The 258,959-nt window shown below is 45.2% G+C and overlaps 1 protein-coding gene across 1 annotated transcript; it reads right to left on the bottom strand.

Annotated features, from left to right (window-relative positions):
- Positions 1 to 52,547: 52,547 nt before the first annotated feature.
- Positions 52,548 to 244,285, bottom strand: rbm44 (RNA binding motif protein 44). The gene is made up of 18 exons (XM_070876231.1): positions 244,219 to 244,285; positions 224,629 to 224,688; positions 217,886 to 218,016; positions 216,258 to 216,413; positions 206,916 to 208,780; positions 183,243 to 183,319; positions 173,937 to 174,137; positions 169,540 to 169,720; positions 166,741 to 166,790; positions 162,505 to 162,595; positions 148,459 to 148,534; positions 114,846 to 115,025; positions 96,583 to 96,668; positions 96,225 to 96,298; positions 75,444 to 75,723; positions 70,198 to 70,343; positions 69,177 to 69,315; positions 52,548 to 52,846 (listed from the first exon to the last, which is right to left on the bottom strand). The coding sequence occupies exons 2-17, from the start codon at positions 224,685 to 224,687 to the stop codon at positions 69,180 to 69,182; spliced, it is 3,789 nt and encodes a 1,262-aa protein (XP_070732332.1). The 5' UTR covers position 224,688; positions 244,219 to 244,285; the 3' UTR covers positions 52,548 to 52,846; positions 69,177 to 69,179.
- Positions 244,286 to 258,959: the final 14,674 nt, after the last annotated feature.

Raw genomic sequence — 258,959 nt, 5'->3', positions numbered from 1 at the left:
GGGGGGGGGGGAAGGTGACGTCATGTTAGTAACTACAATGTAACACCACTGTATTACTGTACACACTCAACACAGATGCACACCTTGACCACAGGGGGTGAACTTGTGAGAGACACTCCTTACTTGATCACTCAGGTGTATAAAGTGAGGTCCTACGCAGGGTCATCATTTCTGGAGTGCTGAAATAAAGAGTTAAGGTCACTGAGTCCTTGTCTCTGTAATGTGCCTCGTGTGGTTTCATGCTGTAGAGTAAGGACTTTACACACACAGGTTTTGATCTGCCGGGCAGTGACGGGTGATTGCTCACTCTCAAATGCTTCCATAACCATGGCTAGATCTGCGGGCTGTGCCATTTCCACCCCCGTGGTGGGCAATGGCAGCCTACTGAGAGCATCGGCGCAGTTTTCTGTGCCTGGCCTGTGACGAATGGCGTAGTTGTATGTGGACAACATGAGCGCCCATCTCTGGATGCGGGCCGATGCATTGGTATTTACCTTTACTCTCGGAAAACAGGGATATAAGTGGCTTATGGTCAGTTTCCAATTCAAATTTTAGCCCAAACAGGTATTGATGCATTTTCTTTACCCCATATACACACACTAACGCTTCTTTTTCAATCAGGCTGTAGGCTCTCTCAGCCTTAGACAGACTCCTGGATTCATAAGCAACCAGTTGCAGTTTCCCGAAATTATTAGCTTGTTGCAATACACACTCGACGCCATATGACGACGCATCACATGCTAGTACCAAACGCTTACATGGATCATACAACACAAGCAAGTTGTTTAAGCATAACAATTTTCTTGCTTTTATAAAGGTATTTTCTTGGCTTTTGCCCCAAACCCATTCGCCCCCTTTTCGTAGTAAGACATGTAGTGGTTCTAACAGTGTGCTGAGACCCGGTAAGAAGTTACCAAAGTAGTTCATGAGTCCCAGAAACGACTGCAGCTCTGTCATGTTCTGTGAAACATAGAAACATAGAAAATAGGTGCAGGAGTAGGCCATCCGGCCCTTCGAGCCAGCACCACCATTCAATAAGATTATGGCTGATCATTCCTTCAGTACCGCGTTCCTGCTTTCTCTCCATACCCCTTGATCCCTTTAGCCGCAAGGGCCATATCTAACTCCCTCTTGAATATATCCAATGAACTGGCATCAACAACTCTCTGCGGTAGGGAATTCCATCGGTTAACAACTCTCTGAGTGAAGAAGTTCCTCTTCATCTCAGTCCTAAATAGCTTACCCCTTATCCTAAGACCATGTCCCCTGGTTCTGGACTTCCCCAACATCGGGAACATTCTTCCTGCATCTAACCTGTCCCGTCCTGTCAGAATTTTATATGTTTCTATGAGATACCCTCTCATCCTTCTAAACTCCAGTGAATACAGGCCCAGTCGATCCAGTCTCTCCTCATATGTCAGTCCTGCCATCCCAGGAATCATTTTGGTGAACCTTCGCTGCACTCCCTCAATAGCAAGAACGTCCTTCCTCAGATTAGGAGACTAAAATTGAACACAATATTCCAGGTGGGGCCTCACCAAGGCCCTGTACAACTGCAGTAAGACTTCCCTGCTCCTATACTCAAATCCCCTTGCTATGAAGGCCAACATACCATTTGCCTTCTTCACCGCCTGCTGTACCTGCATGCCAATCTTCAATGACTGATGAATCATGACACCCAGGTCTCGCTGCACCTCCCCGTTTCCTAATCTGCCGCCATTCAGATAATATTCTGTCTTCGTGTTTTTGCCACCAAAGTGGATAACCTCACATTTATCCACATTATACTGCATCTGCCGTGTATTTGCCCACTCGCCTAACCTGCCAAATCACCCTGCAGCCTCTTAGCGTCCTCCTCACAGCTCACACCGCCACCCAGTTTAGTGTCATCTGCAAATTTAGAGATATTACACTCAATTCCATCATCCAAATCATGAATATATGTTGTGAAGAGCTGGAGTCCCAGCACTGAGCCCTGCGGCACTCCACGAGTCACTGCCTGCCATTCTGAAAAGGACCCGTTAATCCCGACTCTCTGCTTCCTGTCTGCCAACCAGTTCTCTAGCCACACCAGTACATTACCCCCAATACAATGTGCTTTGATTTTGCACACCAATCTCTTGTGTGGGACCTTGTCAAAAGCCTTTTGAAAGTCCAAATACACCACATCCACTGGTTCTCCCCTGTCTACTCTACTAGTTACATCCTCAAAAAATTCCAGAAGATTGGTCAAGCATGATTTCCCTTCATAAATCCATGCTGACTTGGTCCAATCCTATCACTGCTTTCCAAATGTGCTGCTATTTCATTCTTAATGATTGATTCCAACATTTTCCCCACTACTGATGTCAGGCTAACTGGTCTATAATTACCCGTTTTCTCTCTCCCTCCTTTTTTAAAAAGTGGTGTTACATTAGCAATCCTGCAGTCCATAGGAACTGATCCAGAGTCGATAGACTGTTGGAAAATTATCACCAATGCATCCACTATTTCTAGGGCCACTTCCTTAAGTACTCTGGGATGTAGACTATCAGGCCCTGGGGGTTTATCGGCCTTCAATCCCATCAATTTCCCTAACACAATTTCCCGCCTAATAAGGATATCCTTCAGTTCCACCTTCTCACTAGACCTTCGGACCCCTGGACCATCCGGAAGGTTATTTGTGTCTTCCTTTGTGAAGACAGAACCAAAGTACTTGTTCAATTGGTCTGCCATTTCTTTGTTCCCCATTATAAATTCACCCAAATCCGACTGCAAGGGATCTACGTTTGTCTTCACTAATCTTTTTCTCTTCACATATCCATAGAAGCTTTTGCAGTCAGTTTTTATGTTTCCGGCAAGCTTCCTCTCGTACTCTATTTTCCCCCTCTTAATTAAACCCTTTGTCCTCCTCTGCTGTATTCTAAATTTCTCCTAGTCCTCCGGCTTGCTACTTATTCTGGCTAATTTGTATACCTCTTCCTTGGATTTAATACTATCCTTAATTTCCCTTGTTAGCCACGGTTGAGCCACCTTCCCCGTTTTATTTTTACTCCAGACAGGGATGTGCAATTGTTGAAGTTCGTCCATATGATCTTTAAAGGTTTGCTATTGCCTATCCACCGACAACCCTTTAAGTGTCATTTGCAAGTCTAATCTAGCCAATTTGCGCTTCATACCATCAAAGTTACCTTTCCTTCAGTTCAGAATCCTAGTTTAGGACCCTAGTTTCTGAATTAACTTTGTCACTCTCCATCTTAATAAAGAATTCTACCATATTATGGTCACTCTTCCCCAAGGGGCCTCACACAACAAGATTGCTAATTAGTCCCTTCTCATTACACATCACCCAGTCTAGGATGGCCACCTCTCTGGTTACCTTGACATATTAGTCTAGAAAACCATCCCTAATACACTCCAGGAAATCCTCCTCCAGCGCATTGCTACCAGTTTGCTTAGCCCAATCAATATGTAGATTAAAGTCACCCATGATTGCTGCTGTACCTTTATTGCACACATCTCTTATTTCTTGTTTGATGCTATCCCCAACCTCACTACTATTATTTGGTGGCCTGTACACAACTCCCACTAGCGTTTTCTGCCCTTTGGTATTCCGTAGCTCCACCCATACCGATTCCACATCATCCAAGCTAATGTCCTTCCTTACAATTGCATTAATTTCCTCTTTAACCAGCAACACCTCAGTGCATTTTTGATGGCCTCCGTCTTCGCGTTGGTGGGCCTGATGCCATCCGCCGCAATCCTCCTTCCCAAGAACTCCACTTCAGGCGCCAGGGAAACGCACTTCGAGCATTTTAACCTGAGCCCCACGCGGTTGAGTCGACTAAGAATCTCCTCGAAGTTCTGCAGATGTTCGACTGTGCTCCGACCTGTGATCAAGATGTCGTCCTGGAAGACCACGGTGTGCGGGACTGACTTCAGTAAACTTTCCATGTTTCTCTGGAATATCGCCGCCGCTGATTGGATTCCAAACGGGCACCTGTTATAAACAAGAAGACCTTTGTGCGTGTTGATGCAGGTGAGGGCCTTCGATGATTCCTCCAGTTCCTGCGTCATGTAGGCTGAAGTCAGATCCAGCTTCGTGAACGTCTTTCCTTCCGCCAGTGATGCAAAGAGGTCGTCGGCTTTTGGTAGTGAGTATTGGTCCTGCAGGGAGCAACGATTGATAGTTACTTTGTAATCGCCACAGATTCTGACGGTGCCATCTCCCTTGAGGACTGGGACAATAGGACTGGCCCAGTCGCTGAACTCGATCAGTGAAGTGATGCACTCTCGTTGCATCGGTCTTGTTCGATCTCTACCCTTTCTCTCATCATGTACGGTACTGCTCTTGCCTTGTGATGGATGGGTCGCGCCCCAGAATTAGGTGGATCTGCACTTTTGCTCCTTGGAATTTCCCGATGCCTGGTTTGAACAGCGAAGGAAATTTGTTTAAGACCTGGGGACACGAAGTGTCGATAGCGCTCGGACGTCATCCCAGTTCCAGCATATCTTTCCCAGCCAGCTCCTGCCGAGCAGCAAGGGATCATCGCCCGGTACCACCTAGAGTTGTAGCTTGTGCACCACTCCATCGTAGGAGATCTTTACGGCAGCATTGCCTATTACAAGAATCAGTTCTTTAGTGTAAGTTCTTAGTTTCGTGTGAACTGGAGTTAAGACTGGCCTTGAGGCCTTGTTGCACCACAACCTTTCGAAAGTCATTTTGCCCATGATGGACTGGCTTGCGCCCGTGTCCAGCTCCATTGACACCGAGAGTCCATTTAGTTCAACATTCAGCATTATAGGGGGACAATTCGTGGTGAATGTGTGTATCCCATGTCCCTCTGCCTCCTCTATCTGAGGGTCTGTTTCGTCGTGATTCTCCTCTGCAACGTGGTGGTTTGCAGGTTTAACAGGCTTAGCAGCTCACCTGCACTCATTGGACGAGTCCCATTGTTCCACAGCCCTTGCAAACGTATCCTTTGAATCGGCATGAATGGAAACGATGATCACCCCCGCAGTGCCAACAAGGTGTTAATGGCCTTGCATTCATCACCCTTGATGGTGGACTCTGAGACATCTGTGGACGTGTAGCTGCAGGTATGTGCGACTGCTCTGTATGTTCGAAAACAACATCACTTTGTTCACAGTACTTGTAGCCACACTTGTGTGCTGAGAGATTTGCTTAATATTGTCACTGGTGGCAATGAACGCCTGGGCTATCGCTATGGCCTTACTCAAGGTTGGGGTCTCTAAAGTTAAAAGTTTGCGAAGTATGGTTTTGTGACCAATGCCAAGTATGAAAAAGTCTCTGAGCATGTGCTCCAAATGTCCTTCAAATTCGCAATGTTTTGCAAGGTGTCTTAGTTCGGCGACATAACTCGCCACTTCCTGGCCTTCAGACCTTTTGTCGGTGTAGAACCGGTACCTCGCCATCAGAATGCTTTCCTTCGGGTTCAAATGCTCTCGGTGTGTGCACAAATCGTCGTATGATTTCTCCGTGGGTTTCGCTGGAGAGAGTAGATTCTTCATGAAGCCATACGTTGGTGCTCCACAGACGATGAGGAGGATCACCCTTCGTTTGACAACGCTCTCTTCTCCATCTAGCTCGGTGGCCACGAAGTATTGGTTGAGTCACTCCACAAAAATTTCCACTCATCTCCCTCCAAAAATTTCTCCAGGATGCCCACTGTTCTCTGCGTCTTTGGGTTTGCTATCTGTATCTCGTCGCCAGTTGTTGTGTATGGAGAAAGAGTCAGACTGAATACTGTGAGCTCAAAGTAACCTGTGACCTTAGTCTTTTATTGCAGGTCGACAGAGACTCCAGGATGGTATGTTGCGTCCCTGGTGCAAGGGACAAGGATGTCTCGGAGCGGGTGCAGGACATTCTGAAAAGGGAGGGTGAACAGCCAGTTGTTGTGGTACACATAGGTACCAACGATATAGGTAAAAAACGGGATGAGGTCCTACGAGATGAATTTAGGGAGCTAGGAGCTAACTTAAAAAGTAGGACCTCAAAAGTAGTAATCTCAGGATTGCTACCAGTGCCATGTGCTAGTCAGAGTAGGAATCGCAGGATAGCTCAGATGAATACGTGGCTTGAGGAGTGGTGCAGAAGGGAGAGATTCAAATTCCTGAGGCATTGGAACCGGTTCTGGGGGAGGTGAGACCAGTACAAACCGGACAGTCTACACCTGGGCAGGATCGCAACCAATGTCCCAGGGGGAGTGTTTGCTAGTGCTGTTCGGGAAGAGTTAAACTAATATGGCAGGGGGATGGGAACCTATGCAGGGAGGCAGAGGGAAATAAAAGGGAGACAGAGGCAAAAGATAGAAAGGAGAATAGTAAAAGTGGAGGGCAGAGAATCCCAAGGCAAAAAACAAAAAGGGCCACATTACAGCAAAATTCTAAAGGGGCAAGGCGTGTTAAAAAGACAAGCCTGAAGGCTCTGTGCCTCTATGCGAGTATTCAGAATAAGGTGGATGAATTAACTGCGCAGATAGCAGTTAATGGATACAATGTAATTGGCATCACAGAGACATGGCTCCAGGGTGACCAAGGTTGGGAACTCAACATCCAGGGGTATTCAACATTTAGGAAGGACAGACAGAAAGGAAAAGGAGGCGGGGTGGCGTTGCTGGTCAAAGAAAAAATTAATGCAATAGTAAGGAGGGACATTATCTTGGATGATGTGGAATCGGTATGGGTGGAGCTACAGAATACCAAAGGGCAGAAAACGCTGGTGGGAGTTGTGTACAGGCCACTAAACAGTAGTAGTGAGGTTGGGGAAAGCATAAAACAAGAAATAAGGGATGTGTGCAATAAAGGTACAGCAGTTATCATGGGCGACTTTAATTTACATATGGATTGGGTTAACCAAACTGGTAGCAATGCGGTAGAGGAGGATTTCCTGGAGTGTATTAGGGATGGTTTTCTTGACCAATATGTGGAGGAACCGACGAGAGAGCTGGCCATGCTAGACTGGGTGATGTGTAATGAGAAGGGACTAATTAGAAATCTTGTTGTGTGAGGCCCCTTGGGGAAGAGTGACCATAATATGGTAGGATTCTTTATTAAGATTGAGAGTGACACAGTTAATTCGGAAACTAGGGTCCTAAACTTAAGGAAAGCTAACTTCGATGGCATGAGGAGTGAATTGGCTAGAATAGACTGGCAAATGATACTTAAAGGGTTGACGGTGAATAGGCAATGGCAAATATTTATAGATCACATGGATGAACTTCAACAGTTGTACATCCCTGTCTGGAGTAAAAATAAAACAGGGAAGGTGGCTCAACCGTGGCTAACCAGGGAAATTAAGAATAGTAGATCCAAGGAAGAGGCATATAAATTGGCTCGAAAAGGTAGCAAACCTGAGGACTGGGAGAAATTTAGAATTCAGCAGAGGAGGACAAAGGGTTTGATTAGGAGGGTGGAAATAGAATATGAGAGGAAGGTTGCTGGCAACATAAAAACTGACTGCAAAAGCTTCTATAGATATGTGAAGAGAAAAAGATTGGTGAAAACAAATGTAGGTCCCTTGCAGTCAGACTCAGGTGAATTAATAATAGGGAACAAAGAAATGGCAGACCAATTGACACATACTTTGGTTCTGTCTTCACGAAGGAAGACAGAAATGACCTTCCAGATATACTAGGGGACTGAGAGTCTAGTGAGAAGGAGGAACTGAAGGATATCCTTATTAGGTGGGAAATTGTGTTGGGGAAATTGATGGGATTGAAGGCCGATAAATCCCCAGGGCCTGATTGTCTGCATCCCAGAGTACTTAAGGAGGTGGCCCTAGAAATAGTGAATGCATTGGTAATCATTTTCCAACAGTCTATCGACTCTGGATCAGTTCCTATGGACTGGAGGGTAGCTAATGTAACACCACTTTTTAAAAAAGGAGAGAGAGAGCAAATGGGCAATTATAAACTGGTTAGCCTGATATCAGTAGTGGGGAAAATGTTGGAATCAATTATTAAGGATGAAATAGCAGTGCATTTGGAAAGCGGTGACAGGATCGGTCTAATTCAGCATGGATTTATGAAAGGGAAATCATGCTTGAACAATCTTCTGGAATTTATTGAGGATGTAACTAGTAGAGTGGACAAGGGAGAACCAGTGGATATGTTGTATTTGGACTTTCAAAAGGCCTTTGACAAGGTACTACATAAGAGATTGGTGTACAAGATCAAGGCACATGGTATTGGGGGTAATGTTCTGGCGTGGATAGAGAATTGGTTGGCAGACAGGAAGCAAAGAGTCAGGATAAATGGGTCCTTTTCGGAATGGGAGGCAGTAACTAGTGGAGTAACGCAGGGCTCAGTGCTGGGACCCCAGCTCTTCACAATATACATTAATGATTTGGATGAAGGAATTGAGGGCAATATCTCCAAGTTTGCAGATGACACTAAACTGGGTGGTGGTGAGAGCTGTGAGGAGGATGCTAAGAGGTTTCAGGGTGATTTGGACAGGTTAGGAGAGTGGGCAAATGCATGGCAGATGCAGTATAATGTGGATAAATGTGAGGTTATCCACTTTGGTGGCAAAAACACAAAGACAGAATATTATCTGAATGGCGGCAGATTAGGACAGATTAGGCAACGAGACCTGGGTGTCATGGTTCATCAGTCATTGAAAGTTGGCATGCAGGTACAGCAGGCGGTGAAGAAGGCAAATGGTATGTTGGCCTTCATAGCTAGGGAATTTGAGTATAGGAGCAGGGAGGTCTTACTGCAGTTGTACAGGGGCTTGGTGAGGCCTCACCTGGAATATTGTGTTCAGTTTTGGTCTCCTAATCTGAGGAAGGATGTTCTTGCTATTGAGGGAGTGCAACGAAGGTTCACCAGACTGATTCCAGGAATGGCTGGACTGACATATGAGGAGAGACTGGATCAACTGGGCCTTTATACACTGGAGTTTAGAAGGATGAGAGGGGATCTCATAAAAACGTATAAGATTCTGACGGGATGGGACAGGTTAGATGCGGGAAGAATGTTCCCGATGTTGGGGAAGTCCAGAACCAGGGGACACAGTCTTAGGATAAGGGGTAGCTCATTTAGGACTGAAATGAGGAGAAACTTCTTCACTCAGAGAGTTGTTAACCTGTGGAATTCCTTGTCACAGAGAATCGTTTATGCCAGTTGATTGGATATATTCAAGAGGGAGTTAGATGTGGCCCTTACGGCTAAAGGGATCAAGGGGTATGGAGAAAAAGCGGGAAAGGGGTACTGAGGTGAATGATCAGCCATGATCATGTTAAATGGTGGTGCAGGCTCGAAGGGCCGAATGGCCTACTCCTGCACCTATTTTCTGTGTAAAACATTGGTTCGGCCCCAACTGGAGTACTGTGTCCAATTCTGGGCTCCGCTCTTCAGGAAGGATGTGAAGGCCTTCGAGAAGGTGCAGAAAAGATTTTCGAGAATGATTCCAGGAGTGAGGGACTTCAGTTACGTTTATAGACTGGAAAAGCTGGAGAAGATTGAAATGAGATTTTATCGAGGTGTTCAAAATCATGAGGGGTCTGGACAGAGTGAATAGAGAGAAACTGTTCCCATTGGCTGAAGGGTCAAGAACCAGAGGGCACAGTGTTAAGGTGATTAATAAAAGAATCAAAAGCGATGTAAGAAAATACTTTTTTTACGTAGCGAGTGGTTACGATCTGGAATGTATTGCTTGAAAGGATGGTGGAGGCAGACTCAGTTTTATCTTTCAAAAGGGAGCTGGATAAGTATCTGAAAGAAAAAGATTTGCAGAACTTCGGGGAAAGGGCAGGGGAATGAGATTAGCTGAGAGTCGGCACGGGCTTGAGAGCCAAATGCCCTTCTTCCGTGCTGTAACCATTCTATGATTCAAATCATCTGCAATGGCTTCTCTTCCTGTACCCACACTGTTACCAGTGGAGTTCCCCCAGGGTTGTATCCTTGGTCCTCTCCCATTTCTCATCTACATGCTGCCCCTCGGCGACATCATCTGAAAACACATATACACTGACAATACCCAGCTCTACCTCATCACCACCTACTCTGATTGGTCATGTTGCATGTTCAACATCCAGTCTTGGATGAGCTGAAATTTCCTCTGCCACCATCTTTGTTCAATAGACACGGACTCCATCCTTCAACTTGGCCATTGTCTCAACCTGAACCAGGCTGTTTGCAACCCTTCATAAACTTGACCTCATCCAAAACCCCATGTCCAAACTTGCACGAAATCCTGTTCACCCCTGTGCTCACTGACCTACACTGGATCCTAGTCATCCAATGCCTCAATTTTAAAATTCTAATCCTTGTGTTCAAATCCCTCCATAATTTCACCCCTCCCTATCTTTGTAACCTCCGACAGCCCTACAAAACTCCAAGAACTCTACAGTCCTCCAATTCTGCCAGGTTGTTCATGCCTGATTTTCTTCACTCCTCCTTCAGCTGTCTAGGTTCTAAGCTCTGGAATTCCCTTCCTAAATCTCTCTGCCTCTCTTTGCTCTAAGACCCTCCTTAAAACTTACCTCTTTTACCCAGCTTTCAGTCACCCGTCTCAATATCGCCTCCTTTGGCTCGGTGTCAATTTTTGTATGATTATGCTTCTGCGAAGCATCGCAACGTTTTACCACATTAAAGGTGCTATATAAATGGAAATTGTTGTTGTAGTGGGTAAACTGATGTTGCAAAGGGTTCAGTTACTGCTTTCTCTCCCCTTCTCCCAACACACACTACATTGCAGTGGATATCTTTACTTCAGCGTCATGTGGAATGGGAAACGTGCCCTGTGTGATTGAGCTGCCAAAGTGAAGCAGGAAATGTCTGGATTTTTTTCAATGCTTACAGTGTCGTTTTAGTATATTGTTTTTATTCAAAAGTTTAGAAATTTATATTAATATATTTGTAAGAACATTTGTCAAGGTCATTCTTTTTACTTCTTAAGGTACGTATGTTTTCAAAATGCCTCAGTTACAGAATTTCATGGATGAGACTGTTCAAGGCAAAAGAAGCCATGCCAGGTAGACCAGTGGACACCAGAGCATGGGGGTGATTGGCACAATTGGCAACCACTGGAGAATAGTGAGAAATTCAGCAGATGGTTCACCATCCATTAAAACTAATGAATCATGGGTGGGAGTTTGCCATTTCTAAATATCCATCCAGCATGGGATAAGAGTACCAGAGTGGAAAACCTCCCCACATATCTGCCAACCTCAGAATACCTACATGCTAGTTATCAAGGGCAAATGCCTTAGCTTGCTCAGGGTGCTAGTTGTGGACTTTGCTATTTGCAGCAAAATTACTTGCAGCCAAGTTGCAACATAGGGTCAAGATCGCTCTTCAACTGTTCTGCCTGCAACTCGCATCCAGCTAACACTCTGTCAGCCTTGATGCAGTAGGTTCTCTCCTCTGTGTCAGAAGGTCGTGGGTTCTCACCCCACTCCAGAAACTTGAGCACATAATCAAGGCTAACACTTCAGTGCAGTACTGAGGGAGTGCTGCACTGTCAGAGGGACCATCTTTTGGGTGAGACATAAAACCAAGCCCATGTCTGCCCTCTCAGGTGGATGTAAAAGAGTCCATTGCACTACTTAAAGTGGTGTTGGGGAGTTTTTATGATGTCCTGGTCAATATTTATCCCTCAATCAACATCACTAAAACAGATTATCTGGTCATTTATCACTGTTTAGTGTTCGTGGGAGCTTGCTGTGAGTAAATTGGCTGCCGTGTTTACTACATTACAATATTGGCTGTAAAGTGCTTTGGGACGTCCTGAGGTTGTGAAGGCGCTACTTAAATGCAAGTTTTTTCCTTCCTTCGTTCACTGCAATATCAGTGATCTAAGCTGCAACAGTTGACTTCTTTCGAGGTGGTGGGCCTGGACATTCTTGTTGGGAAGGCAATAAGGGAATGGGGGAGGGTATTATTGGAGGTCCAAAGAGATTTAGGGGCCATGTGCACATCAGTAAAATGTAGTGGTTACAGAGAAAAAAATAATGAAAAAAGCTAATGGAATATTAACCTTTATAACTAGAGAGCTAGAATACAAAAGGAGCAAGTTTTGGTACAGCTATACAAAGCCCTGGTTAGACCACATCTGGAGCAATATTCAGCAGCACACCTCATAAAGGATATATTGGCCTTGGAAAGAGTGCAGTAGATTCACTGGAATGTTACCAGGGCTCCAAGGGTTAAACATTGAGGAGAGATTACATAAACTGGGCTCGTATCCCCTGGAATATAGAAGGTTAAGGAATGATTTAACTGAGATTTCTAGGATTTTAAAAGGAGTTGATAGGGTAGAGAGAATTTTTTTCTGCTGGTGGGGCTATCCAGGGCAAGGGGACATAACATGAAAATCAGGCCATTCAGAAGAGAAGTTAGAAACACTTCTTTATGCAAAGGGTGGTAGAAGTGTAGAACTCTCTCTCACAAAAAGCAGTAGATGCTAGGTCAATAAATAATTTTAAATCTGAGATTGCCAGAATTTTTCCTACATGAGGGTATTAAGGGTATGAAGGGATGTGAAGCCAAGGTAGGTGGATGGAGTGAGGATAAAAAATATCTAATTGAATGGTGGAATGGTCTTGAGGGCCAGAATGGCCCCCTTCTGTTCCTATGTTCTATCACATGGCAAGTAATTGCTTCTGCTCTTCATTCTGTATCTCCTGAGTCATTCATTTCCTTCATACACAAGCCTGCACTGCAGCATTTAACAGTATACTTGTTTAAAGAGCTGCCAGCATTCTGAGATATGTCCTTTCTCTGTCGTTTAGCTGCCCAATGTCCTGCCTTAACCAAGCATCTCAGCACCTGGCATCACCTACTCCTATAATGATAAACCCCAGCATGGCAACAGCCACGCCTGTTGGGAGGGAGGGGCGATGGGGAGGCTACGTGCAGTACACACCACCACTTAGATTAGCCACACCTATGATGGGCAACCATCTATTCGGGTCATTTCCCATAAACATTTTCCATCATAATAGAAGCTGCTTACAACGTATTGTGCGTCGGTTATTTCGGGCAATTCATGAGGATTTTTACGTTCCAATAAAGTGCGATTACTGTAATTACTCAGTCCTCCCTAACATTTTAAAAGCTCCGCTGATTTCAGGCAAATTGAAGGGTTTACTAAATATCTCTCAGCTTGTACCTGCTAACTGGTCTGTAGGAACTGGGTGTCTCTCGACTGCAGTGCGGTCAGACACTGCCAGAAATGGTGAAATAGTGGCGGGATTTCATGCATTTACTCAATGTAGAGGCTCGAGGGAACTCTCCTGACTCATCTCTTTAGGATGTTGATGACTCCGACAAGGTAAGGGAGCAGAATTGTGTAAGATTTCAGTTTGTGGTTAGGTACTAGAGCGCTGTTGACACTGTCTGAATTCTGCACTTCTCAGTTTTACCGTCCATTACTTATAGCAGGCAAATCGTGTCAACACCAATACACCTGTGAGGAGCGAGTTGGAGGAGGGAGAACGTGATGAAACATCAGGGCACGAGTGAGAAGGAGCAAGCATGGGTGTGATCCGCCAGCCAAGGAACCACCCTTGAGGGTTCCTTTAGCTGCGCAGTCCAGAGGGTGGGCCTCACAGGGCCTGACTGCAGACTCAAGTCTCAAGTTTAGCATCAGCAGTTCATATTGTCACCTGAAAGCAGCCTGCATATTTTGGGGTCTTGAAGGAGTCTGCAATCAACATTTGTGCAGGCCTCCCGAGCGAGTTGTGCACCATAACCGAATGAAATAAAAAGACTTGCAATTATATGTTGACTTTCATGACCTCAGGATGTCCCAAAATTCTTTATAGCTGATTAAGTACATTTCAAATGTAGTCACTGTTGTAATGTAGGAAACATAACAGCCAAATTGCACACAGCACGATCCCACAAACAGGAATTTGATAATGACCAGATAATGTGTTTTAGTTGTTGGCTGAGGGATAAATAGTGGCCAAGACTCCAGGGAGAACTCCCTTTCTCTTCTTTGAAATAGTATGGTGGGATCTTTTACATTCACCTGAGAGGGCAGATGGGGCCTCGATTTAACATCTCATCCAAAAGACGGCACATCTGACAGTGCAGCACTCCCTCAGTACTTCACTGGAGTGCCAGCCCCAATTTTTTTTGTTCATTCCTGGGATGTGGGGGTCACTGGCAAGGCCAGCTTTTATTGCCCATCCCTAAATTGTCCTTGCAAAGGTGGTGGTGAGCCACCATCTTGAACCGCTGTAAACCTTGTGGTGAAGGTACTCCCACAATGCTGTTCGGGAGGGAGTTCCAACATTTTGACCCATCAATGATGAAGGAACAGCGATATATTTCCACGTCAGGATGGTGTGTAACTTGGAGGGGAACTTACAGGTGATGGTGTTCCCATGCACCTGCAGCCCTTGCGCTTCTAGGTGGTAGAGGTTGCGGGTTTAGGAGGTGCTCAAAGAAGCCTTGGCGAGTTGCTAAGTGCATCTTATAGATGGTACACACTGTAGCCACAGTGCGCCGGTGGTGGAGGAAGTCAATGTTAAAGGTGGTGGGTGGGGTGCCAATAAAGCGGGCTGCTTTGTCCTAGATGGTGTCAAGCTTCTTGAGTATTGTTTGAGCTGTACTCATCCAGGCAAGTAGAGAGTATTCCATCACACTCCTGACTTGTGCCTTGTTGATGGTGGAAAGACTTTGGGGAGTGAGGAGGTGAGACACTCGCCACAGAATACCCAGCTTTTGACCTGTTCTTGTAGCCACAGTATTTATGTAGCTGGTCCAGTTAAGTTTCTGGTCAATGATGACCCCCAGGATGTTGATGGTGGGGATTCAGTGATGGTAATGCCATTGAATGTCAAGGGGCGGTGGTTAGAGTCTTGCTTATTGGAGATGGCCATTGCCTGACACTTGTGTGGCGTGAATGTTACTTGTCACTTATCAGCCCAAGCCTGAATGTCATCCAGGTCTTGCTGCATGCAGGCATGGATTACTTCATTATCTGAAGAGTTGCGAATGGAACTGAACACTGCAATCCTCAATGAACATCCCCACTTCTGACCATATGATGGAGGGAAGGTCATTGATGAAGCAGTTGAAGATGGTTGGGTGTCGGATACTGCCCTAAGGAACTCCTGCAGCGATGTCCTGGGGCTGTAATGATTGTCCTCCAACAACTACAACCATCTTCCTTTGTGCTAGGTATGACTCCAGCCAGTCGAGAGTTTTCACCCTGATTCCCATTGACGTCAATTTCACTAGGGCTCCTTAATGCCACACTCGGTCAAGGGCAGTCACTCTCCCCTCACCTCTGGAATTCAGCTCTTTTGTTCATGTTTGGACCAAGGCTGTAATGAGGTCTGGAATCGAGTGATCCTGGTAGAACCCAAACTGAGCATCGGTGAGAGCAGGTTATTGGTGAGTTAGTGCTGCTTGAAATCGCTGTCGACAACACCTTCCATCACTTTGCTGATGATTGAGAGAAGTCTGATGGGGCGGTAAATGGCCAGATTGGATTTGTCCTGCTTTTTATGGCAGTTTTCCATATTGTTGGGTAGATGCCAGTGTTGTAGCTATACTGGAACAGCTTGACTAGATGCACAGCTAGATCTAGAGCACAAGTCTTCAGCACGATAGCCAGAATGTTGTCGGTGCTGATAGCCTTTGCGGTATCTAGTACGCTCCGCTGTTTCTTGGTATCACGTGGAGTGAATCAAATTGGCTGAAGACTGGCTTCTATGATGATGGGGAACTTAGCAGGAGGCAGATATGGATCATCCACTCAGCCCTTCTGGCTGAAGATCGTTGCAAATGTTTCAGCTTTGTCTTTTGCACTCGTGTGCTGAGCTGTGTCATCATTGAGGATGGGGATATACATGGAGCTTCTTCCACCCGCTGGTTGTTTACTTGTCCATCACCATTCACTACTGGATGTGGTAGGACTGCAGAGCTTTGATCAGGTCCATTGATTGTGGGATCGCTTAGCTCTGTCTATAACATGCTGCTTCCGCTTTTTAGCATGCATGTCATCCTGTATTGCAGCTTCCCCAGGTTGGCATCTCATTTGTAGGTAAGCATGGTGCTGCTCCTGGCATGCTCTTCTGCACTCCTCATTGAACCAGGGTTCATCCCCTGGTTTGATGGTAATGGTAGAGTGAGAGGTCCTGAAGGGTGGAAGATGCCTGGGCATGGATTTTTTTAACGTGTGGTGGCCATTGTGCACCAGCCATCACCAGAGTGAGGGATATGCTGTGGTAGAGTACAATTCTGCTGCTGTTGATTGCACATAATACTTCATGGATGCCCAGTTTTGAGCTGTTAGATCTGTTCTGAATCTGTTCCATTCAGCACGGTGGTTGTGCTACGCAACAGAATGGACGGTGTCCTCAGTGTGAAGACGGGATTTTGTCCTAGGCTGGCAGCTATGTTCTTCAGGACGTGGCCAGTAGTGGTGCTACCGAGTCATTCTGCGTGATGGACATTGAAGTCCCCCACCCAGAGTATATTCTGTGCCCTCAGTGCTTCTTCCAAGTGATATTCCACATGGAGGAGTACTGATTCATCAGCTGAGTGAGGGCGGTGGGTGGTAATCAGCATGAATTTTCCTTGCCCTTGCTTGTCCTGAAACCATGAGACTTCATGGGTTCCAGTGTCAATGTTGAGGACTCCCAGGGCCACTCCACCCTGACTGTATATCACTGTGTTGCCATTCCTGCTGGTGAGACATACCCAGGGATGGTAATGGAGGAGTCTGGGATATTGGCGGATAGGTATGATTCTGTGAGTATGACTATTTCCGGCTGTTGCTTCTAGTCTGTGGGACAGCAATTTTGGCACAAGCCCCCAGATGTTAGTGAGGAGGTCATTGCAGGGTCGACTGGGCTGGGTGTGTCGTTGCCGTTTCCGAAGCCGGTGCCGAAGTCGATGCCGGGTGGTCCGTCCGGTTTTATTCTTATTATTGTTTCTTGTAGCGATTTGTTACAACTGAATGACTTGCTAGGCCATTTCAGAGGGCATTTATGAGTCAACAACATTGCTGTGGGTCTAGAGTCACATATACTTGTTCTGGTGGCAGTACCGCAGTTGGTGGAACATAAACATATGGAGGTTTTCAATATAGAGTCGACAGAGTGATTGCGTCTGGGCACTGATCAAATGTTTTGAAGGAAGAATGTGAATTATACAAGAACTCTGGTAAAAAGAGAAGAGGGAGTCTAGAAAGCCTCAGATAACTTATTGTTCCAGGAAAGGTGGAACCTGGCTTTGTGATGTGGTGCAAAAGTCACTACCAGCTTGTGGCTTCACTCTGGATGAAGAATCTCCCAAATGCAAGATCCAAGTAACCAGCTCGGCTGAAGCAAGAATGAACTTTGAATATCTGGACGAGAGAAATACTGTGCAACTTTTAAACTATAGAAGTACAAGCATGACACTGCCACTTACCTTCTTTCACACTTGACGGTATGCCTAACCTTTATAGACATAACACAATTTGGAAACAAAGGGGAGGGAAAAATTGACTTCCTTTGTGCCTCCCGTTAGTGTCTCTGGTGCGATAAAGGGGTGCAAATGGGTTTGTGACCGGGCGAGATGAATTGAGCGACGTCCGCGAAATTCCCTGCTTCTTTTGCACTGATGCTATGACTTAGCACCTCGCTCCCTAGCACCCCGGTGTGCGCGACGCCCTAGATCAGAAATTCCTTCTCACCCTCTGCCTGTGTGCCTGCCATTAGCGGCAGCTAGAGGAAGCGGTATGCAGTCCGCTGGTTACTGGAGGAGCGGTATTTAAAGGCATCAACATTCGCTTTATTTTTAGATGGAAAAGAATGGTACCTCGTCAGTTTGACATAGGCAAACAGGCGTTTTGAGCAATTTCAGCATTTTTCACTTTAAGGAATCTTCTGCAGCAGAAAAATTATTCACTTTCATTTAGGTCAGATTTCAAAGTGCAACATTTCTATACTTTAATGGGGGCTGTACTCATACTGGACCTCGCCCTTCAGCATCAATGTCAGAGGCAGCAGAGTCAGAGAGAAAGATTGCAAAATGTGGCCATGCAGAGGGCCAACATGGTTCTCAACAGGAGGTCTTACCCTCCCAGGGTATTCCGGCAGCAATTCTCCTACATCAATTTCACTGAGGAACAGTGTCTTAGATGGCTCCGCTTCACCAAGGATGTGGTCACAGAGCTCTGCTCTGTCCTGCAACCAGACCGCGAGCCTGAGACCAAGGTGAGGATGACTCTTTCAGTGGCAGTCAAGGTCACAGTCGCCCTCAATTTCTACACCAGCGAATCCTTCCAGTGTGCAACAGGAGACATATCTAACATATCGCAGTTCGCCATCCATTGCTGCAGCCACAATGTCACAGATTCTTTCTGCAGAAGGAGAAAGGACTACATTTCCTTCTTCCTGTATCCAGTGTGCTCAGCCATTTCTTGATATCACGTGGAGTTAATCAAATTGGCTGAAGACTGGCTTCTGTGCAGGTGGGGATGTATGGATCATCCACTCGGCACATCTGGCTGAAGATGGTTGTAAACGCTTCAGCCTTGCCTTTTGCACTTGCATGCTGGGCTCCACCATTATTGAGGATGGAGATATTCATGGAGCCTCCTCCTCCTGTTAGTTGTTTAATTGTCCACCACCATTCACGACTGAATGTTGCAGGACTGCAGAGCTTTGATCTGATTCATTGATTGTGGGATTACTTAGCTCTGTTTCTAGCATGCTGCTTCTGCGGTTTAGCATGCATGTAGTCCTGTGTTGCAGCTTCCCCAGATTGGTACCCTGTAATATCTTCTCTATGACATCACAAACACACAGACTTTACAAGATAGCTCCAATACATCAGGTGTCTTTTATTCTATTTACAGCATTTGCATTACTGCAGTGGTCCACTAGGTGGAGCTATATTACACTTCTCCCTCCTTAATGAAGTAATTATAACACAATAATCATCATACATAACTTGCATGGTTATACATAACAAAAGATATGGACTTATTTTGCCATATTTACAAATCAACCTTAACCGCTGGTATTCTGTTTCAAAGAAGATACCTTTGTTCTTGAACGGAACTTTCCAAACATGTTGTCGAACTTAGACTCATTCTAGGCTGAGCCTGAGGAGAGTTTTCCTCCAAAGGTAACCCTTGATCTACATTTGGACTCTCTACAACTTCAGACTATGTCTGGCTGACTTGGACTCAGACTTAAATTCTAACTTTCTCTTGGACTTGCTTCTAGTACATCTGATGTAGGATTTGCTACTGTTACTCTACTTGTAACAAGTAGAGTATCTGACTCATCAGAAATAATCGAATCATTCCAACTCCTTCCACATCTGTAGGTAAAATATAATCTATGTAAACAAACATAACCTTTCCATGATCAAACATCTTGACCAAATATGTGCGAGGGCCACATATCTTCACTACTCTTCCTGGTAACCACTTTAACCATTTATGCTGATGGTTCTTCACTCTTACCTTCTGATTCAATTTCACACTTCTCTCTCTCTCACTTTACCTACATCATGATTCTCTTTCTGTCGTAATTGTTCCTCTTCCACTGACTGTGCCAAGTTTGGCTTTAACAACAAGAACCTGGTTCATGTCTGTTTTATGAGAAACAACTCTGCTGATGTTCTACCAGTATTTGTATGAGGAGTATTACAATAAGTAATTAAAAAGATTGCCAATTTGTGGTCCAAAACAACTGTTGTTTCTTTGGATTTGGATCCAACATTTGCTTGATGAGGGCACGTTTTACAATTTGTACAGTGCGCTCTGCTGCACCATTTGAAGCAGGCTGGTATGGTGGAACCTTGGCATGTTTCACTCCATTTCTGCTCATGAACTATGCAGATTCTTCTGAACAAAATTGCGGCCCATTATCAGATACAATTTCTTCTGGGAGTCCATATGAAGAAAACAATCTTTGCAAATTGTCGACAGTTTTACTTGTTATGTTCTGCATCGGAAACACCTCTACCCACTTCGAATGGCTATCAATCACAATGTACAATTGTTGTCCTTCTAGCTCAGCAAAATCTACTTGTAACCTTTGCCACACCCTGGGAGGCCATTCCATGGCTGTAATGGTACTGATGGTGGTTTCTTGCTTACCGATTGACATGTTGTACACTGACTAACGATGTATTCTATATCTTTATCTCGACCTTACCACCATAAGTAAAGCTCTTGGTCAAGCACATTTCCAGGTGCTGGTCATGAAGATCTCCTAATAGTTTGGATCTGAACTTATTTGGAATAACAACTCTTGCACCCCACGTGATACAATCTTTATCCACTGATAATTCATTCCTAAGAATGAAGTATATGATACCTGGTTTGGTCAGCCATTTGCAATATAATCATACATCTTTGACATAACTGGGTCACACTTGGTTGCTCTACCAATCTCTTCAGCTGTGTCTGGCAGTTCATCAATGTATGAAAAATAGCCCCCCCCCCTTTAATAATGGGGCACTTGATTAAACTGTTTATTTATTGGTTTGCAAAAAAATAGTTGTATGAAAAAAAGAACACTTCTTCCCTATTGGGTCCTGCCATCCCAGGAATCAGTCTGGTGAACCTTCGCTGCACTCCCTCTATGGCAAGTATATCCTTTCTTAGGTAAGGAGACCAAAACTGCACACAATACTCCAGGTGCAGTCTCACAAAGACCCTGTATAACTGTAGTAAGGCATCCTTGCTCCTGTACTCAAATTCTCTTGTAATAAAGACCAACATACCATTTGCCTTCCTAACTGCTTGCTGCACCTACATGTTTGCTTTCAATGACTGGTTTATAAGGACGTCCAGGTCCCTCTGTACATCGACACTTCCCAAGCCTTCACCATTTAAATAATACTTTGTCCTTATGTTTTTCCTGCCAAAGTGGATAACTTCACATTTATCCACATTATACTGCATCGGCCATGTGTTTGCCCACTCACTCAACCTATCTAAATTACCTTGCAGCGTCTTTGCATCCTCCTCACAACTTACAATCCCACCTAGTTTTATGTCATCAGCAAACTTGGAAATATTACATTTGGTTCCCTCATTCAATTATCACATCCTTTATAATAGATTCCAGCATTTTCCCTACGACTGATGTTAGGCTACCCGGACTAAAGTTCCCTGTTTTCTCTGTCCCTCCTTTATTAAATAGTGGGGTTACATTTGTCACCCTCCAATTGGCAGGAACTGTTCCATAATTTATAGAATTTTGGAAGACGATAACCAATGCATCTACTATTTCCATGGCTACCTCTTTTAGTACTCTGGGATACAGATCATCAGGCCCTGGGGATTTATTGGCCTTCAGTCCCATTAGTTTCTCCAGCACTATTTTCTTACTAATAATAATTTCCTTTAATTCCTCTTGCTCACTTTGTTATATATTGAACAAAGAGTCTGACCAGATACTGTGAGCTCAAAGTAAGGTGTGACCTCAGTCCTTTATTATCAGTCTCCAGAGTGCATCTCCAGCCTGTGAGGCCTCCTCATGTATAGGTGCTCCCAAGGGATTGTGGGATCCCTTGGGACTCCAGGGGATGAGCCTCTGGTGGTTAAACAAAGTATTTACAGGTTTGCATATATAACAATATTTCCCTCCCCCCCCCCCCCCCCCCCAAAGTCAATAGTGTAACTATTTACAACACGAGTCGATCTGGGGCCTTACTTTCCCTGGTTGATCGTCTCGGTGCAAATGCTGCTTTTGGTGAGTCATTTGTTGGGCCCTCGCTCAGCTGGCCTTGCAGGGCTGCCTGGCATGGCAAGTCCAGCTGGGCTGCTGCGGGTGATGGGTTCTGCTTCGTGGTCAACCGCTGTGTTGGTTACCACTGGTGTGTGTGTTGGAGGGTCAAAGAAGGTAGAGTCTAATGTGGGTTGCTGTGGATAGTCCGTGAATTTGAGTTTGGTTTGGTCCAAGTGTTTCCTGTACGTGAGTCCATTTGAACGTTTGACCAGAAACACCCTACTCCCATCTTTGGCCACGACAGTGCCGGGAGGCCATTTGGGACCTTTTGCATAGTTCAACAAAAAATACAGGATCATTAATCTTGATTTCACGTGACACATTTGCGCGATCATGACATGTATTCTGTTGAAGCCGCCTGCTCTCTACCCATTCGTGAAGATCAGGGTGGACGAGAGCCTTGTCTTAAGTGCCCTCTTCATGAGCAGTTCAGCGGGTGGAACCCCAGTGAGCGAGAGGGGTCTTGTGCAGTAACTCAGCAGGACTCAGAATAAGTGAGTCTGCAGTGAGTCTTCAGTTACCCTCTTCAAGCTCTGCTTGATTGTTTGCACTGCTCTCTCTGCCTGACCATTGGATGCTGGTTTGAATGGGGCAGATGTGACATGTTTGATCCCATTACGGGTCATGAACTCTTTGAACTGAGCACTGGTGAAGCACGGCCCATTGTCACTCACAAGGACGTTAGGCAGGCCGTGCGTGGGAAACATGGCCCGCAGTCTTTCAATGGTGGCAGCGGACGTGCTTGATGATATTATCTCACATTCAATCCATTCGGAGTACACATCCACAACCACTAGGAACATTTTTCCCAAGAACGGGCCTGCATAGTCGACATGGACCCTAGACCACGGTTTGGAGGGCCAAGACCATAAACTTAGTGGCGCCTCGCTGGGTGCATTGCTTAACTGTGAACATGTGTTACATTTGTGCACGCAGGACTAAGTCTGCATCGATACCGGGCCACCAAATGTGGGATCTGGCTATCGCTTTCATCATTACAATGCCTGGGTGGGTGCTGTGGAGAGAAAGTGTCCCTGCCCTTTTTTGGTACCACTACCCAATTACCCCATAGAAGGCAGTCTGCCTGTATGGACATTTCATGTTTGCTTTATTTCTTCCTGCATTTCTAACGGGACACTAGACCAACTCCCGTGGAGCGCACAGTTTTTTTTACTAAGGACAGTAAGGGGTCCTGGCTCGTCCAGGTTCTAATCTTTCGTGCGGTAACAAGTGATTGCTCACTCTCGAATGCTTCCATTACTATAACTAAATCTACAGGCTGTGCCATCTCCACCCCTGAGAGCATTGGCACAGTTTTCTGCGCCTGGCCTGTGGCGGATGGCATAGTTGTATGCAGACAACGTGAGCGCCCATCTCTGGATGCAGGCCGATGCATTCGTCTTTGTTATATATATATAAACCTGTAAATTCCTTGTGTAACCACCAGAGGGCTCATCCCCTGGAGTCCCAAGGGATCCCACAGTCCCTTGGGAGCACCTCTACTTAAGAAGGCCTCCTGACTGCCCCTGGCAAGGTACTCTGGAGACCTATAATAAAGGACTAAGGTCACACTATACTTTGAGCTCACAGTATCTGGTCAGACTCTTTATTCATGCATAACAACTGGCAACGAGATACAGATGACGAATGCAATGATGCAGAGAACAGTGGGAATCCTGGAGAAATTTTCGGAGGGAGATGATTGGGAAACCTTCGTGGAGCGACTTGACCAATACTTCGTGGCCAACGTGCTGGAAGGAGAAGCGAACGCTGCCAAACGAAGGGCGATTCTCCTCACCGTTTGCGGGGCACAAACATATGACCTCATGAAAAATCTGCTTGCTCCAGTGAAACGCACAGAGAAATCATATAATGATTTGTGCACACTGGTCCGGGAGCATCTGAACCCAAAGGAAAACGTTCTGATGGCGAGGTACCAGTTCTACACGTACAAAAGGTCTGAAGGCCAGGAAGTGGCGAGTTATGTCGCCGAACTAAGACGCCTTGCAGGACATTGCGAATTTGAAAGACATTTGAAGCACATGTTCAGGGACTTTTTTGTACTTGGCATTGGCCATGAAGTGATACTTCGCAAACTTTTGACTGTAGAGACCCCAACCTTGAGTAAAGCCGTAGCGATAGCCCAGGCATTCATTGCCACCAGTGACAATACCAAACAAATCTCTCAGCACACGAGTGCTGCTACAAGTACTGTGAACAAAGTAATGTTGTTTTCGAATCGCAACATACAGGGCAGGCCTCATATGCCTGCAGCTGCATGTCTGCAGATGTCTCAGAGTCCACCATCAAGGGTGATGAATGCAAGGCCATTAACACCTTTTTGGCGCTGCGGGGGTGATCATCGTTTCCATTCATGCCGCTTCAAAGGATACGTTTGCAAGGGCTGTGGAACAATGGGACATCTCCAAAGTATGTGCATGATAGCTGCAAACCCTGTAAACCACCATGTTGCAGAGGAGGACAGATCCACGGCGGATCACGACAAACCAGAGCCTCAGACCCAGGAGGCAGAGGTATATGGGGTTAACACATTTAGCACAAAATGTCCCCCGATAATGCTGAAGGTTGAATTAAATGGACTCCTGGTGTCAATGGAGTTGGACACGGGCGTGAGCCAGTCCATTAAGAGCAAAAAGACTTTCGATAAATTGTGGTGCAGTAAGGCCTCAAGGCCAGTCCTGACTCTCATTTGCACTAAACTGAGAACTTACATAAAGGAACTGATTCCCGTAATCAGCAGTGCTACCATAAACGTCTCCTACGATGGGGAGGTGCACAAGCTTCCACACTGGGTGGTACCGGGCGAAGGCCCCACGTTGCTCGGTCGGAGCTGACTGGGGAAGATACGCTGGAACTGGGATGACGTCCGAGCACTCTCATCCGTCGACGATACTTCGTCTGCCCAGGTCTTAAACAAGTTCCCCTCGCTGTTCGATCCAGGCATCGGGAAGTTCCAAGGAGCAAAAGTGCAGATCCACCTAATTCCGGGGGTGCGGCCCATCCATCACAAGGCAAGAGCAGTACCGTACATGATGAGAGAGAGGGTGGTGATCGAGCTGGACGGGCTGCAAAGTGAGGACATCATTTCGCCGATCGAATTCAACGAGTGGACCAGTCTGATTGTTCCAGTCCTCAAGGGACATGGCACCGTCAGAATCTGTGGTGATTACAAAGTAACTATCAATCGTTTCTCCCTGCAGGATCAATACCCACTACCAAAAGCAGACAACCTTTTTGCGACGCTGGCGGGAGGAAAGACGTTCACGATGCTGGACTTGACCTCGGCCTACATGACGCAGGAGCTGGAGTAATCATCGAAGGGCCTCACCTGCATCAACACACACAAAGGCTTCTTCATTTACAACAGATGCCCATTTGGGATTCGATCAGCTGCGGCGATATTCCAGAGGAACATGGAAAGCTTGCTGAAGTCGGTCCCGTGTACCGTGGTCTTCCAAGACGACATCTTGTTACAGGTCGGGACACAGTCGAGCATCTGCAGAACCTGGAGGAGGTTCTTAGTTGGCTCAACCGTGTGGGGCTCAGGTTAAAATGCTCGAAGTGCATTTTCCTGGTGCCTGAAGTGGAGTTCCTGGGAAGAAGAATCGTGGCGGACGGCATCAGGCCCATCGAATCGAAGACTGAGGCAATCAAGAACCGAGGCAAGGAGAACGTGACGGAGCTGCGGTCGTTTCTAGGACTCCTGAACTACTTTGGCAACTTCTTACCAGGTCTCAGCACACTGTTAGAACCACTGCACACCTTACTGCGTAAAGGAGACGAATGGGTATGGGGCAATACCCATACCCATTCTCAAACAAATTGCTTGTGTTGTATGATCCATGTAAGCGTTTGGTACTAGCGCTGTCATATGGTGTCGGGTGTGTATTGCAACAAGCTAATGAATCTGGGAAATTGCAACCGGTTGCTTATGCATTCAGAAGTCTGTCTAAGGCTGAGAGGGTCTACAGCATGATTGAAAAAGAAGCGTTAGCGTGTATTTATGGGGTTAAGAAAATACATCAGTATCTGTTTGGGCTCAAATTTGAATTGGAAACTGACCATAAACCACTGATATCCCTCTTTTCTGAAAGCAAGGGGATAAATACGAATGCATCGGCCCGCATCCAGAGATGGGCGCTCATGTTGTCCGCATACAACTATGCCATCCGCCACAGGCCAGGCACAGAAAACTTTGCCGATGCTCTCAGTAGGCTGCCATTGCCAACCACAGGGGTGGAGATGGCACAGCCTGCAGATTTAGTCATGGTAATGGAAGCATTCGAGAGTGAGCAATCACCCGTTACCGCCCGACAGATTAGAACCTGGATGAGCCAGGACCTCCTACCGCCCTTAGTAAAAAACTGTGTGCTTCACGGGAGCTTGTCCAGTGTCTCATTAGAAATGCACAAAGAGATAAAGCCATACTAGTGGCGCAAAGATGAAATGTCTATACAGGCAGATTGCCTTCTGTGGGGCAATTGGGTAGTGGTACCCAAAAATGGCAGAGACACTTTCATTAGTGATCTCCACAGCACTCACCCAGGCATTGTATTGATGAAAGCGATAGCCAGATCCCACGTGTGGTGGCCCGATATCGATGAGGACTTAAGAGTCCTGCGTGCACAAATGTAACACATGTTCACAGTTAAGCAATGCACCCAGGGAGGCGCCACTAAGTTTATGCTCTTGGCCCTCCAAACCGTGGTCTAGGGTCCATATTGACTATGCAGGCCCAGTCTTGGGTAAAATGTTTCTAGTGGTTGTAGATGCGTACTCCAAATGGGTTGAATGTGAGATAATGTCGGCAAGCACGTCCGCTGCCACCACTGAAAGCCTGCAGACCATGTTTGCCATGCATGGCCTGCCTGATGTCCTTGTGAGCGACAACGGGCCGTGTTTCACCAGTGCTGAGTTCAAAGAGTTCATGACCCGCAATGGAATCAAACATGTCACATCTGCCCCGTTCAAACCAGCATCTAATGGTCAGGCAGAGAGAGCAGTGCAAACCATCAAGCTGAGCTTGAAGAGGGTAACTGAAGGCTCACTGCTGACTCGCCTATCCCGAGTCCTGCTTAGTTACCGCACGAGACCCCACTCGCTCACTGGGATTCCACCTGCTGAACTGCTCATGAAAAGGGCACTTAAGACAAGGCTCTCGTTAGTCCACCCTGATCTACACGAACAGGTAAAGAGCAGGCGGCTTCAACAAAGTACATATCATGATAGTGCAAATATGTCACGCGAAATTGAAATCAATGATCCTGTATTTGTGTTGAACTGTGAACAAGGTCCCAAGTGGCTTCCCGGCACTGTTGTGGCCAAAGATTGGAGTAGGGTTTTTCGGGTCAAACTTTCAAATGGACTCATCTACAGGAAACATTTGGACCAAACCTAACTCAGATTCACGGACTATCCAGAGCAACCCACAATAGACTCTACCTTTTTTGACCCCCCAACACACATACCAGTGGCAACCGATACAGCGGTTGACCACAAAGCAGAACCCATCACCTGCAGCAACCCAACAGGACTCAGCACATCAGGCAGCCCAGCAAGGCCAGCTGCACAGCAGCCCAGCGAGGGCCCACTAAATGACTTACAAAAACCAACATTTGCACCAAGATGAACAACCAGGGAAAGAAAGGCCCCAGATCGACTCACCTTGTAAATAGTTACCCTATTGACTTTGGCGGGGGGTGTGTTGTTATATATGTAAACCTGTAAATACCGTGTGTAACCACCAGAGTGCTCATCCCCTGGAGTCCCAAGGGATCCCACAATCCCTTGGGAGCACCTGTACTTAAGGCAGCCTAACAGGCTGGACAGGCACTCTGGAGACCCGTAATAAAAGACTGTCACACTTAACTTTGAGCTCACAGTATCTGGTCAGACTCTTTATTCATACATAACAGTATTTATCCCCCTACTTTCAGAAGAGAGGGATATCAGTGGCTTATGGTCGGTTTCCAATTCAATTTTGAGCCCAAACAGATATTGATGCATTTTCTTTACCCCATAAACACACACTAACACTTCTTTTTCGATCATGCTGTCGGCCCTCTCAGCCTTAGACAGACTTCTGGAAACATAAGCAACCGGTTGCAATTTCCCAGATTCATTAGCTTGTTGCAATACACATCTGACACCGTATGACTACGCATCATATGCTAGTACCAAACGTTTACATGGATCATACAACACAAGCAATTTGTTTGAGCATAACAGTTTTCTAGCTTTTACAAAGGCATTTTCTTGGCTTTTACCCTATACCCATTCATCTCCTTTGTGCAGTAAAGAGTGCAGGGTATCTAACTATGTGCTAAGACCCGGTAAGAAGTTACAAAAGTAGTTCAAGAGTCCTAGAAACGACCGCAGCTCCGTCACGTTCTGTGGTCTCGGTGCGTTCTTGATTGCCTCCGTCTTCGAATCGGTGGGCCTGATGCCGTCCGCCGCGATTCTTCTCCCCAGGAACTCCACTTCAGGCGCCAGGAAAATACACTTCGAGAATTTTAACCTGAGCCCTACGCGATTAAGTCAACTAAGAACCTCCTTGGTTCTGCAGATGCTCGACGGTGTCCCGACCTGTAACCCAGATGTCGTCCTGGCAGACCACAGTGCGCGGGATCGACTTCAGTAAGCTTTCCATGTTCCTCTGGAATATCGCCGTGGCTGATCGAATCCCAAACGGACATCTGTTGGAAACGAAGAGACCTTTGTGCGTGTTGATGCAGGTGAGCCCCTTCGATGATTCCTCCAGCTCCTGCGTCATGTAGGCTGAAGTCAAGTCCAGCTTCGTGAATGTTTTTCCTCCTGCCAGCATCGCAAATAGGTCATCTGCCTTTGGTAGCGGGTATTGATCCTGCAGGGAGAAACGATTGATAGTTCCTTTGTAATCACCACGGATTCTGACGGTGCCGTCTTCCTTGAGGACTGGAACAATCGGACTGGTTCTCTACTTGAATTCGATCGGTGAAATGATGTCCTCACGTTGCAGCCATTCCAGCTCTCTCTCATCATGTATGGTACTGCTCTCACCTTGTGATGGATGGGTTGCGCCCCCAGAATCAGGTGGATTTGCACTTTTGCTCCTAGGAACTTCCCGATTCCTGGTTCGAACAGCGAGGGGAACTTGTTTAGGACCTGGGCACATCGACGGACGAGCGTGCTTGGACGTCGTCCCAGTTCAAGCGTATCTTCCTCAGCCAGCTCCTGCCGAGCAGCGTGGGGCCAGAGTGGTAACTTGTGCACCGCTCCATTGTAGGAGACTTTTACAGTAGCACTGCCGATTACGGGAATCAGTTCCTTCGTGTACGTTCTCAGTTTAGTACGAATGGGAGTCAGGACTGGCCTTGAGGCCTTGTTGCACCACAATTTGTCGAAAGTCTTTTTGCTCATTATGGACTGGCTCGCGCCCATGTCCAGCTCCATTGACACCGGGAGTCCATTTAATTCAACCTTCAGCATTATCGGTAAATGTGTACACCCCATATACCTCTGCCTCCTCGGTCTGAGGCTCTGGTTCATCATGATCCACTGTGGATCTGTCTTCCCAGGATTAGCAGGGTTTGCAGCTTGCCTGCACATATGTTGGAGGTGTCCCATTGTTCCACAGCCCTTGAAAAGGTAAGATAGACAATGAAAGTGAACTAGCACGAAATATAACAGATAGCAAGAGTTTCTACAAGTATATAAAAAGGAAGAGTGGCTAAAGTAAATGTTGGTCCCTTAGAGGATGAGACCAGGGAATTAGTGATGGGGAACATGGAGATGACATAAACTTTGAACAAATATTTTGGATCAGTCTTTACGGTAGAGGATTCTTGACAATATCCCAACAATGGTTAGTCAAGGGGCTATAGGAGGGGAGGAACTTAGCACAATCACAATCACTAAGGAGGTGGTACTTGATATGTCCTTACTATACAGTATAAATGCACACGAGGCCAATACTTGAGAGAAGGTCACTTGGTACCAGTTACCTTTATTACCAAGACCTCAAGTGATGAAGGTGGGTGGAGCTTCCCCTTTTATACCTGAAAGTCCAGGTTAGGAGTGTTTCCCACAAGTTCATCCCCTTGTGGTCAATGTTCTCAAGGTGTACAACTTAGGTCAGCTTATACATGGGTTACAATGATAGGTGAATACATGACAGTTCTCAGTAAGATAATGAGACTAAAGGCAGATAAATCCCCTGGACCTGATGGCTTGCATCCTAGGGTCTTAAGGGAAGTAGCGGCAGGGATAGTGGATACATTGGTTGTAATTTACTAAAATTCCCTGGATTCTGGGGAGGTCCCAGCAGATTGGAAAACTGCAAATGTAACACCCCTATTTAAAAAAAGGAGGCAGACAAAAAGCAGGAAACTATAGACCAGTTAGCCTGACATCTGTGGTCGGCAAAATGTTGGAGTCCATTATTAAAGTAGCAGGACATTTGGAAAAACATAGTTTAGTCAGGCAGAGTCAGCATGGATTTATGAAGGGGAAGTCATGTTTGACAAATTTGCTGGAATTCTTTCAGGATGTAACAAACAGGGTGGACAAAGGGGAACTAGTGGATTTGGTGTATTTGGACTTCCAGAAGGCATTTTGACAAGGTGCCACATAAAAGGTTACTGCACAAGACAAAAGCTCATGGGTTTGGGGGTAATATATTAGCATGGATAGAGGATTGGCTAACTAACAGAAAACAGAGTCGGGATAAATGGTTCATTCTTAGGTTGACAATCAGTAACTAGTGGGGTGCCGCAGGGATCAGTGCTGGGACCCCAACTATTTACAATCTATATTAACGACTTAGATGAAGGGACGAGTGCAACGTAGCCAAGTTTGCTGACGATACAAAGATGGGAGGAAAAGCAATGTGTGAGGACACAAAAAATCTGCAAAAGGACATAGACAGAGTAAGTGAGTGGGCAAAAATTTGGCAGATGGAGTATAATGTTGGAAAGTGTGAGGTCATGCACTTTGGCAGAAAAAAAAAGAGCAAGTTATTATTTAAATGGAGAAAAATTGCAAAGTGCTGCAGTACAGCGGGACCTGGGGGTCCTGGTGCATGAAACACAAGGTTAGTATACAGGTACAGCAAGTGATCAGGAAGGCCAATGGAGTCTTGGTCTTTATTGCAAAGGGGATGGAGTATAAAAGCAGGGAAGTCTTGCTACAGTTATACAGGGTATTGGTGAGGCCACACCTGGAATACTGCATACAGTTTGGTTTCCATATTTAAGAAAGGATATACTTGCTTTGAAGGCAGTTCAGAGAAGGTTCACTAGGTTGATTCCGGAAATGAGGGGATTGACTTATGAGGAAAGGTGAAGTAGGTTGGGTCTCTACTCATTGGAATTCAGAAGAATGAAAGGTGATTTTATTGAAATGTATAAGATTGAGAGGGCTTGACTGGATGCAGAGAAGATGTTTCCACTGATAGGAGAGACTAGAACTAGGGGGCATAATCTTAGAATAAGGGGTCGCCCATTTAAAACCGAGATGAGAAGGAATTTCTTCTCTGAGGGTTGTAAATCTGTGGAATTCGTTGCCTCAGAGCTGTGGAAGCTGGGTCATTGAATACATTTAAGACAGAGATAGACAATTTCTTAACTGATAAGAGAATAAGGGGTTATGGGGAGCGGGCAGGGAAGTGGCCCGAATCCATGATTGGATCAGCCATGATGGTATTAAATAGCGAAGCAGGCTCGAGGGGCCGTATGGCCTACTCCTGCTCCTATTTCGTATGTTCTTATGTGTACCACTGTGCCACCACCTCTGGTGATGGAGGAATCTAGGACGTTGGCTGAAAAGTATGATTCAGTGAGCATGACTATGTGAGACTGTGGCTTGATTAGTCTGTGGGAAAGCTCTCCCAATTTTGACTCAAGTCTCCAGATGTTAGTGAGGATAACTTTGCAGAGTCAACTGGGCTGGGTGTCCAGTTGTTGTGTCTGGAACCGGTGCCGAGGTCGATGCTGGGTGGGCCATCCGGTTTTATTCTTAAATAGATTAGATTTTGTGCTCAAGTCTCTGAATGGGACTTGAACCCACAATCTTCTGACTCAGAGGTGAGAGAGCTACCACTGAGCCACGGCTGACACTGAGCCTGGTCACTCCAGGACATCTGAAACTTAGCTCTCTGTGCCCGAGATCCTAAACTCAGCTATAGTTATAACCAAAAGAAAAATACTTCAGATGTTAGAAATCTGAAATAAAAACAGAAAATGCCGGAAATACTCAGCACGCCAGGCAGTATCTGGAGAGAGAAACAGAGTTAACATTTCAGGTCGAAAATCCTTCCTCACTCAGATATTATAAATATAGCTACATTGTTTTTGCTACATTTCCCCAATCTGCATTTGTACATCCCACCACTGCATCACTATTGCCTGAAGGTTTGTAGACAGCTCTCACCACCATCTTAACCTTCATTTGGAAAGACAGATTAATCACGGTCAGTCAGCATGGGTTTGTTAAGGGAAGATCTGTCCGACCAACTTGATTGAGGTCTTTGAGGAGGTAATAAGGTCGACGACAGCAGTGCATTTGATGTAGTTTACATGGATTTTATCAAGGCTAGTGACAAAGTCCCACGTGGTAAGCTGATCAAAAAAGTAAAAGCCAATGGAATCCAAGGGAGAATGGCAAATTGGATCCAAAAGTGGCTCAGTGGCAGGAAGCAAAGGGTAATGGTTGAGGAGACCTTTTATACATGGAAGGCTGTTTCCAGTGGGGTTCCACAGGGCTTAGTCCTCAGTCCCTTACTTTTGTAGTATATATATTAATGACTTGGACTTAAATGTAGTGGGCATGATAAAGAAATTCACAGATGATACAAAAATTGGCCGTGTGGTTGACAGTGAGGAGGAACGCTCCAGACTGCAGGAAGATATCAATGAACTGGTCAGTTGGGCAGAAAAATGACAAGTGGAATTCAATTTGGAAATGTGTGAGGTAATGCATTTAGGGACGAGCAACAAGGCAAGGGAATACACAATAAATGAGAGGATACTGAGAGGTGTGGAGGAACAGAGGGACCTTGGAGTATATGTCCACTGATCCTCAAAGGAAGCAGGACAGGTCAATCAGATAATTAAAAAGGCATACGGAATACTTCCTTTATTAGCTGAGGCATAGAATATAAGAGCAAGGAAGATATGCTAGAACTGTATACATTAGTTAGGCCACAGCTTGAGTACTGTCTGCAGTTTTTGTTATGTATGTAAACCTCACCAATATGTAAGAATTGCCACTAGGGGGCACACCTGTAGGAGACCTGTGCATCCTGGGGCAAGCAGGTATAAAAGGTGATGCACCATGCTGTTTCTCCACTCGGAATAAAGAGACTAAGGTCACAACAGTTTGAGCTTACAATACAATCCTGTGGATTTATTCTGAACGCAACAGTTATGGTCACCACATTACAGGAAGAATGTGATTGCACTAGGTAGGGATTTATCAGGATGTTGCCAGGACTGGAAAACTTTAGCTATGAGAAAAGATTGGATAGACTGGGGTTGTTTTCCTTGGAGATTTAATTGAGGTGTATAAAATTATGAGAGTGGACAGGAAGGACCTATTTCCATCAGCAGAGGGGGTTAATAACCACGGGCATAGATTTAAAGTAGTTGGTCGAAGGATTAGAGGGGAGATGAGGAAACATTTCTTCACCCAGAGGTTGGTGGGAGTCTGGAACTCACTGCCTGAAATGGTGGTAGAGGCAGAAACCCTCATCATTTTTAAAAGGTACTTGGATGTGCACTGAGTCATAACCTACAGGACTACGGACCTAGTGCTGAAAGGTGGGATTAGGCTGGGTAACTCTCTTTCGATCGGCACAGACACGATGGGCCAAATGCCCTCCTTCTGTGTCGCAATTTTCTATGATCTTGCATCCTTTGCTGTTCCTTAACTCGACTCAAAATGCTTTCACTGCCTGATATCACTTACTGATATCCTTTATTTCTACTGCTGTAATTGTGTGTCTTATCAATATTGCTACACCTCCTCCTCCTTTCCCAGTTTCTTTGCTCTTTCTAAATATCCTATAACCTGGAATATTTAGCTCCCAATCATGCTCAACTTGCAGCCAGGTCTCTGATGTCTATTACAGCATATTATTTAAGCTGAATTTGTGTTTCTAACTCATTTGTTGTATTCCTTATTCCATGCAGCTTCGTGTACAGAACTCTTAATTGGGTAACTGTCCCCACCCTGCCCATATGTCCTGGTGCTTTTCTCACTTTCTCCACACATTGTTATACAGGCAACTTGCATTTATTATAGTAAAACATCGCAAGGCTCTTCACAGGAACATAATTAGACAAAAATTGACAGAGCCAATGTTAGGACAGGTGACTAAAAGCTGGGTCGGAGAGGTAGGTTTTAAGGAGCATTTTAAAAGGAGAGGTGGAGCGGTTTAGGGAGGGATTTCCACAGCTGAAGGCACTGCTTCCAATGGTGGGATAAAAGAAGTGAGGGTTGCACAAGTTGCCAGAGTTGAAGGCACGCAGAGTTCTCAGAGGATTGTAGGTTTGGAGAAGCTACCAGAGATAGGAGGGATAAGGCCATGGAGGGATTTAAACTCAAGAATGAGAATTTTAAAATCAAGGCATCGGTGAACCAAGAGCCAATGTAGGTCAGTGAGCACAGGGGTGAGGGATGAACAGGATTTAGGATACAGGCAGCAGTTTTGGATGAACTCAAGTTTATGGAGGGTGCTAGATGGGAGGCTGGCCAGGAGAGCATTGGAATAGTTGAGTCCAGAGACACCAAAATCATGGATGACGGCTTCTGTAGCAGATGAACTGAGGCAGGGTGGAGATGGGCGACATTACAGAAGTTGAAGTGGGTGATCTTTGTGATGGATTGGATATGGGGTCGGATGCTCAGCTCTGGGTCAAATAGGATGTTGAGTTTGCGAACAGTCCGAATCAGTGGCTAGGGTGGGTAATGGAATCGATGGCTAGGGAACTGAGTTTGTGGCAGAGGTCGAAGACAATAACTTTGGTCTTCCCAATGTTTAATTGGAAGAAATTTCAGCTCTTCAGGGACTGAATATTGGACAAGCAGTGTGACAACATAGAGGCAGTGGAGGGGTTGAGAGAAGTGGTGAGGTGAAGCTGCGAGTCATCAGCATATATGTGGAACCTGATCGGATGTTTTGAAGGTTTTGCCGAGATAAGAAATAAGGTGTTGCCATTTGATTAGGATTGTTTCAGTGCTGGGGCAGAGACCGGTCATGTATGTAGCCACAATGTAACACCACTGTATTACTGTATATAGACAACCTGGGTGCACACCTTGATCACAAGGGGTGAACTTGTGGGAGACACTTCTTACCTGATCTCCCAGATTATATAAAGGGAGGTCCCACGCAGGGTCATCACTTGTGGAGTGCTGTGAATAAAGAGTTGAGATCACAGAGTGACCTTGTCCCCAGAATGTGCCTCATGTGGTTTCATGCTGCAGAGTAAGGACTTTACATTGGCGATGAGAAACGGGAACTCACGACCCATGAGAATGGTGACCGGTAGCACAGAGGAATGGTACTGTGTTGGGGAAGACTGGAACGATTTTGTCGCGAGGCTTCAGCAAAGCTTCGTTACGAAAGAATGGCTGGGGGATGCAGCGGCTGGCAAGCGAAAGGCTCATCTTTTGACCAGCTGCGGACCAAAGACTTACGCGCTCATGAAGGACTTACTAGCCCCCTGAAAAGCCGTCGGACAAAACCTTTGAAGAACTTAGCAAACTGATCGGGGAGCACCTCAAACTGGCGAGTAGCATACTTATGGCCGACACAGATTCTACACCCACCGAGGTCGTGAAGGACAGAGCATACCGGACTTCGTAGCGGACCTCCGGCGTTTGGCCAGCCTCTAAGTTCACAGTCGCCTGCAGGGGGGAGATGCTAAGGGACTTCTTTATCGAGGGCATCAGACATGCGGGAATTTTCCGCAAATTAATTGAGACCAAGGATTTGACCTTGGAAGCGGCGACATTATTAGCTCAAACTTCCATGGTGGGGGAGGAAGCGACGAAAATAATATTTGCGCGCAATTCTGCCTCTAACGCGGCGATAGGTCAGGGAGTCAACATCATCAATGTGACTCAGAGCCCCGCAGGCTGGCAGGGGCAGTCCGACATTCTCCTGGCAGCAATAAACCCCAGAGTCGGACTCCAACAGAGACAATGGCAGGCTGAACGGACATTCATGCCATCACAGCGAACAATGCGGCCCAGGATGGGGCCATTGACACCCACTAATAGGGTACTGAAGAGCAGTCAAAGGGACAATCAGCATGGAATGCCTGGCCATAGTCCCTTTGTCCCCAACAATGGAAACTTTAAGTCATGCTGGAGGTGTGGGGGAATACACTCAGCCAGATCTTGCAGATTTCAACAGTTTGTCTGCAGAAATTGAAATCTCAGTGGACATTTAAGCTCGAATGTGCAGGAAGCCTGCAACCAGACTAATATATGAGGTGGAGGGACCAGAAGAGGGTCCTTTGAGGCAGGATGACTTTTGGGGCAAATCGATGGACGCCGAGGTTCAGCGGGTCCATGCGGCGAACAGTTCATACACCAAAACGCCACCAATGATGATGAGGGTTTTATTAAATGGCATCCCAGTACGCATGGAGCTGGACACTGGGGCCAGCCAATCACTCATGGGCGTTCAGCAATTTGAGAAGTTATGCCCAAATTAGCACGTATTGAGACACAATTACGGACTTACACTAAAGAAATCATTCCAGTGCTAGGCAGTGCAATGTTGGCTGTCACACACAACTGGTTAGTGAATCGGCTGCCGCTCTGGATTGTCCCGGGCAATGGTCCCGCGCTGTTGGGGAGGAGCTGGTTAGCTGAGATGAACTGGAAATGGGGGGATGTTCACGCAATGTCATCTGTGGAGCGAAGTTCGTGCTCACAAGTCCTACAACAATTCAAGTCACTATTCCAACCTGGTGTCGGGACTTTCAAAGGCACCAAAGTAGGAATACACATCGCCCTGGATGCCAGGCCAGTGCACCACAAAGCCAGAGCGGTGCCGTATGTGATGCGGGAAAAAAATCGAGAGCGAAGTGGACCGGCTGTTGAGAGAGGGCATCATCTCGCCTGTTGAATTCAGCGACTGGGCGAGCCCCATCGTTCCCGTCCTAAAAGCGGATGGCTCTGTCAGGATCTGTGGCGACTACAAGGCCACCATCATTCGGGTGTCCCTAAAATATCAATACCCACTCCCGAGAGCGGAGGACCTTTTAGCCACACTGGCAGGTGGCAAGCTGTTCACTAAGTTGGACCTCACCTCAGCCTATATGACCCAGGAACTGGCTGACGAATCTAAACTACTGATCACCATCACCACGAACAAGGGACTGTTCGTTTATAACAGGTGCCCGTTTGGCATCCGATCAGCTGCCACGATTTTTCAACGAAACATGGAAAGCCTGCTTAAATCCATTCCTCGAACGATCGTATTCCAGGACAACATCCTCATCATGGGTCAAGACACCGAGGAACACTTCCACAACCTGGAGGAGGTGCTACGCCAACTGGACCGGGTAGGCCTGCGACTCAAGAAGTCTAAATGTGTGTTTTTAGCTCCTGAGGTTGAGTTTCTGGGCAGGAGAGTTGCTGCAGATGGGATTCGGCCCACCGAATCCAAAACAGAGGCGATTCGACAAGCACCCAGGCCCTGCAACACATCAGAGGTGCGTTTGTTCCTGGGACTGTTGAACTACTTCGGGAACTTTCTGCCGAACTTGAGCATGTTGTTGGAGCCGCTACACGTGCTCCTGCGTAAGGGTTGCGATTGGTTTTGGGGGGACTATCAAGAATGGGCTTTTGATCGGGCATGAAACCTACTTTGTTCAAACAAGTTGTTGACCCTGTAAAAAATTGGTTCTGACATGTGATGCATCGTCCTATGGGGTTGGGTGCGTGTTGCAGCAGGGCAATGCTGAGGGTCAACTACAACCCGTGGCTTATACCTCCAGGTCGCTTTCTCAAGCAGAACGGGGATATGGGATGGTCGAGAAAGAAGCGCTTGCATGTGTCTATGGTGTAAAAAAAATGCATCAGTACCTCTTTGGTAGGAAGTTTGAATTAGAGACAGACCACAAGCCATTAACATCCCTGTTGTCAGACAGCAAGGCTATCAATGCCAATGCATCAGCCCGCATACAGCGATGGGCTCTCACGCTGGCTGCTTATGACTACTCCATCCGGCACAGGCCCGGCACTGAAAATTGCGCTGACGTGCTCAGCAGGCTTCCACTGGCCACCACTGAGGGTGCAGCAGAGCAAAGCGCTGAGATGGTCATGGATGTCGATGCCTTTGACAGTGCAGGCTCCCCCATCACAGCCCGCCAGATCAAAATCTGGACAGAGATCCCCTCCTATCCCTGATTAAGAAATGTGTCCTGAATGTGGATTGGGCGCCCGCACACGGAATATGCCCTGAGGAGGTCAGACCGTTCCAAAGGCGGATGGATGAGTTCTCCATCCAAGCCGACTACCTACTATGGGGCAGTCGGGTAGTTATGCCCCAGAAAGGCAGGGAGGCATTCATCAGGGAACTCCACAGTGAGCACCCAGGCATTGTGCTGATGAAGGCCATTGCCCGGTCACACGTTTGGTGGCCTGGAATTGATTCAGACATGGAACAGTGTGTTCGTAGGTGCACATGTGCCCAGCTGGGTAATGCCCCCAGGGAGGCCCCGCTCAGCCCGTGGCCCTGGCCCACCAGGCCATGGTCACGCATTCATGTTGACTATGCGGGCCCGTTCATGGGAAAGATGTTCCTTATTGTGTTAGATGCGTACTCGCAATGGATCGAGTGCATCATTCTGAATTCATGCACATCATCAACCACCGTGGAAAGCCTACATGTGATCTTTGCAACCCATGGCTTGCCGGACATCCTGGTTAGTGATAATGGCCCATGCTTCACAAGCTATGAATTCCAGGAGTTTATGTCGGGCAATGGCATCAACCACGTCAGGACTGCGCCGTTCAAGCCGGCCTCCAATGGCCAGGCGGAACATGCGGTCCAAATCATTAAACAAGGTATGCTCAGGATTCAAGAACCCTCCCTACAATGCCACCTATCGCGCCTGCTGCTGGCCTATAGATCCCGACCGCACTCGCTCATGGTATTCCCGCCCGCAGAGCTACTCATGAAACAGACACTCAAAACCTGGTTGTCCCTCATTCACCCAGTCCTGACCGACATAGTTGAGGGCAAGCGCAAGTCACAAAATGAGTACCATGCCCGCAATTTGAGGGGGAGACGTATAGAAAGAAATGATCCTGTATTCGTCCTCAATCATGTCATGGGGCCCAAATGGCTTGAGGGTACTGTAATTGACAAAGAGGGGAATAGGGTCCGCGTGGTAAAACTCAACAATGGTCAGATATGCCATAAGCATCTGGACCAAGTTTAAAAAAAAAGGTTCAGCATCGACACGGAGGAACCTGAAGAAGACCATGAGATGGAGCTCACACCACCGCCAGTGAACGAGCAACAAGAACCTGTCCGGTCAGCCCGGAATCACCATAGGTGACAGACACTCACGTCAGTGTCCAACAACCAGAGCCCCAACTGCGGCGCTCCACGAGGGAGCGTAGACCACCTGAAATACTAAACCTATGATCCTAACAAGACTTTGGGGGGGGGGGGGGGGAAAGGTGATGTATGTAACACCACTGTATTACTGTATACACACAACCTAGATACACACCTTGACCATAAGGGGTGAACTTGTGGGAGACACTCCTTATCTGATCTCCCAGGTTATATAAAGGGAGGTCCCACACAGGGTCATCACTTGTGGAGTGCTGTGAATAAAGAGTTGTGGTCACAGAGTGACCTTGTCCCCAGAATGTGCCTCGTGTGGTTTCACACTGTAGAGTAAGGACTTTACAAGACCCAATTTGAGAGATTCAAATCATGGAATTGAGAGGTGACAACACTTTCAAGGACTTGAGAGAAAGGGAGATTGGACAGTAGTTTGAAAGGACAGAGAGGTCAAGCAGTTTTTTGAGGGGGTGATGACGGCATATTTGAAAGGAAGGGGACAGTACCTGAGGAGATGGAACCACTTACAACAACAGCAAGCATGAGATCCAGCAAGTTGAACAGGCCGTTGGAGCTTTAATGGCATCCTCAGTCATTTGCTATGCTCATATGTTGAGCAGTACCCCAGGGACTGGGATGCTATTTATTTTTTGCCCAGAGGAACATATCCATGGAACCTAGAAGAGTTTTCAGCAGTTAAATGCTACATTGATGCCAAATGCACGGTACACTAATCAGGGAGGTATGGTCAGAGAAGGGTATTGGCCAGGACTATAATAGTAGTATGGTATATGCTCAGATAGAGGCATTGTGCAACAGGTTAACTTTTATACTGTTAATTATTAAGGGCTAGACATTCCATCAGTTTCACTTTTGCCCACTTTAACGCTGAGATGAAGTATAAGGCCTATTTCCTCCCAAAATGGAAACTAACGTCCATTTATCGCCAGCGTTAATTTCGGCATCAAGTTAACACCGAGAATTAATTAAACCGCCTGTCCATATTTTTTTGCCGTAAAGGCTCAGAATAGTTTTTAAACAAAGCTAACGCCCAGAAATCGGCATATTGCCGAGCATTACTTTTGGCATATCGCCCAAATATCGCCGAAAAGATCGCTCACCCAAAAAAAAAGCTGCACTCACCTGACCTTAACCCAGCGGTATGGACGCCATTTTGTAAATTGGAGGACTTTTCATATAAAAGGCTACTTCAAGTTCTGGGGAGTTTTGATTTAATCTGTGTTCTTTTAAGGTTAACTTAAAATCTGAATAAACATCTTATATTGTGGGCGAATTGAATTTATTTTGAGTTTTAGCAGGAAAATGTATTGTTTGTGAAGAATAGGTATAATGGTAATTGTAATGGGGCCTGTAATTTCTCAGCCTGTATTGATAACTACTCACATGCTGCAGACTAGAGATGGGAAAAGGTATATTGAAGAGCATTATGTGCCCAAAGAGGTGGCAGACTGAGGAGGAGAACTTACACCCGACGAACTTACAGGGAAAAGCTTGTCCGAGAACACGTGCCTTAGGAGACTGCGCTTCTGAGAGGAGATCATCAGTGAGATATGCCAGCTCATTAGGGGAGATCTGCAGCCTAACAGCACCATCAAGACCGCACTGTTTGTTGAGGTCAAGATAACTGCGGTACTTTCCTTCTATGCATTGGGCTCCTTTCAGGCCTCAGCTGGTGACATTTGCACACTCAGCATGCCACACATTGCTACATTCGAGAGGTAACTGAAGCCCTTTACGCACACAGGATGAACTTTATAAGCTTCCCTATGACCAGGAAGGTACAGACTGAGAGGACGCGAGGATTCGAGAGAATAGCACATTTCCCCAAGTTGCAGGGAGCATTAGGCTGTACGCACATCGCCATGCGGATGCAGAGGTTTTTCGGAACCGAAAGGGATTCCACTCCCTGAATGTGCAACTCGTTGTCAACCACAAGCAAATAATCATAGCAGTAAATGCAAAATTTACAGGCTGCACATCTTGAGCGAGAGCACTGTATCTGACCTGTTTAGGAGTCAGCCACAAGGTCAATGCTGGATGCTTGGTGACAAAGGATATGGCCTTGCCACCTGGCTGATGATCCCCTGCGTAAGACCCAGACAGAAGCTGAAAAGCGATACAATGAAAGCCACATAGCCACACGTAATATCATCAAAGGCAATTGGAGTGCTTAAGCAGCACTTTAGATGCCTGGACCACTCAGGGAGGCAAGTTACAATACCACCCTGAGCAGGTAACTGAATTAATTGTGATGTGCTGCATAACTTGGCTATCAGGAGGGGACAAGCATTGCCAGATGGGACTGCCAGTCCACCTCAGGAGAGAGAAGAGGATGATGATGAGGTGGAACAATCAGGCTGACGTTGAAACCATGCCCCCACCCCCATCTAGACCGTAGGAAAGAGCCCGTGGTAGTTACATAGCTGCAAGACTGCATTACCTTGGTGACAGTTATAGTTAAAGTTGATTTACGTTACGTTACGTTTAATGATCCCCTTTCATGGTATGGACTTGCCAGTGTTTAACGTTGCAGCTATGAGACAATGCACAACGTTATGTTAAATAAAAAAATTTTTAAATGTTAAGCAATTTTTTTCTTATTCAAAAACATAACAACACAACAGTACCCGCCTCCCTCACCCCAAATTTTGAACATTGTATTTATTGTTACAAGGATTATAAAAAGCACCCCTCTCCCCCAAACCATTCCAACATTGAAAAACTTGAAAACAATTTTTTTTAAAGCAAATGTGTAACAACCCCCCCACCCCGCAGCCATGCCCTTTCTTTCCTCTCCCTGGGTCTTTACCCCACCTCTTCCCCTACCAACTCCAAGCCGCTTTGCCACAGTGCTCCTCAAGTGCTGCTTCATTGGGGGGGGAGGGGGGGGGGGTGGAAGGGAGATGACGGCAGATCCGTTATTTGGGCCAATGCTGGAAAGGAGGTTTCCGAGGAAACTTCCTCCGAGCCAGAAGCAATAGCTTCCTCCTGGCTCGCATGTGTCTCTGGCAAGGAGGGGTGTGGCACCTTGGGGTGCAGGGCCAGATTCTGGGAACACTGATAGCCCTCTGGCACCAGTGTTCCAGGCTAATATCTCCAGGGCCACCGCTATCCGAGTCATCTTCTCATTCATGTTCACGGATAGGGTGGCTATCTACTGAGATATTCCGCCCATTGCTTGGAGGAGCTCCTGACCGATTTCAATGCTCCTCCTGAACAAATTTACCATGCCCACGCTCAGATCTGCCAATCGTGGAGCAGTCCTACTGTGCCGAACCAACCTCCATGGGGTTGGCGCCGGCATGGAGTCCCTCGGGGTGCCCTGCGGCAAAGTGCTTGGCCCCGCTACCTCCATGGTAAAGACACACTGGAAGATACTGCTGCTGCAGGCTCTTCCTCCACCTCTTCATTGTCTCTCCTGGGTATTCTGTCATTGTGTCTTTCCCTTGCTTGTGCAGCTCCCTTATACTTGATCTCTGTTACCAGTTAACTACATCCCAATTATTATAGATTGGGAGAGCAAACCATTGTGATTTCAAGAAAGTTAGACTGTCTGGGCCAGAGATCAAGCAATATTAAGATAACTAGGTCAAAAGTACGTGCAGGAGGAACAGACAGGCTAGCAGGGACGCAAGCCCCAACAAAGTATAAAGGGAGCTGCACAAGCAAGGGAAAGACACAGTGGCAGAAGACCCAGAAGAGACAAGTGGGAACTGAACCATCGATGTACACTTCTCTGTCCAGTGTTGAACGGGTAATACAATTATTGTTTGTTGCTGTAAGCTATTGCTTAAGCACTAATATGTTGATCTCTGTCAGTTGTCAATAAATTATCACTGTGACAAATTGGTGTCAACTCAAATCATTCAGAAAGATACGACAGGGTTGTGCACCCAAAATTGTACAACTGCCTGTCAGGGTTAACAAAACTGACAGACGAGCATCTTAGTCAACCAGAAAAGTTGGTACAATTGCAACAACAGAGACCGGGAGTAAAGGGAAAGACAAAGTGTGCTAGTGCATACAGACAACAGGATAGAAAGATGTTGCCAGTCATGGACAAACCAAATAGGCAAAGCAGTTGGTCCAGGAGGTAAACACAAGCAGCTCAATCCCAGTGTGCTAATGCATGTCTCTGTCTCCATGTCAACTCGTGCTCTGAATTTGTTGCACTGTCAGGGTTGTTTAGTTATGCCTTTAGGAATGAAGACTGCATCAGTCACCTCCCAGCATCTTATGGATCCCATTCAGTGGATGAGTGCTGGGAGTTTTCGGAACACTCAAATTGCTGATTAGGTTGCAGCAAGACTCAGCAGATATTTGCACACACTGTCACCACCACTTAGGAGTGTTAGCCGGTAAGGCAGCTGCTTTCTTTTTTATTGTAAAAGCCACAAACTGTTACTGGATTGTTTTTCCACCCAAACCCCTTCCACCGTTCAAAAAAAATAACTTCACCACAAGGACTGCAGCGGTTCAAGAACTTCACCACCATCTTCTCAAGAGCAATTAGGGATGGACAATAAATGCCGGCCTTGCCAGCAACACCCACATTCCGTGAACGAATAAAATAAATTCTGATTGAAGCAGTTAGTGAGCCACGAAACTTGGACAGAATGCCTAGTTTAAGCAGGGCACTAATATATAAATCATGTAACTTAATTATCAAAATCTATACAGCAAACTGCAAATCCTCTACAGTTTTACTAAGTTTCATGCATTTGAATCACATTGTCAAGTTGAAAATGACTCCAGCGAGTGTCAGCAAAGAGCAGATTACATTACATTCAATAAAATGTTTCTGAAGACATGCGCCTCAAAAAGCCTCTGTTCTGTAGCACTAGCACAGACTTCTTATCTCATAGTAGAGCAATTGATTTCTGCAAAAAGTGGTGTGAATGGAGATATGTTCACTATATTTCAAGTCTATATTTGGTCATCAGCCTCACTGAAGCTGCTTTTAATTTGGATTCCAGGAGCCAGGCTTTACCAGAGTCTACTTGTTTGACCAAGCTTCTAATCACTTGTCCAAATGTCGTTGTCTTTGGCTTGGTGTCAACACGTCCCTGTGAACTTGTCTAGGGACGTTTTACTATGTTAAAAGGCTCTATATAAAGTTTCCCAGCAGGCTACAGAAATCAGAATTATATTCCACAGGAACCACCTCACGGCACCTAAACTGAAAGGAAAATTATGTAAGCAGTTAAGAGGGAAAGGTCAAAATTTAAATCCTTGGAATAGGGAGCAGTTAATTCTATGTTGAAGGAAATATGCAAAGAAGGCAGATAAGCTGCCAAGTGTTTGATGGGATGCACCGTAGACCATAGAAAAAGTTTGGGAACTCACATTAAGGCCACCAAACTCTGGATTAGTGACATCAGTTTTTAGTACTCAAAAAAAAAAACACAATTGGTGAAGGTTATCCCAAAACATTAATAAAAATCCTGAAATCCAATATAATATATAGGAATTCAACTTACTACATGGAGCAGTGAGGCAAATAGCTTATATGCATTTAAGGGGAAGCTAGATAAACACATGAGGGAGAAAGGAACAATAGGATTTGTTGATGGTGTTAAATGAAGGGGGGTGATAGGAGGCTCATGTGGAGCATAAACACCGGCATGGACCTGTTGGGCTGAATGGCCTGTTTATGGAACTTATTCAGTTGCATTGGTCATTGGTTTTTATTCAGGGTTGTTGCTCAGTTATACATTGTTTTTTGAGCTGCACTTGCTTGGGTCTGCATCAGTGATTTTTTTAAGCTGTTAAGTCAGTTCTATCACAGGTTGATCTGTATGGAGCAGGACTGGTGTATGTGCACTCTGTACAACAGTGGTCAATTTCTTTTTTGCACTATTTAGAGAAGTGTAGCCTTCAAAATGGATAATTACGTTATTCATCTGGAACATGGAGTTTGGAGTACACAATGGGCCTAGTCTTAGAATTGCATACTCTTCTTCCCAAATGCTATTTGGCCGCAATAATGAACATTCCAACAGTAGTGATATTCTGTCAGCCGGGGATTGCGGGGGGGTGGAGGGCGGGAGGGGGAGAGAGAAAGGGGAACGAGCATTAGCATTTCTGCCGAGTACCCATTTGTCCTATTGGAATGTTAGCAACTGTAAAGTGGCGCTGTATACTAGTATTTCTTATTTATGTAACAATGGCTGCACTGTTATGACTTCTGTTAGATCTCTTAATTTTCAATGAAACGCGAACTTTTAACATAACTTTTAACATAACTTTTATTCTGGCAGCAGCAAGCTTCTGGCTGATTGCCAGTTCCTTTGTCCTTCTGAGAACACATGGCAAAACATGGCTGTTCTTATACCTGATCAATTTACAGAAAAGAACGCGCCTTCTTTGACCTTATTGGCTCAATTAATATACTGTGAACCTTTAATTAGCTCGCTACCAAAGGTCCTGAAATGTCAAGTTGATTGATGACTTAATGCAATATGCTGAGTTGCACGTAGAAGCTCTAATTGGGGGGGTCTGTGCTTTCTCTCAGTCTGTCTGTATGCAGCCTGTTTGAATTCTCTATCAATCCCCCCTTTGATTCTTTCACAAACTGAATCATAAACCATCAAGTATCATTGGTTAAACATTCTACAAAATAATTTCATCCATGTTAATAGAATTTCCTTCTAAAATTTGTTGATGTGTTTCGCCACATATCCGGACTAGTAGCTTCCACACAAATTTACACCAACCTGCATTCCATCGTGGCCACAATGGAAGTCTGGTTTTTAGTAGGTTAATTAACCTTATTCCAATTTAATCCAAATCAATATCTTAATTCAACCAGTAAACAACCTTCCCTTAAGCATAACATCCCCCTGTGCCACGTACAGACGGTCTGCTGGGACCTGCAAGGTGTCTCACCTGCGGGACAGCAGCTACAGCCGCCTGGTCGCAACAACATTTAATCAACATAAACAAACAATATAAAAGTAAAATAATTACAACGAATAGAATTAAACCTTCCGCCAATGAAGTTCCTATTGAACCTAGCCATTCAGTGGCTCCGCTCCACAAAGTGAATGATGGGGGTTGCTTAAGTTTTTCTACCTCCTTTCGGATATGCTCCGCTCAGTGGGATATCTGGGATATATGTGCAACACTCAGTTCCGAGTAGGGCGCAAGTACCTCCCTTTTCAGCCAGGATGTAATCAAGGGCCAGTCTATTCTGTAGGGCTACTGTGCGGATTGCTATCATTTCTGCATTGATTTTAACTAGGGCCTCTGAGGTATCATTGGCTACCTGTTCCACAACGGATGCCATGTTAATGGTTTCCCTTGCCAGTCTGGCGGTCCCATACCTGGGGATCAGAATGGCAAAGAACCTCTCTGTTTCTGTGATAGCTCTCTTAGGACGGTGTAAATGTTCCGACAGTGACTTTATATGATACATATATGGCACAATGTCGGCTAAATAGCAGGATCCCGTCCAATTCTGGGGCAACCAAGGATAGGCCTTGTGGTCACATACCCAATAGGTGCCATTATAGGCAATGAATGTTAGCTGTTTCTTTGTCAGCAACACTCCGGGGCCTGTCCAGGCTTTTCCATCTGTTTTATTCAGAATCCCCGTTACGTTAAAAACTCCCACATCGGCCCAGTTTGGACGGTTCCGTGGCTTGATTATATTGTAATTCCGGGAGCAGTTATTATACCCCATATTTTGACCTCCTTTGATGTTTCTAATCAGACAGACTGATTTCCCCCGGTCTTCCTATTCCCGTTGTATTAGTGATAACAAAAAATGGGGGCCATTTGGAATTATTGTAGCACGGTTGGTAGCCCCCTTCAAAAGGTAGTCAGATTGTAACCTGCTGACTTCCATTTACGTGCCCAGTTTTCTGTATCCTGAAACGCATTGCCTGTTTTGTTTTGATTAATTATCCATTTAGCCATTTCCAAGATATTCAAGGGAACTGGCCTCAAGGGAATCCCTCCCTTTGAGTGAATAGGAATATGCGCACATACCCAACAACTAGAAATGTTACCTTGTTTGGCATAAATGTATGACATATATAAAAAGGTATTTACATGTAATTTCCTGGCTACCCTACTATTTCCCTTTGGTGCAGAGGGTCGGCTAGTAAGAAGTAGGCATATGCCTAGAATATCTAGAATCAGTAAATCAGTAAATTTATACATTTTGGCAAAAAGTAATTGTCCTTATTAGATTTCAGCTTCAGTTACGGGTGCTCGTTTAACGTATGAGGCGTGGATCCAAATTTTCTTTCCTTGGACTTTAATAGCTGCCTGGGTGGTCAATAACACTTGATAAGGTCCCTCCCACTTGGCACCCAAAGGTTCTTTATGTAACTTTTTCACATACACCCAGACTCCCAGGATGATGTCGTGTCCTCCTTCAGGTGGATTACTCCAAGCTGCCGATACCTGTCGGGAAACAGAACTAATAGCATTGGTTAGGTTCTGACAGTATGATAACAAAGTGTCACTCATTAAGTGAGCATCAGCTTTCCGTAAATCAATAGTTCCTGGCAGCGACATGGGTCTTCCTGTTATAATTTCAAATGGGCTTAGACCTGTAGTTCTGTTTGAGGTTGCACTAATGCTGCATAGCACTATTGGTAGTGCCTGGGGCCATGGTGTTCCTTCTTGGTGATATTTGGCAAACTGTTGCTTCAGAGTTCGATTCATTCGCTCTACTTGTCCTGATGATTGTGGATGATAAGGACAGTGTAAATTCCACGTAATGTTCAGTAACCTACAGACTTCTTGGCAGACAGCACCTATGAAGTGTGTTCCCTACTATGAAGTGTGTCAGTCCTACTCGGGACTCCCCAACGGGGAATGTAATCCATACACAAGACCTTCGCAGTGTGATTGGCTGTGGCTCTTTTAGTTGGGACAGCTTCTACCCATCTAGAGAATCTGTCGACCATGACAAGAATGTTAGTGTATCCTTGGCATGAAGGAAGAGATATATAATCAACCTGCAGATGCTGGAATGGTCCGACAGGGGCAGGGGCAGGGGCAGGGGGCCTCAGTTGGGGAATTGCCGTGATGGGTCCAGAATTACTTTTCTGACAGACCACACAGCGGTCTGCTATCAGCTGGGCATATTTTTTAAAATCCCTGACCCCACCATCTGCTGCGAGGCCAAGTGTCCCCATGAGTGGATCTGTTGGGCTAAAAAAGGCATAAGCGCTTGTGGCGCGACTGGCTTGTCGGTAACTCTTTGTCTCCAGACACCATCTTCGCATAGCTTAATTCCTGCCTCAATCCATGTCCATTTTTCCTCTCGGGAGCACTCGCCTTGCATTGTTTGAAGGTCTCGTGTCAGAGTCCTGAGTGCTTTCAATCTGCACATCTGTGTTGGTTCTTCTGGAGGAACGCCCTGTGAGGCGGCATCTTTAGCTGCCTGGTCGACTAGGGCATTTCCCTGTGCTTCTGTGGTATTTTCTTTGGTATGGGCCTTACACTTCAGGATGGACACTTCCTGAGGTAATTGTATGGCCTCTAGTAAGTCTTGGACTTCTTTTCCATTTCGGATAGGTGTACCAGCAGCAGTGAAGAATCCTCTTTTCCGCCATAACAGACCAAAGTTGTGAGCGACTCCAAAAGCATAACGTGAATCTGTGTAGACATTAGCTGTCTGTCCTTCTGCTATTCGACGTGCCTCTGACAGGGCCCGTAACTCAGCCTGTTGTGCTGATGTTCCTGAGGGTAAACATCCTTTTGCCACTACCTCATATCAGGTTGTAACTGCCCATCCTGCTTTTCTGGTACCATTGTCAACAAAGGAGGAACCATCTGTAAACAGGATGAGGTCTGGGTTGTGCAGAGGCTCCTCTGCTGCTAAAGCTGCTTCTTTTAAAATCTCCACTCAGTCATGCTCTTCACATTCTCCCCCCTCTTTCTCCCTCCATTCTGACATCAGGAGCATAGTTGCGGGATTAACCGGGCTGGCGCGGACGATATGGAGATTAGGATCTTACAAAACTGCTGTCCAGCGGATCCATCTAGCTGCCGTCACCTGAGACATTCTATTCATAGACAGCAAAGCGTGTACGGTGTGGGGACATTTGACAATCAGCTTTTGGTCGAGGACTAGACCCGCAGTGATCATTACCGCTCGAGATGTAGCTTCCATGGCCCTTAGGCAACTTCCCCATCCGAGGGCTACCGCATCCAGTTTTGCCGAATAATGGCCAATAGGTCTTTGCCGATCCCCATGTTCTTGTGTCAGTATAGCTGTCATGTATCCTTCTTTCTCATGGACAAACAGGGTCAATGGCTTACCACTGTCGGGGATTCCCAGAGCCGTGTCAAACTCAGGAAGGCCTCTTGTTGTTCCTTAGTGAGGGTGATGGCTTCTTTAGAGGCACGTTTCCCCTTTAAGATATCATTCAATAGCTGAGCAAGCTGTGTGAAGGAGTCAATCCAATTTCTGTTAAAGTTACACAATCCCAAAAAACACCTTAGTTCCTGAATAGTGGTGGGTTTTTTAGCAGCCCGAATGGCTGCAGTTCTATCCTGGATAAGTTCTCTCTTTCCTTGTGAAATCTTTTGTCTCAGGTATACAACCTCTTCTTGGGATATTTGCGCTTTGTCGATGCTGGCTTTATGTCCTTTCAGCCAAGGGTGGTTCAGCAAAGCTGGTAAATCTTGTTCATGCTGTCCTTCCGTGTTTGAAGCTAGCAGGGTATCGTCTACATAGTGGATGACTGTGGATGACAGGGGAGGTAATTCTCGCAAATGGCTTTGTAAAGCCATGTGGAACACCGTAGGGCTGTTGTGGAAATCCTGCGGTAACCAGGTCCAAGAATACTGTTGTCCTTGGACAGTGAAAGCAAACCACTGTCGAATCTCCAGTGCCAGAGGCACCGACCAAAATCTGTTGGTCATATCTATAACCGAGAAATATTTATGTTCCGGTTTGAGGGCGTTAAAAATGGTGGAGGGATCTGCGACCAAAGGAGCTTTTTGATCAATACACTGGTTAGCTTTCCTATAATCGACAGTCAAACGCCAAGTCTCATTAGATTTCTGTACCGGCCACATGGGGCTATTGGAGGAGCTATGCATTTTAATAAGCACTCCTTGTTTCTCCAATTGCTGAATAACCGGTAAGATTCCCACGATGACAGTTAGACTGATGGGATACTGTTTAGTGCATGGAAGCTTGGTCCCGGTAAATGACGCAGGCTTCATCTGGAGTAGGCCACAATCGTTCTTATCTTTAGCCTATATCGGGTGTACCTTCAAGTCTTCTTTCTTCAAAGTTCTAATTGACCATGTCACCCGACCATCCTCAACATGCAACGATGAATCTACTTGGATTAGAACGTCCATTCCCAAAAGAGGTTGATCTACTGGGCCTATCCAGACCGGCGTGGTTAGTTCATGTGGACCCAGCCCAATAAGTACCGGTGTTGTCCTTTTAATTTCCATTTTATGGCCCCCAACTCCATAGACTGTACATGCCCTACCATCCAACGGCAAAGAGTCTCCATATTGTAGGGGCAAACATGTTAATTCCGCCCGTGTCTAAAAGACAGTCCACATCCTTATTGCCCACCCTCACAGTTATATATAGCCCATCTTCCCTCTGTTGTATTAGTGCGAGGAGGGGGGCCAGGGCAGGCTCTAATCATTTTTTGCTGTCCCAAGTAACTCCTTCTGTTGTTGTATTGTCAGTCGCTTAAATACTTCTATGAGGTCGTTATCTTGTGACAAGCCTGGTTTGTTGGCTGAATTGTATCCCTGGCTGCGTCCTCTTCCCCAGCCACGACCTTGCTGTTTTGCCCTGCACGTCTTGGCCCAGTGACCTTCTTTCCCACAATAATGACGTTTTCCGGGTAATTTTCCTAATAACTGTTTATCGGAATCCTGGGATTTCCATCCCACAGCCTGCAGGGCTCAGACTTTAGCTCCCATATCCCTGTCTAATTGGTTACATCGATCCACCAACGCTACAAAGGTAGTTCCTCTACCTTCCAAGTCCGGTAACACTACCGTAAGCATTTTGGACATTTCTGGCTTTAGACCTGCCACGAAAGCTGCTTTCAGGGGTCCAAACACTTGTTCAACCATTTCCTCATCTGTATTATTCATACCCGAATGTTCTAGCCACGTGCATCTAAACCACTCGTCATACTCCAGGACCTCCTCTGTTCCTTTCTGTTGGCAGACTGCAATTTTTCCCCAGTCTGCCTTGGCTGAACTGAAGGCTTGCAGCCAGTGTTTAATCGCCTCCCACCCTGCGTCTAATTCTTGCTCATCCTGCCCCAAAGCTTCTACCTTGTCGTGCAATTTTCTTCCCTGTGTTTTTGGCACCATTATGGTCAAAATTTGCACTCCGTCCCAGGGATGAAGTTGATATATATTTCTTAAGCGGTCCAATTGGTCCCACGTTTTCATTCCCCCTTTCTTTGGATTGGGCAACTCCTTGGACCATTTATCAATTTTCTCTGGGTCTGCCGGATCATGAACGAAATATTTTGCATACACCCGGTTTTTCATTGTTTTGGTTCCGTCCTCATCCACTGATTTAAAAAAAGACGAGTTTTAGTCAAAAGGGACAAAGCGCACCCTTAATTTTTCATCCTCCGACCCTGTATCGTTGGAGGATTCAAAATCCGTATCTATTCCTTGGTCGTGTCTTCGGGTTTGCGCTTTTAATTTATCCCAACATGGGTACCCTGGGAGTCGACCGACACATTTTCCTTTTCCTATTACTGTCTCTTGACCTAATGATTTTTTCCATTCTTTAATTTCACCTTTAAGATCTTTAATTTCCACTTCCAACTTTTCATTGTAAAGCTTTTTCTGTCGCAGCTGTTCACAAACCGCTTGCAATTGGTCCTTTGTACTGGTCAGGTCCCTATCATATTGGGAACACATTATAATTTCATTCCGCTTTCAGATCTGTCCCATAATCTGGATGGGCTCCCGTTCAGGCCAAACTTACGCCCTGGCGTCGGCGGTTTGATCCCAGCGGGCTTTTTCAGATTTGGGCACGACCACTAAAAATGGGGAAACTTTCACCGGGTGGAAAAAGAGCTGTGCGGCGAGAAAATCGTCGCGAACCCGCCGAAAATGATAGTGAAGTCTAGCCCACGGTGATCATACATTTTATATACTTGTTAATTAATTTCACTGAATGAAAATTGAAGCACAAACTATCATGCAGAGCACCAATTCAAAGCGCCCTTCCCCCATATAAACTTCAGTAAACCTAGATAGTTACAGCTTCACATCAATTTAATCAACTTTCTCACATTACAGAAGAGTTCAAAAAAGTGTAACAAATGCTATAAATCAACGCAACTGGCACATCAGGATTCAAGAGCCTTGTGTCATAAGCTCAGCGCATTGCACAAACATAGAATTGTCTTCATTATTCAACAAGTCTGGATATTTGCTCCAAGTAACATTGAATCCGATGAAAAATGAAAATGCAAGACAGCAAGCATCTCATGTCCGACAGAAGGCTGGAATGGGTTCTCAGTGGGATTTCTGCAGTTGCTCTATTTCTCCAAACACTGAAAAGAAATTAAAAGACATTCAACCACAATTAATTAAATTTTATCGAGACGTGTCTCAAACACTCAACTGGTCATTAAAAATAAAATCAAGCAACACATAACAGAGCTCCCCTGATGACCTACTGGGCTGTTGTAACTGGAAGTACAGATATTTACCTAGGGTAAATCAGCCGTCCATTCAATCCCTGGTCTATGCTAAGTTAGATGACCTCAGCCAGAGCAGTGGTAGGGGTATTGCAATTGGCCTCAACACCCGAGCTAATCAGCGTGATTGTTGGGCAGGACAGCTGGAATGTCCTCTGTGCCTACACTCATGCACTGTCCAGGCTGACTAATGCAAAATGGTCAAATGGAAAAGGTACTGGAGAGCACTTGATAGGTACAGGGTCCATGTGCAACGAGATTCAGCACTTTGCCTTCAGAGTAGATGGCTCAAAACTGGCAAAAATAGAAACAGGCATCATATTGTGTTCCGAACACAGATGAGATTGCATACAGGGAGGTTAAAGTAACAGTGACCTGTCTTTATTAAGACACTCCAGAGTGAGGAACAGGCCTTAGGGGCCGACTTATATACACTGCTCCCAAGGGATGTTGGGATCCCTTGGGACTTCAGGGGATGCGCTCCCTGGTAGCGGAACACGGGAGTGCATGCTTTACAGATACGCAACATCACTCCCCCCACAAAGTCAAAGTGAAAACTATTTACAAGGTGAGGCGGTTGGGAGCCTTTCTTTCACTGGTGGACCGCCTCGGTACAAATGTCTGTTCTGGTGTGTTGGCTGTGCCCTCGCTGGGCTGGCCTGTTGTTGGCCCTGCAGGGCTGCTGGGTGAGCTTGGCCTTGCTGGGCTATTGGGCGTGATGGGTTCAATTTCCTGGTCCGGGGTGGTGTCGTTGATCCTTTGGGTGTGTGTTGTGGACTCGAAAAAGGTAGTGTCTGCTGTGGGATGTTCAGGGCAGTCTGTGAACCACAGCCTCGTTTGGTCCAGGTGCTTTCTGCAAATTTGTCCATTGTCCAGTTTGACTATAAACAGCCTACTCCCTTCTTTAGCTATCATCATGCCCACGATCCACTTGGGACCATGTCCATAGTTTAGCACATATACAGGGTCATTCAGATCAATTTCCCATGACACAGTGGCGCGACCATCGTTTACATTTTGTTGCTGCCGCCTGCTCTCTACCTGATCATGCAGGTTGGGGTGCACCAGAGAGAGTCTGGTTTTAAGTGTCCTTTTCATGAGTAGCTCAGCCGGGGGCACCCCTGTGAGCGAATGGGGTCTCGTGCGGTAACTGAGCAGTACTCGGGACAGGCGGGTTTGGAGTGAGCCTTCTGTGACTCGTTTAAGGCTCTGTTTGATGGTTTGTACTGCCCACTCTGCCTGCCCATTGGAGTCTGGTTTAAACGGGGCCGAGGTGACATGTTTGATCCCATTGCGGGTCATGAATTCTTTAAATTCGGCACTGGTGAAACATGGCTCGTTGTCACTGACCAGTATGTCAGGCAGGCCGTGGGTGGCAAACATGGCCCTCAGGCTTTCAATGGTGGCGGTGGCGGTGCATCCCGACATCATTTCACATTCAATCAATTTTGAAAAAGCATCCACCACCAGCAGGAACATTTCACCGAGAAACGGGCCCGCATAGTCGACATGGATCCTTGACCACGGTCTGGAGGGCCAGGACCACAAACTTAGCGGTGCCTCTCTGGGCACGTTGCTCAACTGAGCACACACACTGCATTGCCGTACACAGGACTCTTAAGTCAGAGTCAATACCGGGCCACCACACGTGGGATCTGGCTATCGCTTTCATCATTACTATACCCGGGTGTGTGCTGTGGAGTTCCGAAATGAACGTCTTCCTGCCCTTTTTGGGTAGCACTACGCGGTTACCCCACAACAGGCAGTCTGCCTGAATGGACAGCTCGTCCTTTCGCCGCTGGAATGGCTTGATTAGCTCTTGCATTTCAACGGGGATGCTGGTCCAGCTCCCATGCAGTACAGTTTTTTTTTTACTCGAGACAGCAGAGGATCTTGGCTGGTCCAAATCCTAATCTGGTGGGCCGTGACAGGTGATTTATCATTTTCAAACGCTTCCATGACCATCAACAAGTTTGCAGGCTGCGCCATTTCCACCCCTGTGGTGGGCAATAGTAGCCGACTGAGAGCATCCGCACAGTTCTCGGTGCCTGGCCTGTGGCGGATGGTATTGTTATACACTGATACCCGCATACAAAGGTGGGCATTAGTATTTATCCCCTTGTTTTCAGCGAACAGTGATACGATGGGCTCGTGATCGGTTTCTAGCTCAAATTTGAGGCCAAACAATACTGATGCATTTTCTTTACCCCGAACACACACGGTAATGCCTCTTTCTCAATCATGCTGTAGGCCCTTTCAGCCTTAGACAAGCTCCTGGAGGCATAGGCGACAGGTTGCAACTTCCCCGCAACGTTAGCTTGTTGTAATACACACCCGACTCCGTATGACGACGCATCACATGCTAACATAAAACTTTTACACGGGTTATACAATACAAGCGGCTTGTTGGAGCATGAAATGTTTCTGGCTTTCTCAAAAGCAATTACTTGTTTTTTTCCCCATACCCAGTTCTCACCTTTACGCAATAACACAGGTAGGGGCTCAAAGAGGGTACTTAACCCCAGTAGGAAGTTACCAAAATAGTTGAGTCCCAGGAACAACCGCAACTCCGTGACATTTTGTGGCCTGGGCGCGTTCCTGATAGTCTCTGTCTTGGCATCTGTGGGCCGAATGCCATCCGCCGCAATTTTTCTCCCCAAAAACTCCACTTCTGTTACCATGAAGTTGCATTTCGACCTCTTCAGCCGCAGTCCTACGCGATCCAGTCACTGGAGGACCTCCTCCAGGTTTTGTAGGTGCTCGACGGTGTCCCGACCCGTGACCAATGTCATCCTGAAAAACCACCGTGCGTGGTACCGACTTGAGTAAGCTCTCCACGTTTCTCTGGAAGATCGCTGCAGCTGACCGAATTCCAAACGGGCATCTGTTGTAGATGAACAGTCCCTTGTGCGTGTTGAAGCAGGTGAGACCCTTCAAAGACTCCTCCAGCTCCTGCGTCATGTAGGCCGAAGTTAGGTCGAGCTTGGTGAACGTCTTGCCTCCTGCCAGCGTCACAAATAGGTCGTCTGCCGTAGGTAGCGGGTATTGGTCCTGTAGCGAGAAACGATTAATAGTTACTTTATAACCAGCGCAAATCCTGACCGTGCCATCTCTTTTGAGTACTAGAACAATCGGGCTGGCCCACTCGCTGAATTCAATTGGGGAGATGATGCCCTCGTGTTGCAGCTGGTCCAGCTCGATTTCCACTCTCTCCCTCATCATGAGGTACCACTCGCGCCTTGTGGCTAATGGGTCGTGCCTCTGGGACCAAGTGGATCCACACTTTCGCCCCGGAAAAGTTTCCAATGCCTGGCTCAAAAAGGGAAGGAAATTTGTTCAGAACCTGGGTACATGAGGCCTCATCGACATGTGATGGAACTGATTTTGCCCAGCCAGCTCTTTCCAAGCAGTGTGGGGCCATCGCCCGGAACAATCCAGAGTGGAAGTTCGTGCACCGTGCCCTCGTAGGTGACCTTGACCATGGTGCTGCCCAGGACAGTGATGAGCTCTTTGGTGTACGTTCTCAGTTTTGTGCAGATGGGGCTCAGGGCTGGTCTGAGTGCCTTGTTGTACCACAGTCTCTCAAACATCTTTTTACTCATGATGGATTGGCTAGCGCCAGGTGTCCAGTTCCATGGCTACAGGTAAGCCATTCAATTTTACATTTAGCATTATAGGTGGACATTTTGTCGAAAATGTGTGCACCCCGCGTACTTCAGCATCTGCCTGCTCTCTGAGGCTCAAAATTGCTTTGATCCACCATGGATCGATCTTCCTCTGCCACGTGTTGGTTAGTAGGTTTTGCAGAGCTTGCAGCTCGTCTGCAAGCACATTGGAGGTGCCCCATTGTTCCACATCTCTTGCAAACATACCCTTTGAAGCGGCATGAATAGGCTGAATGGAAGCCTCCACAACACCAATGATTGCCTTGCATTCATTCTTTGTTGCGGATTCTGAGTCATCTGGGTCACCTGAGGCCTGCTGGCAGTTGCAGACTCGTGGTTTCTATCCTGTTCATTTCTGCTCACAAACACAGTTGCAGTTAAGTGCTAGCAATGTTCATAAATTGTGTGCTGAGAAAGTTGTTTGGTGTTATCACTGGTGGACATAAACGCCTGTGCTATCGCAATGGCTTTACTGAGGGTCGGTGTCTCTACAGTCAAATGTTTTCGTAGGATGGTCTCGTGGCCAATGCCCAGTACAAAAAAGTCTCTGAGCATCTGCTCCAGGTAGCCATCAAACTCACAATGTCCTGCAAGTCGCCTTAGTTCGGCGACATAGCTCGCCACTTCCTGACCTTCAGATCGCTGGCACGTGTAGAACTGATACCTCGCCATCAGCACGCTCTCCCTCGGATTAAGATGCTCCCGAACCAGTGTACACAGCTCCTCATACGACTTATCTGTGGGTTTCACTGGAGCCAGAAGATTCTTCATGAGGCTGTAGGTCGGTGTCCCGCAGACCATGAGGAGGACCGCTCTCCTTTTTGCAGCGCTTCCTTCTCCGTCCAGCTCGTTGGCTACAAAGTACTGGTCTAGCCGTTTGACATAGGCTTCCCAGTCCTCACCCTCCGAGAACTTCTCCAGGATGCCCACAGTTTGCTGCATCTTTGCGTCGGATTCGTATACTCGTCGCCAGTTATTGTGTTCCTAAAACAGATGAGATTGCACACAGGGAGGTTAAAGTAACAGTGACCTCAGTCTTTATTGAGACACTCCAGAGTGAGGAACAGGCCTTAGGGGCCGGCTTATATACAGTGCTCCCTAGGGATGCTGGGATCCCTTGGGACTTCAAGGGATGCGCTCCCTGGTGGTGGAACATGGGAGTGCATGCTTTACAGGTACACAACACATCAGAAGTACAATGAAATGTCATTTCCAGCTTACCTGAAAACTGCAACAGCAGCTGGCATGTACCTCAGTGATGCAGACATTTCTTTTTTTTTTTTAGTTCATTCTCTGGATGTAGGCTTTGTGACGAGGTTGGCATCCCTACTTGCCCTTGAAGGTGGAGATGTGGCTGCTTCATAAACCGCCGAAGTCCATGTAATGAAGGTACTCCCACAATGCTGTTAGGTAGGCAGTTCCAGGATTATGACCCAACAACGATGAAGGAAGTGATATATGTCCAAGTTGGGATGGTATGCCGATTTGGAGGGGAACTTGGAGGAGATGGTACTTCCATGCATCTGCTGCCCTTGTTCTTCTAGGTGGTGGAGGTCACGTGTTTGGGAAACTCTGCAAGTTGCTGTAATGCATCCTGTAGATAGTATACATTGTAGCAATGGTGGGAGGTAGATGATGTTTAAGCTGGTGGATGAGCTGCCGATCCAACGGACTACTTTATGCTCGATGGTGTCAAGCTGGAGTTGTTGCAGCTGCACTCATCCAGGCACATGGAGAGTGTTTCTTCAGTCTTGACTTATGCCTTGTAGGTGGTGGAGAGGCTTTGGGGGAAGCCAAGAGGTGAGCCACTCACCACAGAATACTCAGCCTCTGACCTGCTCTAGCAGCCATGGCATGTGTGTGGCTGGTCCAGTTGACTTTCTTGAGAGTGATAACCCCAGGATGTTGATGGTGGGGGATTCGGCGATGGTAATGCCATTAATTGTCAAAGAGAGATAGTTAGACTCTCTTTGGTTGGAGATGGTTATTACCTGGCATTGTATCATGCAAATCTTACTGGCCAATTATCACCTCAAGCCTCGATGTTGACCAGATTTTGCTGCATACCGGCATGGATTGCCTAATTATCTGAAGAATTGTGAATGGAGCTGAACATCGAGCAGTGAACAGCCACACTTCTGACATGATGGAGGGGACGTCATTAAGGAATCAGCCTCATATCGTTGGGTCTAGGACACTGACCTGAGGAAGTCCTACTGCGATGTCTCTCCCCTGATCACCAATGCAGTCATCCCTTTGTCGGTCTAACGCCAGTGCAGTATCTCCCCTTGTCGGTCTCATCAGTGCTGTGTCTCCCCTTGTCGGTCTCATCAGTGCTGTGTCTCCCCTTGTCGGTCTTGCGCCCGTGCAGTCTCTCCCCTCGTCGGGGTCTCACATTCTCTCCTTGTCGATTGCCCTCGAATTCATGACTTACCAGCTTCGATCTTCCAGTTTACATTGCTTTGGCTCTCTCTAATTGAACCCTTCTCTCTAACTCCAGCTGAACCAACCCTCCCCCCTCTCAACAGATACACTCGCTCCTTTAACTGAAGTTCTCTCCCTACTGTTGCTAGTCTTATCATGTCAATTTCTGCCTCTTTTTTAATCTGGTCGACATTTTAAAATCTCAACTGTGTCTGCTCAGTACACTTTTAAATTTGAAAGATTTTAAGCCAATGTTTAAACCAGTGTAAATTAATGGATTGCTGCCACCAATTTTTAGAAATCTAGCTCTGCCATAGAACCCTTCTGGAGATCAGTTGTGTCAGTTGCTCCCGTAAGGGGATCCCACATGTCTTGCATACTACTGAATATCTACTTATATGATTGCAGAACCTAGGGAATGTAACGAAGTATCCCCACCAACAAACAAATTGGATACCATAAACTCGCATGTGCTGCCTCGTACACTCCGCCAATCTTTCAATAAGGACATCTATATAGCGCCTTTCACGACCACCAGACGTCTCAAAGCGCTTTACAGCCAATGAAGTACTTTTGAAGTGTAGTCACTGTTGTAATGTGGGAAATGAGTGAAGTAAGTGGGAAAAAGTGGTAGTGATGAACACTCTGGTAAGACAAGGTCAATGACAAATCAAGATGATGCTTTATTTTTCAGCCTGCATGTCATTGATCAAAAGGTAAAGTTCTTCTACAACGGTAACCGTAATGACAAAACAAATTACACTGCCTTGAATAGCAGACAGAATATTCCCTTTTGGTTTTATGTCCTTTGGGGGTCAGTCTCTGGCCAGGAAACCTGACCAGTTCTATCTTAATTCCCAGCTCAGGCACAGTCCTATATTCTCAGCCACTGTTGGCTCTGACTGATCCTGAATATGAGGTTTTCCCTTTCCTTTGTTAATTCTGACTCCCAAAGGCAGCACTCCACCAAACAACACTGCCGACCCACCTCTGGTGAGCTCAAATGAATAGAACCATCTCAAGGAGCATAGATGCAAATGATCAAAATGTCCAAAGTAACTTTCACTGAAGCACGATGGTTCAGACAACCCTCTAAATCCTAATCCACATTTCCCAGCCCTGATATCCTGTGAATTCCATCCTTTGAGAAAAGGTTAACCCAATAGTTGCATTTTAACATATATTACACCAAGGTCCATCTATGACTGCATACTTAGAGATTGTTAAATGTGATAAGGGTGTACCCAAAGTAATGAAAGTTGAATGCTTCCTGCACTATCAGGCAGGTACTGAGGATTTCTGGGCTGACAGCTCTCTGAATCAGAGACTCTAGAAGGCAATCTGTCTGTCTGGATACCCAGTTCACCCAACAGGCTAGACAAACCACGAACAACAAGCTGGACCTGACTAGTCCTGGAAATGACCAACACTCTGCTTTAAACTAAATTCCCCAGTCATTGCCCATGTAACAGGGCCCTTCAGTATAAAACTCAAGGGACAGAGTCAGGAGAACCGCAACAGCTGTCCATTAAATCCACAGACAAATGGATGTGCACTCTGCAGACATGTCCATCCAAGGGCAAGCCATTGAAATCCATCCACATGTGCACTTACTTGGAATTAGAGGCAAGGAGGATGCAGAAACTGTCACAAAATAACTCCAAAATAACAATGGGAGCAGCTCCACATGCCAAGATCTGCGGTGTATTGAGAGACAGCATATGGAATAGGAATAGAAGCCAAGGCGTGGCCCCCCCGCCCCGCCCCCCCCCCCCCGGGATAGGTGGGGTTGTTGCATTTTATCAAGGAGGCTTTGAGGGCATCCTTGAAACGTTTCCTCTGCCCAGCTGGGACTCGCTTGCCGTGTAGGAGTGCAGAGCGCTTGCTTTGGGAGTCTTGTGTCAGGCGTGCGAACAATGTGGCCCGTCCAATGGAGCTGGTTGAGTGTGGTCAGTGCTTCGATGCTGGGGATGTTGGCCTGATCGAGGATGCTAACGTTGGTGCGACTGTCCTCCCAGGGGATTTGCAGAATCTTGCGGAGACATCATTGGTGGTATTTCTCCAGCGATTTTGAGGTGTCTGCTGTATATAGTCCATGTCTCTGAGCCATACAGGAGGGCAGGTATCACTATTGCCCTGTAGACCATGAGCTTGGTGGCAGATTTGAGGGCCTGATCTTCAAACACTCTCTTCCTCAGGCGGCCGAAGGCTGCGCTGGCGCACTGGAGGTGGTGTTGAACCTCATCGTCGATGTCTGCCCTTATAGGCTCCCGAGGTATGGAAAGTGGTCCACATTGTCCAGGGCCGCACCATCGATCTTGATGACTGGGGGGGGCAGCGCTGTGTGGTGGGGTCAGGTTGGTGGAGGACCTTTGTCTTACGTATGTTTCGTGTAATGCCCATGCTTTTGTACGCCTTAGTGAAGATGCTGACTATGACTTGGAGTTCAGTCTCTGAATGTGCGCAGGCGCAAGCATCGTCCGCGTACTGTAGTTCGACGACAGGGGTTGGGCCTTGTCAAGCCCCCTCATAATCTTACAAGATCACCTCTCATTCTTCTGAATTCCAATGAGTAGAGGCCCAACCTTTCCTCATAAATCAACCCCCTCATCTCCAGAATCAACCTAGTGAACCTTCTCTGAACTGCCTCCAATGCAAGTATATCCTTTCTTAAATATGGAAACCAAAGATTCTATTGGCCTTCCTGATCACTTGCTGTACCTGCATACTAACCTTTTGTGTTTCATGCACAACTACCCCCAGGTTCCGCTGTACTGCAGCACTTTGCAATCTTTCTCCATTTAAATAATAACTTGCTCTTTGATTTTTTTTCTGCCAAAGTGCATAACCTCACACTTTACAACATACTCCATCTGCCAAATTTTTGCCCATTCACTTAGCCTATGTCCTTTTTTGTGTCCTCCTCACACATTGCTTTTCCTCCCATCTTTGTATCATCAGCAAACTTGGCTACGTGACACTCAGTCCCTGCTTCCAAGTCATTTATAAAGATTGTAAATAGTTGGGGTCCCAGCACTGATCCCTGCAGCACCCCACTAGTTACTGATTGCCAACCCGAGAATGAACCTTTTATCCCGACTCTCTGTTTTCTGTTAGTTAGACAATCCTCTATCCATGCTAATATATTACCCCCAACCCCGTGAACTTTTAGCTTGTGCAGTACTTTTTACGTGGCACCTTGTCAAATGCCTTCTGGAAGTCCAAATACACCACATCCACTGGTTCTCCTTTATCCACCCTCTTCGTTACATCCTCAAAGAATTCCAGCAAATTTGTCAAACATGACTTTCCTTTCATAAATCCATGCTGACTCTGCCTGACCGCATTATGCTTTTCCAAATGTCCTGCTACTGTTTCTTTAATAATGGCCTCCAACATTTTCCCAAACACAGATGTTAGTCTAACTAGTTTCCTTCTTTTTGTAAAAATAGGGGCGATACATTTGTAGTTTTCCAATCTGCTGGGACCTCCCCAAAATCCAGGGAATTTTGGTAAATTACAACCAATGCATCCATTATCCCTGCCGCTACTTCTCTTAAGACCCTAGGATACAAGCCATCAGGTCCAAGGGATTTATCTGCCTTTAGTCCCATTATCTTACTGAGTACCACCTCCTTAGGTGATTGTGTTAAGTTCCTCCCCCCCATAGCCCCTTGACTATCCACTTTTGGGATATTGTTAGTGTCCTCTACCATAAAGACTGATACAAAATATTTTTTCAGAGTTTCTGCCATCTCCATGTTCCCCATCACTAATTCCCCAGTCTCGTCCTCTAAGGGACCAACATTTAGTTTAGCCACTCTCTTCTTTTTTATATACCTATAGAACTTTTGCTATCTGCTTTTATATTTCGTGCTAGTTTACTTTCATAGTCTATCTTCCCTTTCATAGAAACATAGAAATTTACAGTGCAGGAGGCCATTTCGGCCCATCGTATCCATGCCGGCCGACAAAGAGCCGCACGGTCCTCGGTCAGCAGCCCTGAAGGTTACATATAAACCTATGAACAATGACGGAAAAGCAAAGAGCACCCAGCCCAACCAGTCCACCTCACACAACTGCAACACCCCGTACACTGAAAACATTCTACACGCCACCTCAACCGTAGCCATGTGATCTCCTGGAGGGGCAAAAACCAGATTAAAAACCTAGGGAGAAAAGAAATCTGGGAAAATTCCTCTCCGACCCATCCAGGCGATCAAAACTAGTCCAGGAGATCACCCTGACCGTATTCGATTCCCTGCAATACTTACCATTATACAAGAAATTATACAGTCTAATCCCAATTACCAGCTCTAGGTCCGTAACTCTGCAGGTTACGGCACTTTAAGTGCCCATCCAACCATCTTTTAAAAGTGGTGAGGGTTTCTGCATCCACCATTCTTCCAGGTAGTGAGTTCCAGATCCCTACAACCCTCTGCGTAAAGAACCCCTCCCCCCACCCGCCAAATCCCCTCTAACCTTCCAACAACCACCTTAAAACTATGTCCCCTCGTAATAGACCCCTCCACCAATGAAAATAGGCCCTTACTATCCACTATGTCCAGACCCCTCAATAAGGTCTCGTCTCAACCTCCTCTGTTCCAATGAGAACACACCCAGCCTATCCAATCTGTCCTCATAACTAAGATTCTCCATTCCAGGCAGCATCCGAGTAAATCTCCTCTGTACCCTCTCTACTGTCTAGTGCAATCACATCCTTCCTATAATACGGCGACCAGAACTGCACGCAGTACTCCAGCTGTGGCCTAACCAAAGTATTAAGCATAACCTCCCTGCTCTTATATTCTGTACCTCGTTCAATAAAACTAAGCAGTTTGCCTTCTTAACCACCGAGTCTGCAACTTTCAGGGATCTGTGGACAAGCACTCCATGATCCTTTTGTTCATCTGCACCATTAAGTGGCCTACTGCTTAATGTGTATTACCCATTCCTTATTAGCCCTCCCAAAGTGCCTTACCTCACACTTACATAAGCACATAAATAGGAGCAGGACTAGGTCATACGGCCCCTTGAGCCTGCTCTTCCATTTAATACAATCTTGGCTGATCCGATCATGTACTCAGGTCCACTTTCTTGCCCACTCCCCATAACCTCTTATCGGTTAAAAAACTGTCTATCTCTGTCTTAAATTTATTCAATGTCCCAGCTTCCACAGCTCTCTGAGGCAGAAAATTTCACAGATTCACAACCCTCTGAGAAAAGAAATTTCTCATCTCAGTTTTAAATGGGTGGCCCCTTATTCTAAGATTATGTCTCCTAGTTCTAGTCTCCCCCATCAGTGGAAACATTCTCTCTGCATCCACCTCATCAAGCCCCCTCATAATCTTATACGTTTCGATAAGATCACCTCAATCTTCTGAATTCCAATTAGTAGAGGCCCAACCGACTCAACCTTTCCTCATAAATCAACCCCGTCATCTCCGGAATCAACTGAATGAACCTGCTCTGAACTAGTTCCAAAGCAAGTATATATCCTTTCGTAAATATGGAAACCTAAACTGCACGCAGTATTCCAGGTGTGGCCTCACCAATACCCTGTATAACTGTAGCAAGACTTCCCTGCTTTTATACTCCATCCCCTTTGTAATAAAGGCCAAGATTCTATTGGCCTTCCTGATCACTTGCTGTACCTTCATACTATCCTTTTGTGTTTCATGCACAAGTACCCCCAGGTCCCTCTGTACTGCAGCACTTTGCAATCTTTCTCCATTTAAATAATAATCTGCTCTTTGATTTTTTTTCTGCCAAAGTACATCACTTCACACTTTCCAACATTATATTCCATCTGCCAAATGTTTGCCCACTCACTTAGCCTGTATGTCCTTTTGCAGGTTTTTTGTGTCCTCCTCACACATTGCTTTTTCTCCCATCTTTGTATCGTCAGCAAACTTGGCTACTTTACACTTGGTCCCTTCTTCCATGTCGTTAATATAGATTATAAATAGTTGGGGTCCCAGCACTGATCCCTGCAGCACCCACTAGTTACTGATTGCCAACCCAAGAATGAACCATTTATCCCGACTCTGTTTTCTGTTCGTTAGCCAATCCTCTATCCATGCTAATATATTACCCCCAACCCCGCAAACTTTTTACCTTGTACAGTAACCTTTTATGTGGCACCTTGTCAAATGCCTTCTGGAAGTCAAAATACACCACATCCGCTGGTTCCCCTTTATTCACCCTCTTCATTACATCCTCAAAGAATTCCAGCAAATCTGTCAAACATGACTTCCACTTCATAAATCCATGCCGACTCTGCCTGACCGAATTATGCTTTACCAAATGTCCTGCTACTGCTTCTTTAATAATGGATTCCAACATTTTTCCAACCACAGATGTTGGGCTAACTGGTCTATAGTTTCCCGTTTTTTGTCTGCGTCCTTTTTTAAATAGAGGCGTTACATTTGCAGTTTTCCAATCTACTGGGACCTCCCCAGAATCGAGAGAATTTTGATAAATTACAACCAGTGCATCCACTATCCATACTTCTCTTAAGACCCTAGGATGCAAGCCATCAGGTCCACGGGATTTATCTGCCTTTAGTCCCATTATCACCTCTTCAGTGATTGTCACCACTCTGCCTACCTGACCAGTAGATTGATATTCTCCTGCAGCCCATGACTTTCCTCTTCATTATCAATCACGCAGCCAATTTTAGTGTTGTCTGCAAACTTCTTAACCATACTCCCTATATTCAAATCAAAATCGTTGATGTATACCACAAAAAGCAAAGGACCCAGTACTGAGCCCTGTGGATCCCCACTGGAAACATCCTTCCAGTCACAAAAACATCCATCAACCATAACCCTTTGCTTCCTATCTCCAAGCCAATTTTGGTTCCAACTTGCCACTTTGCCCTGAAACCCATGGGCTTTAACCTTCATGATCAGTCTGCCATGTGGGACCTTATCAAAAGCTTTGCTAAAGTCCATATACACTACATCGTACGCACTACCCTCATCGACCCTCTTGGTTACCTCCTCAAAAATTCAAACAGGTTAGTCAAACACTATCTTTCCTTAACAAATCCGTGCTGACTGTCCCCAATTAATCCTTGCCTTTCCAAATGTAGATTTATCCTATCTTTCATGATTTTTTCCAATAATTTTCCCACCACTGAAGTTAGGCTGACAGGCCTGTAATTACTCAGCGTATCCCTTTCTCCCTTCTTCAACAAGGGTACATTAGCAGTCCTCCAATCCTCCGGCACCATGCCCAGATCCAAAGAGGACTGAACAATTATGGTCAAGGCCTCTGCTATTTCCTCTTTTACTTCGCTCAACAGCCTGAGATGCATTTCATCCGGGCCTGGGGACTTATCTACTTTCAAAGCTGCTAAACCCCTTAATAATACTTCTCTCTATATATTTATTTCATCCAGAATATCACGCTCTTCCGCGATAGCAGTATCTGCGTTGCCCTTTTCCTTTGTGAAAACAGATGCGAAGTATTCATTAAGAACCTTACCAACATCTTCCGTCTCCACATAAAGATTATCCTCATGGTCTCTAATAGGCCTTACCCTTTCTTTATTTATAGAACATCTGAAGATTTTCCTTAATTTTACTAGCCAAGAATTTTTCGTTCTCTCTTAACCTAGTATTCTTTTTAATGTTGCCTCTTAACTTTCAATATTCCTCAAAAGAGTCAATAGTATTTAGCCGTTGGTATATGACATAAGCGTCCTTTTTTTCTTTTATCCTCCTCTGTAAGTCCCTAGACATTCAGGGGGCTCTGGAATTATTATTCCCATCCTTTTTCTTTAAGGGTACATGTTTGGCCTGAGCCTTCCTGATCTCCTCCTTGAATACCTCCCACTGTTCCGACACTGACTTACCCACAAGTAGCTGTTTCCAGTCCACTGTGGCCAAATCACTCCTTAACTTAGCAAAATTAGCTTTTCCCCAATTCGAGACTATTATTCTAGGCCTATCCTTGTCCTTATCCATAACCAACTTGAATCTGACTTAATTATGGTCACTTGCACCCAAGTGCTCTCCAACTACTACCCCTTCAACCTGTCCAGCTTCATTCCCCAAAACTAAATCCAAAACCGCCCTCTCTCATGTTGGGCTTGCTACACACTGACTGAAAAAGTTCTCGAATGCATTTCAAGAATTCTGCAACGTCTATATCCTTCACATTATATTTGTCCCAATCAACATTTGGATAGTTAAAATTCCCTATTACTACCCTATGGTTTTTGGACATCACAGCAATTTTCCTACATATTTGCTCCTCTTGGGGATCCATATTACATGACCAGCAGTGTGATCGCCCCTTTTTTATTTTTCAATTCGACCCATATGGCCTCATTTGATGATCCCTCTAACATCATCCCTCCTCACGCTGTAATAGTTTCTTTAACCAGTACCACGAGTACCGCCCTGTCTAAAAATCCTGTAACAAGGAATATTAATCATTCTTTTTAGTCATTCTTTGCTGGCTTTTAAAAGCTTCCCAATCTTCTGTTCTCCCACTAGTTTTGGCCACTTTGTATGTCCTCGTTTTTAAATTGGATACCTTCCTTTATTTAGCCATGAATAGCTATCTTTTCTTTTACACTCTTTTCTCCTCACTGGAATATATTTTTCTTAAGTTGTGAAATATCTACTTAAATGTACACTGCTGTTCATCAACCGTCCTACACTTTAATCTATTTTCCCAGTCCACTTTAGCTAACTCTGCCCTCATACCTTTGTAGTCCCCTTTATTTAAGCTTAATACACTGGTTTGAGATCCAACTTTCTCACCCTCCATCTGAATTTGAAATTCATAATCACTCATTCCAAGGGGATTCTTCACTAGGAGATTGTTTATTAATCATGTCTCATTACATGATCTAAGATAGCCTGCTCCCTGGTTGGTTCCATTACATACTGCTCAAGGAACCCATCCCTTATGCACTTTTCCTCAAGGCTACCCAGACCAATTTGATTTGTCCAATCAATGTGGAGGTTAAAATCAGCCATGATTATTGCTGTTCCCTTTTTTTTTTTTACAAGCCCCTCACTATTTCCTGGTCTATACTCCGACCAGATTTGCTACTGTTAGGGGGCCGATAGACAACACCCACCAGTGACTTTTTCCCCTTATTATTCTTTATCTCCACCCAAACTGTTTCAACATTCTGACCATTTGAGACAATATCATTTCTCACTATTGCAGTGATTCCATCCTTTATCAACAGAGCTACCCCACCTCCTTTTCCTTTCTGTCTGTCCCTCCGGATTGTCAAGAACCCCTGAATATTTAGTTCCATCGGTCTCGTCTTACCAGGGTGCTCAGTATTTCCGCTTATTGAAAGATTGAAGAAGAGCACATGGGGGCTTGTGTGAGTTTAAGGTATCCATTCATATGACAAGAGGGGCTCATTGTTACATCCCTTGGCTTACACTTTTCTATAGGTAGTTGTTGGACAATGCAATGAGAGATCCACGTAGCCTTGTATCTAGGACAGCAACGACCAGAATGCCTGGCTCTGGATACTGATTGCACTGGAGTAGCATGTTCCAGTCAGTAATTGGCCTTTTAAGCACAAAACTATATTTGGGTCATTGAACATAATTGTACATCACATAATAGGGGTGAAATTGGTTTACATGAGCAGTGCAAAATGGGCTCATGGTGGATCTGGAGCCCTTTTTACACTGCAACCAATTTTCTTTTCCATTGAAGTTCTCCAATGGGCTAGTTTCACGTTTCTGATTATAGATAGATTTCACCCCCAGCCTCAGGTTTTAAAAAGCTCAATACTTTTTGTAATGTCCTTACTCAATTGCACAAAACCCACACGAGGCATATTCTATGGACAAGGTCATTATGACCTGAAACTTTATTCACAGGACCAAGAAGTGATGACCCTGTGTGGGACCTCCCTTTATATACCTGGGTGACCAGGTAAGGAGTGTCTCCCACAAGTTCACCCCCTGTGGTCAAGGTGTGCATTGCTTAAGTATATACAGTATTGCAGTGGTGTTACATAGAGGTTACATACATGACACTTTTGATACATATTATTTCAGTTCAACATCGATAGCAAGATAAAATGGCGGACACTAAACACATACCCTTTATTCTTTGCTACTTGTAGATAAGTGCTTTTTCAAGATAGCAGATGCCAGTTGTACAATCGTGTTTAGAGCCAAGCCACTCAGAAATCCCTTGTTATTTGTTTTCACTTCCTTCAATGCTTGAATGATATCATCCCTAAACATAATTCAAACCACAAATTAATACATCAATGGAGTAACATAGAAATACTCAAACTTAAACTATATCCTCACTGTATGCACTGCTGAAAATATGCATTATGCTTAATTCTATAAAACATGCTACATCTAGTCTCCCTTAAATGCTCAGCTGATAAGGCCAATGTGTAATTGGACTTCATGACGGTCGCAACTTGTGCTGACTTAGCTGACCTCAGCTGCGACAGTAGGAGAGCTACAATTGGCTTCGGTGCCCTCGAGCTAAAGAGGGGAAACTAAGCCAGGATTCCTACCTCTGGCCACTAGAAAGTGATTACTCTCTAAAATCTGCATGTGGTCATCATGCAAGAACTGGACTTTGATCGGTTATGATGGCCCCATGGTTAAATAGTCTGGCAAGACTCACTTTCTAGGTTCATATGTGAAGAATGACGAGGCACTGGCCTACTGCAACACTGGAATCATAACGTCTGAATCAGTCCCTTCAAGGGAGGAGGGGAAAAATTGGAAAGATATGTTTCCCATTTTTAAATTGAAAAGGTGCTGTGAATATTGAGAGCCTATTTTGTCTGCAATGAAAATATTAAATACAAGGCAGGGTACCAACTGGTATCTGAAAGTTCAGGCTGCTAAAATAAAAGTACCATCATATATCTACATAGATTAAATATACTCTAATAATGCAACAACTTTTAGAAGTACCAATTAAAAGTTGTGATAATTGAGGGCAACCTTCTTAAAAAAAAACATTAAAAAAAAAGCTTGAGGAAAAGCATTTTCAGAACAGCAGATTTTGAAACTGTTTAAGAATGTACTGGAGACAATTTATTCTAGACTACGTATTTACTGTAATCACTAAAAACTGTACCCATTTTCTGACCTGTTTGCTTCAGGATGCATTTCCAAGAGAGTCTTCATTAGTTTGTTGAAACTACTTAAACTAGCTGAGTTTGGGGGAATGAACGTTCCTGTTGCTGTGGGGGTGTCTTGTAGGCACTGCATCTGTTTATATTTCCTTCTGCTCATCTAGTAACATATGTGAAAACCAGTTTAGGAACTTCAAGGATTTTCTGTGATGACGACATGTTATTGCAACAGAATGATACATCCCGAGGTAGTTTAAAAAAAAACTGTACTTGGCACACCTAGCAATACTGAATGCACCAAGGGAAGCTTGATCTTGATATGCCAAGTGATTCAAACACAATCGGCAAGGGACACAAAATATCCGATAAATCAAGGGACAGTCAATATACACAGACATTCTCTATGTACTGATTATACCTTGATACACAGATAGGCCAAATCCTGCTCTATAGACCAAGATAGCGAACTGAATAACTAGGGGGAAGGGGAGGACGGTCTCAGTAGAGAGCAATCTAGAATGCTAAAGAGAAAAGAAAAGGAAGTGATGCAGGAAAGTGATTGTGGTAAGGATAACCAGATTATGTCTGGAAGGGACAGAGCATACAAACAAAAGAATGCACTAACAAATAGGGTCCAGGTAAGAAAAAATAGCTAAGACAAATAGGGCTAGAGTACAAAATAATGTTAAGATGTCTAATAATGTTAAAAAGACAAATTTAAAAGCATTGTATCTGAATGCACGAAGCATCTGTAATAAGGTAGACGAATTAAAAGCGTATATATAGATGTAAACGGATACGATATAGTTGCAATTACGGAGGATGACCAGGGTTGGGAACTTAATATTCAAGGATATTTGATATTTAGGAAGGACAGGCAAAAAGGAAGAGTGGGTGGTGTGGTGTTGTTAGTAAAGGATGAAATCAGATCAATAGTGAGAAAGGATTTTGGCTCAAAAAAAATCAAGATGTAGAATCAGTCTGGGTGGAGCTGAAGAGCACCAAGGGGCAGAAAACATTGGTGGGGGGAGTTGTCTATAGGCATCCAAACAGTAGTGGTAGTGTAGGGAACGGTATCAAGCAGGAAATTAGAAATGCATGTAGCAAGGGTACTACAGTAATCGTAGGTGACTTTAATCTACATACAGACTGGCCAAACCAAATCAGTAATAATACTGTGGAAGATGAATTCCTAGAGTGTGTATGAGATAGTTTTTCAGACCAATATGTTGAGGAGCCTACTAGGGAATAGGCTATCCTAGAATGGGTATTGTGTAATGAGAAGGGGTTAATTATCAATCTTGTTGTGCGGGGTCCTTTAGGGAAGAGTGACCATAACATGATTGAATTCTTTAAGATGGAAAGTGAAGTAGTCCAATCTGAAACTAGGGTCCTAAATCTAAACAAAGGAAACTATGAAGGTATGAGGAATGAATTGGCTATGATAGATTGGGAAGATTCATTAAAAGGCATGACAGTGGATAGGCAATGGCTAATATTTAAGGAATGAATGCATGAATTGCAGGAGTTATACATTCCTTTCTGGCGTAAAAACACAAAAGGAAAAGTGGCCCAACCATGGCAACAAAAGAAATTAAGGATAGTATTAGATCCAAAGAGGGGTTACACAAAGTTGTCAGAAAAAGTAGTAAGCCTGAGGATTGGGAGCAGTTTAGAATTCAGCAAAAAAGGACCAAGAGATTGATTAAGAGGGGAAAAAAAGAGAGTATGAGAGTAAACGTGCAAGGAACATAAAAACCGACTGCAAAAGTTTCTACAAGTACGTAAAAAGAAAAAGATTAGTGAAGACAAATGTAGGTCCTTTACAGACAGAAACGGGAGAATTTGTAATAGGGAACAAGGAAATGGCAGAACAATTAAATAAATACTTCGATTCTGTCTTCACGGAAAAGAACACAAATAACGTCCCAGAAATGCTAGAGAACCATGTGTTTAGTGACAAGAGGAATTAAAGGAAATTATTATTAGTAAGAAAATAGTGCTGGAGAAACTAATGGGACTGAAGGTCAATAAATCCCCAGGGCCTGATGATCTGCATCCCAGAGTACTAAGAGAGGTAGCCATGGAAATAGTAAATGAATTGGTTGTCATCTTCCAAAATTCTATAGATTATGGACTGGTTCCTGCAGATTGGAGAGTGGCAAATGTAACCTCACTATTTAAAAAAGGAAAGAGAGAAAACACGGAACTACAGACCAGTTAGCCTAACATCAATAGTAGGGAAAAAGCTAGTCTATTATAAAGGATGTGATAACGGCACACTTCAGATACTATCAATGGGATTAAACAAAGTCAACATGGATTTATGAAAGGAAAATCATGTTTGACAAACCTAGTGGAGATTTTTGAGGATGTAACTGATAGAATAGATGAGGGAGAACCAGTGGATGTAGTGTATTTGGATTTTCAAAGGCCTTTGATAAAATCCCACATAAGAGGTTAGTGTGCAAAATTAAGCACATAGGATTGGGGCTAATGTATTAGAATGGATTGAAAATTGTTTAACTATCAGGAAACAGAGCGTAGGAATAAATGGGTCTTTTTCGGGGTGGCGGGCAGTGACTAATGGGGTACCACAGGGAACAGTGCTTGGGCTCCAGCTATACCAAATGTAATATTTCCAAGTTTGCTTAGAACACAAAACTAGGTGGGATTGTAAATTGTGAGGAGGATGCAAAGAAGATTTAGGTAGGTTGAGTGAGTGGGCAAACACATGGCAGATGCAGTATAACGTGGATAAATATGAAGTTATCCACTTTGGCAGGAAAAACATAACACAAAGTATTATTTAAATGGTGATGGCTTGGGAAGTGTCGATGTACAGAGGGACCTGGGTATCCATATACATCAGTCATTGAAAGCAAACATGCAGGTGCAGCAAGCAGTTAGGAAGGCAAATGGTATGTTGGCCTTCATTACAAGAGGATTTGAGTACAGGAGCAAGGCCGTCTTACTACAGTTATACAGTGTCTTAGTGAGACTGCACCTGGAGTAGTGTGTGCAGTTTTGATCTCCTTACCTAAGAAAGGATATACTTGCCATAGAGGGAATGCAGAGAAGGTTCACCAGACTGATTCCTGGGATGGCAGGACTGTCGTATGAGGAGAGACTGGGTCGACTAGGCCTATATTCACTGGCGTTTAGATGAATGAGAGGGGATCTCATTGAAACGTATAAAATTCTGACTGGATTGGATAGACTGGATACGGGGAGGATGTTTCCCCTGGGTGGAAAGTCTAGAACAAGGTCACATTCTCAGGATACGAGGTAGGAAATTTAGGTCCGAGATGAGGAGAAATATTTTCACTCAGAGGGTGGGGAACCTGTGGAATTCTCTACCACAGAAGGCTGTGGGGGCCAAGTCACTGAATATATTTAAGAGTGAGATAGATAGATTTCTAGAAACAAAAGGCATCAAGGGGTATGGGGAAAAAGCAGGAATATGGTGTTGAGATAGAGGATCAGCCATGATCATACTGAATGGCGGTGCAGATTCGATGGGCCGAGTGGCTTACTACGGCTCCTATTTTCTATGTTTCTATAATTTCATTGATTGTTAACATCAAACACCTCTTGCTCAAAGGATAGGAATAAATCAATGTATCGAGGAATATACAATTCACCACATTATAAATGAAGACTGTAATCAATTGAGTAATAATGCACAATGTACCAAGGTGTAATGCAAATACAAAAGGGCACTGAACTCACCAAGTTCCACTCAAATGAATGATATAATTGATGCATCAAGGGACAAATCAACAGATTCACAGTATATTGATGCACCAATGGGTACTCAATATACTAAATGTTTATGTAACAAGGAGGTACTTTGTGGACTCGGGCATATAGGATAAAAGCAGATTTACCCTAGATGAGCACTCCACTAATTGTACTATTAGTACTTAAAGATGGAAATAGGGACAAGACAGACATGGCTACATGGGAAAGGGTCATTACCGTGCGACGATATTGGACATGGCTTAGTCAGGGGAAGCAAGAGTGCCCTGTAATAGCTACGCTGTTTTGCTTTATTCCTGAGTTACCTACGAAAATTGCAAGTTTGGTCCCGATCCCAGTGAACATTCATAATGCTACAGAAATTCAGGTGGAAAGGCATGTGAGGGGGGAAGCCAAGAAGGCAGTTATACAGTTTGGACATCTGATTCCACCACTGTCATGATCTATACTTGAATAGACAGTCAACATCAGAGGGCTACCCAATTTATCTACAACAATGCAATACAGCCATAGAAAGGTATATAGGAGAGCATAAATGAAGGGAAACAGTATACAATGTAGGTCAACATTCCTGGTCTAGAAGCCTGAGGTTTTAATCCTCATCTAGTCTGTTCTCATTGTAATTGCTATTATATTGCTTTATGTAGTATCCTCAATGTGGAAACTTAGTGGAAGTCAGAAACTGATGAACACTTTTTTAACCTTATCTAGAGTGTGGACTGCTCAGTGATATTCCAAATATAAAAATGTTAGGTTCTCTGTAAAAGAAAATAACCCAGCACATGCCGGAAGGAAATGCAGGAAACTGGGTGCTTGGGGCGCAAGCGTACATTTCCAGGGCACTTAAATAAGGACGGATGAATCTGTTGTATAGGATAAAACTTGGCCAAATTTCAGTCTGGTGCCAAGCCACAACATACACCCATGGTTAATGTGAGGTAGACTGATGTGATGTCGACTACAAAAATCATACTGATACTTTCAAGTTATAAAATAATTTTACTGCCCAGGGCACCCTGCCTGCTCTACTGATATGCTAGGATCCACATCTCATGTCTTTCTGAAACAATTGGCAATCCAAATACAGAGCCGATTGAGGTAAAAACACCAAAAATATCCAAAGGCCATCCCAGAAATTACCTCAAAGGGTGGCCAGATTCAAAAGTGGCTTTCCACCCATCTGCTCATAAAGGACATTTCTTCAGGGGACTCTCAGGGCCGACTCTTTAATGCATCTCTTCGTGCAGCACAAGGTTTGTGAAGTATGAATCCTGTACTCTGGCTTACTCTTCAAGTTTTAAATTCTTCCCCGAGAAGTGTCTTAGTTTAAAGCAGTATAACTCAACTTTCCAATGCCTAGATGTCGTTCTCTATACAGGTACAACAATGTACATAGATATAAAAATGAAGCATTTAATCTTAAATAAAATATCCCTCACCCAATAGATATACATAACAGCAAATAATGAAACATTTTCATTCTTTCTGCCTTCAATACCTTATGAGAAGCTGCATTAAGAACTCTTGTTGATAATGGTACAGAACAAGACTCCCACTGACTGTCCACTTTGAAGTTAGTGTCCTTGGCAGCATGGTCTTGCATCAGATGGTGCACCTTTAGTGGAGGCTGTGAATGATTTTTAAGCACAGATAACATGTGATCTCCTGAGATTTTTGCCAGATGTACTTTAATGGGCTTCCCATGGTATTCTCTTCCATTCATTTCATCCACTGCCAACTTGGCAAAATTGGGAGAGGCAACTCTTAGAACTCCACACCTGGCAGAGCACAAACAAAACTTTTACACTGGGAAATGGTTTGAATAAAAAATTTAAAGTTAAGCACAAAATAACTTCAATTGGGCCGACAGCTCAAGACCAATAAAATAACTCAAACTATTCTAAGGGGTAGATTGCAGTTAGTTAGACTCGCCCGGGCACCCTTCAGCTCAAAAATTTTTGCCCGCTAAATTACTTAAAAGTCCGATTTGATAACAGTGCAGCGAGGAAAGTAGGGCATCTGGGACCTGAGTGAACAGAGCAACAAAAGGGTATCTCAATCAATCTGATTTAACGATTGGGAAATAAACAGGACAGAGAAGGAGGGTGAATTAGAGTGGGTGAATTCAATGTTAAATCAGGTACAGAAAGAGAACTAAGGAGAGGGAGATAAAGTTTGGATTGAGAGAAAAAAGGGCAGAAAAATAAGATGTATTTTTTAAATTAACATTTTTAAAATCTAAAACTATTCACAACCTGAAGGAATGAGAATACATACTTAAATACATTTTTGATGCCAAAGAGGTTTATTGGCAGTCATATTTAAAAAGGTACCATCTAGTAATTACGAGCCTTAAATGTCTGTGGTGTGTTTAGTTCATATGTACCATGCAAATACAGCAACTTCACAATGTTCAATGCATTTCAATGGTGAGGCAGCCAGCGAAATTAGGATTTTATAAAGTTAACGGCGGAGTGGCACAACTTGGACAGCAACTTTTGGATATTTGCATTTAACCATGCAGCTGAAGTTGCTGTACCCTTTACTCAAATAACGGCAAGCACCATTATCACTACTTATTTTCACAGTAAAATCTAGTCCAATGCCATTCCCTATCATATAGCTTTCACAAATATTCACTTGAAATGCTTATAATTAAATTAAAAGCCACAGAAATCTAGGATCATATATGGAGTGGATAAGAAACTGGTTAAAAATAAGAAAGTGTCTTGCGAGTTTGCTCTGGAACTCCTTCTCTAAACCTCTCTGCCTCTTTTTCCTCCTTTAAGACGCTCCTTACAACCTACCTCTTGAACCAAGCTTTGGATCACCTGCCGCAATTTCTTATGCGGCTCGGTATCAAATTTATCTGTTTTGTCTTATAACACTGCTATGAAGTACCCTGGGACATTTTACTACATTAAAGGCGCTATATAAGTAAAAGTTATTAGTGTTGTTGTTAGACTGGGGTAGGGTATTAAGTGGAGTCCTGCAGGAGTCAGTACCTTCATCCTAGTTGTTTCCAATCTACATTAATAATCTAGACATCAATAATCAAACGCAAGCTGGTTAAATTTGCTAATAAGACAAAAATAGGAAGAGCAATACAAAAAGTATGCAGTGAAAGATTTAGATTGGCTATATAATTGTGCAAACAAATGATAAATTAAAGTTAACAATGATAAATGTAAAGCATTGTACAATGTGCCTTACAAGTATACTATGAATGAAATTGAATATCACAGACTTGGAAAGGCACCTGGGAGTAACAGCAGATTCAGTGCTTTCAATGTCTAGACAATATAAGAATTAGGAACAGGAGTAGGCCATCTAGCCCCTCGAGCCTGCTCCGCCATTCACCAAGATCATGGCTGATCTGGCCGTGGAATCAGCTCCACTTACCCGCCCACTCCCCATAACCCTTAATTCCCTTATTGGTTAAAAATCTATCTATCTGTGATTTGAATACATTCAATGAGCTAGCCTCAACTGCTTCCTTGGGTAGAGAATTCCACAGATTCACAACCCTCTGGGAGAAGAAATTCCTTCTCAACTCGGTTTTAAATTGGCTCCCCCGTATTTTGAGGCTGTGCCCCCTAGTTCCAGTCTCCCCGACCAGTGGAAACAACCTCTCTGCCTCTATCTTGTCTATCCCTTTCATTATTTTAAATGTTTCTATAAGATCACCCCTCATCCAACGAGTAAAGACCCAGTCTACTCAATCTATCATCATAAGGTAACCCCATCAGCCTCGTGAATCGTCTCTGTACACCCTCCAAAGCTAGTATATCCTTCCTTAAGTAAGGTGACCAAAACTGCACGCAGTACTCCAGGTGCGGCCTCACCAATACCCTGTACAGTTGCAGCAGGACCTCCCTGCTTTTGTACTCCATCACTCTCGCAATGAAGGCCAACATTCCATTCGCCTTCCTGATTACCTGCTGCACCTGCAAACTAACTTTTTGGGATTCATGCACAAGGATGCAACAAATTTTTAAGCCGGTTCACGGACTCCCAGGCCGCCTGCAATTTCTGCGGTCTGGAAGAGTCCGTGTTCCATGTTTTTATGGAATGCACAAGGTTGCAGCCCCTGTTTTATTATTTGAAGGGGCTGCTCCTGAAATTCTGGCTGCACTTCAGTCCCACTCTCCTGATCTTTGGGCACCCTGTGCGGAGGGGAGCGGGTAGGTCCGAAGGCCTCCTCGTAGGACTGCTCCTGGGCACGGCCAAGGGTGCCATCAGCCGGTCCAGGCAGCGGGCGGTCGAGGGGGTCGTTCAACCTGACTGCCTGCCTCTCTTCCGCTCTTACATCCGGTCCAGGGTGTCCTTGGAGATGGAGCACGCGGTGTCCACCGGTACGCTCGCGGCCTTCCGCGAGAGGTGGGCACCGGAGGGACTGGAGTGCATCATCACGCCCGGCAACCAAATTTTAATTTGATTTTACATTTTAAAGTTTAATTTGTTTTAATTGCTGGTGCTTTTAGTGTCCCCCTCCCCTTTTATAGGGGGCACTTGGAAAAATGTGATTTTAGCGCCCCCCCCCCAAAAAAAAAAGTAAAACAAAAAAAAAAACCACAAAAAAAAGGAAAAAAAAAAAAGGGGCCTTGAAAATGTCCGCCGTGTCACCCAGGCGGGTGGCATGGTTTAATGTTTATGTTTTTTTTTTCAGGTAAACTCAAAAGAGTTTCATGCACAAGGACCCCCAGGTCCCTCTGCACTGCAGCATGCTGTAATTTCTCCCCATTCAAATAATATTCCCTTTTACAGTTTTTTTCCCCCCAAGGTGGATGACCTCACACTTTCCGACATTGTATTCCATCTGCCAAACCTTAGCCCATTCGCTTAACCTATCTAAATCTCTTGGCAGCCTTTCTGTGTCCTCTACACAACCCGCTTTCCCACTAATCTTAGTGTCATCTGCAAATTTTGTTACACTACACTCTGTCCCCTCTTCTAGGTCATCTATGTATATTGTAAACAGTTGTGGTCCCAGCACCGATCCCTGTGGCACACCACTAACCACCGATTTCCAACCCGAAAAGGTCCCATTTATCCCAACTCTCTGCTTTCTGTTAGCCAGCCAATTCTCTACCCATGCTAATACATTTCCTCTGACTCCGCGTACCTTTATCTTCTGCAGTAACCTCTTGTGTGGCACCTTATCGAATGCCTTTTGAAAATCTAAATACACCACATCCATCGGTAAACCTTTGTCCACCATGCTCGTTATATCCTCAAAGAATTCCAGTAAATTAGTTAAACATGATTTCCCCTTCATGAATCCATGCTGCGTCTGCTTGATTGCACTATTCCTATCTAGATGTCCCGCTATTTCTTCCTTAATGATAGTTTCAAGCATTTTCCCCACTACAGATGTTAAACTAACCGGCCTATAGTTACCTGCCTTTTGTTTGCCCCCTTTTTTTAAACAGAGGCATTATATTAGCTGCTTTCCAATCCGCTGGTACCTCCCCAAAGTCCAGAGACTTTTGGTAGATTATAACGAATGCATCTGCACTTCCGCCATCTCTTTTAATACCCCGGGATGCATTTCATCAGGACCAGGGGACTTGTCTACCTTGAGTCCCATTAGCCTGTCCAGCACTATCCCCCTAGTGATAGTGATTGTCTCAAGGTTCTCCCTTCCCTCATTCCTGTGACCAGCAATTTTTGGCATGGTTTTTGTGTCTTCCACTGTGAAGACCGAAGCAAAATAATTGTTTAAGGTCTCAGCCATTTCCACATTTCCCATTATTAAATCCCCCTTCTCATCTTCTAAGGGACCAACATTTACTTTAGTCACTCTTTTCCGTTTTATATATCTGTAAAAGCTTTTACTATCCGTTTTTATGTTTTGCGCAAGTTTACCTTCGTAATTTATCTTTCCTTTCTTTATTGCTTTCTTAGTCATTCTTTGCTGTCGTTTAAAATTTTCCCAATCTTCTATTTTCCCACTAACCTTGGCCACCTTATATGTTGAAACAATTTCAAAAACAAATAAAATGCTGAAAGAGCCAGAGCAGTAGAGAGCAAACTTAAGAGATTATGCTAAAGCTCCAGCTCAGTTGTGTTGCTTGGACCAGTTAAGATAGTGAATTCAATGATCCACAAAAAGAAAGAGAGAGGTTTGCATAGAGAGAGCAACAAGACTGTTTTAGTATAAAGGGGATGAACTATGAAGAAGGACTAGAGAATGAGAACTCTATAATCTAGAGATGGTGCTAATATCATCTCCTTTGGCTTGGTGTCAACATTTGTCTGATAACGCTTCAGTGAAGCACCCTGGGACATTTTCCTTTGTTAAAAGCGCAATATAAAAGCAAGTTGCTGTTGTTAAGGGGGCAGCTCACTGATGTTTTGGGAAAATATTAATTAGTACAGATAAGGTAAGCCATTAACATTACTTCAAAATAAGACCACATTCACGATTCATAAGAAAGATAGACCAGAATACATTTGAAACTAATGTAAGTAAAATTAAAACACAAATACTAGAAATAAAATTCTTTATTCAAATGGTGATTATTTAGAATAATCCGCCAGGCAGGGTAAAGGGAAAATATAATACTACTGGATGATAAAAATGGGAAATTAAGGGTAACAAAGGGACAAGCTTTGATGGGCAGAATGGTCTTTTATTGTCCTTAACTTTGAAATGGGGAAAGGCCATTTAGGCACAACAAGCCCCTCACTTTTTGAGAGATCAGCCCCATCTTCCTACCATATCCTTTAATTATTTACTCTCCAGAAACAGATGCAATTGAAGGGTACAGTATGAATAGGCTCCAGAAATGATATCCTTCCATGGTTACTTTACTGCACAATCTGCGAGTGCAAAAAGTTCCCTTGACTTTACTCCTCCCTCCTAGCATTCTTATTTTAATTCACACTTCAAATATAACAAAACTTTTCCAGTTACAATTCTAGTTGAGAATTTCAGTTTTTGAATTCAAATTTCTGCTGAACTGAAACTCTTAACTGCTAGAAATGAGCAAAATTCAAAGCTCGTGCAACTGCCTGCTCGTGCAATTTAATAATGCAGATAAAACATATATGGGATGGCTCCAAAAGGAGGATATAGGCACATATCGAACAGGGTGTATTGCAGACAAAGGGTCCCTATTTTCCACTTGTTGGATTTTTGGCGCTTGCACATATTAACGTACGACTTTTTTTGTGTACGTTCACGGCAGAAAAAAAAATTGGGACTTGCGGCAAACAAATATTTGAATTTGGGGCTTCAAGTCTGCACTCTCTGGGCATGCGCGAAAAAAGAAACCTCCTGGTCTGGATCACCCCTTTGCGATTGGATTATTTTTCCTTTTGTGATGGGATCATGCTGGCTGGATCTTTCTGCAATTTTTAGCATTAATACCTGCAAAACATGGCTGAGAGGGAAGTGGAAGAGGAATTCGAACGACAAGGAAAAGAAGGGCCATTCGATTTCTCCCACACGAAGTGGTATCCCTGGTAGATATCGAGAGGAAATGGGAACTCGGGGAAAAGCAAAAAAATGTAAAACCTGCTACAATGGCTCAACGTAAAAGTGGCAGAGGGAGGGAGGGGGAGGGGGGGTGAAGAGGGAAGAGAGAGAGAGACAGAGACAGAGACAGAGAGAGAGAGAGAGAGAGTGTGTGTGACCACACAAAAGGATACTCTCTTTAAAAAGTTCTATTTTCATCTTTGCAGTTGAAGAATGCAAAGATCAGGGATTACAGAAATCGTACTGGTGGAGGTCCACCAAGTAAGCTGCAATTAAGCCAGCTGGAACAGAGGATCTCAAATCAGATTAAAACTCACCAGAGCAGATCCACCACCAATGTTGACGCTGGGCCTAGGTCAAAGAGACAGGGCAAGCCCTGCAATTTGCACTGTGGATTGGCTAAATACTGCGTGGGTTAGCTAGGCTTTAATGGATGCTTTCGATTAGCCAAGCTTCAGTTTATGCAATGTGCTATCATTGTGGTCTTTGAAAAGACATAAGAACATAAGAACATAAGAATTAGGAACAGGAGTAGGCCATCTAGCCCCTCGAGCTTGCTCCGCCATTCAATAAGATCATGGCTGATCTGGCCGTGGACTCAGCTCCACTTACCCGCCCTCTCCCCGTAACCCTTAATTCCCTTATTGGTTAAAAATCTATCTAGCTGTGACTTGAATACATTCAATGAGCTAGCCTCAACTGCTTCCTTGGGCAGAGAATTCCAGAGATTGACAACCCTCTGGGAGAAGAAATTCCTTCTCAACTCGGTTTTAAATTGGCTCCCCCGTATTTTGAGGCTGTGCCCCCTAGTTCTAGTCTCCCCGACCAGTGGAAACAACCTCTCTGCCTCTATCTTGTCTATCCCTTTCATGATTTTAAATGTTTCTATAAGATCACCCCTCATCCTTCTGAACTCCAACGAGTAAAGATCCTGCCCCTGCGCTGTGTGAGCCGCGTACGTATGTCTCCTTGCCCCCATCCCCTGCTGCTACACAAACATCTCTGCTCTGTTATGTTTTACAGCAGCTGCACGTCAGGAAGAGGCAGGAGGTGATCCAGAAGGACAAGCAGAAGTACCAGCAAATGTAGCACCTGAAGGACATCCAGAAGAGAGTCCAGATTTATTTCCTGATTTTGAGCAGGACGATCTGGATGAAGGCCAGCATGAAGATCCCCCCACTGATCAAATGGTCATATTGGACCTGCAGCCGGTGGAGCCCATGGATCAGGATGTGGGTCCCAGTGTGATCCAGCAACTCACATCTGTGAGACGGATGCCCAATAGGGTCAAGGAGCAAGGCACAGGTCGGAGATGGCGAAAGAGGGTGGGGAAAGGAGAGCTGAACCACAAGCGCAAGTAGACATGGTACAGCTCATCGGGATGAGTGGGGAGAGTATGCAGCTAATCAGATCACTCCTGGACATCATGGGCGAGGTGAGGTGAGGTGAGGGTAGAAATTGCGAGACTGTCAGGAGAAGCAGCAACACTGTCTGGAGGAATAGGACCACCACTGGTGGGAAGATTAGGGAGGGAATGGTGGATGCAGTTGATGCACTGTCGGGACAGCTGATGGGGAAATTGTCTGCCATATGTTACGGAATGTTGCAGGTAGCTGCTGCAATAAGGGAACACACCCATTCAACACCACCAATTGGCGGAATCAACTGCTGCCACTCAAATCATCCCCAGACCAACCTAAGGGACTGTGCCACAGGGTGATCCACAGCTTGAAAAAGACGAAGACGAACCCGAGGCTTCCAGAAAGATGTCTACTAGGTCTGCCCCTGTCCAATCCCACCAACGAAAAACAAAAAAAATATAACCTTTGGCTCACCATGGGGCCGAGGAAGTCTGCTGCGCCAACGAACAGGGCTGAGGGTAGAGGTACCAGGGCGGGCAAGAGGGGCACTACGCACTAGTGGTCGTTGAATAAGGGGGAGAGTATCTTTGTTACTTGTTTTGTTAATTTAAAAATTTGATACAATAAAGTTTTGTTAATTGAAAAAGCTAAAGTTTGCGAGGTCTAAAGTTTGATACATGTTAATTGAAAATTTTAAAGTTTGATATTTCCTCATTGAAAAGTCAAAAGTTTGATACAAAATGTTTTATTAAAATTAAGTACAAATGTTTAATAAGCGTATTCTTTTAATTTAACCAGAATGAGTGCATTATTTTGCAAATTTAACCAACAGTATATATTAGACCAACATAAACCAACATAAGAGATTGGTGTGCAAAATTAAAGCACATGGTGTTGGGGGTAATGTACTGACGTGGATAGAGAATTGGTTGGCAGACAGGAAGCAGAGAGTCGGGATAAACAGGTCCTTTTCAGAATGGCAGGCAGTGACTAGTGGGGTGCCGCGGGCTCACTGCTGGGACCCCAGCTATTTACAATATATATTAATGATTTGGATGAAGGAATTGAGTGTAATATCTCCAAGTTTGCAGATGACACTAAGCTGGGTGGCGGTATGAACTGTGAGGAGGACGCTAAAAGGCTGCAGGGTGACTTGGACAGGTTAGGTGAGTGGGCAAACGCGTGGCAGATGTAGTATGATGTGGATAAATGTGAGGTTATCCACTTTAGTGGCAAAAACACGAAGGCAGGTTATCTGAATGGTGGCAGATTAGGAAAAGGGGAGGTACAACGAGACCTGGGTGTCATGGTACATCAGTCATTGAAAGTTGACATGCAGGTACAGCAGGCGGTGAAGGCGGCAAATGGTCTGTTGGCCTTCATAGCTAGGGGATTTGAGTATAGGAGCAGGGAGGTCTTACTGCAGTTGTACAGCGCCTTAGTGAGGCCTCACCTGGAATAGTGTGTTCAGTTTTGGTCTCCTAATCTGAGGAAGGACGTTCTTGCTATTGAGGGAGTGCAGCGAAGGTTCACCAGACTGATTCCCGGGATGGCAGCTATGAAGTTTAGAAGGATGAGAGGGGATCTCACAGAAACATAGAACATTGAGGGAACTGGACAGATTAGATGCAGGAAGAATGTTTCCGATGTTGGGGAAGTCCAGAACCAGGGGACATAGTCTAAGGACAAGGGGTAAGCCATTTAGGACTGAGATAAGGAGAAACTTCTTCACTCAAAGTTGTTAACTTGTGGAATTCCCACCGCAGAGAGTTGTTGATGCCAGTTCATTGGATATATTCAAGAGGGAGTTAGATATGGCCCTTACGGCTAAAGGGATCAAGGGGTATGGAGAGAAAGCAAGAAAGGAGTACTGAGATGAATGATCAGCCATGATCTTATTGAATGGTGGTGCAGGCTCAAAGGGCCGAATGGCCTACTGCTGCACCTATTTTCTATGTTAACATTATTAAAAGTGCAAACAGGTGTAAACATGGTATAATCAAACGTGCCGTTTAGCCATCAGGCAGAAAGACGTACACGGATTAGCCACTGACGCAAGTCTCTAGCAATGGCTATAGATGCCCGTGGTTGCCCCATCCTCCTCCGCTGTCATCCTGCGGCTTGAGGTGGTTCCTCCGCCTGCTGCTGGTCTTTCTCCTCCTCCTCGTCAGCCTCCTCATCCCTCCTTCTCCGCTCAGGAGGATCTTCAATGTCCAGTACATGTCGTCCCCTCATGATGGCCAAGTTGTGCAGCATGCAGCACACGACAGTGAGAGTGACGTGGTGAGGGGAGTATTCAATAGGCTAAGGTCCAGGCATCGGAAATGCTACTTCAAAACACAACTGTCCTCTCTATGATGCTCCATATTGTACTGACGCTCTGCCTCAGTGCAGGGTTTGCGTACGGGGGTCGTAAGCCAGGTGGCGAGCTTGTAACCTTTGACCTGAGCAACCAGCTCTGCCCTTCTGGCAGCTCCTGAAACATCGCAGATATAATGCTCTCTCATAGGATGAAAGCATCATGGATGCTAGTGGGATATTTGGCATCCACTGCCATGCACCGCTGCAGATGTGTGAGGAGGACACAAAAAAATCTGCAAAAGGACATAGACAGGCTAAGTGAGTGGGCAAAAATTTGGCAGATGGAGTATAATGTTGGAAAGTGTGAGGTCATGCACTTTGGCAGGAAAAATCAAAGAGCAAGTTATTATTTAAATGAAGAAAGATTGCAAAGTGCTGCAGTACAGCAGGACCTGGGGGTACTTGTGCATGAAACACAAAAGGTTAGTATGCAGGTACAGCAAGTGATCAGGAAGGCCAATAGAACCTTGGCCTTTATTGCAAAGGGGATGGAGTATAAAAGCAGGGAAGTCTTGCTACAATTGTACAGGATATTGGTGAGGCCACACCTGGAATTCTGCATGCAATTTTGGTTTCCATATTTACGAAAGGATATACTTGCTTTGGAGGCAGTTCAGAGAAAGTTCACAAGGTTGATTCCGGAGATGAGGGGGTTGACTTATGAGGAAAGGTTGAGTAGGTTGGGCCTTTACTCGTTGGAATTCAGAAGAATGAGAGATGATCTTATCATAGAAACATAGAAAATAGGTGCAGGAGTAGGCCATTCGGCCCTTCGAAATGTATAAGTTTATGAGGGGGCTTGACAAGGTGGATGCAGAGAGGATGTTTCCACTGATAAGGGAGACTAGAACTAGAGGGCATAATCTTAGCATAAGGGGCCACCCATTTAAAACTGAGGTGAGGAGAAATTTCTCCTCAGAGAGTTGTGGATCTGTGGAATTCGCTGCCTCTAGAGCTGTGGAAGCTGGGACATTGAATAAATTTAAAACAGAAATAGACAGTTTCTTAAACGATAAGGGAATAAGGGGTTATGGGGAGCGGGCCAGGAAGTGGAGCTGAGTCCATGATCGGATCAGCCACGACCATGTTAAATGGTGGAGCAGGCTCGAGGGGCCGTATGGCCTACTCCTGCTCCTATTTTTTTAAGAGATCGTCACACACCAGCTGCACATTTAGGGACTGGAACCCTTTCCTGTTGCGATGAGCCTCAAAATTTTCCAAGGGTGCTCGCAAGGCGATGTGGGTACAGTCAATGGCACCCTGTACCTTGGGGAAGTCAGCAATTCTGGAGAACCCCACAGCCCTGTCACTCATTGTCTGCGTGATCATAGGAAAAACACAGAAAAATTGCTGCATTAGCGAACGCAGTCTGCCTCAGTTGCAGGTATGAGTGCCTCTCCCTATAGACTCGCTGAGGGCAAGGCCTCCTCCCAATCAATCTGTCTCCCCGATATCGGCGTCAAATTATTCGTTGCCTCTGCATGCCATGTATGGCCAGCAGCCTGATCACATCAGGCAAGCTAAAAATTGCACCCATTATTGTTATTATGCAGATAAATAGTTAAATAACTGACATCTTTTCTCTCCGTTTCTATCCACAAGGCTGAGTGATGCCCTAGATAGGACCACATCCTGATCCGAGCATGCATTTGTTTGTACAGTGATTTTCTTGGATCACCCATGACAATTGGTGACTTCTAGCTTGTTGCTGTGCCTGTGCACAAAACATCCCGTTTCGGATGCTGACCGAGCTCGAGGAATGGGTCGGAGGAGTGCCGACCGGGCAGGATTGCAAGCTCGAACAGACACAAGCACAACTCGACGCTCGGCTTCAAAAGCAGTCTGGACTCTGTCTGGCCGAGCTTGCGATCCTGCCTGGCCTGTACTCCTTCGACCCGTGCCTGGAGCCTGGTCAGCATCAATTGTGTTGGGGTGGACAGTCGCAATTTGGGTGAAAAAGAACCCAAACGGGAAGAGTTATTTCAGTTCCCTCCGAAAAAATTACACATTTGTTTTTTTACATTGTCTCGCTCCAAAAACTCGGAAATTACTTTCCAAGTTATTTTCAGAGTACCCTGTCCAAAAAAATCTGTGTATTTGTACTTTATTTTGTCTTCTTTTGCCTGGCCCCAATGTCCTTTTGTGCGCCGCACCGATTTCCTTAAGTTCACAGAAGGTTTTTTTTTGTTGTTTCCCCCCACCCCGCGGCTTTTGGGCAGTGTGCACTGCGCTGAAAGAAAAATTGGGAATGGCCAAAATCGCTTAACTGCACAAAAACAGCCCCCGATCCCGTTTTCACTTGTGTCTGTGCCAAAAATGTTTAAACTGGTGCACATGGTCGGCGCCGGCATACAAACGTTGGCAAAAGTTGGAAATGGAGGATTTCATGCCAAAAAACTGCGCACACCAAAAATACAATGCACAATTGTGATGAAAATAGGGGCCAAAATAACAATATCACAACAAACTGTTTATGGGTTGGTGTAGTTGCTTAAAAAGAGAGGAATGGCATTCATATAGCAGCTTTCATGGTGTCAAGCATCCTATAGCACTTCATAGCCAATGAAATACTTTTGAAGTGTAGTCACTCTTACAATGTAGGTAAATGCGGCAGGCAATATGCACACAGCAAGGTCCCACAAACAACAATGCGATAAATTACCAGATATGTTGATTTTGGTTCTTTATCATGAAGTGATTGGCACACTAACATAACACGGAATATCCCAAAATACACACTAACCATTCACAGAGTCAATAGGAATGATCACAAGGCTCTAGTATGGTTGGAGAGAACTGGAATAGCTCCCAATATCTGACCTGTTTTTGGTCAAGATTAAATATGGAAAGAGTAAGGATAAAAATAGAGACTGAAACCACAGGCAACTTGAGAGGGGAATCTAGGGCAAGGACAAATCAATTCTTGAGGAAATAAAAGAAACCCGACGTGCTCAGTTCTTAGTTGGAGTGCTGGTTGGAAGCATTATAGGGTCCTTCAGTTACCAATGTCAAGTGAAGACTTTCCCCAAGTGATCCAAACAAACAAGTGAATTTGGGGAATCCCAACTTGAAATGCACCTCCATTGTGACACTTAAGCAAAGGTTCTGATAGAGAATCATTGTATTGCACAGAGCAGGCAGCCATTCCCATTGTCCCCCAATCAGACCCAACAACAGCGAAGAGCTTGAAAGTGTTGGAGTGGATTTTCGGACATAGCAAAGCAGGATGGGGTAAGCCACAACTAAATGAACTTTGTACCAAGAAGCCTATCTGCTGTCCCTGATACGAACTCTGCAGCAACAAGTGACTCCTGGCCAGGTGCAGGCCACTGTTTCATAGAAAGCTTTGCAACAGAATAACTAACCACAAAAGAAGATACAGAGGAAGGGCCCCCAAACTCGCTCCATGCTATCAGATTTCACTAGGACTAAAAAGTTGTATGTAAATGAATTGCGTTGCCATATGGATTGATTGGTTGTATGTAAATGAATTGCTTTGCCATGTGGATTGATTGGTTGTATGTAAATGAATTTAAATGATTGTATTCCGCCCCCTGTAAACTGCTTATAACCCTGCGGCACAAGGCACTCGGGGAGAATGTGATTCGCAGGTCGCGGGACCTCAACTCTTCTCCCTGAGCTCTGTTAGCAATAAAGTTGTCTCTCTTACTTTACTAGAGTCTATGTGAATTTATTTTCACGAACAAATTGGCGTAGTCGGCAGGATACCACGGAGCTGGATAGTCGTATGACCCAGTAGAACGGGACAGTAGTCAATTTCTGACCACCCAGAAATTATACTGGGGGAAGCAGCTGACCGGCGAAGTGGTATCAAACGAATAAAATAGATTAAGTAAATAAAGAGACATAACTTGATAGTATGTGAAAGCATGTGAAAGTATGTGATAAGAGTTAAGAAATTCAGACTGTAGTGGCGTACAACGCAGACTGAAAGTAAAGTAATTAGTGATGCGGTGGTTGATTATTTTAGTCCAATGTTCATAGAAGGTGATATAGAAATCGGTGCAGAAGGGAGCTGATCACTCCAACCAAGAGCCGGACTCCGGTGGTAAGGAAAAACGTTAATCTTCGTGAGCAAGACAAGAGGTCTCTGCGAGGTGAATCGTGGCCGTGAGTATTTAAGTTCGGAAATTCCATAAACTAAAGGGGAATACAGAAACATAGAATAAACATCTTCAATGGCAGGTAAGGAAACGGACGTAAAATGTGGACTACCCGGGTCCCTAATTAACTCTTACATGACCGATTGACAAGTCTTAATTTAAAAAATTGCAGAAAGACGGCTGGGATGTATCCCAGACATTAGAACAACAACGAAATTGGATGGCAAAACAAAAGAAAGATAAAACCAAAAAGGCCGGAGTATTACTAGTATATCAGTTAGCAGGACTAATTGAGCAAGTAAAGGACATGAGAGAAAAGGGAAGAGAAAAGTAAACAATTAAGTCAGGCACAAGGAAAATGTCGGGAATGGGAAAAGAAATGCCTGGCGTTAGAACAACAGATTCAGAACCGTTCCTAATAGGGGGGGGGGGGGGGGGGGAGAAACAGCCTCACTGCCCCCTTCCGAAGATTACCAAGGTGAGGCAACAGCCCCGGGTCAGGAAGATCTAGAAACCTTCCCGGCGGCACCAGTCACCAGGGGAGGAACTGCAGCGAATCCCACTGCAACCTATTAACCATTTACCCCCGGCAAGAGACAGCAGATAATGGCATTCCTGGGCAAATTACAACCCCGGTGTGCGAATACCAAATTTTGGGCAGAGCTGGATACAGTTTGGGTGGGCCACCAACTACACTTTAGTTAATGCCCCTACTAATTGGAGTAAAATTAATACAACCAAACAACAAAAGGGGGAAAGATTATTCCAGATATATCAAGAATGCTCTGGACAAGGAAACCCGGGCCGCAGCGACCGAGCATTTAAGGACGGACTATCCGCTGCACACCAGACCATTATAAAAATGGGAGTAATTGTAACCCAGGATTATGATGAACTGGTCGAATGGGCTAGTGGCGTTCAGGGAGGGGGCGATGAAAAATCCCAAACAAAGATAAAACAAGAAAGGGTTTTTTGCAGCAGGGATGGGGTGAGGACAGAAAAAGGGGACATGCCATAACTGCGGGAAGGTGGGTCACTTTGCCAAAGAATGTAAGGGGAAACGCATGGAAAAGCAATGCACATATTGCGGCAAAAAGGGACATTTAGACGCGACCTGCTATAGTAAAAATGGCTATCCTAATAAGGCAAGGACCCTGTCAGAACAGGAATACCAGCAGTGGCAGGAGTACAAAGCCATCCTGTGATGCCCGGCGGCTCCTGTACAAAGTAAAAAGGAGGGGAGGATATATGTGTCTGCACTAGTAGGGGGCCGACAGTGTGAGATGCTAGTGGACACGGGAGCCTCAATATCCATTACCGATCTACCCCTTCACGTAACCGACAAAAAGGCTTTAATAAACGGAATAGATGGACGGCCAACACCGACCTACCTGAGCATCACCCAAGTGGTGGAAATTGATAATTTATGTATACCCATGAGATTTTACGTATGCAAGAATCGTGAGGGAACAATATTGGGGAATGACGTAATGAAGGAATTTCAGGCCCTGATTGATTGTGGCAAGGGGAAATTAACATGGCCAAAGGCAGATGGCAGTAAGGGAGATTTGGGACAGATAGCTCACCATATGGAAAGTTTAGGTGTAGCAACAGCCACAAAAACCAACTGGCATACTGAGACTGGAGGATATGGCGGCATTTGTGCCTCTGTGCCCGGGGTTTGGGCACAGACAACACTGGATACCGGAAAGGCGGACATGGACCCTATTAAGGTCCCTGGACCATCTCATACACCACACCGGCAATACCCTATAAGACCCGAAGCCAGAACAGCAGTGTAGAAATAGTAAAGGGACTAGTGGAAAAAGGTATCTTAAGAGAAACTGATAGCACCACTAACTCCCCAACATGGCCAGTAGGGAAGTCAGATGGGAGTTATAGACTAACCGTTGACTACACCGCCCTTAATGTCACCCCCAAACTATACCCGATAGTGACCAGTCCCTCCACAATCCTTAATGGATTATCCCCTAACATAAAATCTTTACAGTCCTGGACATAGCCAATGGCTTCTGGGCAATTCCCCTCGACCCAGAATCACAAGAGAAATTCGCCTTCACGGTGGAGGATAAACAATATACTTGGACCCGATTACCACAAGGGTTCCATAATAGTCCTGCCATATTCCACCGAGTCATGAGCGACGTACTAAAACAAATAGAAGTACCGGCAGGAAATAGTATTTTACAATATGTCGACGACATATTAATAGTTTCAGAAACCAAGGAGGGACATCAGGCAACCCTATACCTGGTGTTACGAGTTTTGGAGACGGCAGGCCTCAAGGTCAACCCCAAGAAAGCCCAGGTAGGGAAACCCAAGTCCTGTATCTAGGGTACTGCCTTTCAAAGGGGTTGAAAGAAATGCCCTCGGATAGGAAAAAGGCTGTCAAGGACATGCCTAGATCAGTAACGGTAAGGGGGGGGGGGGGGGTGAGGAAGGTACTGGGTCTCTTTAATTACAGCCGTAACTTTATCCCTGAGTTTGCAAAGATCGCCGAGCCTATACAAAGACTAGTAAAGGGAGGAAAACCGGCCCTAGACCTTATAGAGTGGGGTCCTGAACAAAAACAGGCGTATAGTAAACTCAAGTCAGAACTAGTCTCCGCACCTGGATTGGGATTGCCTGACATGGGTAAAGATTTCCACATCCACTGTACCAATGAAGATGGGTTCTATACGGCCGTGGTCACCCAAGATCATGGGGATAAAAGGAGACCTATAGCCTATGACTCCACCGCCGAAGGTCCGGTGGTGACCGGATTATCCAGATGTATAGCTGCACTAGACTGCGCAGCTTGGGCAGTAAAAATAAGCGAGCCCGTGGTAATGACCGGAAACATCATTCTCCACACCAAACACACGTTGGTAGAAATGTTAAACACAGGAAAACTGAGAACCGTTTCTAATATGAGACGGGCAAAGTGGGAAGCAGTCCTCTTGCCACCCAACAAAGCAGTAACTATAATTAGAGATGTAGGGGAAAACCCCGCGGAGGGCATAGTGCAAGAGAGAGAGCCCAACAATTGCGGGGACATGGATATGGACATAGAAGAGGATAGAATAAAAGACACCCCCCTTCAAACCGCAGAACAAATCTTGTTTGTGGACGGCTCGCGAAAATACGTAGAGGGACTACCTCGTACCGGATGGGCTGTAGTTAACCAAGATCCAGAGACAGTCAAATCAGGGCGAATTAATGGGGGGTCGTCAGCTCAGGTGGCAGAATTGGTAGCCCTCACCCGGGCACTGGAACTATCAGAGGGTAAGATCGTTAATATCTATACGGACAGTAGATATGCATTCGGGGTAGTACACGATTATATGACAGCATGGGGGAGGAGGGGACATCCCATAAAACACCAGCTGAGAATAGAAGCTCTCTGAGCAGCCAGTAATAAACCAAAACAGGTAGCGGTCATTAAAATTAAAGCCCACCAAAAGGAACCGGAACGAACCCCAGTCCAGATTGGCTGAGTCACCAGGGAAATCAAGCTGTGGACTTAGCTGCACAAGAGGCATTAGAAGAAGAGGAGTGTGAGGAAGCCTCAGTCAGCGCCGCTGGGGTCCGAGACGAACAGATAAGTATCGAGAAACTACACCAGGACACTTCTGAGGAAGAAAGGGGTATGTGGACAAAGCAGGGCGCAACGCAAGGAAAGGATAACGTTTGGAGACAAAACGACAAGGTAATGGCGCTTGAATGCATACAGAATACCTTATTGGAGTTGCACCATGGCCTGTCCCATTCGGGATGAGAGGCCATGACCGGGAGTCTTGGAAGAGATTGGTAGTGGAAGGGGATGGGGAGAGATATTGCCAAACATTGCGTTACGCGCACACAAAATAATTCAGGCAGGCCTATTAAAATTAAAATGGGTCACCAGCCCCGTCCACAGGGGCCATGGGAACATTTACAAATTGATTTCACAGGTCCTTTGCCCCCATCCCATGGAAAAAGATATTGCCTAGTGATTATAGATCAATTTACCTGGTGGGTGGAAGCTTTTCCCACACGTGATTGCACTGCCTCAACAGTGGCAACGATATTGACCGAGCAGGTGATTCCCCAATGGGGAGTGCCTCTTCAGATAGATTCTGACCAAGGCACCCACTTCACCGGGAAGATTGTAAAAACAGTATGCCAGCTAATGGGCATACAACACAAATTCCACATCCCCTACCACCCGCAGAGTTCTGGAATGGTAGAACGCATGAACCATACCCTCAAGAACGCCCTGGCCAAGGCCATGCAAACGTCAGGAAGAACGTGGACAGAAGTATTACCTATTATATTAATGAAGTTAAGAGCTACGGTAAACTGGACAACTGGATTAACCCCTTATGAACTAATGACAGGAGGGCGATGCAATTACCAGAAAGCATCATAACAGGTGGGGCCGACGTAGGCCCATTAAAAGACAAAATTAAACGGTATGTTTTGGAACTGAGCACTCAACTCAAAGGGATGCGAAAATTAGTAAGAGACAATCAGGAAGAGAGAGACGCTCAGAAAGAGCTTGAATGGCTCCCTGACGTCCCGGTGGCGGGACGTCGCGTCATGGTAAAAACATTACCTGAAAAACCAGGGTTTGCACCAAAATGGAATGGCCCATATGAGGTCATAATCAGTGGAGACACCTGTGCCTGTCTGGACATAAGAGGGAAGAATGTATGGAAACATTGGACCCAGTTGAAATTGTACAAAGAAACTAATTAGTAAACAAAAGACATGTGATTCACGATAATGTAACCAGGATACTTGTTTATGCACCCCGAACAGGTGACGACTGCAAGCAAGTCCAAATTACGGCTACTGCTAATGTGTAAATATTGTACTGTTTGAGCGTAACAAACATGTCTAAGATAGCGTATATAATCGCGTTACTCTATGTTGTCACGGTTGTAAAACTAATAGGATTAGAAGATAACTTGTTTTTCAAGACCCATATACGTTTACACGGCAATCGAACCGTGTGTTACCCACTAGCCCAATCAGTAGAGGCCCTGTTCGTGGCCACCCCTGGGTGGACTCCCTGTGACTTATATACGGCGGATACCTCGGACACACCCTGTGAGGGACAAACGGGCGAATATAGAAGGAGTATACAGGGAAGATGCGTGGAATTAATAAATCCCACAGATCCTGTGTGTAGGGGGTCCCGGGGAAAGGACAAAACGGTATGCTCAGACAATGCAAGCTACCCGCTTTGCTTCTCGGGGCAAGGATGGGGGTGTGCATATGCCCGAGTCCCCAAGAATGCGTGCAGACGCAGTGTGCCCGCCAGCACTGTCGAGTGCAGAGGCCAGTTTACTTGCACCTGTAATGAGCAAAGATGCCTGAACGTGATCGCAGGGAGGCAAGTTATCTGCGGTCAGTGCAACGGAACTCATGTCAGCTCAGAAACATGGGCATACCCGTTTGATGCTTACCAATTGGTAGGATCGGGCTCAAATTCAAGGGAACCGAGCAATTGGTGGTATAAGCAGTTCACGAGTGTTAGCAACATCGACGTAAAGTGTTATAGAGCTAAGGAGGGATTCGTGTTCCTCCTCAACGGCACCTTCAAGACCGCAACACCGACCCTCCCGATCCTCTTTGCAGTAGGAACTATAGGACCACTCACTATTCCATGCCCCCAAAGGGGGCATACCCGGAGAAGGATAGTAACACGGGCCATCAGCAAGGAGTTCTGTGCCGATTGGGAGGATCCTATCACGCTGGGATTGTCACTCGGCCACGGGTTCCTCGGGGGCCCCGTCTATGAGGGGGGGGATCAGCGGGGGTAATTAGTGCTAAAAATAGGAACTATCTTATTTGTGGATTAACCATTCTGGGAAACAGCACATCTAAGGGATTGGATGCCATCAACCGGGAGCTGTCTGAATTAAGATTGTATAGTCAGCAGACCCATTATGCCGCATATTATCAGTTAGCCCAACAGGGGGTAGTGTGCACAATAATAGGAGACAAATGTATAACGCATGTTACAGATGAATCATACAATATCACCCAAGCCATTGATGCCATAAGAAAGCAGCTTGACGAGTTCCGACAAGGCCCAAAAAGGAGGAATAGCTGGCTTGACTGGCTATTAGGGGGATCCTGGGGGTCCTATTTAACGCATGGAGTCGTTATTCTTGTTGTAATAATAATTACTTGTTGCTTGATTATCAGATGTTTTAATATCTGCTGTAAAGTCATAATGATCTGAATAGTGCCGGTTGCCAGCGTGATCACCGGAAAAGAACATCTGATGGGAACACCCGGAGACGCCGAGGAAGACGGAGCAGACGACGCAGGCACAGACCACTACCTATGAAGGGTAGGCTAGAGCTACAGGCAAGGCAGGGAAATAACTTGCCTCGAAGGTAGGCACTGAGCCACCTTCATCTGGATTTCGTGAACATCCTCCAGGACCAACAGGGGGAACTGTTGGAGTGGATTTTCGGACATAGCAAAGCAGGATGGGGTAAGCCAACACTAAATGAACTTTGTACCAAGAAGCCTATCTGCTGTCCCTGATATGAACTCTGCAGCAACAAGTGACTCCTGGCCAGGTGCAGGCCACTGTTTCATAGAAAGTTTTGCAACAGAATAACTAACCACAAAAGTTACAGAGGAAGGGCCCCCAAACTCGCGCCATGCTATCAGATTTCACTAGGACTAAAAAGTTGTATGTAAATGAATTGCGTTGCCATATGGATTGATTGGTTGTATGTAAATGAATTTAAATGATTGTATTCCGCCCCCTGTAAACTGCTTATAACCCCACGGCACAAGGCACTCGGGGAGAATGTGATTCGCAGGTCGCGGAACCTCAACTCTTCTCCCAGAGCTCTGTTAGCAATAAAGTTGTCTCTCTTACTTTACTAGAGTCTATGTGAATTTATTTTCACTAACAAATGCAAAGCTTTCAGATAGGTTACCTGTATTCACTATGAAAACGGCAAAGCCAAATTCCAGACACCTGGTACTTCTGAAAAAGCCTTCTTAATTCCATCTAGGAAAGGTGGAAGAGAAATTCTTGCTGTTACATGAATATTGTAATCACCCACAGCACAGAAAGTACCCCCAGCGATGCTCCCATGCAAGCATTCAACACACTCTCACCAGATTCTTCTCTACGCATTTTTAATGCAAGCACTTATTTTATTTTCAGCACAGAGGAATTTGGTGCAAGCGTTTTATATTCATGAGCAAGATCATAATTTCCAGCCTCATATCTTTACAGATGAAATATAATTAAGCAGTATTTGAAATTAAAGCCATTTAGACATCCAGTACCTCTGTTACTGTTCTGGGTAACCCATCTATATAAATGTAACATGCTTGAGCAGTCTCCTTTTCCACAGTTTTATCGATACGAACAGCTGCAAAAAAAATTACAGAATCCATTAGAACATTTAATAAATGAACAGACATGGGCTTGCACCTTACAAATCACCACAGCATTACAAAAAGTGGTGTGATCTTGTGTCAATCAAAACTGAGCTCAACTGCGATGCTCACCAGGAACAAAGCCACCCAGGCTTACAAGTGAAGAATGACCACCTAACTGACATACTGGAGGACAACCAGCACCTATGGAAAAATACAACAACTTGTATTTATATAGCACCTTTAATATAGTAAAACTGCCCAAGGTGCTTCACAGGAGTCATTTAAGACCAAACAAATAAATTTAACACCAAACCACTGAAGAAGCAATTACGTCAAATAAGAGGTAGGTTTTAAGGAGTGTCTCAAAGGGGAGAGAGAGGTAGAGAGGTGGAGAGGTTTAGGGAGAAAGTTCCAGAGCTTGGCAGCTGAAGGCACGGCCACCAATGTTTGAACAGTTATAATCAGGGATGCTGAAGAGGGCAGAATTTGAGGAGTGCAGACATCTCAGGGGGTTGTGAGGCTGAAGGAGATTCGAGATATAGGGAGGGGCAAGGCCATGGTGGGATTTGTAAACAAGGATGTGAATTTTGAAATCGAGGTGCTGCTTAACTGGGAGCCAATGTAGGTTGGCGAGCACAGGGGTGATGGGTGAGCGGGACTTGGTGCGAGTTAGGATACGGACTGTCGAGTTTTGGATGATCTCAAGTTTACATAGGGTAGTATGTGGAAGGCCAGCCAGGAGTGTGTTGGAATAGTCAAGTCTTGAGGTAACAAAGACATGGATGAGCAGAGGGAGGGGCAGAGACGGGCAGTGTTACGAAGATGGAAATAGAAGGTTTTAGTTATGCCACGGTTATGTGGCCGGAAGCTCATTTCAGGGTCAAATATGACACCTAGGTAGCAAACAGTCTGGTTCAGCCTCAAACAGATGCTAGGGAGAGGGATGGAGTCGGTGACTAGTGAATGCAGTTTGTGGAGAGGACCAAAGACAATGGCTTCCGTCTTCCCAATATTTAATTGGAGAAAATTTCTGCTCATCCAGAACTGGATGAATTTAAAGACCGTGGAGGGGTTGAGAGAAGTGGTGATGAGGTAGAGCTGGGTGTCGTCAGCGTACATGTGGAAACTGACACCGTGTTTTTGGATGATGTCGCCAAGGGGCTACATATTGAGGAGAAATAGGAGGGGGCCAAGGATAGATCCTTAGGGGACACCGGAGATAACGATGTGGGAGTGGGAAGAGAAGCCATTACAGGTGATTTTTTGGCTATGATTAGATAGATAAAAATGGAACCAGGCGAGTGCAGTCCCTCTCAGCTGGACGGTGGAGGAGAGGCGTAGGAGGAGGATGGAGTGGTCAACTGTGCCAAAAGGCTGCAGACAGGTCGAGAAGGACGAGGAGGGGTATAGTTTACCTTTGTCACAGTCACAAAGGATGTCATTTGTGACTTTGATGAGAGCTGTTTCGGTACTGTGGCGGGGCGGAAACCAGATTGAAGGCATTGAAACATGGAGTTCCAGGAAAGGTGGGCACGGATTTGGGAGGCAACATGTTCAAGGACTTTGGAGAGGCAAGGGAGGTTGGAGATGCGACTGTAGCTTGAAAGCTCAGTGGGGTCAAGGGGTGTTTTTTTGAGAGGAGTGATGACGGCAGATTTGAAGGTGGACAGTACCTGAGGAGAGAGAACCGTTAACAATGTCAGCTAACATGAGAGCCAGAAAAGGAAGTTGGGTGGTCAGCAGTTTAGTGGGAATAGGGTCAAAGGAGCAGGAAGTGGGTCTCATGGACATGATGAGCATGGAGAGGGGAGATCAGAAAGAAACTGGAGAGAGATGAGAGTTCAGGGCTAACGCAGGGGGGAACCTCAGAGGAAATTTCGACCGGTGGGCTAGGCGAAGGAAGGGAACTGGCAGGGGCAGCTGATCGGATGGTTTCAATCTTTGAGACAAAGAAGTCCATGAAGGCAAGTGTGGTGGAGACAGGGGAGAGGGGTTTAAGAAGATGGTTAGTAGTCGAGAATAGAAGCCGATGGTTATCTTTGCATTCCAGAATGATCCTGGAATAGTGAACAGTTTTGGCAGACAAGAGTAGGACCCGATAGTGCTTTATGTGGTCCAGCCAGATCTGGCTGTGAATGGCTAAACCAATTGTCCGCCACATCCGTTCAAGTCTGCGTCCCTTGGACTTGAGGGAACAAAGAGAGGGAATGGCCAGTGTGGAAGAGAGTAATGGTTTTAATAGGGACTAGGGTATCAAAGTTGGTGGAGAGGGTGTGGTTGAGCAGAAATGTCTTGGTGAATGGAGGGCCAAATGCTGGACAGTTTGGAGTTGATAAGTGCAGTTGAGAGAGGCGGGGGAGCTTTTTTTCCCGGGGCAGAGACAGAAGGAAGTAGGGTTGGGTGGGGGAAGGGGATGTGGGTGGAGAGCGATACAAGGAAATTGTCAGAGATGGCCTTATCTGCAAATGACACGTTAGGAATAGCGAGGCCACCAGAGATGGCAAGGTCAAGTACCCCAGAAAGAGTCAGTACTTCAGGAGCGAAAACTGCAGAGGAGGAGAAATGAAGATACTGAAATTCTGTGTCCTGCAATCGTAAATACAGGGTGTGGGAGTCCAGCCCGTGCAACCGGCCCAACTCTGACCTGACCCTATCCTAAATTCCCAGGAGGTGTGAGAAATTTGGGGCAGGTGGCATGGGAAAAGCAGTGAAGGAAGTCGAAGTACTGCAATTAAAGCTGGATTGCACTTAAATGAGTACCAGCATGCAACAATTTCAATCAATGGATCAAAATGGATGCTGGACGAGAGCTTGGAACTTCATGGAGAATTTCGTAAATATGATTCTGCCTGAGATTATTATGGGGAGGGTATAGAATAGTGGGAGTGGATGGAGAGAGACCTGTCATTATGGCAGATAAAACCATGTGGAAGGAAGTGGCATAGGTAGTGAGTGGCAACTTCCGAACCCCCAGGGCCCCATATCAATTCAGGATGAGGTTTAATGACCTCACATGGTCAGCAGCGGGTCAGTGTGACAGCTACAGGCTGCTGTTAATGTATGTTTTGTACATTTCAGACAGAAGACCTATATTTATCCTAAAAATGCATTCACAAATGTAAGGGTATCACACTGTGCACTAAATACCATGTAGTGACACCTGCACATGGAAGAATCCAGTTAAAGGGATACATCATCTAGCAATGCACACATTGCCACTGATGTCTAAGGTTGCCAACCCGCCCAGATTGTCCTGGAATTAAATAATCCACAGAGGCTGCTTCAAGCAACTTGGGAATTGAATCATAGGGTATTATAGGGACAGAGTGAGGATATTCTCTGAGCAGCTAGAAGCTATGACACCTTCACTCCCCTCCGTGCTCCAAGCACACTTCTCTATCTGGCTCCACTCTCATCAACGGCCAGATTGTGGGTCTGAGTAACAGGTGAAATCAGAGCGACACAAACCTCGACCAGTCGTCATTGAAGGCTAGATTACCTCCGACACTGGAGTTTTAAAACATTTTCTTGATTTTCCCAGCCCAATGTTCTGAAGTGGCCAACTTTCTTGGTAAATGGCTGGAATGGAAAATTGATCCAGTTCAGCAGCACTGTCCATGCCATGGTATGCAAAGTGATGGCAGACTATGACACAAAGCAGCCGTACTAACCTCCATACCATGGACATTCCACTTTCTGAAAAAATTTTTTTTTTTTTTTGCAACTTCCACCTTTAAACCAGACATTAAAATCCAGAAGGAAACAAGGCAAGTATTTTAACATCACGTCACATTAGATTATGCAGGGGAAAAGGAAAATTAAAGCTAAAATAAAAATAGATGGGAGAAAGAGTGGAGAGGGAGGCAAGGCAAACAAGTGGTTTGATTTTATATTGTATTATTAGTACATATTTCAATTGTATAACATTGTTATGGTAACAAAGCTATTCGACATCTGAGCAGTTATATTGGTGTAATATCATCGTTTGTTTGAAAGTCACTATGAGTGAGCTGAAAACTTGTAAAATCAACTAACCCAGGAAAGCTTCACTACTCTTGGAGGTTTAAAGTAAATAACTGAACATATTGGCCCATAATTTAAGGTCAGCAGCGAAGCATGGGCGTTCGTTGCTGGCCCGGAAGGAAGTTTCCCACAAAGATCTCGCTTTGTGGCTTTTCCGACGTGCAACTGAAATCAATGTAGTATAGTGGCAAGCTGCTGTGGCGATAACGAGCTGTCTCAGCAACCAATCGCTGAAGAATTCTCCGACATGGGACCTGGAACTAGAAAGCACTAATAATCACTTTCAAAAAAATTTACAGAGAGTGAAATAAAGATTGGGACATAGCCATTGGGTTAGGGTAGAAACTGAAATATCATGAACAAACTTTAATATATTTTTTTGCAATTACTTTTAAGATCTAATCCATTTTTTTTTAACCCAAGAGAAATTTGACATTCCACCAATATAACATTTGTTTTTCAGGATCAGAACGGTTATTTATCAGTAGTTATTATTCAGATCGCCATTAAAAATCCAGATACACCTCATTTGACCTCGAGCAGAGGCCCAACCAGTCCCCATCCACCACCACCCTTCTCTGTCTGGCTGAATTGGTTCTCACTTTGAACAACTTCTCCTTTAACTGCACTCACTTCCTCCAAATTAAAGGTGTTGCTATGGGAACCCACATTAGATCCTAGCTATGCCTGCCTTTTCATAGGATATGAGGAACATTCTTTGTTCCAGTCCTACTCAGGTCCCTCTCTCACCTCTTTTGCCGGTATACTGATGACTGTATCGGTACCGTTCCCTGCTCTCGCCCTGAACTTGAAAATTTCATTCACTTTGTATTCAATTTCCATCCTTCCCTCACCACATGGTCCATCTTTAACTCTTCCCTTCCCTTCCTCAATTTCTCCATCTCCGAGGATAGGCTTTTGATCAGTATCCATTATAAGCCCACTGACTCCCGCAGCTATCTGGACTACACTTTCACCACCCCGCATCCTGCCAGGACTCCATGCCATTCTCCCAGTTTCTCCATCTCCGTCGCATCTGCTCTGACGTCGCCACCTTTCACATTAGTGCCTGACAGGTCTTTCTTTTTCCTCAATTAAAGGATTCCCCTCCGCTGTGGTTAACATGGCCCTCGACCGTGTCTGTTCTATTTCTTGCACCTCTGCTCTCACCCGTTCCCCTCCCTCTCAGAACCATGACAGGGTTTCCCTTGTCCTCACCTTTCATCCCATCAGCCTCCATGTTCAATGGATCATCTTCCGCCATCTCCAGCATGATCCCACCACCAATCTCATCTTCCCCTCCCAGTATTCCGAAGGGACTGCTCCCTCCGCAACACCCTGGTCCATTCCGCAGTCACCCCCAGCACCTCCTCCCTTCACACTATCCAGGCTCCTTCCTGGTGAAACAGCGATTTACTTGTACTTCTTTCAATTTAGTATTTTCAATTGGGGAGACCAAGTGTAGATTGGGTGAGTGCTTTGCGGAGAGCCTCCTTTCAGTCCGCAAGTGTGACCCTGAGCTTCTGGTCGCCTGTCACTTTAATTTTCCACTCAATTCCCACTCTGACCTCGGTCTCCTACACTATTCCAACGAAGCTCAACGCAAGCTTGAGGAAGAGCACCTCATCTTTCAGTTAGGCACTTTACAGCCTTCTGGACTCAACATTGAATTCAACAATTTCAGAGCATAGCCGCTGCCAATCTGTGGCTCCCTTCCCCACGCCGCCCCCCCCGCCAAGAGCCTGTTTCTTTCTTTTTTACTCCTTGTCTTTAATGGCAACTGGTCATTATCCTGCTATTCACAACCTATCTTGACTAATGTTTTTCTAACTCTTGGCAAGACCCGGTGGGCAGGGGAAGGCCAACTCAAGGAACAAGGTGGAGGTTACACTTTCTTCTGGAAAGGGAAACCAGAGGAAGAACACCGCCTCCACGGAGTCAGCTTCGCCATCAAAAACGAGCTGGTTGACCGCCTCAAAGACTCCCCCTGCGGGGTTAACGAACACCTCATGACTCTTCGACTCACCCTATCACGGAATCAATGCCCCAACACTCAATGCAACAGATGAAACCAGAGAGGGTTTCTACTCCAACCTTGAAAGATCCCTGTCCCGTGTCCAACAAACTGATCCTCCTCAGTGACTTCAACGCCAGGGTCGGCAAGGACTCAGCCCTCTGGGTAGGCGTGATTGGCTGGGGGGGGGGGGTAGGGAAAGCCAACTCCAGCGGTACCCTACTCCTGACAAAATGTCTAGAACGTGACCTTGTCATCACTAACACCCTGTTCCACCAGAAGGACAAATGCAAGGCATCGTCGCAACACCTTCGCTCCAATCATTGACACCTGCTCGACTATGTCATCGTCCGAGCCAGAGATCGCAAGGATGTGCGCATCACCTGCGCCATGACAGGAGCTGACGGCTGCTGGATGGACCACCGCGTAATCCGATGCGTCATTGACATCAACATAGCCCCAAAGCGGAGGGGGCAGCAGAAGCAGTGTCGCAAAAAAGTCAATGCCAGGGCACAAAGACCCAGCTAAGAGAGCCCTATACAGTCAGCTAATCTGGTGTGCCTTGATGACCCCGACGCAGAATGCCCACGGTGCTTGATCTGCCCTCCCGGCCTCCATAACCAGTGCCTACGAAGAGACGCTCGGTCACTCAACCAGGAAACACCAGGACTGGTTTGATGAGAATGATCACGAGATCCAAGAGCTAATAGATCACAAATGCAGGGCATTTATGAGCCTTAAGTAACCCAACTCAGGAGCAGCAAAGCAGCATTACAGATGGCTCAAGGCTGAGGTCCAACAAAATATCCGGGACCGAAAGAACAGGGTGGATGGAGAGAGCACAGGAGGTGCAACATCTCGCCGACAGCCATGATGTGCGAGGATTCTTCATCGCAGTCAAGACCACCTACAGTCCAAACATCCAAGGCCCCACCCCACTGCTGGCCAAGAAAGGGGAAACACTCATCAAGGACACCGAGGCAGTCAGGGTCCGCTGGAAGGAACACTTCGACGATCTCCTCAACCGAGACTCTGCCTTTGACTCAAGTGTTCTCGACTCCATCCCGCAGCATGCTATCTGCCACCACCTCAGTAAAACCCCAACACTGCATGAGGTAGAAAAAGCCATAAGACAGCTTAAGAACAACAAGGCTAAGGGAGCGGATGGAATTCCTGCTGAGGCACTGAAGAATGGCGGAGAGGCACTACTGGCGCGAATACATAATCTCATCTCTCTCATATGGAGGATGGAGAGCATGCCTGGAGATCTCAGATGCGGTGATCGTGACCATCTTTAAAAAAGTGGACAAGTCCAACTGCAGCAACGACAGAGGAATCTGCCTGTTATCAGCTGTTGGGAAGTTGTCGCTAGAGTCCTCCTCAACCGTCTTCTCCCTGTGGCCGAGTCGCAGTGCGGATTTCGTCTCCTACAGAGCACAACGGACATGATTTTTGCAGCACGACAGGTGCAGGAAAATGCAGGAGCAGCGCCAGCCCTTATACATGGCCTTCTTCGACCTTACAAAGGCCTTTGACACTGTCAATCGCGAAGTCTAAGGAGCGTCCTCCTCCGTTTCGGGTGCCCCAAAAAGTAAGCCACCATCCTCCGCCTGCTCCATGACAACATGCAGGCCGTGATCGTTACCAATGGATCCATCACAGACCCAATCCACGTCCGGACCGGGGTCAAGCAGGGCTGCGTCTTCGCCCCAACCCTCTTCTCAATCTGCCTCGCTGCCATGCTCCACCTCACAGTCGACAAGCTCCGCGCTGGAGTGGAATTAAACTACAGAACCAGTAGGAACCTGTTCAACCTTTGCCACCTCCAGGCCAGGTCCCAGACCACCACAACCTCTGTCGTTGAGCTACAGTACGCGGATGACATCTGCATCTCCGCACATAGAGAGGCTGAACTCCAGGACATAGTCGCCATATTTACTGAGGCATACGAAAGCAGGGGGCCTTACGCTATACATCAGTAAGACAAAGGTCCTCCACCAGCCTATTCTCGCCACACAGCACTGCTCCCCAGTCATCAAGATCCACGGCGCGGCCCTGAACAACGTGGGCCACTTCCCTTATCTCGGGAGCCTCCTATCAACAAGAGCAGGCATTGATGACGAGATCCAACAACGCTTCCAGTGGAGACTTCGACCCCCTGAGGAAAAGAGTGTTTGAAGACCAGGCCCTCAAAACTGCCACCAAGCTCATGGTCTACAGGACTGTAGTTATACCCACCCTTCTGTATGGCTCAGAAACATGGACCATGTACAGCAGACACCCCAAGTCGCTGGATAAATACCACCAACGATGTCTCCGCAAGATACTACAAATTCCCTGGTAGGACAGATGCATCAACGTTAGCATCCTCGACCAGGCCAACATCCCCAGCATTGAAGCACTGACTACACTTGATCAGACCCACTGGGCAGGCCATATAGTCTGCATGCCAGACACAAGACTCCCAAAGCAAGCGCTCTACTTGGAACTCCTTCACGGCAAATGAGCCAAAGGTGGGCAGCGGAAACGTTACAAGGACACCATCTAAGCCTCCCTGATAAAGTGCAACATCCCCACTGACACCTGGGAGTCCCTGGCTAAAGACCGCCCTAAGTGGAGGAAGTGCATCCGGGAGGGCACTGAGCACCTCGAGTCTCGTCACCAAGAGCATGCAGAAATCAAGTGCAGGCACCGGAAAGAGCGTGCGGCAAACCAATCCCACCCACCCCTTCCCTCAACGACTATCTATCCCACCTGTGACAGAGACTGCGGTTCTCGTATTGGACTCGTGTGTCCACCTAAGACCTCATGTTAAGAATAGAAGCAAGTCTTCCTCGTCTCCGAGGGACTGCCTATGATAATGATGATCTTGACTAATGTTTTTCTAACTCCTGGCATTGCCATTTGAATTTGGGCTACCATCCCTTTTAGTTTCTCCAATCTCTCCGGTCCTCCAACTTATCACAGACCTTCCCTTTTGTTCTTTCTTCCCCTCCCCCTTTCAGTGCTTAAGAATCCGTTCTTTCCGAACACTCTCCAATCTGACGAAGGGTCATCGATCCGAAACATTAACTCTGCTTTCTCTCCACAGATGCTGCCTGACCCACTGAGATTTCCAGCATTTTCTGGTTTCATTCCAGATTCCAACTGTTATGTATGTAATAACTCGATAGGCTGAATACTGTAAACTAACACAGGTACAAACCTGGCTCTGCTTTATTAGGGCCCAAAGTGATTACATTACATGATGGCTTGCCTTTTATACCTGGGCTGCACACATGTGCGTACAAGCCCAATGACCTCCAACAGTGGCGCCACCTGGTGGCTAGTAACCCCAAGCATAAATACATGACACCAACATCCGCAGTATTTTGCTTTTGTACAGCTCATTTGAATTGGTCTAACTTTTTATGGAGTTTTTAACAGCGATATTTGTGTGGAAAAGGGAACATTTTCATCGGATCAGTGATTTAATTGATTGCTGTCTCTTTGGGGGGGCGGGGGGGGGGGGGTGAGTCCACAGCGCAGCTTGTAGGTGATCAGTGAATGACAGACAGCAACTGCAGGATATCTGCATTCGGCTGCGCATGCGCTAAATCCTGAAGTTGCGGTCAGTTTCAAAGGCGAAATTAAGGCAAACGCTGCCAGTTTGATATCACCAGGACCACAAGTCCTGGGCCATTAGAAAAAGGAGCAGTGCCTGAGGCCCGAAACCAGCAGCGAGAGTGAGACCAGAGGATCAGTGGCGGCGGGGATAAAAGGAGCAGCACCAAAGGTCAGCGGCAAGTGTTTTTGTCTTCTAGTTTTACATTTATTTCATGGTCAAATAGTTCATAGTTTATTTCATAGTCAAATAGTTCATGGTTTAGTTCATATTCAAATAACTAGAGGCATGGTAGCGCAGCTTTGTTCCGTGGAGTGCACATCCTGTGCCATGTGGTAAGCCCTGGATGCTTTGCATAGCCTAGACGACCACATGTGCAGGAAGCGTTACCAGCTGCAGCAACTTGAGCTCTGGGTTTCAGAGCTTAAGCGGCAGCTGAAGTCACTGTGGTGCATCAGCGAGGCTGACTTCATGGATAGCATGTTTCTAGAGATGGCCAGCCCACAGCTTAAAAGTGTGCAGGCAGAGAGGAAGTGGGTGACCACCAGACAGAAGAGGACCACCACACAGTTAGTGCAGGAGCCCCAAGTGCATCTCGCTCTCCAACTAGTATTCTGTTCTGAGTATTGGGTTCCACTGGGAAGTGCAGCCAGAGCCAAGTCCGCGGCACCACGGATGGCTCAGCTGCACATGGGGGTGCGGAAGTAGAGTGGAAGAGCAATAGTGGTCGGGGATTCGATAGTTAGGGGAGCACACAGGAGTTTCTGCAACCGCAGACGCGACTCCAGTATGGTATGTTAACTCCTTGGTGCCAGGGTCAAGGATGTCACCGAGCGGCTGCAGGGCATTCTGGGGAGAGAAGATGAACAGCCTGTCATGGTCCATATTGATACGAATGAAATCGGTAGAAAGAGGTGAGGTTCTGCAGGCAGATTTTAGGGAGCTAGGGAAAGATTAAAAAGCAGGACCTCAAATAGGTAGTAATCTCCAGATTACCGAAAAGATGAATGTGTGGCAGGAGAGATGGTTCAGAAGGGAGGGCTATAGATTCCTAAGGAATTGGGACCGTTTCTGGGCGAGGTGGGACCTGTACAAGCTGGACGGGTTGCACTTCAACAGAGCCGGAACCAATATCCTCGCGGGGGTGGGGGGTTTGCTCGAGCTGTTGGGGAAGGTTTAAACGATCTTGGCAGGGGGGTGGGAACTTGAGAATAGATTCAGCAGGGAGAGAAGCAAAGCTGGCATTGGATAGCAAAAAAGTTAAAAGTGAATTTGAAAGACAGAGGAAACAAGGGCTAGAAAATAGACAAGGAGGAAGTTTGGCAGTGCTTAATGGTATATACTTCAATGCTTCAGAGACATGGTCTGCGTACAGTAGGCACCTCAACCAACGCTGCCTGTGCAAAATCCTGCAAATCCACTGGCAGGATTGGTGCACCAATGTCTGTGTTCTCTGAGGCCAACATCCCGAGCATCGAAGCATTGACCACGCTTGATCAGTTCCAATGGACGGGCCACATCGTCCGCATGCCCGATGCTGGACTCCCGAAACAAGCATTCTACTCCAAACTCCGTTACGACAAGCGAGTTCCAGGAGGGCAGAGAAAACGCTTCAAGGACACCCTCAATGCCTCCTTGAAAAAATTTAACATTCCCCCGACTCTTGGGAATCCTTGGCCCAAGACCGCTCAAAGTGAAGGAGAATCATCCGAGAAGGTGCCGAAGACTTCGAGTCCCTTCGTCGGGAGCGCGCGGAAGCAAAGTACAAACAACCGAAGGAGCGTATGACAAATCAAGTACCTCACCCACTCGTCCCTTCAACCACAACCTGCCCCACCTGTGACAGAGACTGCAGATCCCGCATTGCTCTCATCAGTCACCTTAGAACTCATTAGTGTGGAAGCAAGTCATCCTCGACTCTGGGGGACTGCCTAAGAGAGATACTTCACTGCAAGGAGTATAGGGAATAAGGCAGATGAGCTAAGAGCACAAACTTGGGAGTTTGATATTATAGCTATTACTAAGACATGGCTGAAAGAAGGGCAGGTATGGCAGTTCAACATTCCTGGTTACAGAGTTTTCAGGCGGGAAGTAAAAAAAAAGTGGGCGCTGTATTGATTAAAGAAACAATTACAGCTGTGAAGAGGGATATGATATGTTGGAAGGATCATCAAATGAGGCCTTATGGGTCGAATTGAAGAACAAAAAGGGGTGATCACTCCACTAGGAGTGTGCTAAACACTCCCAAACAATCAGAGGGAGATAGAAGGGCAAATATGTGCAACAACTACAGGGCAGTAATAGTAGGGGATTTCAACTACCCCAATAGTAACTGGGATAGAATTAGTGTGAAAGGTATAAAGGGTGCAGAATTCCAAAATACATTCATGAGAACTTTTTTAGCCAGTATGTAGCAAGCCTAACAAGGGAGGGGGTGGTTCTGGTATTAGTTTTAGGGAATAAAGCTGGCCAGGTGGAAGGGGTATCAGTGGGAGAGCATTTTAGTGCTAGTGATCATAACTCAGTTAGATTCAGGGTCGCTATGGAAAAGGACAAAGATAGCTCAGGAATAAAAGTTCTCAATTGGGGAAAAGCCAGTTTTGATAAGCTGAGAGATGATTTAGCCATAGGGAACTGGAAACAGCTACTTGAAGGTAAATCAGTATCAGAGTACTGGAAGGCATTCAAGGAGGAGATCCGGACGGTTCAGAGCAATTATGTCCCCTTAACAAAAAAGGGTGGGACGAACAAATCTCGAGCCCCCTGTAGGTCAAGGGACATACAGGGTAAGATATAGAAACAAAGGGAGGCTTATGACAGATCACCGAGGGCTCAATACTGCAGAAACTCGAATATAGAAAGTGTAGGAGTGAAATTAAAAAGGGTGAAATTAGAAAGAAGAAAGAATCTTGGTAAGTAAAATCAAGGAAAACCCAAAGATGTTTTATAAATACATTAAGAGCAAGAGGATAACCATAGAAAAAGTAGGGCCTATTAGAGACCATAAAAGTAATGTGTGTGTAGAGACAGACGACATGGGTATGGTTCTTAATGAATACTTTGCGTCTGTTTTCACAAAAGAGGGCGATGCAGACATTGCAATCAGGGAGGAAGAGTGTGAAATATTAGATGAAATAAAGAGAGAGAGAGAATTAAGGAGTTTAGCAGCTTTGAAAGTGGCTAAGTCCTCATGCCCAGATGAAAGGTATCCCAAGCTGTTAAGCAAAAGAGGAAATAGCAGAGGCTCTGACCATTTTCAAATCCTCTCTGGCTACTGGTGTGCTGCCGGAGGACTGCTAACGTGGTTGTTATATATGTAAACTTGTATTTACTCTGTGCAGCCACCAGAGGACTCATCCCCTGGAGTCCCAAGGGATCCCATAATCCCTTGGGAGCACAGATATTTAAGGAGGCCACATAGGTTGGAGAGGCACTCTGGAGACCTGCAATAAAAGACGAAGGTCACACTTTACTTTGAGCTCTCAGTGTTCAGTCTGACTTTCTCCATACTTAACAACTTGCGACGAGATTCAGATAGCGAACCCAAAGATGCAGAGAACAGTGGGCATCCTGGCGAAATTCTCGGAGGGAGATGATTGGGAAACTTTTGTGGAGCGACTTGACCAATACTTCGTGGCCAACGAGCTAGATGGGGAAGAGAACGCTACCAAACGAAGGCCGATCCTCCTCACCGTCTATGGGACACCAACATATGGCCTCATGAAGAATCTGCTCACTCCAGCGAAACCCACGGAGAAATCGTACGACGATTTGTGCACAGTGGTCCGAAAGCATTTGAACCCGAAGGAAAGCGTTCTGATGGCGAGGTACCGGTTCTACACCTACAAAAGGTCTGAAGGCCAGGAAGTGACGAGTTATGTCGCTGAGCAAGGAGCCTTGCAGGACACTGCGAATTTGAAGGACATTTGGAGCACATGCTCAGAGACTTTTTCGTACTTGACATTGGCCACGAAACCACACTTCGCAAACTTTTGACTGTAGAGACCCCAACCTTAAGTAGGGCCATAGCGATTGCCCAGGCGCTCATTGCCACCAGTGACAATACGAAGTAAATGTCTCAGCACACAAGTGCTGCTACAAGTACTGCGAACAAAGTGATGATTTTTTTCGAATCGTAACATACAGGGCAGGTCACACATACCTGCAGCTGCATGTCTGCAGATATCTCAGAGTCCATCATCAAGGGTGATGAATGCAAGGCTATTAACACCTTGTTGGTGCTACGGGGATGTTCATCGTTTCCATTCATGCCGATTCAAAGGATACGTTTGCAAGGGGACACGTCCAACGAGCGTGCAGGCGAGCTGCAAAGCCTGTTAAACCTGCAAACCACCATGTTGCAGAGGAGGACAGATCCACAGAGGATCACGATGAACCACAGCCTCAGATACGGGAGGCAGAGGTACATGGGGTGCACATTCACCACGAATTGTCCCCCGATAATGCTGTGTTGAACTAAATGGACTCCCGGTGTCAATGGAATGGACACAGGCAGAAGTCAGTCCATCATGGACAAAAACATTTTCGAAAGATTGTGGTGCAATAAGGCCTGAAGGCCAGTCTTAACTCCAGTTCGCACGAACTAAGAACTTACACAAAAGAACTGATTCCTGGAATCGGCAGTGCTACAGTAAAGGTCTCCTACGATGGAGCGGTGCACAAGCTACCACTCTGGGTGGTTCCGGGCGATAGTCCAACGCTGCTCAGCAGGAGCTGGCTGGGAAAGATACGCTGGAGCTGGGATGACATCCGAGTGCTATCGCCTGCAGATGACACTTCGTGTGTCCAGGTCTTAAACAAATTTCCTTTGCTGTTCGAACCAGGCATCAGGAAATTCCAAGGAGCAAAAGTGCAGATCTATCTAATTCCGGGGGCGCGACCCATCCATCACAAGGCGAGAACAGTACCGTACACGATGAGAGAAAGGGTAGAGATCGAGCTAGGCTGGCTGCAAAGAGAGGGCATTATTTCCCCAATCGAGTTCAATGAGTGGGCCAGTCCTATTGTCCCAGTCCTCAAGGGAGACGGCACCGTCAGAATCTGTGGCGATTACAAAGTAACTATCAATCGTTTCTTCCTGCAGGACCAATATCCACTACCAAAGGCCGACGACCTCTTTGCAACGCTGGCAGTAGGAAAGACGTTCACGAAGCTGGAAGCGATTTCAGCCGACATGACACAAGAACTGGAGGAATCATTGAAGGCCCTCACCTGCATCAACACGCACAAAGGTCTTTTTGTTTATAACAGATGCCCGTTTGGAATCCGATCAGCGGCGGCGATATTCCAGAGAAACATGGAAAGCTTACTGAAGTCGGTCCCCCACACCGTGGTCTTCCAGGACGATATTTTGGTCAAAGATGGGAACACAGTCGAGCATTCGCAGAACCTGGAGGAACTTCTTAGTCGACTCAACCGCGTGGAGCTCAGGTTAAAACACTCGAAGTGCGTTTTCCTGGCACCTGAAGTGGAGTTCTTGGGAAGGAGGATTGCGGTGGACAGCATCAGGCCCACCAACGCGAAGACAGAGGCAATCGAGAACGCACCGAGGCCACAGAACGTGATGGAGCTGCGGTCGTTTCTGGGACTCCTGAACTACTTTGGTAACTTCTTACCAGGTCTCAGCGCACTGTTAGAACCACTGCATGTCTTACTACGAAAAGGGGAGGAATGGGTTTGGGCAAAAGCCAAGAAAATGCCTTTGTAAAAGCGAGAAAATTATTATGCTCAAACAAATTGCTTGTGTTGTATGATCCATGTAAGCGTTTGGTACTAGCGTATGATGCGTCGTCATATGGCGTCGAGTGTGTATTGCAACAAGCTAATGATTTTGGGAAACTGCAACTGGTTGCTTATGCATCCAGGAGTCTGTCTAAGGCTGAGAGAGCCTACAGCATGATTGAGAAAGAAGCTTTAGCGTGTGTCTATGGGGTAAAGAAAATGCATCAATACCTGTTCGGGATAAAATTCAAATTGGAAACTGACCATAAGCCACTTATATCCTTGTTTTCCGAGAGTAAAGGAATAAATACCAACGCATCGGCCTGCATTCAGAGATGGGCGCTCACGTTGTCCGCATACAACCACGCCATCCACCACAGGCCAGGCACAGAAAACTGCGCCGATGCTCTCAGTATGCTGCCATTAACCACCATGGGGGTGGAAATGGCGCAGTCCGCAGATCTATCCATGGTTAAAAAAGCATTTGAGAGTGAGCAATCACCCGTCACATCAAAACTTCAACAAGCCAGGACCCCTTATTATCTCTAGTCAAAAGCTGTGTGCTTCACGGGAGTTGGTCCAGTGTCCCTGTGGAAATGCAGGACGAGATAAAGCCGTTGCAGCGGCGCAAAGATGAAACATCTATACAAGCAGACTGCCTTCGGTGAGGCAATCGAGTAGTGGTCCCCAAGAAGGGCAGAGACACGTTCATCAATGACCTCCACAGTACCCACCCAGGCATCGTAATGATGAAAGCGATAGCCAGATCCCACGTGTGGTGGCCCAGTATCGATGCGGACTCAGAGACCTTTGTTCACAGATGTAAAAGATGCTCACAGTTAAGCAATGTACCCAGGGAGGCGCCGCTAAGTTTATGGCCTTGGCCCTCCAAACCGTGGTCTAGGGTACACGTCAACTATGCAGGCCCGTTCTTGGGTCAAATGTTCCTTGTGGTTGTAGACACGTATTCCAAGTGGATTGAATGCGTGAAAATGTCAGCTAGCACGCCCGCTGCCGCTACTGAAAGCCTGCGGGCCGTGTTTGCCACTTACGGCTTACCCGATGTCCTGGTGAGCGACAATGGGCCATGTTTTATCAGTGCTGAGTTCAAAGAATTCATGACCCGTAACGGGATCAAACATGTCACATCTACCCCGTTTAAACCAGCGTCCAATGGTCAGGCAGAGAGAGTAGTCAAACCATCAAGTAAGGCTTGAAGAGGGTAACTGAAGGCTCACTGCAGACTCTCCTATCCCGAGTCCTGCTTAGCTACCGCACGAGACCTCTCACTCACTCACTGGGATTCCACCTGCTGAACTGCTCATGAAAAGAGCACTTAAGACAAGGCTCTCGTTAGTTCACCCTGATCTACACGAATAGGGGGCTTCAATAAAGTGCATACCATGATAGTGCAAATGTGTCACGCAAGATTGAAATCAATGATCCTGTATTTGTATTGAAGTATGGACAAGGTCCCAAGTGGCTTCCCGACACTGTTGTGGCCAAAGAGGGGAGCAGGGTGTTTCGGGTCAAACTTTCAAATGGACTCATTCACCGGAAACACTTGGACCAAATCAAACTCCGATTCACAGACTATCCTGAGCAACCCACCTTGGACCCTACCTTTTTTGATCCTCCAACATACACACCAGTGGCAACCGGCACCACGAAACAGAACCCATCATCCACAGCAGCCCAGCCGGGCCCAACACACCAGGCAGCGCAGCTGCACAGCGAGGGCCCAACAAATAATTCAACAATACCAGCTTTCACACTGAGACAATCAACCAGGGCAAGAAAGGCCCCAGATCGACTCACACTGTAAATAGTTACACTATTGACTTTGGGGGAGGGGGGGGTGGCGGGGCGGAGGGGGAATGTTATATATGTGAACTTGTATTTATCTTGTCTTTACTCTGTACAGCCACCAGGGGGCTCATCCCCTGGAGTCCCAAGGGATCCCAGGTGTTTAAGGAGGCCTCACAGTTTGGAGAGGCATTCTGGAGACCTGCAATAAAAGACTGTCATACTTTACTTTGAGCTCAGTGTTCAGTCTGACTCTTTCTCTTTACATAACAGATAGCATGCAGAAACCAAGCACAGGTAGCGGAAGGAGCGAGCAGCAAACCAGTCCCACCCACCCTTTCCTTCAATGACTGTCTGTTCCACCTGTGACAGAGACTAATTCCTGTATTGGACTGTTCAGTCACCTAAGAACTCATTTTTAGAGTGGAAGCAAATCTTCCTCAATTTCGAGGGACAGCCTATGATGATGGTTTAAAAAGTACTTGGATGTGCACTTGAAGTGCCGTAACCTACAGGGCTACGGACCAAGAGCTGGAAAGTGGCAGTAGGCTGGATAGCTCTTTGTTGGCCGGCACGGACATGATGGGCCGAAATGGCCTCCTTCCGTGCTGTAAATTTCAATGATTATCTTGCTTACAGATGCATTCAAGCATTCTCATCATAGTTTCCCCAAGTTTCAAGCCATGCCATTGCTATGTATAATTTTTCTCAGTTCTGCTAGTTAAGCTTTATCCAGTCCTTTACCAAGTCAAAGGGTTGATTGTCCTACCGAGAAGAATCTGGAACAACACCAGACAACTTATTCTACCAGCTGGGAAGCAGTTTATTAGGGGCAGCTATAACTTCTTAAAACTAAGTAACACTGTGTACTCAGCAGACAATAAATGTCTCACTTGAACAGCTTATAGGGCTAAATCTACTGGCAATTTGCTCCCTAAATTCTAACGAGGTATTTTGGTTATGACCTTTTTCTCTTACATGCATCACTTCTTGGCTGAACTTCTTCTGTCACGGTTCCATCTTTATTGTTCACCTTTCCTTGCATGGCATTGGAGCCACTAGAAGCAGTGAAATTCTCTTCAGCATCAAACCAATCGTCAGTTATTTCAGGATTCTTGGCTACATATACAGAATCGATAGCAAAACCCTTTTGAGAGACTAAACATATAAAAGAGAAGAAATTCAAAGCTGTTCAAAATTTAAATACTTCGCAACAGAGCTGCAAAGTAACTTTTTGTCTATATGACCAAAATCTCCAAACATCAATGTAAAAGGTTACTTCATAAATTCAAATAAAACATTAATACGAAAAGCTGGTTGGATTTTCAGAATGCATTACAAGGAGTCTTGAGAAAGGTATAAGAGAAACAGTTGCAGGATAGAAAGTTGGTTGACAGACAGAAAATAAAGAGTTAGAGTTAATGGTTGTTGCCCTGAAAAATTCTTGAAAAATGCCTTTGAGGGGAAAATGACCTGGTGTACCTAAAATAGACTTTTAGCTTGAAAGCTGACCACACAAAATGGAATTCAGCTGTTGAACTGAATGCAGCGAAAATTTGCTTTCGATTCAAAAAGGGAAGCTAACCCTCCATCCAGGCTTTTAGCTATGGAGTTTCCCAAATAATGCCATAAAATCTAAGCTAAAGACCATAAAACAATTAAAGCCATAAAAGCTCCTAAGTTTTGACCCCAGAAAGGATTGTGTTTATACTACAAGCATCCTTTACTTGCAGGAGAAGTCATTATCCGTAACTCAAATCACTTTGATAACATGCAAAGATTCACCTCTCCCCAGTTCTGTGGGAAAAAAAACCTTCAAGAAATGCCAGATGAGTAGAGGTGGTTTGTAAAACCTGTAGATACAAAGTCTTTGTTGCTGGGGGAACATCAATGCTGAGCAACTCAATGACAGCCACAGGAGTCCACATTTATCAGGTTTGATTGGCAGAAGGTGGGGTGGGGGGGGGGGTCAAGACCACCTGGCACCAGTGTCATCTTGATTTGTTACATGAATGTGGGGAGACCTCCCTTTAAAATTAAAGTATCCTTCAGGTTGGTCAACCTCAGTCAATCTATAAAAATCTTTTTCGAGAGATAGCAAGCTGTGTCTCTCTATCTTTATTAAAGTAGCAGGATCTCCTTCTCGGTTAGTTCACTTAGGTTTGCTTTGTTCTGCAAGAACCTTTACCAAGCAGATGCAGAAAGATGCCTTTACTGGGACAGCATTTGGACAAGGAGTAAAATACAGTTATGCACCAGCCAATTGCAGGCGAAGAATAGAGTCACTTAACTTTACAAGTACCCGAGATCAGATAAATTCGAAAGTGAATCCAGCTCGGATATCGTTGCTCGGCGCAAGGTGAATCCAGCTGGAAGTGAAGATCCAAGTGAAACAGATAACCCCACTGCTGAAAGGGGGTTCCTCAGCTAAACGCTCCAGAAGTCAAAGTCTGCGTCAGGTTGGGAGGAGATTAGAAACATAGAAAATAGGTGCAGGAGTAGGCCATTCGGCCCTTCGAGCCTGCACTGCCATTCAATGAGTTCATGGCTGAACATGCAACTTCAGTACCCCATTCCTGCTTTCTCGCCATACCCCTTGATCCCCCTAGTAGTAAGGACGACATCTAACTCCTTTTTGAATATATTTAGTGAATTGGCCTCAACAACTTTCTGTGGTAGAGAATTCCACAGGTTCACCACTCTCTGGGTGAAAAATGTTTTCCTCATCTCGGTCCTAAATGGTTTACCCCTTATCCTTAGACTGTGACTCCTGATTCTGGACTTCCCCAACATTGGAAACATTCTTCCTGCATCTAACCTGTCTAAACCCGTCAGAATTTTAAACGTTTCTATGAGATCCCCTCTCATTCTTCTGAACTCCAGTGAATACAAGCCCAGTTGATCCAGTCTTTCTTGATAGGTCAGTCCCGCCATCCCGGGAATCAGTCTGGTGAACCTTCGCTGCACTTCCTCAATAGCAAGAATGTCCTTCCTCAAGTTAGGAGACCAAAACTGTACACAATACTCCAGGGTGTGGCCTCACCAAGGCCCTGTACAACTATAGTAACACCTCCCTGCCCCTGTACTCAAATCCCCTCGCTATGAGGGCCAACATGCCATTTGCTTTCTTAACCGCCTACTGTACCTGCATGCCAACCTTCAATGACTGATGTACCATGACACCCAGGTCTCGTTGCACCTCCCCTTTTCCTAATCTGTCACCATTCAGATAATAGTCTGTCTCTGTTTTTAACCACCAAAGTGGATAACCTCACATTTATCCACATTATACTTCATCTGCCATGTATTTGCCCACCCACCTAACCTATCCGCGTCACTCTGCAGCCTCACAGCATCCTCCTCGCAGCTCACACTGCCACCCAACTTAGTGTCATCCACAAATTTAGAGATACTACATTTAATCCCCTTGTCTAAATCATTAATGTACAGTGTAAACAGCTGGGCCCCAGCACAGAACCTTGCGGTACCCCACTAGTCACTGCCTGCCATTCTGAAAAGTACCCATTTACTCCTACTCTTTGCTTCCTGTCTGCCAACCAGTTCTCAATCCACGTCAGCACACTACCCCCAATCCCATGTGCTTTAACTTTGCACATTAATCTCTTGTGTGGGACCTTGTCGAAAGCCTTCTGAAAGTCCAAATACACCACATCAACTCAACTGGTTCTCCCTTGTCCACTCTACTGGAAACATCCTCAAAAAATTCCAGAAGATTTGTCAAGCATGATTTCCCTTTCACAAATCCATGCTGACTTGGACCTATCATATCACCTCTTTTCAAATGCACTATGACATTCTTAATAATTGATTCCATCATTTTACCCACTACCGATGTCAGGCTGACCGGTCTATAATTTCCTGTTTTCTCTCTTCCTCCTTTTTTAAAAAGTGGGGTTACATTGGCTACCCTCCACTCCATAGGAACTGATCCAGAGTCTATGGAATGTTGGAAAATGACCGTCAATGCATCTGCTATTTCCAAGGCCACCTCCTTTAATACTCTTGGACGCAGTCCATCAGGCCCTGAGGATTTATCGGCCTTCAATTCCATCAATTTCCCCAACACAATTTCCCGACTAATAAGGATTTCCCTCAGTTCCTCCTTCTTACTAGACCCTCTGATCCCTTTTATTTCACCCAACCATCGTGAGGATGGGGCTGGTATCAACAGATATCAAGGGTTTAAAATTCGTAATTCCTTGAAAGTGCAAGTGAGATAGAGAAAGGCACATAAAAAGGCAAGTTGAATATTCGTTTTATAAATAGGGACATGAAGTATAAAAGTAAAGAAAAGTGAATTTATATAAAACATTGATTAGTTAGGCCACAGTTAAAGAAATGTGGAACAGGCATCTCATTATAGAAAGGGCATTAAAGCCATAGAGAGCACATAGCAGAGAACATAAGAAATAGGAGCAGCAGTTGGAACTGGTGCTCTCCACTCTCCTGCGACAGTTGGAACTGGTGCTCTCCCACTCTCTCCTCCTCTCACCATGGTGTAGGCGGCCATTCAAGCAGTTGGGGGAGGGGGGCGGGGGGGGGAGTGTTGAAAGGGAATGTAGTTGTGGTAGGGGACAGTACAGTCAGAAGGATACATACTGTTCTCTGCAGCCACAACTGGGAGTTCCAAAGGTTGTGTTGCCGAGCCCGGTGCCAAGGTTAAAGACATCTCGCGGCTGGAGAAGAACTTTGAGTGGGAAGGGTAGGATCCAGTTGTCGTGGTACACGTAGAAACCAACGACATAGGTAGAACTAGAAATGAGGTTCTGCTGAGAGAGAGTTTGAGGATTCAAATTGGGGTTCAAATTAAAAAGCAGAACCTCAAAGATAATAATCTCTGGATTGTTACCTGAGCTATGTGCCAATTGGCATAGGGATAAGTAGATTAGAAGATTAAATGCGTGGCTCAAAGAGTGGTATGGGAAGTAGGAGTTTTGCTTCGTGGGACACTGGCACCAGTACTGGGGAAATAGGGAGCTGTTCTATTGGGACGGGCATCACTTAAACCGTGTTGGAACCAGTGTCCTGGCGAATCGAATAATTAGGACAGTAGACAGGGATTTAAACTAATGAAGGTGGGATGGGAGGATTCAGGAAAGAGTACATTTAAAAGCAGAAAGAGAAATGTCAAGGCTCTCAGGCAGAGTAGAGTTTTAGATAAAAATAAACAGTGGGTCAGGAAAGGATAGAGAGAATAACATATGTAATAGGGCATCAGTGACTAAGGTGACATTAGGGAAAAATAGAAAAAAGTCACTATATCTGAATGCGCGAAGCATTCGCAAAAAAAAGATGAATTAATAGCGCAGATAGAAATTAATAGATTTGATCTAGCCATTACAGAGAAATGGTTGCAAAGTAACCAAGCTTGGGAACTAAATATTCAAGGATAATTAACCTATAGAAGAGATATGCAAATTATAAAAGGAGGAGGGGTAGCCCTGAGAATAAAGGATGGAATAAAGACAGCAGAGCGAAAGGATTTAGCTTGGAAAATCAAGAAGTAGAATCAGTTTGGGTAGAGCTAAGAAACAGCAAGAGGCATAAAACATTGGAGGGCCTATAAATAACTCCCACCAAACAGTAGTTATAATGCAGGGTACAGCAAAAATCAGGAAATTAGAGGCACATGTAACATAGGTAATATGGTAATCATGGGGGACTTTAATTTACATTTAGACGGTGCAAACCAAATTTGTAGTCATAATTTGGAAGACTAATTCATGGATTGTATACCAGGTAGTTTTCTAAATCAGTATGTTGAGGAACCAACTAGGGAGCAGGCTATTTTTGATCTAGTATTGTGCAATGTGAAATGGTTAATTAATATCCTTGCAGTACAGCGGCCCTAAGAGAAGAGTGACCATAATATGATAGAATTTTATATTAAGTTTGAAAGTGATTTGGTTAAATCCAAAATTAGGCTTTTAAATCCAAAAGAAAACTATGTAGATATGAGGGGCGAGTTGGCGAAGGTAGATTGGGAAACTAGATTAAAAGATATGACAGTAGACGAGCAATGGCTCGGGAGTTCGGGAGGCTAACATAGAAACAAACAAAATAGGTGCAGGAGTAAGACCATTCGGCCCTTCGAGCCTGCACCACTGTTCAATAAGATCATGGCTGATCATTCACCTCAGTATCCCTTTCCTGCTTTCTCTCCATACCCCTTGATCCCTTTTAACCGTAAGGGCCATATCTAACTCCCTCTTGAATATATCCAACGAGCTGGCATCAACAACTCTCTGCGGCAGGGAATTCCACAGGTTAACAACTCTCTGAGTGAAAAAGTTTCTCCTCATCTCAGTCCTAAATGGCTTACCCCTTATCCTTAGACTATGTCCCCTGGTTTTGGACTTCCCCAACATCGGGAACATTCTTCGTGCATCTAACCTGTCCAGTCCTGTCAGAATTTTATATGTTTCTATCTGATCCCCCTCATCCTTCTAAACTCTAGTGAATACAGGTCCAGTCTCTCCTCATATGTCAGTCCTACCATCCCAGGAATCAGTCTGGTGAACCTTCGCTGCACTCCCTCAGTAGCAAGAACGTCCTTCCTCAGATTAGGAGACCAAAACTGAACACAATATTCCAGATGAGGCCTCACTAAGGCCCTGTACAACTGCACTAAGACCTCCCTGCTCCTATAATCTAATCCCCTAGCTATGAAGGCCAACATACCATTTGCCTTCTTCACCGCCTGTTGTACCTGCATGCCAACTTTCAATGATTGATGTACCATGACACCCAGGTCTCGTTGCACCTCCCCTTTTCCTAATCTGCCACCATTTAGATAATATTCTGCCTTCGTGTTTTTGCCACCAAAGTGGATAGCCTCACATTTATCCACATTATACTGCATCTGCCACGCGTTTGCCCACTCACCTAACCTGTCCAAGTCACCCTGCAGCCTTTTGGTGTCCTCCTCACAGCTCACACCGCCACCAAGCTTAGTGTCATCTGCAAACTTGGAGATATTACACTCAATTCCTTCATCCAAATCATTAATGTACATTGTAAAGAGCTGCGTTCCAACACTGAGCCCTGCGGCACCCTACAAGTCACTGCCAGCCATTCTGAAAAGGACCAGTTCATCCCGACGCTCTGCTTCCTGTCTGCCAACCAGTTCTCTATCCACATCAGTACATTACCCCCAATACCATGAGCTTTAATTTTGCACACCAATCTCTTGTATGGGACCTTGTCAAAAGCCTTTTGAAAGTCTAAATATACCACATCCACTGGTTCTTCCTTGTCCACTCTACCATTTACATCCTCAAAAAATTCTAGAAGATTTGTCAAGCTTAATTTCCCTTTCATAAATCCATGCTGACTTGGACCGATCCCGTCACTGCTTTCCAAATGTGCTGCTATTTCATCTTTAATAATTGATTCCAATATTTTCCCCACTACTGATGTCAGGCTAACCGGTCTATAATTACCCGTTTTCTCTCTCTCTCCTTTCTTAAAAAATGGTGTTACATTAGCTACTCTCCAGTCCATAGTAACCGATCCAGAGTGAATAGATTGTTGGAAAATGATCGGCAATGCATCCACTATTTCTAGGACCACTTCCTTAAGTACTCTGGGATGCAGACTATCAGGCCTCGGGGATTTAATCGGACTTCAATCCCATCAATTTCCCGCCTAAAGGATTTCCTTCAGTTCCTCCTTCTCACTAGACCCTCGGTCCCCTAGTATTTCTGGAAGGTTATTTGTGTCTTCCTTCGTTCGGGAGGCTCCGAAAGCGGAAGCCCGTGAGTTCGGGAGGCCAGGAGTCAGAGCAGCAGGAGCCGGAGGTCGGCGAGGAATTTACTTCTGACGAGTTTAAAAAGAGTGGGAGTCGGAGGAGCGGAGGAGGTCGGGAGCAGCAAGGCCCATAAAAGGGGGCCCAGCAGTCGGAGGTAGTTGCAGGGCAAAAGGCAAAAAGAAATCGAAGTGTGACATCACAGCCAAGAGGATGTGATTGGCTGGTGGATTGGTGAGTATTTAATCTTTTTCTTTTCAGATCAGTTAGAAACCTTTGGCGTTATCATTTAATTTAATTTAAGGGATAAGTCATGGCAGGAGAGCCAAGACCCATGTCATGCTCCTCCTGTGCTATGTGGGAAATCAGGGACGCTTCCAGTGTCCCTGACGACTACATGTGCAGGAAGTGTGTCCAGCTGCAACTCCTGACAGACCGCATTGCGGCACTGGAGCTGCCCATGGACTCTCTCTGGAACATAAGAATTAGGAACAGGAGTAGGCCATCTAGCCCCTCCAGGCTGCTCCGCCATTCAAAAAGATCATGGCTGATCTGGACGTGGACTCAGCTCCACTTACCAGCCCGCTCCCCATAACCCTTAATTCCCTTATTGGTTAAAAATTTATCTATCTGTGATTTAAATACATTCAATGAGCAAGCCTCAACTGCTTCCTTGGGCAGAGAATTCCACAGATTCACAACCCTCTGGGAGAAGAAATTCCTTCTCAACTCGGTTTTAAATTGGTTCCCCCGTATTTTGAGGCTGTGCCCTCTCATTCTCGCCTCCCCTACCAGTGGAAACAACCTCTCTGCCTCTATCTTGTCTATCCCTTTCCTGATTTTAAATGTTTCGATAAGATCACCCCTCATCCTTCTGAACTCCAATGAGTAAAGACACAGTCTACTCAATCTATCATCATAAGGTAACCCCCTCATCTCCGGAATCAGCCTAGTGAATCGACTCTGAACCCCCTCCAAGGCTAGTATATCCTTCCTTAAGTAAGGTGACCAAAACTGCACGCAGTACTCCAGATGCAGCCTCACCAATACCCTGTACAGTTGCAGCAGGACCTCCCTGCTTTTGTACTCCATCCCTCTCGCAATGAAGGCCAACATTCCATTTGCCTTCCTGATTACCTAACTTTTTGGGATTCATGCACAAGGACCCCCAGGTCCCTCTGCACCTCAGCATGTTGTAATTTCTCCCCATTCAAATAATATTCCCTTTTACTGCTTTTTTTTCCCCCCAAGGTGGATGACCTCACATTTTCCGACATTGTATTCCATCTGCCAAACCTTAGCCCATTCGCTTAACCTATCTAAATCTCTTTGCAGCCTCTCTGTGTCCTCTACACAACCCGCTGTCCCACTAATCTTTGTGTCATCTGCAAATTTTGTTACACTACACTCTGTCCCCTCTTCCAGGTCATCTATATATATTGTAAACAGTTGTGGTCCCAGCACCGATCCCTGTGGCACACCACTAACCACCGATTTCCAACCCGAAAAGGACCCATTTATCCCGAGACTCTGCTTTCTGTTAGCCAGCCAATTCTCGATCCATGCTGATACATTTCCTCTGACTCCGCGTACCTTTATCTTCTGCAGTAACCTCTTGTGTGGCACCTTATCGAAGGCCTTTTGGAAATCTAAATACACCACATCCATCGGTACACCTCTATCCACCATGCTCGTTATATCCTCAAAGAATTCCAGTAAATTAGTTAAACATGATTTCCCCTTCATGAATCCATGTTGCGTCTGCTTGATTGCACTATTCCTGTATAGATGTCCCGCTATTTCTTCCTTAATGATAGCTTCAAGCATTTTCCCCACTACAGATGTTAAACTAACCGGCCTATAGTTACCTGCCTTTTGTCTGCCCCATTTTGTAAACAGAGGCATTACATTAGCTGCTTTCCAATCCGCTGGTACCGCCCCAGAGTCCAGAGAATTTTGGTAGATTATAACGAATGCATCTGCTATAACTTCCGCCATCTCTTTTAATACCCTGGGATGCATTTCATCAGGACCAGGGGACTTGTCGACCTTGAGTCCCATTAGCCTGTCCAGCACAAACTCCCTAGTGATAGTGATTGTCTCAAGGCCCTCCCTTCCCACATTCCCGTGACCAGCAATTTTTGGCATGGTTTTTGTGTCTTCCACTGTGAAGACCGAAGCAAAATAATTGTTTAAGGTCTTAGCCATTTCCACATTTCCCATTGTTAAATCCCCCTTCTCATCTTCTAAGGGACCAACATTTACTTTAGTCACTCTTTTCTGTTTTATATATCAGTAAAAGCTTTTACTATCTGTTTTTATGTTTTGCGCAAGTTTACTTTCGTAATCTATCTTTCCTTTCTTTATTGCTTTCCTTGTCATTCTTTGCTGTCGTTTAAAATTTTCCCAATCTTCCAGTTTCCCACTAACCTTGGCCACCTTATACGCATTGGTTTTTAATTTGATACTCTCCTTTATTTCCTTGGTTATCCACGGCTGGTTATCCCTTCTCTTACCGCCCTTCTTTTTCACTGGAATATATTTTTGTTGAGCATTATGAAAGAGCTCCTGAAAAGTCCTCCACTGTTCCTCAATTGTGCCACCGTTTAGTCTGTGTTCCCAGTCTACTTTAGCTAACTATGCCCTCATCCCACTGTAGTCCCCTTTGTTTAAGTATAGTACGCTCGTTTGAGACACTACTTCCTCACCCTCAATCTGTATTACAAATTCAACCATACTGTCATCACTCATTCCGAGAGGATCTTTTACGAGGAGATCGTTTATTATTTCTGTCTCATTACACAGGACCAGATCGAAGATCGCTTGCTCCCTTGTAGGTTCTGTAACATACTGTTCTAAAAAACAATCCCGTATGCATTCTATGAATTCCTCCTCAAGGCTACCCCGTGCGATTTGATTTGACCAATCGATATGTAGGTTAAAATCCCCCATGATTACTGCCGTTCCTTTTTCACATGCCTCTATTATTCCCTTGATTATTGTCCGCCCCACCGTGAAGTTATTATTTGGGGGCCTAAAAACTACGCCCACCAGTGACTTTTTCCCCTTACTATCAGCATTTTATTCATTCGAGCCAATATCATCTCTCACAACTGCCCTGATATCATCCTTTATTAACAGAGCTACCCCACCTCCTTTCCTTTCTTGACTATCCTTCCGAATTGTCAGATACCCGTGTATGTTTAATTCCCAGTCTTGGCCACCCTGCAACCACGTTTCTGTAATGGCCACCAAATCATACCCATTTGTAATGATTTGTGCCGTCAACTCATTTACTTTATTTCGAATGCTGTATGTGTTTAGGTAGAGTGTTTTAATACTAGTTTTTAAACCATGATTTTTAGTTTTGACCCCTCCTGCAGCCCCTTTATATTCATACATATTGTCCCTTCCTATCACCTTGTGGTTTACACTTACCCCAATGCTGCTCTGCTCTGTTGCCTCCTGCCTTTTGCATTCTTCCTTGGGGTGCTGTTCATCTGCGCTCTCACCCACTCTAACTAGCTCAAAGCCCTCTCCTGGGTTCCGAATACTCCTCGCATTGAGGCACTGAGCTTTCAGGCTTGCCTTTTTATTACACTTTGACCCTTGAGAATTTTGCTGTACATTGGCCCTTTTTGTTTTTTGCCTTGGGTTTCTCTGCCCTCCACTTTTACTCATCTCCTTTGTCTTTTGCTTCTGTCTCCATTTTGTTTCCCTCTGTCTCCCTGCATTGGTTCCCATCCTCCTGCCATATCAGTTTAACTCCTCCCCAACAGCACTAGCAAACACTCCCCCGAGGACATTGGTTCCGGTCCTGCCTAGGTGAAGACCGTCCGGTTTGTACTGGTCCCACCTCCCCCAGAACCGGTTCCAATGCCCCAGGAATTTGAATCCCTCCCTGCTGCACCACTGCTCAAGCCACGTATTCATCTGCGCTATCCTGCGATTCCTACTCTGACTAGCACGTGGCACTGGTAGCAATCCCGAGATTACTACTTTTGAGGTCCTACTTTTTAAATTTAGCTCCTAGCTCTTTAAATTCGTCTCGTAGGACCTCATCCCTTTTTTTAACCTATGTCGTTGGTACCAATGTGCACCACGACAACTGGCTGTTCTCCCTCCCTTTTCAGAATGTCCTGCACTCGCTCCGAGACATCCTTGACCCTTGCACCAGGGAGACAACATAGCATCCTTGAGTCTCGGTTGCGGCCGCAGAAATGCCTATCTATTCCCCTTACAATTGAATCCCCTATCACTATCGCTCTCCCACTCTTTCCTGCCCTCCTGTGCAACAGAGCCAGCCACGGTGCCATGAACTTGGCTGCTGCTGCCCTCCCCTGATGAGTCATCCCCCTCAACAGTACTCAAAGCGGTGTATCTGTTTTGCAGGGGGATGACCACAGGGGACCCCTGCACTACCTTCCTTGCACTGCTCTTCCTGCTGGTCTTCCATTCTCTATCTTGCTGTGGACCCTTCACCTGCGGTAAGACCAACTCACTAAACGTGCTATTTACGTCATTCTCAGCATCGTGGATGCTGCAGAGTGAATCCACCCTCAGCTCCAGGGCCGCAACGCGGTCCGTCAGCAGCTGGAGGCGGATACACTTCCCGCACACGTAGTCCTCAGGGACACCGGAAGTGTCCCTGAGTTCCCACATGGTACAGGAGGAGCATATCACATGACCGAGCTCTCCTGCCATGACTGAGCTCTCCTGCCATGACTTAACCCTTAGATACACTTAATTTGGTGACAACAATGTTAACAGATTATTACTGATATAAAAAAAAGAAAAGCTACTCACCAATCACTTACCCCTTTGGCTGTGACATCACCTTTTGATTTCTTTCTACTTTTTTGCTTTTTCTCCCGGCTGGAGCTGCACAAGCACGCCTTTTTAGGCCTCACCACGCACCTCGAGCTCCCGCCTCCGATCTGCCGCCACCTCTCGCAGCCGCTGGGCCTTTATAGGCCTCACCACGCACCTCGAGCTCCTGCCTCTGATCTGCCGCCACCTCTCGCAGCCGCTGGGCCTTTATAGGCCTCACCACGCACCTCGAGCTCCCACCTCCGATCTGACGCCGCCTCTCGCAGCCGCTGGGCCTATATAGGTCTCACCACGCACCTCGGCCTCCCGCCTCCGATCTGCCGCCGCCTCTCGCAGCCGCTGGGCCTTTATAGGCCTCGCCACGCACCTCGAGCTTCCGCATCCACGATGTTGAGGATGTCGTAAATAGCACTTTTAGTGAGTTGGTCACACCGCAGGTAAAGGTTACACAGCCAGATAGGGAATGGGTGACCATCAGGCAGAGCAGTGGACCTCTGCGGTCATCTCCCTCCAAAACAGATACACCGTTTTGGGTACTGTTGGGGGAGATGACTCATCAGGCAAAGGCAGCAGGAATCAAGTCCATGGCACCAGGGGTGGCTCTGCTGCACAGGAGGGCAGGAAAGAGAGAATGGGAGAGCTATTGTGATGGGAGATTCTATTGTAAGGGGAATAGATAGGTGTTTCTGCGGCCGCAAACTAGACTCCAAGATAGTATGTTGCCTCCCTGGTGCAAGGGTGTCTCAGAGTGGCTGCAGTGCATTCTGGAGGGGGAGGGTGAACAGCCAGCTTTCGTGGTACATATAGGTACCAACGATATAGGTAAAAAACAGGATGAGGTCCTACAAATTTAAGAAGCTAGGAGTTAAATTAAAAAGCAGGACCTCAAAAGGTAGTAATCTCAGGATTGCTACCAGTGTCACGTGCTAGTCAGAGTAGGAATTGCAGGATAGCTCAGATGAATATGTGGCTTGAGGAATGGTGCAAGGGGGAGAGATTCAAATTCCTGGGACATTGGAACCGGTTCTGGGGGGAGGTGGGACTAGTACAACCGGACAGTCTGCACCTGGGCAGGACCGGAACCGATGTCCTGGGCGGAATGTTCGCTAGTGCTGTTGGGGAGGGTTTAAATTAAAATGGCAGGGGGATGGGAATCTATGCAGGGAGGCAGAGGGAAGGAAAAAGGGGACAGAAGCAAAAGGTAGGAAGGAGAAAAGCAAGAGTGGAGGGCAGAGAAATCAAGGGCAAAAATCAAAAAGGGCCACATTACAACATAATTCTAAAAGAACAAAGAGTGTTAAAAAAACAAGCCTGAAGGCTCTGAGTCTCAATGCGAGGAGCATTCGTAATAAGGTGGATGAGTTGACTGCGCAGATAGCTGTTAATGGATATGATGTAATTGGGATTATGGAGACATGGCTCCAAGGTAACCAAGGATGGGAACTCAACATCCAGGGGTATTCAATATTCAGGAAGGACAGACAGGAAGGAAAAGGAGGTGGGGTAGCATTACTGGTTAAAGAGGAGATTAACGCAATAGTAAGGAAGGACATTAGCATAGATGATGTGGAATCTTTATGGGTAGAGCTGCAAAACACTAAAGGGCAGAAAACGTTAGTGGGAGTTGTGAACAGATCACCAAACAGTAGTAGGGAGGTTGGGAATGGCATCAAACAGGAAATTAGGGACGCGTGCAATAAGGGTACATCAGTCATCATGGGTGACTTTAATCTACATAATGATTGGGCTAACCAAACTGGTGGCAATACTTTGGAGGAGGATTTCCTGGAGAGTGTAAGGGATGGCTTTCTAGACCAACATGTCGAGGAACCAACTAGAGAGCAGGTCATCCTAGACTGCTTCTTGTGTAACGAGAGAGGATTAATTAGCAATCTGGTCGTGCGGGGCCCCTTGGGGAAGAGTGACCATAATATGGTAGAATCCTTCATTAAGATGGAGAGTGACACAGTTAATTCAGAGACTAGGGTCCTGAAGTTAAAGAAAGGAAACTTCGACGGTATGAGATGTGAATTGGCTAGGATAGACTGGACAATGATACTTGAAGGGTTGACGGTGGATAGGCAATGGCAGACATTTAAATATCACATGGATGAACTACAACAATTGTACATCCCTGTGTGGCGTAAGAATAAAAAAGGGAAGGTAGCTCAACCGTGGCTAACAAGGGAAATTAGGTAAAGTGCTAATTCCAAGGAAGAGGCATATAAATTGGCCTGAAAAAGCAGCAACCTGAGGACAGGGAGAAATTTAGAATTCAGCAGAGGAGGACCAAGGGTTTAATTAGGAGGGGGAAAATAGAGTATGAGAGTAACCTTACAGAGAACATAAAAACTGACTGCAAAAGCTTCTACATATGTGAAGAGAAAAAGGTTAGTGAAGACTAATGACCTTGCAGTCAGAATCAGGGGAATTCATAATGGGGAACAAAGAAATGGCAGACCAATTGAACAAATACTTTGGTTCTGTCTTCACCAAGGAAGACACGAATAACCTCCCGAAAATATTAGGGGACCGAGGGTCTAGTGAGAAAGGGGAACTGAGGGAAATCTTTATTAGTCAGGAAATGGTGTTAGGGAAATTGAATGGAATGAAGGCCAATAAATCCCCAGGGCCTGATAGTCTCCATCCCAGAGTACTTAAGGAAGTGGCCCTAGAAATAGTAAATGCATTAGTGATCATTTTCCAACATTCCATGGACTCTGGTTCAATTCCTATGGACTGGAGGGTAGCTAATGTAACCCCACTTTTTAAAAAAGGGAGAGAAAACAGGGAATTATAGACCGGTTATAGCCTGACATCGTTGGTGGGGAAAATGCTGGAATCAATTATTAAAGATGCAATAGCAGCGCATTTGGAAAGCAGTGACAGGATCGATCCAAGTCAGCATGGATTTATGAAAGGGAAATCATGCTTGACAAATCTTGTAGAGTTTTTTGAGGATGTAACTAGTAGAGTGGATAAGGAAGAACTAGTGGATGTGGAGTATTTGGACTTTCAAAAGGCTTTGACAAGGTCCCACACAAGAGATTAGAGTGCAAAATTAAGGCACATGGTATTGGAGTAATGTATTGACGTGGAGAGAGAACTGGTTGGCAGACAGGAAGCAAAGAGTGGGAATAAACAGGTCTTTTTCAGAATGGCAGGCAGTGACTAGTGGGGTGTGCAGGGTTCAGTGGTGGGACTCCAGCTATTTACAATATACATTAATGATTTTAGACGAAGGAATTGAATGTAAAATCTCCAAGTTTGCAGATGACACTAAGCTGGGTGGCAGTGCGAGCTGCGAGGAGGACGCTAGGAGGCAGCAGGGGGACTTGGACAGGTTAGATGAGTGGGCAAATGCGAATGTGTGTGAGGTTATCCACTTTGGTGGCAAAAACAAGGTGGTAGATTATCTGAATGGTGACAGATTAGTAAGAGGGGAGGTGCATGGGAATAAAACTTATTTTATTGTAGGAGAGAGCAATTTCAGATAACATGGTACATGAGTCATTGAAGGTAGGCATGCAGGTACAACAGGCAATAAAGAAAGCAAATGGCATGCTGGCCTTCATAGCGAAGGGATTTAAGTATAGGAGCAGGGAGGTCTTAGTGCAGTTGTACAGGGCCTTGGTGAGACCACACCTGGAGTATTGTGTGCAGTTTTGGTCTCCTAATCTGAGGAAGGGCATTCTTGCTATTGAGGGAGTGCAGAAAAGGTTCATCAGACTGATTCCCAGGATGGCAGAACTGACATATGAAGAAAGACTGGAGCGACTAGGCTTATATTCACTGGAATTTAGAAGAATGAGAGGGAATCTCATAGAAAATTTAAATTCTGACGGGATCTGTCAGGTTCGATGCAGGAAGAATGTTCCCAATGTTGGGGAAGTCCAGAACCAGGGGTCACAGTCTAAGGATAAGGGGTAAGCTTATTTAGGACTGAGATGAGGAAAAACTTCTTTACTCAGAATTGTGAACCTATGGAATTCTCTACCACAGAAAGTTGTTGAGGCCAGTTCGTTAGATATATTCAAAAGGGAGTTATGGCTAAAGGGATCAAGGAGTATGGAGCGAAAGCAGGAATGGGGTACTGAAGTTGCATGATCAGCCATGATCATATTGAATGGTGGTGCACACTCGAAGGGCCGAGTGGCCTACCCCTGCACCTACTTTCTATGTTTCTATGGCTAGCATTTACATACATAATTTACAACAAATATACATTCCTTTAAGGCACAAAAACTCCTCAGGAAACGTGGTCCAACCATGGCTAACATGATAAGTTAAAGACAGTATTAGATCAAAGGAAGAGGCTTATAATGTTCCCAACAAGAGCATTAAGCCTGAGAATTGAGAGGACTTTAGAATTTAGCAAAATGGACCAAGAAATTGATCAAGGGAAAATAGAATGAGAGTAAATGAGTCAGACACATAAAAACAGACTTTAAAAGCTTCGATAGGTATGTAAAAAGGAAAAGATTAGCTCAAGTAAATGTGGGTCCCTTACAAGCTGAGACAGGAGAAATTATAATGGGGAATAAGGAAATGGCAGAAAAATTAAATACTGTGTGTTTGTCTTTACGGAAGAAGACGCAAAAAAACCTCCCGGAAATAGTGGAGAACCAAGGGTCCAGTGAGAATGAGGAACTGAAAGAAATTATTAGTAAAATAAATAGTACTGGAAGAAAGTAATAAGACTGAAAGACGATAAATCCCCTGGACCTGATGGCCTACATCCTGGGGTTTTGAAAGAGGTGGCTATAGAGATAGTGCATGCATTGGTTGTCATCTTCCAAAATTCCATAGATTCTACAAAGGTTCCCATGGATTGGAAGGTAGCAAATGTAACCCCACTATTTAAGAAAGTAGGGCAAGAGAAAACGGGGAACAATAGACCAGTTAGCCTGACTTCAGTCATCGGGAAAATGCTAGAATCTATTAAGGACGTGGTAACAGGGCACTTAGAAAATAATAGGATTGGGCAGTCAACACAGACTAATGAAAGGGAAATCATGTTTTACAAATCTGTTAAGAATTTTTTGAGGTTGCAACTTGTAGAATAGATATGGGGGACCAGTGGATGTGGTGTATTTGGATTTTTAGAAGGCATTTGATTAGGTGCCACATCAGAGGTTATTAAATAAAATTAGGGCTCATGGGATAGGGGGTAATATACTAAGCATGGATTTAGGATTGGTTAACAGATAGAAAACAAGAGTAGGAATAAATGGGTCATTTTCGGGTTGGTAAGCTGTAACTAGTGGGGTACCGCAAGGATCAGTGCTTGGGCCTCAGCTATCCACAATCTATAGAGCCACCTCTTTCAAAACTCCAGGATGTAGGCCATCAGGTCCAGGGGATTTATCGGCTTTCAGTCCTATTAATTTCTTCCAGTACTTTTTCTTTTACTAATTCCTCATTCTCGATGGTTGGGAAAATGTTGGAGTCCATTATTAAAGCAGTAGCAGGATATTTGGAAAAGCAAAATTCGGTCAGGCAGAGTCAGCATGGATTTATGGAGGGGAAGTCATGTTTGACAAATTTGCTGGAGTTCTTTGAGGATGTAACGAACAGGGTGGATAAAGGGGAACCAGTGGATGTGGTGTATTTGGACTTTCAAAAGGCATTTGACAAGGTGCCACATAAAGGTTACTGCACAAGATAAAAGTTCACAGGGTTGGAGGTAATATATTAGCATGGATAGAGGATTAGCTAACTAACAGAAAACAAAGTCGGGATAAATGGTACATTCTCTGGTTGGAAACCAGTAACTAATGGGGTGCCGCAGGGATCAGTGCTGCGACCCCAACTATTTACAATCTATATTAACGACTTGGAAGAAGGGACTGAGTGTAACGTAACCAACTTTGCTGACGATACAAAGATGGGAGGAAACGCAATGTGTAAAGAGGACACAAAAAATCTGCAAAAGGACATAGACAGGCTAAGTGAGTGGGTAAAAATTTGGCAGATGGAGTATAACATTGGAAAGTGTGAGGTCATGCACTTTGGCAGAAAAAAATCAAAGAGCAAGTTATTATTTAAATGGAGAAAGATTGCAAAGTGCTGCAGTACAGCAGAACCTGGGGGTACTTGTGCATGAAACACAAGGTTAGTATGCAGGTACAGCAAGTGATCAGGAAGGCCAATGGTATCTTGGCCTTTATTGCAAAGGAGATGGAGTATAAAAGCAGGGAAGTCTTGCTACAGCTATACAAAATATTGGTGAGGCCACACCTGGAATACTGCATGCAGTTTTGGTTTCCATATTTACGAAAGGATATACTTGCTTTGGAGGCAGTTCAGAGAAGATTGACTAGGTTTACTCCAGGGATGAGGGGGTTGACTTATGAGGAAAGGTTGAATAGGTTGGTCCTCTACTCATTGGAGTTCAGAAGAATATCGAAACGTATAAGATTATGAGGGGGCTTGACAAGGTGGATGCAGAGAGGATGTTTCCACTATTGGGGAGACTAGAACTAGAGGACATGAGAGAGCTGTGTAATCTGGAACATTGAATAAATTTAAGACAGAAAAAGACAGTTTCTTGAGTGATAAGGGGCTAAGGGGTTCTGGGGAGCGGGCGGGGAAGTGGAGCTGAGTCCGTGATCAGATCAGCCATGATCTTATTGAATGGCGGAGCAGGCTTGAGGGGCTGTATGGTCTACTCCTGTTCCAAATTCTTATGTTATGTTCTATATCAATGGTTTGAATGAGGGACCAAATGCAATATATCCAAGTTTGCTGATGACACAAAGCTAGGTGTGAATGTAAGTTGTAGAAAAACATTGGGCTAGACTTTCCACTTGGTAGCTAAGGCGTGGTGGTGGTGGCAGCGGCGGCGGGGGTGAGAGAGAGAGAGAGAGAGAGAGAGAGAGAATTTTGTGGTTGAAACATCGAAAATAGGTGCAGGAGAAGGCCATTCGGCCCTTCAAGCCTGCACCGCCATTCAATGAGTTCATGACTGAACATGCAACTTCAGTACCCCATTCCTACTTTCTCGCCACACCCCTTGATTCCACTAGTAGTAAGGACTACATCTAACTCCTTTTTTAATAGATTTAGTGAATTAGCCTCAACAACTTTCTGTGGTAGAGAATTCCACAGGTTCACCACTCTCTGGGTGAAAAATGTTTTCCTCATCTCGGTCCTAAATGGCTTACCCCTTATCCTTAGACTGTGACCCCTGGTTCTGGACTTCCCCAAGACTGCATCGAACCTGTCTAAACCCATCAGAATTTTAAACGTTTCTATGAGATCCCCTCTCATTCTTCTGAACTCCAGTGAATACATGCTCAGTTGATCCAGTCTCTCCTCATATGTCAGTCCCGCCATCCTGCACTGCACTCCCTCAATAGCAAGAATGTCCTTCCTCAAGTTAGGAGACCAAAACTGTACAAAATACTACAGGTGTGGCCTCACCAAGGCCCTGTACAACTGTAGCAACACCTCCCTGCCCCTGTACTCAAATCCCCTCGCTATGAAGGCCAACATGCCACTTGCTTTCTTAACCGCCTGCTGTACCTGCATGCCAACCTTCAATGACTGATGTACCATGACACCCAGGTCTCGTTGCACCTCCCCTTTTCCTAATCTGTCACCATTCAGATAATAGTCTGTCTCTCTGTTTTTACCACCAAAGTGGATAACTTCACATTTATCCAGATTATACTTCATCTGCCATGCATTTGCCCACTCACCTAACCTATCCGTGTCACTCTGCAGCCTCACAGCATCCTCCTCGCAGCTCACACTGCCACCCAACTTAGTGTCATCCGCAAATTTGGAGATACTACATTTAACCCCCTCGTCTAAATCATTAATGTACAATGTAAACAGGTGGGGCCCCAGCACAAAATCTTGTGATACCCCACTAGTCACTGCCTCCCATTCTGAAAAGTACCCATTTACTCCTACTCTTTGCTTCCTGTCTGCCAACCAGTTCTCAATCCACGTCAGCACACTACCCCCAATCCCATGTGCTTTAACTTTGCACATTAATCTCTTGTGTGGGACCTTGTCGAAAGCCTTCTGAAAGTCCAAATATACCACATCAACTGGTTCTCCCTTGTCCACTCTACTGGAAACATCCTCATTGTGCTGACATACTCGGGGCAGTCGTCGAACCGGCCGAAGGGATTCCGGGCCGGCGTTGAACCGGCCGAAGGGACCAAGGCCGGCGTTCAACGGCCGAAGGGACTCCGGGACCGGCGCTGAACCGGCCGCCAGCGTTCAACCCAACATCTTAAACTTCTAACTAAGTGAGACCCGGCGGGCAGGAGAAGGCCAGCTAAAGGAACATGATTGAGGCTATACCTTTTTATGGAAAGGAAAACTAGAGGAAGAATGCCGCCTTCATGGAGTCAGCTTTGCCGTCAAGAATGAGCTGGTCGACCACCTCAAAGACTCCCCCTGCGGGGTTAACGAACGCCTCATGACTCTTCATCTTACCCTATCCCGGAACCAATGCACCACAGTCACCTGTGCGTATGCCTCAACATTCTATGCAACGGATGAGGCTAAAGAGGATTTTTATTCCAACCTCGAGACATCCTTGTCCCGCGTCCCCAAAGGCGACAAATTGATCCTCCTAGGTGACTTTAATGCCAGGGTTGGCAAAGGCACAGCCTTCTGGGGAGGCGTGATTGGCAGAGAGGGGGTAGGGAAAGCCAACTCCAGTGGTACCCTCCTCCTGACAAAATGTCTAGAACATGAACTCATCACCAACACCCTGTTCCACCAGAGGGACAAATACAAGGCATCGTGGCAACACCCTCGCTCCAAACACTGGTACCTGCTCGACTATGTCATCGTCCGAGCCAGGGATCGCAAGGATGTGCGCATCACCCGCACCATGACAGGAGCTGATGACTGCTGGACGGACCGTCGTCTAATCCGATCCATCATCGACATTAACATAGCCCCAAAGCAGAGGGGACAGCAGAAGCAGTTCTGCAAAAAAGTTAATGCCGTGGCACTTAAAGACCCAACTAAGAGAGCCCTATACAGCCAGCGCCTCACAGCCAATCTGGCGTGCCTTGATGACCCTGAGATGCTGAATGCCCACCGTGCTTGGTCAGCCCGCCAGGCCTCTATAACCAGTGCCTGTGAAGAGACACTTGGTCACTCAACCAGAAAACACCAGGACTGGTTTGATGAAAATGATCAGGAGATCCAAGAGCTTATAAATCACAAGCGCAAAGCATTTCTAAGCCTCAAGCAACAACCCAACTCGAGAGCTGCAAAGCAACATTACAGATGGCTCAAGGCTCAGGCCCAACAAAGAACCGGGACCGAAAAAATAGGTGGTGGATGGAGAAAGCACAGGAAATACAACAACTGGCCGATAGCCACGATATGTGAGGATTCTTCATTGCAGTCAAGGCCACCTATGCTCCAAACTCCCAAGGCCCCACCCCACACCTGGCCAAGAACGGGGAAACACTCATCAAGGACACCGAGGCTGTCAGGGCCCGATAGAAGGAGCACTTTGAAGATCTCCTCAATCGAGTCTCTGCCTTTGACTCCAGTGTTCGCGACTCCATCCCGCAGCATGTGACCCGCCACCAACTCAGTGAAACTCCAACGAGGTAGGCAAAGCCATAAAATAGCTCAAGGCTACGGGTGCGGATGGAATCCCTGCTGAGGCGCTAAAGTATGGCGGAGAGGCTCTGTTGGCGCGGATACATGACCTCATCTCTCTCATCTGGAGGGAGGAGAGCATGCCGGGAGATCTTAGATATGCAGTGATCGTGACAATTTTTTAAAAAGTGAACAAGTCCAACTGCGGCAACTACAGGGAATCTCCTTGCTATCAGCCAGTGGGAAAGTTGTCGCTAGAGTTCTCCTCAACCGTCTTCTCCCTGTGGCCGAGGAGTTCCTCCCAGAATCACAGTGCGGATTTCGTCCCCTATGGGGCACAAGGATCATGAATTTTGCAGCGTGACAGCTGCAGGAAAAATGCAGGGAGCAGCGCCAGCCCTTATACATGGTCTTTTTCGATCTTACAAAGGCCTTTGACACTGTCAACCGTGCAGGTCTATGGAGCGTCCTCCTCCATTTCGGATGCCCCCAAAAGTTTGTCAACATCCTTCATCTGCTCCACGACGACATGAAGGCCGTGATCCTTACCAAAGGATCCATTACAGACCCAATTCACATTAGGACCGGGGTCAAATAGGGCTGCATCATCGCCCCAACCCTCTTCTCAATCTTCCTTGTCACCATGCTCCACCTCACAGTCAACAAGCTCCCCGTTGGAGTGGAACTAAACTACAGAACCAGTGGGCAGCTGTTCAACCTACGCCACCTCCAGCCCATATCCAAGATCACCCCAACCTCTGTCGTTGAGCTGCAGTTCGCGGACGATGCCTGCGTCTGAGCACATTCTGAGGCTGAACTCCAGGATATAGTCAATTATTCACCGAGGCATATGAAAGCATGGGCCATATGCTTAACATCTGTAAGACAAAGGTCCTCCATCAGCCTGTCCTCACTGCACAGCACTGCCCTCCAGTCATCAAGATTCACGGCGCGGCTCTCGACAACGTGGACCATTTTCCATATCTCGGGAGCCTCCTATCAACAAAGGCAGACATTGATGCAGAGATTCCACATCGCCTCAAGTGCACCAGTGCAGCCTTCGGCCATCTGAGGAAAAGAGTTTTCGAAGACCAGGCCCTCAAATCTACCACCAAGCTCATGGTCGACAGGGCTGTAGTAATACCCGCCCTCCTGTATGGATCAGAGGCATGGGCAATGTATAGAAGGCACCTCAAGACACTGGAGATATATCACCAACGATGTCTCCGCAAGATCCTGCAAATCCTCTGGGAGGACAGGTGCACCTCATCCAGGCTAGCATCCCCAGTACTGAAGCACTGACCACACTCGATCAGCTTCGCTGGGCAGGCCACATAGTTCGCATGCCAGACACGAGACTCCCTAAGCAAATGCTCTATGCAGAGCTCCTTCATGGCAAACGTGCCAAAGGTGGGCAGCGGAAACGTTACAAGGACACCCTCAAAGCCTCACTGGTAAAGTGCGACATCACCACTGACACCTGGGAGACCCTGGCCGAAGACCGCCCTCGGTGGAGTAAGTGCATCCAGGAGGGCGTTGAGCACAAAGTCAGAATGGTAGATTTGTCAGAGACAATCTGCTTGCTGTGGCAAGAGATATTAGCATATCAGCAGTAGAAGAAGCTGTTTTATTCAATTATTCCAAGCCAATGGCCCAAAGTTTATGATTGCCGCCTGCTATAGACCTCCAAGACAGGCATCCCTAGCTGATGAGGAACTTTGTTCACAGATTACTAAGGCTTCTAGCCTGTGTCATTTTTGATGGACCAATAAAGGTGATATTGGGTTGCCCAAGATCACTAAACAAGAATCATCACAAGTGCCCCTTTTAGGGAACCACTAACATAGGAAAGAAAACAAAAGGTCCAATCAAACTAAAAGAAGCCAAAATAAGCAACAAAGTCTCAACAAAAGCAAAGAGAACCTTCCCAACTAAATCATAATGTTGTTATCAATGCCTATAAAGCACACTATATACCCTGCTGTGCTCACCGGTCGTGGAAGGCATCAAGCATACTGAACACTGCAGAGTCCTACACCAGAGCCACCCAAGCTTAGACACAATTGCAGAAGCTTCTAGCCTGGGCCTAATTTGGATTATGGGAGACTTCAATTTTCTTTGTATTAAATGGCCTGATGGTGAACTATCTCGTGTAGTGGGAAGAGTAGCTGAGGCTTTTGTGGACATCATCAATTATTGTTTCCTTACTCAGCACATTGGTGAGGCTTGCATTGAACGCGCTGATTTATCTATTAATAATCGACATTCTTCGAACTTTTTTTCCATTTAAAATAATTTTCTGTACTGTTAGTTACACTGACAATAATTTAGAAAGTTCAAAATATTGGAAACATAGAAAATAGGTGCAGGAGTATGCCATCCGGCCCTTCGAGCCTGCACCACCATTCAATAAGATCATGGTTGATCATTCCTTCAGTACCCCTTTCCTACTTTCTCTCCCTACCTCTTGATCCCTTTAGCCACGAGGGCCATATCTAACTCCCTCTTGAATATATCCAATGAACTGGCATCAACAACTCTCTGCGGTAGGGAATTCCACAGGTTAACAACTCTCTGAGTGAAGAAGTTCCTCCTCATCTCAGCCCTAAATGGCCTAACCCCTTATCCTAAGACGATGTCCTCTGGTTCTAGATTTCCCCAACATCAGGAACATTCTTCCTGCATCTAACCTGTCCAGTCCCGTCAGAATTTTACATGTTTCTATGAGATCCCCTCTCATCCTTCTAAACTCCAGTGAATACAGGCCCAGTCGATCCAGTCTCTCCTCATATGTCAGTCCTGCCATCCCAGGAATCAGTCTGGTGAACCTTCGCTGCACTCCCTCAATAGTAAGAACGTCCTTCCTCAGATTAGGAGACCAAAATTGAACACAATATTCCAGGTGGGGCCTCACCAAGGCCCTGTACAACTGCAGTAAGACTTCCTTGCTCCTATACTCAAATCCGCTTGCTATGAAGGCCAACATACCATTTGCCTTCTTCACCGCCTGCTGTACCTGCATGCCAACCTTCAATGACTGATGAATCATGACACACAGGTCTCTCTGCACCTCCCCTTTTCCTAATCTGCTGCCATTCAGATAATATTCTGCCTATGTGTTTTTGCCCCCAAAGTGGATAACCTCACATTTATCCACATTATACTGCATCTGCCATGTATTTGCCCACTCGCCTAACCTGTCCAAATCATCCTGCAGCCTCTTACCATCTCCTCACAGCTCACACCACCACCCAGTTTAGTGTCATCTGCAAACTTGGAGATATTACACTCAATTCCATCATCCAAATCATTGATATATATTGTAAAGAGCTGGGGTACCAGCACCAAGCCCTGCGGCACTCCACTAGTCACTGCCTGCCATTCTGAAAAGGACCCTTAATCCCGACTCTCTGCTTCCTGTCTGCCAACCAGTTCTCTATCCACGTCACTACATTACTCCCAATACCATGTGCTTTGATTTTGCACACCAATCTCTTGTGTGGGACCTTGTCAAAAGCCTTTTGAAAGTCCAAATACACCACATCCACTGGTTGTCCCTTGTCCACTCTACTAATTACATCCTCAAAAAATTCCAGAAGATTTGTCAAGCATGATTTCCCCTTCATAAATCCATGCTGACTTGACCGATTCTGTTACTGCTTTCCAAATGTGCTGCTATTTCATCCTTAATGATTGATTCCATCATTTCCCCCACTACCGATGTCAGGTAACTGGTCTATAATTACCAGTTTTCGCTCTCCCTCCTTTTTTAAAAAGTGGTGTTACATTAGCAACCCTCCAGTTCATAGGAACTGATTCAGAGTCGATAGACTGTTGGAAAATTATCACCAATGCATCCACTATTTCTAGGGCCACTTCCTTAAGCACTCTGGGATGTAGACTATCAGGCCCTGGGGATTTATTGGCTTTCAATCCCGTCAATTTCCCGAACACAATTTCACACCTAATAATGATATCCTTCAGTTCCTCCTTCTCACTAAACCTTCGGACCCCTAGTACATCTGGAAGGTTATTTGTATCTTCCTTTGTGAAGACAGAACCAAAGTACTTGTTCAATTGGTCTGCCATTTCTTTGTTCCCCATTATAAATTCACCCGAATCCGTCTGCAAGGGACAGACGTTTGTCTTCACTAATCTTTTTCTCTTCACATATCGATAGAAGCTTTTGCAGTCATTTTTTATGTTTCCGGCAAGCTTCCTTTCATACTCTATTTTCCCCCTCTTAATTAATCCCTTTGTCCTCCTCTGCTGTATTCTAAATTTCTCCTAGTCCTCCGCTTGCTACTTTTTCTGGCTAATTTGTATGCCTCTTCCTTGGATTTAACACTATCCTTAATTTCCCTTGTTAGCCACGGTTGAGCCAACTTCCCCGTTTTATTTTTACTCCAGACAGGGATGTACAATCGTTGAAGTTCAGCCATATGATCTTTAAAGGTTTGCCATTGCCTATCCACCGTCAACCCTTTAAGTATCATTTGCCAGTCTAATCGAGCCAATTCGCACCTCATACCATCAAAGTTACATTTCCTTAAGTTCAGGACCCTAGTTTCTGAGTTAACTTTGTCACTCTCCATCTTAATAAAGAATTCTACCATATTATGGTCGCTCTTCCCCAAGGGGCCTCGCACAACAAGATTAGTCCCTTCTCATTACACATCACCCAGTCGAGGATGGCCAGCTCCCTGGTTGGTTCCTCGACATATTGGTCGAGAAAACCATCTCTAATACACTCCAGGAAATCCTCCTCCACTGCATTGCTACCAGTTAGGTTAGCCCAATCAATATGTAGATTAAAATCGCCCATGATTACTGCTGCACCTTTATTGCACACATCCCTTATTTCTTGTTTGATGTTGTCCCAAACCTCACTACTACTATTTGGTGGCCTGTACACAACTCCCACTAGCGTTTACTGCCCTTTGGTATTCCGTAGCTCCACCCATACCGAATCCACATCATCCAAGCTAATGTCCTTCCTTACAATTGCATTAATTTCCTCTTTAACCAGCAACGCCACCCCGCCTCCTTTTCCTTTCTGTCTATCCTTCCTAAATGCTGAATACCCCTGGATGTTGAGTTCCCAGCCTTGGTCACCCTGGAGCCATGTCTCCGTGATGCCAATCACATCATATCACATCAGCTATCTGTTAATTTGTCCACCTTATTCCGGATACTCCTCGCATTGAGGCAGAGCCTTCAGGCTTGTCTTTGTAACACATTTTGACCCTTGAGAATTCTACTGTCAAATGGCACTTTTTGTTTTTTGCCTTGGGTTTCTCTGCCCTCCACTTTTACTATTCTCCTTTCTATCTTTTTATTCTGTCATATATTCAACCAGCATTGTAACCCATGTATAATCTGGCCTAAGTTGTACACTGAGAACAATGACCACTAGGTGGTGAACTTGTGGGAGACACTCCTAACCTGGACCTTCAGGTATAAAAGGGGAAGCTCCACCCACTTCCATCACTTGAGTGCTAAGGAATAAAGGACAGGTCACAGACGGACCTTCTCTCAAGCATGGGCCTCGTGTGCATTTATACTGTATAGTAAGGACGTATCAATGGCGACAAGAAACTGGGATTTAAACCACGCGAGCATGGCCACTAGCAGAACAGACAAGGGCAATCGGGCATGCTCCAACATGAAGTCGAACCCAGAGGAGGAGTTTGACAGAGACAATGGCAAGCTGAATGGCGATTCACGCCATTGCAAGGGACAGTGCGCCATCAACACCTGTTAATGGCGCACTCAAGGACAGTCACAGGGGCAGTCAGGGACGATCAACTGGCAAGGGACCTTTTGTTTCCAACAACAGCTCATGTTGGAGGCATGGAGGCGCACACTCAGCCGGAGTTTGCAGAGATGAGCAAAATACCTGCAGAAATTGCAGAAATGAACGCTGGGGGAAATCGCTGGAAGCTGAAGTTCAGCGAGTTCATGTGGAGCACGTATAGAGTTTATACACCAGGACGCCACCGATAATGATGAAAGTGCTCCTCAATGGCATCCCAGTATCAATGGAGCTAGACACGGGTGCCAGCCAGTCCCTGATGGGTATCAAACAGTTTGAAAAGTTGCGGGCGTCCAAGGCCAGGAGGCCAACATTATCGCCGATTGACGCACAGCTACAGACTTACACAAAGCAGATCATTCCGGTGCTAGGCAGCGCCACGGTAGTAGTGACCCACAAAGATTCGGAGAACAGGTTGCCACTCTGGGTTGTCCCGTGGGACGGTCCCACACTACTGGGGAGGAGTTGGCTTGCTGTCATGAACTGGAAATGGGGCGATGTCAATGCAATTTCCTCTGTGGAGCGAGTATCATGCTCACAGATCCTGGACAAATTTGACTCATTATTTCAACCCGGCATTGGCACTTTCATGGGGGCCAAGGTAGTGATTCACATAAACCCGGACGCCAGGCCAGTACACCACAAGGCCAGAGCGGTGCCGTACATGATGCGGGAAAAGATAGAAGGCAAATTGGACCGCCTGCTGAGGGAAGGCATCATCTCGCCAGTCGAATTCAGTGACTGGGTGAGCCCGATTGTGCCGGTGCTCAAGGCGGATGGGTCGGTCAGGATATGTGATGATTACAAGGCCACCATCAATCGGGTGTCACTCCAAGACCAGTACCCGCTACCGAGAGCGGAGGACCTCTATCCGGTGGCACACTTTTTTCAAAACTGGACCTGACCTCAGCTTACATGACCCAGGAGCTGGCGAGTGAGTCGAAGAAGCTGACCACCATCACGACACACAAGGGATTGTTTGAGTACAACAGATTTCTGTTCGGGATTCGCTTGGCCGCCGCGATCTTCCAACGAAATATGGAAAGCCTCAAGTTGATTCCAGGGACAGTGGTTTTTCAGGACGACATCCTCATCATGGGTTAAGATACTGAAGAACACCTCCACAACCTGGAGGAGGTGCTACGCAGACTGGACCAGGTAGGGCTGTGACTGAAAAAGGCGAAGTGCGTCTTCCTAGCTCCAGAGGTAGAATTCCTGGGGATGAGGATAGCAGCAGATGGGATCAGCCCTACTGCGTCCAAGACGGAAGCGATCCAGAGAGCACCCAGACCCCTAACACGATGGAGCTGCGTTCGTTCCTGGGGCTCCTGAACTATTTTGCTAACTTTCTTCCCAAACTGAGCACGCTGCTAGAGCCGCTACACGTGCTCCTACGCAAAGGTAGCGAATGGGCCTGGGGGGACAGCCAGGAAAGGGCTTTTAATAGAGCACGCAATTTGTTATGTTCCAACAATCTGTTAATGCTATATGACCCATGTAAGAAACTTGTGTTAACATGCGATGCGTCGTCCTATGGTGTCGGGTGTGTGTTGCAGCATGTCAATGCCAAGGGTCAGTTACAGCCAGTAGCTTATGCCTCCAGAAGTCTGTCCCAGGCAGAAAGAGGCTACGGGATGGTAGAAAAGGAGGTGCTCGCATATATGCGGTAAAGAACATGCACCAGTACCTGTTTGACAAGAACTTTGAGCTGGAAACAGATCAGAAACCCCCAACGTCCCTTTTGGCCGACAACAAGGCCATGAATGCAAACGCATCGGCCCACATACAGAGGTGGGAACTCACGTTAGCCACCTATGACTATACAATTCGGCAGAGACCGGGGCACTGAAAACTGCGCCGACGCACTCAGCAGGCTCCCACAAGCCACCACTGAGGGGGCTACCGAGCATGCTGCTGAGATGGTCATGGCTGTTGAAGCTTTCGGAAGCGAAGGCTCACCCGTGACAGTCCATGAGATTAAAGTCTGGAGAAATAGAGACCAGCTATTGTCTCTAGTCAAGAAATGTGTCCTGAATGGGGACTGGGCAGCCACGTACAGGGCATGCCCTGAGGAATTTAAACCATTTCACAGGCGCAGGGATGAACTCTCGATTCAGGCCGATTGCCTACTGTGGGGAAACCGCGTAGTCATGCCCCAGATGGGCAGAGAGGTGTTCATCAGAGAGCTCCACAATGAGCACCCAGGCATTTCACGATGAAGGCAATTGCCAGGTCACACGTTTGGTGGCCAGGGATAGACGCAGATCTGGAACTTCGCAGGTGCAACACGTGTGCCCAGCTGGACAATGCGCCCAGGGAAGCCCCCCTTAGCCTCTGGCCATGGCCCACCAAGCCTTGGTCATGCATCCATGTGGGCTACGCAGGTCCTTTCATGGGAAAAATGTTTTTGGTTGTAGTATACGCCTATTCCAAATGGATCGAGTGTGACATTTTAAATTCAAGCACATCCTCTGCCACGGTAGAAAGTCTACGGGCAATGTTCGCCGCCCACGGTCTACCGGACATCTTGGTCAGCGACAATGGCCCGTGCTTCACAAGCACTGAATTCCAAGACTTCATGGCAGGCAATGGAATTAACCATGTCAGAACGGCACCGCTCAAGCCAGCCTCAAATGGCCAGGCAGAACGAGCAGTGCAGATAATCAAACAGGGGATGCTCAGACTCCAAGGGGGGTTCCCGACAAAGCCGCTTATCACGCTTCCTGTTGGCCTACAGATCCCGACCACACTCGCTCACAGGGGTTCCACCCGCAGAGCTGCTAATGAAAAGGACGCTCAAAACCCGGTTATCCCTTATACACCCCATCATGAAAGAAATTGTCGAGGGCAGGCGCCAGTCACAATATGACTACCATGACAAGAATGCGCGGGCGCGATGTATTGATGTAAATGACCCTGTTTTTGTCCTCAACTAGGCTGCAGGGCCCAAATGGCTCGCAGGCACTGTGATTGCCAAAGAGGGAAATAGGATTCTGGTAGTTAAACTTACCAAGGGACAAATCTGCCGCAAACACGTGGATCAAACAAAAAGGAGGTTCAGCAACCCCATAGAAGCAGAGGAAGAACAAGATATAGAGTTGACGCCACCACTGGTGACCGAACACCGGAACCAAAGGAAGGAGAGCCCAGTCACTGTGGGCAGTCCGGATAGGCCTGAGGCACCGCAAACAGCAGACACTCAGGCCAGCGCCCAACAACCGGAGCCCCAACTCAGGCGCTCTAAAGAGAGCGTAAACCACCAGAGAGACTCAACCTGTGATCCCAATAAGACTTTGGGGGGCGGAGGGGGGGGGGAAGTGATGTCATGTATTCAACCAGCATTGTAACCCATGTATAATCTGACCTAACAGATTATAGCCTACTGGCAGCTGCGAGAGTAAGTTGAAATTTATATTTATGTATTATTTACTGATCTATGGAAATTGTAACTAGAATCTGCAATGTTATTTCGTTACATTTAAACATAACTAAATTATGAATAAATTTATGCACCCCAGCATAAAGTTGAATGTTATAGTATGAAATATGTTATTTTATTCGTATGCAACGTAATGCTAGTCTGTAATTGAACATTTAAATCTGTCAGTCTTAAATGTCTTCAATGTCTTAAATTGCCTGATCCATTTGCTTATGCCGTGCAATGTTATCGTAAGAAGAAGATATCGATCAACTTTCGTGAGCAACACAGGATGGGCGGGGGCTCTGCCATGATGCACTGTTTAAGTGCTTACGAGGCCTTGGTGGGGCCAGAAAGCCGTTCGGTCACAACCCGTAGTGTGGCTGAACCCACCCTTGAGACAAGTGAGTAATGAGAACTGTGCATTGTGCAATGTGTGAATCATTAGTAAATACTAAAAATATCGTAGTAACGCATGTAATGTTATGCAAGTATTGATTTGATGTTATGCAATTATAATGTAATGTTATGCAATTATAATGTATTTGATATATAATTGTGATGTACTATTGATCTTCGAATGAGGTCATGTTAGGTCATGTTAAACCTGGTGATCCCTTGTGCATATGGGGTAATGGAAAGCATTGTAATGTTTTGAGATCGTGAAAAATTGTAATGCATTGATTTGAATTGTTAAACGTTGTTTATCAATTTAAAGGTCAAGTGGTCGTCGAGTCAGTGGAGTCCACTACCACTGAACCGTCTCAAACATCACAGGAGGATGAAGAGGAGGAGCTGCTGCAGACTCCTGCTGCTGTGCTTCAGCAGGAGGAGGAGGAGGAGATGGAAGAAGAGATATTTTTTGTGGGGGGGGGAGGGAAAAACAACCTGCGGCCATTTCGGTTGAGATGGAAGAAGCAAGAAGCACCGGGACCAAGTGGTGTGCAGGTGGCAACGCCAAGGCGCGTCATATTGCAAATGCCGACCCCACGGAGGTCCGGTCAGCGTGGCGAGCAATCACCTAGCTTGGAGGGCCAGACAGAGAGCTTGATTTCCCTGTGCAGAGAGACGGTTGCGATTGATCGCGACCTTATCCAGGAGTTCGCAGGATTCTCTGCAAACTGGAGCCAGTTCTCTGCGAATTGGAGCCAGTTTCCAGCATCCTGGAGCGAGTTCTGCCAGAACTTCTCCAACTGGTCTTCTGAGCAGTCACAGACTGCAAGGGAGACCTTGGAGGCTATTCTGCAGCAGACATGCGTTGCTGGCTGGACACGGCGCTGCACTCCAAGGTGTAGTGTCTGCTCACAGCGAGACCCCGAGCACGCAAGCGAGTACGGAGGACATAGTTCCTCAGGCTTCCGCTTCCTCTCCGTCACCTCCACCACGGCAGGAAGTCTTGTCGTCCCACTCTGCACGACATCTTGGTGTTGGTCTTCGTAGACCAAAACAGGCGGGTGGGGTGCGAACACGGGGTGGGGCTGGACCTGGAGGGAAACGTGGCCGCAGGTAGGGAGGGGGGGCGTTACAGTTTGTTCACTTGTTCAAATATTCTTGTTTTGTTTGTTGTTATTGGTTAATTGTTACCTGTTAATTGTTAACATCTTGTATTTGAGGGAAGAGTGGGTTGGTGCGGGAGGGGGCATGGGATATGGAGGGATAGTTTTTCAATTTTTATTTGCGTTTTTGTTAAAAAAATGTGTTAATTCAATAAATTGTGTGCGTCTTCTCTCAGTCAGTTATCAACTATACAGATGTCATTCCATATCTGGGCATTCTATTAATATACGAGTACTTTAGTAACACCTTCTAATAAATTCTATTATATAAAACCTATTCACTAAAAACAATGTAATACCTATATGAAAAATTACAGCTCTCATCCTCATTAAATTCTCTTATATAAAACCTAATTATATAAAACCAAACGTAATGATAACTTACAGCTCAGTAAATTATACTATATAAAACCTATTTAATAAAAATAACGTAATAATATCTATTTATATTCTCTGTCTCAATATTCTGAGTACAACTAGCTCTCTAATTAAATCACAACTCATTCTCTAACCTTCCATTGAAGTCAAAATGGCATCCGTAGTGCCCATTTTCATTCTCTTAGGTCCAGAAAAAGCAACTATTTCTCAGCACTGTTTTGGGCCTTACATCGGCCCAACGAAGTGCATCCTAAGTGCTGAAACTTGGGATGAGCCTTGTGCGGGCGATCATTTCGGCGATCTTCTCGGCAATCAAAGTGGAAACTTAAGCACCTGTTTTTCGGGCGATATTTTGGGCCTAGTTTCCACTTTTTGCTCAAAATGGGCAATAGAGGTCCATTTTGGGCCATAGATGGGCGATGTGAAGTGGAAAGTCTAGCCCATTATTTGTTAAAAAGGTGAGAGATTGAGAAATTTTGGTGATCAAAGGGACCTGGGTGTCCTTGTACATGAATCACTGAAAATTATATAGGTACAGCAAGAAATTAAGAAAACAAATGGTTTGTTGTCCTTTATTACAAGAGGATTTGAGTATAAGAGTAATGATGTCTTACTGCAATTAGGGCCCTGGTGAGACCACACTTGGAGTACTGTGTACAGTTTTGGTCTCCTTACCCAAGGAAGGATATACCTGCCATAGAGGGAGTGCAATGAAGGTTCACGAGATTGATTCCTGGGATGGAGGATATTGTCCTATGAGGAGAGATTGAGTAGACTAGACCTATATTCTCTAGAGTTAAGAAGAATGAGGGGTGATCTCATTGAAACATACAAAATTCTTACAGGGCTTGATAGGGTAGATGCAGGGAGGATGTTTCCCCTGGTTGGGGAATCTAGATCCAGGGATCACAGTTTCAGAATCAGGAGTTGCCCATTTAGGACTGATGGAGAAATTTCTTCACTCAGAGGACGGTGAATCTTTGAATTCTCTACCCCAGAGGGCTGTGGATGCTCAGTCGGCGAGTATATTCAAGACAGAGATTGATAGATTTTTGACGATTAAGGTAATCAAGGGATATGGGGATAGTGCAAAAAAGTGGAGTTGAGGGAGATGATCAGCCATGATCTTATTGAATGATACAACAGGATCGAGGGGCCGAATGGCCTGTTCCTGCTCCTAATTAGTGTGTTCTTATGTAGGTCATATGCATTATGCAAAATAAAAAGCTCTCACAACTTACCTTCTTTTATAGTATTTTCATAATCACTCTCGGCTTTAATGTTATCTGCTACAAGCTGATAACCATCGTTCTGTGGCTGCAACACAAAACAATTTTTTTTTTTTAAATAAAAAAGACTTCTTTCAAAGTTAATGCCGTGTTTCCAAACGTAGAGCACCACTGAAAAAAAAATGGACTTTTGTTTATACTGAATTTTTACTTGTATATTTCTTATTACTGGAAGCAGCACGCGAGGCTTTCCAAACAGGTCACATAGGGTTACGATTAGCTGCGGCTAACTATTTTCTGCAAGATGAAGGAAATCTACATTACAGTGTGACATGCAAACGGTTTCCTTCAAATGTATTGTCACACATTTCTGCCAAGGTGTCATTATATTCAGTATTTTTAGCTTGACACTTTGGTTATCATGTAACGAGATGATTCCACTTTACTGGAAATTGCAAATTTATTTAGGTAGACAACAACTTGCATTTATATAGCACCTTGAACATAGTAAAGCACCCAATGCGCTTCACAGGAGCATTATCAAACACCAAGCCACAGAGAGAGATATTAGGACAGGAATTCGATCAAAGAGGAAGGTTTTCAGGACTCTGAATTCTCTTAAAAGGAGAGCGAGAGAGACGGGAGGGTTAGGGAGAGAATTCCAGAGAACATGCATCATACTGTGTTCCTAACACAGACGAGATTGCACACGGGAGGTTAAAGTAACAGTGACCTGTCTTTAAAGACACTCCAGAGTGAGGAACAGGCCTTAGGGGCAGACTTATATACAGTGCTCCCAAGGGATGTTGGGATCCCTTGGGACTTCAGGGGATGAGCTCCCTGGTGGCGGAACATGGGAGCGCATGCTTTACAGATACACAACATCACTCCTACCCAAAGTCAAAGTGAAAACTATTTACAAGGTGAGGTGGTCAGGAGCCTTTCTTTCCTTGGTGGACCGCCTCAGTACAAATGTCTGTTCTGGTGTGTTGGCTGTGCTCTCGCTGGGCTGGCGTGTTGTTGGCCCTGCAGGGCTGCTGGGTGAGCCTGGCTTTGCTGGGCTGTTGGGCGTGATGGGTTCGATTTCCTGGTCCGGCGTGGTATCGTTGATCCTTTGGGTGTGTGTTGTGGGTTCGAAAAAGGTGGTGTCTGCTGTGGGTTGTTCAGGGCAGTCTGTGAACTGCAGCCACGTTTGGTCCAGGTGCTTTCTGCAAATTTGTCCATTGCCTAGTTTGACTACAAACACCCTACTCCCTTTTTTAGTTATTACCGTGCCCGCGATCCACTTGGGGCCATGTCCATAGTTTAGCACATACACAGGGTCATTCAGATCAATTTCCCGTGACACAGTGGCGCGACCATCGCTTACATTTTGTTGTTGCCGCCTGCTCTCTACCTGATCATGCAGGTTGGGGTGAACCAGCGAGAGTCTGGTTTTAAGTGTCCTTTTCATGAGTAGCTCAGCCGGGGGCACCCCTGTGAGCGAGTGAGGTCTCGTGCAGTAACTGAGCAGTACTCGGGAAAGGCGGGTTTGCAGTGAGCCTTCTGTGACTCGTTTAAGGCTCTGTTTGATTGTTTGTACTGCCCGCTCTGCCTGCCCATTGGAGGCTGGTTTAAACGGGGCCGAGGTGACATGTTTGATCCCATTGCGGGTCATGAATGCTTTAAATTCGGCACTGGTGAAACATGGCCCGTTGTCACTGACCAGTAGGTCAGGCAGGCCATGGGTGGCAAACATGGGCCTCAGGCTTTCAATGCTGGCGGTGCTTCCCGACATTATTTCACATTCAATCCATTTTGAAAATTTTACCGAGAAATGGGCCCGCATAGTCGACATGGATCCTCGACCATGGTCTGGAGGGCCAGGACCACAAACTTAGTGGTGCCTCTCTGGACGTGTTGCTCAACTGAGCACACATGCTGCATTTCCATACACAGGACTCGGTCAGAGTCGATACCGGGCCACCACACGTGGGATCTGGCTATCGCTTTCATCATTACTATATCTGGGTGTGTGCTGTGAAGATCCGAGATGAATATCTCCCTGCCCTTTTTGGGGAGCACTACGCGGTTACCCCACAACAGGCAGTCTGCCTGAATGGACAGCTCGTTCTTTTGCCGCTGGAACTGCTTGATTAGCTCTTCCATTTCAACAGGGATGCTGGCCCAGCTCTCATGCAGTACACAGTTTTTTTTTTTTACTAGGGACAGCAGAGGATCTTGGCTGGTCCAAGTCCTAATCTGGCGGGCTGTGACAGGTGATTTATCATTTTCAAACACTTTCCATGACCATCAACAAATCTGCGGGCTGCTCCACCATCAACAAGTCTGGAGGCTGCACCATTTCCATCCCCGTGGTGAGCAATGGTAGCCGACTGAGAGCATCCGCACAGTTCTCGGTGCCTGGCCTGTGGCGGATGGTATAGTTATACGCCGATAGCGCGATTGCTCACCTTTGTATGCAGGCTGAGGCATTAGTATTTATCCGCTTCTTTTCAGCCAACAGGGATATGAGGGGCTTGTGATCAGTTTCCAGCTCAAATTTGAGGCCAAACAGGTACTGTTGCATTTTCTTCACCCCGAACATACATGCTAATGCCTCTTTCTCAATCATGCTGTAAGCCCCCTCGGCCTTCGACAAGCTCCTGGAGGCATCGGCGACAGGTTGCAACTTCCCCGCGACATTAGCTTGTTGTAATACACACCCGACTCCGTACGACGACAACGCATCACATGCTAGCACAAGTCTTTTACACGGGTTATACAATACAAGCAGCTTGTTGGAGCATAAAATATTTCTGGCTTTCTCAAAAGCAATTACTTGTTTTTTTTTCCCCCCATAACCAGTTGTCACCTTTACGCAATTATATATGTAGGGGCTTTAAGAGGGTGCTTTACCCCGGTAGGAAGTTACCAAAATAGTTGAGGAGTCCCAGGAACGACCACAGCTCCATGACGTTCTGTGGCCTGGGGGCGTTCCTGATAGTTTGGCGTCTGTGGGCCGAATGCCGTCCGCCGCGATCTTTCTCCCCAAAAACTCCACTTCTGTTGCTAAGAAGATGCAATTCGACCTCTTCAGCCGCAGCCCTACGCGCTCCAGTCACTGGAGGACCTCCTTCAAGTTTTGTAGGTGTCCCGACCCGTGACCAATATGTCATCCTGAAAAACCACCGTGCATGGTACCGACTTGAGTAGGCTCTCCATGTTTCTCTGGAAGATCGCTGCAGCCGACCGAATTCCAAACGAGCATCTGTTGTAGATGAACAGCCCCTTGTGCGTGTTGATGCAGGTGAGGCTCTTCGAAGACTCCTCCAGCTCCTGTGTCATGTAAGCCAAAGTCAGGTCGAGCTTGGTGAACGTCTTGCCTCCTGCCAGCATCGCAAATAGGTTGTCTGCCTTCGGTGGCGGGTATTGGTCCCGAAGCGAGAAACGATTAATAGTTACTTTATAATCGACGCTTATCCTGACCGTGCCATCACGTTTGAGTGCTGGAACAATTGGGCTGGCCCACTGTCTGAATTCGACTGGGGAGATGATGCCCTCACGTTGCAGCCTGTCCAGCTCTATTTCCACTCTCTCCCTCAACATGAGGTACCGCTCGTGCCTTGTGGTGGATGGGTCGTGCCTCTGGGACCAAGTGGATCTGCACCTCCGCCTTGGAAAAGTTTCCAATGCCTGGCTCAAAAAGGAAAGGAAATTTGTTAAGCACCTGGGTACATGAGGCCTCATCGACATGTGATAGCGCTTGGATGTCATCCCAGTTCCAGCGGATTTTGCCCAGTCAGCTCCTTCCAAGCAGTGTGGGGCCATTGCCCGGGACAATCCAGAGTGGCAATTCATCCACCATGCCCTTGACCATGGCGCTGCCCAGGACAGTGATAAGCTCTTTGGTGTACGTTCTCAATTTCGTGTGGATGGGGCTCAGGGCTGGTCTGAATGCCTTGTTGCACCACAGTCTCTCAAACATCTTTTTACTCATGATTGATTGGCTAGCGCCAGTGTCCAGTTCCATGGCTACAGGTAAGCCATTCAATTTTACATTTAGCATTATAGGTGGACATTGCGTCGAAAATGTGTGCACCCCGTGTACTTCAGCATCTGCCTCCTCTCTCAGGCTCGAAATTGCTTTGATCCACCATGGATCGATCTTCCTCTGCCACGTGGTGATTAGCAGGTTTTGCCCCATTGTTCCACAGCTCTTGCAAACATACCCTTTGAAGCGACATGAATAGGCTGAATGGAAGCCTTCACAATGCCAACTGAGTCATTGCGGACTCAGTCATCTGGGTCACCTGAGGCCTACTGGCAGTTGCAGACTCGTGGTTTCTGCCCTGTACATTTTTGCTCGCCAACACAGTTCCAGTTAATTTATGAACATTGCTAGCACTTGTGTGCTGAGAGATTTGTTTGGTGTTATCACTGGTGGACATAAACGCCTGGGCTATCGCAATGGCTTTACTGACGGTCGGTGTCTCTACAGTCAAAAGTTTTCATAGGATGGTCTCGTGGCCAATGCCCAGTACAAAAAAGTCTCTGAGCATCTGCTCCAGGTAGCCATCAAACTTACATTGTCCTGCAAGTTGCCTTAGCTCGGCGACGTAGCTCACCACTTCCTGACCTTCAGATCGTTGGCACGTGTAGAACCGATACCTCGCCATCAGCACGTTCTCCTTCGGGTTAAGATGCTCCCGAACCAGTGTACACAGCTCCTCATACAACTTATCTGTAGGTTTCACCGGAGCCAGAAGATTCTTAATGAGGCTATAGATCGGTGCCCCGCAGACCGTGAGGAGGACCGCTCTCCTTTTTGCAGCGCTTCCTTCTCCGTCCAGCTCGTTGGCTACAAAGTACTGGTCTAGCCGATCGACATAGGCTTCCCAGTCCTCACCCTCCAAGAACTTCTCCAAGATGCCCACAGTTTGCTGCATCTTTGTGTTGGATTCGTATACTCGTCGCCAGTTATTGTGTTCCTAACACAGATAAGACTGCACACAGGGAGGTTAAAGTAACAGTGACCTCAGTCTTTAATGAGACACTCCAGAGTGGGGAACAGGCCTTAGGGGCCGGCTTATATACAGTGCTCCCAAGGGATGCTGGGATACCTTGGGACTTCACTGGTGGCGGAACATGGGAGTGCATGCTTTACAGATACACAACAATGATGACCGTAGATTGAAGGGGAGGGGGACAATACCCCTCAGGTAGTCTGCTTCAGCTTTCCAATCAGCAGAAAGGTTGTGTGTGGAAGATTGGGTCTGCCAGCAGCGAAACGGTCAGTTTGAAACACAGCACATTTCACAGATGAAGAAATAAGCTTCTGTTTTAAAGCACAAGTTTCGAGAGAAAGGGAGTGCCATTTTACGTTTGAGGAAACAAGTGATCGGTTTGATTCATTGTTTTACACTGTTCATTTACCGGTTATAGTTAAATAAATCATTGGGCAATAGTCTTTTTATATTCAGTCCGCCTTCTAAACAGAAGACAATCACATGGTGTCACGTTATGTTCCAGTAGCTGGTGTACGAAAGGGTTGTCTGCGTCTCGCAATCATTCCCTAGATATTGGGCAGGTTAAGACAGCCATGGTTTGCAGAGGATGCAAAATTAACTCCCGGAAGTGGTCAGTGATGCTGAATCCGGAAACATCTAAGGTTAAAAGCCTTATTTTCCAATTTTCTCATAGCCTCACTTGAAGGTGTCTATTTGTTAGGACATGGTTTTGCAGGCACCAGAATCCACATGATATCTCACTCAAGTGGACAGAATTCACAAGACCCTAGAGAGAACATAAGAAAATAGGAGGTGTAGGCCATATGATCCTCGAGCCTGCTCCGCCATTCAATTAGATCATGGCTGATCTGATCTTGGCATCAATTCCACTTTCCTGCCTGTTCTCCTTAACCCTTGCCTCCTTTATAGTTCAAGAATCTGTCTATCTCAGCATACACAATATATTCAATGACTCAGCTTCCACAACTCTCTGGGGTAGAGAATTCCAGAGATTCACGATTCTCAGAAGATCATCTCCGTCTTAAATGGATGGCGCCTTATTCTAAAATTATACCCCTTAGTTCTAGATTCCCCCACGAGGGGAAACATCCTCTCAGCATCTACCCTGTCAAGCACCCTCAGAATCTGTTTCAATAAGATCACCTCTTATTCTTCGAAACTCTAATGAGTACAGGCCCAACCTACTCAACCTTTCCTCATAAGCCAACCCCTTCATCCCAGGAATCAATCTCATGAACCTTCTTTGAACTGTCTCTAATACAAGTATATCCCACTTTAAATAACGAGACCAAAACTGTACGCAGTACTCTAGGTGTGGTCTCACCAACAACCTGTACAGTTGTAACAAGACTTCCCTACTTTTATACTCCATTCCCCTTGCAATAAAGGCCAACATTCCGTTTGCCTTCCTATTTACTTGCTGTACTTGCATGCTAACTTTGTGTTTCATGTACAAGGATATCTAGATCCCTCTTGTACCGCAGCATTCTGTAGTCTCTCTAAATAAAATTTTGCTTTTCTTATCTTCCTACCAAAGCGGATAACCTCACATTTTTCCACATTATACTCCATCTGCCAATTTTTTGCCACTCACTTAACCTATCTATATCACTTTGCAGACTGTCATCCTCACAACTTGCTTTCACACCTATCTTTGTATCGTCAGCAAATTTGGCTACAATGCACTCGGTCTCTTCATCCAAGTAATTAACAGAGATTGTAAATAGTTGAGGCCCCAATACTGATCCCTGTAGCACCCCACTTGTTGCAGTTTGCCAACCTGAAAATTACCCATTCATCCAGACTCTGTTTTCTGTTAGTAAGATAGTCCTCTATCCATGCTAATATATTAATTCCCAACACCATGAGCTCTTATCTTGTGCAGTAACCTTTTATGAATGCCTTTTGCAAATCCAAATACACGACATCTACTGGTTCCCCTTTATCCACCCTGTTCGTTACATCCTCAAAGAACTCAAATAAATTTGTCAAACACGATTTCCCTTTCATAAAAAACCATGTTGACTCTGCTTGATTGTATTATGATTTTCTAAATGTCCTGCTACTACTTCCTTAATATGGATTCTAGCATTTTCCCAATGACAGATGTTCGACTAACTGGACTTTAATTACCTGCTTTCTGTCTCCCTCCTTTCTTGAATGGGGTGTTACATTTGCGGTTTTCCAATCTGCTGGAAGTTTTCCAGAATCTAGGGAATTTTGGAAGATTATAACTATCTCTGCAACCACTTCTTTTAAGACCTTAGGATGCAGACCATCAGATCCAGGGGACTTGTCAGCTCTTAGTCCCATTAGTTTGCCTAGTACTTTTTCTCTAGTGATAATGATTATTTTAATTTCCCCCTCCCTTTTGCCCCCTGATTTTCTACTATTATTGGGGTGCTTTTCGCGTCTTCTACCGTGAAGACAGATACAAAATATTTGTTCAAAATCTCTGCCATTTCCTTGTTCCTTATAATTTCCCAGTCTCATCCTCTAAGGGACCAACGTTTACTTTAGCTACTCTCTTACTTTTTATATACCTGTAGAAGCTCTTACTGTCTGTTTTTAGATTTTTTGCTCGTTTACTTTCATAATCTATTTTCTACCCCTTTATTATTTTTTTCGTCATCCTTTGTTTGTTTCTAAAATTTTCCGAATCTTCTAACCTACCACCAATCTTCGCAACATTGTATGCCTTTTCTTTCAATTTGATACCATCCTTAACTTCCTCAGTTAACCACGGATGGTTCATCCTTCTCGTAGATGCTTTCTTTCTCAATGGAAAGTATCTTTGTTGAGAATTATGAACTATCCCCTTAAATGTCTATCACTGCTTATCTACCATCTGACCATTAAATCTTTTTCCAGTCCACTTTAGCCAACTCTGTCTTCATACTTTTGTAATTGCTATTATTTAAGTTTAAGACACTAGTTTCAGACCCAAAGTTTCTCACCCTCAAACTGAATGTGAAATTCTATCATGTTATGATCTCTCTTCCCTGGAGGATCCTGTACTATGAGATTAATTAAAAAGTATTTTGTGTCATTAATTAATTCCGTTTCATTACACATTACCAGATCTAAAATAGCCTGTTCCTTGGTTGGTTCCAGTGTATTGTTCGAAGAAACTGTCCCGAATACATTATGAACTCGTCCTCAAGGCTACCTTTGCCAATTTGATTTGTCCAATCTATGATGATTAAAGTCACACACAATTATTGCAGTACCTCTCTAACAAGGCCCCATTATTTCTTGATGTATAATCTGTCTTACAGTGTTAGGGGGGCCTATAGACTACTCCCACCACTGACTTCTTTCCCATATTATTTCTTATCTTCACCCAAGCTGATTCTGGATCTGGATCTTCTGAGTCAAGATCATTTCTCACTACTGCACTGATCTCATCCTTTATTAACAGAGCTACCTCACCTCTTTTTCCTTTCTGCCTATCCTTCCGAAATGTCAAGTACCCCTGTATATTCAGTTCCCAGTCTTGATCACCTTGCAACCATGTCTCTGTAATGGCTATCAGATCATACCCATTTATTCTATTTGTGGCATCAATTCATCTATCTTGTCACAAATGCAGTGTGCATTCAGATAAAGAGCCATTAATTTTGTCTTTTGACCATTTTTCCCTACTCTGATCCTATTTGCTAGTGCACTCTGTCCCTTCCTGTCACACTCTGGTTATTATAACCAAAATCGCTACCCTGCCTTGTCCTTTCTCTTTAACTTCCACCGCCATCCCCCACCCCCCCTGCGCAACCCCCCACCCCCGGCCCCATTTTTAGTTTAAAGCCCTATCTACAGCCCTAGTTATTCGATTTGCCAGAATGCTGGTCCCAGCCCGTCCTGACAGAACAGCTCCCTCTTTCGCCAGTGGCCCATGAATTGAAACCCCTTCGTCCCACACCACTCGCCAGTCATTTAACTCTTTGATCTGCTTGACCTTATGCCAGTTTGCGCTTGGCTCAGGTAGTAATCCAAAGATTATTACCTTTGAGGTTCTGGTTATCAATTTAGACCCTTGCTTCTCAAACTCACTCAGCAGAACCTCATTCTTACTAATATCATTGGTTACTACATGGACCACAACAATTGGATCCTCCCCCTCCTACTCTAAGTTCTTCTCCAGCCACGAGGAGATATCATTAACCTTGGCATCGCGCAGACAACACAACCTCCGGAACTCCCGGTCGCGACTGCAGAAAACAGTATCTATCCCTGACTATACTGTCCCCTACCACTACCACATTCCTTTTTACTCCTCCCACTTGAATAGCCTCCTGTACCACGGTGCCGTGGTCAGTTTGCCCATTTTTCCTGCAGTCTTTTTCCTCATCCATACAGGTAACAAGTACCTCGTACCTTTTGGACAGAGTCAAGGGCTGAGGCTCCTCCATCACTACATCCTGGGTCTCCATACCTTCCTGACTCGCAGTCACACCCTCCTGTCCCTGACCAGTGACCAGCTCTAAACTACTATTTAACCTTAAGTGTATGACAGCTTCCTGGAGCAAAGTGCCCAGGTAACTCTCCCCCTTCCCTGATGCATCGCAATGTCTACTGCTCGCACTCCAGCTCAAAAACTCTTGAGCCAAAGTTCCGAGTTGCAGACTTATTGCAGACGTGGTTGTTCGGGATCGCAATGATCTCCGCCAACTCTCACATGCTGCAGTTACGACACACCACCTGCCCTGCCATCTCGAACCTTGTTTTATTTATTAGTTAAAGCTTTTATTTCATCAACATTTTAGTTTTGTTTAATTATTATATCTGTTCTAAGTTATTAATTTATATTAGCAAGTTACAAATTCTAAGCTCTTATTCTAAACCCCTTCCCTAACTTAGACAGCAAAGAAAAGCTGTTGTGCTCACCAACCACCTACCTGCTCTCCTGTGACGTCACGCATTGATTGTTTTTTTCCCGCCGTGCTCTTTATTCAGTTCCGCTCGCTGTACTCCCACTCAGGTTCGGTGCTGAGTGTGTTGGTCGCATATTCTACCTTGCGAAGCATCATATGCAGGCCATATCCCTTTCTTATCCAGATACACAATTGCCAGCAGGGTTCAAAGAAAACAATCAGGAGCAGGAACCCTGGCTAGTTTTCCCCTCCCTGGTCCAAGATCACTGAGGAGAGCAACTAGGTAATTGGTTGGTGAACATAACAGCTTTTCTTTGCTGTCTAAGTTAGGGAAGAGGTTTAAATTGAGAGAATGGGGCCCTTATTTTCCCAGGAGTTGTTCAGTATTTTTTGGAGCAACTTGATTTTTCTAGAGTATCTTTTTAGTTGCAATTCTGGCCATTTAATTTGCGGCAGTGTAAGTGAGTTAGTTAGGTTTTTTTTTTAAGTTTATTTTTTTTTCCCAAAAGGGGGCGTAACCAGCCACTTACACCTGTTTTGGCCATTTAAGCAAGTTTAGCCAGCTAAAAGTTACTCCAAACTAACTTAGGCCAGCATAAGTGGGCACTCTTGTACGTTCAGAAAAACCTTGCGATGACTTAAAAAAATCAGAGCAGGCAGCCAGAGATTTGGGGGGGGGGGGGGGGGAGGAGAGGGGGACCTTGCAAAGCACTAAACACCTTCATAACATTAAAGAAGCATAAATACATTTAAAGCACTAAGCACTAAACAAAGCATTACATTTGCACCAAGCACTAAACAAAGCATTAAAAGTAATAAACAATTAATTAATAAAAAAATAGAAGCAACCCTGCACCTAAAGCATCAAGACCAAAGTAATACGCAATCAATCAATCAATAAACAACAAATAAAAAATAGAAGTCCTACCTTAGGGAACGCAGCGGGCCGATGAGGGAGACCATTCGGCCAGGGCTAGGGACGGCTGAAGGGTGCAAAATTCGTGGGAAACCCACCCCCCTCAGTGTTTGGACTCATTGGAAAGGAAATTTAATTTGGAACTATCTACCAGAAAGTTTGAAATCCTAAAGTACACATGGAAGAAACTATGAACTTTAAATCGAATTTGGGATTTTACGAGACAAATTTAGTCTGTGTGAGCAGGGCTAGAGAACGAAAGGATGGCTATCCTACAAAGAAACCAGTTTGAGTATTGAAGCTGGCTGGGGTATTGAAAACTAAAGTAAATTATCTGAAGAATTGTGGATATTCGAAAACCCTTCTCCACAAGAGACATTAACATAGCAACAATCAATCCCGAGACAGCCAGCCATCACCCTGAACAAGAAACCAATTCAGCCTATGCATAACAACAAAAGGCTCATCCAGCCCGCATGAAAAAATCCAAGCACAGACAGACATTGCAAATACCAAGCTAATATTCCCATCAAGAAACAGATTTAGAAGATCGGCACACCCGAGACAAGTTAACATTTTAATGAGCCCGCCAAAATATGACAAAGAAATAGCAAGCCCGCCAAAAATTACATAAAGAATCCGGGCTGATTTGGCGCGAAGATTAGAACAGCTCCAACAGTATAACTGAGCCCTGTTTTAACAAAGGGTATGCTACTGCCTCAGAAGACACTGCTAGGGACGCTTAGCATCAGGAAGGGAGAGAGACCACCGCAGCAGTTGTAACTAACTTCTCCAGCCTCGACGTCCTGAAATCGGAAAAGAACATCAGCATCACGGCAGCAACCGACCACAGCCAACGTGGTATCACCAAAACCACCGCGATCGACCAACTTCGAAACAAAACTCCACAAGGAAAAAGCTGAAGAATCGAAAGTTTCCACTCTACAATCCAAGTCCTGACTACCAATAGGTGAAAACACTGCCTAAGGAGACTTTAAACCTATTTCTAACGAAAGAAAACGGGTACTTACCCCATAAGTCCAAAACACGCCCTACCGCATCAGCAAACACCACCCAACTGAAGATTGCGCAGTAAGAAGTTCCTCCGACGTTCGGGGTATGGCAAGCAGAACCTACAGAATCCAGCAAACCCCGAAATCACGAACCACCGCCAACTGACCATAAAGAATTGGTAAGCATAGTCCCTGTTTGCCCTGGAGTCTAATCTAGTCAGTGCTAGGCATTGGGAGGTGGGAAGTGTATTATTCACTGTAACCCCTTTGAATGGGTGATGTACTGTTCTTTATTAGAGTAATTATAAGTTTGACATTGCATTTTCTTGTCTTTAATAAAATCAAAGTTCTTTTGCACCAAAGCAGTTCTCTCTTGCACTTTATCACATTCCCCAAATAAATCTAGAGTCGAGAACCCAAGGGAATGGGAGCGATTCGAACCGCTCAGGTCAGAGGTGAACCTGACCCCCGAGACCAACCCTTACACGGCGTGCTTCGTGCCCCTCCTACACAGCCTGCAGCACGCACTCACAGATTCGGCCTGCCAGGAGCTATTGCACATGCGCGCAGACTCTAGCGCGCATGTACAGAGGGTCCCTGCACTGTTTTCATCGCTGGGATCTGGCTCCGCCCCCAATCCGCTGGGCCACGCTACGCCACCACTGAGGAGAGGCTGGGGAGCGGCCAGAATCGAGAGGAAGATTTTCGGTATGCTTGGAGACGGACAAAAGCGGCGCACCTTGGGTGAGGGTGCCAGAAAAAGGGGTTGAGGAAATTTGAGCCCTTAGAATCTGTAACTTGCGAGTATTTATTAAATTAAGGAAGCTATAAATTTCTGTTTTATAATTACTAGCAATAAAACATTATATAATTACAAAGTATTTACAGCTCAGAAACAGGCCATTCAGCCCAACAAGTTCTTGCCAATGTTTATGCTCCACAAGAGCCTCCGTTCACCCCTCTTCATCTAACCCCATCAACAAATCCTTTGATTCCTTTCTCCTTCATGTGCTTATGCAGCTTCTCCTTGAATGCATCTATGCTACTCATCTCATTAACTCTTGGATAAAGTAGTTTCTCCTGAATTCTCTATTGGATTTATTATATTTATGGCCCCCAGTTCTGGTTTCACCCGCAAGTGGAAAAATCTTTTCTACATCTACCCTATCAAACCCTTTCATAATCTTGAAGACCTCTAAGGTCACCCCTCAGTCTTCTCTTTTCTAGATAAAAGATCCCAGCTTGTTCAATCTTTCCTGATGGGTAGAACCTCTCAGTTCTGGTATTATTGTGGTAAATATTTTAGCACCTTCTCCGGTGCCTCTATTATTTTTATAATATGGAGACCAGAACTGTTTACAGTATGCCAACTGTGGTCTAACCAAGGTTCTATACAAGTTTAACACAACTTCTGCTTTTCAATTCTATACCTCTAGAAATGAACTCCAGTGCTGTTTCCTTTTTAAAATTATTAATCTGCATCTCTACTTTGTGATTGGTGTATCTGTACCCCCAGATCCCGCTGTTCCTCTACGTCATTTCGACACTTATTTTCCAAGCAGTATGAGGCCTCCTTATTCTTCCGACCAAAATGTGTTACCCTCACTTATCTACATTGAAGTTCATTTTCCAATTACACATCCATTCTGCAAGTTCATTAATGTCTTCCTCTAGTCTGTCACAGTCTTCCACTGTATTAACTACATCCCACAATTTAGTGTCATCTGCAAATTTTGAAATTGTACTTCTGATTCCCCATCCAAATTGTTTATGTAAATGGTGAACAACCGTAGTCATAGCAGCAATCCTTGTGGAACACCACTTGCCAATCTGAGTAATTACCTTTAACCCTTACTCGGTTTTCAGTTTTGTAGCCAGCTTACTATCCATACTGCTATTTGTTCCCCGATTCCACATTTTCTGACCTTAATTATGTCTACTTTGCGGTACCTTATCGAAGGCTTTTTGGAAATAAAAATATATTACGTCTACTACATTACACCTATATACGGTTTGTTAATTCTTCAAAGAATTCAATAAGGTTGGTCAAGCATGACCTTCCCCTCTTGGAATCCATGCTGACTATATTATATTTTCAGTTTCCAGATGTTTTTCTATTACATCTTTGAGTAATTATTCCATTATCTTTCCTACCACCGATGTGAGTGGTCTATAGCTCCCCGGGCATCTTCCATTTCCTTTATATATGGGAATCACATTAGTGTAATGTTTAATTTTTTAATATTTACCTTGTCAGATCGTAGTTCAGCTTTATCTTCATCTCTAACATATTTTCCAGCAGGAACTTCACGAGATCGTACCTCGATAGCAATCTCAGCTCTACATAGAACAAGAAATCCAACTGAATTCCTGTGCAAGTCAAAGTATCAAACTTCATTTCAATAAAACTCAAGTATTTCCGTTTCTTGGAAGTAAAACCTCTCGTTTCAGCGTTCGGTTTACAATAATAAAAATAATAGCATATAGCAAAATAGCATGGGGTAATTTTTCTAACCCTGTTCTACAACTTTAAAAGATGAAGGGCTAGAAATTCAATTGGTTAGCTCCACCGGTTAGGACTCCAGAGGGGCTAAGCACCTCCTGCCTGAGCGCCGTGGTCAGTGCCTGGCGGGCACTTCACTGAAGGTTTAGCAGCAGCGCCGACAGCTTGTGCTGTGCTCGCTAGCGCCGCCCACTTAGCGACATCGAGTGGGCAACGCCCCCGTAGCGCTGCGTTTGCAAAATTCAGTCTTTCGCCTACCATAGCGCCTGGCGCTGAGACCAGCTGGGGAAAGCAGTCAGTCCTGGGCGATAACGTGAAGTTGAAATTTCACTTTTTCAACCTTTATTTATTTGTTGCAGTAATGTGGAAGTGTGGATGAGGTTTATTGAATTTTTCAATGGGATTTTTTTTTTCATCTTGCCAAAAATTGACTAGGCCTCCTGCACTATCGCTCCATTAGTGCCTGAAGAGGAGTGTGGAACACTTCTGTTAGCGCTCCACTCTTCTCTTGGAGCGATACAACTGAATATCCCACTTTGAGGCAGTAGACATCGCCCGGCGCTGAAGGCAAGTAAGTTCAGGTTCAGTATCACTGGCCACTTCCATAAATGGCCCTCACGTCCCCTATAATCCAGCATGTGCCGTAATCTGCCCAGCACTCAGAATCCGTCAATGTATTCTGGAATCTTCTGAGCCAGCTTTTCCTCTCTGATAATTTTAGCAAATTTAGACAGAAATGAACAGTAATACATTCCAGGTAAAAAAAAGTCTTGGGGGGGCTGAAATTGCATCTTTTTATAGCCTCTCTAGCACCTCCGGGGCACAATAGCATTTTTGTCCAGGGGACGGGGTGCCCCTGGGGAAATTGCCTTGGAGGTTTGGGGGAGGGGGTGATGATTAGCGCCCTGGGCTGGCGCGCAACCAGCAACAATGTCATCACCATGCCTGCCAACCCCTCAGCACCCCGCAGGGGAAATTGCCCCATGGGCCGCGAGGCTGGCGTGAACGGATGTCAACACCATCTCCGCGACATCTGCCGCCAGGGCGCCCTTAGAGGCGAGACCTTTAGCGCCCTGGTCTGCCATTTTTGATTTGTCAGCCAACTCTTGTGCATTGTGCAGCCTGGCACTCTGCTTTAGGTGCTGGACTGCTGGCCCGGCCAATCGCCTTCCTGTTGGGCCAGTGATGGCCACCAAAAGGCCATGCAGAGTGCACAGCAGCCCTCCCTTTTAATTGAAGGGGAGGGGCATTGTAGCGCATTAGCGCCACCTCCGCGTGGCTCTGGACCCAGCATCACACTGCCACCCCGGGAGCGCCCCTCCAAAGAAGTGGAGCACCAGGGACAGTGCACTGCTTCCTTTGAGGGGCGCACGACCCAATTCCGCATCAGGGATGGGACTTCCAGGCTGGGCGCAGGAAGTTCCAGACCCAGAAGGTTACCATCCTCAATCGGGGCGAAGGGCAATTTCCAGCCCTTGGTATGCATCACAGTTCTCACCCAGCACACAACAGCAGTATTTTACAGCAGGCATCAATGGCCATCAATCAGGAACAGGCATTCTGACTAATTATTCCCTACCTAACACAGGGGCACCGAGGCCATCCCTACATTCACTGTCTGAGATTAGCTAATTTAGCAGTGAACCTGGGACCTTCTGCTCTGCATGGCTTAGTGCTGCACCAGGCAGGGTCTAAACCCACCAGGCCATCACAAATACTGCTGCTGTGGTTGTTAAATCCTGTGGCATCTTCAATTAAATTTGTCAAGCACAAAGAACTGATTTCCAAACTGGGCAAGAAAATAAAAACTGAACAGTGAAAAAAGAGATTTGCACCAGCAGGGGGAAAAAAACAACCTCGGGAGATACCTTTGTAAAAGCGACAGTTATTTAGGCACAAGTTTACCATAAAGTTTCGTTGACCCCAAGAGGACTAAAGAACTTCTAAAGGAAGTACCGTGAAGGTTTGTTTAGAGGAACTACTGTGAAGGTCTGGTTTGAGTTAATTTCTAAAGGAGGTACCGTGAAGGTTTGATGCGAGTTAATTTCTAGAGTCGGTACTGTGAAGGTTTTGTCTTGAGTTTATTTAATATGGAACATAGGAACAGGAATAGACCGTTCACCCCTTGAGTCTGTTCTCCAATTCAATTAGATTCTGGCTGATCTGTACCTCAACTCTATTTACCCGCCTTTGTTTCATATCTCGATACCCTCAACTGATAAAATTCTGCCGATCTCAATCCTGAACATTTCAATTGACACAGCATCCAGTCTTTTTTGGTAGTACTTCAGATGGGCTGACCAAGGTTCTGTGCAACTCCCTTTTGTATCCCAACCCTTTTTGATTACTTTTTGGACCTGTGCACTAGCTTTAGTGATTTGTGTACCTGGATACCCAAATCCCATCGCTCCTTACACAGCTTTTAATCACTTGCCATTAAGAAAATTCTCTAATTTGTCTTTCTTGGTACCAAAGTAATGTCCTCACACTTCCCCACATTGAACCCCATCTGCCACAGTTTTGCCCACTCATTTAATCTATCTATATCCCTTTACAATTTCCTGCTCTCATCGACACAACTTACTGTTCCTCCTAATTTAGTGTCAACTGCAAAATTGGATATAGAAATCTCTATTCCTTCATGATATATATGGCGAAATGCACTTTAAGGCCCAGTACAAATCACTGGGAATAAAAATACTTGCCAGATTCCACCAGAGTAAATTCCCTTTATCCCTACTCAGTTTCCTACATCCCAAACAATTACCAACCCACGTTATAATTTTGAGTGCTTTCATTTTTGTTGATAATCCCGTGCAGAATCTTATTGAATGCCTTCTGGAAGTTCATATAGACACCAATCATAGGCATTCCCCTGTCCACCATGTTAGTGGCCTCCTCAACAAATTCAACTAAATTCGTCAGACATGACCTACCCATCACAAATCCATGCTGACTCTCTTTGATCAGCTTATACTTGTTCAAGTGCTCACTCATTCATTCCCAGATAAGATTCTAGTAATTTCCCTATAACTGATGTTAAACTGACATGTCTGTAGTTCTCTGGTTTCTCCCTGCCTCCTGTCTTGAATAATGGAGTGACATTTACAAGTTTCCAATCCATATGCAGAATTCCCAAATCTAAAGAGCTTTGGAAAATTATGGCAAAAGCATCTGCAATTTCACCGCCTGTTTCTATTAATACTCTAAGGTGGAAACCATCAGGTCTTAGAGATTTGTTTATCTTAAGTCCCATTATTTTCTCCATTACCTTTATGTTTTTACTTGTATTAAATCCATTCCCTTAACTTATTTTAGGTACCCTTATATCCTTGGTATTTTGTCCATTTCCTCTTCCGGTCACAAAGGAATAATTTGGTAAGTCTACCATTATTCTAATTATCCACTGTAATCTCACCTGCATCTGTCTTTAATGGGCCCACATTTCCTCTTTCAACTTTCTTTCTCTTGTATGGAAAAAAACAATTAATCTACCCAAATGGCCTAAACACAGATATAGTCACCACCCATACAGACCAGAAGGTCTCAGGTGTGGTTCCAGGTCTGTACCGAGTTGGCTGACCTCAATTAAGGTGGCAGTGTGGACAGATGTCCTCAGCGTCCCAAGGCTTCATAGAGGAAGAAAAAAAAATTACCCTGCAACCCTAGATCACTGTCTAGTAACTCCGACTGGAAAATACTGGTAGTAGTTTGGTTAGGATCTTATCAGGCTTAGCTTTGACATCCTCTAATATTCAATGTCTAGAATGGCACATGAAGCATGGCTGCTTGGGCAAGGTACCAGAGGGCAGCAAGCGCTCCTGGGATCGTCCCCCCCATAGAGTCATTGCCTTCCAAATAAAATGTAAGAAATAATTAGGAAAGAAAATGTAAAATTAAAAAGTTAAAATTCAACTAAAGGTGGCCTACACCTTGAAGAACTAGCCAAAATGCAAGTTAAATACATTTTTGTTTCGGTTACCTATAACTTGAATTGTTCTGATATTGAGACGTCGTTGGTTGCTCTCCCAACTGAAATAGGAAAAAGGAAAATTCTTTAGCAGCTATACAAACGACGCAAAGAGTAACTATATCCACTTAAATCTTCCACAATTTAAATTTCCATGATGTCTCCACTGAAACTTAGTCTGTCCGCATTGCTCATCTCAGATAAATGGCTGATATTCCCCATCCTCGGTCAGGACTGCAGAAACTTGAATGCAAAACAATATACTGAGGATACTGGAAATCTAAAATAAAAACAGAAAATGGTGGTCATACTCTGCAGCAACGTTCCCTTTAAGCTGCGTGGCTGTACAACTCTCTGGATCTACCGTGCAGCCGGCTTTTCGTTGGGAAAAAACACACGTGAGGTATTTTGAATGGGCCACGCACCCAAAAAAAATTAACGGGAACATTGCTCTGTAGGTCAGGCAGCATCTGTGGAAAGAGAAACAGGTCTATGACCTTTTGTCAGAACACAAAAGGTCATTGACCTGAAACGTTAACTCTTTCTCTCCTGCTGAATAATTGCCAGCATTTTCTGTTTTTATTACTGTAGAAACTCTATTGTTATGTCAGCTAAGTCAGTATAACCTGGGGACTGAACCTGGGATCTTTTTGGCCTGTGGGGATTAGTAGTTCACTACCTTTACTAGCTGGGCCACTAAACGAGCAGTCACATTTTATGGTGAATGTGTTACTCACTGTGCTGTGAGTTGCTCCTGGTTCCTGCTGTTTGAGTGAGGGCTCAAATACACAGGTCTATTGACTATTCAATTTGGGTTGCAGGAGGTTAAGCAAATGTCTTTGGCTTTAGGTCAAGGACTAAGATGACACATCTGCAACTGGAAGTTCAGAACTATGCCAGCCTTTTGCAGCATACTCTGTAATCGGATACCTCAACCTGGCAGGTCTGCAGTACTCCTGGGCACTGCTGATTGACCAACAGAACTTGGAGATATAGAGCCCAAGTTTCCACACGCGACTAGAACGGCGCAGTACCGACCTGGACGCCCGTTTTTCGCACCACAAAGTGCGCCTAAAAAAATCCTCGGTATTCTCCACCTACCTGCAGGTCCTCTGGCCCTTGGCGCAGCCAGCACGAGCTGTGGGGGGGCGGAGCCAGGTCCCTGCGCTGAAAACAGTGACGGGACCTCTGCACATGCGCGCTACAGTGGGCACGCAAGTGCAGTAGCTCCAGGCGCTGAACTGTGTGGGAGGGGCCCGAAGCACGCGGCCCCTAGCCCTGGCTGAATGGCCTCACTGGGGCTGCGTGAATAAGGCTCCTTCCACGGCCAGCTCCTGCTCCCCCCCCCCACCCGCCTCCGGACCAGACCCGACACCCGCTCCCCCCGCCCCCCCCCCCCCCCCTGCCTCCGGACCAGACCCGACACCCGCTCCCTGCCCCCCGCCTCCGGACCAGACCCGACACCCGCGCCCCCCGACTGACCCGACCCTACCCGCGCTCCTGTTCCCGCTCCCCGCCTCCCCGACTGGACCCGACCCGCGCTCATGTTCCCGCTCCGCCGCCCCCCCCCCCCCCCCGACTGGACCCGACCCGCGCTCCTGTTCCCGCTCCCCGCTCCCCCGACCCGCGCTCCTGTTTCCGCTCCCCGCCTCGACCCACGCTCCTGTTCCCGCTCCCCGCCCCCCCGACTGGACCCAACCCGACCCGCGCTCCCCCCCCCCCACTGGACCCAACTCCCGCTCCCAGACTGGATCCGACCTGATCTCTCTCTCTCTCTCTCTCCCGACCCGAACCGACCCGACCCTCCCCGACCCAACCCACCTGTAAATCTGGTGCTGGGGACGGGCCCTGCCCGAAGTCTCGGGCCGGCCCGTTCAGCCTTCGGTCCTGAGAGGCCTGCCTGAAGCACTTTCACACAGGTAGGAAGATGGTTTATTTAATCTTTTCTTTGCTTATAAATGTTTATTCAGGTTGGATTTATTTGTATAATATTTGTATAAGTATAACTAAGGATTTATTATAGAATTTAATGACTTCCCTTCCCCCCACCGCCTCGTTCTGGACGCCTAATTTGTAACCTGCGCCTGATTTTTTAATGTGTAGAACAGGTTTTTTCAGTTCTACAAAAATCTTCACTTGCTCCATTCTACTTTAGTTTGGAGTACGTTTTCACTGTGGAAACTTTCAAATCAGGCGTCAGTGGCCGGACACGGCCCCTTTTGAAGAAAAAATTCTGTTCCAAAGTAGAACTGTTCTACCTGACTAGAACTGCAGAAAAAAAAATGTGGAGAATTGCGATTTCTAAGATAGTCCGTTCTCCACCAGTTGCTCCTAAAAATCAGGCGCAAATCATGTGGAAACTTGGGCCCATAGATCTGTCATTCGGGGTTGTGATTCTACCCACTCAGTCCCAGATAACCCTGTACACCAATGCCTAATAAATAGGTGGTCCTGACTTGGTCAGCAGCAAGAAGCTTTACCTATGTTGCATGCTGGTATGCAGCATGGTTTTACATTGGTTAAAGTCAGACAATAACTCTGCAAATTTGGGGGATCACTAAGTCTAGGACCTTCCAACATGTGCTTAAGCTCCCTGAACTTAAGTGGAGTGCATCCCTACAGGAAGGGGTGCGCACTCCATATCAAGCACTCAGAAATTCTAGCTGTGTGGATTGGTCTGGAGGTTTTAAAAACATGGTTATGGGTTTTCAGACATCTGGATAAATCAAAAAAAAGGGAGAGAGTTTTATATATATTTTCACGCATGGTCCTGAGCTAGTATCAAGTATATAAACAATTGTTGATTCATACCGCAGCAGGAATAAATGTAGCACACGAAAGTTCTTTTAACTCAACGGACAACAAAGGTAGACTGTCCAAAGATTTTCCTTCCAGCACTTTCTCCCTTGTATTCTGGTAGTTAGTTTTAAGCTCTTGTAAAGCAGATGATACAGCTGCGCCATGCTCAGTGCCACCTTCCAAAACCAGCAACCTTTTCAATTTAAGAAATAAAAATTAAATTTAAGCAAAAAGAGGGTTTGTCAGAAATAGAATGAAAAAAAAAATCAAATGCTGAGAAGCTGAAATATAACAGAAAATACTGGAAATGCACAGCAGTTTAGTCAGCACCTGAATAAGGAGATAGAACATTTTGAACAAAACCTTTCATCAGAGAGGATATGTCAGCAAGGTACAACAAAGAACACTTGAGCAAGAGGTGGGATGTCCTGCTGAGAACCAATGCCCCTTAATGAATAAACAACACTGCACTGATCCACTGGTTTAACAGCAGGGCCAAAATGCCCCACATGATTAGTGGAAGTCATTTGAGCCAGTCAGCCAACAAGCGGATAATCACCGCTTCTGAAGAAACAATTTACAAAAAATCAAGCTTATGTAATTGTGATTATCTCAAAATTGTATTTTAATTTGTTTTTGGAGAGTTCTTGAATATTTTGTGAATTGTAGATTGCTGATGACATGCTTGAGGAAATAATGCAAAAGATGAAATAGCAAGGTGTTTCAGATAAGCCTATGGTCGACATGTTGAAAATGTGGAATCTGAGCTTTACCTATGGAGTGGCTTTACAGAATTGGAGGGGAGTTTCTGCTGTACGTACATAGTTGCTTTCCTCTATGCACATAGGAAAGGATGCAAGAGACAGTAGGCAATTAGTTGCTCCATTTTTCTTTTCCACAATCCCACAATTCGATATATCGCTTTATATACAACCCAAAGTCACAGTGACGGTCAGTATAATTGACTAGAACTGGTTAGAAGCTGAAAAACGAGCATGGGTCAACAGTAAAATAAAACAGGGAAGGTGGCTCAACCATGGCTAACAAGGGAAATTAAGGATAGTGTTAGATCCAAGGAAGAGGCATATAAATTGGCCAGGAAAAGCAGCAAACCTGAGGACTGGGAGAAATTTAGAATTCAGCAGAGGAGGACAAAGGGTTTAATTCAGAGACGGAAAATAGAGTTCGAGAGGAAGCTCGCCAGGAACATAAAAACTGACTACAAAAGCGTCGATAGATATGTGAAAAGAAAAAGATTAGTGAAGATAAACATAGCTCCCTTGCAGTCAGACTCGGGTGAATTTGTAATGGGAAACAAAGAAATGACAGACCAATTGAACAAATACTTTGGTTCTGTCTTCACGAAGGAACCTTCCGGATGTACTAAGGGACCGAGGGTCGAGTGAGAAGGAGGAACTGAAGGATATCCTTATTAGGCGGGAAATTGTGTTGGGGAAATTGATGGGGTTGAAGGCTGATAAATCCCCAGGGCCTGATTATCTGCATCCCAGACTACTCAAGGAAGTGGCCCTAGAAATAGTGGATGCATTGGTGATCATTTTCCAACAGTCTATCGACTCTGGATCAGTTCCTATGGACTGGAGGTTAACTAATGTAACACCACTTTTTAAAAAAGGAGGGAGAAAGAAAACAGGTAATTATAGACCGGTTAGCCTGGCATCAGTAGTGGGGAAAATGTTGGAATCAATTATTAAGGATGAAATAGCAGCGCATTTGGAAAGCAGTGACAGGATCGGTCCAAGTCAGCATGGATTTATGAAAGGGAAATCATGCTTGACAAATCTTCTGGAACTTTTTGAGGATGTAACTAGTAGAGTGGACAAGGGAGAACCAGTGGATGTGGTGTATTTGGACTTTCAAAAGGCCTTTGACAAGGTCCCACATAAGAGATTAGTGTGCAAAATCAAAGCACATGGTATTGGGAGTAATGTACTGACGTGGATAGAGAACTGGTTGGCAGACAGGAAGCAGAGAGTCGGGATAAACTTTTCAGAATGGCAGGCAGTGACTAGTGGGGTGCTCAGTGCTGGGACCCCAGCTATTTACAATATACATCAATGATTTGGATGAAGGAATTGAGTGTAATATCTCCAAGTTTGCAGATGACACTAAGCTGGGTGGCGGTGTGAGCTGTGAGGAGGATGCTAAGAGGCTGCAAGGTGATTTGGACAGGTTAGGTTAGTGGGCAAATGCATGGCAGATGCAGTATAATGTGGATAAATGTGAGGTTATCCACTTTGGTGGCAAAAACACGAAGGCAGATTATCATCTGAATGGCAGATTAGGAAAAGGGGAGATGCAACGAGACCTGGGTGTCATGGTTCATCAGTCATTGAAAGTTGTCATGCAGGTACAGCAGGCGATGAAGGCGGCAAATGGCATGTTGGCCTTCATAGCAAGGGGATTTGAGTATAGGAGCAGGGAGGTCTTACTGCAATTGTACAGGGCCTTGGTGAGGCCTCACCTGGAATAGTGTGTTCAGTTTTGGTCTCCTAATCTGAGGAAGGACGTTCTTGGTATTGAGGGAGTGCAGCAAAGGTTCACCAGACTGATTCCAGGGATGGCTGGACTGACGTTATGAGGAGAGACTGGAGCAACTGGGCCTTTATACACTGGAGTTTAGAAGGATGAGAGGGGATCTCATAGAAACGTATAAGATACTGACGGGACTGGACAGGTAAGATGCGGGAAGAATGTTCCCAATGTTGGGGAAGTCCAGAACCAGGGGACACAGTCTTACCCTTATCCGAAGACATTTAGGACCGAGATGAGGAGAAACTTCTTCACAGAGTTGTTAACTTGTGGAATTCCCTAGCGCAGAGAGTTGTTGATGCCAGTTGATTGGATATATTCAAGAGGGACTTAAATGTGGCCCTTACGGCTAAAGGGATCAAGGGGTATGGAGAGAAAGCAGGAAAGGGGTACTGAGGTGAATGATCAGCCATGATCTTATTGAATGGTGGTGCAGGCTCAAAGGACCGAATGGCCTACTCCTGCACCTATTTTGTATGTTTCTATGAAACAAAACAAGATGTTAAAGATCAAACTAGGGGACTTCTTTGTGGGTTTCTGATCACTATCCCGTGACACCTGTTGAAAATTGGGTGTATGAATTGAGATTGCCAAAGTTGCGTTCCACACTGGAAGAGCCTGCCAATACACACACACACACACACACACAAAAAAGGCCAGTTAGGCCGAGTACTGGAGAGCTCATGGTACACATGCAATTATGCCCCAACAAGAGACAGTCCCTTCAGGAGGTGAAAGTTGACAAAATAAGTTAATTTTACTATAAACTAACTTTTAAATAGATTAATTCTTGGCATTCCATCATTTTAATCTTTTACTTGTAGCTCTCCCTTGACATTGCTTAAATACCCTGGGGGAAAATTGCCCTCCGCCCCATTAGGATAATTTGAATTAAATGGAGGAGTACCACCAGGATAGATGGTGTAGAGAATGGAGTGAAATTCTGCACTTTTGTGGAAAAAAATGAATGGGGCGGTGTTGGGGGCAGAAACGGCCTCCGCGGAGCGCCGGAGGGGCAGGATCAATGACTGAGGACCTAATTTCACCTGACTCTGTCAGAAATAGGCACCTGGTATCTGCGCTTCTTAAAGGGCAGGTTTTTCATTGAGCAGAGTATTGTTGCGTTTGTTGTGCGTAAAAATGGCAAGTCTGAGAGGCAGTACGAGGGCAATCAGATTCAGCGATGCCCAAATTGAGACGTTGGTGCAAGCTGTGGAGGGGACAGAGGCGCCTCCTATTTCCAGAGTCCGCAGGCTCTCTCGGCAGGTCTTCTGCAATTCGATGTGCACGGCGCAGATGAGCGAGGTGGATGCTGGCAGTAACCTTTTGCGTCTGCAGAAATGAGGAGGGCAATGTCCCAATCGTCGGTGAGGCCGCCCCATCCAGGCGGGAACATATTTCTGCCCCGTTACGACCTTAAAAAAAGGGGCAATTTCAGCCTCCGTTTACATAGATGTAGAAATATGTAATGGAAAATTGACATATAAGTATAGACAGACTTCAGACTTTTAAAGTATAGATGATGCTATATGACTAGTGCAAAATCCATTCATTGCTGCACTCAGAACAGTTTGACGGCTCCTTCCTCTCTCCATTTTTGGGTGGAGGTTGTGAAGCAATAGTTCAAAAGAAACTACTTCTCGTGTCTGTTCCCCATGCTACAAATTTTAGAATATAGATTTAGAGCTGTCAATATCAAGGAGAGAGAGATTTATGATCAAAAAGTTGCAAACCTATGGCGTTTCATTTACTTTTAGAAGTGAGCTGCATTAGATGGAAAGCATTGTTAAACCAGACACGATACATACTTACAATGAAAAGTACACAATTCCACATTGTCAGCATTATGCACTTACCCCAGGTTTCTAAAGCCACTCTCCTCGATTGCCATGCTGTAAACTCTCCAACAATGTTGTTGACACATCCAATATTGCATTTTCAAAAGTTGTAACTCTGCCTTTATAGCTCTCTGCTTCATACTACTGCAGCAGTCTGATGAATGATTTCCATCTTCGTTTACAGGCAGGTAAAGAGAACTCTGCTGCTGCAGCTCTGTACTGTAAATATATTGAAATATTTAGAAGCATATTTCATGTCTTCAGGATGCCACCAAGAACTTCATAGCCAATTGATATACTTTTAAAGTGTAATTACTGTTATTATGTAGGGTTTAAACCCATAATTTCCCGTCTCAGAGATCTGAGTGCTACCAACAGAGCCAGAAGGATTTTCACTTCCAAAGCAGTTTTTTCTTCTTCCCACCCTTCTCCAAAACCTTTCCTCATGTAAAATGCATACCAAGAGAATGTAAGCAGCTCAGGAAAATCAAGATGCTGATCGACACACTATTTTCCCTCTTCCTGTGGGAAAATCTCACTTACCCTCATTAGGTGGCTCCTGAAGATGAAACTAAGCTCACAACCTGGATCAAAAAGGTAGGTTGCTTCACTTTGGAGACCTGGGGCTAAACTTTCCACATCACATCGCCCATCGAAGGCTCATCTATCACCCAAAACGGACGTCTATCGCCCATTTTGAGGAAAAAGTAGAAACTGGGCCAGAAATATCGGCGGAAAAATAGGCCCTCAAGTTTCGTCTCACATCGTCGAACTCATCGCCCACACAAGGCCCATCTCAACTTTTGGTACATTGCTGGCACAAGCCGGGGCTGATGTAAGGCCGAAAACATCGCTGAGAAATAGTTGCTTTTCCCGAGCCTCACGGAAGGGAATGGGCACGACAGGTGCCATTTTGAAGATCGGAGGAAAAGGGGGGGGAAGGAAAGACAGCCAAAAGACATGTTAGATGGCTGGGAGTGATTTATGAGTCCTGCATAGATAGATCTGCTCAGATTTTTAAATATTAATAGTATTTCAGTGGATTAGGCATTTTTTAATGGAATACGAGAGTAGTTTATAGATTGAAAATAATTATTGATAGTGATGGGGCCTATGCTTTCCGTGCCATTACTCATAACTGCACACAAGCTGGTTTCTGAAAGGATCAATCTTAGAGGTGGCAGAGAAATGCGGAGACAGAGATAGAGGTGAGCGTACAGCCAACGAAGGTACAAAGAAACGCAATCTTACCTCAACTTCACAGAAAACATGTGTCTAAGGAGGCTACGCTTCCAGATAGAGATCGATGAAATCTGCCAGCTCATCAAGGGGGATCTCCAACCTTCCAGCACCATCAGAACCACACTGTCCATTGCGGTTAAGTTTACTGCTGCCCTAGCCTTCTACTCTTCAGGAACTTTGCAGGCTTCAACTGGCGACATCTGTTAGATCTCTCAGCACGCCACACACTGCTGCATTCGACAGATGACTGAAGCCCTTTACGCTCATAGAATGGACTTTATAAGCTTCCCTTTGACCAGAGAGGCACAGACCGGAAGGGCTTTGGGTTTCTACAGAATAGCACACTTACCCAAGGTGCAGGGAGTAATAGACTGCACGCACATTGCCCTGAAAGCCCCCTTATAGAACACTGAGGTGTTTCGTTAAAGAAAGGGGTTCCACTCCCTAAATGTGCAGTTTGTTGTCGACCACAAGCAAATAATCATGACAGTAAATGCTACATTTCCTGGTAGCATCCATGATGCGCACATTTGACATGAGAGTGCTAATCCTGACCTGTTTGTCAATCAGCCAGAAGGTCACGGTTGGATGCTGGAGGATAAGGGATATGGCCTTGCCAGTTGGCTGATGACCCCTCTGCGTAATCCCGTCACTGAAGCAAAGAAGTGTTACAATGAAAGCCACAAAGCGACAACAACATCGTCGAAAAGACAATTGGAGTCCGAAAGCAGCGCTTCAATTGCCTGGACCATTCTGGTGGCAGCCTACAGTACCACCCTGACTAGATCGCTGAGTTTTGTGGTGTGTTGCATGCTGCATAACCTAGCTATAAGGAGAGGACAAGTAATGCCAGATCGGGCTGCAGGTCCATCTGCAGAAGGAGGAGCCAGCCGGTGAGGAGCAAGAGGCGGAAGAAGAGGCTGGTGAGGACAATCAGCCTGGCGATCTAGCCCCAGTACCGCCCCCACCCCCTCCCCGCGCCGCCGCCGCCCCCCCAGCCCAGTACCCACTGGCATTTAAGCGGCTGCTAAGCTGTTGCTTCAGTAGTTCATTTACAAACGCTTTTCATGACCTTTCAGTGTGGATAGTCACATTTACATTTATAGTTAAGCAAAAGTTGCATTTGCGTAGTTACATTTCTGCCTTGCCTGCAGTGGCCTTGCAGTTTCATTAATGCTTAAGTTACGTAAACTTTTGTAACAGTAATACAATAATACAATGCTCAAGTAATGCAGAACAATTGTTAAAATGATATGCTTAACGTTGCTATAAGAGAAGGCACAACACTTGTTAAACTAAATAAAACATTTTTTTAACAAAATAAGGTATTAAAAGCTCAACACCTTCTCCACCCACGCCCGCCCCCAAACACACCCTCCCCCTACCCAAACAGCAGTTAACGAACAAACTTTTAAACAATTAACAATTTATTAGAAAAACCAACCCACTTCCATACCTGCGGCCACGTTTCCCTCTAGGTCCTTTCCCACCCCATGTTTTAACACCACCCGCCCGTTTTGGTCTACGCAGACCGGGACAAAGCTGGTGTGCAGCTGGCAACGGCAAGACTTCCTGCCATGGTGGAAGTGACGGAGTGGAAGGCGAAGCCTGAGGCTCGACTTCTGAGTCAGGAGGAGCTGTATCCTCCATACTCGCCTGAGTGCTTGGGGTCGCACTCTGAGCTGACACGACACCTTGGGGCCCAGCCAGCAACGCATGCCGAAGGGCATTGATTGCGGCGGTCTGTTCCCGAATCCCCTCCAACGTCTGCCGTGCTAACTCTGTTTGCATGGTAGACCAGTTGGAGAAGTTCGTGTTGAACTGGCTCCAGTTCGTGGAGAACTCATGGAACCCCTGGATCACAACCGTCTCCCTGCACAGGGAAATCAAGCATTCCGTCTGCCCGCCCAAGGTAGGCGATTGCTCATCTCGCTGATCCGACCTCCATGGGGTCGTTGTGTGCAATATTTCACGCCTTGGTGTCAATAGCTGCACACCGCTTGGTCCCAATGCCTCATCGTTCTCAATTTCTTGCCCCCCACCCCCTCCCATCAGAATCTTCCTTGTGCTGGAGCTCCTGATCCTCGTCATCCTCCAGCTCCAGCTCTTGCTCCTCATACTCCATCTCATAATCAGGTGCCTCCTGCTCCACCGATTTTGAAGGTGACGGTGTTGGTGCCGCCTGCATCTCTACCAGTCTATCAGGTTGCCCTTAAAAACACACATGATGACATTTTTACATAGCTCATTAGGACATAACGATGGATATTACCAAGAGACGTTACATATCTGTTATGTATGCAATAAAGGTTCAAACTAAGTACTGTTTAACTAAGCAAGGTACAACCTTGGTTCTGCTTTATTTAGGCCCAAAATGGCTGGATTTTTATACCTGAGCAGCACCATGTGCGTGTTGCTCAGTGGCCTCCAACAATGACGCCATCTGGTGGCTACAAACAGAATGTACATACATGACAATTATCAATACTTTTCACTACCCCAGAAAGCTGTAACTGCTGCAATCCCAGCTTCATATGCCTTGCTTCTTATGCATGCATTAACTGACATGACATCATTAGTACATCATATTTTGCATTTTAATTACAGGACATTAGATCAGTTACATACTTAAGTTATTAATACTGTTTTTAATGCAGTGCGACAAATTACAAACTACTTACGAGATGTATGGCTGGGTTCAGCCAGACCACGGCTTTCACAGCCAACCAGCGCGACCACACGCTCCTCGATGTTGGTCAAAGGCTGCAGCTGAGCAATGCCGCGCCCCCTCCCCGTCTGCCTTTGCTCCACATTATTGATAGATATCTTCTGCAAACGAAAAAAAGAATATGGCATGCCAAGTGTTGTTATTTAATACAATAATAAATGTTCAGTTTGAATTAAATGCAGGAGATTCACTGCGCTATTTAAAATTTGCATGCAAAAGTAAAACATTTAATTTTTAAATTATTTGCAATTTACTGTTAACATGGTTTAACTAAAACATTCAAGATCAACATGCAACACAGGGGATTTATTGCTTTATTAAAAATTTGCATGCATCAGTAAAACATAAAATATAAAATGCAACTTACTCTTGCTATTCCAGCGTTTTCTGCACTGGTCACCACCCCTCGCCTAATGGGATGCCGAGCTCACCACTGCAGCGATCTCCGCCCATATTCTCTTATAAACACGAGGTGGGGGCTTGCCGTGTACACCCATTGTTAAATCGGACCATGTTCACCAGGGCCTCATTGGCCTCGTCATTAAAAGTCCTGTCCCTTTTCCTTTCAGAATCTTCGGTCATTTTGTATTTTATATTAGATAAATATATTAGACAATAATTATTTTCCTTCTCTGCTCAGCAAAAACACAATCTCATACACTGTTGCTACTGTTTTCCTCCTCTCTTGAATCTCCTTTCACTCTCTCTCCAACCCCTCCCTCTGCCTTCTGTGCATGTGTGGTGACCCGACCTCCCGAAACGCGGTAAAACCAGTCGGCCAAAAAAGAAATCTCACCATGCGCACAAGACCGCTGCTAGGGAAGCTTTTTGACTTTCTCTTTCGGTGGGCGAACATGACTTTGCCGAAATGAGATAGCCCATTTCACATTGCCGGGCTAAGGCCGAGTGGAAAATCAAAAAAAAATGGGCCTTGTACCAGCGATCAGCAAGGCTGAGACGTCCCACATCGCTGGAATAAGGCCCATTTTTTGGGGCCTTGGCCACCTAGTGGGAAGTCTAGTCCATAATAATATACGCTGCACATCTTCAGTAAAACTAATTGGGCAGAAGCAATTACAAGAATGCTAACCAATTTATATGAACTACCATATAGACCTAATAAATCTGGCCCTTCCTGCACAATTAGTTACTTCAAATTATCTCCCTCTGTTTATCTTCAACTGCTCAAACTGCACAGTTGAAGAACTAACCTAACAGAAATCCCTATATGTTCTTAGCTGAAGGGTCTGCAAACTAACTACATTCATACAATTTAATCAGATGAAAAGCAGCTTTGCAGTTAACTGTAGTTGGAAGCAGTTTATTCAAATTAATCAGTTAACTCAGCCATATTGTGTGAATGCATAATTTGATGGTCATTAATGTATAATACAATGCTTAATGCCATTTAATATAGAGCAGTATGACTTAACATGCAGTCAATTATGTAACTTATTTCTTTATCGAAACAGCGATGATTATTGAATTGTGAGAATTAATTGGCACTTGGTTGTATGTAATAAGTCCAATGTGGGGGTCGCTGGCAAGGTCAGCATTTATTACCCATCCCTAATTGCCCTCGAGAAAGTGGTGGTAAGCCATCTTGAACCGCTGCAGTCCGTGTGGTGAAGGTTCTCCCACAGTGCTGTTAGGGAGGGAATTCCAGGATTTTGACCCAGTGACAATGAAGGAACGGCAATATATTTCCAAGCCAGGTTGATGTGCAACTTGCAGATGGTGGTGTTCCCATGAAGCCCTCGTTCATCTAGGTGATAGAGGTCACAGGTTTGGGAGGTGCTACATAAGAACATAAGAAATAGGAGCAGGATTAGGCCACCTGGCCCCTCGAGCCTGCTCCACCATTTAATAAGATCATGGCTGATCTGTTCATGGACTCAGCTCCACTTCCCTGCCCACTCCCCATAATCCTTTATTCCCTTATCGCTCAAAAATCTGTCTATCTCCGCCTTAAATATATTCAATGACTCAGCCTTCACAGCTCTCTGGGGCAAAGAATTCCATAGATTTACAACCCTCAGAAGAAATTTCTCCTCATCTCAGTTTAAAATGGGTAGCCCCTTATTCTGAGACCATGCCCCTAGTTTTAGTTTCCCCTATGAGTGGAAATATCCTCTCTGCAGCCACCTGGTCAAGCTCCATTATCTTATACGTTTCAATAAGATCACCTCTCATTCTTCTGAACTCCAATGAGTATAGGCCCAACCTACTCGACCCATCTTCATGAGTCAACCCCCTCATCTCCGGAATCAACCTAGTGAACCTTCTCTGAACAGCCTCCAACACAAGTATATCCTTCCTTAAATACGGAGACCAAAACTGTATGCAGTACTCCAGGCATGGCCTCACCAATACCTTGTACAGTTGTAGCAGGACTTCTCTGCTTTTCTACTCTATCCTTCTTGCAATAAAGACCAACATTCCATTTGCCTTCCTGATTACTTGCTGTACCTGCATACTCACTTTTTGTGTTTCATGCACAAATACCCCCAGGTGCTTCTGTATTGCAGCACTTTGCAATTTTTCTCCATTTAAATTATAATTTGCTTTTTTATTTTTTCTGCCAAAGTGGATAACCTCATATTTTCCCACATTATATTCCATTTGCCAAATTTTTGCCCACTCTTAGCCTGTCTCTATCCCTTTACAGATTTTGTGTGTCTTCCTCATAATTTGCTTTTTCACCCATCTTTGTATCAGCAAATTTGGCAACATTTCACTCGGCCCCTTCATTCAAGTCTTTAATATAGATTGTAAATAGTTGAGGCCCCAGCACCGATCCCTGTGGCACCCCACTAGTTACGGTTTGCCAACCGGAAAATGACCCATTTATCCCTACTCTCTGTTAGTTAGGCCAATCCTCTATCCATGCTCATTGCCCCCAACCCCGTGAACTTTTATCTTGTGCAGTAACCTTTTATGTGGCACCTTATCAAATGTCTTCTGGAAGTCCAAATGCATCACATCCACTGGTTCCCCCTTATCCACCTTGCTCACTACATCCGCAAAGAAAATTTGTCAAGCATGATTTCCCTTTCATAAAACCATGCTGACTCTGCTTAATTGAATTATGCTTTTCCAAATGTCGCGCTACTGCTTCCTTAATAATGGACTCCAGCATTTTCCCAACGACAGATGTTAGGCTAACTGGTCTATAGTTTTCTGCTTTTTGTCTGCCCCTTTTTTTTTTAAATAAAAGGTACACTGCAGCCACTTGCTACCGAAGAAGCCTTGGCAAGTGGCTGCAGAGTACCTTGTAGATGGTAATCATTGCAGCCATGTTGCACCGTTGGTGGAGGGAGTGAATGTGCAAGGTGGTGGATGGGGTGGCGATCAATCAGGCTGCTTTGCTCTGGATGGTGCAGGCTTCTTGATTGTTGGTGCTGCACCCATCCAGGCAGGTGGAGAGTATTCCATCACTCCTGGCTTGTGCCTTATAGGTGGTGGAAAGACTTTGGGGAGTCAGGAGGTGAGTCACTCGCCACAGAATAATTATGATAAATGAAGTTTAATACCGACAAATGCATAATGCGCATACTGGAAGAACGAACAAGCAACATAGGAATATAATGAGGGGAAGAATTAGCACAGTGAGACTTTGAAAGGGATGCTGCAGTGAATTTTCCAGGAAATTGTGGCATGAGTGATGCAGGCCATTACTTACTATATGCCAAAGTCCTGGGACTTTTCTGCCGTGAACCCCACCAAAACAGTGAGAATTCCATTTTATAACTCCGCTCTCCCTTCCCCTCCATAAAATCAATTTTCTGGATTAATACAGCTTTAATCGTTGCTGCCACTTAAGACTGAACCAGAATAGCACTGGTGGCCTTGCAGCATTGATGCCGATTTGTTGCTCTGAGATCACTTTCCATTAAACATAGTTGTCTTTTTACTGAGCTTTGCCCATTTAGTTGATGGAAAAATAATTGGCATTGGAAATCCTAACTGGCTGGAATGTTTCCTGTTGAAAGGAATTTAACTTTTGCTAGCCATTTAATGTTTGTATCTATTCATGGATCTTTGGTTCCTTAAGTGTCAATCAGTAACAAGTGTCAAGACAACTCTTAGAGGCCATGCTGGTGCAGCTGTTCTTAATTTAAAGGCAGCAATATCGGAGAAATTAATTATTGAATAACTATTTCCTACAGAACTTGCATTGATTATTTTATACATTTCTCCTGCAAATCACAGGACATATGTTTTGAAATGAATTTGCCCACCATCATCTAAAAACAATTTCAATTCAGAAGCCTTCGATTAACTCAAGTATCACATGGACTGTCCTTTACACTCAAGGCGTTTATTTCCACAACTTTAGAAAACAAAATAAATAATCTGATTAACTGATTTGTAGTAAATGGGGTTCATAGGTCAAACACATGCTTTTAGGATGGTTAGAAAACATAGAAACATGGTTACCGTGATACCATTCACATGATCAAAATTGGAGTTGGTAGCAAACATTTCTCAATGGTGCAACTTTCAAATCACCACGATCCTCGCTGCGGTATATCCTAATGAGTTTTCGAGCAAATTTTGTCACTAATTCACCACTGGAAGATCGGGTTACTCAACAATCTAATTAATAGCGTTTGAGGCCAACGGCACTGTTCCAGCAAATTCTGGGCTGCTTGTTGCAATACATTGCCAGAATAATGGAGTAAAAATCTAGAATTTATGCTGAACCACAAGATGCACTGGTCAAATCTTACTGGAATACTGTGTACAACTGCACATCAAGTGACATACAAATGTTGGCAAGAACTCAGAAGGTACAAAACTGATGCAAAAGATTCGAGAAACTTGGGGGGGAAATTGCACCCTTCTTTAAGGCCAGTTACCATCTCTAAGAAGCAGTAACGGGGTAGTAAGGCCTTTCCGACCGGAGGCAGGGGGCGGTGCCGATCCATCCGCAATTGCCCCAGGACCGGGGGCACGACGGAAACGCGACTTTCTGCTCCACCCGGCGCTCCGACCCGTTGTCAGCCACCTGCTGACCCCTTTTCCGTCCCGTGGGGGAAATTGCCCCGCGGGAGAGTGATCACCACCGGTCGGTATCCCCGGCAGCCTTGCGAGGCGGGAAGCTGCCAGTGGCTGGGCGGTGCAGCCGCCCTTAAAGGGGATGGCGCACTACCGCAGTCGCCATTTTGTGCTAATGTCGCCCGGCTCCTGAGTCAGCCCGACAATGGTGGGCACTGGATCGGCTGGGCTGCTAATAGGCAGGCCGGCACCCCCTTTTGGATGCCGGGCCGCTAGCCTGGTCAAACCCCTCCCTGGTGACCCATTGGGCTCCACTGAAGCCTCACAGCGTCCCCCCCTTTTAGATTTAATACCTTTTACACTTTTTCTTCAGCTCAAGTTCCCCAAGAACTTTCCTCAATTTGGTTTTGCATTGGTTAGTGCCCAATTCCTGCAAAAAAATAAAAAAGGGCATAGTTAATTACCTTTAGTTATAGTGCGCATTCTTTAAATATGGTCAGGTATTGCTTAACATAGATAAATGCAAGGTGGCGAGATTGAGCAAGGGGAATAAGCAATGGGAATATAAATTGAATGGTGGCATACGACAGGACATAACACAGGGAAGGGATCTGGGGTACTGGTGGATAAGCTCATGAAAACCATTGCAGAGTGTGTGATAGCAGTAAGAATGGCAAACATCGTGGGGTGTATCGCCAAAGGGATGAAACATAGCCCTGGGGTAATGGCAAGCTTGTATGGCCCCACTGCTCTGGCCCTACCTGGAGCACTGTGTACAGTGCCGGTCTAGACTAGACTGGGAACATCCTGCTTTGAAAGAGGGGGATAGAGGCAGGTGACAAATTGATAACTGAGATAAAGGACCTAAGCTATGAGGAGAGACTAAGGAAGTAGGAAATGATTGCACAGGAGAAGAGGATGTTTGAGAGATCTCATCAAGGGCTGCAGATAAACTGAGCACTTTAAAAAAAATATATAAGCAGACAGACAATCTGTAACCAGGGAGCATGGTCTCAAGAGGCAAGCAGTCAATTCCATTTGAGCTGTGAGTAGAGGACAGGAATATTAACTTGTATCTTGTTAAATGCTTACTAGTTTAAGAGGATTTCTCTCTCCCAAGAGTAGTAGAGACAGCCTGCTTCTGTGCCATAAATTTCTATGATTCTATGTGGAATAGACTCCCAGATAAAACAGTTAATGTTGCACCAAGTAACACCTTAAAATCAGACAAATGTCTAGTTAGACTGGGACTACCTGGTTATGTGAACAATTGCAGAGATCATGGAAATTTGCTATGGGAGCCGAAGCTGAATAACTTCTGAAAAGACCAAACAGATACCGCGTTCTGATGAAAGGCCATCGACCAGAAACCTTAACTCTTTCTCTCTCCACAGATGTATCCTCACCTGAGTATTTACACCATTTTCTGTTTTTATTTGCGGAAATACAATTGATTTGCCAGGGAGGAGCAGCAGAAACTACCTTGTCCAGGGGATTGAGGTAGGTCTAAGAATGGATTGTCCAGTCTGTGGAAGGAACAGGCTTGATGGACCAAATGGTCTCTCTCATTCTGTATTCGGCCAGCAGCCATTGATAACAATGGAACCCCTGGGGACGTTTAACATCATGTGATTCAATTGAACATTATCTGACAATCAGTACCAGGAAGACCCAGAACAGAAGGCAAGGTTTAATGGAATGAGGGAAGAACTGAACTAATACTGAAAGGCAACAGGGAAGGGAAAACAATTTAATTTTGAAACTATAACATTGAAAATGCAAGAAAAAATATATGACCAAGAAAAATAAATGTAAACTAAGCAAGCATAGATGAACAGGAAAAGTAAAGTAGCAATTAAAAATAAGCCAAGAAGGAAAGGAGGGCTAATCACAGGGGAAATACAGTAAAATGATAGAACCGCTTCAAAAGGAATATTAGATGTGGTAAGAGGATCAGAGAGATATATATAGCTAAAGTTAAGATACAACATTAGAAAGTTCCTCCAATGTCACAAGTGATTAAGAGATGAAGTTAGGATTCTAAAAAGGTAGAAGCGATGGTAAAATTAAAGATAAAATAGTCAAGTATTTCCTAGCAGCATTCACCAGAGGGTATTACAAACTTCCTTATTTCTGCAAAGCCCAATATCCCAGACGATATCCAAGCCAGCATTGCAGAGCTACCCACCTTTCTCCAGCACATTCCCCAGCCACAGGAGCCTTTGCCAGATTTTCCATGCTTCCCTCTCCCGCTGCTATTCTGCTGCAACCATTAACATTTCCTCTGGAACCATCTTTTGTTCATTTACTTGTCTCATTATCACATCCTTTCGCCTTGCATGATCATACTTTGTTATTTAATCACATCTGCCCTCCCCCTAACTTTTCATCAGAACTGGAAGATTTCATCAATCTGAAACATTAACTCTGTTTCTCTCTCCACAGATGCTGCCTGACCTGCTGAGTATTTTCCAACAGTCTCTGTTTTTATTGCAGAGCTACAATATAAGTTAGGAGAACTTAAGAGAAATAAATTCCCTTGTTCAGACAGCATATATCCCAAGTGTTTGAAAGGTGGGGCACTGGTTACCATGAATTTATTTCTAAGAACTAGGGAGGTTCCACAGGACAAAGTAATTGTAGTGGCCGGAAAAGTTCCAGAAGGGCATAAGAACTGTTAGGATAACTGGTCATTTATGCAGCATCCCACAAAGTTAGCACTCTCAAATGAGCTATCGCTGCTTCAAGAGGTATTTTAGACTGCTTTCACACAGTACAGAGAGGTGCCTGGGAGCAGGTTTCTCGCCCTCAAAGTTTGTGTGGCACGATCTGGCAGACAAAGGGCAGAAAAATATAAATACCAAGTCGAGAAGAATATGCTTCAAATAAAATAACTACGTCTAAATTGTGAACACTTTTTCTTCATAATATCCCACAATCTATGGGTGGTTGCACCTCAAGAAATGCCTCCTGAAAGTGAAAGATCCAGTTTACCGAGCAATGAACATGAAATAAAACTGTCATGTTGAACAGGTCTTTCCTGGTAGTATCATCAAGGAAATGTTTGTTAAGATAGATTTTGAATTATTCTATTTGGCCAATTAACCATAGCTGGCTCTGCTGCAGAGGAGGGCAGGATAAAGAGTGGGAGAGCGATAGCGATAGGGGATTCAATTGTAAGGGGAATAGATAAGCGTTTCTGCAGCCGCAACAGAGACTCCAGGATGGTATGTTGCCTCCCTGGTGCAAGGGTCAAGGATGTCTCGGAGCGGGTGCAGGACGTTCTGAAAAGGGAGGGTGAACAGCCAGTTGTCATGGTGCACATAGGTACCAATATAGGTAAAAAACAGGATGAGGTCCTACGAGACGAATTTAAGGAGCTAGGAGCTAAATTAAAAAGAAGGACCTCAAAAGTCGTAATCTCAGGATTGCTACCAGTGCCACGTGCTAGTCAGAGTAGGAATCGCAGGATAGCGCAGATGAATACGTGGCTTGAGCAGTGGTGCAGCAGGGAGGGATTCAAATTCCTGGGGCATTGGAACTGGTTCTGGGGAAGGTAGGACCAGTACAAACCAGACGGTCTGCACCTAGGCAGGACCGGAACCAATGTCCTAGGAGGAGTGTTTGCTAGCGCTGTTGGGGAGGAGTTAAACTAATATGGCAGGGGAACGGGAACCAATGCAGGGAGACAGAGGGAAACAAAATGGAGACCGAAGCAAAAGACAGAAAGGAGATGAGTAAAAGTGGAGGGCAGAGAAACCCAAGGCAAACAACTTAAAGGGCCACTTTGCAACAAAATTCTAAAGGGTCAAAGTGTGTTAAAAAGGCAAGCCTGAAGGCTCTGTGCCTCAATGCAAGGAGTATTCGGAATAAGGTGGACGAATTAACTGTGCAAATAGCAGTTAACGGATACGATGTGGTTGGCATCACGGAGACATGGCTCCAGGGTGACCAAAGCTGGGAACTCAACATCCAAGGGTATTCAACATTTAGGAAGAATAGACAGAAATGAAAAGGAGGTGGGGTGGCGTTGCTGGTTAAAGAGGAAATTAATGCAATTGTAAGGAAAGACATTAGCTTGGATGATGTGGAATCGGTATGGGTGGAGCTACAGAATACCAAAGAGCAGAAAACGCTCGTGGGAGTTGTGTACAGACCTCCAAACAGTAGTAGTGATGTTGGGGAGGGCATCAAACAGGAAATTAGAGGTGCATGCAATAAAGGTGCAGCAGTTATCATGGGTGACTTTAATATGCATATAGATTGGACTAACCAAACTGGAAACAATACAGTGGAGGAGGATTTCCTGGAGTGCATAAGGGATGGTTTTCTAGACCAATATGTCGAGGAACCAACTCGGGGGGAGGCCATCTTAGACTGGGTGTTGTGTAATGAGAGAGGATTAATTAGCAATCTCATTGTGCGAGGCCCCTTGGGGAAGAGTGACCATAATATGGTGGAATTCTGCATTAGGATGGAGAATGAAACAGTTAATTCAGAGACCATGGTCCAGAAGTTAAAGAAGGGTAACTTTGAAGGTATGAGCGTGAATTGGCTAGGATAGATTGGCGAATGATACTTAAGGGGTTGACAGTGGATGGGCAATGGCAGACATTTAGAGACCGCATGGGTGCACTACAACAATTGTACATCCCTGTCTGGCGTAAAAATAAAAAAGGGAAGGTGGCTCAACCGTGGCTATCAAGGGAAATCAGGGATAGTATTAAAGCCAAGGAAGTGGCATACAAATTGGCCAGAAATAGCAGCGAACCTGGGGACTAAGAAATTTAGAACTCAGCAGAGGAGGACAAAGGGTTTGATATGGGCAGGGAAAATAGAGTACGAGAGGAAGCTTGCAGGGAACATTAAAATGGACTGGAAAAACTTCTATAGATATGTAAAGAGAAAAAGGTTAGTAAAGACAAACGTAGGTCCCCCGGAATCAGAATCAGGGGAAGTCATAACTGGGAACAAAGAAATGGCAGACCAATTGAACAAGTATTTTGGTTCGGTATTCACTAAGGAGGACACAAACTACCTTCCAGATATAAAAGGGGTCAGAGTGTCTAGTAAGGAGGAGGAACTGAGGGAAATCCTTATTAGTCGGGAAATTGTGTTGGGGAAATTGATGGGATTGAAGGCCGATAAATCCCCAGGGCCTGATGGTCTGCATCCCAGAGTACTTAAGGAGGTGGCCTTGGAAATAGCGGATGCATTGACAGTCATTTTCCAACATTCCATAGACTCTGGATCAGTTCCTATGGAGTGGAGGGTAGCCCATGTAACCCCACTTTTAAAAAAAGGAGGGAGAGAGAAAACAGGGAATTATAGACCGGTCAGCCGGACATCAGTAATGGGTAAAATGATGGAATCAATTATTAAGGATGTCATAGCAGCGCATTTGGAAAGAGGTGACATGATAAGTCCAAGTCAGCATGGATTTGTGAAAGGGAAATCATGCTTGACAAATCTTCTGGAATTTTATGAGGATGTTTCCAGTAGAGTGGACAAGAGAGAACCAGTTGATGTGGTGTATTTGGACTTTCAGAAGGCTTTCGACAAGGTCCCACACAAGAGATTAATGTGCAAAGTTAAAGCACATGGGATTGGGGGTAGTGTGCTGACGTGGATTGAGAACTGGTTGGCAGACGGGAAGCAAAGAGTAGGAGTAAATGAGTACTTTTCAGAATGGCAGGCAGTGACTAGTGGGGTACCGCAAGGTTCCGTGCTGGGGCCCCAGCTGTTTACATTGTACATTAATGATTTAGACGAGGGGATTAAATGTAGTATCTCCAAGTTTGCAGATGACACTAAGTTGGGTGGCAGTGTGAGCTGCGAGGAGGATGCTATGAGGCTGCAGAGTGACTTGGATAGGTTAGGTGAGTGGGCAAATGCATGGCAGATGAAGTATAATGTGGATAAATGTGAGGTTATCCACTTTGGTGGTAAAAACAGAGAGACAGACTATTATCTGAATGGTGACAGATTAGGAAAAGGGGAAGCACAAAGAGACCTGGGTGTCATGGTACATCAGTCATTGAAGATTGGCATGCAGGTACAGCAGGCAGTTAAGAAAGCAAATGGCATGTTGGCCTTCATAGCGAGGAGATTTGAGTACAGGGGCAGGGAGGTGTTACTATAGTTGTACAGGGCCTTGGTGAGGCCACACCTGGAGTATTGTGTACGGTTTTGGTCTCCTAACTTGAGGAAGGACATTCTTGCTATTGAGGGAATGCAGCGAAGGTTCACCAGACTGATTCCCGGGATGGCGGGACTGACCTATCAAGAAAGACTGGATCAACTGGGCTTGTATTCACTGGAGTTCAGAAGAATGAGAAGGGACCTCATAGAAACGTTTAAAATTCTGACGGGTGTAGACAGGTTAGATGCAGGAAGAATGTTCCCAATGTTGGGGAAGTCCAGAACCAGGGGTCACAGTCTAAGGATAAGGGGTAAGCCATTTAGGACCGAGATGAGGAGAAACCTCTTCACCCAGAGAGTGGTGAACCTGTGGAATTCTCTACCACAGAAAGTTGTTGAGGCCAATTCACTAAATATATTCAAAAAGGAGTTAGATGTAGTCCTTACTACTAGGGGGATCAAGGGGTATGGCGAGAAAGCAGGAATGGGGTACTGAAGTTGCATGTTCAGCCATGAACTCATTGAATGACGGTGCAGACTCGAAGGGCCGAATGCACCTATTTTCTATGTTTCTATGTTTCTAACAAGCATGAACCCAAATAACAAGTAACCCAGAAGAGTGCAAAAACTCTTCATTCTGGAAAATCAGACTCCATTCCCATCTTGTTCTGTACCACTTCCCACCACCTCAGATTTTGAGCACTTCTGCCATTAACTCGTCATTTCCTGACTAACTGGTCCAGACAAATTACCCCAAAGCTCTGGTCCATTACACACCAGACACTGTGGATTCAATGATAATTAAGGTAAGCTGCTCAACTCAGGGGGAACATTTTGGATGAGGGCAGTAGTAGCGCAACCATCTGTATTATTCCACTGGGATTTGCCAATGTAAAATCCACATACCACTGTCTGGTGCAAAGTAGAACACCTGGGGAGTACCAGCAGCAGAGATTACAGGAATGGTTAATTAATAACCTTGTAGTAAAGGGGCCTTTAGGGAAGAGTGACCATAATATGATAGAATTTTATATTAAGTTTGAAAGTGATTTAGTTAAATCCGAAACTCAGTCTTAAATCTAAACAAAGCAAACTACGTAGGTATTGAGGGGCGAGTTGGCCAAGGTAGATTGGGAAACTACATTAAAAGGTATGATGGTAGACAAGCAATGGCTAGCATTTAAAGAATATGTAATTTACAACAAGCATACATTTCTTTAAGGCACTAAAACCCCACAGGAAAAGTGGTCCAACCATGGCTAACAAGAGAAGTTAAAGATAGTTTTGGATCAAAGGGAGAGGTTTATAATGTTGCCAAAAAAGAGCAGTAAGCCCGAGGATTGGGAGGATTTTAGAATTCAGCAAAAGAAGGGAAAATAGAATATGAAAGTAAACTGGCGAGAGACATAAAAACAAATGGTAAAGCTTCTACAGCTATGTAAAAAGGAAAAGATTAGCAAAAGTAAATGTGGGTCCTTTACAGGCTGAAGACAGGAGAAATGTTAATGGGGAATAAAGAAATGGCAGAGAAATTAATTAAATACTTGATGTTTGTCTTCATGGAAGAAGACACAAAAAGCCTCCCGGAAATAATGGAAAACCAAGAGTCGAGCAAGAATGAGGAACTGAAAGAAATTACTATTAGCAAAAAAAGTAGTACTGGAGAAATTAATGGGACTGAAAGCCGATAAATCCCCTGGACCTGATGGCCGACATCCTAGGATTTTGAAAGAGGTGGCTATAGAGATAGTGGATGCATTGGTTGTCATCTTCCAAAACTTCATAGATTCTAAAACGGTTCCCACAGATTGGAAGGTAGCTAATGTAACCCGCTATTTAAGAAAGGAGAGAGAGAGAAAACAGAGACCTGTTAGCCTGACATCAGTCATAGGGAAAATGCCAGAATCTATTATTAAGGACGTGGTAACAGGGCACTTAGAAAATAATAATAGGATTGGGCCGGGTCAACGAGGATTTATGCAAGGGAAAGAGTTTTTTGAGGTTGTAACTAGTAGAATAGATAAGGAGAACCAGTGAATGTGGTGTATTTGGATTTTCAGAAGGCATTGATAAGGTGCCACACAAGACATTATAATAAAGTTAGGGCTCATGGGATTGGGGGTAATATACTAGCATAGATTGAGGACTGGTTAACAGACAGAAAACAGAGTGTAGGAATAAACAGATCATTTTCGAGTTGGCAAGCTGTAACTACTAGAGTGCCGCAAGGATCGGTGCTCGAGCGCCAGCTATTCACAATCTATATCAATGATTTGGATCAGGGGACCAAACGTAATATACAAGAACATAAGAAATAGGAGGTGTCGGCCATTTGGCCCCTCAAGCCTGCTCCGTCATTTATTAAGATCATGGCTGATCTGATCTTGGGCTCAGCTCCACTTACTTCCCTGCCCGCTCCCCATAATCCTTAATCGCTCAAAAATCTGACTATCTCCACCTTAAATATATTCAATGACCCAACCTTCCACAGCTCTCTGAGGCAGAGAGTTCCACAGATTTACAACCCTCTGAGAAGAAATTCCTCCTCATCCCCGTTCTAAATGGGCGGCTCCTTATTCTGAAATGATGCCCCCTAGTTCTAGATTCCCCCACGAGGGGAAACATCCTCACAGCATTTACCTTGTCGAGCCCCCTCAGTATCTTGTATGTTTCTATAAAATCACCTCTCATTCTTCTAAACTCCAACGGATATAGGCCCAACTTGCTCAACCTCTTTTCGTAAGTCAATCCCTTCATCTCTGGAATCAATCTAGTCAACCTTCTCTGAGCTACCTCCAATGCAAGCATATCCCTCCTTAAATAAGGAAACCAAAACTGTACGCAGTACTCCAGGTGTGGCCTCACCAATACCTTGTACAGTTGTAGCAAGACTTTTCTGCTTCTATACACCATCCTCCTTGCAATAAAGGCCAACATTCTATTTGTCTTCCTGATTACTTGCATGCTAACTTTTTGTGTTTCATGTGCAAGGACCCCCAGGTCCCTCTGTATTGCAGCATTTTGCAATTTTTCTCCATTTAAATTAGAATTTGCTTTTCTATTTTTTCCTGCCAAAGTGGATAACTCACACTTTCCCACATTATAGTCCATCTGCCAAATGTTTGCCACTCAGCCTGTCTTATCCCTTTACAGATTTGTTGTGTCCTCCTCACAACTTGCTTTCCCACCAAACTTTGAATCAGCAAACTTGGCCACATTACACTCAGTCGCTTCATCCAAGTCATTAATATAGATTGTAAATAGTTGAAGCACCAGCACCGATCCCTGTGGCACCCCACTAGTTACCGTTTGCCAACCGGAAAATGACCCATTTATCCCAACTCTGTTTTCTGTTAGTTGGCCAATCCGCTATCTATATTACCCCCAACCCCGTGAGCTCTTATCTTGTGCAGTAATCTTTTATATGGTACCTTATCAAATGCCTTCTGGAAATCCAAATACACTCCATCCATTGGTTTCCCTTATCCACCCTCCTCAAAAGAACTCCAGCAAATTTGTCAAACATGATTTCCCTTTCATAAAACCATGCTTATTCTGCTGGATTGTGCTTTTCCAAATGTCCTGCTACTACTTCCTTAATAATGGACTCTAGCATTTTCCCAACAAATGTTAGGCTAACTGGTCTATAGTTTCCTGCTTTCTGTCTGCCTCCTTTTTTAAATAGGGTATTACATTTGCAGTTTTCCAATCTGCTGGAACCTCCCAGAATCCAGGGAATTTTGGTAGATTACAATCAATGCATCCACTATCTGTGCAGCCACTTCTTTTAAGACCATAGGATGGAGGCCATCAGGTCCAGGGGACTTGTCCATCTTTAGTCCCATTATTTTACCAAGAACTACTTCTTTAGTGCTAGTGAATTTATTAAGTTCCTCCCTCCCTATAGCCCCTTGATTATCTATCTACGTGAAGATCGATACAAAATATTTTTTCAAAGTCTCTACCAGTTCCCTGTTTCCCATTATTAATTCCCCAGTCTCATCCTCTAAGGGATGAACGTTTACTTTAGCTACTCTCTTCCTTTTTATATACCTGTAGAAGCTCTTGCTATATGTTTATATTTCTTGCTAGTTTACTCAAAATCTATCCTCCCTCTCTATTAATTTTTTTAGTAGTCCTTTGTTGGTTTTTAAAAATGTCCCAATCCTCTGGCCTTCCACTAATCTTGACAACTTTGTCTGCCATTGTTTTCAATTTGATACCATCCTTTACTTCCTTAGTTAGCCACAGATGGTTCTCCCTTCTCAAAGTCTTTCCTTCTCACTGGAATATATTTTTGTTGAGTTATGAAATATCTCCTTAAATGTCTGCCACTGCTCATCAACCGTCTTACATTTTATAATCTATTTTCCCAGTCCACTTTAGCCAACTCTGCCTTCATACCTTTGTAATCACTTTATTTAAGATCGAGAATCACCTTTTTTTAAAAAGATACCCAAGTTTGCTGATGATACAAAGCTAGGTTGGAATGCAAGTTGTGAGGAGGATGCAAAGAGGCTTCAAGGGGATTCAGACAGGCAAGAACATGACAAATGGAATATAGGGCCCAATTTTGGCCATGGCTTGCTCCAATTTTTTTGGAGTAAGTTGGTTTTTCTGGCGCAAGTTAAAAAATGCCATTTTCCCCAATAAACTTGTTCCAGAATAACTCAGTTAGATACGATTTTTTTTAGTTGAGGTTTTTTTCCAAAAAGGGGGCCTTCCAAGCCACTTACGCCAGTTTTGGACATTTATGCCACTTTGGCCAGCTAAAACTTACTCCAAATCAACTTAGGTCAGCATATGTGGCCAGCGCTGAAAAACATTGCGGGCTGCAGTTAAGAATTCGGCGCAGGTTAGTACATTTAAAGCACCAAGACTTACAAAGCACTAAACAAAGCACAAAAATAAGCATTCAATGACAAATAAAAAATACAAGGAAGGTGAAAGGACCTGCACCAAGATTTACAAAGCACTAAACAAAGAACAAAAAGTACTAAGCAATCAATCTATAACAAATAAAAGTCCTATCTTTTATGCCAGAAACAGATTGTTTTTTTTTAAAAAAAAGGCCCCCCCCCCCCCACATCAAAACACTCTTTTCCCTGTCCCCCCATCAAAACTCTCCTCACTAAACAAAGCAGAACCATCAATAAATAAAAAATAAAACTCTAGTCCTACCTCGGCCCGGGAAGTCAGCGGGCCGGCTGACCTGTGCGGGAGGCCACTCAGCCAGGGATAGGGGCTGCGAGCATCAGGTCCTGCTCACAGCCCGAAGGGCACGCTGGGAGGGCGAGGAGCATGCGCGCAGACTTCACTGCGCATGCGTGCAGCTGCCAGCAGTGTTTTCTGCGCTGGGCTGTTGCTCCACCCCCCCCCCCACTGCACTATGTATGCCACGCTAGGACATGGGAGACTCGGCAGAGCGGGCAGGATGGGGCCACTTATTTTTGGCACCGTTTCCAGCGCGCAAAGTCGGTGCATTTAGGGTAAGTGCGCCGAAAAAAGGGGTTGGGGAAAACTGTGTCCATAATGTGGTGAAATGTGAAGTTATCCAATTTGGTAGGAAAAATAGAAAAGCAGAGTATTTTTTTTAAATGGTGAGATTGGGAAACGTCAGTGTTCAGAGGGACCTGGGTGTCCTTGTATATGAATCACAAAGTTAACATGCAGGTACAGCAAGCAATTAAGAAAGCAAATGGTCTGTTTCCCCTGACTGGGGAGTCTAGAACCAGGGGTCACAGGCTCAGAACAAGGGGTGGCCATTTGGGACTAAGATGAGGAGAAACATCTTCACTCAGAGGGTGATGAATCTTTGGAATTCTCTACCCCAGGAGAACTGTGTAGGCCCAGTCTTTGAGTATATTCAAGACAGATCAATAGATTTTTGAATATTAAGGGAATCAAAGGATATGGGGTCAGTGCAGGAAAGTCGAGTTGAGGTAGAAGATCTCATTGAATGGCGGAGCAGGCTCAAGGGGCCAAATGGCCTACTCCTGCTCCTAATTCTCATGTTCATAAGTATCTCCTTACAAAAGGTGCCCTTTCCCATTACCCAGAAGGCTGAGGAAAACATTCTGTCTGCAACTCCAATGACCAGTCTCAAGAACAGTTAATTATACAGATTCCAGAATCCTTCCTCTGATAAAAGCAGCCTTCCTGGGCCAAACACGGAAGTGCTGCAATTTCAAAATAAAAAGCTGCATCAAAACACTGATTTGTGGTTCATTTAAGAAATAGGAGCAGGAGTAAGCCAAAAGGCCCCTCCAGCCTGCTCCGCCATTTAATACGATCATGGCTGATCCGATCATGGACTCAGCTCCACTTCCCTGCCCGTTCTCCATAACCCCTTATCGTTTAAGAAACTGTCTATTTCTGTCTTAAATTTATTCAATGTCCCAGCTTCCACAGCTCTCTGAGGCAGCAAATTCCACAAATCCACAACCCTCAGAGAAGAAATTTCTCACCTCAGTTTTAAATGGACGGCCCCTTTTTCTAAGATTATGCCCTCTAGTTCTAGTCTCCCCTATCAGTGGAAACATCCTCTCTGCATTCACCTTGTCAAGCCCCCTCATAATCTTATATTTGGATTTATGAAAGGGAAATCATGCTTGACAAATCTTCTAGAATTGTTTGAGGACGTAACTAGTAGAGTGGACAAGGAAGAACTAGTGGATGTGGTGTATTTGGACTTTCAAAAGGCTTTTGACAAGGTCCCACACAAGAGATTAGTGTGCAAAATTAAAGCACGTGGTATTGGGGGTAATGTATTGACGTGGATAGAGAAATGGTTGGCAGACAGGAAGCAGAGAGTCGGAATAAACGGATCCTTTTCAGAATGGCAGGCAATGACCAGTGGGGTGCCGCAAGGTTCAGTGCTGGGACCCCAGCTATTTACAATATACATCAATGATTTAGATGAAGGAATTGAATGTAATATCTCCAAGTTTGCAGATGACACTAAGCTGGGTGGCGGTGTGAGCTGTGAAGAGGATGCGAAGAGGCTGAAGGGTGACTTGGACAGGTTAGGTAGTGGGCAAATGCATGACAGATGCAGTATAATGTGGATAAATGTGAGGTTATCCATTTTGGTGGCAAAAGCAGGAAGGCAGATTATCTGAATGGTGACAGATTAGGAAAAGGGGAGGTGCAACAGGACCTGGGTGTCATGGTACATCAGTCATCGAAGTTTGGCATGCACAGCAGGCGGTGAAGGCGGCAAATGGCACGTTGGTCTTCATAGCTAGAGGATTTGAGTATAGGAGCAGGGAGGTCTTACCGCAGTTGTACAGAGCTTTGGTGAGGCCACACCTGGAATATTGTGTTCAGTTTTGGTCTCCTAATCTGAGGAAGGACGTTCTTGCTATTGAAGGAGTGCAGCGAAGGTTCACCAAATTGATTCCCGGGATGACAGGACTGACATATGAGGAGAGACTGGATTAACTGGGCTTGTAGCCACAGGAGTTTAGATGAATGAGAGGGGATCTCAGAGAAACACAAAATTCTGACGGGATTGAACAGGTTAGAGGCAGGAAGAATGTTCCCGTTGCTGGAGAGTTCCAGAACTGGGGTCGCAGTCTAAGAATAAGGGGTAAGCCATTTAGGACTGAGATGAGGAGAAACTTCTTCATTTAGAGAGTGGTTAATCTGTGGAATTCTCTACCGCAGAAAGTTGTTGAGGCCAGTTCGTTAGATATATTCAAAAGGGAGTTAGATATGGCCCTTACGGCCAAAGGGATCAAGGGGTATGGAGAGAAAGCAGGAAAGGGGTACTGAGGCTGAATGATCAGCCATGATCTTACTGAATGGCGGTGCTGGCTCGAAGGGCCGAATGGCATGCTCCTGTACCTTGTTTCTATGGCCCTAAGTTTCCACACGCGGCGAAAAAGACGCACCTCAGAGCTGGGCGCCTGTTTTTCGCGCCGAAAAAAAAGTGCGGTATTCTCGAGCTCCTTGGAGCGGCGAACAGGGGGCGGAGCCTACCACTCGCGCCGATTTTGTAAGTAGGAGGGGGCGGGTACAATTGAAATGAGGCTCTTGGTGCCGGCAACCCTGCGCGTGCGCGTTGGAGCGTTCGCGCATGCGCAGTCTGAAGTAAACATTGGCATTCGGCCATTTTTAAAAGTACTGCAGAAAAAGTGAAGATTTGTTTCTTGGACTCCTGCAAAGGATTGTATTTTAATTTTCTTGTTATTTCTGTGTGTGAGGGAGTGCTTTTAGCAGCACTGCTGAATAAATCACCTGCTGAAATCAGTGAGTTCAGCTTTTCACTGCTAAACTTGCAATGTGTTTGGAGAAATAAAAGTGCCAATTCAACTTTGCAATGGATCAACGTCCACCAAGAACAAAGAATTTCTTGCATGAGGAAGCAAACCATTGCATAATATGTGGTGTTGACAATGCAGCACCCATTCTGCAAATTTAAATATAAAGATGTCGATGTGGTTGCCTCTCCCTGTCCAAATGGCCTGTCAGTCAGTCCCCCTCACAGCTCGAAGGCTGCTGCTGTTCTTTCTTTGGCTCCCGACCAGCCACTGACACCGCTGCAATCCCATGGCCAAATGGCCTCAGTCAGTCCCCCTCACAGCTCGAAGGCTGCTGCTGTTCTTTCTTCGGCTCACGACCAGCCACTGACGCCGCTGCAATCCCATGGCCGAATGGCCTCACGTCCGCTCCCGATTCTTCGGCTGCCTTCGAGCCACTGACGCCGCCCCATAAGCGTGGCCGAACGGCCAAAAGAATTTTAAATCTGCAGCTGCGTGTGTCCTGTGTTCATTCTTCGGCTCCCGGCCAGCCACTGACGCCGCTGCAATCCCATGGCCGAATGGCCTCAAGTCCGTCTGGGTGCTGCATCTGCGCGGGGAATGAAGGCCTGCCTCAAGCACAGCAGCTCAGCTCGAAGGCTGCCTGCCGCTGCCGTCGAGACGAGACACTGACGCCACACCGCTGTCTGTCTCCAACATGAAAGGCCTGCCTCAAGCACTGCAGCTCAGCTCGAAGGCTGCTTTCTGCCGCTGCCGTCGAGACACTGACGCCACACCGCTGCCTGAAAGGCCTGCTTGAAGCACTTTCACACAGGTAGGAACATGATTTATTTAATCTTTTCTTTGCTTATAAATTTTTTTTATTCAGGTTGGATTTATTTGTATAATATTTGTATAAGTATAACTAAGGATTAATTGTAGAATTTAATGACTTCCCTTCCCTCCCCCACCTCGTTCCCTACGCCTAATTTGTAACCTGCGCCTGATTTTTTAAAGTGCAGACAAGGTTTTTTCAAGCGTAAAAAAATCTTCACTTACTCCATTCTAAGTTAGTTTGGAGTACGTTATCACTCACGAAACTTTGAAATCAGGCGTCAGTGGCCGGACACGCCCCCTTTTGAAAAAAAAATTCAGTTCCAAAGTGAAACTGTTCTACCTGACTAGAACTGCAGGAAATTAAGGCCCCAAGTTTCCACACGCCCCTCCGAGCTGGGCGCCTGTTTTTCGCGCCGAAAACGGCACCTGAAAAAAAACGCGCTATTCTCGAGCGCTTTGCAGCTCGACGTCAGCTTGGCGCGGCGCCCAGGGGGCGGAGCCGACCACTCGCGCCGATTTTATAAGTAGGAGGGGGCGGGTACCATTTAAATGAGTTTTTTTCGTGCCGGCAACCCTGCGCATGCGCGTTGAGCGTTCGCGCACACGCAGTCTGAAGTAAACATTAGCACGCGGCCATTTTTGTAGTTCTTTGTAGCTGTTCAATTTTTAACAGTTTTTAATAAAACCACATTGTCCTTCCATGATCAGCACTGAGGCTTCTTGCAGCAGTGAGAAGGCTGCAGGAAGCCTCAGAAGTTGAGGCAGCCGTTTCCCGACGGGCCTGACCTCAACCTCTGAGGCTTCCTGCAGCCTTCTCCCTGCTTCCCCCCCGCTGCCGTCGGTCGGGCCCTCACTGCCTCCCCCCCGCTGCCGTCGGTCGGGCCCTCACTGCCTCCCCCCCCCCTTGCCGTCGGGAACGGCTGCTGCCGTCGGTCGGGCCCTCACTGCCTCCCCCCACTCCCTGCCATCGGGAACGGCTGCTGCCGTCGGTCGGGCCCTCACTGCCTCCCCCCCGCTGCCGTCGGTCGGGCCCTCACTGCCTCCCCCCCACCACACCCCTGCCGTCGGAAACGGCTGCTGCCGTCGGTCGGGCCCTCACTGCCTCCCCCCACCCTGCCGTCGGGAACGGCTGCCTCAACTTGTGAGGCTTCCTGCAGCCTTCTCCCTGCCTGAAAGGCCTGCCTGAAGCACTTTCACACAGGTAGGGACATGGTTTATTTAATCTTTTCTTTGCTTATAAATTTTTATTCAGGTTGGAATTATTTGTATAATATTTGTATAAGTATAACGAAGGATTTATTGTAGAATGTAATGACTTCCCTTCCCCCCCACCTCGTTCCGGACGCCTAATTTGTAACCTGCGCCTGATTTTTTAATGTGTAGACAAGTTTTTTCAGGCCTACAAAAATCTTCACTTGCTCTATTCTAAGTTCGTTTGGAGTACGTTTTCACTGTGGAAACTTTCAAATCAGGCGTCAGTGGCCGGACACGCCCCCTTTTGAAAAAAAAATTCTGTTCAAAAGTGAAACTGTTCTACCTGACTAGAACTGCAGAAAACTTAAATGTGGAGAATTCCGATTTCTAAGATACTCCGTTCTCCACCAGTTGCTCCTAAAAATCAGGAGCAAATCATGTGGAAACTTGGGGCCTATGTTTCTATCCTTTCGTAAATATGGAAACCAAAACTGCACGCGTTATTCCAGGTGTAGCCTCAACAATACCCTGTACAACTGTAGCAAGACTTCCCTGCTTTTATACTACATCCCCTTTGCAATAAAGGCCAAGATTCTATTGGCCTTCCTGATCACTTGCTGTACTTGCATACTAACCTTTTGTGTTTCATGCACAAGTACCCCCAGGTCCCGCTGTACTGCAGCACTTTGCAATCTTTATTTAAATAATAACTTGCTCTTTGATTTTTTTTCTGCCAAAGTGCATGACCTCTCACTTTCCAACATTATACTCCATCTGCAAAATTTTTGCCCACTCACTTAACCTGTATGTCCTTTTGCAGATTTTGTGTGTTCTTCTCACACGTGTCAGGACCTGGAATTTCTTCCACAGTTCCATTCAAAATGTAGCAGAACAATAGCAGATTGGAGCAAAAGTTGTGCAGCGAAACCCATCACTCCCTTCTGTCTGTTCCAGGTACATTCATTTCTAGGAATCATGTGAAAGGTGGCAGTAGGCCCAGGGTAATGGCACTAGAGGTCAGGGAACAAAAAGAGGGGGCAACGAGAAGCCTGCTCTCTCTCCATATAGGCTCATTTCATTTACCTGCATAGGCCTTGGTCTCTGCTAAGTTGTAACTCCCTTGATCTTAAGGAATGATCTGCCTATTAAATTCCTGTCCAACTCTGTTAGTGCTGCAGTGGCTGTCCTGGTACAGAACTGCTGTGATTTTGTGGCTGGGTATTGCTTGGCTCCCTCATCAGCAAGAACCTTGCCGGGTGCCTACTGGAGAAAAAATACTGTCCACAAAGACCCCTCGACCCAGGGAACTGGATTGGAGCAGAGTTAGAGGAGCAGGCAGATGACCCAATCGTATGCCACTCTGTAGAGGAGAATCTCACCCCTGTTGTGCAAAGATAACCAGCGGTTCCATTTACAGAAATGAGGTCAAATGGAAATATTCTAAATAAAAGGCAAATGCTGGAAATTTGAAAGACGAAATGTTGGAAACAGGTCAATCAGCATCTGTGGAGAAAAAAATGACAGGATAATATTTCAGACAAGGCCCTTCAGGATTGAAAAGTAAAAGATACACAAAAATTTGAATATAATCAGAAAAAAAGGGAGAGAGTAAAACAGATACTCCAAGCAGGAAGTAAAAGTTAGTCACCTGCTTAAAAGAAAAGCTGGAGATTGTTTGATGGTGTAAAATCATCTCAGACATTCAACTAAAACAAGCATTAAAAACATAAAAGAACACGTGAATAGCTAAGGCGGTGACGGCCCTCCCCACTCAACTGAGGAAAATGAGAGAAATTGGAAAGCCCAAAAAGCCTGCTAATCAAGTCTGAAATTACAATAAAATACTGGGAAAATGTGGTGAGTGTCGCAATCCTGCAGAGAGAAAGCACAGGTCAACACAAAGGACACTGAAGTCCCCTCCCTCCCAAAGCTATAGTTTTCTGAGGAAAGATCTCTACCCCAAACATCATTCTTGCATGTGGGTAGTATCTGCACAACATTTCTACGAGAAGGATAACTAAGGAAGTTAAGGATGGTACACAATGCTGTGAAGATTAGTGGGAAGCTTTTAAAAACCAGCAAAGAACTTGTAAAATCGGAATTCCCATTACTGTCAATGAGAATACTGTATCGTGATTGGTTGTCCAGGCCCACGTGACTCCAGCTTCTCCATCCGTAGAAGACGTGGACACGCTGTGATGCGCGTGGAAAGGCGGCCTCCGACCGGAATCCAAGGCGTCTCCGGGACTATCAGGTACATTCATAGAGAAATTTCGAGTTGGAGGTGTTCGTCTGAAGGAAGTCTCCGACATGAATTTCAGGGCCAATGGGACTAAAGGTGGACAAGTCCCCTGGACCCGATAGCTTCCATCCTAGATTCTTAAAAGAAGTGGCTGCAGAGATAGTGGATGCATTGGTTGTAATCTACCAAAATTCCCTGGATTCTGGGGAGGTCAGATTCAAGAAAGGAGACAGAAAGCAGGAAATTAAAGGCCAGTTAGCCCAACATCTGTCATTGGGAAAATGCTAGAATCCATTATTAAGGAAGTAGTAGCAGGACACTTAGAAAATCAATCAGAGTCAACATGGTTTTATGAAAGGGAAATAGTGTTTGACAAATTTGAGAGAGTTCTTTGAGGATGTAACAAGCAGGGTGGATAAAGGGGAAATCAATAGATGTAGTTTATTTGGATTTCCAAAAGGCATTCGATAAAGTGCCACATAAAAGTTTACAGCACAAGATAAGAACTCATGGTGTTTTGGGTAATATATTAGCATGAAAAGCAGATTGTCTAATTAACAGAAAAAAAGTCGGGATAAATTAGTCTTTTTCAGGTTGGCAAACCATAACTAGTGGGGTGCCACAGGTCACAGTGCTGGGGCATCAACTATTTGACTATGACATGATAGGTCCAAGTCAGCATGGATTTGTGAAAGGGAAATCATGCTTGACAAATCTTCTGGAATTTTTGAGGATGTTTCCAGTAGAGTGGACAAGGGAGAACCAGTTGATGTGGTGTATTTCAGAAGGCTTTTGACATGGTCCCACACAAGAGATTAATATGCAAAGTTAGAACACATGGGATTGGGGTAGTGTGCTGACGTGGATTGAGAACTGGTTGGCAGCCAGGAAGCAAAGAGTAGGAGTAAATGGGTACTTTTCAGAACGGCAGGCAGTGACGAGTAGGGTACCGCAAGGTTCGGAGCTGGGGCTCCAGCTGTTTACATTGTACATTAATGATTTAGACGAGGGGATTAAATGTAGTATCTCCAAGTTTGCGGATGACACTAAGTTGGGTGGCAGTGTGAGCTGTGAGGAGGATGCTAGGAGGCTGCAGTGTGACTTGGATAGATTAGGTGAGTGGACAAATGCATGCAGATGAAGTATAATGTGGATAAATGTGAGGTTATCCACTTTGGTGGTAAAAACAGAGAGACAGACTATTATCTGAATGGTGACAGATTAGGAAAAGGGGAGTTGCAACGAGACCTGGGTGTCATGGTGCATCAGTCATTGAAGGTTGGCATGCAGATACAGCAGGCAGTTAAGAAAGCAAATGGCATGTTGGCATTCATAGCGAGGGGATTTGAGTACAGGGGCAGGGAGGTGTTACTACAGTTGTACAGGGCCTTGGTGAGGTCACACCTGGAGTATTGTGTACAGTTTTGGTCTCCTAACTTGAGGAAGGACATTCTTGCTATTGAGGGAGTGCAGCGAAGGTTCACCAGACTGATTCCCGGGATGGCGGGACTGACATATCAAGAAAGACTGGATCAACTGGGCTTGTATTCACTGAAGTTCAGAAGAATGAGAGGGGATCTCATAGAAACGTTTAAAATTCTGACAGGTTTAGACAGGTTAGATGCAGGAAGAATGTTCCCAATGTTGGGGAAGTCCAGAACCAGGGGTCACAGTCTAAGTATAAGGGGTAAGCCATTTAGGACCGAGATGAGGAGAAACTTCTTCACTCAGAGAGTGGTGAACCTGTGGAATTCTCTACCACAGAAAGTTGTTGCGGCCAATTCACTAAATATATTCAAAAAGGAGTTAGATGTAGTCCTTACTACTAGGGGGATCAAGGGGTATGGCAAGAAAGCAGGAATGGGGGTACTGAAGTTGCATGTTCAGCCATGAACTCATTGAATGGCGGTGCTGGCTCAAAGGGCCGAATGGCCTACTCCTGCACCTATTTTCTATGTACAATCTATATTAATGACTTAGATGAAGGGACCAAGAGACAAATCAACTGACGATACAAAGATAGGTGGGAAAGCAAGTTGTGAGGAGGATACAGAGTCTGCAAAAGGATATAGATTAAATGAGTGGTCAAGAATTTGGCATATGGAGTATAATGTGGGAAAATGTGAGGTTATCCACTTTGGTAGAAAGAATAGAAAAGGAAAATATTATTTAAAAGGAGAGACCACAGAATGATGCGGTACAGAGGAATGAGTGTCCTCGTACATGAAACACAAAAAGTTAGCATGCAGGTACAGCAAGTAATCAGGAAGGCAAATGGAATGTTGGCCTTTATTGCAAAGGGGATGGAGTATAAAAGTAGGGAAGTCTTGTTATAACTGTATAGGGCGTTGGTGAGACCACACCTAGAGTACTTTGTACAGTTTTGTTCTCCTTATTTGAGGGATATACTTGCATTGGAGGGAGTTCAGAGAAGATTCACTAGGTTGATTCCTGAAATGAAGGGGGGTGTCTTATGAGGAAAGGTTGAGCAGGTTGGACCTGTACTCATTGGCGTTTAGAAGAACGAGAGGTGATCTTATTGAAACATAAGATTCTGAGGTGGCTTGACAAGGTAGATGCCGAGAGGATGTTTTCCTTCATTGGGGAATCTAGAATTAGGGGGTATAGTTTCAGAATAAGGGGTCGCCCATTTAAGACGGAGATGAGGAGGAATTTCTTCTCGGAGGGTCGCGAATCTTTGGAATTCTCTAACAGAGAACTGTGAAAGCGGAGTCATTGAATATATTCAAGGCTGAGATAGACAGATTCGTGAACTATAGGGAAGTCAATGGTTATGGGGAAGTCAATGGTTATGGGGAACAGGCAGGAAAGTGGAATGGAGGCCAAGATCAGATCAGCCATGATTTTATTGAATGGCGGAGCAGACTAGAGGGGCCATATCGCTTATGCCTGCTGCTATTTCTTATGCTCTCATTTCTACAGCCAATCTGATGGTTCCTTCCTTGAGGTTAATACCTGAAGACTCAATTCTCAGTATAGATTCACTATGTGTCACAAAACCAGAAAATGCTAGAAAGGTTCATATTTCCAGCTTCTGCAGTATTTTGCTGTTTGTCTACTATGACAGCCAAGCTGAGTACAAACCAGTTTCTGAATTTCAGAGTAGATGAAACTAGCTCATTTTTGGGTCTTACGAAACTACGGCATTTTCCCTTGCCTCAATAACATGAGGCTTTCCGGCTTATGTTGCCAGATTGAGACGAAGACATATGTTGTTTTTTACGTTAAACATGCTATATAAATGCAAAGTGTTGTGAGGAAAGAGTAGCAGGATCTTCAATCTCGTCGGCATCTAAGCAATGCGGTAACTGACATGGGAATGCTCGATAACACTGGATGCCTGCAATGAGAAGTGTTCTACCCCCAAGCACTGGCATCCCTCAACTTCGAATCAAAGCTTACATTAGGCCATTCAGCCCATCGTGTCAGTGCTGGCTCTTAAAGACCAGCTGTGCTTCGTCCCACAGTCTCGCTTTTTATAACCTTGCAAATTCCTCATCCTCAAGTACTCATCAACACCCTTTTAAAATTAGTTATGGAATCAGCTTCCACCACCTTCCAGAGCCTGACAACTGAAAATAATTCTCATCTCCCCTCTTGATCTTTTGCCAATGATTTTGAATCTATGACCTCTGATTATTGGCCCACTCACCAGAGGCAATCGTTTTTCTCTAACTACTCTATCAAATGCTCTCATCACCTTGAAAACCTCTATTAGGTCATCTCTTAACCTCTGTTCCAAGCAGTCCTAACTTTTCCAACCTCGCCTCATAACTGAAGTCCCTCATTCTGGTAAACCACCTCTGTACCCTTTCTAAGGCCTTTACATCTTTTCTGAAGTGTTGTCCACAATACTCCAAGAGAGGCCTAACTAGTAATTTATAAAGTTCAAACATGATCTCTTTGCTTTTATATTATATTCCTCTATTTGTAAATCCAAGTAATCCATATGCTTTTTAAAAATAGCCTGATCAATTTGCCATGCCACCTAATAATTTGTGTAATATGGATACCAAAGTGTCTCTCTGCTCATCTACTTACAAAATCGTGTTGAACAAAAAAAAAATGAACTCGATGTGAGTGGACCCTCTTGGGCTGGGTGCAGGGAAAGTCTACTGTCACTTTATAGGACAAGAATATTTAAGTGGTGGCAACGTAGAGGGCCTGGCCCCCTGAAAGGGGTTGTGTATATGTATCTGTAACAGTCTGGGCTTAAGCAAGGGGTCATTGTTCTATCTTATTTCTCTATCTTATATCAGAACTTTCTTGCCAAAGATAAAGTTCACAACTCTGAATGATCTTGGCTCTCGTTAGTAGTGTAAAAGACTTGCATTTATACAGCACCTTTCACGACCTTAGGATGTCTCAAACACTTTACAGCCAATTAAGTACTTTTTGAAGTGTAGTTACTGCTGTAATGTAGGAAACACGGTTGGCAATTCGCACAGCAAGGTCCCACAAGCAGCAACGTGATAATAGTCACAATTTTTTTTGAAAGCGATGTTTGTTGAGGAATAAATACTGATCAGGACACCGGGGAGAACTCCCCTGCTCTTCTTTGAATAGTGCCACAGGATCTTTCATGTCCACCTGAGGGGGCAGACGGGGCCTCGATTTAACATATCAAAGAGATAGCACCAACAGAGTAGATTCCCCAATATTTTGAGATGCCCAGTGTTGAACCAGACATCAAGTTGACTCTAAGTACTGGGTTCTTTGTTACTTTGTCAGCCTTCACCTGGTTTCGAGAGATGACTTTAGCCATTTGAATTTGGGTGTTATTGCTTCTTGGTCAAGAGTGTAGAAGGGCAAAATGAAAGAAAGGTTAACATTTTTAAAGCTGCCAATTCACAGATTAGTTAGCAGCGCATAATACACTGTATAAGCACATGGTGCAAAGCACTTTCGCTTCACACCAATGTTAGTTATAGTGTAAATTCAGCCTAAATCACAGTGCAACCTGATTCTGGAGAGAAACAGTGAGACTCCCTGTTTGGAGTCTAGCTCCACTTCACTTGAGCCAAGTCAGGCCCCAACGCTAGATTTACATACAAGTTTAGAAAATCACTTCATAGACACTAAATTTGTTGTGTAATTGCACCCTTAGAAACATGAGATATTAAGTTACACAGTAAAACATTAGAATAATGACTATTTCAAAAGTTCCTCATTGGCTGTGAAGTGTTTTGGGACATCAATGAAATGCACTGTAAAAATGCAAGCTTGTTCTTGACTTCCAGCTGAAAGTTCTCAAAAGAGACATCCATTTCAATTTCACCAGTTACATCTTGACTTTACTTATGGAGTATAACCCAAATGTAAACATCTAGTTGATTAAAATAACATACCTTTGTATACGAATTAAAATCAGCTGTCTGCAAGATAGTATTGATGCATTTCTCCTCTGTGCTGACCATAGCTGTCTGGGTGCTTTGTTGTTTCACATTAGATCCAACAATGGACCACTTAGTATTACAAGCAACATTTCCATATGTTCTACTTTGACCCAGAGTTGGTCTATTTTTGCTCATCAAAGTTATATCTGTGTTGTCAGCTCGGTCAACAACAGGGATCATAGCTGCAGTGGCTTTGTCTATGGTGAAATCAGCCCTGAAATCAGTACAAGCATCAACACTCTGGTCTACCTTGATAATTAAAGCATTAGAGCCTTTGTTGAAATAGCAGTCACGTTTCAGCTGAGTATCAATGCAAATTCCTTCAATCAAAGTACCACCTCCAGAAGCTGCCAAGTTTGATGTCTGGTACGCACAGCTGATAGATTTATTATTGCCCTCGGTTATCTCTAATGGTCCAAAGGCATCACTCACTTGGCCACTCATATCACAGTAACGTTCTGCCGCTGTCACACTTACAATAATGCTATCACCAGCAGCCGACACGAATGAATCATCAAAGAACTTCAGCTGATCTGAATCTCCCGAAAGTTCACAGGACATCCCCCATCCTGGATGATCTGGACTTTCACATGTGGACACTGCAGTGTTGCTTTCCTTACAGTCACCTTGATTCTGTGATGAGTCCTCAGCTTTTGAAACTGTATTAGCAGGAATTATAGTCTTCATCACATTAAGTGGCACCAATGCTACTTGATTTTCACTTTCAATGTCTGTTGATGTACTACAGGCAGATTTGTCATTAGCAAATTCTTTTATTTGATAAGGGAAGCACTGTTCGCTTAGATTAGTACTATCTAACAATACTTCAGTCTGAAGGTCACTGTTATGTGCACCATCTACTTGTTCTAATGTACTCCCATTTGGATCTATAGTGTTGCAGTCATTAAAAACTCTCTCAACACTTCCTTCTGAGATTCCAATAGATTTACATTCTGCAAGGTGTGCTCCAGCTGGCCTTTCCGCACATTTGCAAGCAGATATCACATTGCTCTCACATACAAATGACCTCTGTGTTGAAGTGACGGCAGAAATAAACAAGGTCTCACCTATTTCTTCAGCTGGAGCAGAGCAATGCGCAAATTGATCCGATTCTGCAGGACTCTGAGCACTTGGATATGCTGTTGGAGTCTGTGTTTCATGGGAAATTTCTCCACCGCCCAAATAATCGGTAAAGTCAGCAAAACTGTGGCTTTCAGTGCTGTCCATGCTGTAATAATCAGGAAATGGCTCTGGATCCAATGCTTCCAATGTCCCAGAATCTTTATATTCAGGAATGTACTGATGTAAAGTTTCGTTTTTACTCTTCTGAAAACAGTCACCCACAACTTTCTGTAAGGACATTTCATTCAGTTTTCTGTACATCTCAAATTCTGTGTCCAAGGACAGGTTTGTTTCGTTTCCGTACTCTTGCTCCAATGCCATTTTGTGGCTGTATTTTTCTTGCTCAAGAGCCAACAGTACACCAGTTCCCTTTGTCAGATCAGCAGACAGATCCGTAACACCTGAACTTCCATAAGGGGACCGAGTTTCATATGCCGACTCCAAAGTATTTGAAAGCTGACATTTTGCCTCAATGATTTCTTCACCGCATTGAGTCCTTAATCCTCTATCAGGAGTGTGAGATTTCATTCCAGAGTCAAACAGCTGTTTGATGGTTTTATCATAAGTACCTTCGTCATTTCTTTTCCCGCTTACAGGATTAGGATGATCAACCGCTCTGAAGCACAGATGTCCTTTTCCAGCACTTGAATAAGTTGCAAGGATTCTCTGGTTGTGCACAAGCAGCATATTCTTATCTATAAAATTTGTAACAATTATTAGAATTAATATTAAACAACTCCATAAAATGCTCCCTTTGTGGTCTAATGGGAAATTACAGTACTCAGTACCTGTACAGACCACAAGGTTCCCTATTAATCCCCAATCTATTCTAAGTTAGTTGATCAGAACTAGGACAGCAGTTGAAGCACTGCAATGGGTCCTAGTGTCCTGGACTTGGGCAGAGTAAAAGCCAGGGTTGCAGCTCCTTATCATAGCTGCAAAGTAACAGGTCCAGGCTTGGCTGTGATACCTTACCCTCCACCACCCTCTGAACACGGTGTAGATTCACACGATAAGTATGGCCACTTTGGAGACACCCAAGCACCTGTGCAACTGTAGCCCAGATACATCGGCATCTTCAAGAGAGCAGGGAAGACAAAATCTGAAAGACTTGACAAGGTCAATGCTGTTAGCTGATGTTCATTTGTACAGTTACTCTTCCTGGTTTCAAAAGACGCAAAAACTCTACCGGCCTTATTATCTTTCCAGAACCCTGACTTCCGGGTACTTTAATTACATTCAACAATTTCTGGCGACAATGATTAAAATCAAATTGGAGAAAAACTGATTACAGAAAAAATAAAGTTTAAAATAGTCAAACATCTTTATTACTAGCTGAAGAGACCAGCAAATTACATTAGTGGTTCACCTGGCTGAAGTTCAAAGGAATCTGCCAATCACACATTTAAAAAGTTAACAAAAATATAGATTTTACTTCCTGCTTATTTTAATTAATGTTTTGAATATTTGTTAGGTCACTAGGCGCAAACTTTATGGAAGGAGTTAGGAATCCACATTAGGCGAGAACACAAATAAGCCAAATGGTAGGAATAATAGTTACTCAAGCACAGCAGGTTAATGATTAGCAATAGGTCACTCAAGAGACGAAAGAAAACCGATTAGCTTTTAAACTGTTTTAAAGGGGTCCCAAAGGTGAGTTTCTCAATTGGTTGTCACAAACTTATTTGAGCTTCAGCCAGGTCAAAGGTCTTTGGAGAAAAAAAACAATGCATGTGGGTAGGTAGCTAGCAACATTTGACATTTACCTAATCCTGCTAAAACCACGATCTAGAATATTTAAAGAACCCTCTTCCTATCATTTGTCATACAGCTAAACACAGGATTAATGATAATTGCAGTTAACAGAACTTGCATTTATATAGCGCCTTTAATGTAGTAAATGTCCAAGGTGCTTCACACGGGAGAAATGGGCATCAAGCAGTAATGGGAAAGTTAGGGAAAGTGAAGATGAGTTTTAAAAGAGACAGCTGAAGGCAGAGAAGCTAGCAAGGTGTTTAGGGTAAGAGTTCAGAAGGTCAGAGCAAAAGGGCTGATGTCTTTGCCACTAATGGCAGAGGGAAGGGACTGAGTGAGGAAGCTGATCTGAGGACAGGTTGGGATACATAGCTGGAAGATACTGCAGCAGGATTTGAAAACAAGGATGAGAATACCAAATTCAAACAAAATTAGTAAACTGGAGGCCCTGTCTGTAAATTCAGTGAACATAAATTATCCAGGGAACTTGTGAAGTGTTCAGGCCCAACATTGGCCCCTCAACAAAACGCCACCAAAAAAAGATTAACTGGTCATTCGTCCAATTTGCTGTTTGTGAGATCTTGTTGTGAGCTGCTGCCGAGGGTATGATAAGGCACTGTATAAATGTAAGTTCTGTTTATTTAACAGGAAATTTGAAAATAAAACTGTACACACATCACTAGAAGCATGCATGTATCTCACACTTCACTATCTTTACATTACCACATTTTAAATAGCCTGTTTCAATGGCCATTTTAAGAGCCATAGGGGGCGATTTTTGCCAGCTCCTTCAGGCACTAGAGCTTCCAAGGTGGCCAAGATGGGGTCATGAGCTGAAATGCCGGTTTAGCTAGCATTTAGTGCAAGATGCCACCTTGGTAAGAGTTGAAGCTTACCCTAGGAAAGGCCACCCAGAAGATTGTTAAGAGGCTGTTTGCCATGTAAATTGCCTGCTAGCGCTCATTAACAAGGCTGCACGGCATTTTGGTGGCTAGCGCTTGATCCAACACCCTCTCCCAACAGCGACCAGCTGATCAGGAGTAAACAAGTCGTTGCTAATCAGCACTAGAGTTGCTAAACCTGTAGCTGTCTGTTTTAGCACCTCCAGGTAAATTATGGTAATCAGCAATTAGGCCCAAAACTGCGTGCTAAAATCAGACTTTCAAACAAACAGGCGTGACTTATTAGCACAGCACCCAGTAGATCCCATTTTCACCCTTTCACCAAAATCACCCTCAAATTCTGCAGCATTTCTAAAATGCCGGTCTAATATACAGATCACATAAATTACCCAAGTTCTAATATATTACTCGAAAAATAACAAGTCAGAGATGCTACTTTGGGTCAAGGGTCACAATCCCAAGCAGTAGCTTGCTTACTTACAGTTCTCCAGTGAGAAAACAAAAGAAAACCATTGACAGCAACACATGCACCTGTAGTGAGGTGAGGTGAGCTGTGAAGAAAAATAAAAAGGGAAGAGAGGACCAGGAGTGAAGGAAGGTAAGTGATTTACTGATGCAGTACAGACGGGAGATCGTATTATCTCTCAGGAGAGCTAATCAGACTTCATGAGAGGTTGGATTCTATCTAGTGGCTCACAATGGCTGTAACTTACCCAAGGATTGTGCACAAAAACCTCAGACTTGGGTTGATCGTCCAGTTCTGGTGGTGGTAACCCAATAATGTTGAGGAAGGAAAAACCAACGGCAAAAATCTTTTTTGATGGCCGCGGGCTTGTCATATTTGTACATGTACAACTGAACTCACTTTACACATGTACACAACACAGCCTTTCTTGTTATAAAAGCTCTGTTCTCATCCATTCAGTTTAATACTGAGCAAAAATGGGCACAGAGTGGACTTAGAACAGGCTTCATTCCCACCCGCCATTTCAAATAATAGGACCATTTAACGGGTAGCATCTTCATTCTTCAAGTGATAGAAGGCTGAGGAGTGATTTGATAGAGGTGTTTAAGATAATGAAAGGGTTTGATAGAATAAAAGTGAAGAAAACTTTTCCATTTGTGGGCGAGACCAAAACTAGAGATCACAAATATAAGAGTCACGAATAAATCCAATAGGGAATTCAGGAGAAACCTCTATATCCAAAGAGCGTTAAGAATGTGGAATACGCTACCACAAGCAGTAGTTGAGGCAAATAGCATAGATGCATTTAAGGGGGAAGCTAGATAAGCATGCGGTAGAAAGGAATCAAAGGATATGCTGATGGGGTAAGACGCAGTAGGGTGGGAGGAGGCTCACGTGGAGCATAAAGGCCAGCATAGACCAATTGGGCCAAGTGACCTGTTTCTGTGCTGTAGACTCGATGTACGAATCCTCTACACACCAGGGAAGTACATCCTTGCTTTATATTACATAGAACCAGTACTGCATATGGTCTGCCACACGTAGAGCCTAAATATTAAAGAGGAGCCAGTGTGCGACAAATGTCTGATTTCAACAGATACGGCTTATCATCATTTTACTTTGTGTCTTCAATGCACATGGTCGGTCGTGACACGCACCTGCATGACTCGATTTCACCTCGACAAGTTAAAGGCTGAGATCACAGATGAAACTCAGGTGGGTTTCAGGGCCTGGCATTTAGAGCAAAGACGAATTTGGAGATGACGACAAAAGGCGGCAAAGCTGTGCCTAAATTCTCAAATGAGTCATCTCCAACCACACATCCTTATAAATGACATCAGAACAATCCTCAAAAGCATGCCATTCACTCCTTATGTGTACCTGATTCTCACCTTCACCATTTGCACTGCATCCATCGAATGTGAACATTCCTCAGAACTACTCATAGGTAGGTCATGCCACCCTTGTAGAAAAGTCTGCAAAATACCAGGGTGAGGGCAAGGACCGATGGGGGAACCTCAGTCGGCATTGGCGAAGCTGGTGGTCCAGCACTGAAGGGTAACAACATTAATGCTTCATTCCCGCATCTGCCACAAAGCAATTTCACTTTCAGTAGATCTTAGATCATTGACAACTCAGTTGGTCCACCTTGACAGATAGATGGGACTGCACTTGGTGACTCACACGACCCAAGTGAGCAAGAGCAGAGAATCGTGGAAGGGATAGCTGATAACTCGTCGGAGAGCAGTCATCGCCAGCTCTGCTGATCAGGACAGAAATGCAGAATTCCTGGGGCCAGCAATAAAGAGGATAATGCTTGAGACACAGTAGCAACTCAATGAGGTATTGGTAGGTCTGCCAAGCACACTGTCCACAATGGCAGAGAGAATGACGGAGTCCAACTTGAACATCTGTGGGGTGATGATGCAAGGCTTTTCAACTCTGCAATCCACCATGGAGTATGGCAAGCTCCATGGAAATTATAGCTGGCCGCTCACGAGTCAATGCTAGCAGCCGTCGTGTCCTGCCTGCAGGCTCAGACGGTATGAAAGCAGACTCTTGCATGAGTCTCTGCCAGTTTTGACAAGATCGGAGACACGAGATCAAGGCTTCAAAAGAGTCACTGTTTCCTCCACTCTGCTCTTCCGCAGACAGGCAGAATTGATATGCCGCTGCCCCGGGGAGAGGATGACAGAACAGGCGACACAGGTGCAGACGTTTCTCAGAACATCTGCAATCTCATCCATTAACAACACTCGACATGTTGCCTCCACTCCAGCTGATGATTGGGAGTCGACTAATGGGGCGGTAATTGGCCGGATTGGATTTGTCCTGCTTTCTGTGGACAGGACATACCTGGGCAGTTTTCCACATTGTTGGGTGGATGCCAGTGTTGTAGCAGTACTGGAACAGCTTCAAAAGAGGCGCAGCTAGTTCTGGAGCCCAAGTCTTCAGCACGATAGCCAGGATATTGTCATGGCCCATAGCCTTTGCTGTATCCTTGCGCTCAGCCGTTTCGTGATATCATGTGGAGTGAATCAAATTGGCTGAAAATTGGCTTCTGTGATGGTGGGGACCTCAGGAGGAGGCAGATATGGATCATCCACTTGACACTTTTGGCTGAAGATGGTTGCAAACGCTTCAGCCTTGTCTTTTGCATTCACCTGCTGGGCTCCGCCATCAGTGAGGATGGGGATGTTCATGGAGCCTCCTCCTCACGTTAGTTGTTTCACTGTCCATCACCATTCACGACTGGTTGCAGCAGGACTGCAAAACTTTGATCTGATCCATTGATTGTGGGACCATTTAGCTCGGTCTATAGCATGCTGCTTAGCGTGTATCGTCCTGTGCTGCAGCTTCTCCGGTTGGTACCTCATTTTTAGGTACGCCTGGTGCTGCTCCTGGCATGCTCTTCTGCACTCAATAAACTAGGATTGGTCCCCTGGATTGATGGCAATGGTAGAGTGAGGTTACAGATTGTGGTGGAATATAATTCTGCTGCTGCTGATGGCTCACAATGCCTCGTGGATACTCAGTTTTGAGCTGCGAGATCAGTTCTGAATCTATCCCATTTAGCACGGTGGTAGTGCCGCACAATACGATGGAGGGTGCCCTCAGTGTGAAGACTGGACTTAGTCTCCATAAGGACTGTGTGGTGGTCACTGCCACCAATGCTGTCATAGATAGATGTAGCTGCGACAAGTAGGTTGATGAGGACGAGATCAAGAAAATGTTTCCCTCGTGTTGGTTCACTCACCACCTGCCGCAGGTCCAGTCTGGGAGCTATGTCCTTCAGGACTTGGCCAGCTCAGTCAGTGGTGCTACCGAGCCACTCTTGGGTGATAAACTTTGAAGTCCCCCACCCAGAATACATTCTGTGCCCTTGCTACTCAGTACTTCTTCCAAGTGGTGTTCAACTATGGAGGACTACTGATCCATTAGCGGAGGGAGTGTGGTAGGTGGTAATCAGCAGGAGGTTTCCTTACCCTTGCATATTTATTGTTAAGCCATTTATTTTGATCACAATTCAATATTTGTCACTTAAATCATTCCACCGATTCTGAACTCTTGGACAGTGAGATTTTAATACAATTGGTGTGGATTATCGATAGACAAGTTAAATCTCATGCTTGGGATGTTGGACCAGTCATTGAGGGTTACATGACTGCTTGTGCAAGAGAGTTATGGTTGATGGGGCTACAGTGGTGTAGTTGACAGTGGTCCAACTGAACCTATGTGCTATTATAGCTTTCCTTGCTTCGCTGACAGCAATATGTTCGGGTGGGCATGCATGCGGGTCCTCATCGTCTCCATTACCATTGTTGTCCTCACTCGATAAGTCGTGAGTGCCTTCCTCATTCTGAACCTCCGGATGACTTCTTTGCTGCGCTATGTTGTGTAGGACACTGCATGCAACAATGATTCGTGACACCTTGGCTGGCGAATAATGCAGTGATCCTCCAGACCGGTCAAAGCACCTGAACCTTAACTTTAGCATTCCTATGGTTTGCTTGATAAAGCATTGTATGCTCGTGTCTGGCATGGTAGCTCTCCTACGGTTGTGTCAGCCACAGTTGAAGGGAGTAGCCCTTGTTCCCAACCAGCCATCCTTTCAGGTTGGTCCCGGGTTATGCAGATATTTGACTGATGCAATATGAAGGCAGTTCTGAGGGAATCAAGTGAAGACATGCACTGAACCTCTCTTTATGGTTGCAAACATTGATGGAGGGGAATCTGTTGCGGTTCACAAATGTTCCTGTCTAGTCTGGGTGCTCAGATTGTCGCGTGCATGCAATCTATGGCTCCCTGCACCTGTGGGAAACCCCATTGCTCACTTGGCCAAAGATGCAAACCCCATTGCTCACTTGGTCTGTCTTCACACAGAAACATTATACATCTGTGGCCCTGACAAGTAACCCATCAGCCACCTGCCTGATGCATGTGTGTTTGCTGACTACGACAGTCGACATGTCCTGTCACACCCTGGAAGGAGCCAGAAGCAAGAAATTCAGTGCGGATTACTTTCACTGCCACTGGCATGGCTGCAAGGTCCAGATGGCAGAAGGTCTTCCTACAGGAGGCTGTTGTCAGTGACCATCTGCTGTGTCATCTGGAGCCTCCTAAAGTACTGCTCCTCAGAGAGGCCAAGGAAACTGAGCCTCTGTCTGTACACCCTGTTGGATGGGTATTATCTTGTGCAAGCGAGTCCTATGATGCTGCCCACCTGCAGTTCCCTCCTCAGCTCTATGTTGCTCCTCTTCGTCCTCATCTTGATCAGTCCAAAACACTGCAGCATTTGTGGCACCTACAACGGTTTTCTCCCTTGACAACTCTCCAAATGACCATCTGGAGCCAGGAACTGGAACCACAGGAAGCACCTGAGAGTGCAGCAGCTTGCACATGGAGTTTGAAGAACCCAAGTAACTATCCTGCCAATTGCTTCTCCATTTCCCTGGTGACCTGCAGAAAACTGGTGCTCCAGTAGTTACATTTAATTTGGGATCCTTATAGCATTTTAGACCACAATTTAAATGTTTATTAGCTTCTTACCTCTCCATAGCGAGTCACTCGTCGGACCAGCTGTCAGCCGATGTGAAAACTGTGCCGGTTGGGGAGCCTGCCGCCCATCCAGGGGTGGTAGTGGTGGGTGGGTGGGAAGGTTAACATCGAAGCCATGGTCTTCCAACTCCAGTGGGATACAAAGCCCTAGGATTTCCATCACACTATTTCATTTTGGCTTAAAGCTAAAGTCAAACTGACTAATAACTCACTCATTGCACTTAAATAACTAAATCCCTATAGGTACTGTTTGAGGCATGGGAAGCCTCTGGAGATATTCCAAAGCAGCACAAAATTAGATGGAGATAAAATAATGAAATTGATCAGCAGTAAACTGGAGGATTAACTATAAAACAATATCATAGGCAGTTCCTCGAAACAAAGATGACTTGTTTCCACGCCAAAAAAAGGACGAGCTCACAGGTGTTTCAATGAAGGACCCGAACTATACCTGAAGAGTGGAAGATGCCTGTGCATGCATTTTTTTTTTTAAAAACGTGGGGTGGCCGTTGCACACCAGACACCACACGGGCTTGACAGAGCTAGGTCTTGGTCCAGTGGCAAGGATTACCCAAGACAACTGGAGACCAGCTCTGCTGCACGAACCTAGTGCGCACACGTATCGCAATACAATAAACAATAACCTAGTAAAACAGCAGTCAACATGGGTTTAGATGGGGAAAATCCTGCCCGGCCAACCTCAACTTTGAGGAAGAGATAACCCAAGCAGACTATGCAAAATGTTACAACGTGTACCTAGATTTTTGAGTGGTTCAACGTTTCATACAAAAAGCCATTAATCATATTTAAAGCTGTGGGGATTTACGTTAAGTCTTAGGAATGGATAAGAAATTGGCTGAACGATAAAAACACCAGGTACTGGTTAGAGGATTTGTGCTGCAATGGGGAAGACAGTACCAAATGGGTATCCCAGGACTCAAGTGTTGGGACCACTACAGTTTCTAATTTATATAAATGACAGATTCAGAAACTCTACTGGTCAAATTTCCAGATGACCAAATTAAGCAGGTCAGTCAATCAGAAGAGGCAGCTCAGAAATTAAAGAATCAGTTGGACAAAATATATACAGGGTATAGGCAAAACAATGGCAGATGAAATTCAATATAGATAAGCATACTGCACATTGGAAGGAAAAGTAGTCAACACACTAGGCAATCAAAACGAGTCCAGGAGACCACATCAATCAAGACTTGTATTATTTAGCATCTAACTCTTGTATGAGGACCCCGAGGCCTCCCCAACCTATCTAACTGAATTTATCAGTGTGCACACAATCAAGTCCTTTCATTATTTTACAAACCTTAATCAAATTGCCCCGAGTCTATGCTTCTCTAGAGTATATACATCTCTATCTGGGTGGCTGTGGTGTTTTAAATTGGGAAACGATCTTGTTACTATTTCTCTGAACCTTTTCCAAAGCCTCAATATTACCCACCATGTTGGGGGACCAAAAATGGACACAGTATTTCAAATGAGACCTAACCAAGGTCTTGTACAAGGACAAAATGGTTTGCATCATTTTGTAATCAATAGTCCTGTGAATTCAGCCCAATACCCCATTTGCTTAAACGATAGCTTTGGAGAATCCAAGCACGTACCTTCCAAATACAGAGGCTGCTCTGCATCTCTCATTGGTTCACTACAGTTCCTACATTTTCGTGTATCTAAGGTATTGCAGTAACTGCATGTTTCACAAGGCCAAATGCAGTAAAACGTTGCCATTCTTGACCTAGATGAGAAGACAAGACACAGAATTAACTCAAAGTAGCTGCCATTCTCAGTCAACCTCACATCCTTTGCCCCTGGATGGTCCTAAAAACATTTTATACATCGGCAGAGCACTTTAAAACAAAGATCTGCACTTATACATCACGTCTCTGAAACACCCAACATGCTTCTTAATGAATTACTTTGTAGTGCAGACTATTTTGGAGGCAAAGATTAGTAAAGACAAACATAGGTCCCTTGCAGTTGGATTTAGGTGAAATTATAATGGGGAACAAAGAAATGGCAGACCAATACTTCGGTTCTGTCTTCACGAAGGAAGATACAAATAACCTTCCGAAGGTACTAGGGGACAGTGGGTCTAGTGAGAAGGAGGTACTGAAGGATATCCTTATTAGGCTGGAAATTGTGTTAGGGAAATTGATGGGATTGAAGGTCCATAAATCCCCGGGGTCTGATAGTCTGCATCCCAGAGTGCTCAAGGAAGTGGCTATATAAATAGTGGATGCATTGGTGATCATTTTCCAACAGTCTATCGACTCGGGAGGGTAGCTAATGTAACACCACTTTTTAAAAAAAGAGGGAGAGATAACAGGTAATTATAGGCCGGTTAGCTTGACATCAGTAGTGGGGAAAATGTTGGAATCTATCATGAAGGACGAAATAGCAGCGCATTTGGAAAGCGGTGACAGGATCGGATCAAGTCAGCATGGATTTATGAAAGGGAAATCATGCTTGACGAATCTTCTGGAATTTTTTGAGGATGTAACTAGCAGAGTGGACAAGGGAGAACCAGTGGATGTGGTGTATTTGGACTTTCAGAAGGCTTTTGACAAGATCCCGCACAAGAGATTGTTGTGCAAAGTCAAAGCACATGGTATTGGGGGTAATATACTGACGTGGATAGGGAACTGGTTGGCAGACAGGAAGCAGAGAGTCGGGATAAATGGGTCCTTTTCAGAATGGCAGGCAGTGATGGGCTCAGTGCTGGGACCCCAGCTCTTTACAATATACATTAATGATTTGGATGAAGGAATTGAGTGTAATATCTCAAGTTTGCAGATGACACTAAACTGGGTGGCGGTGTGAGCTGTGAGGAGGACGCTAAGAGCTGCAGGGTGACTTGGACAGGTTAGGTGAGTGGGCAAATGCATGGCAGATGCAGTATAATGTGGATAAATGTGAGGTTATCCATTTTGGGGGCAAAAACACAAAGGCAGAATATTATTTGAATGGCGGCAGACTAGGAAAAGGGGAGGTGCAACGAGCCCAAGGTGTCATGGTTCATCAGTCACTGAAAGTGGGCACGCAGGTACAGCAGGCGGTAAAGAAGGCAAATGGTATGTTGGCCTTCATAGCTAGAGCATTTGAATATAGAAGCAGGGAGGTCTTAATGCAGTTGTACAGGGCCTTAGTGAGGCCTCACCTGGAATATTGTGTTCAGTTCTGGTCTCCTAGTCTGAGGAAGGACGTTCTTGCTATTGAGGGAGTGCAGCGAAGGTTCACCAGACTGATTCCAGGGATGGCTGGGCTGTCATATGAGGAGAGACTAGATCAACAGGGCCTTTATTCACTGGAGTTTAGAAGGATGAGAGGGAATCTCATAGAAACATATAAGATTCTGACGAGACTGGACAGGTTAGATGCGGGAAGAATGTTCCCGATGTTGTGGAAGTCCAGAACCAGGGGACATAGTATTAGGATAAGGGATAGGCCATTTAGGACTGAGATGAGGAGAAACTTCTTCACTCAGAGTTGTTAACCTGTGGAATTCCCTGCCGCAGAGCGTTGTTGATGCCAGTTCACTGGATATATTCAAGAGGGAGTTAGATATGGCTCTTAAGGTTAAGGGGATCAAGGTGTATGGAGAGAAAGCAGGAAAAGAGTACTGAAGGAATGATCAGCCATGATCTTATTGAATCCCGGTGCAGGCTCGAAGGGCCGAATGGCCTACTCCTGCACCTATTTTTTTCTATGTTTCAAACAACTTTCAGATTTCCTTGGTCCAATAGTTATCCACATCCAATGGATGTCTTCAGTTAGGTCTACTAGTTCCTGGGGGGCAGGGGGGCAATCACTGGAACAGTAGCTGTCGAGTTGTTTAAATACACGCAGAAGTAATGCACCATTCTCAATGCACAGAAGGCCCATCTATTGATCAGACTTCAATTCTTCGACAGAAGCAGCCTGCAGTGCAGGCTATTCTTACACAATTAAAAGCGGTGCCAAAATTAAATGCTCCTGGGGAGACAAAACTAGGACTATAAATATATGAAAGCCACTAATAAAGGCAATATGGAAGTCAGGAGAAACTTCTTTACCCAGAGTGGTTAGAATGTGGAACTTGTTACCACGGAGTGGTTGAGGCGAATAAGGGGAAAGCTAGATAAATACATGAAGGAGAATGGAATAGGTTATGTAGATAGGGTTAGAGTAATCATAGAAATTTACAACACGGAAGGAGGCCATTTCGGCCCATCATATCCGCACCGGACGACAAACAGCTATCCAGCCTAATGCCACTTTCCAGCTCTTGGTCCATAGCCCTGTAGGTTACAGCACTTCAAGTGCACATCCAAGTACTTTTTAAATGTGGTGAGGGTTTCTGCCTCTACCACCCTTTCAGGCAGTGAGTTCCAGACCTCCACCACCCTCTGGGTGAAGAAATTTCCCCTCAAAATCTTTCAACCAATTACTTTAAATCTATGCCACCTGGTTGTTGACCCCGCTAAGGGAAATAGGTCCGTACTATCCACTCTATCTAGGCCCCTCATAATTTTATCCATCTCAATAAGGTCTCCCCTCAGCCTCCTCTGTTTCAAAGAAAACAACCTCAGACGATATAATCTTTCCTCATAGCTAAAATTCTCCAGTCCAGGCAACAGCCTCATAAATCTCCTCTGTACCCTCTCTAGTGCAATCATATCTTTCCTGTAATGTGACCAGAACTGCATGCAGTACTCTAGCTGTGGCCTAACTAGTGTTTTATACAGTTCAAGCATAACCCCCCTGTTCTTGCATTCTATGCCTCGGTCAATAAAGGTAAGTATTCCGTATGCCTTCTTAACCACCTTGTCTACGCGGCCTGCTACCTTTAGGGATCTGTGGGCATGCACTCCAAGGTCCCTTTGTTTCTCTACACCTCAGCGTCCTACCATTTAATGTGTAATCCCTTGCCTTGTTAGCTTTCCCCAAATGCATTACCTCGCATTTCTCCAGATTGAATTCCATTTGCCACTGTTCTGCCCACCTGAGCAGTTCAACAATATCTTCCTGCAGCTTTCTTTTTCATTATCAACCACACAGCTGATTTTAGTATCATCTGCAAACTTATCATACCCCCTGCATTCAAGTCTAAATCATTGATATATACTACAAAAAGCAAGGAACCTAGTACTGAGCCCTGCGGAACCCCACTGGAAACAGCCTTCTAGTCACAAAAACACCCATCAACCATTACCCTTTGCTTCCTGCCTCAGCCAATTTTGGATCCAACGGGCTTTTACTTTCATAACCAGTCTGCCATGGGAGACCTCATCATAAGCCTTGCTAAAATCCATATACACTACATCAAACGCACTACCCTCCTCAACCCTCCTTGTTACCTCCTCAAAAAATTCAATCAAGTTAGTCAGACATGACCTTCCCTTAACAAATCCATGCTGACTGTCCTTGATTAATCAGTGTCTTTCTAAATGAAGATTTATCCTGTCCCTCAGAATTTTCTCCAATAGTTTCCCCGCCACTGAGGTTAGGCTGACTGGCCTGTAATTACTCGGTCTATCACTTTCTCCCTTTTTAAACAAAGGTACCACGTTAGCAGTCCTCCAGTACCACACCTGTAGCCAGACAGGATTGGAAAATGATCGTCAGAGCCTCTGCTATTTCCTCTTTTGCTTCTCTTAGCCCGAGATACATTTCATCCGGGCCTGGGGACTTATCCAGTTTCAAAGCTGCTAAACCTCTTAATACTTCCTCCCTCGCTATGTTTATTTCATCTAATATTTCACACTCCTCCTTCCTGGTTGCAATGTCTGCATCGCCCCTCTCTTTTGTGAAAACAGACGCAAAGTATTCATTAAAAACTATACTCACATCTTCTGCCTCCACACACACATTACCTTTATGGTCTCTAATAGGCCCAACTTTCTTTAGTTATCCTCTTGCTCAATGTACTTATAAAACATCTTTGGGTTTTCCTTGATTTTACTTGCCAACATTTTCTCATGTTCTATCTTTCCTTTCCTAATTTCCTTTTTAATTTCACCCCTGCACTTTCTATACTCCTGTAGAGTTTCTGCACTTTCTATACTCCTGTAGAGTTTCTGCAGTATTGAGCCCTCAGTATGTGTCAGAAACCACCCTTTTTTTCCCCCTTATCCTTCCCTTATGTCCCTGGACATCCAGGGGGCTCTAGATTGGTTGGTCCCATCCTTTTTCTTTAAGAGAACATACTTGCTCTGAACCCTCTGGATCTCCTCCTTGAATGCTTCCCACTGCTCTGACACTGATTTACCTTCAAGTAGCTGTTTCCAGTCCACTATGACTAAATCACCGCTCAGCTTATCAAAATTGGCTTTTCCCCAATTGAGAACTTTTATTCCTGGTCTATCTTTGTCCTTTTCCATAACTACCCGAAATCTAACTGAATTATGATCACTAGCACCAAAATGCTCTCCCACTGATACCCCTTCCACCTGCCCAGCTTCATTCAAGAGGTGTGGGAGGAGATTCATGTGAAGCACAAACACCGGTTGGGCCAAATGGCCTGTTTCTGTGCTGTACATTCTATGTAAATAATGTTCAAAGCACCTCAAATCAGGAGTTAAAAACAATGGCCCGAAATTTGCAGTCGGAGGCTTCCAGTGGGCAGATGCCTCGGCCCGCAAATATTTTGACGAAAGTGCCTGATGGTCCCAGAGATTCGGAGACTTGTGGTCCTGGGCCTCTATGTAAAGGCCTTCATTGAGGCCCACATGTCCCAGGAGCGTATGGGCTTCATACACATCTCTGAGATCACGTGAGCCGGCCCAATCTATCAGAGTTGGAGTATTCGCATTCATACTTATGGTGGTTCTGTATATAGGAACTCATCATAATTATGAATGGGAATACCTCCAAAAACACTGAAAATAAATTTTAAAAACAGATCTCAAATCAATCAAAATGGAATTACTTAAAAAAAAAATTAAATCTTAAATTTTTGTTTTAACATTTTAAAGGGTCTGAAAATAAACTTACCTTATTTATATAGGATTTTAAATGTTTAAATTATTGAAATGTGCATTATTCTATGCTTTAAAAGTCTTATGCTGATAAAAAAAAAAGCAGGCCTTACACCTGCTTTTCAGTCATAAGAATTTGAAGGAAATTCACTGGGCAGGAGTTGGGCAACTCTCTGCCCTCGGAGGCCCTTTAGTTTCGGAGGCATGTGATCTGTCAAGAGGATTCTCATTAGAGTCATGATCTCTCATTGAATGATGGAGCAGGCTCGAGGGGCTGAATGGCCTACTCCTGTTTCTAATTCTTATGTTCTTATTAGGTCACGGGATGACAGAAGATGACAACCGGTATGATTGCGGCCGGGGGGGGGTAATCATTTTTCACTTAAAATCCAAGCAAAATCTTAAAATTAAAAATAACTCTTGTGCTCAGAACAGAGGGGCCCCAAAACAGTTTACACCACAAACCAAAAACTTTCTGCTGCCATTGGGACAACAGAACTCAGTGTGCAGTCTAGAAGAAAAATTAATAGGAAAAGGTCGTTAGAATGAATAAGTCTGTGCCATTTTTAAGTGATCAGTCTCATCTACCCAGATTCTCATCACAAATCTCTCTCTCTCGCTCCCCAAATCAAACTTGTCGAATCATCTCCTGAACCCATTTGTACTATCCACGACAATGCCCTTTCCTTATAACTGTTACTGCACAATTCTACAACCTGACTTTCCTTCTTACTCCTAACTTCTTCATTTTTAACATATCGCCTAGCATTTCTGTACAGGACAACGATAAATAATCTGCCAGGACCAATTTTCTCAATTCGCTTTGGATCATCTTAACTTTCTTTTTCAAAGAAAGCAAATCCAACTTCCTTAGTTTTTCTTGAGAACTCAAATCAGGAATGGAGTCTGATAAACAAATATGGGAAACTTCACCAACCTCTTAAGGTACATACTTCTCAAAAGGACAGTATCCCCAAGAGATTATAGAAATATGTACCATTATGTTCAATTTAAAGGAACTAGTAAGAATGTAGACAAAGGCAAAATACTGCAGATGCTGGAAATCTGAAATATAAACAGAAAATATGGAAATACTCAACAGGCCAGGCAACATCTGTGGAGAGAGGATCAGAGTTAACATTTCAGGCTTCACTCCCAATTGTTCTTTCATCAAAATGCTCTTATTTAGCTTTGAACATGTTCCTGGACAATCAAAAACTAAATGCTATCCAAAATATGAAAAAAAAATATTTTATTAAATAATCACTTTCATAGCTAGCAGTTATTTACATTTAATTTACAATCTGAACTTATGCAGCCCACTGGTCCCAAGTTGATTACATAAGATCTGTCCACTGGCTTAGATGAAGGCACACTGATTTAATACCTACTTGTTTAGCTCTGAAGACATCCTGGGCTCCTGTAAATCTTCCCTGGGTTCAGACTGCATGCTGTTAGAAACAGTTACATTTTCAAATCAGAATTGTGCAGAATTTTTTACAACTTTAAAATCAATAGTTTACCAGTCACTCTATTTACATAGAACTTACGAATTAATATATGCAAGTCTATATAAATGAGCTGGACACTAAAAATGAATGCAAGCTTATCAATTTTGCTGCCACAAAAAAAAGAGGGGACTGAAGACAGAAGATATAGTGAAATATTTGAGGAATTAGGTGTGCATGAATCAATATTTAACTATTACTGCAGATATGGTGTTCCCCATTTCTTTTCAGTGCTTTCCCATGGTACAGAGAAACTTTTTTTTTTAAAGTGAGGATTTTCCTCGTGGTAACTGCTGTTTTAATAGCGATAATGCAGTGGGAAATCTGGTGCGGATCTGTACTGCAGGATACCCGCCCATTTTAAAGCCACAGGATTTTCCAATGTTAGTGATGTCTGTCTTTGAAAGCAGACACCAAAATCATGGGCAGGTGCATTCAAATTAGGTGATAACGACTGAGTGACATCACGTGGCATTTTCCATCAATATCACACAAACAATGCTGGATGCTAGGAACACTTGTATACAATGGTATCCAGATCTGCTGGCACGCCATGGGATTTAAATTCCCACAAGGGCCATCCATGCATTCATTCTGTGGCAGATTCATACAGCAGCAACAAAAATTCACAGACTTGACGGTCATACTCACAGAATCATACCTTTCATTCAATGTTCCAGACTCCTTCATCACCATCCCTGGGTATATCCCTCCCCACCAGCAGGACAGACCCACAAGAGGCGGTGGCACAGTGGTATATGGGAGGGAGGGAGTGGCCCTGGGAGTCCTAAGCACCGACTCCAGAACCCATGAAGTCCCATGGCTTCAGGTCAAGCACGGGCAAGAAAACCACCTGCTGATTACCATCTTCCACCCTCCCTCAGCTGATCAATCAGTGCTCCATGATCAACACCACTGGAAGAAGTACAGAGGGAAGCAAGGGCACAGAATGTACTCTGGCTGAGGGACTTCAATGTCCATCACCAAGGGTGGCTTGGTAGCACCACCACTGACCAAGCCCTGAAGGACATAGCTGCCAGACTGGTGGGGAGAGAACCGTGAGGTAAAAACCTACTTGACCTCATCCTCACCAATCTACCTGTCACAGATGCATCTATCCATGACAGTATTGGTAGGAGTGAGCACCACACAGTCCTTGTGAAGGCAAAGGCCCAACTTCACACTGAGGACATCCTCCATCATGTTGTGTGGCACTACCACCGTGCTAAATGGGATAGATTCAGAATTGATTGAGCAGCTCAAAACTGGGCATCCACAAGGCGTGTGGGCCATTAGTAGCAGTGGAATTGTATTCTACCAAAATCTGTAACCTCATGGTCCGGGATATCCCTCACTGTACCATTACCATCAAGCCAGGGAGCCAAACCTGGTTCAATGAGGAGTGCAGAAGAGCATGCCAGGAACAGCACCAGGCATACCTAAAAATGAGGTGCCAACTTGGTGAGGCTCCAACATAGGACTACACACATGCTAAACAACTGAAGCAGCATGTGACTGACAAAGCAAAGTGATCCCACAACCAGCAGACAATCAAAGCTCTGCAGTCCTGCCACATCCAGTTGTAAATGATGGACAATTAAACAACTAACAGGTGAATGAGGTTCATCCTTAATGATAATGGAGCTTAAGACGTGAGTGCAAAGACATGGCTGAAGCGTTTACAACCATCTTCAACCAGAAGTGCCGAGTGGATGATCCATCTCGGCCTATCCTGAAGTCCCCACTATCACAGAAGCTAGTCTTCAGCCAATAGATTCACTCCACCTGATATCAAGAAACAGCTGAGCATACTGGATACTGCAAAGACTATGGGCCCTGACAACATCCCGACTATAGTGCTGAAGACTAGTGCTCCAGAACTAGCAGCACCTCTAGTCGAGCTCTTTCAGTGCAGACGCAACACAGGCATCTACCCAAAAGTGGAAAATGACCACCCCATCAGCCTACTCTCAATCATCAGCAAAGTGATGGAAGGGACTGTTGACAGTGCTATCAAGCGGCACCTACTCACCAATAACCTGCTTATCGATGCTCAGTTTGGGTTCCGCCAGGACCACTCGGCTCCAGACCTCATTACAGCCTTGGCCTAAACATGACAAAAGAGATGAATTCCAGAGGGGAGGCGAGAGTGACTGCCCTTGACATCAAAGCAGCATTTGACCGAGAGCCCTAGTAAAATTGAAGTCAATGGGAATCAGGGGGAAAACTCTCCACTGGCTGGCATCATATCCAACACAAAGAAAGGTGGCTGTGGTTACTGGAAGTCAATCATCTCAGGAAATCATTGCAGGAGTTCCGCAGGCCCAACCATCTTCAGCTGCTTCATCAATAACCTTTCCTCCATCATAAGGTCAGAAATGGGGCAGTGTTCAGTTCCATTCACAACTCCTCAGATAGTGAAGCAGTCTGTGACCGGACGCAGCAAGATCTGGACAACATTCAGGCTTGGGCTGATAAGTGGCTGTGAATGTTTAAAATGTATAGAGACATTGAAGTTGAGAACGTGGGAATTGTATAGGGATAGTATAAGCTAACAAAGAATTCATGGAGGAATAGCCATGACATCTCGGACTCGAGACTGCAAAATGTTACAACACTAACACATATTGAAACAAAACCCACAGCTTGCAGAAAAACCTCAAGGTCTTATTAAATCATGTTATTAACCTGAAACATTAACAGAAGGTCTTTGTTTAAAATCAGACCATACTTAGGTCGGCTTATGAGTGGACAAAGGGAAAGAGGGACCAAAAGAGATAGGTTGAACTAAGATGTCACTCTAGCCCTATCTTGTTATCTTTTGCCGAGAATGTATAACTGTTGTCGCTTTACGATGTAACTTCACTTATCCGTAGGGAGTGTGTACGCTCGACGACCGAGAATGTATATCCTCTGTCTGATACGTCTTGCCGGCCGGTAAAATAAAGACTGCTTTATTTAAAGCACAAGAGGTATTCGACTCAGTAATTTTACTGAACCAGATTGAGAGAAAAGAATCTACATTTACATGGCAAGTAACAGTCACACCACACAAGTGCCAGGTAATGATCATCTTCAACAAGCGAGTCTAACAACAACAACAACTTGTATTTATATAGCGCATTTAACGTAGTAAAACATCCCAAGGCGCTTCACAGGAATGTTACAAAACAAAAATAAAATACATCTGACACGGAGCCACATAAGAAATAATTACATCAGATGACCAAAAGCTTGGTCAAAGAGGTAGTTTTTAAGGAATGTCATAAAGGAAGAGACGTAGAGAGGTTTAGGGAGGGAGTTCCAGAGCTGAGGTCCCAGGCAGCTGAAGGCACGGCCATGAATGGTTGAGCAATTACAAATAAGGGATGCTCAAGAGGTCAGAGCTTGAGGAGCGCAGCTATCTCAGGGGGTTGTGAGGCTGAAGGAGAATACAAGATAGCGAGGGGTGAGGACATGGAGGGATTTATAAACAAGGATGCTATTTCAAATTCGAGGCATTCCTTAACTGGGAGCCAATGTAGGTCAGCAAGCACAGTGGTAATTGATGAGCGGGACTTGTTGCGAGTTAAGACACGGGCTGCCGAGTTTTGGATGACCTCAAGTTTACGTAGGGTAGAATGTGGGAGACTAGCCAGGAGTGCGTTGATCAGCCATGATCTTATTGAATGGTGGTGCAGGCTCGAAGGGCCGAATGGCCTGCTCCAGCACCAAATTTCTATGTTTCAAGAATAGCCTGCTCCACCATTCAATAAGATCATGGCTGATCATTCACCTTAGTACCCCTTTCCTGCTTTCTCTCCATACCCCTTGATCCCTTAAGCCATAAGGGCCATATCTAACTCCCTCAAATATATCCAATGAACTGGCATCAACAAGCGTGGTAGGGAATTCCACAGGTTAACAACTCTGAGTGAAGATGTTTCTCTTCATCTCAGTCCTAAACGGTTTACCCCTTATCCTTAGACTGTGTCCCCTGGCTCTGGACTTCCCCAACATCGGGAACATTCTTCCTGCATCTAACCTGTCCAGTCCCGTCAGAATTTTGTGTTTCTAAGAGATCCTCTCTCATCCTTCTAAACTCCAGTGAATAAAGGCCCAGTCGATCCAGTCTCTCATCATATGCGAGTCCAGCCATCCCAGGAATTAGTCTGGTGAACCTTCGCTGCACTTCCTCAATAGTAAGAACGTCCTTCCTCAGATTAGGAGACCAAAACTGAACACAATATTCCAGGTGAGGCCACACCAAGGCCTTGTACAACTGCAGTAAGACCTCCCTGCTCCTATACTCAAATCCCCTAGCTATGAAGACCAACATACCATTGGCCTTCTTCACCGCCTGCTGTACCTGCATGCCAACTTTCAATGACTGATGTACCATGACACCCAGGTCTCATTGCACTTCCCCTTTTCCTAATCTGCCGCCATTCAGATAATATTCTGTCTTCGTGTTATTGCTCCCAAAGTTGATAGCCTCACATTTATCCACATTATACTGCATCTGCCATGCATTTGTCCATTCACCTAACCTGTCCAAGTCACTCTGCAGCCTCTTAGCGTCCTCCTCACAGCTCACACTGCCACCACGTTTAGTGTCATCTGCAAACTTGGAGATATTACACTCAATTCCTTCATCCAAATAATTAATGTATATTGTAAATAGCTGGGGTCCCAGCACTGAGGCCTGCTGCAACCCACTAGTCACTGCCTGCCATTCTGAAAAGGACCCGTTTATCCCGACTCTCTGCTTCCTGTCTGCCAACCAGTTCTCTATCCACGTTAGTACATTACCCCCAATACCATGTGCTTTAATTTTGCACACCAATCTCTTGTGTGGGACCTTGTCAAAAGGCTTTTGAAAGTCCAAATACATCACATCCACTGGTTCTCCCTTGTCCACTCGACTAGTTACATCCTCAAAAAATTCCAGAAGATATGTCAAGCATGATTTCCCTTTCATAAATCCATGCTGACTTGACCGATCCTGTTACTGCTTTCCAAATGTGCTGTTATTTCATCTTTAATAATTGATTCCAACATTTTCTCCACTACTGATGTCAGGCTAACCAGTCTTTCATTACCTGTTTTCTCTCTCCCTCCTTTCTTAAAAAATGGTGTTACATTAGCTACCCTCCAGTCCATAGGAACTGATCCAAAGTCGATAGACTGTTGGAAAATGATCACCAAGCATCCAATATTTCTGGGGCCACTTCCCCAAGTACTCTGGGATGCAGGCTATTGGCCTTCAATCCCATCAATTTTCCTAACACAATTTCCCACCTAATAAGGATTTCCTTCCGTTCCTCCTTCTCACGAGACCCTCGGTCCCCTAGTACTTCCCGAAAGTTATTTGTGTCTTCCTTCGTGAAGACAGAACCAAAGTGTTTGTTCAACTGATCTGCCATTTCTTTGTTCCCCATTATAAATTCACCTGAATCTGACTGCAAGGGACCTACGTTTGTCTTCACTAATCTTTTTCTCTTCACATATCTATAGAAGCTTTTGCAGTCAGTTTTTATGTGCCCAGTAAGCTTCCTCACATACTCTATTTTCCCCCTCCTAATTAAACCCTTGTCCTCTGCTGAATTCTAAATTTCTCCCAGTCCTCAGGTTTGCTGCTTTTTCTGGCCAATTTATATGCCTCTTCCTTGGATTTAACACTATCCTTAATTTCCCTTGTTAGCCACGGTTGAGCCACCTTCCCCATTTATTTTTACTCCAGACAGGGATGTACAATTGTTGAAGTTCATCCATGTGATCTTTAAATGTTTGCCATTGCCTATCCACAGTCAACCCTTTAAGTATCATTTGCCAGTCTATTCTAGCCAATTCACATCTCATATCATTGAAGTTACCTTTCCTTAAGTTCAGGACCCTAGTCTCTGAATTAACTGTGTCACTCTCCATCTTAATAAGGAATTCTACCATATTATGGTCACTTTTTCCCAAGGGACCTCACACAAGATTGCTAATTAATCCTTTCTCATTACACATCACCCAGTCTAGGATGGCCAGCCCTCTCGTTGGTTCCTCGACTTATTGGTCCAGAAAACCCTCCTCCATCGTATTGCTACCAGTTTGGTTAGCCCAATCTATATGTAGATTAAAGTCGCCCATGATAACTGCTATACCTTTATTGCACACATCCCTAATTTCTTGTTTGATGCTGTCCCCAACCTCACTACCACTGTTTGGTGGTCTGTACACAACTCCCACTCGCGTTTTCTGCTCTTTGGTATTCCGCAGCTCCACCCATACAGATTCCACATCATGCAAGCTAATGTCTTTCCTTACCATTGCGTTAATTTCCTCTTTAACCAGCAACGCTACCCCACCTCCTTTTCCTTTGTCTATCCTTCCTGTATGTTGAGTTCCCAGCCTTGGTCACCCTGGAGCCTTGTCTCCGTGATGTCAATTGTATTATATTCATTTATTGCTGCCTGTGCAGTTAATTCATCCACCTTATTATGAATACTCCTCACATTGAGGCACAGAGCCTTCAGGCTTGCCTTTTTACACACTTTGCCCTTTTAGAATTTTGCTGCAATGTGGCCCTTTTTGATCTTTGCCTTGGGTTTCTCTGCCCTCCACTTTTACTTTTCTTCTTTCTATCTTTTGCTTCTGCCCCTATTTTACTTCCCTCGGTCTCCCTGCATCGGTTCCCATCCCCCTGCCATATTAGTTTAACTCCTCCCCAACAGCACTAGCAAATACTCCCCCTAGAATATTGGTTTCGGTCCTGCCCAGGCGCAGACCGTCCGTTTTGTACTGGTCCGACCTCTCCCAGAACTGGTTCCAATGTCCCAGGAATTGGAATCCCTCCCTTCTGCACCACTCCTCAAGCCACGTATTCATCTGAGCTCTCCTGCGATTCCTACTCTGACTAGCACGTGGCAATCCTGAGATTACTACCATGGAGGTCCTACTTTTTAATTTAACTCCTAGCTCCCTAAATTCAGCTTGTAGGACCTCATCCCGTTTTCTATGAGTAGTCAAGTCTAGAGGTAACAAAGGCATGGATGATGGTTTCAGCAGATGAGCTGATGCAGGGGCAGAGATGGGCAATAGTATGGAGGTGGAAATAGATGGTTTTAGTTATGTCATGGATGACACCGAGGTTGCGAACGGTCTGGTTCAGTCTCAGACAGATGCTAAGGAGAGGGATGGAGTCGGTGGCGGGGACCAAAGGCAGTGGTTTCAGTCTTCCCAATATTTAATTGGAGCAAATTTCTGCTCATCCAGTATTGGATGACAGACAACAACCTCCCCTTGACATTCAATGGCATTACCATCATCAAATTCCCCATCAACCAGAAACTTAACTGGACGGGTGACAAATACTGTGGCGACAAGAGCAGGTCAGATACTGGGTATTCTGCGGAGAGTGACTCCTGACTTTCCAGAGCCTTTGAACCATCTACAAGGCACAAGCGCATTCTGGAGGGGGAGGGTGAACAGCTAGCTGCTGTGGTACATAAAGGTACCAACGATATAGGTAAAAAAACAGGATGGGGTCCTATAAGCTGAATTTAAGGAGCTAGGAGTTAAATTAAAAAGTAGGACCTCAAAAGTTGTAATCTCAGGATTGTTACCAGTGCCACGTGCTAGATAGAGTAGGAACTGCAGGATAGCGCAGCTGAATACATGGCTTGAGGAATGGTGCAAGACGGGGGGATTCAAATTCCTGGGACATTGGAACCGGTTCTGGGGGAGGTGGGACCAGTACAAACCGGACGGTCTGCACCTGGGCAGGGCCAGAACTGATGTCCTCGGCAGAGTGTTTGCTAGTGCTGTTGGGGAGGGTTTAAACTAAAATGGCAGGGGGATGGGAATCTATGCAGGGAGGCAGAGGGAAGTTAAAAGAGGGCAGAAGCAAAAGGTAGGAAGGCAAAAAGCAAGAGTGGAGGGCAGAGAAATCAAGGGCAAAAATCAAAAAGGGCTACGTTACACCATAATTCTAAAAGGACAAAGAGTGTTAAAAAAACAAGCCTAAGGCCGAGTCTCAATGCAAGGAGCATTCCTAATAACGTGGATGAACTGACTGCGCAGATAGTTGTTAACGGATATGATATAATTGGGATTACGGAGACATGGCTCCAAGGTAACCAAGGCTTGGAACTCAACATCCAGGGGTATTCAATATTCAGGAAGGACAGACAGGAAGAAAAGGGAGGTGGGGTAGCGTTACTGGTTAAAGAGGAGATTAACGCAATAGTAAGGAAGGACATTAGCGTGGATGACATGGAATCTATATGTGGAGAGCTGCAAAACACCAAAGGCAGAAAACGTTTGGTGGTCTGTACACAACTCCCACTAACAATAGTAGGGAGGTTGGAGATGGCATCAAACAGGAAATTAGGGACGCGTGCAATAAGGGTACATCAGTTATCATGGGTGACTATTCTACATATTGATTGGGCTAACCAAACTGGCAGCAATACTGTGGAGGAGGATTTCCTGGAGTGCATTAGCGACGGTTTTCTCGACCAATATGTCGAGGAACCAACTAGAGAGCAAGTCATCCTAGATTGGGTGTTGTGCAATGAGAGGGGATTGATCAGCAATCTGGTCGTGCGGGGCCCTTGGGGGAAGTGTGACCATAATATGGTAGAATTCTTCATTAAGATGGAGAGTGACACAATTAATTCAGAGACTAGGGTCCTGAAGTTAAAGAAAGGAAACTTCGACGGTATGAGACGTGAATTGGCTAGGATAGACTGGACAATGATACTTAAAGGATTGACGGTGGATAGGCAATGGCAGACATTTAAATATCACATGGATGAACTACAACAATTGTACATTCCTGTGTGGCGTAAGAATAAAAAAGGGAAGGGTGGCTCAACCGTGGCTAACAAGGGAAATTAAGGATAGTGTTAGATCCAAGGAAGAGGCATATAAATTGGCCAGAAAAAGCAGCAAACCTGAGGACTGGGAGAAATTTAGAATTCAGCAGAGCAGGACTAAGGGTTTAATTAGGAGGGGGAAAATAGAGTATGAGTGTAAGCTTGCCAGGAACATAAAAACTGACTGCAAAAGCTTCGCTAGATGTGTGAAGAGAAAAAGATTAGTGAAGACTAATGACCTTGGAGTCAGAATCAGGTGAATTCATAATGGGGAACAAGGAAATGGCAGACCAATTGAACAAATACTTTGGTTCTGTCTTCACTAAGGAAGACATGAATAACCTCCGAAATTACTAGGGGACCGAGGGTCTAGCGAGAAGGGGGAAACTGAGGGAAATCCTTATTAGTCAAAAAATTGTGTTAGGGAAATTGAAGGGACTGAAGGCCGATAAATTCCCAGGGCCTGATAGACTGCATCCCAGAGTACTTAAGGAAGTGGCCCTAGAAATAGTAGATGCAATGGTGGTCATTTTCCAACATTCCATGGACTTTGGTCCAGTTCCTATGGATTAGAGGGTAGCTAATGTAACCCCACTTTTTAAAAAAGGGAGAGAAAACACGGAATTATCGACCAGTTAGCCTGACATCAGTGGTGGGGAAAATGCTGGAATCAATTATTAAAGATGTAATAGCAGCGTATTTGGAAAGCATTGACAGGATCGGTACAAGTCAGCATGGACTTATGAAAGGGAAATCATGCTTGACAAATCTAGAGTTATTTGAGGATGTAACTAGTAGAGTGGATAAGGGAGAATCAGTGGGTGTGGTGTATTTGGGCTTTCAAAAGGCTTTTGACAAGATTCCACACAGGAGATTAGTGTGCAAAATTAAGGCACATGGTATTGGGGTAATGTATTGACGGGGATAGAGAACTGGTTGGCAGACAGGAAGCAAAGAGTAGGAATAAACGGGTCCTTTTCAGAAGGACTAGTGGGGTGCCGCAGGGTTCAGTGCTGGGACCCCAGCTCTTTACAATATACATTAATGATTTAGACGAAGGAATTGAATGTAATATCTCCAAGTTTGCAGATGACACTAAGCTGGGTGACAGTGTGAGCTGCGAGGAGGATGCAAGGAGGCTGCAGGGGGACTTGGACAGGTTAGGTGAATGGGAAAATGCATGGCAGATGCAGTATAATGTGGATAAATGTGAGGTTATCCACTTTGGTGGCAAAAACAGGAAGACAGATTATCTGAATGGTGATAGATTAGTAAAAGAGGAGGTGCAACGAGACTTGGGTGTCATGGTACATCAGTCATTGAAGGTAGGCATGCAGTAAAGAAAGCAAATGGCATGCTGGCCTTCATAGCGAGGGGATTTGAGTATAAGAGCAGGGAGGTCCTACTGCAGTTGTACAGGGCCTTGGTGAGACCACACCTGGAGTATTGTGTGCAGTTTTGGTCTCCTAATCTGAGGAAGGACATTCTTGCTATTGAGGGAGTGCAGCTAAGGTGCACCAGACTGAGTCCCAGGATGGCAGGACTGACATATGAAGAAAAATTGGATCGACTAGGCTTATATTCACTGGAATTTAGATGAATGAGAGGGGATCTCATAGAAACATATAAATTCTGACGGGATTGGACAGATGAGATGCAGGAAGAATGTTCCCGCTGTTGGGGAAGTCCAGAACCAGGGGTCACAGTCTAAGGATTAGGGGTAAGCCATTTAGGACCGAGATGAGAAGAAACTTCTTCACTCAGAATTGTGAACCTGTGGAATTCTCTACCACAGAAAGTTGTTGAGGTCAGTTCATTAGATATATTCAAAAGGGAGTTAGATGTGGCCCTTACGGCTAAAGGGATCAAGGGGTATGGAGAGAAAGCAGGAATGGGGTACTGAAGTTGCATGATCAGCCATGATCATATTGAATGGCGGTGCAGGCTCGAAAGGCCAAAAATGCCTGCTTGATCAGCAGCCCCCATTCACTCCTCCACCACTGGGACGTGTCTGCAGTGTGCACCAACATGATGCACTGAAGCAACTCGCCAAGTCTTCAACAGTACCGCCAAAACCCATGACCTCCACTACCTAGGACCAGGTCAGCAGGCACATGAGAATGTCACCACCTCCAAGTTGCCCTCCAAGCCACACACCATCCTGACTTGGAAATATATCGCTGTCCCTTCACTGTCGCTGGGTTAAAATCCTGGGATTTTCTGCCCAACATTGTCAGAGTTCAAGAAGGCGGCTCACCACCACCTTCTGAAGGACAATTCGAGATAGGCAATAAATGCTGACCTTCCCATGAATGAAACATTCCGTGAATGAATAAAAAACAAATAAGCGCCCAAGTGCAAGTAGGGCTGGGCCTGGGTCAATGGGTCAAAACACATCCTGCTAAGAAAATGCCAATGATCCCTGGCTGAGGAAAATCCAGGTTTAATTATTCACCTGCACCTGCTAGAGCAGGGCATCCCTTCCCTGCTAAGCTATGCTGGACAAATAGGATTGCGTCCCAGGGCATCCCCACTGAAAACAATGGAGACCATGTATTCATGTTGACCAAGAACCATTAGAGCCACCCAAACCAGTTTCTAGCTGGTGGCTCTAGCTTGATATCCTGGGGTCAGCTATCAAGTCCAAGTGAGTGGTCGCACAGAGTTGGTCAGAAATGAAGTGCAGCATAAGCAGTGCAAAAGTTGGGAATTTGGGGAGTGTGGAAATTTGGTCGAGAGAGGGAAGGAGGTGCTGCTTTTTGTCTCCAATATTTGTAGTGGTTCGTGTTACAGGTAAATATTTAATTTAATCTAGCTATAACAAACTAGATCAAGCAATTAGTTAAAAAATTAAACTACAAGCGAAGTTGATTAAATACGGCTAAAAATTTAGTTGCTCAGTGCCACCCGAGAGACGGTAACGGGCTCCTCAGGTGTTAGCGATGGAACGTTGTGCTGACAGCGCCTCCCGCAAACTTCAATGGAGGTCTACTGGCAACACTAAGAGTTAGCGCTGCACTCTAGCTGAATCCACTTGTGCAACGTCCCCTTAGCGCCGTGGTTGCTTTCGTCTGGCGCCATTTCCAACAGGGAAAGTAAGTGTCAGAGAAGCTGCCAGGGTAATATGTCAGAGGGGGAGCAGGTAGCAGTTAATTTTTTTTTTGCATTTATTTCCTAGATGCTGGACACTGTTGTTTAGCTGCTTTGGCTTGACCTCCCCTTTAGGTGCTAGAATGCCAGTTTCCAGTGCCACAACTTCAGTAGCGCTCCCATGATAGCACCCCAGGAATCAGGGTTAGCGCCCCAAAAGGTGTGTGGAACTCTTCCCTTAGCGCTCCACTCTCCTTTTGGGGCACTAAGTAATTATCCCTGTTGGAGGCGGTAAACATCGTCCGCGCTAAAGATAGCAACCAGGCAGTGTCACTATCTCAAATTGGGCGATACCGAATTTTTAGCCCATAAACTTGATGAATTAAATAAATAAAACAAGGTTGGATAGGGATGGCAGTGCAGCTTGTGCCACAACTGCAGCATGTGGGAGTTTGTGGAGAGCATCGCGATCCCGGACAACCACTTCTGCATTACGTCTCTGCATCTCGAGGAACTTCAGCTCAAATTTGTTGAGCTGGAGTCTGAGGTACAGACATTGCAGGTAGAATTACCTGGACACGTTGATCCAGGAGGCAGACACTTCCCTTAGGTGGTACAAGTCTGGTTAGTGGCCAGGGACAAGAGGGTGTGACTGCAAGTCAGGCTGGTAAGGGGACCCCAGGTGCAATGCTGGAGGAGCCTCGGCTTTTGCCCTTATCCAACAGATACAAGGTCCTTGCCGCCTGTGTGGACGACGGCAAAGTCTATAGGGTGGATGAGCAAACTGACCAAGGCATCATGATACAGAAGGCCATTCAAGTAAGGGAAATGCCAAGGAATGTTGTAGTGGTAGGGGACAGTGTGGTCAGGGGGATTGATACGGTTCTCTGCAGCTGCGACCAGGAGTTCCGAAAGCTGCATTACCTGCCCAGTGCCAGGACTAAGGATATCTCCTCACAGAAGAACTTGGAGTGGAGAATCCAGTTGTCATGGTCCACATAGGGACCAATATAGTAGGTAGAACTAGGAATGAAGTTCTGCTAAGAATTTGAGGAGCTAGGGTTGACAGTAAAACACAACATGACAGGTAACAATCTCCGGATTGTTACCTGGAACACACGCAAATTGGCATGGGCCAAAAGATTAGAAGGTCAAATGCGTGATTGAAGGAGCAGTGAGAGAAACAGGGGCTTCACTTCATGCGGCACTGGCACTAGGACTGGGGAAAGAGAGCGCTATTCCATTGGAACGGGCTCCACTGGCTGGAACCAGTGTCTTGGCGAATCCGGTAACTAAGGTGGTAGATAGGTCGTTAAATTAATGAAGGGGGGTGCAGGGCTGTGTGGATTCAGGAAAGGGCAAATTCAAAAGCAGTTAAGAGAAATGTCAAGGTTGTAGAGCAGAGTAGCGATTTGGGTAAAAATAAGCAGTGGTCAGGAAGGGACAGAAAGCTTAATAAAAATGTTAAACGAAAGGCACTATATCTGAATGCACGAAGCATTTATTAAAAATAGAATAGCACAGATAAGAACAAATGGTTCTGATCGAATAGCCATTACAGAGATGTGATTGGGAACTAAATATTCCAGGATACTTGACTTTTAGAAGAGATAGAATAAAGGAAAAGGAGGGATTAGCCCTGATAATAAACAATGGGATAAAGGCAGTAGCAAGAAATGATCTTCGCTTGGAAAATCAAGATGTAGAATCACTTTGGGTGGAGCTAAGAAACAACAAGGGGCAGAAAGCACTGGTGGGAGTAGTTTATAGGCCCCCCTAATGATAGTATTGTCGTGTCGGGCAGAGTATAAATCAGGAAATTAGAGGTGCATGCAACAAGGGTAATATAGTAAACATGGGGGTAGAGCCAGGGCAAACCAAATTTGCAGCGATAGTGTGGAGGACAAATTCATGGAATGCATTCAAGTAGGAATCACACGATAGCTCAGATGAATACATGGCTTGAGGAGTGGTGCAGAAGGGAAGGATTTAAATTCCTGGGACATTGGAACCGGTTCTGAGGGAGGTGGGACCAGTACAAACCGGACAGTCTGCACCTGGGCAGGACCGGAACCGATGTCCTAGGGGGAAGTGTTTGCTAGTGCTGTTGGGGAGGGGTTAAACTAATATGGCAGGGGGATGGGAACATATGCAGGGAGACAGAGGGAAATAGAATGGGGGCAGAAGCAAAAGGTAGGAAGGCGAAAAGCAAGAGGGGAGGGCAGAGAAACCCAAGGCAAAAAGCATAAAGGGCCACATTACAGCAAAATTCTAAAGGGGCAAAGGGTGTTAAAAAGACAAACCTGAAGGCTCTGTGCCTCAATGCGAGGACTATTCAGAATAAAGTGGACGAATTAACTGCGTAGATAGCAGTTAACGGATATGATGTAATTGGCATCACGGAGACATGGCTCCAGGGTGACCAAGGCTGGGAACTCAACATACAGGGGTATTCAACATTTAGGAAGGATAGACAGAAAGGAAAAGGAGGTGGGGTGGCGTTGCTGGTTAAAGAGGAAATTAATGCAATAGTAAGGAAGGACATTATAGCTTGGATGATGTCGAATCTATATGGGTGGAGCTACGGAATACCAAAGGGCAGAAAACGCAAGTGGGAGTTGTGTACAGACCACCAAACAGCAGTAGTGAGTTTGGGAACAGCATCAAACAAGAAATTAGGGATGCGTGCAATAAAGGTACAGCAGTTATCATGGGCGACTTTAATCTACATATTGATTGGGCTAACCAAACTGGCAGCAATGGGGTGGAGGAAAATTTCCTGGAGTATATTAGGGATGGTTTTCTGGACCAATATGTCGAGGAACCAACTAGAGGGCTGGCCATCCTAGACTGGGTGATGTGTAATGAGAAAGGACTAATTAGCAATCTTGTTGTGCGAGGCCCCTTGGGGAAGAGTGACCATAATATGGTAGAATTCTTTATTAAGATGGAGAGTGACAGTTAATTCAGAGACTAGGGTCCTGAACTTAAGGAAAGGTAACTTCGATGGTATGAGACGTGAATTCGTTAGAATAGACTGGCGAGTGATACTTAAAGGGTTGATGGTGGATAGGCAATGGCAAACATTAATGATCACATGGATGAACTTCAGCAATTGTACATCCCTGTCTGGAGTAAAAATAAAACGGGGAAGGTGGCTCAACCATGGCTAACAAGGGAAATTAAAGATAATGTTAAATCCAAGGAAGAGGCATATAAATTGTCCAGAAAAAGCAGCAAACCTGAGGACTGGGAGAATTTTGTAATACAGCAGAGGAGGACAAAGTGTTTAATTAGGAGGGGGGAAATAGAGTGAGAGGAAGCTTGCTGGGAACATAAAAACTGACTGCAAAAGCTTCTATAGATATGTGAAGAGAAAAAGATGAGTGAGAACAAACGTAGGTCCCTTGCACAGTCAGATTCAGGTGAATTTATAATGGGAAACAAAGAAATGGCGGACCAGTTAAACAAATACTTTGGTTCTGTCTTCACGAAGGAAGACACAAATAACCTGCCAGAAATACTAGGGGACCAAGGGTCTAGTGAGGAGGAGGAACTGAAGGAAATCCTTATTAGGCGGGAAATTGTGTTAGGGAAATTGATGGGATTGAAGGCCAATAAATCCCTGGGGCCTGATAGACTGCATCCCAGAGTACTTAAGGAAGTCGCCCTAGGAATAGTGGATGAATTGGTGATCATTTTCCCAACAGTCTATCGACTCTGGATCGGTTCCCTGGACTGGAGGGCAGCTAATGTAACACCACTTTTTAAGAAAGGAAGGAGAGAGAAAACAGGTAATTATAGACCGGTTAGCCCGACATCAGTCGTGGGGAAAATGTTGGAATCAATTATTAAAGATGAAATAGCAGCACATTTGGAAAGCAGTGACGGGATCGGTCCAAGTCAGCATGGATTTATGAAAGGGAAATCCTGCTAGACAAATCTTCTAGAATTTTTTGAGGATGTAACTAGTAGAGTGGACAAGGGAGAACCAGTGGATGTGGTGTATATGGACTTTCAAAAGGCTTTTGACAAGGTCCCACACAAGAGATTGGCATGCAAAATTGAAGCACATGGTATTGGAGGTAATGTACTGACGTGGATAGAGAAGAGAATTGATTGGCAGACAGGAAGCAGAGTGTCGGGATGAACGTCCTTTTCAGAATGGCAGGCAGTGACTAGTGGATTGCCGCAGGGCTCAGTGCTGGGACCCCAGCTATTTACAATATACATTAATGATTTGGATGAGGCAATTGAGTGTAATATCACCAAGTTTGCAGATGACACTAAGCTGGGTGGCAATGTGAGCTGTGAGGAGGACAGAAAGGCTGCAGGGTGATTTGGACACGTTAGGTGAGTGGGCAAATGCGCAGCAGGTGCAGTAAAATGTGGATAAATGTGAGGTTATCCACTTTGGTGGCAAAAACACGAAGACAGACTATCATCTGAATGGTGGCAGATTAGGAAAAGGGGAGGTACAACGAGCCCTGGGTGTCATGGTACATCAGTCATTGAAAGTTGGCATGCAGGTACAGCAGGCAGTGAAGGCAGCAAATGGTATGTTGGCTTTCATAGCTAGGGCATTTGAGTATAGCAGGGAAGTCTTACTGCAGTTATACAGGGCCTTGGTGAGGCCTCACCTGGAATATTGTGTTCAGTTCTGGTCTCCTAATCTGAGGAAGGACATTCTTGCTATTGAGGGAGTGCAGCGAAGGTTCACCAGACTGATTCCTGGGATGGCAGGAGTGACATATGAGGAGAGACTGGATCGACTGGGCCTGTATTCACCGGAGTTTAGAAGGATGAAAGGGGATCTCATAGAAACATAAAATTCTGACGGGACTGGACAGGTTAGATGCGGGAAGAATGTTCCCGATGTTGGGGAAGTCGAGAACCAGGGGACATAGTCTAAGGAGAAGGAGTAAGCCATTCAGGACCGAGATGAAGAGAAACTTCTTCACTCAGAGTTGTTAACCTGTGGAATTCCCTACCGCAGAGTTGTTGATGCCTGTTCATTGGATATATTCAAGAGGGAGTTTGATATGGTCCTTACGGCTAAAGGGATCAAGGAGTATGGAGGGAAAGCAGGAAAAGGGTACTGAGGTGAATGATCAGCCATGATCTTATTGAATGGTGGTGCAGGCTCGAAGGGCCGAATGGCCTACTCCTGCACCTATTTTCTATGTATCTATGTATCTAAGATAGTTTTCTGGAACCAACTAATGAACAGGCTATTTTAGATTCAGTATTGTGCAATGAGATAATTAATAACCTTGGAGTAAAGGAGTCTCTGGGGAAGAGTGATCATAATATGATAATATTTTAACAGTGATGCAGTTAAGTCTGAAACTAGGATCTTAAATCTGAACAAAGTAAACTCTGTAGATATAAGGAGCAAGTTGGCTAAGTTGGACTGGAAAACTAGATTGAAAAATAAGATACAGAAGCAATGGCAAATATTTAAAAAAACAATTCATAATTTGCAAAGAATATACATTCCCTTAAGGAATAAAACCCCAACGGGAAAATTGGCCCAACCGTGGCTAAGAGAAGTTAAAGATAGTATTAGATTAAAGAAAGAAGCTTATAATGTTGCCGAAACTAGTAAGACTGAGGTTTGGGAGGATTTTAGAATTCAGCAAAGGAAGACGAACAAATTGGTGAGAGTGCAAAGGGAGCAAGAGGTACAAAAATAGATTGTAAAAGCTTCTATGTATGTATGGAAGAGATTAGCAAAAGTAAACAGCAAACAGAGGTAGGAAAAATTATGAGGAATAAGGAAATGGCAGACAATACTTTGTATCGACCTTCACGAAAGACAGAATATAATCCCAGCCTGCGGTCTCACACCTATGAGTTGTTGTATTTTTGTTCTATTATCCATTCACTGCCTCCTTCCGTCCCCAAAGCTCAAATGGGTTCGGCTTGAGCGCGAGCAGATCCGCAGCAAGACCCAGGGTAGAGTCATATCCATCCCATGCCCCATACCCCGTGAACTGTACTTGCCACTCCGATGTCCAATACTCTTGGCTGACAACAAGAGACGTGCACTCCACACAAAAGGTACCAATCCAAGGTGACAGCAACTATCAGCACCAGTGTTGAAATTAATCCATGCGAGGGTAATCGTCAAATACTAGATTTTAAGCCCGCACCTGTGTCGACACTCGAGAATACAGAGCGCACCGTGAACTGTAAAAAGTTACACAAATTTACATGAACTCTCACTTCCAATACTCTTTTCAACCATTATTTCAATAGCATTCCTCAGAAGGGCACCTCAACGCGATTTACTGACTGGAGTAGAAAATGGACGTTGTAGGGGAGAATTAGGATTGTTTTTTTAGGAAGCTAATTAAAGCAGGGGAGGTAGGTTGCAACATTGAAGAATTTAGAGAAGCACTTCTGAAAGAGCAGCCACTATTGATAGAGTGAAGTGAAACAAATAAACCGCCAAGTATGGCTCGAGGAGATCGCTAAGGAAGGGTGGATTGAGGCAACAGGGAGAATTTGAAAATCAACACTGAATGCCTCAAAACCAATTTTCTGGGGAGAGTGGGACCAGGTATGATGGGAGCATGGGACTTGGTGTAAAGAACATGGGCTGAACAAGGTATAATTTGAGTAGAGGCAGGGAAACGATTGTGGATTTGGTTCATTCCTCAAATCACTCCAAACAGCCCCTCCCCTCCCCACGGCATATTCCCATGCAGAAAATGCAACACCTGCCCTTTTACCTCCTCCCTGACAACCATCCAGGGCCCCAAACACTCCTTCCAGGCGAAACAGCCATTTACTTGTACTTCTTGCAATTTAGTATACTGAATTCGCTGCTCACGATGCAGTCTCCTCTACATTGGGGAGACCAAACAGATTGGGTGCCCGCTTTGCGGAACACCTCCGTTCAGTCCGTAAGGGTGACCTCCGAACTTCCGGTCGCCTGTCACTTCAATACTCCACTCCACTCCCACTCTGATATCTCCATCCTCAGCCTCCTTCACTGTTCCAATGAAGCTCAACGTAAATCGAGGAACAGCACCTCAGCTGACAACAAGAGATGTGCACTCCACAGAAAAGGTACCAATCCAAGGTGACAGCAACTATCAGCGCCAGTGTTGGAATTAATCCATGCGAGGGTAATCGTCAAATACTAGATTTTAAGCCCGCACCTGTGTCGACACTCGAGAATACAGAGCTCACCGTGAACTGTAAAAAGTTACACAAATTCACTTCCAATACTCTTTTCAACCATTATTTCAATAGCATTCCTCACTTTACAACCGTCGGGGCTCAACATCGAGTTCAATAATTTCAGACCATAACTTCTGTACGTATTTTTTCAGGCAGCAGCTGTTTATGATTCTGCCATCCCCATTTGCAACATTTAATCATTCCTGCCTTCCACTCTATCACTGTCCCTTTTGTTCTTGCATCCCCTCCCTCCTTTCCCTGCAATTCCTGAAAATCCTGTTACATCTCTAACTTTTCCAGTTCTGACGAAGGATCTCAGACCTGAAATGTTAATTGTTTCTCTCACCACGGATGCTGCCTGGCCTGCTGTGTGTTTCCAGCATTTTCTGTTGTGGATTTGGGATTGATGAGAAATGAGGTCGGAACAAAAGCAATGTTACAAAGATGGAAGAAAGTAGCCTTGAGGAAGGGATGTTGTGAGGAGGATGCAAAGGGATACAGACAGGTTAAGTGAGTGGGAAAGAACATGGCAGATGGAATATAATCTGGAGAAATGTGAAGTTATCCACTTTGGTAGGTGTTACACCTTGTAACCACCATTCTACCGCCACCAGAGGGCGAATCTGTTGGAGTCCCAAGGGATCCCAGCATCCCTTGGGAGCATTGTATATAAGCAGACCTCCCGTGCTGTGCCAGCACTCCGGAGTCAGAATAATGAGACTAAGGTCACACTTACTCAAGTCTACAGTACCCAGTCACATTGCTTTATTTGAGACATAACTGGCGACGAACTATCATGCAAAAATGCAGAGAACTGTTGGTATCCTGGAGAAATTCTCAGGTGACATTTGGGAAGCCTTCATGGAGCGACTCGACCAATACTTCGTGGCCAACGAGCTGGAAAAGAATGAGAACGCTGCCAAACGAAGTGTGATCCTCCTCGCCGTCTGCAGGGCAACAACCTGTGGCCTCATGAAGAATCTTCTTGCTCCAGTGAAAACAACTAAATCGTATGAAGAACGGTGTTCGCTGGTCCGGGGGCACCTAAATCCGAATGAGAACATTCTGATGGCAAGGTATCAATTTTATACATGTCAGCGGTCTGAAGGCCAGGAAGTGGCGAGCTACGTCACCGAACTAAGGCGCCTTACAGGACATTGCGAATTCGATGGATTCCTGGAGCAAATGCTAAGAGACTTTTTTGTGCATAGCATTGGTCATGAGGTTATCCTTCGCAAACTATTAACTGTTGAAACACCGAACCTGAGCAAAGCCATAATGATAGCCCAGGCATTTATGTCCACCAGTGAAAACACCAAACAAATTTCACAGCATAAAGATGCATTGGCGAGTATTGTACATAAAGTAACATCGTTTTCAGGCAGGACGTACAGGCCTGCAGCTGCACGACCTCAGATGACTCAAGAGTCTACCATCAAGTGTGAATGCGAAGCAATTAACACCTCGTTGGCGCTGCGATGATCGAACCCATCCATGCCGCTCCAAGCACAATGCGTGCAAAGGCTGTGGAACAATGGGATACCTCCAGCGAATGTGCAGACGAGCTGCAAACCACCACGTTGCAGAGGAAGACCGATCCATGGCGGATTAAACTGAACTAGAGACTCGAACAGAGAAGGCAGAAGTGTACGGGGTACACATCTTCACCACGAAATGGCCACCGATCATGTTCAAAGTTGAACTGAATGGAATTCCAGTTTCCATGGAATTGGACACGGCTGCGAGTCAGTCCACCATGAGTCAAAAGGCCTTCGAAAGGCTGTGGTGCAAAAAGGCACAAAGGCCCAAGCTGAGAACTTACACTAAAGAGCCAATCCCTGTAATTGGCGGTGCAGCAATAAAAGTCTCCTATGATGGAGCGGTGCACAAACTACCACTATGGATTGTACCAGGAGATGGCCCCACACTGTGCAGCAGAAGTTGATTGGGAAAAATCCGCTGGAACTGGGACGACATCCAAGCCCTTTCGTCCATCAACGATGCCTCACATGCCCAGGTTTTGAGCAAGTTCCCATCGTTGTTTGAGCCAGGCATCAGAAATTTCTCTGGGGCGAAGGTGCAGATCCACTTGGTTCCCGGTACACAATCCATCCACCACAAGGTACGTGTGGTGACATACATGATGCGAGAAAAAGTGGAGATCGAGTTGGACTGGCTGCAACATGAGGGCATCATCACGCTGGTTGAGTTCAACGAGTGGGCCAGTCCGATTGTTCCGGTTCTCAAGAGCGATGGCACGGTCAGAATTTGTGGGGACTATAAAGTAACGACTAATCGCTTTTCATGGCAGGACCAGTACCCGCTACCCAAGGCAGACGACCCATTTGCGACGCTGGCAGGAGGGAAGACGTTCACCAAGTTGGACCTGACCTCGACCTACATGACGCAGGAGCTGGCAGAATCCTCAAAAGGCTTCACCTGCATCAACAGGCACAAAGGTCTGTTCATCTACAATAGATGCCTGTTTGGGATTTGATTGGCCGCGGCTATTTTTCAAAGGAACATGGAAAGTCTGCCAAAGTTGGTTCCGCGCACCGTGGTTTTCCAGGATGACATATTGATCACAGGTCGGGACACCATCGAACGCTTGCAGAACCTGGAAGAGGTTCTAAGTCGGCTAGATCGAGTGGGACTCAGGTTGAAACGCTTGAAGTGTGTTTTCCTGGCGCCAGAGGTAGAGTTCTTAGACATCAGACCCACCGACGCCAAGACGGAGGCCATCAAGAACACGCCGAGACCACAGAACGTGATGGAGCTGCGGTCTTTACTGGGACTCCTCAATTATATTGGTAATTTCCTACCCGGGTTAAACACCTTGCTAGAACCCCTTCATGTGTTGCTAAGGAAGGGAGATGACTGGGTATGGGTGAAATTACAAGACTGCTTTTGAGAAAGGCAGAAATCTGTTATGTTCCAACAAACTGCTTGTTCTGTATGACCCACGTAAACATTTAGTGCTAGCTTGCGATGCGTCCTCGTATGGGATCGGGTGTGTGTTACAACAAGCAAACGAATTGGGAACATCGCTTATGTGTCCAGGAGTTTGTCCAAGGCTGAAAGGGCCTACAGCATGATTGAAAAAGCAGCTCTGGCATGCATTTACAGGGTGAAAAAAATGCACTAGTACCTGTTTGGGCTTAAGTTCGAGTTAGAAACTGACCATAAGCCACTCATATCGCTATTCTCAGAGAGCAAAGGTATTAATACAATGCCTCTGCTCGCGTACAAATATGGGCGCTCATGCTGTCTGCATATATCTATGTAATTCGCAGCAGGCCAGGCACAGAGAACTGTGCTGATGCTCTCAGTCAGCTACCATTGCCCACCACTGGGATGGAAATGGCACAGCCTGCAGACTTGCTCTTGGTGATGGATGCATTTGAAAACGAAAAGTCACCCGTTACGGCCCGCCAGATCAGGACCTGGACCAGCCAGGAGCCTTGTAAAAAAAAAACTGTGTCCTCCATGGGAGCTGGTCCAGCATCCCAGCAGAGATGCAAGAAGAGATCAAGCCGTTCCAGCAGCTCAAAGACGAAATGTCCATTCAGGCGGACCATCTTTTATGGGGTAATCGCGTGGTTTTGCCTAAGAAAGGCAGGGAAACGTTCATACGCGACCTACACAGTACGCACCCAGGTATAGTAATGATGAAAGCAATAGCCAGATCCCATGTGTGATGGCCCGGCATCGACTTAGATTTGGAGTCTTGTGTGCGCCAATGCAACACTTGCTCTCAACTGAGCAATGCACCCAGGGAGGCATGTTAAGATTGTAGTCATGGCTCTCCAAACTGTGGTCGAGGATCCACGTTGACTTCGCTGGCTCATTTCTCGGCAAAATGTTTTTGGTTGTTGTGGATGCTTATTCAAAATGGATTGTGTGTGTAATCATGTCTGTAAGCACATCCACTGCCACCATCGAAAGCCTACGAGCCATGTACGGCCTGCCTGATGTCCTCTCAGCGACAATGGGTCCTGTTTCACCAGTGCTGAATTCAAGGAATCCATGACCCACAATGGGATCAAGCATGTCACATCTGCCCCGTTCAAGCCCACATCTAACGGCCAGGCAGAACGGGCAGTCCAAACCATCAAGGAAAGCTTGAAACATGTGTCGGAAGGCTCCCTGCAGACCCGCCTATACAGCGTCCTGCTCAACTACCGCACAAGACCACACTCGCTCACCAGGGTTCCCCCTGCCGAACTGCTCATGAAAAGGGCACTGGAATCAAGGCTCTCTCTAGTCCATCCTGATCTCCATGATCATGTCGAGGGCAGGCAGCAACAAAGCCTGTACCATGATTGCGCAAATTTGTCACGCGATATTGAAGTCAATGACCCTGTATTTGTACTCAACTATGGCCATGGTCCCAAATGGCTTGTGGCACTGTCATAATCAAAGAAGGGAGTAGGGTGTTTGAGGTCAAACTTGCAAATGGACTAACTTGCAGAAAGCATTTGGACCAAACCAAACTGCGATTCAGACAGCCACGAGCAACCTGAAGAGGACACCACCACCTCCGATACACAAGTGGCAACCGACATCACGGTTGACCACGAAGCTGAACGCAATCATCCCCAGCAAGGCCAGCTGCGCAGCAGCCCAGCGAAGGCCCAACCAATTCACCTGCACCTGTGTTTGTACTGAGATGATCGACTAGGGAGCGGAAAGCTCCAGATTGTCTCACCCTGTAAATAAGAGGACTATTGACTTTGGGGGAGGAAGTGATGTTATGTATGCAACACCTTGCAACGAGCATTCTACCGCCACCAGAGAGTGCATCTGTTGAAGTCCCAAGGGATCCCAGCATCCCTTGGGAGCACTGCATATAAGCAGGCCTCCCATGCTGTGCCAGCACTCGAGTCAGAATAAAGAGACTAAGGTCACACTTACTCAAGTCTACAGTACTCAGTCACATTGCTTTATTTGAGACATAACAGTAGGTAAAATAGAAAAGAATATTTTTTAAACAGAGTGACTGCTGCTAAAAACCGGAAGCTGTGGAGAAATATTCTGTGCATAAATGTCAGGTCCCAAATTTGAAAAACTTTCATTTACCACAACAGACGGAAGAGCCGATAGTAATAAGCACATTCGACGAGAGTACAATGAAACTCACAATCTGACAACATCCTCATTAAATTGTACTGGAAGTTTTAGTAGTTCATTCTGATGAATTAATCGCACCACTGCCACTCTCTCTTTTCTCACGTTCCTTCTCTGCCCTCCCTCTCATTTTCTTCCCCAGTCTCTGTCTACCGCTGCTCTCCATCTCTCCGCACTGTCTCTACTCTCTCAATGATACTTTTCCCAGCCGATTAAATCCTAACATCCTACGCTTGCATTCTGTTCACAAGCCACATGTTGAAACCAGAACAGAGGACCTGATAGCAATAAACACGCTCAGAGTGTACAATAAAACTCTCTCAAGCTGATAACATCCTAATATCACCAAGTCCCATCACAGAACTCACAATTACCTGAAATTTCCACTCCTTACCTTTCTCCCTAATTTGTAGGAAGTCCAGTGAGAACAAATAAAAAACCACCGAAACCGTGCATGCGCAACTACTTCAGGTTCGTTGGCAGCAGTTGCGGTCTTTTTTAAATGGTGAGAGATTGAGAAATGTTGGCTAAGGGCTCTGGGTGTCCCTGTATGCGAATCACTGAAAGTTAACATGCAGGTGCAGCAAGCAATTAGGAAAGCAAATGGTATGTTAGCCTTTATTACAAAAGGATTGGAGTACAAGAGTAAAGAAGTCTTACTGAAATTATATAGGGCCTTGGTGAGACCACACCTGGAGTACTGTTTTGGTCTCCTTACACAAGAAAGGACATTCTTGCCTTAGAGAGAGTGCAACAAATGTTCACTGTTCCTGAGATGGGAGGATTATCCGTTGAGGAGAGATTGAGTAGACTAGGACTAGCTGGAGGGAGTTTTGAAAAAAAGCTAGCCATTTTTCAAGGGGACAAAATGAGAAATTAAAAGTAATGAAATGATGTCACAAGGACGAAGGGCGGTGATTGGTTCTTCCATATTAATTGAATCACTGGACAGGGAATGAACTTTAAAGTAAGTTTAAAAAAAACTATTTAATTTGCTTCAATTGTTGATTTTCTAAATTTTAACTTTTTATAATTATTGTACATATGATTTAATTTTGGTTAATTATAATTAATCTTTATTATACTGTTTTTACTATTGTATAAATTACAATGTAATTTGAGTTTTTTAAAAAGTTTTTTCAAGTGTGTCTATCTGCGTACGCATTTTGGCTGCCGCTTCAGACTCGAGCCCTTGACCTCTTTCACACTTCTTTCTCCCGCTTTTTCTCTTTCCCTCCCTGGTCAATATCTAACGTGTAGCAAGACTGTTCTGAAGTGCCTTGGTTCATTTTACTACGTTAAAGGCGCTATACAAATAAAAATTATCTCTGTAGAGTTTAGAAGAATGAGAGGTGATCTCATTGAAACATAACAATTTTAAGAGCCTCAACAGGGTAGATGCTGGGAGGATCTTTCCCCTGGCTGGGGAGTCTAGAACTAGGGGGCCACAGTCTCAGAATAAGGGGTCAGCCATTTAGGACTGAGGAAAAAATTCTTCACTTGAAGGACTGTGAATCTTTGGCATTCTTTACCCCAGATGACTTTGGATGCTCAGTGGCTGAGTATATTCAAGACAGATCGATAGATTTTTGGATACTTAGGGAACCAATGGATATTGGGATAGTGCGGGAAGGTAGAGGATAGTATGGGAAGGTGGGGTTGAGGTAGATTAGCCATGATCTCACTAAATGGTCGAAGGCTTGAATGGCCTATTCTTGCTCCTATTTCTTATGTTCTTTAGGAATATAGGAACAGGAATAGGCCATTCAATGCGATCATGGCTTACCTGCAACCTAACTCCATATACCTGCATTTGGCCCATACCTTTGGTTAACAGAAAGCTATCAATCGCCAATTTAAAATTAAGTGATCTAGCATCAATTGCCGTTTGCAGAAGAGAGTTCCAAACTTCTACCACCCGTTGTATGTAGAAGTGTTTCCTAATTTCACTCCCGAAAGGTCTGGCTCTAATTTTTAAGACTATAACCCCTAGTCCTAGAATCCCAAACCAGAAAGTTTCTCCCCATCTGTTCTCCTTAATATCTTAAACTTTGACCAGATCACCTCTTAAACTTCTAAATTCTAGTTATAACCCTCATCACTATAATTTGTGTAATCTCTCCTCGTAATTTAACCCTTGAAGTCCAGGTATCATTCTGGTAAACCTACGCTGCACTTCCTCCAAAGCCAATATATCCTTCCTAAAGTGTGGTGCCGAATGTTATGTCTTGAATAAAGAGTCAGACTAGATACTGCAAGCTCAAAGTAAGATGTAACCATAGTCCTTTATTACAGATCTCAGAGTGCCTCTCCAGCCTGTGAGGCCTCCTTATATACAGGTGCTCCCAAGGGATTGTGAGATCCCTCGGGACTCCAGGGGATAAGCCCTCTGGTGGTTAGACATGGTATTTACGGGTTTACATACATAACACCCAGAACTGCTCACAGTACTCCAGTTTTGGTCTAATCAGGCTCTTGTATTCTAGTCCTCTAGATATAAAGGCCAGCATTCCATTAGCCTTTTTGATTATTTTCTGTACCTGTTCATTACATTTTAATGATCTATGTACCTGGACCCACAAGTCTCTTTGTACCTCCAGTTTTTGGCTTTTCACCATTTAGACAGTACCCAGTTCCATCCTTTTTAGGTCCAAAGTGGATGAACTCACATTTGCCTACATTAAAATCATTTGCCACAGTTGAGTCCAATTTTATGCTTCCATCTACACTACCTACAATTCCACCAATCTTTGTGTCATTGGCAAATTTGGATATATGACTTTCTGTGTCATCATCTAAGTTAATAAATACTGTGAATAGTTGAGGCCCCAACACAGAACCCTGTGGGACACCACTAGTCACCTCCTGCTAATTTGAGTACCTACCCATTATCCCTATTGTCTGTCTCCTGCCACTCAGCCGATTTCCTAACCAGATCAATAATTTGCCCTCAATTCCATGAGCTTCTACCTTAGTTAAGTCTCTTATGTGAAACTTTAGACTTTATCAAATGCCTTCTGGAAGTCCACATAAATAACATCCATAGACATTCCCCTGTCTACTACTCTAATTACCTCTTCAAAAAAACTTGATCAGGTTTGTCAGGCATGACCTAGCTTTCACAAATCCATGCTGGCTCTCTGATCAACTTTAAATTTGAGGTGTTCAGTCATCTTCTCCTTAATTTATAGACTCTAGCAATTTCCCGACCACTGGTCTCCAATTCCATGGTTTCCCCCTCACCTTTTTAAATAATGGAGTGATATGTGCAATTTTCCACATTAAAAAGGAAAGGTTCCTGAATCCAAAGAACATTGAAAGATTATAGTTAGGGCATCTGCAATGTGCTCACCTACTTCCTTTAAAACCCTGGGGTGGAAACCATCTGGTCCAGGAGATTGTAACTCTTTAGTGCCATTATTTTCTTCATTACTGTTATTTTATTTACGTTCATTTTATTGAGTCCTGATTTAGTTTCCTTGGGATTTCTGGTATGCTATCCTCTTCCTCTACTGTAAACACTGACGCAAAGTAATTATTCAACATGTCTGCCATTTCCTTATCATTAATATCACCGCTTTCAGTTTTTAAGGAGCCAATATTTCTCATGACTACCTTTTTTCTCCAATATAATTGTTAAAAAAAAACTTTGTTTATTTTGATATCCCTTGCAAGTTTCTTTTCATACTCCCTTTTTGTAGCTCTTACCATTAGTTTTGTGACACTCTGCTGCCCTTTGTATCTTTCCCATTCGCCAGAATGTGCACTACTTTTTGCTTTTTAATGTGGTTTTTCTTTTAGTTTTATGCTGTCCCTTACCTCTTTAGTCGTCCATGGTGGTCTCATCCCTTTGAAACCGACCTTACCCAAATCTAGAATCTTAGTCGCAGTTTTGAGTTTCTCTCTTTCAAACGCTACGTTGGACTCCATCATGTTATAAGAACATAAAATAACTTAATAGGAGCGGGAGTAGGCCATTTGGCCCCTCGAGCATGCTCTGCCATTAAATATCATGGACTCAGCTCCACTTCACTGCCTGCTCCCCTTAACCCTATCGCTCAAAAATCTGTCTATCTCCGCCTTAAATATATTCAATGACCCAGCCTCCACAGCTCTCTGGGGCAGAGAATTCCATAGATTTACAACTCTCAGAGGAAATTCCTCATCTCAGTTTTAAATGGGCGATCCTTTATTCTGAGACTAAGTCCCCTAGTTTTAATTTCCCCAATGAGTAGAAATATTCTTTCTGCATCCACCTTGTCGAGCCGCCTCATCATCTTATGTTTCAAGAAGATCACATTCTTCTGAACTCCACTGCTATTGGATAAATGTTCACGCAGTTAGGCTGTTAACTAAATCTGACTCATTACTCATTACTAAATCTAATATTGCATGCCTCATTTTTGTCTGACATATGTGTTGCAGAAAACTCTCACGAACACGCTCAACAAATTCACTGCCTTTGACAGATGCTAGTCTGCTTATCCCAATCTATATAAAAGTTAAAATCCCCCATTAAAACCACTCTGCCTTTGCTACACGCTTGTCTAATCTCGATTTATACAATCTAGCTGCTAAAGGGGAACAATACATAACTCCCACTACCATCTTAAATTCTTTCCCATTTCTTAATTCTATCCATAAAGTCTGCACTGCCTGCTTACCTCTCATTATATCCTCTCTTATCACTGAAGTGATTTCATCCTTAATCACTGAAGCTGCTCCTCCTCCTCTGCCATGTCCCCTATCTTTCCTGTGGAACTTATAACCTGGTATATTTAGTTTCCAGTCCTGACCCGTCTAGCAGCGATGTCTCAGTAATGGCTACCATGTCATATCCTTCAATTTAAATTCTCACCTGCAGTTCATTCAATTTATTCCTTATACTTTGTGCATTTGTATAAAGAACGCTTATTTGGGCCACACACCCCAGCCTGTCCTTTAGCACTAATGTTTTTCTCACTTGTTTCTCATTTCTCTCACCTGGTTTAATCACTTTACATCTTTCAGTTTTCCCTCCAATGTAGTGCCTAAAACACAATTTCTGACTGTTACTCTGGTCTGTTCCCTCGAGTTTGTTTTTGAACTATTTTTACTACAATTTCCACTTGAGCCTTCCTCCCCAATTACTAGTTTAAAGTCCTTGTGACCGCCCTATTTATCCTTTCCGCTCATCATCATAGGCAGTCCCTCGGAAGACTTGCTTCCACTCTGTTCTTAGGTGACTGAACAGTCCAATGCGGGAATTACAGTCTCTGTCACAGGTGGGACAGAGAGTCGTTGAAGAAAAGGGTGGGTGGGATTGGTTTGCCGCACACTCCTTCCGCTGTCCGCACTTGTTTTCTACATGTTCTCGGCGACGAGACTCTGAGGTGCTCAGCACCCTTCCGGATGCTCTTCCTCACTTAGGGCAGTCTTTGGCAAGGGACTCCCAGGTGTCTGTGGGGATGTTGCATTTTATCAAGGAGGCTTTGAGGGTGTCCTTGAAACGTTTCCTCTGCCCACCTGGTGGTCACTTGCCGTGAAGGAGTTCAGAGTAGAGCGCTTGCTTTGGGAGTTGTGTGTCAGGCATGTGAACAATGTGGCCCGCCCAACGGAGCTGGTTGAGTGTCGTCAGCTTCGATGCTGGGGATGTTGGCCTGATCCGAGGACGCTAACGTTGGTGTGTCTGCCCTCCCAGGGGATTTGCAGGATCTTGGAGAGACACGGAGACATCGTTGGTGGTATCTCTCTAGCGATGAGGTGTCTACTGAATATGGTCCACGTCTCAGCCATACAGGAGGGCGGGTACCACTGTAGACCATGAGCTTGGTAGCAGATTTGAGGACCTGATCTTTGAACACTCTGCCTCAGGCGGCCGAAGGCTGCGCTGGTGCACTGGAGGTGGCGTTGAACCTAGTCATCGATGTCTGCCCTTGCTGATAATAGGCTCCCGAGGTATGGAAAGTGGTCCACGTTGTCCAGGGCTGCGCCGTGGATCTTGATGACTGGGGGGGGCAGTGCTGTGTAGCAGGGTCAGGTTGGTTGGAGGACCTTTGTCTTACGGATGTTTAGTGTAAGGCCTATGCTTTCGTACGCCTCAGGTGAAGATGTTGATTAGGACATGGAGTTCAGTCTTTCAATGTGTGTAGACACAAGCGGTCGTCCGCGTACTGTAGTTCGACAACAGAAGTTGGGACGTTCTTGGATCTGGCCTGGAGGCGACGAAGGTTGAACAGGTTCCCACTGGCTCTGTAATTTAGTTCCACTCCAGCGGGGAGCTTGTGTGCGAGGTGGAGCACTGCAGCGAGGAAGATCGAGAAGGTGGTTGGCGCGATGATGCAGCCCTGCTTGACCCGGTCCGGACATGGATTGAGTCTGTGATGGATCCGTTGGTCAGGATCACGACTTGTATGTCGTCGTGGAGCAGGCGGAGGATGACGACAAACTTTTGGGGGCAGCCAAAACGGAGGACGCCACTCCATAGTCCCTCGCGGTTGACAGTGTCAAAGGAGGCCATGTACAAGGGTTGGTGCTGTTCCCTGCATTTTTCTTGCAGTTGTCGCGCCGTAAAGATCACATCCATTTTACCCCGTAGTGGACAAAATCCGCACCGACTCCGGGAGAAGCTCCTCAGCCACAGGGAGAAGACGGTTGAGGAGGATTCTAGTGATGACTTTCCCAGTGGCTGATAAGGAGATTCTAATGTAGTTGCCGCAGTTGGACTTGTCCCCTTTTTCAAAGATGGTCACGATTACTGCATCTCTGAGATCTCCTGGCATGCTCTCCTCCTTCCAGAGGAGAGATGAAGTCTTCCATTCGTGCCAATAGTGCTTCTCCGCCATACTTTAGTGCCTCAGCGGGGATTCCATCTGCTCCCGTTGCCTTGTTCTTGAGCTGGCGGATAGCCTTTTCTACCTTGTGCAGGGCTGGGGTTTTGCTGAGATGGTGGCGTGTAGCATGCTGTGGAATGGAGTAGAGGACACTCAAGACAAAGGCAGTCTTAGTTAAGGAGATCTTCGAAGTGCTCCTTTCAGCGGGTCCTGACTGCCTTGGTGTCTTTGAGGAGTGTCTCCCTGTTCTTGGCCAGCAGTGGTGTGGGGCTTTGGGTGCTTGGGCCGTAGGAGACCTTGACTGCAGTGAAGAATCCTCGCACATCATGGCTGTCGGCTGTTATGTATTAATGCTTGGGGGTCACCAAACACCAGAGGGCGCCGTGGGCGGAGGTCATCGAGCTGTACGGATGTGGCATGTGTGCTTGGTCACCTGTATATAAGCTGGGTGTCTTTGTCACGCAGGCAATCTTGGGCTGGAATAAAGATGGATCAGATTGCACCTGAGTGAGTTTACAGTAACCAGACTCGAGTCATCACATCGGCCAGTTGCTGAATCTCCTGTGCTTTCTCCACCCACCATCTATTCTTTAGGTTGCGGATTTTTTGTTGGACCTCGGCCTTAAGCCATCTGTAATGCTGATTTGCTGCTCCCGAGTTGGGTTGTTTTAGGTTCAGAAATGCCCTGCGCTTGATTAGCTCTTGGCTCTCCTGGCCATTCTCATCAAACCAGTCCTGGTGTTTCCTGGTTGAGTGACCGAGCGTCTCTTCACAGGCACTGGTCATGGTGGCCTGGAGGACAGACCAAGCGCTGTGGGCATTCTGTGTCTCGGGGTCATCAAGGGTCGCCAGGTTAGCAGTGAGGTGCTGGCTGTATAGGGCTTTCTGTTTGCTGGGTCTTTGAGTGTCGCGGCATTGATTTTTTTGCAGCACTGCTTCTGCTGCCGTCATCGCTTTGGGGCTATATTGATGTTGATGATGCAATGGATTAGGCGGTGGTCCGTCCATCAGTCGTCAGCTCCTGTCATGGCTCGGGTGATGCGCACATCCTTGCAATCCCTGGCTCAAATGATGACATAGTCGAGCAGGTGCCAGTGTTTGGAGTGAAGGTGTTGCCACGACGCCATGTACTTGTCCCTTTGGCAGAACAAGGTGTTAGTTATGACTAGGTCATGTGCTAGGCATTTTGTCAGGAGCAGGGTACCACTGGAGTTGGTTTTCCCTACCCCCCCCCGCCAATCACACCTCCCCAGAGGTCTGTGTCCTTACCGACCCTGACGCTAAAGTCGCAGAGGAGGATTAGTTTGTCGTCGTCCGCAGGGTAAAAACCCTCTTTGGTCTCATCTGTTGCATCGAGTGTTGGGACGTATGCGCTGATGACTGTGGTGTACTGGTTCCGGGATAGGGTGAGTGGGAAAGTCATGATATGTTCGCTAATCCTGCAGGGGAAATCTGTGTGGCGGTTGACCAGCTCGTTCTTGATAAGCGAAACCGACTCCGTAGAAGCTGCATTCTTCCTCTGGTTTGCCTTTCCAAAAGGTGTAACCTCCACCTTGTTCCTTGAGCTGGCCTTCCCCTGCCCGCCGGGTCTCTCTTAAGGCGACGATGTCGACATCGAAGCATCTAATTTCCTGGGCAACAATGGTGGTGCGGCGTTCCGGTCAGTCGCTGTTGGAGTTGTTCATGAGGATCCTGACATTCCAGGTCCCGAACTTCATATTGAAGGGTGGAAGATGCCTGTGCGTGAGCTCTTTTAACGTGGGGTGGCCATTGCACACCAGCTACCACACGGGCTTAGCTGAGCAAGGTCCTGATCCAGTGGCAAGGGAGTCCAAGACGACTGGAGACCAGGCACTGCTGTATGAGTCTAACTGCCTACGGCGAGATGTGGGCCGTAAGCTCGGCGCTAAGCAGCGCCCTTCGGTGAGAGGGTAAGAGATCAGAGGCCTGGCTGGTCCCAGACCGGTTCAGATAGAGCCCATCTTTATCCTTATCCTCACAGGTAGCAAGTACATTGTACCTGTTGGATATGATCAGTTTCTATGGATCCTCATTCTTTCTTACCTGGGTTCCCCTTAATCTGCACACTATTGGTTACACCAACCCAGTTCTGATCCTGCACCTCTCTACGAGGTGACCACGAGGTCTGGAGTAAACTGTTAAGATACTCGTCCCCCTCCCTAGGATGTGTTGAAGTGTCTCTAATTCACACTCCAGCTCAATCACTGAGCTGGAGATATTCGAGATAAAAACATCTATGAAAGATGTGTTCACTTGGGGCAGTCTTGCTGACCACATCCACAACATTTGGCCACGTCACAAAACAGCCTAACCTGTCAGATTTCCATGGAGGAAAACACGTTTATTTTAAAGTGATCATTTACAGATTTGTCTTTTGTCCTTTAATTTTTGCATGCTAAACTGTAAGGGAGTGAAGAATGACCATTTACGTGAGGTTCCAGACAGTATTCAGCACCTATGGAATTGCACTTAACAGGAGTGTGCACCTTCGGGAAAAGGAAGCAGCAACTGGGAACAAAAATAATTGACATTTCTGCAAAGAGAAAACCAGTTTTTAAATTACCTTTTCTTGCCAAAGCTGATAAATCAGCACAAGTGGGGCTAAAATAAAAATATTCTGTCGAGTCCTCCTCCCACAGACATAGTGCATACCTGGACTAATTTATCCTACTAATTAAAAAAAAAACAAAATGGCATAGCTCAGGCAACACTAAGAAAGACTTGTATTTATATAGCACCTTTCACGACCACCAGACGTCTCAAAGTGCTTTATAGCCAATGAAGTACTTTTGAAGTGTAGTCACTGTTGGAATTAATGCAGGAATTTAAATTGGAACTGGCATTAGTGCCTGAGCTAAGAACCGGGGCGGGGGGCATCAACTAGGGTTTCTACTTGTAATTGCTATCAGATGACCCCTGCTGCACATGAGGACAGGATCGAGTCCACTGTAATACTTTTCACTGTTGAATAAGCTTGGTGCACAGATTTAAAAAATGGCAAAATAGCTAATAATTACTGATACATAAAACTGTATTGCAGTTGAAGTCTGTGTGATTAGAAAGTGGAGGACAGGAAAAATGAGGAATAAATTGAAATAGCAATTATTTTCTGTTATCACCAAGAGTA

Source organism: Pristiophorus japonicus, chromosome 3 (assembly GCF_044704955.1).
Source record: "Pristiophorus japonicus isolate sPriJap1 chromosome 3, sPriJap1.hap1, whole genome shotgun sequence".
In the NCBI taxonomy this organism is placed as follows: Eukaryota; Metazoa; Chordata; class Chondrichthyes; family Pristiophoridae; genus Pristiophorus; species Pristiophorus japonicus.
The sequence above is the reverse complement of the archived record's forward strand: the minus strand, read 5'-3'. Positions and strand labels throughout refer to the sequence as shown.

Bases quoted from the DNA above. Each gene is read 5' to 3' on its own strand.
- rbm44 (XM_070876231.1), bottom strand. From the start codon at position 224,687: ATGCAGTCTGAACCCAGGGAAGATTTACAGGAGCCCAGGATGTCTTCA. The intron at 166,791-169,539 runs GTATGAATCAAC...TTCCTATTTCAG, and splicing joins CTACATTTATTCCTGCTGCG to TTGGGAGAGCAACCAACGAC. The intron at 96,669-114,845 runs GTAAGAGAAAAA...TTTTTTTTGCAG, and splicing joins TCAGCCAAGAAGTGATGCAT to CTGTTCGTATCGATAAAACT.